The 243,793-nt window shown below is 49.8% G+C and overlaps 8 protein-coding genes across 24 annotated transcripts; 4 read left to right on the plus strand and 4 right to left on the minus strand.

Annotated features, from left to right (window-relative positions):
• Nucleotides 1–51,036: 51,036 nt before the first annotated feature.
• Nucleotides 51,037–67,682, minus strand: LOC122903299. Of its 9 annotated transcripts, none has more exons than XR_006383942.1 (7): nucleotides 67,468–67,682; nucleotides 62,781–62,958; nucleotides 61,689–61,785; nucleotides 61,487–61,587; nucleotides 59,933–61,327; nucleotides 59,552–59,715; nucleotides 51,037–59,161 (listed from the first exon to the last, which is right to left on the minus strand). XR_006383942.1 is itself a non-coding variant. In XM_044244018.1 (7 exons), exons 5-7 carry the CDS (start codon nucleotides 60,000–60,002, stop codon nucleotides 58,458–58,460), a joined length of 948 nt encoding a protein of 315 aa, XP_044099953.1. In that variant the 5' UTR covers nucleotides 60,003–61,327; nucleotides 61,487–61,554; nucleotides 61,689–61,785; nucleotides 62,781–62,958; nucleotides 67,468–67,682; the 3' UTR covers nucleotides 51,037–58,457. The 9 variants fall into 9 exon arrangements, 7 of the variants coding, with proteins under 7 accessions (XP_044099953.1, XP_044099959.1, XP_044099952.1 ...); XR_006383943.1 differs by having other exon boundaries at nucleotides 59,589–59,715; nucleotides 59,923–61,327; XM_044244018.1 differs by having other exon boundaries at nucleotides 59,923–61,327; nucleotides 61,487–61,554.
• A 17,993-nt stretch (nucleotides 67,683–85,675) lies between these two features.
• CRYBA4 (crystallin beta A4) lies at nucleotides 85,676–91,864 on the minus strand. The gene is made up of 5 exons (XM_044241087.1): nucleotides 91,826–91,864; nucleotides 91,067–91,185; nucleotides 89,604–89,745; nucleotides 87,787–87,929; nucleotides 85,676–86,047 (listed from the first exon to the last, which is right to left on the minus strand). Exons 1-5 carry the CDS (start codon nucleotides 91,862–91,864, stop codon nucleotides 85,900–85,902), a joined length of 591 nt encoding a protein of 196 aa, XP_044097022.1. The 3' UTR covers nucleotides 85,676–85,899.
• A 6,152-nt stretch (nucleotides 91,865–98,016) lies between these two features.
• CRYBB1 (crystallin beta B1) lies at nucleotides 98,017–109,552 on the plus strand. Its single transcript, XM_044241088.1, has 5 exons — nucleotides 98,017–98,184; nucleotides 99,875–99,993; nucleotides 103,817–103,949; nucleotides 106,913–107,055; nucleotides 109,369–109,552. The coding sequence occupies exons 1-5, from the start codon at nucleotides 98,017–98,019 to the stop codon at nucleotides 109,550–109,552; spliced, it is 747 nt and encodes a 248-aa protein (XP_044097023.1).
• A 6,649-nt stretch (nucleotides 109,553–116,201) lies between these two features.
• Nucleotides 116,202–163,756, plus strand: TPST2 (tyrosylprotein sulfotransferase 2). Of its 2 annotated transcripts, XM_044244026.1 has the most exons (7): nucleotides 116,202–116,268; nucleotides 147,130–147,201; nucleotides 151,544–152,449; nucleotides 155,156–155,372; nucleotides 158,642–158,692; nucleotides 161,510–161,558; nucleotides 163,256–163,756. In XM_044244026.1, the coding sequence occupies exons 3-6, from the start codon at nucleotides 151,608–151,610 to the stop codon at nucleotides 161,549–161,551; spliced, it is 1,152 nt and encodes a 383-aa protein (XP_044099961.1). In that variant the 5' UTR covers nucleotides 116,202–116,268; nucleotides 147,130–147,201; nucleotides 151,544–151,607; the 3' UTR covers nucleotides 161,552–161,558; nucleotides 163,256–163,756. The 2 variants fall into 2 exon arrangements, with proteins under 2 accessions (XP_044099961.1, XP_044099960.1); XM_044244025.1 differs by lacking the exon at nucleotides 116,202–116,268 and having other exon boundaries at nucleotides 155,174–155,372.
• Nucleotides 163,757–170,587: 6,831 nt separating this feature from the next.
• On the plus strand, nucleotides 170,588–185,084 carry TFIP11 (tuftelin interacting protein 11). Of its 4 annotated transcripts, none has more exons than XM_044244029.1 (13): nucleotides 170,588–170,620; nucleotides 172,390–172,607; nucleotides 174,464–174,617; nucleotides 174,945–175,101; nucleotides 176,546–176,673; nucleotides 178,329–178,481; nucleotides 180,050–180,577; nucleotides 180,705–180,811; nucleotides 181,441–181,609; nucleotides 181,930–182,173; nucleotides 182,645–182,787; nucleotides 183,297–183,462; nucleotides 184,664–185,084. In XM_044244029.1, the coding sequence occupies exons 2-13, from the start codon at nucleotides 172,399–172,401 to the stop codon at nucleotides 185,017–185,019; spliced, it is 2,514 nt and encodes an 837-aa protein (XP_044099964.1). In that variant the 5' UTR covers nucleotides 170,588–170,620; nucleotides 172,390–172,398; the 3' UTR covers nucleotides 185,020–185,084. The 4 variants fall into 4 exon arrangements, with proteins under 4 accessions (XP_044099964.1, XP_044099963.1, XP_044099962.1 ...); XM_044244028.1 differs by having other exon boundaries at nucleotides 170,608–170,675; XM_044244027.1 differs by lacking the exon at nucleotides 170,588–170,620 and adding an exon at nucleotides 170,704–171,234.
• Nucleotides 185,085–185,152: 68 nt separating this feature from the next.
• On the minus strand, nucleotides 185,153–200,060 carry SRRD (SRR1 domain containing). Its single transcript, XM_044244037.1, has 7 exons — nucleotides 199,890–200,060; nucleotides 190,246–190,286; nucleotides 188,611–188,870; nucleotides 188,412–188,510; nucleotides 186,614–186,768; nucleotides 185,928–185,973; nucleotides 185,153–185,537 (listed from the first exon to the last, which is right to left on the minus strand). The coding sequence occupies exons 1-7, from the start codon at nucleotides 200,048–200,050 to the stop codon at nucleotides 185,295–185,297; spliced, it is 1,005 nt and encodes a 334-aa protein (XP_044099972.1). The 5' UTR covers nucleotides 200,051–200,060; the 3' UTR covers nucleotides 185,153–185,294.
• Nucleotides 200,061–200,103: 43 nt separating this feature from the next.
• HPS4 (HPS4 biogenesis of lysosomal organelles complex 3 subunit 2) lies at nucleotides 200,104–223,985 on the plus strand. Of its 5 annotated transcripts, none has more exons than XM_044244035.1 (15): nucleotides 200,193–200,854; nucleotides 201,593–201,865; nucleotides 201,990–202,120; nucleotides 203,799–203,889; nucleotides 205,530–205,673; nucleotides 208,738–208,845; nucleotides 209,298–209,414; nucleotides 210,815–210,909; nucleotides 212,680–212,752; nucleotides 213,876–213,912; nucleotides 214,589–214,685; nucleotides 215,327–216,248; nucleotides 219,827–219,959; nucleotides 220,422–220,530; nucleotides 222,818–223,985. In XM_044244035.1, exons 3-15 carry the CDS (start codon nucleotides 202,080–202,082, stop codon nucleotides 222,987–222,989), a joined length of 2,139 nt encoding a protein of 712 aa, XP_044099970.1. In that variant the 5' UTR covers nucleotides 200,193–200,854; nucleotides 201,593–201,865; nucleotides 201,990–202,079; the 3' UTR covers nucleotides 222,990–223,985. The 5 variants fall into 5 exon arrangements, with proteins under 5 accessions (XP_044099967.1, XP_044099969.1, XP_044099970.1 ...); XM_044244036.1 differs by having other exon boundaries at nucleotides 201,593–201,809; XM_044244032.1 differs by lacking the exon at nucleotides 200,193–200,854 and adding an exon at nucleotides 200,104–200,172 and having other exon boundaries at nucleotides 201,593–202,120.
• A 6,971-nt stretch (nucleotides 223,986–230,956) lies between these two features.
• ASPHD2 (aspartate beta-hydroxylase domain containing 2) lies at nucleotides 230,957–243,481 on the minus strand. Its single transcript, XM_044244038.1, has 4 exons — nucleotides 243,452–243,481; nucleotides 238,436–239,540; nucleotides 233,368–233,481; nucleotides 230,957–232,822 (listed from the first exon to the last, which is right to left on the minus strand). Exons 2-4 carry the CDS (start codon nucleotides 239,241–239,243, stop codon nucleotides 232,713–232,715), a joined length of 1,032 nt encoding a protein of 343 aa, XP_044099973.1. The 5' UTR covers nucleotides 239,244–239,540; nucleotides 243,452–243,481; the 3' UTR covers nucleotides 230,957–232,712.
• Between the last annotated feature and the right edge of the window lie 312 nt (nucleotides 243,482–243,793).

The following is a 243,793-nucleotide window of genomic DNA, read 5'->3' on the forward strand; positions in this document are numbered from 1 at the left end:
TCTTTACACACAGATTCATTCATTCTTTCCTTTTGGCATACTGCACCATGGGCCAGGAGACATAACAGTAAACAAGAAAGTATTCATGCCTTCAAGAAGATCCTGGTTTGGGGTGCCTGGCTGGCTCAGTGGGTTAAGCCTCTGCCTTAAGGTCATGATCTCAGGATCCTGGGATCGAGCCCCACATTGGGCTCTCTGCTCTGCTTCCCCCCATCTCTCTGCCTGCTTCTCTGCCTACCTGTGATCTCTCTGTGTGTCAAAAAAATAAATAAAATCTTTAAAAAAAAAAAAGGAGAATAATAAGATGATGATGATGATCCTGGTTTGATGGGAGAAGATGGTGGAGTCACAGACAGAGCTGGCCCAGAGTGAGCATGGGGACGTGGTGGTTAAGGGAGCAGAGGACCCAATTTGGGAAAAGAGCAAACACTTCCTGCAGAGGAAGCCCAAGATCAGAAGTGATAGATAAATGGAAAATAGGTGAGTGAAGGAGGCAAACCTAGGGGGATGGTACTGGAATGGAGAGGTGGGGTAATTTCAGGCAGAGGGAACACTATGCAAAGATCTGCAGGCTAAGTGGATAGAGTGGTGTGTAGTCAGAGACAGACAGACAGATGGCATCAACCAGCATATTGGAGGAATGTGTGTGAGGATCCAGGAGGCCAACCTTGGAGAGGCAAACCCAGAATGGCTTTAAGCCATCATAAGGAGACCATACTTGAGCCAAATGGGGCCGTGAGACCCCGCAGGAGTATATTAAGCAGGAGCATGACATGACCACACTGTATATTAGAAAGAAATCTTCAGCTAGCCCATCACCTTGGGGAAGCAAGCTAAGAATTAATATCAGCTTAAATGTTTCAATTTAGACAGATTAATGACTTCATGGGAGGGGCAGCTGGGCAGGTCTGACAATTTCCCACCTTTTGAAGTCCATATTACATTCCCTGACTCTTAGACTCCTAATACCCTAGGTTCCCAGAAGCACAGACTCATAGAAATGGGGAAACCCTGACTCAGAGGCCGAGGGAAAGGAGGGCACAGCACCTCAGTCTTGCAGAGGCCAGAAGAATATAAGGTGGAGCTCTAGAATCACAACATTGCAGAGGCCTGGAAGCACAGAATGAGAAACCAAGAACATCTCTCTTCACCAGCACAGGAGGACTCTATGGGGTCAGGCAGCCCAGCTCCTATGAAGTCACACAAATCCTCTTGCGGAGGCAGCATTGGTCCCCCTAAACCTCCCTCATACAGGGCCTAGTAGGCCCAGTGTCCCCCTCTTGTGGCTGCTTCCTAGAAGTCCCCCACCATACACCCCATTCGGTGGTGCTCCAGCACCCTCTGGCCCAGACCCCACTTCTTTCTGCAGGGAGCATGAATATTGTCTTAGCTAGCATCCATCCTTAAGGATAAATGCTGGTGTGTGTGTGTGTGTGTGTGTGTGTGTGTGTGTGTGTTTTCTTTTCTTTTCTTTTTTTTTTTTATCCCCACCTCCAAGGGTGCCAGAGTTCAACTCAATTTTCTCAGATTAAATAAAATTTCAAAGTGTCAGTCCCTGGCAAACGACAAGTTGGAAGGTGGCTGATTTTCCTAACCCGATCGCCAGTCCAATTACAATTTTTAATCTATATGTAGATAATGGTGAACAAAACCCCATAGAAATGTCAAGAGTGAGGAGGTTATTAGCTTAGTTTTAATTACTGTCGATCATTCTTAGCAACTGGAGGGCCCTGGCAAATTAGGGGAAGGCATTCCTCCAGAAGAGTTCAGCCAGGCCCCTGGGCTGCTGTTGCACGAAGCCGGCCCTGCAAGGAAACTGCGGCAGCAGGCGGTCAATGCCACGAGTTCCTGCCAAGACGCCCCTGTGGAGCCGGACCCAGGCAGAATCAGGCCACACCCGCTGATGCGATGTGACCACAGACCTTCCTCCTGGAGCATTCCTCAAGGCTGCCGGCCTCGCCTGGGCGAAAGAGCCTGGGCTCCCCCTGCCTCCTTGTGTCCAAACCTTCCTAGGGATGATTCTTTTGTCTTGATGACAAAAGTAAAGCATGCTCCTTTAGGAGGATTTTTGGGAAATTGGAAAATATGAACCATGGAAGGTAGAAAAAGAACTTTTGCCAGTCTCACTACCTAAAAAAAAAAAAAAAACCCTGTGAATATGTTGGGTCATTGCCAGCCTTATAAATGTGTATATGTGTATGTGTGTGTGCGTGCGTGTGTGTGTTTGTGTGTATATGCATATATGCACACATACATAAAATATGTGATACACAGAAGTATATATCAAATATATAATGAAACACATATTTAACGTTTATTTATGTAATAATAAATCTAATATTTGCCATTTTACAGTATTTATAATATTATAAGTGTAATATAATTATAACTAATCACACATAATGTAGTGTTATAATTATATACGTAGGCACACAAATTAGAATTATAATGCATGTGGATTTTTACATCACTTTTTTTTTAATTTAACTAGCCATCATAGACAGTTTCTCATATGGCGAATGTTATGTGCAAACATCATTTTAGTGGCTGCAGAATATTCTATACCCAGAATGACCAACACATTTCACTAAACACCCCCTTTTTTTTGCACATACAAGGCCAATGGGTATTTTAATAGAGAAGTGACAATATTTTATGTTTAATATTGTACTCTGGTTTTTTTCTTACTTAATGGTAAGTGGGTTTCATGTTGTTATAAATTCTGTGGCTAGCATTTGAATAGATCATTCAACCTCCAGCAAATATTTTTGAGAATGAAACCCATGTCAACCCCTGTGCTAAGTGGTAGAATCATAAAGACTAGAATCCACTAATCATTAGAGCCATTTAGGATTCTTGATCTTATAAACTTTTATTGACCTGAATATACATACTAATATAATACTTACAAATCTTTCATTAAATCCAGTATACATCCTAATCAAATTAGCCATTCTGTTATTATAGATTTGGGTGGATTCACATTCCTCATATTTGCACAGAGCCTTGCCTCGGATATTTTTATATGTCAACTCTGATTTCTCTTCCCAAGTATTTCCTTCTTATAAATTCTCTGGAATGCAATGAATGGGTCAAAAGGTATTCATATTTTTAAAGTTCTTAATGAGAAATCTGGTTTATACTTAAATGAAGTTTTAGGCATGAAACTGACCCATGACCTAAAGCAGATACCAAAAAGAGAGACAGTTACAAAAAATTAGACCCCCAAGGGGCTCTATTCTAATTAATTAGAAACAGTGCTATTTTTAATATCTCAAAGGCTGTCAGGAGGATATAATGAAGACTAACAGGGCCTCATTCACGGATAGAAAGGCACAATTTTAAAAAACTGCTCACATTCATCATTTTATTTGTGAAAAAACTTAACCAACAATAAAATCGTATTTCCCAAAAAGCAGTATGAGCGTTGCGAGTCCTTGGCAAAGCAGCTTCAGGTAGTAGAGACCCAAACCTACTTTCAACTTTGCATCGTTGCATGTGTCTGTTTTTGTTTTTTAAGATTTTATTTATTTCTTTGGCAGACAGAAATCACAAGTAGGCAGAGAGGCAGGCAGAGAGAGAGAGAGGAGGAAGTAGGCTACCTGCTGAGCAGAGAGCCCAATGTGGGGAGATGTGGGGCTTGACTCCAGGACCCTGGAATCATGACCCAAGCCAAAGGCAGAGGCTTTAACTCACTGAGCCACCCAGGTGCCCCGCGTGTGGCTGTTTTTGTGTGTTAGGAAAAAAATGCAAGTAGACAGACTATCAAGCCCCTGCTCTCCTGAGATAAGTTCAGAACAGAGCAGGGAAGGAATAAGAGGTGTATTAAGATTCATTTGGAAAAAAGGTATTAAGCACAGAAGCATACAGGCAGCTTGAATTCGGCAATCACTGGGTGTTTGGTGGGGGGGCCCCACGGGAGATGCCACATGGATCGCTGTGACACAGGTCGGTAGTGACAAGAGACTCTTAACCGAGCCTAAGCTGATGAGTATGGAAAAGTCCATGATCTCAGGGAACTTGTATTTATTAAGTATCCACATGTGGCAAGGCTCTGACGGCCAAACTTTGGACTTTCCTTCACTTAAGAGATTTTAAAATGGCAGTTCAGACCACCTCAGTGCCACATTCAGCTCACCCTGGGAGCTTTTTAAAAGCACCAGTGGCTAAGCCCCTTCATTTGAGGTTTTGCATCCCTGCCTCTGAGTGGGACCTGGGCATCAGTGTTTTTAGGGCTTCCCCAGTGGCTCTAACAACACGCCGCCAGGGTTGGAGGCTCCTTGTCAAGATCGCCTTCCTTCTGGGTCTACGAATGGGGACCAGAGTCCACACCCCCAAGTGATCTCAACCCCCTTTGGCATTCTAAAACTTTCCTGGCCCTCTGCTCACAAGATAATGAGGCTAATGGCCAATCAAGTCCTAATGAGGATTGATTCGTTTATTAAGCTGCAATTATGTTACCAGGTGCTTCCTATTCACCAAGCCTGGGAGACTCAAGGGCAAGCAGGGTATGGCCTGGGGAAAACTGGGGATGTGGAGACAGCAAAGAAGAAGCAAAGCAGCTGCATCCTCAGGAGTTTGAAGGAATCCAGGGTCCAAGCACCAGGAGAATCTCTGGTACCAGATCAAATAATCATTTAATGAGTCCAGGCAAACTCAAGTCCAGAATATGTGCATGTATGCGGAACATGAACACCGAGGTTCTGGCAGGGGATGTGCTGGAAGTTGGGCTTGATGGAGGAAATGGGTCAGTCTGTTAGGAAAAGAAACAGAACCAGAAGCAGAGAGTACGAAGGGGCAGAGCCACACTCTCAACTCAGCAGCCTATCAGCATCCTTCCTGTGACTCCAAGCTTCCTTCTCCCACACTGGTATGCAAATCAGGGAAATTGGCATGAATGTTGCTCAGGGATGGCAGTTAGGGTTTGGGAAGGCATTTAATGACCCATCACCCATTTCTCTTATTTTCCAATATATACCTGAAACAATATCCAAATGGGTATCAAACTTCTGCTTTTCAATAACTGTATAATCACCTGGCCCCCCTGTGCCTGGCCTCAGTGAAAAGCTGAATCAAAGGATGCAGCCAGAAGGTGGGAGCAGGCACTCATTAACTGCTTTTTTTTTTTTTATTTGACAGAGAGAGATCACAAGTAGGCAGAGAGGCAGGCAGAGAGAGGAGAGGAGGAAGCAGGCTCCCCGCTGAGCAGAGAGCCCGATGCGGGACTCGATCCCAGGACCCTGAGATCATGACCTGAGCCCAAGGCAGCGGCTCAACCCACTGAGCCACCCAGGCGCCCTCATTAACTGCTTTGATCTCTCTCCCTAAAATCATGGCCCGTAACTCATTCATGCTGAGATATTCAGAACTTGGCATCCTGGAGGCACGTTGTAAATATTTCCAGGCCTGAGGAATGGGAATGGGATGGACAGGGATGTCATCAAGTAGGACAGAATGGAAAGGAATAGAATGGAAAGAATCATGAGAATGGACAAAATGGAATGCAGTTAAGTGGAGCAGAACAGCATATTACAAAATGGGATAGGGTGTAATGGGATGGGGTGGCATGGAAAGAATGAAATAAAATAGGAAGAACTAGAATGAAATGGACTAAAGGGGAATGAAATAGGTTGGGATGAGGTCGAATGCATGGGATGGGGTGGGGTGGATGGGATGGGGTAGGACAGGATGAAATAGGATAAGATAGGTTGGGATGGGATGAGATGGGATGACATGGGTTAGGGTGGATGGGATGGAATAGAGTGGATGGAATGGATTAGGATGGGATCGAGCTTTATGGGATGGAGTGGAGTGGTTGGAATAGGTTATGATAGGATAGAATGGGATAAGATGGACTGGGATGGATGGGATGTGTTAGGGGGATGGGATGGGATGGGATGGGATGGGATGGGATGAGTGGGTGGGTTAGGATAGGATGGAATGGGATAAGTTGGGATGGGATGGGATATGATGGAATGGATGGAATGGGTTGGGGTGGGATGGGATGGAATGAGATGGAATAGGATGGGATGGGGGTGGATAGAATGGGTTAGGGTAGATGGGATGGGTTAGAATGAAATGGGATGGAGTGGATGAAATGAAATGGGATGGGCTGAGATGGAATCAGGTGGAATAGGACAGGATAGCTTAGTATGGGATGGGATGGAATCAGATGGGATGGGGTGGGGTGGATGGGATAGGATAGGATAGGATAGGATGGGATAGGATAGGATGGAGTGGGATGGGATGGGATGGGATGGGGTGGAATAGGGTTGGGGGGGAGGGTAGGTTGGAATGGAATGGACTAAAGTAGAGTAGAATGGAATGGAATAAAATAAAAGAGGATGGGTATGGGGTGGGATGGGATGGGAGAGATGGGAGAGAATGGAATGGAGAGAATGGAAAAAGTTAAGTAGAATAAAATGGGATGGGCTGCAATGGAATGGCATGGAATGAAATCAGATAGTCCTGGATGAGACAAGATAAATGGGATGGAATGGAAAGAGTCTGACAGAACAGCATGGAAGGAGATGCCCAGGTAGTTATATGGAGCCAACAGAGGATAGGGCGTTGGTGTTCCAGATCTGTGGCCCCTCACATGGAACTTTAAGCAAGGCCTTTTCCCTCTCTGGCCTCAATTTACCTATGTGTAAATTATATTTTGGGACTAAGTTACATCTAAGGGTTCAACGGCTCTAAAACAAAGTCTTTACAGCAACCATGTAGCCATAATTCAGAAAATATTTGCTGAGTGGCCATTCTCTGGCAGGCCCTGTGCTAGGCACTCACAGTCTAATCAGGGAGACAGATCACCCCACCCCAGAAAAACACACAAGTATAATACAGGATGATGACTGCGAGGCTCCAAGTGTCCAGTCATCCCAAGCAGTGAATTTGAGGTTCCATGGAATAGACAGTGGGTTAACACCTCTGCTGGCCTGAGAGGCCCCATGGATGGACAGCTCAAGTTGAAATGCAGGCCATGCCCCCAACCACACCCTGTTAAGGCTGAAAGAAACACATGGTAGGCCTCAGGGCCAGGTACACAACAGGCATTTTGGCCAGTGAAGGACAATATCCAGTAAATGTCAAGGTAGGCAAGAGCCAGTCCCTCTTGGTTATTTAAGTTCTGAACTTAAGAATCTCAAAACAGCCTTTCTTTCATTTATTCATTCATTCATTCAACACTAGATATAGATGCTAAACACCATACTGGTTCCTAGGGAGTCAACTATGAGCAAAACAGATACAACTTCAACCCTTACAAGCCCTCATTGCAGTGGGAGAAACAAACAGGGCACTAGTGATGCCACAAATGATCTTATAATTATGTGACCTTATAATTACCTTATAATTTCCATCAGGGAAATTATAATTTCCATCCCAGATGGAAATTAGGATATCTCTGAGACTCATTCTGACTAGTCTCCACATCAAACTCAATGTTCCAGCCACACTGAACTTCCTTTGGTTCCCCCGAATGAGCTCACCATCTCTTACCTCAGGTCTTTGCATATACTGCTCCCTTACCCTGGAAGACTCTCTCCACTTTTTTTCCCCTCTTTTGACTACAGGTGACAACTTACAGGTCCCTGCCTTCATGAGGCCAGCCCTGATGCCCCCAGTGTGGGCCAGATACTCCCCACCTATTCTCGTATACACCCCATATTAAACCTCAAGACAGCATTTAATCACACTGCATAGTGATTGCCTTTTGCATTTCTAGCTACTGCCTAGTAGCTAGAAATTTCACTAGGTTTTTGTTGAATGAATGAGTCAAATCCTTCCCTTTTGTTCAGTTTATCCTGCTTGAAAGGAGCTGGGTCCTCTAGCCCTCCATAAAACAAGTGTTTCTACACTTTCTTCCTTATTGTGCTACCATTCCTTGTTGATGGGAGCAGTGAAAACTGGAGAAACTCAAATCAGCCTTTCCATCATATCTGCAGAGCTCCGAGGTCCCTCTGATCTAACTCCATCATGGGCACTGGAAGCCCAGACGCCACTGCTTGAGAGAAAGCCAAGAGGGGTACAGGAGTCCTGAGTTCCATCTTCTGTTCTCATCTCCACTGTAGGCTACCATCTTGGGACAACTCTTGTGGATTTGGCATGACAGGCAACCAGTTGGTAAGACTATGGCCAAAATAAGGTTGCCACAGTGCGGGCATTTCCAGATCCTTTGTGGTGGATAGAAAATTGCCCCTCTAAAGGTGCCCACATCTTAATCCCCCAGACCTGTGAATCCATTACATGGCCAAAGGGGCCTTGCAGGTATGATTCAATTAAAGGATGAGATTATCCCGGATTAGCAGAGTGGTCCCAATGCAACTGCAACAGGGAGGTGGGAAAGAAAAGTCAAAGTCAGAGAAATGGAAGGATAGAACCAAAGATCAGAGAGAAAAAGAGAGACTGGAAGATTAAGTCCATTAACTTTAAAACTGAAGAAAGAGGCCATGGGCCATGGACCACCTCTAGAAGCTTGGAAAAGACAAGAAATTCATTCACTCCTAAAGGCTCCAGAAGGAATGTAGCCCCTGTAACACACTGAGCCTTGTAAGACCCATTTTGGACTGTTGGCCCCCAGAATAAGATAATAAATTTGTGTTGCTCTAAGCCAATAGGTTTGTGGTAATCTGTTGCAGCAAAAATGGGAAGCTAATACACCACTTACCATTCAGCCTATGTCTCCTGAATGCCAGGATTCAGGTGAGGTAGGTTTCATGGTGGTTCCAGAACGCTCTAGAGGCAATGACTGCTCACACTTAGAACTGTTCTGGAATGATCTCAAGGGATCTTACCAGTTAAACTTCATTCCATGTTCTGATGGGCACCTTGTTGATTCTCCCCTTCCTAGATAATCTATCACGTGAAGAATAGAGAATTTACGGGATGACACCTTCTTTCCACTTCCACTCATCCTTCCCACATCCCACCTGCTGTCCTTCATCATTAGCAGAAAGGAAAAGAAGCTATGTGAGAGCTCTGGCTTGGGTGGGGACAAGTGTTGAATAATAGAATTCTGTAGCTGATTGCAGTGCTGTATTGCCTACTTTTTTCCAAAATGGCCATCTAGACCCAACCCTCCAATGACAGGAACTTTGAGTCATGCACGCCACTATGAGATGAGTTAGCCTCACTCTTTCTAGAGTGAGAACTCCAAATGTGCTGTCCTCACTGGACAAATGGATGGATTTGTGTGTGGATGGATCACCTAATTAATTGATTCGTAAGTCAGAGAGATTACCTTCCACTTCCATTCGTGAGCCGACCCAGACATTCCAGAACTCTGCAGCTCCAGCATCATGTCCCAGAGGAAAACAAAACCTCCCAGGCCCTGAACCATCAGCCACTTTTCAAAGAATGTCAAGACTCTGTCACATTTTTTTTCTTCCCTCCCAAAATTAAAATGTGCCTCCAGTATAACTTGTTATCAAAAATAGAAGCATTTTATCTATCTTTATTGCAGAACAGAGATTACATGGAGACATTCAATTTGGAGTCAATTTAAATTTCAATTGTCTGTGAAATCTAAATCAATAGGGTATAGTTCAATGACGCTTTAATAAAACAGGACATAACAGAGAAATCATTAGGAATTACATATGATAAGAGATTGGAGCAAAGCCTCCATAATGGCAGAAGGGACATTAGAAAATCACCCCCAAGCATTCGCAAGTAAACCAACTGCCTCCTTCCCCCATGAGGCGCCTGAGAAAGCTGAATTGTGCTGTGAGCCCTAGGAATCCATCTCTGTCAGCCCAGTGATTGGGGGACAATTTACAGTGAGTGACAAAGGCAGGGGGTTTGTCTCGCCTGGAATGTGCTGATCATGTTTCTCCATCCGGACGTCTTGAACATGTGTTACACCATCTCCAATTTCTGACCTTTCTCTCCTCTCTCTTCACCACTGGCCCACCTTCTCCTGAGGTTTTGCCCTCGGGGGGACTCCTAGGAGGGTCCCACCCCGGGACAGGATGTTCAGAGGCAGGGAGGAGGGGAGGCGGCTGGATGCAGTGGATTAAAGCCCAGGCTTTGGAGAAAGACAAATGAGGAAGGAGTCCCAGCCCCCACCTGTACTGTGGGCAAGTTGCTTCACTTCCCTGAGTCCCTGTTTATTTATTTTCAAAATAGAAATGCAAATGTCGACCTCACAGGTATATGCTTCATTCTTTCAGTAAATATTTTTTGGGGGCACGGCAGGGCCCGAATGGAGGTGAGGAAGGCATTTACCTTAAGTGTGAAATTTAAGTGGGCACTGAAAAACTCAGTACTCAAGTAACATTTTGATGTAGTATTTTTAAACATCAAAATTAATGCAAAAAAGCCATAATGAACAAAATATTAAAATTGTATGTAAAGACAGGGTCCATAAACACTGCTAAGTCATATTGGACCTGGAAGTGAAAAAAAGAAAAATCAGCCGACCTCACTGATCCTATCTTTGCTTAAAATTTTGATACTTTTTGGGTGCCTGGGTGGCTCAGTGGGTTAAGCTTCTGCCTTCGGCTTAGGTCATGATCTCAGGGTCCTGGGATCGAGCCTCTCATCGGGCTCTCTGCTTAGCAGGGAGCCTGCTTCTCCCTCTCCCTCTGCCTGCCTCTCTGCCTACTTGTGATCTCTCTCTCTCTGTCAAATAAATAAATAAAATCTTTAAAAAAAATTTTTGATACTTTTTCTTGAATTTTATGTATTAATTTTTAGTTCTCAAAATATTGCATTAAATATTATTTATTTTGATTACTTTGTTTGAGCCATCCTCCTAAATTTTGTACCCCAGAGTGCCTCATGTGCCCCTAGTTCTAGCCCTACAGAGCAGTGTGCAAAGTATGTTAAGTAGTGGGGAAAAGAGTGAAAACCAGACAGACCCACACATCCACCTCATGGAGCTCTTGGTCTAGCCAATGAGGCAGGCAGAGGTAAATAAACCATAAACTGAGGAATTATAAATTACCATAAGTCTGATGGGAGGAACATGGTGCTATAGGGCAATCACCTGCTCAGGGAATGGTGACTCAACACCACCTCCAAATCTCCAACTTGAAAGCCTGGAGAATCAAATCCTGTTGTACACTAAAGGGTTAATGCAGAGGGCTTAGGGTGATCAACCCAGAACCTTCCAAAGAAAAAATGTCAGCAGCTCTTAGGAAGTGACCTTTAAGCCCCTGGGATGTCCTCTTACTAAAGGAAGTGCCTATGTGTATGGGGACCTCCAATCACACTGGATCATTTGACCTCTGGAGGGGCTGGAGACAGAGTGAGTAAGGTCAGTCATGTGGGTGTCCCATGCCTATATGACTGACACACAATAAAAGTGGTAGATACCGAGGCTCAGGTGACCAGCCCTGGTTGCTAGGGGAATGAAGCACAGTCTATGCATCTCCACTGGGAGAGAAAAACTAGAAGCTTGCTCCCTGTTCCTCCTGGACTGTGCCCTATGGGCCTTTTCCCCTTGCTGATTTTAATCTGCACCCTTTTGCTGTAATAAACTGTAACCATGAGTCTAAGAACTCTTCTGAGTTCTGTGGGTCCTTCTCATAGAGGACTTGCAGGGACTCTACACGACCACCTCATTGAACTTGAGGGTGGTCTTGGGGACTTTGGACATAGCTCATCACAGTTCATGATTCTGTTTTTTGTTTGTGCAGTCATGTGACCACACGCCATACCTGCACCACCCAACACTCTAGCCACTGGCCACATGTGGAAACTTAGGGTTAAGGTAATTTAAATGAGATAAAATTAAAACTTCAGTTCACCAATGGCATAGGCTACACTTCAGATACAACAGTCGCATGCAGCTTGTGGCTACCACAGTGAACAATTCCATCATTCCAGAAAGTTCTTGTTGGGAACACTGGATGAGGAAGTAAGGCTTCAAGAAGCCAGGGGCCCCATGCAACTCATTCAAGTTTGTGTTTCCTGGACCTAACACACGTGGTAGGTGCTCAATAATTATTAGTGAAAAAAATTAAAATATATTAAAAAGAGCTGATAGTGGGGGCGCCTGGGTGGCTCAGTTAGTTAAGTGCCTGCCTTCAGCTCAGATCATGATTTCAGGATCCTGGGATGGAGCCCCACATAAAACTCTTTACTCAGCAGAGAGCCTACTTCTCCTTCTCCCTCTGTTTGCTGCTCCCCCTGTTTGTGCAGTCTCGGTCTCTCTCTCTCTTTCAAGTAAATAAATAAAATCTTTTAAAAAAAAAAAAAGGAAGGAAAAAGAACCAATAGTGGAAAGAACTCTGGTCCCTGCACTACCTTAGAGCTGTGTGCCCTTGAGCAAGTTCCTTGGCTGCTCTGAGTTTCAGTTTTTCCAGCTGTAAATACATGTGTGTACCCTACAAGCTCAAAAGTAGCTTCAGGCCCTAAGGTTCTAGGGCTGAAACTGGCCAGTGAAAGACCAGATACTTCAGGCACCCTCTCCTTCCATTGCGTGGCTGGTCAGGTGAAAGGCAAGGCAGTCCAGGCACCCTTTCCTTCCATTGACATAACATGGGATGAAATGGGCCAATGGTCAGGACAGATAAACAGACACAATCAAGGACTAGAAACAATCACTGGGTTTGCCTCAGTCAAGGAGCCCTTCAGACTCTACTATCCATGAGGGTATAGACTGTTGTATGTCTGCCCATGGCTGGATTTGAATCCTTCACTAATAAGCCAATGACTTCAGCTTGACCTTCAGTTGGTGATGCTCTGCTATGCTACTATCTCATTCCCCAGTTCCCACTCCCTGCCTCCAAATCCTCCATCCCATGTCCCCCAGGCCTGGGTGCTACATGCCCTGTCCTGGATGCTTCTCCTTTGATATACATCATATAATTTTCATTATATTATGTGTATGTTCTGAGAAGGGTTTTCTCTGCAAAGGGATGAGGCTCGAGTCTGCATACTCAGCTCCCACTTTGGGATTTGGGGGGAAATCAATCATCCTTCTGAACCTTCCTTTTCTCATCTGTAAAAAATCTGAAGTTATTTTCTGGACATCCTTTTTTGGGTATGTATTCAAGGCCCTTCAAAACTGTTGACATTTCCTTCACTTCTGCCCCCTCACTGCGTTCTGACAACTGTGTCCCAGTCTCATGGGACTGCATGTAATTCCCTGTGCTCACCATCATTGCAAACCTTCAGGCCTCAGTCCCACTGCTCCCAGCAGAGCTTCTCCTCCTTCTCCCAAATTTCAGGGCTCCACTCAAAGGTCAGCTCCTTCAAAGTTTCTTGAGGGCCACCCACTTCATCCCGAGTGGGACTGACCCTTCTCTCTTCTTTGACCCAGCCATTTGTCATGCACACCTTATACTTTGCGGCATTGGGGGCACTTAGTTGCACATGCTTGTTTATCTCTGATCGCTCTCTTCTAGACCATGAGCATTTTGAGATCAGTGACTTGGGTGTTCAATCTGACAGGCAGAGAGATAAAATCAGAAACCCTCAAGAACTGGAGCCACACAGCTTTGGGCTGAATTTTGACTCTATTACACACAAATTGTGATCTTCAGAGAGTCATTTAATATCTCTGTGTTAGATCGCATTGTTACCCTAACTCTATTCATGCCCTTTGCTATGTGACTTTGCAATTCATCTCCTTAAGGGGAAGAGTCTGTATCCTTTCCTCTTGATGCTGGGTTCAGCCAGATGAGTTGCTATAGCTGACTGAAAGGAAGAAGAGGAACTAGCAGTATGCTGGTTTCAAAAAATGCCTTGAGAAGAACATCCCCAGGCTGATCTGCTGGATCCAGGGGGTGCTAAGGCACCCCAGAAGAACCCAGTGTCAATAAGCCAATTTCAAGTCAATTTGCAAAAGTGTGAGCAATGGCAGATGATGGCTATTTTGAGCTACTAAATTTGGGGACAGTTTGTTACTCACTGATAGCTGATTAATACACTCTCTTACACTCACCTAAGGGATGATGATAGCTGTCTTGAGGGGCTCTTATAGGATTAGATGACATAATACGGATAAAGTACACAACTCAATTCCCGGCTCATGAATATCATTCAAATTAGCAGCAGTTGGGTCCAGATATTAAACATAGATGTACCACATGCCCCAGCAATTCCACTCCTGGTTATAGTCCCAAAAATACTGAACACAGGGACTCAGATGGATACTCTTAGACAAATGTTCTTAGCAGCCTTACACAAGAGCCAAAAGTGGAAACAACTCAAGTATCCAGCAGCAGATAAGTGGATAAACAAAATGTGATCTATCATTCAGTTCAGACATATACTGTAACATGGGTGAACCTTGAAAACATTGTGTTCAGTGAAATAAGCCAGACACAAAAGGACAGATGCTATACAATTGTACTTCTGTGAAATATCTCAAGCAGGCCAATTCACAGAGTCCATGTTCTGTCTTAGCAGGCACCAGGAGGGAGGGAGGGTTGGGAAATTACCATTTCATGGATATGGAGTTTCTGTCTGGGGTGATGAAAGATTCTGGAAACTAGATATTTGTGGGGGTTGCACAACATTGTGAAAGTAATTGAAGCCATTCATTTATGTGTTTAAAAATGAGGCACCTGGGTGGCTCAATTGATTAAGCCTCTGCCTTCAGCCCACACCATGATCTCAGAGTCCTGGGATCGAGTCCTACATCAGGCTCCTTCCTCAGCAGAGAGTCTGCTTCTCCCTCTCCCTCTGCTTACCTCTCTGCATACTTGTGACCACTCTCTCTATCAAATAGATATATAAAATCTTTTTTTAATGGTTAAAATTATAATGTTTGTTATACATATTTTACCATTGTAGAAAAAAATTGCCATTAATGTTTTTGTATTCTCAGCAAGGATACATAACATGTGATAAGTACAAGCCTTGAATGTTGCTAGAACAAGTGGGTTGATTACTGGGTGGAAAGACATGTAACTAACCAAAGGAATGAATAAATGAATCATTTAATGGTGCATGAGTAGAGATCCATATCAGCTCTTCACCATGGCCCCCTGTTTGGAAAACATGTCACGTTAGGGACATGGGACCCTGGGGTCTCCCAGAATGAACTATATTGAGAGCCATTAAGCATAAAAATCACACCAAGTGAAAGAGGCAACGTAGGTGAACCACACAGGCCTACAGTCCCAGGAGGGCGCAAAGGGAGTCTCTGGCGATAGGGCACAAGGAACAGTGACCCAGCAGGGGACAGCAAGAGGCTCCAGTAGTGGAAAGAGATATGGCTGCTGTGATGGGTCCAGGCCAGTTCATAGCAGATCAGAATGGGCTGCAGATATAGAGGGGTTCCTGGTAGGCTAAGCACATCTGCTTGGGGCACCTGAGGATCTCTGAGCAGGGGATTGAGAGTGGGAGGGGCCAGTGAAAACGCAGCTGCTAGAACTGGGAATGATGACAATGAGTAGTTGGCCACTTTCCAGGGGATTTGTTCACTTGATCCTCACAACTGCCCTAGGAAGGTGTGTATTATTATTTCCATCAGGTGAGTAACATAAGGCTCAGATAGGTGATGTGACAGACTGAAGGTCACACAGCACACAAGGACAAGGGGCAGAGAGCCAACTCCCAGGTATTGGCTCTTTTGGCTGGAATGGGAATGGAGACCTCTCCTAGGGGAAACAAAGAATTTCTCTCTCCTTCAGGATGTCAGTTTGGGGTTTGAATTGGGACTTTGGCCAGTTCTCTGATCTGGGAAAACTCATTTGAATCTGAGCCTCTCTTTCCTGATCTGTAGAATGGAATGGATGAGCCATCTTGAGCAGCAGACATTGTGTGTGTGAAAGTGTTTATTTAGCATGGTGTCTGTCACAGAATAGGAGGTCAGTACATGACCTGAGCATTGTGTCTGCCATCTGTCTCTTCTCTGTTCCTTTTTCTACCCACTCACCCTTCCATCCCTCCCTTCTTCTCTTTTTCCCTTCTCTTTCTGGCTTCTCTCTCCTTTCCCATTTTTCTCTCACCTGTTTGGAGCAGCACATTATCCCTGTCACCCTACACATCCTTCCCAGTAAACACCTTCTACCGTCTTGTCCCCTGACACCAGCTGGCTTCCCATTCAAGGGAGCCATGGGCAGGTGCCTTCCCACCTCTGACCTCTGGTTCGTCAGGCTCTGCACCCTTGTTCACACTGCCCTCTACACTACATTTCCTTCCTTTAGATTTGCTTTGGATAATGATTCTCCACTCCTTGTCAAGGCTTCAAATTATCACCATCAGACTTCAAGCCAGATGAATCATCCTCAACAGTTGTTTCCCATATAGATTAGAGGATCCTGGGAGATGGAGGGAACCCAGTGAGGCCCTTTAGGAGAGGTGAGTGTGGGCTCTGGGGTATGGCCACCCAGAATGGGTTCTGTCTGTGCCCCTCCACACCTGGGTGGTCGTGGGCAAAGAGCATCACTTCTCCGAGCCTCAACCTGCTGGTCTGTTCAATGGTGTACTACCAGCACCTCATTCAGAGTGTCATTGTGAGGATCAGGTGAGAGAATTAGCGTGGAACCTGCATAGAGAGAGACCTTTACACCTCTTAGTAAGTATTAGAATGAAGGTGGGGGTGGGGGTCCTCTCTCAGAATCCACCACCCAGGCCTGAGACCCCCTGCACTCTCCCCAAGTCCCATGTATCTCTTGGAAGTCCCACATTTGGAAGAGCACAGGGACAGTGCTAAGTAGTTCTCCAGCCATGCAAGGGTCTCCAGACCCAGGCATTCGGGCTCATCTGGGTCATCCACTCATTCCCATCCTTCCTCCCCTTACCACCCATCACCTGCTAGTCTCATGAGCCAGGTGCTACTGGAGTCCACCTTTGGGATGCGTTATGGAGCTCCAAGCACAGCAGAGCTGATCCACAGGGAAATGGAGTGAATGGCGGCCCTTTCAGCCATCCACTTCCCAACTTAACTGACATCCACCACTTCCTGCATCTGGGATTCTGATCCTCCTTCTCCTCCATACTCTGATGTCTCCCAGCACATGTAATGACCGCTGCTCCCCTAAAAGGAAAGGTCCCCCCATAAACCTACAGAGACTTCATCAGTCAGTGCCTCACTTGTCTATCTTCCTGAAATTTCCCAAGCAGAAGAGACCCTGCACTTCCTGAGCTCTTGACCCCTCCACAGCCCCAGTCAGGAAACGAGGAATGGCGGGGGTGGGGGGGACTCACAACCATGTGCCATGCACTGAGCTAGCCAACTTAGAAGCATCATCACACCCAAACCTCATACAACCTGGGAGGCAGGAGTGCTGCCAATTCCACAGTACTGGGGGAAACTGAGGCCCAGGGTGGTGGAACCACTCCCACCAGTGGAGAAAACCCAGAGTCACAAAGCTGTGTGTAAAAGAACTTTAACCCAAGCCTGCCTGGTTTCAAAAAAGATAGTGCGTTCCCCATCACTGGAGGTATCCAAGAGTGTGAGTTATCACACAGTGAGAATTCAGGAAGGGTGGGAGGTGTCACACTCCAAGACCAATGCCCCATAAATAGGTCCTTCTGCAACTGGGCTTCTCTACCTCAGTAGTACTGACATTTCAGACCAGACCAATCTTTGTGGCTGGGCTGTCCTATGCATGGCAGGATGTTGACAGCATCCCTGACTTCTACTCCCCAGATGCCAGTAGCAAACCCCCTAGTCATGGCAGCCAAATATATCTCCAGACATTGCCACATATCCCCTGGGAGATGGAGGCGGTGGCAGGCTAGGGGTGCGGGGAACAAAATCTCTCTCATTTGAGAGCCACTGCTCTACACGAATTTTTGGAAAACTCAACAGACATCCATGAAGACCAGCACTGAGAATGAAGGGCAAAATTTTATACTCCCATAGTGCCTTCTTGGAAAACAATCAGACCCTGTGGCAGCTCTTACATCAATGGCAAAGACACTGTATCTCCTCCCACTGTCAGCATCCCAGAGGGGCAGGAGGGATACCTCTGCATGTTTAGAAAATATAGGGATGGGGGAGGGAGGGAGGTGGGAAGAAGAGAGGAAACCCATGACCCAAAAATACAACAACCAAATCTAGGCATAATTTGACCTAAATGCAACAAAATTGAGCAATGCAGAGCTGCTACAATGGGACCTAAGCCTCAATATATCATAGCCATGGTTTAAAGTAGAAGATCTGTGCACCACAGACCTGGAAGTACCTCTAGGGAGTGGAGGTCTGCTCACTAATCCTGCATTGGGAGTATCTTGCAGGGTAAAGCGTGCTGCCCATGGGCTGGGCTCTTTTGCGTCACCCCCAGATCCCCTCTCTACCCTTCTCCTCTGCGCCCCTACTCTCTGCCCCAGAGGCTGACCCGCATGGACTGCACGAGACTGCCTTGCCCTCTGCCTTCTGGCTGGATTCTGCCAATGAGAGGTCCAGAAGGAAATGGTGGGAAGGGGGGAGATGGAAGTTAGGGTACTTATTTACCCCGGTTCCTGCCTGCTAGAGTCTCTGAGGACCGGCTGCCTCCCTTCACTGAAGGTCTGAACTCCTGCCCAGAACCTATGTCACCCTTAACATGCTCTCCTCACACCTTTTGGTCTGTGAGTGACGACCGTACCCTCGGTTTCTAGACCCCAGGTACTGCGTGATCCCGTGTGGTTTCCCTCCACCCTTCCCATACTTTTGCAAACAACTCCTTTATTAAATTTCCCTTGAATTATCCCAATTTACATGTGCCGTGTGTTTCCTGCTGGGGCCCTGACTAATGAGCCAAAATCATAGCAAAAGCCAGGTAGATAAAACAGATCAAAGCACAGCTCCTGCATTATTCAAAACGTTCTCGTCCAGTGTCCATTCTCTGTCAGATGTCAGGTGCTGGGGGCTGAAGGTCCACGGGGGAGGAAGAGAAACACGGCTCTTGCCTGATGGCCTGTACTGTCTTGCAAGTGGCAGAAGTGGGGTCAGGGGTCCTGAGCTCCCTGGCCCCTGATGCTGATTTCCTGGGATCCTAATGACCATGGCATGCAAAGTAAACATGTGCCATCCAATTCTAAATGCCCCACTTCCTTTATTCATATAGGAAATCTGAGTCCCAGGGAGGAAAAAGGACTGTCCAATATTGAAAACAGTCCACCTCTGGAAGTCGATTCTACAGTCGGAATCCTGCCTTCTTCCCCACTAGTAATAACTAGTATTTAATGAGTCATTACTGTGTGCTGAACACCTTGGCCACATACATCCCATCATTTACTCTGCTAACAGCTGTCTGAGATGGGACCAAGTGTAATCAAGGCTTGGAGAGATGAAGTGTCTTGCCCCAAGTGACCCAGCATGCAAAGGTCAGCTCTGGGACCCCAACCTGAGAAGTGTAGCACCACCCAGTGCCTCTCACTCTGCTTCGGGGAAGAGAGAGAGGCTGTGAAAAAAATGTCATTCTTTAGCATCTGAGCACATGGTTTTTCATCATCTTGTGACTGTAGGGAAATCCTTTGTGGTCAAATCAGAGCAGGGAGAGGGGTGGACAAGGGGCATGAGCCTCCTGGATCCTCCAGGTTTTGGCCCTTTTCAGAACATTCTTGGCTGGAAGGAAAACAGTGCAGGATCCAGGGTTAGTCCAGTTCTTACAGAGGGTTCAGGATTGACGTGAGAGTCTCTAAAAGTGACCCCAACTCGCCCCAGCTTGACCACTCGCCCCTGGTCTTTCAAGGTCTCAGTGTCGTACCATGGTGCCTGAAATTCACCATTTGATTGGCTTTTGTACCAAGCATTGGACGCACTCCTCAAAGGAACGCCAAGAACAGGTATAAATTACCTGGATGCAGTGACATGTTAAGGGAAAGGAAGAAAATTCACATTTCTGAAGTGTCCACCTTGTGCTTCCCATTAAGAGAGGACTCAGTAAATACTAGTTTCATATTACATAGATCATATCATTTATTCCTCACAACAGGGCACTGAGGTGGGCATCACTAGCCTCATTTTGACAAATGGAGGAACCAAGGCTCAGGGAGGGTAAGTGACTTGCTCAAGGTCACGCAGCTGATGTGTCCCACAGCCAGGTTGGATCTCCACCCTGATATTTAATCTGTCTATGCTCTACCACATCTACTAACACCTAAGCTTCAGGAACCTCCTTTAAGGCTAAGGGTTGGGGGGAGGAGAGAAGTCCAAAGATGTAGAGACAGAAAGTGGAAACATTTGAGGGACAGTCCCAGTCTTGGAGGGGAAGGGGGCACCATGATATCCCTGAGTCTGGGTCTCTCCATACTGTGTGATGTTGCCTGAGCTGGACCTCAGTTTCTTTCCAAGTACAGAAAGAAGTTGCTACACTAAACACACACACACACACACACACACACACACACACAGGTTCTGTCTAGCCCTGAAATTCTTCATGCTGCCCATTCGCTAGTGAAACTCATGAGTAGTTTCTTCAGCCCCAATCTCATTGAATGTTATTAACCACGACACTTGGAGGGGAAAAAGAAGGCACTTGTAATGGGTGCAGAAGGAAGATCCTCCCGCTGCCCATCTCACCTGTCCCCTCACGTGTCCCAGAGCAGCACACCAGGCGGGTGGGTCTTTCCCCTCAGGAGGAAGACGCAGGGAAAGAGGCAAGACATGAATGACCCCTCTCAAACTTTGATTTGGACCAGCTGTGGCTGACCTCCATTTCCGTGACTTGTTCCAGGAGACATGTCATCAGGGCTGAGTTGGATCCCAGAGAAGGGGGTTGCAGTCCTCCTGTGGTGCCCATGAGATCCCAGACCCCTCCCATCCTGGTCAGCTCGCCCTGAGGCTGTTAGAAACAGGCTTATCTCTCTGAATATATCAGCTCTTACTAAGACCCCTTTGATGGCCTAATTATTCTTGGCTTACCACTCTATGTTACGGAAGGAGACGGTTAGTATTTCGGAGGGATTAAAACATTCCTCCCCTGGGTCTCACTGGCAATTACAATGTTATCTCTAATGCTACACTTTTAACCAAAACATCCTCACTATCCAAATCGGAACACGGTCAATGTAACTTGGATGTCCCCTTTTTGGAGAGTGTCATCAAACAGTGGTTTGTGGAAAATTCTCCAGACACAGGCTGTTCGCAAAAGAATCACAGAAAAACTTTTCTTTTTTTTAATGTACCGCAATGAATCTATGTACTGTATGAATCTATGACATTTAAAAAAAAAAAAAAAAAGGATAAATCAGGGGCACCTGGGTGGCTCAGTTAAGTCTGCCTTTATCTTGGGTCTTGATCGCAGGGTCCTGGGATCGAGCCCCACATCAGACTCCCTGCTCAGCGAGAAGCCTGCTTTTCCCACTCCTGCCTCCCATGCTTGTGTTCCCTCTCTTGCTGTCTTTCTCTCTCTCTCTCTGTCAAATAAGTAAATACAATCTTTAGAAAAAGGAGGCAGGGGCTATATCAGTTGGAGAAACTGAACAAAGAAAAAAAAACCTTTAACCTGACCTTCAAACTATAGGTAAGATTGGGTAGCTGGGTGAAAAAGGGGAGGGTGTGCCCAGAGGGGGGGCAGCAAGAGGAAAGGTGTGAAGGTAGGACCAAGTTGGTTATGTGGTGGGATACTGTGGAAGAGGAGCCAGGCCCAGGGAGGAAGGAAATGCCCCGGGAAGTTAAAGGAAATACATTTTAATGGCATTAGTAGAGTGGGTTCCAGATTATTAAAGCCCTTGAAGGTAGGCAGGTGGGATTTATGTGTGATCTAGTAGATAGCAGGGAGCCTTGGAAGGTGTTTGAGCAGGAGAGTAATAAAAGATACGGTCAAATCCTCACTATTCATAGACTTTGTATTTGCGAATTCCCCTACTCACTAAAATTAATTTAGAACCCCAGAATGAATATTCACGGTCATTGGTGGACATGTGCAGAGCAATAAAAAAAGAATAAATAAATAAATAAAAATAATTTAAAAATTAAAAAAAAAAAAACTGAGTCACCTGCCGCAAATGTTCCCAGCTGATGCCAAGCAAAGTGATGCTCTCCCTTTCCTTGTTTCAGCCCTCCTGCTGCAAGCCAACATCTTTTTGTGGTCCATAGAGCACCCCCTCCTTTTTTTTTTTTTTTTTGCATTTTTGTGCCTTTTATCGGTGATTTTCCTGCCGTTGTGTTTTGTTTGCTTGATTGACTTTGCTGTTTTAAATGGTCCACAGGTATAGCCCTGAAATCTGTCTGGCATTCCTAAGCACACGAAGGCTGTGATGTACCTTATGGAGAAAATGTGTGCATTAAAATAAGCTTTGTTCAGGCGTGAGTTACAGTGCTGTTGGCCGTGAGTTCAGTGCTAATGAATCCACAATATATATTAACTCAGGTACCTTTAAACAGAAGCACACATAAAACAAGGTTGTGCATTGATCAGGTGACAAAAATATTGTGACCGGAGGATATCAGGAACCTTGCCTTGGATTCCCCCTAGGAGCAGTGGTTCAAATATTCACCAGTTTGGTGTTTGTGACTACTTTATACAACATGACTGTCAGGAATACTGAAGAATTGACTGTACCAGTATTTTAGAACTGGATGGAGGCTACAGCCCATCAAGAGAAATCCCCTCTTAAGAGCATGTGCACCGGAGCCAGTGTCTGGGTTTGAATCCTGGCTTGGCCACTTCCTAGCTGTGTGGAGTTGGGCAAGTTGCTTAGCGTCTCTGTGCCCCAGGCTCACATCTGTAAAACACAGACAACACTTGTGTCTTTGTCACGGAGTGGCTAGGAGAATTTAGCTATGTTCACATTTGTAAAGTATTTAGAAAGCTATCTGGCACACAATGAACACTCCTTAGATGTTTTATGCTTGTTACCTAAGTAAATGAAGAAGGGGACAAAAAGAAAGAGAGAAACCATCTCATTTCATGGGTGAGGTAACTGAGTCAGGGACAGGAGTGACTTACCCTCACCTGAGTTATAGGTGAGTTCTGCTCTTTCCAAGGACAGTATGGGATGAGGCCGGCACCAGGGAACCCATTTTGAGCCTATTGCCATGTCTCTGATGCAGCACGACACCAGGTGGCGGCAGCAGCACCAGGCCCAAGAGCAAACCCACAGTATGACCAAGGGCCCCTCTGGGTCTTCCCCCAACCCTGTGGGAATCAGCCCCAGCATCCCTCCACCCTCAAGTCCCAGCCGGATGGATTCCAGAGGGCTCTAAGTGTGTGCCTCCCTGTCCCGCCATTCAAGAATTACTAGGGGTACAGAGGAAGAACAAGAAATACTACCACACCCAGGCAGAAACCTAATGAGAAACTGAACATTGGCCAGACAGAAGCTTAACAAGAAATACTGGCCCGGGCTCCCAAGAAGAAGAGTGGGCTCGGGAGCAGGCGGCCCGCCATGTTCCCGCCATCCCACCCCCCCAGGTATTGATCGTGGGGAAGGCTGTCGACCAGGGGAAGTAGATAAACGGGAAGATATACGACAGGAGGGGCCCAGTGCTGATGAAAGGGGAAGGGAAGGCAGCTTAAATCAAGGGGCAAGCACTGCGAGAGAGGGGAGATAACAGGATTTGTGTTTCTGGCTGGGGCCAGGGAGATGGGGGAGCACTGGGGAGGAAGAGGGGAAGGAGCCAGAGGGAGAGGGTCTGTGCTCCTGGAGAATTAGTGATGCTTTGAGGAAGAGGACAGGGAATGTGAGAAGGGGCAGTGCCGAAGATGGCCTAATCCCTCCTGGTCCCTCGGGTAGTGGCCCAGGCATTGGGGCTTCCGCCTTCTGCCCTTTCCCCTCCGAGGCATCACCGAGTGCTCTGAGGCATATCCACCTCAGCCCTCCACCCTTGTCAAGACAGAATTCAAAGCCCATGTCCACAAGCAGCAGTGAACACTCATGGGGAGCTTCCTCTGTGCCTACGTCTGCGCCGGGAACTTCCTATGTCCTACTGCAATGAACATTCATGCTAGGACCAAGGCACCGGGGCTGCTCCCATCCTTCAGATGAAGAAACAGAGGTTCAGAGAGACGAAAGGACTATCCCCTAGCCATGGAATGATCCTGGGATTCTGAGCCAGAGCCCACTTTCTGGACCATGATTCTAGACTGACTCTGTTGCCTCTTAGCTTTTATACCTACAGGGAGACCATTGCCAGCCTCACATCCCCCATCCCCCCACAGAGTCCTGCATCCCCAAGGCAGACAGTTCCAGGCACGCTGGCTACATCCTGTCTCAAGAACAAGCCAGAGAATTACCCCACCATTCTGCCTAGGGGTCTTCTCTGAAGCTGCAGAAAGAGTTCAGCACTCCAGCAGGTGCATCTGGGAAGTGGGTGGAGTTCACACCCCCTGGCAATCCTCACTGGGGTACTGGGAGATGAATGTCACTCCCCCATCCCCCAGAGAGACAATTCTCACACACAGCTCCTCTGAGGGTGTCTTGCACCATGGAGCCCTGTTGCCTAAGGACAATAGCCAGCCAGCTCCTAACACCCCATATGTTGGTTCTGCCTCCTTCCCCGTCTCCCCCCCCCTTCCTCCTGCTTCCTGCACCACCTCCCCTCTCAGGCTCAGCACCTAAACCCTAGTCTCAGGGTCTGCTTTGGGGGAACATAGACTGAGGCTGGACTCCATCTACGTTCAGTACAAGAAGATACAAGATGCAGAAACAGCTAAATATAAACAAAATCTGGGGGATTTTATGAGGAAAGGAATATCTCTTATCCTCCCCAGTTTTACTCCTCAGCCTAAAAAGTCAAACTTTGCCCAATACCTTTTCCCCACTCAGAGAAGGGCTGCGGGAAATGCTTCCATCTTTTCTTTTGCCCTTGACTTTTTGTCAATCATGCTGGTGTCCTCATGGCTTCCGGCACCCACAAAATCCAGTGGGTGGCACTGCCAGCCCTCGAATGGGGGTCACTCTTGCTCACTTAGGCAATGTGGGCCATGGCTCAAGAAGCTCCCTGTCACCATGCAGTACGCCCCAAGGGCATTCTCATGGGCAGGGGCGTGGCATCTCTGGTCATGGTGGGACACAATGATAAATTTTGTTTGGGGGTGGGTGATGGGGGCAAGCCCTCTGAAGTCCAAAGGTAGTGCTTCAGAACAGAAAAGAGGGTTTTCATAGCTTTGAGAAGGCCCATCGTGTCTCCATCAATGCCCAAGACAGCTATGTGATAGGGCTTGTGACTCAAGGTGACCATAGTCTGCTTTCCTGGCTGGGACAATGGATGGGGTCTTTAAATACAGAATAGGTGACTCTGACATTCCCCCTCCAAACTGCCACCTTGCTCCCAACTGGGACTGCACACTGTGACTGTCAGGGCCCCCTATGGAAGGCAGGACTGCCGACTTAAATTTGAATTTCAGATAAGAATGAATAATTTTTAGGGGCACCTGCGTGATTCAGTCGGTTAAGCATCCAAGTCTGGATTTCAGCTCAGGTCACGATTTCAGCTCAGGTCCTGGTCTCAGCTCAGGTCTTGATCTTAGGGTTGTGGGAATGAGCCCCGCGTCAGGCTCTGCACTAGGCATGGAGTCAGCTTAAGATTTTCTCTCACTCTCCCTCTTCCCCTTCCTCCCGATCACATGTGCATGCTCTCTCTTTCTCTCTCTCTCTCTCACCCTGAAAAAAAAAGAACAAGAACAAGAAGAAAAAGAAGGAGAAGGAGGACAAGGAGAAGAAGGACTTGAATAATTTTTAGTATGAATGTATACCATACAATAGCAATATTTGGAATGCGCCCATGCTAAAAAATTCTAGGTGTTTATTTAAAATTCAAATTTAACTAGGCATCCTGTATTTTTATTTGCTAAGTCTGACCACCCTATTTAATTTTTTCTAAGATTTTATTTATTTATTTGACAGATAGAGATCACAAGTAGGCAAAGAGGCAGGCGGGTGCGGGGGGGGGGGGATGCAGTCTCCCTGCTGAGCAGAAAGCCCGATCTGACCACCTAACCTAGAAGGTACTGTTTGCAAACCAATTTGCCTACAACTATCTCTTAGCTGCGCCTGGACTATAGGACCCAGCAGCTGCCAAGACTTGTCTAAAGAGGAGGACAGGGCTATGGATAGTGTCTGCATCCCTGCAAGATCTGGCCACCCTGAAACAAAGTGAGAATGGAGCAAACAGGACCCCGGGTTGTGATAGCTTGCCTGTCCCTTGTTAGGTCATTTGGATTTTATCAAAAACACCCCCGCCTCTATGATGGCAATATCTCTGGGAGATAAGGAATGGAAAGATTGTTATCCCAGAAACAGGAGCACAAAAGGGTCAAGATCATCCTTGGTAGTGGGGAATCCTTCCCCCTGGTCTGTGCTGGCTTGGCCATGGGGCAGCTGAAGATGGGGGTCTGGGAAGTGTTATGTATGTGTGAAGTCACCTTCTTTGTCAAACACTGGGATTTGCTGAGAGCTGGAGGACCTTCCCCACCCCATGCAGGACACGACAAACATCCCAGTGGGGGTGAGCATTTTCATGGAATCTCCATCCAAGAAGAATACAATCCATCCACCCATCCAACAAGTGTTTCCTGAGCACCTATTATGTACCAGACCCTGGGCTGGCCCCTGTGGCTGCAGCCACGTGTAACCCTACCCCCTTGGAGCACCATTTAATGCAGAAAAGCAGAGAATCTAATAAGAAGCCAGGTAAAAGATAAAATAATTATAGACCATGACTAGTTCTTTCAAAAAAATTCATGTTGTAGGATTCTCATTTCACTACTACTAGATGAAATCCTTTTTTCATCCCCTTCTCAGTTTTTGCCAATAAAATTGAGCTCTAAGAAGCCAGCTTTTTTGTTAGAATTCCAAATAAAGAAATTCAGAACCCAGCATTGACAAGACCAGTCTTCACATTTAGCAGAGAAAGTCCCAGGAGATGAAGAGAAATGCTTTCCTCTGCAGTGACCAAGGCACAGATATCTGCCTGCCTTAGAAAACACAGTTCAAAGAGCCAGATTCGAGAAGACGTGAAATCGAGAACATTCTTAGGCTCACCCAGTCTGGTTTTTCAGTGCAATACAGTGGCTCACGCAAATATTTGTACCTGTTAACGGTTTGTCTTGAAAGTGCACTGTGAACAAAAGGGTCTTGGAAAAATTCCTAAGACTTTAGAAACACTCGCCACATCCTGGGAAAATAACATCTTAAAAGGGTGGCGATGTTCTGATTATCTTAACTCATAATGGGCAGCCCTGGGAATGATGTTGCACAGGTCAGCTCTGTGTTCCCAACAGAACAAGTGTAGGACTGTGCCATCAAGCCAGAGTTGGGTTGTTGGCACCTTTCTCCCCCAAGATCAATGAAGGGAAAGGCCTATGACTCTAACAGATACTTTATTTCTAACAAAAAGACTATGAGTCAAGTTTTATTTTTAAAAAAATTTGATTTGATGATTAGGGAAGAATTAGAGAAGATTAGAAGAACTGGCCAAGAAAATGCTGTGCTGAAAAACTCGAGACCCAAGGCTAAGAAGTCCAGCCATAAAGAGAAGGAAGAAGAGTGATCCAGGCAGAGGGTACAGCAGGTGCAAAGGTCCTGAGGCAGGAATGACTTTGGTGTATTTGAAAAACCCAGTAAAGTCAGTTGGAGTTGGAACATACAGAGGAAGTAGGTAGAGAGAACCTGCACCCAAGGTTTGGGGGAGTTTGTATTTTAGTCTTCTGGTGATGGAAACTAATGAATGGCTTCAAATTGGGGGGGGGGCTTTCAAAGAGTAGACATAGATAGCCCAGTGTGGCTGTAAGATTAGGATGCAAGATCAGTCACTTTGGGTGCTGACTTCTTCTCCTGCAGTTCATGGGATGCGTAATGGCAAAGCTTTGACCCTGTCAGCACATTGATGCTCAGCACAGGCTGACTTGCTTTGAAACTCCTCACCTGCGTTCTTTAAATCAACTGATTGCTCTGGTCCAACAGAAGCAGAAAGAAAAGAATTTTTAAACCCCCCACCCCGCAAAAAAAGAAAAAAAGAAAAAGAAAAGAAAAGAAAAAAAGAAGGCTTACCTGCTCACACCTGAGAGACCTAGAGTTCAGAACTAACGTTCTTGGCCCAGACCTGATAGTCACACCGTCTGCTGCTAGTGCAGAGTGGGGAGCAGGAGAAAGGTCTTTAGAGCTGGCTGTCCACATGAGGGGGCATCAGGGGTCACTGAGACTGTCAAAAATCACCCATATCTGGTGACTGTAATGCTACTCAGGTAATGTCTGCCACTCTGGAATCCTGGGAGCCTACACTCTCCCATCCTTCCAAGTTCAGCTTATCCAGATACTCCACGCTGAATGAGGTATTTGAAAAAGGCCAATGATACCAAATGTTGGTGAGGGATGTGGAGGAACTGGAATGCTCACATGATGTGAGTGGGAATATAGAGTGGTATAGCCACTTTGGAAGCTGTTTTAGCCATTTCTCTAAAAAAAGTTAAACACGTGCTTGCCAGATGACCAGTTCCTCCTCCTCCAAGGGCTTTACCTACAAGACAACATGAAAACACAGAGCCTCAAAAAGTGTTGTGCGAGAATACCCAAGGCATCATTATTCATGATGGCCAAAACCTGGCAATACCTCAGATTGTCCATCCACAGGAGAATGGAGAAACAAACTATGACATGGTCATCTGGTGCAGCAATAAAAAAGAAACGAGTTATAGACACACACTACAGCACTGAGAAATCTCAAAAACATTCTGCTGAGTGAGAGAAGTCAGATGCAGAAGGGTCCTTACTGTATGATCTCATTTCTAAGCTCTAGAATAGGAAAAAAACTAACCTACAGTGTAGAGATCAGAACAGTGGTTGCTTCTGGGGATGGGGACATGGCCTGGGAAAAGGGCATAAGGGAATTTTCTGGGATAATGGATAGTCTCTCTGTCTACAGAGACGTAGGTTACCTAACTAGATACCTTTAACAAATTGATCTAACTGTATACTTAAAACCTGAGCATTTCCTTTTTTTCTTAAAGATTTTATTTATTTATGTGAGAGAGAGAGAGTGAACAAGAAGGGGGGAGGAAGAGGGAGAAGCAGACTCCCTGCTGAGCAGGGATTCCCAACATGGGGCCAATCCAGAGCTTAGGGATCATGACCTGAGCTGAAGGCAGATTCTTAACTGATTGAGTCACCCACGTGCCCCAAAATTGAGCATTTCAATGAATATAAAATATACCATTTTAAGGTGCAAAAATAAATAAAAGTCATAAATAAATAAGTGAAATTACCCCAAGCAGCATTCTCTACCTCCTCCAGACTAGATTAGCAGCTTATGTTAGTGTGAAAGCAGACCCGGAAGCAGGCCCAGAAATGAATATTTATGAGAAAGTGCCTTATTTGGTAAGAAAGGAGGGAAGTGAGACAGGAGCAGAAGGCAGCCAATAAAAGATGTTCCATCAAGGTGGTTACCACTGTGGGCAACGGGACTCAGTCCTGCGGGTCAAAGGACAACTGGGTGTCACTGGCACTCTAGGGAAAGAAGCTGGGGTATTTATACACCAGTCCCTATTAGTCATTAGTTGGAGCATAATTCACCAGCCCTTCCTGCTGACCAGAGCATGGTCAGCAAGGGCCCAGGGGCCAGAGAGCACCCCACTAGGGAAAGAAACGCAGAAATATGAAGTCAGGCTGGTGCTCATTGAAACCTAAGGGAGTAGGAGCAGGGACCCCACAGCATTTGCTTCCCCAGCCTCCTGTGTATATGTTTATGACGTAATAGTAGAAAGAGTGGTTAAAAATGCAGCTTAGGGAATAAGGCAGCTCAAATTCCCCCTCTTGCACTTTCTACATGACAGCTTGGGCAAATGGTCCTTGTTCTATAAAACAAGATCATGCATTACAAAGGGGATTCAATGAGATAATCCTTGTTCTGTGCTTACTACAGTGCCTGGCACATAATATGTAACCCAGCAGACACTAATAACAACAAGTATTATTGCTAGTACTACCTTCTATTTGCAAAAAAAAAAAAAGTCAAAAATAAAATTTTTCAGGGAGCCTGGGTGACTCAGTGAGTTAAAGCCTCTGCTTTTGGCTCAGGCCATGACCCCAGGGTCCTGGGATTGAGCCCCGCATCGGACTCTGCTCAGCGGGGAGCCTGCTTCCCATCCCCGTCTCTCTGCCTGCCTCTCTGCCTAGTTGTGATCTCTGTCTGTCAAATAAATAAATAAAATCTTTTTAAAAAATAAAATAAAAATTTTCCATCAGAAAAAAAAAAATTTCCATCAGGATTTTTCTTCCTTCGATTATTTAGTTTCAATATTAATTCATTTTTATTATTTTTTTAAAGATTTTATTTATTTATTTGATAGACAGCGATCACAAGCAGGCAGAGAGGCAGGCAGAGAGAGAGGAGGAAGCAGGCTCCCCGCTGAGCAGAGAGCCCAATGCGGGGCTTCATCCCAGGACCCTGGGACCATGACCCGAGCCGAAAGCAGAGGCTTTAACCCACTGACCCACCCAGGCGCCCCCATTTTTATTATTTTTATTCATATTTATTTAATTATTTTTTATTTTTATCCAATTCTACTTACTTATAAAATAATTCTTGAAAGAAAACATTTACATTGTTCAAAGTCCAAAAACTATTGAAAGATATACTATGAAAACTTCCCTCCTTTGACTTCAACCACCTGGCAGCCCCCCTCACAACTGACCAAGATGTGATAATGCTGATACATGTTTGTGTATTTTCCCAAAGATATTTCATACAGTATTCTAACATACTTTGGGCTTATTCTGTTTTGCTATGGCTGAATCCAGCACACAATGCTGTTTGGTTTGGCATAAATAATATGTGCAGTTATTTTGTTAACTTTATTTTTTCATTTTTTTTTTAAGTAGACTCCACACTGGGTGTGGAGCCCAACGCGGGACCTGAGCTCACAACCTTGAGATCAAGACTTCAGCTGAGATCAAGAGTTAGACACCCAACCAACTGAGCCACCCAGACATGCCTTAACTTTTTATTTTGAAGTGATTTTAGACACACAGAAAAGTTGCAAAGATAACAAGGTCCTGGTATATCCTTCACCCAGCCCCCTCCAATGGTGATATCTTACACAACCACAGTACACTGATCAAAACTAAGAACTTGACCTTGATGCTGTTCTATGAACTATGCTACGGATTTTATTTGCATTTCCATGTTCTCACTAACATAGACACATATAATATGTGTGCACACATGTAATATGCAGCCCGTCTCAAGAAGGGTAGTATACCACTGAGAGCAGTGGTTGATTTTGGATGAAGGAAGTGAGTGTCCTAGACTCAGAAGTGGGAAAAATTGACTTTTCACTGGCTACCCCTCTCCACCTTCTGAGTTTGGCACCTATGCTCGCAATACTTCTTTAGCGAATTAAAGTAATTTCTGAAAGAATGGAGCACATTTACCATTTGGTGGAAATAACAATGTATACACATTAGTTACACAGTGGAACATTACACTATATGCAGTAGTTGAGAGAGAGAAGGAATTGAAAGAGAAAAAAGAGGAAGTTATTTGTGTGCTCTTACGGACATAGCTCCAAAATGTAGTGTTAAAAGTGAAAGAAAAAAAAAGAAAGAAAGATGTAGAAATGTATATATAGTGAATTTTTCTTACTAAAAGAGGGAGGTAGAAACTTTCAGGACCTCATTGAGATAAGCTTCTGCACAGTGAAAGAAACAATCCACAGAACTAAAAGGCAGCCCTGCACTGGGAGAAAATATTTACAAACAACGTATCTGATAAAGGGTTAGTATCCAAAATCTATAAAGAACTTATCAAACTCAACATCCAAAAAACAATCCAATCTTCATGCCAAAGGCATGAAGAGACACTTTTCCCAAGAAGACATCCAGATGGCTAACAGACACATGAAAAGATGCTCAACATCACTCAGCATCAGGAAAATACAAATCAAAACCAGGGTGAGATGTCACCTCACACCTAATGGCTAAAATTAATAAGTCAGAAAAGTGTGGGTGTGGGTGAGGATGTGGAGAAAGGGGAATTCTCTTACCGGGTTGATGGGCATGCAAACTGGTGCAGCCACTCTGGAGAACAGTTTGGAGGTTCCTCAAAAAGTTAAAAACAAAACTGCCCTCGGGGTACCTGGGTGGCTCCAACAGTTAACCGTCTGCCTTTAGCTCAGGTCATGATCCCAGAGTCTCAAGATTGAGCCCTGCATCGGGCTCCCTGCTCAGCAGGGAGTCTGCTTCACCCTCTTCCCCTCCCCCCACTCATGGGCTCTCTCTCTCTCTCTCTCTCTCTCACGCACTCTCTTTCTCAAATAAAATCTTTAGGGGAAAAAAAAAATAGAACTATCCTCTGACCCAGCTATCCCACTACTAAGGATTTACCCAAAGGATACAAAAATACAGATTTGAAGAGACACATGCATCCTGGGATTTATAGCAGCATTATCAACAATAATTAAACTATGGGAAGAGGCCAGATGTCCAATGACGCATAAATGGGTAAAGAACATGTGGTGTATATATACAATGGAATACCACACAGACTTCAAAAAGAATGAAATCTTCCCGTTTGCAACAATGTGGATGGAACTTCCGAGTATTATTCTGGGTGAAATAAGCCAGTCAGAGAAAGACAAATACCTATGATTTCATTCATATGCAGAATTTAAGAAAGGAAACAGATGGACATATGGGAAGGAGGAAAAGTTAAAAAGGGAGAGAGGGAGAGAGGTCATAAGAGACTCTTAATGACTGGGAACACACTGAGGGTTGATGGAGGGAGCTGGGTGAGAAATGGACTACACAGGGGGTGGGGATTAAAGAGGGCACTGTTTCCATAGTTTGGCTATTGTGGACATTGCTGCTATAAACATTCGGGTGCACGTGCCCCTTTGGATGAATGGATCAAGATGTGGTATATATACACAATGGAATACTATGCAGCCATCAAAAGAAACGAAATCTTGCCATTTGCGACAACATGGATGGAACTAGAGCGTATCATGCTTAGCGAAATAAGTCAAGCTGAGAAAGACAAATATCATATGATCTCCCTGATATGAGGGAGTGGTGATGCAACATGGGGCCTTAAGTGGGTAGGAGAAGAATCCATGAAACAAGATGGGATAGGGAGGGAGACAAACCATAAGTGACTCTTAATCTCACGAAACAAACTGTGGGTTGCTGGGGGGAGGGGGGTTGGGAGAAGGAGGGTAGGGTTATGGACATTGGGGAGGGTATGTGCTTTTGGGTAAATTGGAAGGGGAGATGAACCATGAGAGACTATAGACTCTGAAAAACAATCTGAGGGGTTTGCAGTGGCGGGGGGGTGGGAGGTTGGGGTACCAGGTGGTGGATATTATAGAGGGCACAGCTTGCATGGAGCACTGGGTGTGGTGAAAAAATAATGAATACTGTTTTTCTGAAAATAAATAAATTGGGAAAAAAAAAAAAAGAGGGCACTGTTGTGCTAACACTGGATGTTATATGTAAGTGATGAATCACTGAATTTTACTCCAGAAACCAATTTGCACTGTCTGATAACTAAGTAAAATTTAAATTTAAAAAAGGAGGAGGTAGAGTAAGAATACAGATATATTTGCATATATACGTGTGTGCGTGTGTGTGTGTGTGTGTATACACATACATACAAATTTTAAAGTTCTGGAAGGATGTAGAAAATTAAGAATCACTGTTACTTGTCTGGGAGAGAGGTAGCCTAGGAGTGTCACCATATTCCCGCAAATAGAGTCAGGTACATTACACATAAATATATTGAATCTATTTTATTTTATATATTTTAACAGTGAATGTATTATGTCTTCAAAATTAAATAAATAAATATGAACGGAGGAACTCTCTATGGATTGAGGAGTAACAATTTCCATATATATTGTTACACGAAAAAGAGGCAAGTTTGTAGAAGAGTGTGTATGTCTATATGTGAGTGTGGGTGTATCTATGTATGTGTGTATATATGTGTATGGGTGTATATGTGTGTGTATGTATATATGTATTATGTGTGTGTGAAAATATACACTATCACTCTGGAAAATTCCAGTAGAAACTATTGACACTAGCTTCCCCTGGAAGACACACAGGGATTACCCAGCGTGGGCAACCATTTGAAAGCTTAGCATGTGCATAAAACATTTTTTTTAAATGTTTTAGAGGCATCCGTGAAAGGGTGGTCACCATAGCAAGATTTTCTGAGCACAGAATTAGAAATAATGTAAGCATTTCTTCTTTGGTCTGTTTTGTATAAATTTCAGCCCATCCATACACTTCAGATGTTAAAATATTTGAAAACTTACATGTGCATTTATTTACACTGACCTGAAGAGAGGCCCACAGTGTATTATCAAGTGAAGAAAGGTTCTAGAACCTAAAATATGGTGTAATCCAATTTGGATGGGGAAAAAAAAATCTGTGTACCTAAGGTTGCACATGCATACATGTTGTATTATGCAAGCACGCATATGGAACATTCAATTCCTGACTCTCACTTAGCTGTGTGATGTTGGACCAGCTATGTAAAAAGTCATTGGGCCTCAGTCTTCTCAGCCATAAAATGGGTGCAACTCTGCTACCAGCCCAAAGTAAGTCATTTGATTCTTCCAGTAACCTGGAGCTTCATGCCTATCTCATAGTAAGCACTTTGTAATAATGATTATTGCTAACATATGTTTTAAGTGCATCATAAGGACAAGGGGCTCATGGTGCTCACACCACATTCTACAGTGGTTACTATAGAACATGGGGCTCAAGTAAGGCAGGAACAACCATCAGTTTCTATTGTATACAATTCCATATTGTTTGAAGATTTTTTTTATACCAAGACTGCATTATGCTATAATTAAGGGATAAGAAATAATTTAAAAAATAAATTGGTGGGGGTGGGGAAACTCCACTTGAGCTATGTGGGGAGAGAAAGGGGCTACACATGGCCTGAGTATGCCTCAGATGCTGCACCCATAAAGCAAGAAGACAGGACCCAAGCAGCCAGACTGCACGTCCCACAGCTAAATCTATCCACCTTCCTTCTGCCTGTGAGACACAGGTGCCCAGACTCAGAAATTACATCTGGGATGTTCAAATTTGTGACCACGCTCCCCACTCACTCAGAGCACTGGGAAATTTGGCTCAATGTCACTGTTTATCAAGAGCCTCAGACAAGGAGGATTGGGGAAGAAAGGAGACATGAGGTCCTGGCCTCTGGCACCGACCCAGAATTGGGTTCACCCACCACAGTCTGAAACACTGATCTCTGCGGGAGAATGCAGTATTTCTTCACATGCGTTTGCAAAGGGCTTTGGCCAACAGAGGGTTTCAAAACCATCAGATTCCTGTGGAGCCCCTAATGAGGACCCCACACACACAGTTGACAGATGAAGAAATGGGCTTCAAAAGGAAAAGACTCACCAAACCCACCGTTGAATTGAAGAGGAGGCCACATGTAAACACAAGTCCCTTCACCCGAAAGCCCATACTGCTGACACCACCAAAGCAAGAATGAGATCCAGCACATCACAGAGAACCCATTCATTTACTTGGCAAAAATGGAACCAGTTATTTTACACCTGCAACATGCCAAGCCCTGACTCCAAGAACACAGATTCATTTGCCATTTGACTTTGATTTACTTAACACCTACCCTACTCCAGGAACTGGGCTAGACCTTGGGGCTACAATGGAGCACAAACAATCATGGTCCCTGCTCTCAGAGGACTCTACAAGGGGAGATAGTTGTTTGTCCAACAATGAAAGTGAAGAAGGAGTCAGTGCTACCAAGGAGAGACACGCAGAGCTGATTACTGGAATTTGAACTAATCTGGGGGAATCTCAGTAGACTTCCCTGAGGAAGAGTCACTTGTGCTGAAATCTGAAAGATGAGTAGTAGTGATTAAGGTGAGAAGGGAAAGAAAACGGTATCCAGGCAGCCAGAATGGTGTGTGCAAAGGTCCTTTGGTAGGAAGCAGAAAGGACCCAAAAGTCTTAAGTCTAGAACAGAGAGAGCAAGGATTAATGCCATGTGAGATGACACTGAAGAGTGACAATGCCAGCCCATCCTTCCAGGAATTTGAGGCCAGAGTAAAGATTTGGTCTTTACCCTAAAGCAATGAGAAGTCTTCAAAGAGTTGTGAACAGGAATTGACATAATCTGTTTGTACCCTGAAAGGGCCACCAATCCAGTGACAATGAGAGACATATGAACAGGCAATCACGACCAAGCAGAGGCACCATTGGCAAAGTACACTCAGGGAGCTGGGCATTCACTGAATGTAATCTGAGTATTCGAGGTGCTTCCTGGAGGAGGTGATCTCCTGAATGGAACATTTTTAAACCTATCACAGAGTCCTAGATCTGAAAGATTCAAACCATCTCCTTCCAACAGGGATGCAGGCTTCAGAGATGAAATCCAGGGACTCCGAGTGACTTTAGCAAAGCCACACAGTCTCATGATGGCAGACCAAGCACCAAAAGCCATGGGGAGGAGTGGCTTTCTGACTCCTCAGACAGTGTTCTCAGTCTCATTTGTTTGGATTGACTTCCTAATTTTTCCCGGAGCCTCACCAAGAAGTGTGAAGGCAAAGACATCAAATGCAGCCAGAATTCCAGGCCAACCCCAGAGTCTCTGAGTCTCTTACTAACCTGGGGTAGGAGGAGAGACCAGAGCTGGACACCATCATTCCTCCCCAGAGAAGCTTCTTCTCCCATCTGGAAAGACTCCCACAAAGCCAACTGACCAGCCTGCAGCAAGGCATTTACGCAAATGTCCCTCAGGGAGCCTACAGAGTCATTTTCAAGGGGGCTGGGGCCAGTGGAAGAAAAGATTATTGGCTCTGCTCTCTGGAGCAAAGCTGATGGAGACAAGGCAGCCAGGAGGATACTCAAGAGAAGAGGTATTCCCATCCCCTTTCCTGCTAAGCAGAGGATGCTCCTGATGTGTGGGGTTGCAGGCAGAGCCCTCCTGGGAGTGGCACTAATAGCCCAAGAAAAATAAATTGATATGAAGAAGTCTTACAACTCAACAACAAAAAGACAAATAACCCAATTTTTTTAAATAGGCACAGAACCTGAGTAGATATTTCTCTCAAAAATGTTATGCAAATGTCCAAGAGCACTTGAGAAGATGTTCAGCATCATTAGCCATCAGGGAAATGCAACTCAAAACCCCAATGAGTGACCACCTCTCACCCATATGGCAGCTAGGATCAAAAACACATATACAATAAAAAGTCTTGGCAAAGATGTGAGATATTGGAGTCCTTGCATGTTGCTGCTGGGAATGTGAAATGGTGAAGACACTGTGGAAAGCATTCTGATACTCCTCAAGGTCAACCTAGAGTTATCATGGGACCGAGCAATTCATCTTCTGTGTGTACATATACACCCAAAAGAACAACAACAACAAAAATAGGTGTTCAAAGAGTTATTTGTAAACCAATGTTCATAACAGCATTATTTGCAATGGCCAAAGGTGGAAACAATCCAAATATCTATCCATGGCTGAATTGATATAGAAAATGCAGTATGTCTATATATTGGAATATTACTTGGCCATGAAAAGGAATGGAATATGGATGTATGCTCCATGATGGATGAACAACAAAACATTACTATGGAAGAAAGAAGCCAGACACATGCTGCATGATTCCATTTATATGAAATACCCAGATAGGCAAATTTATGAAGACAGAAACCTGATGAGTGAGCTGCCTGTGGGCTGGAGGAAGGAGGGAAAGGAGACCAAGTCCCAATGGGTACCAAGTTTCCTTTCAGAATGATGAAAATTTCCGAAACTAAACAGTGGTGGTGGTAACAAACACTGCAAATATGAGCTAAACACCCTTTAAACCAGTTACAATGAAAATTTAATGTAATGTGTATTTCTACCATAATTTTTTTAATCTGGGGAAATAAACCAATAAATAAATTGGACCTTGGCATAACACTACCCAAAACCCTCAAGTGGCTCCTTATCACTCCCAGAATAAAATCCAATGATAAGTTCTGACCCACAAAGTCCACGGGACTTTTCCCATCCCCACCACCTCTTCAGCCCCTGCTCTCACATCCTGCTCTTGGCTCCTTGCTATTCTGTAAAACACACCTAGCAGGCTCCTAACTCAGGGCCTTTGCACTTGCTGTGTCCCTCTACCTGGCAACGCAGATCTCCACTCTGATGGCTCCATCTACTTCACATAGGCAGTGGCAGACAGACACAAAGGCAGCCTCCCAATTATCCCCACCTCCCAGTACTCACTCCCTTGTGTAATGATCTCCCCTTGCCTGTGGACAGGACATGTGACTCACTCCTAGCCAATAGAACACATTGAGGGTGACAGTTACATTGTGTGACACTGGAATGCCCATCTTGCTAGGGGGTCCACCGTGTTGGCTTTGATGAAGTCAAAAGTCATGTTGGGGAGGCCTGTGTGACAAAAAACTGAAAGCAGTCCTCGCTCAACAACCAGCTAAGGTACTCAGGGCAGCTTCCAAATGACAGCCGGTATAAAACAACAATGACAACAACAAAAAAACCTGAGACCCTTAGTCCTACAGTCCACACTGAATTCTGCCAACAACATGTGAGCTTGGTAGTAGACCCTTCCACAGCTGAGCCTCAGATGAGACAGCAGCCCAGCCAACACTTTGAATCTCAACTCTGTTATCACTAGATATGTGATCACAAGATGTCACTTGTGGTGAATATTTTCTGTGTGTCCCTCCCAATGCCCTCTTCGACATCTATCAACTGCATGAAGAGTTGATTCCCTTGCCCTTCAGCTTCTGGGTGAGATTGGCCAATGGTGAGCAATAGCAGGATATAGGGTATCTGGTCCCTAGTTCCCTCCTTACTACATTTGCCATAAACTAGCTGTGCCCCTCAACCAAAAGTCCCAGCTTATGCTAGGTGTCCACTCCACTCCACGTGGCCCTCACTGTCTCCCAGATCCAGTTACCACCCCCTTTCCTCATGACCAGGAATGGTAATCAAGTCAATGGTGATTCTAGTCTCCAGGAGCTGCAATATGCTTGGAGGTTTCTGGCTTCCTGTCCTTCGGGGCAGAATACTAAGAAGTCCCCCAAGATCCTTGTTTCCTGGTAAACATACCCTGTGAAATCCCCTCTCTTTGAGTGTAGGCTGAGCTTGTGACCAGGATGAGATGCTGCTCTCTGATTCAGGTGACTTTGAGTTCATCATAAGGAACAATACCCTGGGTGGGCCTAACCTAATCAGGCGACCCTTGCGAGAAGGTAAAGAGATTAAAGTGTGAGGGAATGTCTCCCACTGGCCTCAAAAGAGCAAACATCCACGCAGTGAGCTGCCTATGGAGAAGGATATGTGTCAAGGACCTGAGGGTGTTCACTAGCTACTAAAGGTACACCCTGGAGAATAACCAACTTGAAAAACAGGGACTTTAGTCCCACGGCCACAAGGAACTGAGTTCTGCCAACAAACTGAATGAACTTGAAAGGAAGCCTAAGCCCAAGATGAGATCACAGCTTGGCAAGATGTTGATTTCAACCTTGTGAGATCCTTAGTGGAAAACCGGACTATACTGTGCCTGGACTACAGACCCACAGAACTGTGAGCTAATAGAGGGGAGCTATGTAAAGCCCCTGGGTCATGGCCATTTGTTACCCAGCAATAGAAAACAGATCCACTGACTCTCCTCTGTAAACAGTGCCTCGATTAAGCTTCTCTCAAACTAGACTAATTTGAATGTGCCACCCCTTTCTTGTGGGGCCCTAAAAGGTACAGTATTTAACTCTCTTGTGCCTCAGTTTCCTCTGCTGTTGTAGCAGACAATGGTAACAAAGCTCTTGCAAGGATGTAATGAGGTGGTGAATTTCAAGTGCTTTGTACATGCTAGATGTTCATTTCGTGGAAGGAGAGATGGATAGACTGAGCCAACTTGACCCACGCCATCTTTCCACCACACCCAGCATAATCTTCTGGGTCAAGGGGCTCCTGTTCTGTCACTGCACCACTCAAAGTCAAAGCTCTGAATGAATGTGGGTGGTCCAATCTTTTCCTAACTTCCAGATGCCCAAGCGCCTTTGAGATAAATATACCACCCTTCATGCTCTAATTGTTTTGACTGAAGATTAGTGGGATCTTAGTGCTCCTGGGGTGTAAAGAGTCATTGTGAATGGTTTATGCATGCTGAATTTAACCCAATTTCCAACACAAGGGCTCCCTCCTCTGCAGAGAAGTCCATTTAAATAACCTTAGCACTGCTCTCTTCAATCCCCTGGTGGCTGAAAGCAGAAGTGGAGAGATGAGAACCTCCTCTTAACCAAATTTCTCAGAAGGGCTTGTACCTGGAAACCAAGTTTGTTAAGAACAAATCCCAGGGCTGCAGAAAAACAGTTCAGTGAAGGAGGTGGACTGACAGCATCCAGTGTCCACAACTCTAAACCATAGGTGGTTCTATGAGCTTCCCAGCCATTACCAGGTATGGGATGATAATCAGGAGATTCAAATCTGGAAAGTCTAAGGGAAAATCAACATCTCTAAGTTTTAGATTTCTTCTCTCCCAGTATCAACTTTGCTGTCAGTGGATGGGTGGTCCTCTCCCTTGTTCAAAAACAATTTTGAAACACATTCAATTAATCAGGCTCTGTTTGGGTGACATTGCAATTAAGACTGACCCTAACCCTGCTCTCCCAGTGGATTCAGGAAAGTGGTAGGACAGGCATGAAAGAATCACTGGATTTATAATATGAGCATTGAATTATTAAGGGGAAAATGTTGGTAGACTGTCTCTAAGTATTGGACCTTATAAAAAACAGGTGTAAAAAAAAAAAGACAGAAAGGTATCTGTGTTCAGTTTACTTTGGTAAGCTGCGTTTAAAAAAAATTCGTGAGTGTCTTGTTTGCAGGACTTCTCAGTGCCTTTAATGTGGCAATGTGCATGTGACTCTCCAAATCCCGCTGAGTGTCCAAATGCTCTGGGAAACATCTCAAAAGCAAAATGCACCACAGACCAATGACCTATGGAATCTGAATCCCCAGAAAGGAAGCTCAGGAAACTACAGTGGTACAAAGCCTGGTTTTTGATACTCAACTAAAATGACTTGGACACTGAAATTTGGGACTGTCATGGTCTGAATGTTTGTCCCTCTGCCCAAAGTTCCTATATTGAAATCTAATCTCACTGTGACTATATTTGGAGATGGGGACTGTGGAGTATAATTAGATCATGAAGAAGGAGACCTTGTGAATGGAATTAGCACCTTTATAAAAAGAAGCTAGAGAGTTAGATAGCTTTTTCCACCATGTGGACCTATGAAGAGAAGCTGGCAGCCTGCATTCCAGAACTCACCAGAACACCACCCCATTAGCATCTTGATTTGGGCTCTGCAGGATTTCAAGGGGCTGACCTCCAATCTGTTGGTTGACTTTCTGCAGAGGTTCCCTTTGGCTAAATCACTATTATTACAAGTTATTCAACACTTCCGAACTCCAGATTTCTCGCCTGCAAACAAACATAACAGAATAAAATCTAGTTCCCAGGATGGGAAAGATTAAGCAGATGAGGTTCAAAAGCTCGTAGCACTTCGATCTTCAATAAATGTGAGTTGTTTCTTCCTCCATGCACGGAGGAAGTCTGGAGGAAAAGGATGGCTTTGGAATCAGCCTGCAGGATGCCACTGGGCACTCCTTGGGCTCTGAATTTGTTGGGACGCTTTCAGTCGAAGGTAAGACTCACTCAAGTTAACTCAAGCAAGGAAGGTAGGGTGAAAGAATAGTTATTACGCAAACGGGGATCTGAGAGAACCCGAGATGGAATGCAGCCGGGTCTCAGGAAGAGTTGGCAATAGGAACTGGGATGTCGTAGGAAACCTGGCATATCCTTTCTTCTGCCCTCATCCCTTCTCCCCTCTCTCAGCATGGCTTTTATTTGCAACTACTTCCCAGTAACCAGGACAGAAAATGGCAATCAACAGATACCCTGCTGGGTTGGGCTAGTAGGACCTCTTTCCTTCAAAGTAATTCCAAAATCCACCCCCCCCCAAAAATGGCTTTCATTGCCCAGTTTGGGAGGGGGGACCCGACCCTTGGTCCAATCAACAGCATCCAGGGGCGGAGCTATGAAGTTTCCATTGGCTGAGCTTCGTAGGTTAATCCCAACCCCTAATTCAATCAACAACGTCCAAAAGTGAGGCCATGCTGCAGAAATGTGGCGCGTCCTGCTCTAAAAATGTGGAGGGGCAAATTAAGACCCAGTCTCCAAAGAAGGGAAGCCGGATATGCCAGACAGTTAAGTGCCTTGCTCAGATGGATAACACACCTGAGCAGAAGTTCCCAGTTTAAGAGGGAGTCAGAGCCAGAGACAGATAAATTCCACTCCCACCTAGAAAAGGCCATTCCAGTGTCTTGACTCAGAGGGGTCCCCACAACCAGTGTTTGGTGGGAGAAGTTCCCAGAAGCTGCTCTGACCGCCACCCCAAAGCCACTCTAGGATGTGATGAGCTAATTAATCACAATTATTATTTATGGCAGTGCCAATCCACCTGCTCGTGTCACAAGACATTAGTTATTGCCAGGAATGATGAATCCCAGGATGTAGAACATGCTAAAAATATTAATCTACAAGTGAAAATGATTTTAATTGGATTTCGCCCTTGGGGTCGTGTCAGGGGCCCGCTTTCAATCAGACTTGTCCAGTCAGCAAAGCGGACCCCAGCCTTTCAAATTGAAACTGTGATTGGCTGGCAGAGGTTAATAGAAATGTTGGGGAATAAATAGGTTATTGATTGATCATAACAATCAGCTGGCTCCCGGTTTACCTTGCTGACCTCGCCCACCCAATTTTCCGGCAAACTCGGTTAGCATCTAATTATAGATCACTTTTACAATACTGTGTATTAATGAACAGATTATACAGGCCGGGGTAGGGGGAATTCTTAGTGGTGAAGTTTCCCCGTGGCAGAAAATGTGGTGAGATCTCGTGCCCATCTTGGGGACTATTGGTAAGGCAGGGGAGGAATAGTCACCCCACCCCACCCCACCACACACACACACACACACACACTCAAACACATACATCCTTGCTAACACCTCATTCCTTCACTCAAAACACAGTTCCTGGGCAGGAGTTGGCTGTGGGGAACCTGGGGCCCTGGGGGGTCTCTGAGATACAGCTCCCCCTGCCCAGCAGCTCAACCTGTGATGCAGTGAGTGGTTCAGAACATCTGTGAACAGAACAATCACTTGGCTGGCAGCTTGTGAAAAAGTCAGACTCTTGGGTCTGCCCTCTGAGATTCTGAGTCAGAGGGGTCTGCATTTGTAAAGACCACGCTGTCCTCAGGAATTCTGATGAAGTCTGGGGACCTCCTTTGGAGACACACTAGCCTGACTGGATAGAAAGATCCACACAAGGAAACAAAAGCCAGAGCCCTGAGTGGCTTGGCTGAGAGCTGCTCCCAGGACCAGTAAGACCCACGGAAAGCCAGGTCTGCTGGATGTCATCTCGGGGCAGGTGGTGCTGGCATGGAGTAGGGGTTTCCTAGGTGAGCCTGAAGAACACTTTGTCTCCATAAGGGGTCCCTTGTAATGGGCACCAGTGGTATATACAGCATGCCCTCCCCCCAAGGAGACACTGGGCATTGTCTTTGCCCTTCAAGAGACTAACAACCCAGTTGGGAAAACCAATGCATAAATCACATGAATTGCTTCCCCGACTCTAAATGGCATCTCACAAAGCACGGACCCTCTACCGACCACCCTCTTGTTGAACCAATCTGCCAACACTGTGATGCTGGCATGGAGGGGAAACTGAGGCTCAGTGGGGTGAAGTGACCTTCCAGAGGTCAGACAGCCTGTCATTCCAGACAAGAATACAAGTCCTGTGTACATGGGCTGTGTTTTTTTCAGCCACCTTGTCAGGGAAGTGGTCCCTCCAAAGAGGACAGACAGGATGGGGTAAGGGCAGGGACGTGGCCAGGATCAAAGGGTGTGACAGTGACAAATGGCTCAATCACAGCTTTTTAGACGGTGCTGGGAAGTCCTCGCCTGGGCAGCTAAGCTGGGTTTCCAGAAGAAAGGGAGTCTATTAAGAGAGATCCTTGCCTCAGAGATGGGGAGGGAGCACCTTTTCAAGGAATTTGGTCAGAGATCACTGAAAGTCATGGGCATAGGCAGCCAGAGCAGAGGAAAGAGGGGTCTCCATCCAGCTATGCCCATGCGGATTCTCGCCTGGACACCCCTGCCACAGCCTTCTGTTGGACTCTCCATCTTGCCCCTCCATCCTAACGTCTCCCCAGCCTCTCGGGCCCCCGCCTTGTCTCTGTCCCCCCAATATACCAGCACCTTCCCACCTCAGGGCTTTTTTTTTTTTTTAATTTATTTGACAGAGAGAAAGATCACAAGTAGGCAGTGAGGCAGGCAGAGAGAGGGGGGAAGCAGGCTCCCCGCCGAGCAGAGAGCCCAATGCGGGGCTCGATCCCAGGACCCTGAGATCATGACCTGAGCCGAAGGCAGAGGCTTTAACCCACTGAGCCACCCAGGCGCCCCCACCTCAGGGCTTTTGCCCTTGCTGGTCCCCCTGCCTGATACTCCCTTCCTCTTAATATCATGTAGCTGACTCTTTCCCAGAAGCTCAAATCCCACACCCTGACCTTGTCTACGCCCAGGCCGCTGGCCCACTGCCTTCCTTGACTTCTGTCATAGCAATGCACAGGAAACAGCTAACATGCTCATCTCTGTGTGTAATGTCTGTCTCCCGCCCTGCTAGTGGGGTGTTCAGCCCAGATGGGATGTGGTGGCCAGGGGTTCTCTTCCTCCCCTGGGCTTTGGGAAGCAAAGAGGACAGGCCAGGAAGAGACCGATGAAGGTGACCCACTGAGACCCAGCACACGACGTATAGACAATCTCACGCCTATGTTTTTCCAGCTCCGTGCATCATTTACATATGCAGATTCCCGTTCTGCAGGAAGAACTGGGAGGCCGGCAAGGAGACTGTCTTCGCCATCCCAGACAGAAGTAAAGGTGTCTTGGCAGACAGACGAAGGGAGACAAGTGGGCAAAATCAACAGATATTTAGGGGGTAAATGACAGAAGTCGGGCCAAGGTCACAGCAGAAGGTGAGGGAAGGGGGAAGGATGCCTCCCAGATTTTTCCAGTGGGCAATCACTCAGCACCACTGAGACAGGAGCTGCTGGCCAGGGACCAGGCTTGGGGGGCAGGGGATAAGGGGTGGAGGGACCCCTGAGTTCAGCTGAGCAAAGAAGAGAAGCAGAGAGGTTTCATAAAAGGAACTGTATTGGTTGCCTATTACTGCCTAAGGAAACTCTCCAAGACCTAGTGGCTTGAAACCAGGACCATTTTGCTCCTGAACCTGCAATTTGGGCCGGACTTGGCGGGGACAGTTTGTCTCTGCTCCGTGCAGCCTCATTTGGGACAGCCCAGCCAGAGCTAAAGGATCCACCTCCAAGTGGTGGCTTGATGGGCCCCGGGTGTCCGGGGCTGTGGATGGCCCCGGACTGTCCCCAGGCTCTGGCTAGCAGAGCGGCTGGCTCCCAACAGTGAGCGTGGGAGATCTGGTGGCAGCCGTTTCTGTAATACACACCTTAAGACAGCGACAGTAATCACTAATATCTCCTGTACACTTATTCTGCACCAGGAATGTCATGTGCACGGAGTTCCCTCGCCAATCTCCCAAGAAGGAGGTCCCGCTGTTTTACAAATGGGGACACAGAGGCTTGGACAGGGGAACGGACTTGTCCAAGGTGACACGGCATTTGAGTCAGGATTTGAAACTGGATCCTTCCCACCTCCAGGTGACCCAGAGCCGAGCTCAGCCGGGTTTTTCCCTCCATACCATGCCCTGCACAGGGCCCAGCCCAGACCCCAGGGTGCTGGTGCTGCTGATGGGCTGATTCAGAGGCCACGCCGACCCCAGGAGGGGCTCCAGCACTCCCAGCCTGAGAACCTGGGAAAGCTTTGAGGAGGCTGAGGCCTGACCCCAGTGCCAAAAGGTGATGTCTGGTATGAGCTCCCCAGTGGCCCTGAGATGGCTGGGAAAATGCCCCCACCGCCCTAGGCTTCCAAGGCCTCCTCCATCCTGGGCCCTGCTAGAGGTTCCAGCACATTCCTCACATTCCAAAGCTTTTCTCTGGGAGGAGGCCTCCTTCCCACAGGAGAAGCCCCTGGTGCTGGGACTGGGAAGCCAATTGTGTTTCAGCTGAACCACACCAGCTCCCCAGAGGGGGCTCTGGCACCCCCTCCCGCCATGTGACTTTGGCCTTGTTGGGGGCACTTTGCTTGGAGAATCTGTTGAGCTGCCATGGGCCTGGTGAGAAATGCCCACAGGGAGCTGGCTGCCCTGCCTGAGCTCCTAGGGTGCCCACATGCACCAGCTTTGGACCTGGGGACACAGGGAGGTCCGAGACCCTGCTGGGCTGCCTGCCAGCTTGCTCGGTAACTTGGTCCAGCGGTTCCCCCACTTGATCCTCAGGCAGCTCTGTCTTCCTGCCGGGGACAGGACAACCCGCAGGGGAGGGAGGGGGCCCATCCCATGCTGACATTTTTGTATCCACCCTCTTACTGAATCATGACAACCTCTCTAAGAGGGAGACGGAGTTATCTCCATTTTACAGATGAAGAAACTGAGGCCAGGGAAAGCCCTAAGTCACATGGCCAGTGAAGGGTGGATCTGGCTGCTCCTGAGTCAGCCTGGGTGCCGCCCACTCGCAGGGCTCAGCTGCCTCTGGGTTGAGCTTTGACCCCCCAACTCGGGGCCAAGCACGAAGCTAGGTGCCTGGGGTACGGCCACGAAGCAGGCAGGCATCCTCCCCACCCCTGCGGAGCTCACAGACCAGAAGAAGCCATACGTGAGCCCGTAGATATGAAATCACGAGCTGTCCTCAGCTGTCCAAGGACTGAACACCTCACAAGAAGGAGTAATGAGAGAGAGAAACCGGTGTAGAGGGATGGATGGGCCGACCTCATTGAGAGGATGGAGTCAGCAGCTTGGTTCCACTTGCCACAGGCTACCCCCTCCTCCAGCTCTGTGTCTCTGAGCATGTCTCTCTCTTCACCTCTCTGAGCTCCAGTGTCCTCCTACAAAAACGGGGAGAGTGAAACCAACCTCTCAAATGTCATGAGCATTCCGTGATCAACAAGGATGAACCATTTAGCATGAACTCTGCCTCCAGGAAGCACTCAGAAAATAGCCACCACCATCTCGTCAACCCAGGTGGGCTAAGGCAAGGGTTTTAGAAATAGAATGTGGAACCATCGTCTTCTTATAGGTAGAGCCCGCCACTGGCCCTTGGACTATTCTAGACCTCAGGGGGAGAGCGTTAGAAGACACTGAGCTACCAGCTCGATCACAATAAAGTGACCTTTGTCACAAGAAACATGGGGAAATGAAGCCAGAGTCAGAGTTTGCCTGTTTTTCAGAGAAGAAAACAGCTTTGAAGAGGGAGAGTCAATCTGGCTTGGCTTCTGTTAAGAACAGAAGCCCTCAACAGAACAGAAATTAGCAGAGTTTTTTCCAAACTGCTGGCCTCAGCTGTATTCTCTCCAGTCTTTTCTCTTCCCCTACCTGAAATTCTGGGATTCAAAGAGTAAACACCCGCTCCCCCCGCCCCCACCCCGCAACAAATCATCCCCAATGCACTGAGAGAATAACCAGGTTTGGTCTTGGTGCAACACCACCATCTGCTGGTCATACTGAAGAACTGCAGCTCTCGGTCGGCCGTTTGGAGCGCCTGCAAAGGGCTCCATCCGAGATCCGCCCTCCCTCCACACCCCCAGCAGCCTTCCAGAAACAGGCAGAAAAACAAGACCAGAGATAGACAGTAAACAAGGAATCAGACAAGTAAGCAAGGTCATTTCAGATGGGCATGCATTTTAAGAAAGAAAAGCAAGAATTAAACAGGTCTTGTGATTCTCAAGGTATGGTCAGGAGATCTGGGGACCTAGTGAGACATTAATTTCTTTTTCGTCTCTTTCTGTCATGAGTGTATGATGGAGTTTTCCAGAGGCTACATGACATGTCACATTACAACAGAGTGCATGCAGAAGCAAATAACAGAATCCAACAGAGATTTGCCCCCCCACCCCCAAAAAGTGAAATAGTTTCTCACTGAATTTTTTTTTGTTTTGAAAACAGTTATTTTTATAAGGAATGTGTTAGGGACACCTGGGTGGTTCAGACGTTAAGCATCTGCCTTCAGCTCAAGTCATGATCTCAGAGTCCTGGGATTGAGCCCTCATCGGGCTCCCTGCTCAGCAGGAAGCCTGCTTCTTCCTCTCCCACTCCCCCTGCTTGTGTTCCCTCTCTCACTCTCTCTTTCTGTATCAAATAAATAAACAAATTCTTTTTTTAAATTTTTAAAAAAATAATGTTTCTTACTGAATTTATTTTGTTTTGAAAATAAAGTTATTCTTATAAGAAATGTGTTAGGGGCACATAACACATGAGGGTGGCTCAGTCGGTTAAGCAACTGACTCTTGATCTCAGCTCAGGTCTTGATCTCAGGGTGGTAAGTTCAAGCCCTACCACGCTGGTTCCACATTGGGCGTGGAGCCTAGTTTAAAAAAAAGAATGCATAATTTACATTAGCAAGCCATGAGTTTACTGTTATTTTTTTCAGTGAATGGATAAACAAGACTTTTTTTTTTTTAAGATTTTATGTTTAAGTAATCTCTACATCCAACTTGGGGCTCAAACTCGTAACCCCAAGATCAAGAGTTGCACACTCAACTGATTAAGTCAGCCAGGTGCCCCTAAACAATTCTTTTTAAAACACCTTTCTTTTTGTTTCTAACATGGTAGACTTTCATTACACCAGTTCTTCTCTCCTGTTCCTCCTGTGAGGTGTTCCCTGTCCCCGGAGACCTGGGCACAGTTTGTGATTTCATATCTATGGGCTCACGTCCAGGACATCACCATGGGGATGATGCCTGCCTGCGTCGTGGTTATACCCTGGTACCCAGCATCATGCTTAGCACTGAGTCAGGTGTCAAGAACATTTTTCGGAATGAATGAAACAGGGAGCTAGTTGAGCTTTTCAAATGGTCAGTGCCCACCCCAGCTGGGGAGCAACCATTTCCTATATGGTAAGAGTATAAAAGGGTCCCAAAACCAGAATGTTTGAGAACTGACAGAGTTACTATAGATGGAGAAGTCAGGGGAGAGACATCTCTAAGGAGGTGACATTCTGCTGAGACCTGAGACCCAAGGGCCACGAGAAGTTAACAATGTGAAAAGCAGAGGGACGTACATCCCAGGCAAAGAGAACAGCCAGTGCAGAAATCCTTGGGAGAATGAGGAAGGTGGGATAGAGGGACAGAAACCTGGTGGCCTGGCTTCCCAGAGTCTAGGAAAGTGCCCAGTGGATAGGAAGGACTCAGTGAATGCTGGGTGAAGAGTGGGGGGAAGGAGAAAGGAAAAAGGCGTTGGAAAGACACCAGCGAGTGTCTGGAAGCCTCTAGGAGGTCTAGGAGGAAGTTTTCTTCCAGTTAATCCTTCAAGGACAGGAGAGCCTTTCAGGTCCCCTCGGTGTACTCGTTCCTTTTATAGAAGACACTGAAGCATAGGGAAAGGGAGCAACTCCTGAAGATCACCCAGACGGGACAGCCATGGAATTAAAACTGGGAGCCAGGACTGCAGGCACAGGGCCAGTGTCCTTCTGGATCATAGAAGGGGCAGGAGGTGTTGAGAATTATACGTGGGGCTGGGAGGTGGTATGTGTATGTGTGTGTGCAGGTTCAGTTCCAGAGTGCTGTCCTGGCCACTGTCCCCTATTTCTGCCTCCCCCCACATAGGCTCTTCTCATCCCCAGCCCCATGTCCAGAGCATCTGCAAGACCACTGAGCTCTACCCCTCCCCCATTCCTCACCAATCAGGAGGGACTTGCCTCTCCTAGGTGTCAAGTCCTGCCAACCCTGAGAGTCCCTGATTCTTCTTAGCACGTGGAGCATTGCTTTGCAAGCCAACCTCCACCTTGTGACTCAGGCCGTAACCTCTTTTGGAGTGCCCATCCTACCTTGCCCAACGTCCATACCCCCTTCTCTGCCAGAACTAGTCTGATGAATCTTGGAGGAGCCATTCTGGAATATTCTGCATTGCCAGGGCTATTTTATCCCAACTGATTGATTTTTCCCATCTTTCAAGGTTTCCCTTGTGTGTCACCTCTTCCAGGAAGCCTCCCCCTATTGCCCTCTTTCACCTCACATCCCCTGACCTCTTCTGTGATGGCTCTCTTGGGGTCTTTCCCACCATCAGGTGCTAACTTGGGATATTTATTTATTTATTTATTTGGCAAACAGAGATCACAAGTAGGCAGGGAGGCAGGCGGGGGGCAGGGAGCGGGGAGCAGGTTCCCCGCTGAGCAGAGAGCCTGATGAGGGCTCGATCCCAGGACCCTGAGATCATGACCTGAGCCAAAGGCAGAGGTTTAACCCACTGAGCCACCCAGGCGCCCCTGGGTGCTAACTTAGAATGAGAGTTCAGGGGAACAATTGTGAGGGATTAGGGTCTGTCTCAACTCCTCGAGAACACTCCCTTGGGACGTCCTCTAGGTGAGAGTGCTGTCCCCATTCTTCAAAAAAGGCGAGTCATGCCCAAGGTCTCACAACGGGAAAGGACAAAGCTGGGATTCAGAAGGAGGTTTGTCAGGAATCTCAATCCTAGGACTGACTCCAAGTTTTTAAAGCTACCCTGAGAGAATGGTCCCAGCTGCCTAAAGACTGTTTTGAGACAGATCCTGAAGATGCATCCAGGTTCCCAAAGAGAGATAGGTGATTGACTAGCAATGTCTGCCACAGTAGCTGCAATGGAGATCATTGACATTTGTGCCATGAATTTGCCAGTCCTTTACCCATACCCTGAACTCTTTCTCCTTTTTCTCTGTCTCCAAGGAATTATTTGCCTTCCCAATGAACCATAAGCCCCCAGGTAACAAGAACCCGGATTTTCTTTGAAGCATTGTCCAAGGCAAAAATTAAGGCTATTCTTTAAAATAACATTAGTCGTGATGGTTTGTACAACCTTGTGAAAGTACTTAATGTCACTGAATTATAACACTCAAAATGGTTATGATGATAAATTTTATCTTGTGTGTATTTTCCCACAATGGAAAATAAAGAGGAATGGCCCCATCATGTTGACTTCTAAGGTCAGAGTCTCAAGAAAAGGCTAAGAACCCACTTTGTCTCTTCAAAAATGTTCCTGGCTCCCCACCCTCCCCTGAACTACGTAGGCATCCCTCCTGCCTCTTAAGCAACAGCCATCCTTCAGGTGTGAAGTCAGATTTTAATATCAAAATGGTATTTACATGAAAGCTACATTCATCAGTAAAAACAGCCAAGTTCACACTCCACTGCTGGATCCATATAAGAATCTGGTCTTTAATTTGTAGCAGAGTATCTATCCCCACACAGAAAGTTTCTCCTCTGGTTAAAGTAAAACAGTGGGTCCCTGGACAGACTCTCAAGAAGGAACTTCAGGATGCTTTGTTGGGATGGGACCAGTCCCCACCCCAGACATCTCCCAAACACAGTATGCCACCAATTCCCCAGCTCATACAGTCCTCCTCCTAACGAACTTGATGTTCAGTGGACTTGACCCCAGAGTGAACATCAAAGGCTTGGGTCAGGGAGGGGTAAACAGACTGTGCCTACTTGGGATCAGCTTCCTTTGGTATTAAGTCAAGAACACACACGCGTGCACACATGGACACACACTCACATGCACACCCACACACAGAATCCTGGACTCTCCCCGTCACCACCATCTGTCTCAAAGTGGGCCTAGTCCCTCTCCTTCCACCTCCAGAAGAGTTGTTCCCCCTCATGACACATTTCTCCTTCCCTGGGACCAGGCTCTGCCTCTCAGAAGCTTACTCTACACATGCATGTCCCTCTGGCAGACACACAGGGTAGGTGAGGTTCTCCTGGAGACTTGCAGTCCATGAGGACATCTCCTCAGAACTTCTCCGGGAGCCGCATACCCCCAGGGCTGGGGTGACCCCCTTTCAGGGCTGCTCGTCCTCTCAGTTGTCCCTGTCACCCCAGCCAAGCCCCTTCCTGCTTTCTGGTCACTGCAGCACTAACTGCAGCTGGACCAAGGGGTTCAGGTTTCTATTTATCTCACGACAGATCTAAGGGTCCCTTAGCTTCAGGTTCTTATCACTTATCTAAAACTGACCAGAACACATTGTAAGCGCCTCAGAATTCCACCTGGGCTGAAATAGCCAAATTGTTAGCCTGAAAATCCAACTCTCCCCTCCTCAGGTCACATCCATAGCTCCCCATTGCCCTTAACACAAATCCAAAACTTCCTGGCAACAGGGCCTGGTGCTTGTCCATGTCCTATCTGTCTCCTGCTACATTCCCCATGAACCTTCCTGAACCTCTTCGACACTCTCCAATGCCCAGAACTTTGTGTCTGCCATTCCCGCTACCTGGAACTCAGCCCCACTGCACCTAACCAGGGCTCAACTTAGATGTCTCCCATTCAGAAAGCCTGCCCTGACTGCCTACACTCCATTCTACCCCGCGCCCACCCGATGCACCAGCATGAAATGTCCTGGAGAGCAGAGGGCTTAATCAGCACTTGTTCACAACACCAAGCACCATGCCTGACGTGAACTAGGTGCACAGCAACCCTGTCCGCCTTCTGGGTGCTTCCACAGCCCTGCCCAGCCCTACACAGCAACCATCTCACTGCATTACATGTTAAGTTCTCTAACTCCCTCACTGAGCTATACAAGCACCAGATGGAAGGGCCTGTAGGTGGATTCCAGCACCCAGAGCAGTGCTGGGCTCACCTTAGGTCCTCAGCAACATCAAGATCTTTGCAGGTGAATAAAGAGAATTTCCGGGAAAGCCAAGGGCCCAAGCTTCCTGCTTCCAGAGAAATGGGCAGGGAGGCCACTAGAGGGCAGCAGAGAGGTGCTTCCCCCACTTCGGCCCCATCCATCCTGTCTGTCCCTGTGATGACCCAGGCTGCCTCCCCAAGCTCTTCCTAATGCATTCTCCTCTCTTGTTCCCTTTGTGGTTCAGGCCTCCCTTAAGGCCCCACTGCCAGGTGCATTAGATTTGCTCCAAGCCCATGGCTGTCAGAGCGCTCAATGACCCAAGCAACCTGCCTCTAAGTCTCTAGGCCAGCCTCTGACCCTGGCCCTGAACAGATCCAGTCCTCCAAGCCCTGCCATGAACTACCCTTTCCCACAGAACCAAACTACCAGACTGGACCAGCAAAACGGTCCCTCTTCTCATCCCCATCTCAACCTGATGTTACCTTTCACCCCCCGCCCAAGATCCCCTGACCCCGTGGCTCTCCTCCTCTGCTGCCAAAGGATCCTCCCCCAACCCTGAAGCAAACCAAACTCCCTTGCAGCCAAACTCACATCTCAGTGCAGCTACACTGCAGAGAAGACTAAAGAGGAAGCTGAGCTAATTTATACTAAGGTGTGAATGGACGATGGAATCTAAACCCTTCTGAGTATTCAGATCCTAAGCTTCATTCTTGGAACTTCCAAAACCCTCAAGTCCCCAAATAAAGGAGTCTAGGTCTTGGCCTGGTGACCAGTGATTCCATGCATAATGGCACATCCTCTGTCCACACCAGACAGTCGAGTTGAAGCCCACAAGAGTTGCATCCACCCATTTGGCCTACGGCAGCTATAAGATTATTTTAAAAAAAACCCAAATGCAGACTGTTAGACGTTGATGGGATTCCAGCGGCTATAACCCTTCACGGCTGACCCCACCCTCTGATCCCACCCTCAATGGGTACCATTTTGCCCATGCCTGGGCCACACCCCAGCCCTACCACCTCTTTTGGAATCCCCCGATCTTTACTGACTACAGATAGCTCTGACCAGAGCAGAAGCCAAGTCCAACTCTATGAAACTACACCTCTGCCGGGGTTAGTCACGTTCCAAACCTGCGTTAGCCCCATCCCAGCCATGCCGACATCCAAGCTGTTAACAGTAATAGTAACAAGTAGTGTTAGACCTGTTGTTAGTCAGAAAGAAATCCACAAGCCGTTAGTTATCGCTGAAAGGAACAGACCAGGAGGGCAGGAGTTAGTCAAGGTGAAGGAGAAGTTAATTAAGAGCCGGTCAGAGCCCGGCCGGGAGCCTGGCGCCCCCCAGATGGGTAGGGTTGGCTGTTAGTGGGCAGCCCCCCCGAGGGGCAGCCAGGGTGAGGCAGGGATTAGCTGGGTGAGAGCAAGAGTTAGTGCAAAGGAGCCAGAGATTAGCCCACAGAGACAGACCGAGGTGCCTACTGGAGGTGAGGCATAAAATCACCCCCAGGTGTGGCCCTGGCGTAGCGGCTGGCGGGCTCTGGGGAAGGCAAGCTGGGGCCGGGCCATGGGTGGGAACAGGACTGGGAGCCGGGGATTAATTTCTGGCTGGCCTGAGGGACTGCAGGACACTGGGGGACCCTGGGGTTCACGTCTTGCTTCCTACTTTCTTCCCCTGCGAACCCCTGAACACAGGGTAGTTATTTTCTTTCTTGCCTTCCCAAGCTTCTTGATGTGGACAGCATTTCTCGACGACTTCCGGTGTGAAAATGGCCCATATCTACTTCCGGTGTGGGGAACTTCTCTCTACTGGCTTCAGGGAGGGGAAGGGCCCCTCTAGCCAACTACTGTTGCAAGAAGGGCCCTTCTCACTGATCTTTCGGCCTGTCCTTCTCATGCCTAGTGATAAGGTGAGAAACCCCTCTTACTGACTTCTGACTTCCTGTACTAAATGCTCCACTCAGTGATCCCCAGTGTGGTAAAGACCCCTTTCATTGACTTCCTATGCAGGGACCCCTCTTACTGACTTCTGGTGTGGGCCACGCCCTCTTTCGCTGACCTCCTGGTGCGGCACACGCTCCCATTGACTTCCTGTGTAGGACCATGCCTCTTCTTGTCACTTTACGATGGAGTCAATTCCACCCTTGTTTCCCTCCAAAGGAGGACACACAGGCCGCAGGCCCCTTCTCTCTGCCCCTTGGCTGGGAAGAGCCCAGTGTTCCATGCTGCAGACCCACAGGCCTCCCCATCCAGGGAAATCCCAAAGGTTTCCCTGGTCCCGCCCCCTCCCAGTGGCCACCAGACTTCCGCACAAAGGAGAGATGTTCACGCTCGGAGGCCGACCTCCTACATCCGCATGACCGCCACCTCCTGTGGGCCACTGGTGTGGTAAACACGGCCGTCCCTTGCCTTAGACCTGGCCCAGTGGACTCTGAACTCACAGCCAATTGAGGCAGCAAAGTGGGGCATCGGTGTGCAGGATCGGCCCCAGGAACTCTGCTTGCCAAAAGGAGGGGGTGCCCAGAGCTCGGCAGGGCTGGGGTTAGTAAGAAGAGAAAACGAGGTTAGTAGGGGCTGGGTTAGTAAGTCAGAGCACAGCACCAGCGCACGGGAGCACCTCAGCAGACACACACAGGAGTCACTAGGAGAAAAGGAAGAACACACACAGGTCCATTAGTTGGTTAAGGGATGGGCAGGGGACGGTTGAGGGCCCCCCCCCCAGTTAGACAGGTTAGTAATCGAACAAAAGAGCTGCCTACAGAAAAGAAAGCTTGGAACAAGGAAGAATGTGGGGAAGAGACAGGGTTCAAAGCGAGTGTCTGGCCCCAGGCAGAAGGTTCTGTGTGCAGAACACCCAGAGGGACCAGGGCCAAGGCAGGGGACGTGATTAATCAGGTTTTCTGGGCTTCCCACCCCCAACCCTCACTCATTTTTTTTTTAAGTATCTGCCACATGTCAAGAACTTTATATTCACAAGAATCCTCACCGCAGCCTGTGAGGTGAAGATCATAGCCCCCCCTCTGCTGCTGAGGAAACCAGGTTCAGAGAGGTTAGGTGACTTGCTCCAAATCACCCAGCAGGAAGTGGCAGAGTTGGTGAGTCCTGCTCGCGCGCCCTGTCCTGGAATGTGGGTCTGCACAGAGATCCCAGGCCACGGGCAGGGCCTTCTGGAGCGTCGTCTGCCCCCACGTCCCAGCCCCTTGGAAGGCCCATGAGCTGCAAGGTTAGTAGGGTCTGGCTGCAGGGGGTTAGTAGGGCATGCTGGGGCCTGGTTAGTGGGTTAGTCAGTTGGCAGAAGGCCAGGCACCTCGTCACACGCTGCAGCGGCCTGGCCGAGCCCTGGGTTAGTAGGTTAATCACACCATGCAACACGGCCCCGGCCCCTCAGCTGTGGCTCCGGAGGCCTCTCGTTCCCACCAGCCAGGGAGAGGGGACTGACCAGGGCAGGGGGTCCACCTCCATGCTCCTCAGCCCCCCAGAACGAAGCCTCTCCTGTGGCCCCCACCCCAGAGCGTTTTTGCTTCCCAATTTCTCGGCTGTGGGCTTCAAGGGCCCTCCCCCCGAAAAGAGACCCTGCTGGTCCTGGCCGGAAACCCCTGCCTGGTTCTGGTCAGCCCCTTCCCAGAAGGCTGGATCCTGTCACACTCAGGCACGCGGGCACACACACCAGCATCTTCGACAAAAGAGTTGATGCCCCAGTAGCATCAAGCCTAGAGGTACTGTGTCCAGTGGACACCTCCTCCACCAAGTGCCAGGCTTCCAGCTACTCTGACCACTGGCCGGCCCTCTTCCTCTTCAGCCCACACCAAAACTGCACAGAGCTCACTTGACTCCTGGAACTGAGTTCCAACTCCCCTGGCACCTCCTCGTCTACTGCCTTTCCAGCCACTGCTATAAAGCCCCTGAGTGTGTCGTCAAGCTGTGTCATCTCCTATCCCGGCTGTGGTTTTTCCACAGAAGCCCCACCAGATGGCCCCCTCAGTTCTAAATGATGCCCCATGAGAAAAAGGCTCTATTGCCATAAAACAGGAGAACACTGAATCCTGCCTGTCCTTGAGTACTCACAGTTCCCATCAGCACTTTAAAGGTTCTGATAAGTCCTGCATTTTTTAGAAACTGGATGAATTTGAACTTTTTTTTTTTTTTTTTTTTTTTTGGTAAGAGCAATGGTATCTCCTAGGACTTACTTTGCGAATCTCTTCCAGAGACCTGGAAGCTGTCAGCTAAGCCACATATTTCTCATTCTTCAAAACCTTGCTGGGAAGACTGTCCAGGTGATTCTGGGACCTTATTTCCGCCCCCAACCCCCAAGCACTCAGAACCTATGACTGAGTGGATTGTTCTCTGCCCCCTTCTCTAGTCCTCCAGTTCCAATTGCTTGGCCGGGCCACCCTGTAGGTTTCAATCATGCCTAGAGCTTCACTTATATCCCCCTGCAAGCGACCAGCACAGAAAAAAAGGGCCCATGGTAGGCTCTCACTCCAGATGAGAGGGTACCCCAGGAGGCATTTGGAGCTACTGGGGAGGCCATAAAGTACAGCTACCTCCCCAAGCTGATTCAAAGTAGATATTAAGAAACACAGGCAGTGGAAGTGCCTCTGGCTTAGAAGATGCCGAGCTGGCAGTTCTGGAGTACCGAAAATAGATAAGCCCTGAATCTAAACCCCCAAAGGGATGGGAGTGTTGACGGAGCAACCTGCTAGGAGCCCTGCACTGGGCAGGCATGAGCCTTTACTGACTCCTCCTGCACTGCCCTCCCCTCCAGCAGAGCAGATGGCTCCTGTTACAGAATGGACATCAGACTCACAGAGGTGAGGTGACTTGCTCAAGATTGTGTAGCAGGGGGCACACCCGGAGGCTCCAAAGCTCAGGCTCCTCCCAGGACAGCCTTCCCCTGGGACTCCTCCTCACTGCCCTGGTCCAGCCAGCTCCATGTATCCCTAAAGCACTGGGACCATCCTAGCACAGTGTCGCCTACTCTCGGTCCCTATGTCCCCTACCTCTGCTCTCCCTCCCTCTCCCCGTGGCTGTGGGGCTGCTGAGGGGAAAATGGCTCCTTCTTTCCACCTTTGCAGTGAGCATCCGTGTGACTGGATCCCACCCCCGCAAATCCATAGGTTGCAGCCGTCGCCCCCAAAGCCACGGTATTTGGCGATGGGACCTTTACAGAGGAAATTAAGGCTCAAAGAGGCCCTAAAAGTAGGACCCTCCTCCAACAGGACTGGCATTCCTTAGAAAAACGGGAAGACACACCAGATCGGTCCCTCTTCCTCCCTCTCCCACTAAGTGCACCCAGAGAAAAGGCCCAGTGAGGACACATCGAGAAGGTGGCTCTCTACAGGCTGACGAAAAAGGCCTCGGGAGAAACCATCACTCCCACCTGGATCTTGGGCTTCCACCTACCAGAACTATGAGAAAACACATTTCCACTGTTTAAGCCTCCCTCCCAGGGTGTGGTCTGCTTTTAGTATAGTTCGAGCTAATTCAGGCTCCGTCTCCACTTAGGAAAAGAACACCCGGCTTTTCATCCTGCCTATGGAAACCCACAGACTGCTTCTGGGCTAGCACTAGACCCCCGCTCCCCGCCCCCCAGACAGGCTGGAGAGTGGAGAGTGGAGAATGGAGACGTGCACAGGAAGGTGAACGTGCAGCCGTGTGACAGGGGAGGGCTTCATGTGCCTGGGGCCTGCCCTGCCTGGTACCCCAAGGACAGAATCAAGGATCTGTGCAATAAGGAACAGACATCAGAGATCTGGCTGGGGTCACCTGACCCCTCGAGCCTGGGGACAAGGCTGGATCCAGCCTGTTCCCTTTGGATGGTGCGAAAATGGCCCAGTTTCTGTCTCCCTCTGGCAAGCTCCCCCTACCCGGGCCTCCTCATCTCTTACAAACCCTCCCCTTTCAGGATAGCACAGCTTCTGCCACTCCATCTGTCCCCCAAAACTCAACCACACTGGGGGAAGACCCGGACTCCACCCAGACCCTGACTGCCCTCTTCCTGTGACCATCAGGCAGAGAGCAACAGAGAAAAACCTCATCCAAAAAGCACCCACAAAAATGAGAATCGCTCAAGGCAAACGGCACAAGACAGACTCCAGGCGTTGGAGCCCATGAAGCTGTGCCTGGCCTCCTTTCCACTAGGCAGCTCCACCCTGACTCCCATCCCTGTGGTCCTGCCCCCGCCTGGAGGGTCCTTCCAGACCCAGCCTTGGTAAGGGTCCGCGGGGCCTTGGCCCAGGAGCAGGGCTGCAGAGAGCCATCAGGTCGGCACAGGGCCAAAAAGTGGTGTCCAGGCACACACGGTAAGGTCTGATACGCAGGGTCCAGGTGGACACGGAGGGGCAGGGGGTGGCCAGCCTCCCTCATAGCCCTCCCTCCAGAGCCAGGGCCTGTCCTCAGCCAAGCGCCAACCAGAAGGGCCCTTGATCCTTTTGTCTGAGGCGCCGTCTGAGCAGCTGGGAAAGATGAGGTCTCTCGAGTATTGTCCAGAGTTCCAGAAAACCACCAAAGGCTGCTCCCTGTATCACTGTGGCCGGAGTCCAGAGTCACGCGGGCTCCAGAGAGACCACACCAGGAGTCCTGGAGACGCAGCCGGGAAGAGCCACCTGGGGGAAATGCAGCAGGTTAGGTTGAGGGCACATCCTCCGTCCCCCAGCACTCCACACCCCCCAACCTAACCCCTCATCTGAGGGGGGACACCTTCAGAGACACTCAGTCTCCCTAGAAAGGGTAGAAAGGGTGGGGGTCAGGGCTTTAGACACTAATGACTTTTAAAAGAAACTCAGGAATGGAGTTTCTAACCCTGGCAGGGCTAGCTCAGGGAACAGAAAACCAATCAGGGGAGCCAGGAGCAAGGCCAAGGGCATCATGGCCAGAAAAGGGGCAGGGTCCAGGTGGGCAAAAAGAGCCTTCAGAGTCCCCAGGGGGTTTGGATTCCCTTTACAACATTCCCATGAAGGGGATTTCTGCACCACTCACCCCCAGTACACACGCACATGCACACACACACTCTTCCCAGGATGGGGAGCTCACTCCTTCGCTGAGACTGTGATAAAGCACATTCTGGTGTGAAGATCTGAGAGCGTGGAACCGTGTCTCTGGAGTGAACCTCTGGATCCCCAGAATCTCGCTGGGAGAAGGTGCTTGGTCCGTGTTTGTGCTGAATGAAGGAATGTACTGAAATGTCTGTCATAACCCACCCACGGTGGTCTTGATTCTGTCCCGCACACCCCACAAGACCATGCGGAGCAAGCCTTCCAGCCACCTGGCTCCTCCTTTCCACCCCTCTCACCTCGGGCCTTTCTGGCAATAGAATGATCATCCCCCATAAAACTAAGCTCAATGCAACTTCTTCCCCCGTGCTTACCCAGGTTTACCTGGAAGCACCCAGCCAGCACGTGGGCAGCCCAGGCCCAGCTCCCAGCTCCTTTCCCGTGTAGATCCCATCCTGGAAGACAAAAGAGCCAACCACACCGCAGGAGAAAACTGCACCCAGGCCCCGTCCCCACGCCCGGACCTGGCCAGAAGTCTCTGCTAGCAAGAAGAAGGGCACTCTGGGCCAGAGAGGCTGGGCCCAGACACACACCCCTTTACCTCCCTTCCTCCCACCCCAGAATGTCCTCGGGATAAGGGGGGGCTCCCTCACCCACCTCCCTGTTCCCCAAAAACTGCAGAAGGGGGCCTCAGGACAAAGTAAGACAAATTGAGCTGAGCAGAAGCAGTGAATGGAGTCAGGAATCCAGACTCCTGATCCAGCTTTGCCATTCTGTGACGCCCCGGGAAGTCCGTCCCTCTTTTTCTCTCGCTCTCTCTCTCTGTGCCCTGGGATCCTTCCAGCCCTACATTCATCCAGAGTACACAGTACTAACCCACAGTGTGAGGCAGTGGAGAGGAAAGCGGGGGGCCCTACAGATCAGCCTCAGATACGTTTTTGCCCCCATCAAATGCCTCCTAGTCCTGACCCAGAATCATATCTCAATTTTGCTTCTGGTGACATCTAAGCTCTCTTCAGCGGCTGGCAGAGCTGGGCCAGGAGAGTCAGGGGCGCCTCTTAACGTGTGGCCGGAGCTTGCTTCGGGCACCTGGGACTCAGGGCAGGGGTCCAGATCTGGAGGAAAGAATGTGGCCCTAGAGTCACCATGCCCATGTCCCCACTCCACTGCTGGGTAAAGGAGCCCTGGGCCAAGTTTTACAAATATGATGATGACAAAGGGCCAGCACTGAGAAGAGCCACCAGGAGTCCCCAACCCCCATCTGACTCACTTCTTCTGACCCCAGATCTACGGGATCTCAATATGAGGTCATTAAACTCCAGTCTACAGAAGTTCCTGATGGTGGAGTTGACAAAATTCTAGGCTCTGTGCCAAAAGAGGGGTGTGGCGGTCACCCTCTCTGGGGCCCCATAAAATGGGGACAAGGTCTCTGTTTGTGACCTAGAGGGCTAGAAAAGCTGATCACCCATTTCCCCTCCTACACGGGGATTCTGAGGTTCTGTACTTTCCTGCACAGACTGAGAGAGGGCAGGCGGGCAGGCTGTGGGTGGGTAAACTGGAATACTTATCTGCAAGGCTGCTTCCCGGGTGTGGCCAGGAATGTTCGGGAAGAATTCAGAAATCCCTTCTCTCTCCTCTGTCCCAGGACCTCGCTGCACTCTGTTAATAGACTCTAGGCTGTTCACAATGGCCCTTCCCCTGGTTCCGCAGACCCCGATATCCATAAGGCAATGAAGGTTTTGAGGGAAACATCAACCCCTGAGTCAAGCAGGTAGCTGTCTAGGAGGGTAGAAAGGGAGACGTTTGTGTTAGGCGCAGACGAACAGGTAAGACTGGCTCCCCAGCCCCACGTACCCGATGTGCGACTCAATGTTCATTATGCTCCAAGGTGTAGCCACTGACTTGGCACACGGTAAGAGCTCCCAAAATTGTTTTCACCTGTCGAGGAAATCTCCGTGTAACGCCGATGTCCCAGAAACAGGATATGCCTCCTGGAATGCAGGTGCCTTTACCCCAGTAAGACAGATCAAGTCAAAATCCTGTCCTCGTAGATGGAAGAACATTCATATGTTTGTATAACGAAAGCTACGCCTCAGTAAAGAGGAATAAATGATTGTTACGTGCTACGACTTGGACGAACCTTGAAGATAGAATACGGAGAGAAAAGAATCCAGACACAAGAGGCCGCGTGCTGTTTGACTCCATGTACGTATGTGACATGTCCAGAAAAGGCAAACCTACAGAGACAGAAAGAAGATTAGGGGTCATCTGCAATCAAGAGCAGGGTGGTGGAGATCAGCCATGAGTGGGTCCAGGGGGACCTTACCAGGGCAGTAGAAATATCCTAAAATGGATTTATGGCAGTGGGTACACAACTTGGTACATTTGCAAAAAAATCATCGAACTGCGCACGTGAGACGAAGTTGTATATTTACACCAAGCTTCCATAAAGTAAGACTCAAGAAAGGATCGATGGGGCGCCTGGGTGGCTCAGTGGGTTAAGCCGCTGCCTTCGGCTCAGGTCATGATCTCGGGATCCTGGGATCGAGCCCCGCATTGGGCTCTCTGCTCAGCAGGGAGCCTGCTTCCTCCTCTCTCTCTCTCTGCCTGCCTCTCTGCCTACTTGTGATCTCTCTCTGTCAAATAAATAAATAAAATCTTTAAAAAAAAAATTAAAAAAAAGAAAGGATTGAACTACTGATCCGTGCCATAACAAGGAGGAACCTCAAAACATTATCCTCAGCAAAAGAAACCAAATGCAAAAGATTCCATGTTAATGGAACTTTAGAAAACACAAGTCGAGTTTCTAGGCTTAGAAAGCCGATCAGTGGTTCCCTGGGGCTGGAGCCGGGGCGGGGAGGGGATTGACAGCGAAGGGACACAAGGGAACATTTGGGGTGCTGAAGGTGTTCTAGATGTGGATTGTGACAATGGTTATGCAGGTGTCCACATCTGGCAAGCACAGTGATTGAAATGTATACTTGGAATGGGTGCATGTTATTATATCTAAATTGTTAATGCTATTTTTCAAAACTCCGTTGATGTAATGACAAAGGATAAGAATGGAGAAGAGCCAGATCAAAGGTCAGAGACCTCCATGGGGCCCCTGGGCCTTGGCATCTCAGCTCCCACTACCCTCCCACTCCTCCACTGCAAGCCAAGGTCAGGGGCCCCAGCAAGGAAGCCTTGCTTGAGGGGTTGGACTCCAGAAGATTCTAGAGGTCCCTCCTACCTCTAAGATTCAGGGGGTTTCTACCCAAATGGATTTCATAGCATGAAGCTGGAGTCTTTCACCCCAGGGGTGCACAGAAGGTTCATCCTAGCTGTCCTTCGATGCTGTTATGGTCGTAGTGGTCACGTCGACGTGTCTGCAACCCCATGGGTGGGCAGGGTGATGGGTCCAGCCGTCACTGAAGCGAAATAAAGAAGAGCAGGGGACTAAATATGTACCCACAGATACACTGGAGAGCATCAGAAGCGAAACAGGAGCGGCGCCTGGGACGCTCAGTCGGGGAAGCAGCAAACTCTGGCTTTAGGCTCAAGTCATGATCTCAGGGTCCTGGGATCGAGCCCTGAGTCAGGCTCCGTGCTCAGCGGGAAGTCTGCTTCTCTCCTTCTTCCTCTCCCTCTGCCCCTCCTTGCCCTCGCTCTCTCATTCTCTCTCTAATTAAGTAAAAAAATAAATAAATAAATAAAATGTATAAGAAAAAGAAAACAGGAAACTGGGAGATATCTGGGAGGAGCCATGGCCAGCCTAAGCATCTTATCGCACTGGACAGGGCACGGGCTGGACGGCACAGTCTCCGTCCTGCTGTGCCACACCGAGCAAGTGCACTCCGGCTCTGGGCCTGACTTCTTATCCGTGAAATGGGACAATAATGGCGCCCACATTGCAGAGCTGACGTGAGGATCCCATGGGATGATAAATACTACCTATGAGCTCCCATGCTATTATTTTCTTACACTGTTAGTACTACCACTGCACGCGCGGTTCTTTACACCACCGTGGAATATTCCTGTTCCCTCCAAACTCTGTGCCGTTCCTGGTAACAGAGGAACAGCTGCCAGGGAAATATGCATTTGGTTGCACTTTAGGGTCCCTCTGGGTTCTTGGGTTTTTGCTTTTTTTTTTTTTTTTTTTTTCCCTGACTCTGGAATAAAATTGCTGCTCGGAGAGCTGGCATACGGGAGATGTTGGCCTAAATTGCCTCGGATGAGTGAGTGCCGAGAAGTAACGGGCACCTCCTGGGAATAAGGAGTGGCACAGGAACGGTGCGCAGGAAACAGACCCATCTGCAGAGCAGTGGAAAGCCCCATTTCTGAACAAACTCAAACGCAGCATACACAAAAGAGGAGCTTGGAAATTCAAGTCGACCTCACACAAGGGAGCCCCTGAGCTGCGGGAAGGAGGGAAGAGAGCTAAAGGAAGACAATGAAGGGAAACCAACACATATTGAGGACAGAGGCTAACTGGGGGCACGTTAGCCTACCTGACAAAAGAATAAACTGGGTTTTCTTGTCCCTGGCTTACAGATGAAGAAACACATCCGAAGTATCTCGCTCCGACATCACCCAGCCAAAGTGTAAGGCAACTGGATTCTCAACAGGCTTGTGGAACCCCAAAGGGGTAGAAGACTTGTGCTCAAATATGGGGTGGTGGTGAGATGGGAGAAGACACCCGGGAAGGTATGTGCACGCCTCAAGCACTGTGATCGGCAGCATTAATACTACTGTGGGGGAAACGGTCCACAATTGCTAAACCACACCCGGTCCCTTGATTAGCTGTTTACATGGTCTCAAGGCAACTGATTAAGCTGGCATTTAGGAGATGAGATGGTGGACCATAGTAGTTACAAACACGTGTTTCAGAGTCAGGACTTGCCCCTCAGTGTCAAGTCCTGACTCTCCTTCCAATGGGCTGTGTGATCCTGAGCTAATCACACCACCTCTCTGAGCCTCGTTTCTCAGCTGGAATACCCAGAAAGGTCTCTGTGAGGCAGAGCCCAGCAAGAAGCCTGGTAAAAGGTCATGAAATTGTAGAGATATTGGTTTCCATTCATTATCTGCTCTGTCCCCCTGAGGACACAGTGGTTCAGTCTGTCCCTCCCTTCCATGACTCATCCAGCTTTCATAGGGGCCCACCTGGACCACAAGGCAGGGGCAGGGGTTGGGGAATGACACCTGCCTCATCTGATCTGATCAGCCTGGAGAGGGACGCAGACGCATATGTCACTCTCAGCTGGCCCTTGCCTCTGCCCCTGTGTATCCCTGAGTATTGTTCTACCGAGTTCCCTCTGACAGATGAGCCAGGCCTCAGGAGACTAGAAGAAGGATCCCCTCCAAACAAAGGACTAGCCTATAAGTTATTCACCAGCCCATTGAGCTTGCACAATGGACCCAGGGCCCCAGAAACACCCCCTGCCACCCCCACCCGGCTCAAACAGCCCAAGGGTTGCCCAGGAGAGGAACTGACAGTCTCAATACAAATAAAAGCAAATAACTGGGGATCAATACAAGACTCAGGAGCCACGCAAGTGAACTCAGCCAGTACACAGTGGGCATACTAAGCAATAATATCTCTATTAGGCACCTACTGGCTACAGGCACTCTATATATACTGCTTCATAGCTTCGAGACAGCCTTTTAAGGCAGGCACTACGATTAAGGCAGGGATTATGATTCCGGCTCTACAGATGAGGGGACTGAGGCTCAGAGGAGGGAAGTTACTTCCTTACTGAAGCGGACCTAAAAAGCAGGTGACACGGTGGAAGCATGTTATCAGATCCAGAGAAGTAACCTTAAAAATGAAGATTAAATGAAAGAAAAGAAAGAAAGAAAACAACTGGCAGGTCCAACAAAAGCGAATGCGTAGAATACATTGGTCTTTCCCAACCTTTTATAGTCATCATCCATTTTATTAAACGTATGAAATTTGTTTCTAAAATCACCCAAAATGACAAAATTCTCATTTTTAACCCAGGCATACAGAGTGGGTCTCCTAAAGCTCCAGTAAAGCATTATGGTTCCTTTTGGGAGCTCTGAGGACCAGCTCTCTTCTCCAGGAGAAGTGGGGAGAAGGACCTCAAAAAATGCAGCAAGAAGGATGCAGGGTAGATTTCAGAACCTTTCGCAATGGCAAGGGTCATCAAATAATCAAGTGCCTGGTGTTGGGGGGGGCATAGGAGATGTTACCCCGAAAATTCTCTCAACGTGAAATTAATGAGCCAGTGCGGGATGAGTTCAATGCCCCCCAAAGCGAGGCACTGGCAAAGTGTCCAGTGGAAACCATTCCGCTCGGACTGCGACACGGTAAGGCGCCGCGGTTGGGGGGAGAGGTTGGGTACTTTTCACTCCACAAAGGGTCTCACCACCTGCTTGATGAGGGGGAGGAGGGGTCTGAGTAAACATCCAGATGCCCAGCCCCACCCAAGTCCTGCTGACTCATCCCCCGGCCACGTGGCACGGACATCTGCATATTTGAAACAACGCCCCTAAAGTCTGAGAACCTCTGTCCTCAGGTTTCCCTGTTTGTCAAGTGGAATTACTCATCCCCGCCTCCCGCCTCCCGACCAACCCCCACCAAACCCAGGCATCGCTGAGCTCCTAGGTGCTCCCAGAGGGGAATGCGCTTTGGAAAGTGAAGCACTGTGCCCAGAACCAGCGTTCTGCTCGGGGTTGGCGCTCAGTCTAGGGTTGGCATCGAGAAAAACAAAGCCTCTTGCCGCACGTTTTGTCGCCTTTCTCTCCCCACCCGTCTCCCCGCACTACTGCCTCCCGCCCTACCCCCTTCCCCCAGCAGCAGGTGGGGGCGTTTTCCCCGCGGCGGCACTGCAGTGGGGTGTGCGCGCCAGCAATCCCCGCGCGCGCGGCAGCCGCTGGTCTTGGGCCTGGGATGAGGGTAGGAAATCCAAGCCCCCCAGGCCTCCCCCTGCAGAGTCCAAGAAGCAATTTCTCTAGCCCAGGACCCTCCGCTGAGGGGGACAGGAGATCTGGCATCTCCCTCTTCAATTTCCAGCCTCTCTCTCGAGTGTCCTCCTCCTAGAGGAGGGAGAAGGAGGTGACAAGGGAACTGGTGGGTTCTGAGGGCTCCCCAGACGTGTTCGGGGGTATAAACTGGGCTTTAGACTCCTACCTATCTGGATACAAAATCATGGGCTGTGTGACCTTGGACGTGTACCTAATCCTCTCTGGATCTCAATGTCCTCATCTTTAAAATGGGGTTCTTACCTCCTCCTGGGACTGTTGTGGTAATGCGTGCAAAGCACTAGTCATGTTGCTGGCATAAAGTAAGCACTCTATAAACTGATGTATTATTCTTATCATTATCATTGCCATTATTCTTCTCAAGAAAGGTGGTTTTCCTGTCTTCCCCATCCCCTTGGACCCACCCAGCACGCCGCACAACTAGAATCTGAGTCCCACTGATGGGGCCTGGGCAGGCACTGGGCGGTGGGCTCCGTGTGAGGGAAGAGGGGCTCAAGCACCCCGCTCCCACCCCCAGTTCCGAGGCCATGCGGGCTCTATCCCAGGCTTGGCCACTGAGCTGCCAACCCGGTGGGCCGAGAAGGTCCGGGGTCCCCTCCTGTCTGGTTGGCAGGGTGGGGTGGGGAGGGTCTTTGTTCGCCCTCGGATCATGACTGAAGACCCCCACTAGCACTGGACTCCAGCGCAGTCTCCCCTCCCGCCCCCAAGCCCCACCCAGGCCCGGGTCTTGGCCTCACCGGACAAGCACAGGCGGCAGAAGCTCTCCATCCAGCAAATGGGGAGGGGGCACTCCGGTCAGCCTTTTCCATCCCCTGAACACTGCCTGGGACCCCGGGACCCACCCTGGACCCCGACATCGGGGAACGAGGCTGTTCGCGGCGCGGGGACCAGGACGCTTAGAGAGGAAAGGCTGTGAGCACGGGGCGGCGGCTTACCTCGGGTCCGCGGTCCTGCGGCGCGAGTGCAGAGGGCTCTTTGTGCCCGGGCTCACGGATCAGAACTGGGGGAGCCCCTGCAAGCGCCTCCCATCGCAAACTCCTCCCCGCACTCGTCCGCAGCCTCCCTCCCTCCGGTCCCCAGAGCGCAGCCGGCGTCGTCTTTGTAAGCTGCTGCAGCGCCCATGAAATTTTAATGCGGGAGCGACTGGCGGGCGAAGGAGCCCCACCCCCGGCCCGAACCTCGGCCCCCCCTCGCGCCGCCCCCAGCCTCTGCAACTCCGCGGCCTCCCCTCTCACGCTCCCCCCCGCCTCCGCCGGGGTCCTGGCCCGCGAGCTGGGGGAGCCCGCCTCCGCCCCCGCGGCACAAAGGGGCTAGCGGGGCCTCCACCATCCCCGCCCGCGGCGCTGCCATGGCAACGCTTGCCCGGCCGGACTCGGCCCAGGGCGCGCTGATGGAGAGGTGCGCGCGACCGCGGGCCCAGGAGCCCAAGCCCAGAGCCCCGCGTAATGGGAGGACCCAGGACACTGGTCCTGGAGCACCAAGTGCTTCACCCGCCTGGCCTCCGAGTATGCTACTCAATGATTCCTGCTAGATGGGCACAAGCTTATGGTGGAGTGGAAGATTTGAACCCCTGCCTGTGGCTTCATACCCCTGGAAGTGCCGCAACACCACTTGGCCCAACCACTTTTTATAAGTTTGGTCTTTAATTTTTTGAAGGGCCCTCTGCTTAGTACCTACTGTTCCATAGACCAGGGATGCTAGAAAGCCGTCCTAGACCAGGGGCGTCAACATCACTTGGGAACTTAGGAGAAATGCGAATTCTCAGGGCTCACCCCAGCGCTACTGGGTGGAAAACTCTGGGGTGGGGCCCAGAGCTCTGTGTTTTAAGAAGTCCTCCAGGGGATTCTGATGCACATTCAAGCTTGGGCACCACTGCGCTAGACGGTCCCAGTGGCCTCTATAACCAGCCTGTCCTGGGTTTCCATTTCAGCTTCCTGCACGTCCTCTGGCAGATGACCTTGGACACAGCGTTCCTGAAACTTGGTTTCCTAGCCCATCAAGTAGAGGTAATGATGGAATCCACCTCATCGGGTTATGTGGATTAAATGTGGAAATGCATGGGGGAGGGGTGCTTAGCACAGGGCGTGGCACTCAACAAAGGCTCAAAACACAAACTTGACTATTACAATGCTAGGACATCCGTTTAATGCTTACAGTTCTGCGTATAGCATTTGTCATCTTCATTGCTCAGATAAAGACACTGAGACTCCGAGAAGCTGTGAGAGCTGCTCACAGTAGGGGGACCCAGGCAGGATTTGAACTGACCATTTCGGGTTCTAGGTTTACTGGCTGTCTTCCATATTGTCCATCTCCCCCTGGGACGCCACCCTTCCCCAGGCCCCCGATTTGGTCTTCAAGAAATCCAAATCCCATTCAACAAACCCACAGCACTCCTCCAATGTGCCCAGCCCAAGGACATTGCAGGAGCTCTAAAGATCCCAGGGGAGGTCCGAGATACTGCCCCCGCCCTAGCAAAGCTAGCAATCCTCCCCAGGAAGGAGGACTCACATGAAACTGAGAGAAAAGGCAAGATGGGATGTGGTCACAGCATGGCCCAGAGGACATAGCCAAAATATTCCCATTACCCACTCTACCACCTTCCCCTGGGTCACTCACACCACAAACAAAAAGGAAGACGTTTTCTAAAGCATTCCCAAGCCGCCTGTTTTATAATCTGTCTTCAAATTCTCCTGAGTATCAGCCTATCATTTCCAATATCCTTATGGATTAAAAAAAAAAAAAATCAAGGCCCTGTCTGCTCCCAAATTTTGAAACACTTCTCCTTTTCCTTGGGGCTTCTTAAAGATGAACTATAAAGAGCCCACGGTCCTATTTCCAAGTATCTTTTGCTCTAGGGATATCCTTTCAAGGACAGCATTGACAAAAATGGTGGGGGTGAGGGGGGCAGGCGAAAGAAGTGATCGTGAGAAGCTAGCGGGGGTCTCACTATGAAGGGATCATGTCTGACTCAGGTGAACTCAGGATGAGCCATAAACTGAGGAACACACAGAGGGGCCAGACCCCATATCCAGCAGAAACCAAAACCAGTCTGAACCCAGCTGGCTGTCCTCTGCCCCACTCCTGTAACAGCACACGTGTTGATCATGGAGAACCCAAGCTAGCTCTCCTGGGGGTTCAGTTGGTTCCATGCCCTCTTTTTGTCCACCTGTTGAGCGCTTTTGTGGTGAGCAAATTCCCTCCATTTTCCTGGGGAGCAAATTCCCTCCATTTTCCATTTTAGAAACCCACTGTGCCTTCTTCATCCCACAGCCTCGAGGCATTTAGTGCCGCCTCCTTTGGGATTCGTGTCTAGTTTGATAGCTAGATGGAGCACCCTTCTTGTCTCCTCATCAGTGTAGCTCCGACTCTCCCCTTATCCTGTGGGGAGGCCCCGGACACTGCAGAGCACACCTCAGGATGGTAAATGTCATCCTCACCCCATCTTGCAGGGAACTCGTCTTCCAGGTGACATTTACAGAGCTAACTCGGGCCCTGAGAGCCCACAGGCAGATAGGAACACCAGATGGAACCCCAAAGAGAAGTGTTAACGTTCTCTCTTCTGCCTCTCTTGAAAATGGCCTGAGCCTCTTAGGATGGAGCGCCGGCTGCCACGGCAACGGGAGGAGGTGCCATCATCTCAGAAGATTCACGTGAGAATAAACTTTGCTCCTTTAAACTGGACCAGGCAGCTCACCTCTTCCCACTAGGATGTGCAGATAGTTTTTGGCTCCTGACACTGCCTGCCACTCAGCTCAAGAGTTCCAGGGGAATTCTGACATGGGTCACATGTCCAGAAGGTGGGGCGGGGGGCGGCGGGCACAGGCTTCTCTTTGTCCCTAAAGCAGCCCCTGGAGAAGCCAGGGGTTTCTGTGGAACCCCAGATGCAGGGCTCCACAGCTGCAACTCTGTCATCGGTAAGCTGCATCCTGCTGAGCACTCATGAACCCCACCATGCCTGTTGGATTTTTTAGTAGAACTTCACATAGTATCAAACTAACAACTTCATTTTCTTGTAAATATTTTTTCAATTTATCTTTTTTCAACATGATAAGTGCATGCTTTAATTCCCATCCCGCTTCCCCCATCCCTGCACCCCCCCCCATAACCAGCAGTTTGTCTCCCATAGCCAAGAGTCTGTTTCTCGGTTTCTCTCTCTCTCTCTCTCTCATTCCCCCTTGCTTGTTTTCTTAAATATCGTGTATGAGTGAGAGCATATGGTATTTGTCTTTTTCTGACTTATTTCACTTAGCGTTATACACTCTAGCTTTATCCCTGTTGTTGCAAATGGCAAGCCCTCATTCTTTTAGGTGGCTGAATAATATTCCATTGTATATAGATATACCACTTCTTTTTTATCCATTCATCAGCTGATGGACATGGGCTTTTTCCATATTTGGGCTATTGTAAATAATGCTGGTAGTAACAGAGCAGTGCATGTATCCTTTTGAATTGGAGTTTTGTATTTGGGGGGTAAATACCCAGTAGTGTGATTCCTGGATTGTAAGGTAGTTCTAGTTTAAATTTTTTGAGGAATGTCCGTATTGTTCTCCGCAGTGGCTGTGCCAGTTTGCATTCCCACCAACAGTGCACCAGGGTTCCTTTTCTTCCACACCCTCACCAACATCTGTTTTAGCCATTCTGACTGGTGTGGGATGGTATCTCATTGTGGTTTTGATTTGCACTTCCCTGATCATGAGGGATGGTAGGCACATTTTCGTGTGTCTGTTGGCCATCTGGATGTCTTCTTTGGAGAAATGTCTGTTCATGCCTTCTGCCCATTTTAATCAGATTATTTGTTTTTGGGATGTCGAACTGTATCGGTTCTTTATGTAGTTTGGAGACTAACCCTTTACTGGATACATCATTTGTAAGTATCTTCTCCCATTCAGTAAGTTGCTTTTTAGTTGTACTGATTGTTTCCCTCACAGAAGCTTACAACATTCACAGTGGGCATCCACTACATTTGGCTAGTTCGAAAACATATCCATCACCCTAAAATACCCCCCTCCATTAAGCAATTACTCCCCGTCTTCCCCTCCCGCAGCTACTGGCAGCCACGAATCTGCTTTCTATCTTTATGGATTTACCTATTCTGGTTATTTTCTATAAGTGGAGTTGTACAATATCTGCCTTTGGGTTCCAGCTTATCCCATTCAGCATGATGTTTTTGTGGTTTATCCACACTGTGGTGCATGCCAGTATTCCATTCCTCTTCATGGCTGAATACTATTCCATCATAGGAATATAGCGGTTTGCTTACCCGTTCATCTGGATTTGCATGGTTTCCATCTTTTGGTGGCTGTGAATCATGTTGCTGTGAACTTGAGTGTACAGGGCTTTGTTGGAGTCTCTCTTTCCAATTTGGGGGGAACCAGAACTCTCTGGACCTCATTCTTTCTTATACTTCCCAATGCCTGTGGTCAGGGGGTTATAGAGTTAGTGACAGGTGGGCTTCTTTACCGTGTTACCTAAACTAGTCATACAGACCCCACAACCACCAGTAACAGCACTGGCGTCACCTCACTGCCTGACCACATATGCCACACCTCCAGAGGAAGGGCTGGGGGAAAAGATTCAGTCTGCCCTCAAGCCATGTTATTGACCAACACTGTGTGCCTGCATCATGGCATCCAGGGAGCTCCTTTCCAACAGCTGTCCCCTGAGGAAGCAGCTCCCTGTCCCATCCCAACAGAAAATTCCATTTAGACTCATCAAAGCAGCCATCCTCACCAGGAGTGGGGGGTGCTCCCTGAATTCAGTAGGAGGCATGGTATAGCAGTGGAGAGCTCCGTTTGGTATGTCCCAGAAAGAATGTGCCTTTCAACAATTCCCCACAGCCACCACATTCTCCTGCCCCCTGGAATCACCTGCAGAGGAATGAGGTGGACCCCTTACCCACTTTCTTGCCACTGTTCCAAGTGCTTCATCCACATTCCCGCCTAACACCCTCTGGGGGGAGATGTTGATTCATCTGATAAGGGAAGTGAGGCTCAGAGAGGGGAAGTGACTTACCCAAGCTCAACCAGCTAGAAAGTGGCAAAGCTGAGATGCGCACTCAGCGCTGTCTGATTCAAAAACCCGCAAGTGGAATCTAAAAATCCACCTGCATTCACATTCACCCCAACTTGCCCTTGGGAAGGTTGTGCCTTCCCCACATCCAGCTGAATCCCATCACCTTGCTGGGGTCGCTGTGGGGTCCTTTCACCCTCCCTGGCATGGCCAGCAGTGGTTAATGTCTGGCTCAGTCCTCAAGGGACATTGCTGGCTCAGGATCATTACCATGGAAGACTATAGTTCAGTGTTTACAGGGTCTTACCTCTGTGTTGCCCCCCAGGGGCTGCCTTAATGTGTCCCCACTGGATAAGGTGTGGACAGGTGTATTAGCCTGGGTCTGGACTATCTGGACTATCCCAGACCCTTAGATAGGGATTCAAGTGCAAGTAGCTTATTTGGGAGATGGTCCAAGGAAGCATTATTTAGGGACAGTGAATAGAGGAAAGCGAAATAGGGACATTAAGGAATGTCTAGTCTGTTGTGGCTGCTCTAACGAAATACCATAGATTAGGATGCTTACAAACATCCTCTCACTGTTCTGAAGGCTGGAAGTCCAAGGTCAAGGTTCAGTCAACGCTGCTTTCTCCTGAGGCCTCTTTCTTTGGCCTCTCTCCATGGCTGTCTTCCTGCTGCATTCTCACATGGCTTTACTCTGTGCACATGAACCCTGTCTCTTGCTCATCTTATAAGGACTTCAGTCCTATGGATTAAGACCACACTCTTATGACCACATTTAATCTTAGCAACCCCCATAAAAGCCCCATCTACAAATATGGTCACCTTGGGGATTAGGGCTTCAATATATGAATTTGGTTGGGGGAAGAGGGCACAAGTCAGGCCATAACAATAAACTAGCTGTTGTGGGCAACTAGGAGTCCGTCCTGCTGAGGTCCTCTGAGAGACTGAGCGGGACACACCTGAGCCATCCCACTTGAGGTCAAGGATGCCGGGGTAGCTAACCACCAACTCTTACCTGTCATGGATAAAGGATTCTCCTTGTGCATCAACCCCTTGCCACCTCCCAGCTGCCCTTGAAGCAGACCAACCATGTGCCCTTGGCCAGAGAAATCACCAGAGAGCCACAGGGGCCTGCAGTATAAAGCTACCAGTATGCCTGGGCATGGCAGGTGTCAAGGGGACATCCACCATAGGGGATCATTCGTTCCCCCATCACCCACCCACTGCACAATCCCACCCAGCAGAGCCCACGTTGGGCCCAACAGACCTCCCCAGTCTGAGAAGCTTCCACCCGCTATGGGCCAACCTGGCCTAGTCCAGGGTAGAGACAAGCCACTTTGCAAGTAGCAGTCAGATCAAGGAGCTAATGGAAGTAAATATGAGTGACCCAAGTAGTCTTTGAGATCAAGAAAAAGCAGAGCAAGTGCCAGACACTGTACCAGGTACTGAGAACTGAAAATCACAAGAATAAGAACATCACAGGAATAACTCTATCAATCGCTATTGTGTTTTTAGGATCTTTTCAGTTTCAGGTAGCAGAATCGATTCCACAGCTATACTGGGTTCAGGCACAGCTGGATCCAGGTGTCCAAACAACACCACCAGGCGTCTGTCTTTCCCTAGCAAGTCTGCAGAAGCAGCGAAGAGCCCACCAGGGACTGCCAGACCCCCTGCCAACTGACTCTTTGTCTTGTTTGCCTTCTCTGCCTTCCTGTCAGCCAAGATGTGGACACCGATCCATGGCCAGGCCTGCGTTGGAATCTCACTTCCGGCTCTCATTCACCAGGTGACTTTGGGTAAGGAACTCCACCTTTCTGGACCTCAGTAAATACTGTATAACCATCACATCTTTTGGAGGGTTTTCGGGAGAAAACTGTGAACTCAGTGACCTGAGTGTGGAAAACACACGGCCCCCTCACGGGCTCAGGAATTTCTGGCTCTTTCTCTCTCTGTTGGAAGGGCCACCAGAGACTCTCCAAAGAGCTTCTGACTCCTGGGAGGTCATTAGAAGGGGGTCTTCAGGACTCCACAGACCCCGGCACTGTCTGCCAAGAAGATAACTAACAAGTCCTGTCCACAGATGTCTTTGGCTTTTTTCCTGTGTGTGAACACGCTGTTGAACGGACCAAACACAGGCCAGCTTCGAGCCCACTGTACATTCGTGCTTGCTTCCTTTATCATCCCCAGGACCTGAGTGTATCCTAGACTTTGTGGAGTCCACCAGCTGTTTCCTTTCAGGAAGAGTCTGATGGGACTGGCAAGGTTTGGGATCCCACTGCTCTCCCCCAACGTCTTCATACACGGTGCCCAGAGCAATGCTCGGAAACAAGGAGGCCCTGCCCAAGGTCTCCCTTAGACTTCCCTTGTTCTGTGTGTGCCTGCCTCTGCCTCTGCCTGGGCCTCTGCCTGGGGGGCCTCTCCTTTGTCTCCAGCATGTGTGTGCCCTGTGGGCACGCCTGTGTGCGCTGAGTCCTGGTCCTGCATATCACCCCACCCCTTGCTTCTTTGTCTTGGCTTTTGTGTCCAGACAACAGAGAAGGGGGGCAGAGTGTGTGCTGCTGTCATCCCTCCCATCTCGTCATCCGTCTGTAAACAGACCCTTTCCAGACGCCCCGCACCTGCTCCCCAGCCCTCCCAGCCGCCCCAGCAGGTGCTGTAGCCCGCCAGCCACTCACGGCTCCTGCCAGAGAAAGGCACAGACCTCATCCAGCCACCTCCCCCATCCTCCCTGCCCTCCCCGCCATCCCACCTCAGCTTTTTCCCTTCATGGGCAGAGCCAGACAAGCCCCACGGAAGACTTTACAAGGACCCTGACACGTGAGGGAAGCCGGAGCCCTCACCCCCAAATCGGAGGCACCCCCACCCTCATCGGTGTATCCTCTTGAACATTCCACCAAGTCATTCTCCTCTACCTAATGCCACAGCCATCTCTGCCTCCATCACCCCCTCCTGGGATGTGCAGCCTCCACAGCAGACATCTCCGACCTTGAACTGCAAACCGGGCCTCATCATTCCCCCATCCACAGCCGTTGGCACCCCACAGGACTCAGGAGGCAAAGCAAGATCTCTGCCTTTACCCGCAATGTCCTGCCTGGGCTGGCCCCTGCTGACATTCCGAGTTCATCCTGCACCAAGCTCCTGCTCCAGCCTCACACGTCCCAGCCGAGCCCAGCCCTGCCTGGCCTCATCGTCTCCAGGAAACCGTCTCTGACCTCCCGGTGAAAGTCAGGCCCATTAGTTACACACACTCTCTGACTGACACCTACCACTCTCCTTCGACACTAATTTCAATTTGGGATTACATAGATTCCTTTGTCTGTTGTACACATACACGTTCCACAACCAATCTGGGAGAATCCTCATGGGAGAAAATGGCTCTGTGTGCTCACCATGGCATCACCAAGGGCCTGGCATAGGGTCTGACCCAGGGGGGACCTCAGTGTATGTGTGCTCAAATAACTAAACCTTAAACCTTCAAACCCTGCAGTTCTGACTAGCCATTTCACAGACAGGAGAGACCCAGGCAAGAACAGTGACTTACCCAAGGGCTCTATTCCAGTGGGGGCAAGCTAATGGTGTAATCGCTGTGTCCCCATGCTCCCCAGCTCCTTCTGCCTTCCAGAGGTCACCCTCTCCTTCTCAAGCGAGCTTGCATCCTGAAATGCTTGCAGAAATGCACCCCCCCCTTTCAGAGACTCATCCACCTTTTGCGAGCAATGATGGTGTCTTTACTTCTTGCTCCAAACACCTGCACCTGTCACCTTGAGCACTTCTACCTGTTTCCTCACCGTTTCTGTAGCTTTTGGTCCTCTCCCCAGACACCAGTGCACTCCTGACCCCACCCTGCTTCCCATAGCAGAAGCCACACAAGAGTCTTGGGGAAGACACTAAGGAAGGTCAGAGCAAATAATAACACTTACTGCGCCTTTCCTGTGTTGCCCATTCTGGCCTTAATGCTATAAAAACAAAGGTTAGGGGGCACCTGGGTGGCTGAGTCCAACTCTTGGTTTTGAGTCCAGCGTGAACTGAGGGTCCTGGGATGGAGCCTCACATCAGGCTCCTCACTCAGTGGGGAGTCTGCTTGAGGATTCTCTCTCTCCTTCTACCTCTGCACCTCGCCCCATTCCCTCTCTCATATAAATAAATAGAATCTTTTTTAAAAATTAACAATAAAATAAAAACAATAGTCCTACTAGCCCGATGGCGCCACCTATGGATATCATTGCCATTTTACAGACAAGGAAAACTGAGGCTGAAGAAATACAGCTAGAGGGTCTCTGAAACAAAAGGCAATCCCAACAATCTAGATCCAGATCCTGGCCTCATAAAGCCTCCCTCCCAACCCTGGTCCCATTACAGCCTCCCAGGTTCTCATGGTCCTCCACCCTGGCCAGCAGTCCCCATATGATCCTCCCTACCTCCCGTGGCTCCCGTCTATTCTAGACTTTCCCACCCCCGCATGGCCATGCCAGCCAGTCTGCAGAACAGCACATTCTTTATTTATGAGATGCATCTGGGCTTTCTGCAGATCAGCTGGGAATGCCGAGGTGCCTGCAGACAGGAGCTGAGAGATTCTGGAGGCCGAAAGTCCTCCAGAAGGCAGACAGGGGCTGGACCCTTGGGCACCAGGCTCTAGCCAGGGGGCCCAGGTGGCCTGCAGAGCACAGAGAGAGACTGGGGACAAAGTGATCTGTCCTTGGGATCCCTTATGCATCCTGGACTGCCGTAGGCAAGAAGCAAAGAGCCCTGGGGGATGGAGAGGTGGGAATAAGGCACTTATATTGGCTGAGTGTCTCCTCAAATCCACAAAAAAAACCACCAAGGTAGGGACACCTGTGTCTACTTTACAGGGAAGAAAACTGAGGTTTACAAAAAGTAAGCAAGCTCTTTCTGAATGTATAACTTTGCTTTGTGCCCCCTTTCCCCCCCGCCCCCCGCAAAAAAGAGGAAGTTAAGGTAGTTTGTACAGCTCAGCATAGCCAGGAACCTAAACGTAAAATAAGATAGAAAAATGAGTCCCAGAGAAAGGAATATGGAATCTGGGATTAAGTTTCTCTTCCAAATGCCTGTCACACGGTTCTATCTAGTTGCTAATAATCCAGCAGACTGTCCCTCGGTTCCGAGCTCCCCGGTAGCCTAGGTAGAAAGAGAATACAATTAATTTTGTGAATGTCCCAGGTCTACAAGGTGAAAACAAACTAGAAGAATAGAGACATGAGCGTGGCTGATACTGAGAACAGAAAAGGAATATCAGGAAGGCTAATCTAATATCAGATCCTTAATTTCCCAGAAAATTGCCCCTTGCGTCCTGGTCTCTATTCCACTGCGCTGACGCAGAGCAAGGGTCTTCAGACAGACAGGGGCGGTGGGGGAGGGGTGCTTCTCACATTCTACCACCAGGTGGCAGTGCGGCGCAGGTCTCAGGAAGAGAGTTCTCTGGATGGGAGACTGGGATGTGCTCCCCAGTAACCTGGCGGGTGGGAGGGGCCTGAGACCCCAGCCGGTGGGCCTGAGCTTTTGGTTGAATCTCAACGAAGAAATCAGTGTCTTGCAAGGCAGAACCAGGCTGCTACTTCTTCTCCGCAGGGGGACAGAGGAAGGGCCCTTGACATGGGGCCCCGGGTTGGAATCCCAGCTCTGCGATTCTCCACACCAGTTTGGTGTCATCAACTTGCGTTTCCTGCATCTGTCTTCTCATCTGCGCAAGGGGGTGAATCATGCTAGAGGGAGAGGAGCCTGAGCCCGGGATCAAGAAAGATGGTGGCCACTAAAACCTACCAGAGGCCAGAGGGTTGAGGGGCCCTGAACTTCTGAACCAAAACAGGGGAGGAAAAAAAGGAACCACCGTCCCAGAGAGAAAACCCATCAAAGCTCCCAGCTGGGATGTGGTGAGGTCCTCTTTGTTTCCTCAGAGGGGTTTGGAGAAGTAAAAGAGCTTAGGACCTTTCCAAGTGTAAATGACAGAAACCCATCCTAGAATGACTTAAGCAAAAAAGAAAAAGAAGAGGCAAGGGGAGAGTGGTATTTAGTCCCTGTGATAAAAGGCAGAGGGGACGTCTGTGTAATAGAACAGTTAGACTCATCCCCACCATTTCTCAGACCTGCTTTCCCCCTACACTGCTTTTGTCCTTAGTCTGGCTTTGGTGGCAAGTTCTAAGTCTCCACCCCAGAAATTAACAAGACCAGCACCAAGGGAGCTTCTCTTTCCAGACAGTTTCCACCAACGTTTCAGAGCTGGTTCTCATTGGCTCTCATTGGGTCACGTGCCTGTCCCTGGCCAAGTCACGGTGCATGGTGACCATTACTGGCCAGGCCAGGGCTGTGTTCTGGCCTGTGGGATCCCTGTGGGCCAAACCCATACAGTTCCAAAAGAAGGATTCTTTTTTTCTTTTTCTTTTTCTTTTTTTTTTTAAGATTTTATTTACTTATTTGACAGAGATCGCAAGTAGGCAGAGGCTGGCAGAGAGAGAGGAGGAAGCAGGCTCCCTGTGGAGCAGAGAGCCCCATGTGGGGCTCGATCCCAGGATCCCAGGATCATGACCTGAGCTGAAGGCAGAGGCTTAACCCACTGAGCCACCCAGGCGCCCCTAAAGAAGGATTCTTTACACTCAGCGCTCCTCCCAGAAGCTGCTGAAGGTCCTCAGAGGGTACAAAGGGCAGACTGCCATCTCTGGGAGGAAGCTGTCACAACCCGTGGGCCTGCCTCCTCTAGCTCTGTTGTCAAAGATTCAGGAGCTCGCAACAGGGAAAGGAAGGGCCTCCCAAGGAAAGGAAGGGCCCCCCCACCTCGTGATATTTCCCCTCCATTAATCCTGTAATTAAGGTCCCTGTAAACAGAGGCCTCAGGAAGTAGGGACAGGCTGGTGCACAGCCCCCACCCAGCAGCACGTCCCTCCCCCCCCTTCTTCCCTCCTCTGTGCCCTCCTCTGGCAAACACACCCAATATGAGTGAGGTCTTCACCTTGTCACCCTCTTCCGTTCTAGGTTGTCCCTTTCCTCTCTGGTCGACAGTTTCTACCAATGTGTGGTCACAGCGTCTTCACTCCTGGGGGAGAGACTCAGTGTGACGGTAGAGAAAGGATCATGCGGATGAGAGAAGGAACTGGACAGACGGGGCCGTGGGGATAGAGAGGGCATGAGTGGAGGATGAAAAGAGCCTCCTGGGGCGCCTGGGTGGCTCAGTCAGGTGAGCAGCTGCCTTTGGCCAGGGTCATGGCCTCAGAGACCTGGGATTGAGCCTCAGGTTGGGCTCTCCGCTTGGTGGAAGCCTGCTTCTCCCTCTGCTTGATGCTCCCCCTGCTTGTGCTCCCTATCTCTCTCTCTCTCTCTCTCACCCTCGCTCTATCTCAAATGAATAAATGAAATATTTAAAAATAAATAAATAAATAGAGCCTCCCCTGCCAAGAGCACCCACACACACACCAAAGTTCACCTTGGCTGATCCACTTGGGATCCAGGACTCAGCCCCAAGTGTTTACAACTCCAAATGCATTGTCACCCTCTGTGCCATGCCCACTGCCAGGAGCAGTATCGTGGATCGTGTTTGCTGTGTGGTCCTGGACCAGTCCCCTCCCCTCTCTGGGCCTAGAGGATGTGGGTTTGGGGTCCGCAGTTCCAGACGCTGGGGTCAGTTCTGCTGGCTGGGTGCAGTGTTCTGGATGATGGGTGCTCCTGCCTACCAGTGCTTCTGGCCAAATCGCATCAATAATTCAAGTTCCCTTGCCTTTAAAACCTAGGAGAATTGGTCTCCTGGCAAGATAGGAAAAATAATTTCATGTCCTCTTTCCTCCCCTTCTACGAGTATCCTTGACAAATTGTTTCATTATTGCCTGTCACTCCAGCTGCCATCGCACATCTGGGGTACCATTTTTTATGGTTACCAGCCTCACTCTTGGCTTTGACTCTGGTTCTGAACAGGGCTGCCATCAAATTCTAATGAGCCTCCCCCATTCGTTCATTCATTCATTCAGCAACTATTGCCTGCTCTGTCCCCCAGGAATGCAAGACTTTTCTATGAGAGGTTAGAAGCTCTCCCAGTTATTCATACTAAAGTGTGAGGGGTGACTTTCTCAACTCTATTAAGAGAGGACAGGAGCTTAGCAACTTACTGTTTAGATAACTTACTGTGCCCATTAACTCTTTCAGCTTCCCTCAAACTTTACACAGTCCACAGTGAGCTCAACCCTCTTACAGGCTGGATGATTTGGGGCAAGTTGCTTGACCTCTCTGAGCCTAGGACTCTCAAGATTCTGATGAGTTTTAAAGGAATAATAATGATGTCAAGGAGTTAACTGTCACATTTAAATTACATGACATGAGAAAGGAACCAACATCAGATGTGCCATCAATATTATATTATTCTTATTATTCTTTTTATTGGGCCAATATTGGGCATGCCCAAGATGAAGGGACTGGAGGTTGCGACTGGGGATATCAAAGCCAAAGGACAGAGAGATAGAATAATGCCAATGATTTCCACCGTTACTGATAGCTTACGTGGTATGTGTTCTGGGGATAGGCAAGTGTGATATAACATTTCACTTCTCAAAAGGGAAGAGGTAGGTCTTGTGTGTCCCCAGTTAGCAGAGGAGGAAACTGAGATCACAACCTGGTAAGCCCAGATTGCAAACCCGGGGCTGTGATGACTGCTTCCCCAGAGTCCAGTGCCTGCCCAGAGAGGTCAGGGTCAGATAGCTGCCTCTCCGTGGCAGCTGTAGGGTTACAACCCCCCTCAACAACCACCACATCCAGTGCCTTCCAGGTTCTCAGCGTTCAGGGTGAGGACACATCTGGATGGAAGATGGTTGCAGGCCCAGCCCCCATCCAAGGCCTTAGCAAAATGTCAGAATCCACAGAGACCAACTTCACCATCTTCTCTGTAAAATTTTCACTCCTTTATCTTCCTAATGCCCATTCCCTAAGACTGAGACCACTTCCCAGACAGCACTCCTACACCATACACCCACAGCAGCACTCACTTCTTCCACAGTCCATTTCTTAAAGCCCTGGTGAACAGCAGGACCCAGACATAGGTGAACTAATTCATACTAGGCTATCATGGCTAACTTTAGCATGTTGACTATCATGGCTAACTTTAGCATGTCTCACCTGTGCTCCTCAGCTCACTCATCATGCAAGATGAGTTCACCAAGAAAAAAAAAAGAATAAAGAATAATAAGAATAATAGTAATAGTTGTGTGGTCAAATTAGTTTGGGAAACTCTGAACACTGCATCCACCCATCTAGGGAGTCACAGGAAACACAATAAACTATGGCTGGTTTCAAGAAGGCCTGCAAACTAGACACCAACAATGCCCAAGATTTTTGGACATAGTTTTTTTTTTCCAAGGAACAATGTAACAATACCTGCAAAACAGTCTTTGATAAATCTTAACTGAAGAACCATGGAGTTATGGGGGTAAAATTTGTGTCCCCCAACTGAATGAAAATTCCTCGAAGGAAGGGATTTTTTTTTTCTTTTTCCAATTTATTTATTTTCAGAAAAACAGTATTCATTATTTTTTCACCACACCCAGTGCTCCATGCAAGCCGTGCCCTCTATAATACCCACCACCTGGTACCCCAACCTCCCACCCCTCCGCCACTTCAAACCCCTCAGATTGTTTTTCAGAGTCCATAGTCTCTCATGGTTCACCACCCCTTCCAATTTACCCAAAAGCACATACCCTCCCCAATGTCCATAACCCTACCCCCCTTCTCCCAACCCCCCTCCCCCCAGCAACCCACAGTTTGTTTCGTGAGATTAAGAGTCACTTATGGCTTGTCTCCCTCCCTATCCCATCTTGTTTCATGGAAAGGAAGGGATTTTTGTCTGTTTCATTCCCTGTTAGATCCTCAGAACCTATAACTGAGCAGTATATTGGAGACATTTGGTACATGTTTGTTGAGTGAATGAATGAATGAATGGAGTTTAGTCAAAGAATATCAGCAAGTCTGTGTTCATAATCCAGGCTTTGCCTTATATACTGTATGTCCTTAGGCAAGTCCTTATCCATCGTGGGGTTTCCTTTTCCCAGCAAACCCTGGAGAAAGGATGAGACTCCATTATACACTCTTACTGGGGGCAACAGCGCCCCCAGGAGTGAAAATTGGCTCTCAGGGAGGACAAAAATAAACCTTAATTCTTTTTATGTCTAAAGCACAGATACACAGAGAGGCCATACACAGATACACATTATATTAAAATTGTAATATAATTTTGTATTAAATCGTAATATTGTTTATAATATAATTTTGTATTAAATCATAATATAGAATTGTATTAAAATTTTATGGCAGGTGGTGACCATGAGGAAAAGAGTGTGTAAAAAGACTTCTAGAGTGGGAAGGACAATAATTAAGAAAAGGTTGTGAAACACTAGATTTGATCTAGAAGTTTCCTTCCAAGTCTGAACATTTGACTCCAGGTGAGGGGCTGTTGGTGGAAACTATCTGAGGGAACAGGGAACAACAAGAACCAAAAAAACCTCAGCATGGGTGGAATAAACCTGGTATTGTGGACAGACATACTCCCCCCCAAAATTCATGTGTTGAAGTCCCAACTCCCAGTACCTCAGAAGTAACCCAACTGGGGGAAAATCTCTTGACAGAGGTGATTAAGTTAGGCTGTTGTGGTGTGGCACTAACCCAGCTGGACTGGTCCTTACCGGAAAAGGAAGGACCACCAGGGGTGCACACATGCGCAGAGGGGCGGTCACATGATGACAGAGTGCAGGCTGCCATCCTCAAGCCAATTAGGGAGGCCTCACCAGAAACCAGTTCTGATGGCCCCTTGATCTTGGACTTGAGCCTCCAGGACTGTAAGACATCCCTATCTGTTTCTTAAGTGCCCCAGTCCGTGGTGTTTTGTTTGGGCAAAGAGCAGGCAAATGCCCTTGGAACGTTCAGAGAAGACTCACCAGGGGAACCTGAGGTCGGAGAGGGCACAGGAGAGGCAAGTCATGGTCAGCCTTGGAGAAAACTACAAAAGTATTGCTGTGGTTTGAATTGGTTTTGGGGTTTTTTTGTTTTTTGTTTTTTGTCCCCTTGGGAGTGGGATGGGGAAAGCATCCTAGGGTTTCAAGCGGGGTGTGTGTGTGTGTGTGTGTGTGTGTGTGACAAGATCCGCCTTCTGTTTTCAATAGGACCAGCCACTCCGGCTGGCAAAGAACAGGATGCTTGTGGGCAAAGGTAGGAGCAAAGGGGATGGATAATAGTAAGTGATTAGATTCCATGAAAGCCGGGGGCTTTGCTGATGGATTACTACCGAGTGAGAGATAAAGAGAAATGTTACGGATTCTTCCTCGTTTTCGGCCTGAAGAGCTGGAGAGTTGAAGTTTCCGTGTTCGTGGGTTTGGTTTAGATGTGCATTAGACATCCATGTGTCTGGACATCCCTGGACATTCAGGAGTCAAGTTCAGAGAAAACGTGGTTGTAGAGGTAAGCACCAAGGAGAGGCTGCCTCTCCCCCACCCCTCTCCTGTCATCTGACCCTCTCCCAGCCCGAGAGCAAGCATGCCTCCCCTGGTATCACGGGATACTGTGACCCACTGGAGACTCAGCCTACTTCCCCATCCAGCCTGGTGAGAAAAGGGACTTTGAGTCCCTTGTGTACCACTTCCCAGGGCCTGGTGCACAGAGGGTCCCTGGCAAACGATAGTCTGAATGGATGGGACGATAACCAAAGAGGGGTTAAGAATAACTCCAGAGCAAATGCTCCCAAACACATCCCTCCCCCTTCCTGAGCCTGATACTGTTATCTTTTCCAGCAGCCCTGCTCGACCCCACCCTGTCCGGTCTCTGTCCCATTTACTGACGGCAGAGGAAGACTGCGTGGAAAAAGAGCCAGAAGGCTTTTGAAGTTAAGGCAATCTACATAATAAAGAACCAGGGGTGGGGAGAGAGCCCGAGGTAAAACCGATCTCCAGCTCAAGCTGGGAGTTTATGTCTCAGTTTTAAAGACTTCCTCTGGGGCTCCTTTAGATGGTAGATGACGTCAATTGAGAGACTCCAGGGTAGTGTGTGAGAGCGAACTGTGGGTAAAAACAAAAGGAACAGGAGAAATTTTGCCAGGGGAGAGAACTGGTTCCCTTTGCATATGCTTTAAAAAAAAAAAAAAGACTAGGGCACTTGGGAGGCTTGCTTTAAAAAAAAAAAAAAAAAGACTAGGGCACTTGGGAGGCTCAGTCAGTTAAGCGTCTGCCATGGGCTCAGGTCAAGATCTCAGGGTCAAGAGATCAAGTCTCCACATCTGGCTCCTTGCTCATCGGGGAGTCTGCTTCTCCCTCTGCCCCCTCCCCCGTGCTCGCTCGCTCACTCTCTCACATGCTTTCTCTCACACATAAATAATAAATAAAATCTTTTAAAAATATAGGTATATGTATGCATATGTAAGTGTACCTAATAACGGTATCAAAATTCTGGAACAAAGAAAAAAAATCAGGAAGCAAAAATGCATAAAACTAAAGGGGGAAAACACCAGATAAATCCAGATTATAGTAGGAGATACTAACAACCCTCTCTCAGTGACAGATAAAAATCTGAGTTTAAAAATCAACAAAAATGTAGAAAAATCTAACGCACACTTGCCAAAAACACTAACCAACCTCAACTCGACCTAATTGACATGGACAGACCCTCCATGGGACAACTGCCAAATTTAAGCAGTTTTCAAGTGCGCAACAAACATAGACCATGTGGTGGGCTGTAAAATTTAAGTCTGGGCTCATTTTAGAGTGTTGAAATCTTATATTGTTCCAATTTTCATCCATGTGCTGCCGAAGTAAGCACGAGTGTTGAAATCGGACTTGAGAACCAATCCATAACAATACAATATCGTGAAAATCCCCCAAAATAACATATCATGAAAGAACCCACGAAGAACTCGCAAGGGAAACCAGGAACTATCGGACTGAATGATTCAAATTTGGGGAGCGGCTGAAGTTGTGCTCATAGGGAAATTAAGAGCTCTAGAGGACTCTACCGAGAGAGAAAAGCAGCACCCACAATCAATGACCGAAGGGTGTACCCTTACAAGCAAGAAAAACTAAGAATAAAATAAACCAAAGTAAACAGAAGCAAGGAAATGGTCACAAGTAAGACAGAGCAAAGTAGGACCCAGAGAAACGATGGAGCAAATCGACAAAGTGGAAAAATCAGTTCCTTGAGAGACTTGATGAAATCAAAATGCACAAGCTAGCACTAGACCTCTTTTATTACTTTCGTGCTGACTGTGTATGAACTGGCTCACGGGAGCCACCGGGCGGAGGCAGAGGAGTGGGCAGGGAAGACCCTCTGCAGCTCCTCCTTCCAGACAGGCTCCCCCTTGCTCCTAGGCACCACGCCGGTCCCCCTGCTCACTGCTGGATCCTGCGGACACTCTGCACCTGGAAAGTCTGCGCGTGAGAGCCCCACTCTCGGAAGTGCTTGTAGTCGCCTGAGTGGTGATCGCACTCCAGCACATACTGAAAGCCTCGGTAGCCGGGAAACTGGGAGCAAACCCAGCTGGGGAAGGGAAGAGCAGACCATTACCCTCGAGAAGCACCCACAAGGTGAGCACACAGGGACGAAGGGATCAGTGCTGCAGACACATTCCAGCCATCCCAGCCTTCCTTCGCTGCCCAGAATGTGCCCTGCTCTCCCCCTACACCCCCCCACGACCTGGCCTGTGATCATGATGTTCCCTCTGCCAAGAGCACTGTTCCAGCCATGTTTTGCCCAGCCCCCCACCAAGCTGTATATATCTTCTAGTTCTGAGGACTGGTTCTCCAAATCAGGCCACACTCCTACTGGTCCTCTGTAGCTCTCATATGGACAATTATCAGATCGTTTAATGTCAGCCTCCTGTGACAGCTGGGTGAGCTCCTGGGTGTAGGGATGCATATGTGTCTGGTTCTTTGGGCTCTCTGGTGCACAGTGCAATGCCCATGGCCACGGGGGCTAATACATACTAAAAGAATGACAGAAGGGAGGGAGGAAGTGAGGAATCATTCGTTCCCCTCCTCCCTTAGCCAGAAGCCCTTCCAAGGAAAAAGCTGTTGTTCTTTCCCTTCATTGACCCGTACATTGTTCAAGACTGGACAAGAATTGGTGTCTCACTTTCTGAGCTTCCATTTCCCCTCCTGTAAGAGGGAAGTGGACTCAAGAATCACAAGAGGTTAAAAAATAATAATAATAATAATAAAATAAATCACAAGAGGTCCTACTGTGGAACAAGATTCTCTGATGGTTAAAAAACAAAGGGGAGCACATGAGTGGCTCAGTGGGTTAAGCGTCTGCCTTCAGCTCAGGTCATGATCCCAGTGTCCCAGGATGGAGACCCGTGTTGGGCTCCCTGCTCTGCGGGGAGTCTGCGTCTCCCTCTCCTCTCCACTCTTGCTTTCTCACTATCTCTGTCATTCTCTCGGTCTCTCCCTCTCAAATAAGGAAATAAAATCTTTAAAAACAAGCCAAAAAACAACCACCACCCATAAAACAAAAAGCCACCTCTCACCTTCACTCCTGCCAGGAGCCAAAGGGCACCTAGAGGCCGGTTGCAGTGGCCTCCCTAAGGAAAGCCCTCACATCTCCACTCACCCGCCAGCCACTGGGGGACAGGGTGGGAGGAGTCAGTCCCGTCTGGGCTTGAAGCTGGATTTAATCACCTCCCTCCTGGTGGTCTTGGAGCAGACTGCCTGAGCCACACCTATTTCTCCAACCCTCCACCTCTCAGGTAATGTGGGAGTATGCTCACTCTGCAATGAGCACATGACCAGTCCTAGCCAATCAGACCACTCCCTTCTTGCACATGACAATTGGTTCAGGGTTGAGCACATGACCCAAGTTGGGGCAATGAGAACCTTTCCTAGAACCTTTGCGGGAATCAGTGAGACAGAGGCATTCTCTTGCCCTGGGGTTGGCTGGAGTAAAGAAGCTGCGCCGTTGTCTTTGCTTGGGAAGAGAGTGCCTGCGAATATAATGATGATGAGGCAGACAGAGCAAGAAGGGGAGAAAGAAAGAACCCTACCTGTAGCACCTGGATCCAGCTGTTCCTGAAGCAGGTGACAAGGATCAATAAATATTCTCTGGGCATAGTGTCAGTTTAATATGGGAGTCTGCTATTTGTGGTCCCACAAATTCTGCCTGAGACCTCTCTGTGCCTCAGTGTCCTCCTCTGGAATGTGGGTATCAGAGCCCCCAAATCCCCAGCACACAGTTTTCACAGCCTCTCCTTCCCTGTCAGGCAGAGCCTTGGATTCACTTACGCCCCTGAGTGCACGTGGAAAGAGCCCACTTCATTGCCATCCCAGCCCATGGCCTGGAGGGAGGGGTAGTCATCACTCAGCTCGCCTTTCCTGCCCAGAAAGTTCTCTTGCTCGAAGATGGTCAGCCTTGAGTCACGGTGGTTCTGTAAGCAGAGGAAACGGTCAGACCTCCAGGCACCCAGCTGAGAACCCACGTGCCTCTCCAGACACCCCTGCCCTTGTCCCCCCAAATCAGCCTTCCTTACATTTTGGAAGGGTAATAAGGCAACAAAACCTTACAAAAGGTGTGCACCATTTGCCCTTCCAGAAATGTACACGAAGAAAATAACTATGGAACAAATAAGCCGCGGAGATGTTCAGCCCAGCCTTGAAGATAACAACTGAAAAGATAAGGGAGGAAGAGAGGAAGGGGAAAAGAGGAAGCCCGAAAGTCCCCAACTGGGGGATCAGGTGGTTAACTGAGCTAAGAAGAGGATTATTGTGATCTGGGTTCAAATTCTGACTCCACACATACCAGCTGGGACATGTCACATAGTGTTTCTCAGCTGTTTCCATACCCATAGAATGAAACTAACCGTCTCCACTTGTCAAGATCGTTTGGAGGACAGAGTGAAATCAGAAGCTATAAACTGCATGAAATCAGGGATAGCATGGTCACAGTCATGGTCCACCATGGGTCCCTGTATCAGCACAATGCCCGGGCCATTGTGGAATACAGGAGCAAATGAACTTGCTCACAATTTGAAATACTGGGGAGCTATGAACAATGATGCTGTCAATGAGATTTAATCACCCGGGAGGATGATTGTGATCAATTTGCCCTGTGAGAAAAGCTGATTTCCAAGCCTGTGTTTCTTTCAATTCCATTTTTGTAACAAAGTTGCAAATGTGCCCAAATACATAGGAATAGGCATATAGGTGGATAGATACAGACACAGATGTGAATACCAGTTGGTGTAGGCAGAATCTGTGAATAAAAACAAGACTGAAGGAAGTCTCCAGCATTTTTAAGACTGCGCTTCTGGGGGCACCTGGGTGGCTCAGTGGGTTAAAGCCTCTGCCTTCAGCTCGGGTTCTGATCCCAGGGTCCTGGCCTCAAGCCCCGCATCGCATCTCGCTCTCTCCTCAGCAGGGAGCCTGCTTCCCTCCTCTCTCTCTCTGCCTGCCTCTCTGCCTATGTGTGATCTCTGTCAAATAAATAAATAAAATCTTTAAAAAAAAATACTGCGCTTCTGTTCAGTCATGTAGGTATAAGTGACTTTTCTTACTCTGTCATATTAGGTTTCTTTCTGAACTTTGGGTGTAAAATCTATGTGCCTTGTATGATTTTTAAATTGATGAAAGTTACTTTTGAAGAAAAATAAATACATCTTTTTAGCCTCAGCTCTTTCATCTGTAAGACAGAGCTAGTAATGTCCACCTCCATGCATACTCCATAAACAGTAGCTAGAGTATAAAATCAGGAACATTGATAAGGAATCACTGATAAGGAATAGAACCTTCCTCCCCATCTTGTCCTGCCAACCCTGGCACTCAGCTTCTCCTGGTGTCCTCGAGTCATGAAGAGAGGGATGTGAAACATGCAGGGGCTCATATCATAACCAAAGTCGTGAAGGTCACAATGTGTGTGGTGATCTGGTCCAGATGCCACCCATTCTTCTTCCCCATGACGTGGCCCCATTTCAAGAAGAGACCAAGGCTCAGAGAGGGGAGGGAGGGATGCCAAGTCACAGAGATTGAAGAAGTAACATGAGAATTTGAACTCTGGTTTAGTCAGTTCCCAAACCCCACTGGGACGAGGTGGTGGCAGGACTCACGGCACAGGCCACTGGTCGGAAGGAGGTGAGCCTATCTGCGGGGTAAGCGGTGTTGCCACTCCAGGCATCCCAGCATGGGTACTCGCCCCGCTCCAGCACGTACTGCTGCCCTTGGAAGCCAGCATGCTCAAAGCCTACCCACCTGTGGATAGAGGGTAGAGAGTGCAAGAGGTAAGAGACCCCCTCATCCTGAGTTCCAGATCAATGGTTATCATTTGGGAGTTACCATTTGGGAGGCATTTAACCAATGTCTAGAGACATTTTTAGTTGTCACACTGAGAGGAGGGAGGAGCCTGAACCCCTGTACCCCTACCCTGGAGGGTAGAGCTTCGAGCCACAGCTGAAGCATGGAGCAGGTCCTCAACAGCAGGGTGCCCACCGCTCTTGCTGTCATCTGGCCCCTTTTGGTGTCATCCTGTGGGACAAGGGACACAGGAGGCTGCCACTATGATGACCTTGCATTTGCTGGCTACTTAAGTAACAAACTGTCTTATGTAAGTAATAAACCTGAGCTTGTTTTCTCCTTCCAGGCAGAATCTGTCAGTTTGCTGGACATATCCCTGGACAAGTCACTGCTCCCATCTAATCCCTAATTCCCCACCTGCAAAAGCGGAAGTGAAGGGTTTTTTCTCCCAGATGTGAGGTGCATAAATACCACCCAAGAGGACCTTAGTGGCACTCACAAACATAATATAAAGTGACTCCAAATCACATAGAGAGAACATTGTTCTCCTTCCAATCTACTTCCCAAACTTCTATAAACTTCTAACTAGTATGGTAGCCACTGGCCACATATAGCTAATTAAATTTAAAACTTCTATTAAATTAAATTAAATTAAAAATTCAGTTCTTTAGATGCACCGGCTACATTTCAAGTCATCAATGGTCATATGTGGCCAGTGTTCAAAATCAGATAATGCAGACATGGAACATTTTAACCTTTACAGAAAGTTCTACAAAAAAAGGTGCTGATATGGATAGAAGCCTCAGTGTGATATTAGTGTGTCATTAATACTTCCACATTTCATTAATCTCTCTCTTTTGCTTTTAACACAATGTATCCTATGCTCAGAGCCTCCAGCAACAATGTTCAACTAAGAATAATAGCATTATTTTTTACTATATGTATTTTTATAGTTACCTCCTATTTTTGGCAAATGATTTTTTTCTTTCTTTTTATGCTTAAAAGGAACATTTCAGACCCAACACTTGATTCTAAAAGTGTGATCCTACAAGACTTCCTCATCCAATGCGCAGGATCTCTGTGAATGATGATACCTACATTTGTGCAGTGCACAACCTGCTTAACTTTACACTACCATCCTGCACACTGCCCAACACTTTGGACCCAAGGAAGGCACACTAGTATAGTTAGAGCCTGGGAAGGTAGGGCCAAGTACACCCCTTTCTAGACCTCTTCTTGTCCCCCTCCACCCCAACTCAGATCCCCCCCCCACACTCACGCGCCACTCAGCACTTTCAAAGATCGCACAGTCTCAAAGCCAAGCTCCAGCACACTGGGGCACTCCGCCGTAAACTCATGCCTCCGGCCCTGGAAGCCCTCCTCATCCCACACCACAATCTGTGACAGAGAGAAAAGCAGGAGACTAGCATCAGAGTCCTGTGGGTGATGAGGGGTTAGGAACTCACTGCAGGACTAACGGTGGGGCAGGGCAAGAAAGGACAGCAAACTCAGATACCTCCAGGGGCCAGGTAGGTAAGGATGGAGAAGGGCCCCAGATTGGAAGGCCCAGATTCCATAAATGGGTGATCTCTGTTCAGCGCCACCTGTTTTTGCCCCCTGGGAATGCCAGCCAGATTTTCCAATTTCTCAAGACAATCGCTCTATCTGGACTTTTCTGTGGACCCTCCAGTTTTTTGAAGGCTAATGATGAATTCCAAAAAAAATTTTTTTGACGCAGAGGGGACCAAAGAAACCCTGCCCAAAGACTGTGTGTAGTCACCAATTTGCCCTCTCTGCCGGAGTGTTGCTGGTTCAGTCTGGGGACCAGAAGACCCTAGTTCAACTCGAGACCCTGTGTGTAACTTTGGGCAAGTCCCTTCCCCTCTTTGAGCCTCGATGGCATCCTCTGCAAAAATGGAGCCTCATAACATGTTCCCCAGAGTAAGGTGGGGATTCAACAGAGGAGATCGAGAGGGTCCCCTGGACCTGGATTTGACCTCTGCACCCCCTTCATTCCTCAGACACCACCCACTCCTACCTTCCAGTGTCCTGCTGACTTGGTGCACTGGAGGGTCATGTCGCCAGCTTCCTACATGAGAGAAGAACATGATAACCAGCCGCCCTGACGGTCTGCTGTCCTTCTGGATGATAAAGTCTAGTTTGGGCAAGATCGGGATCCAGATGAGATCCAGGTAGGACTGCACTAGGTTTGCCCCATTCCTCTCCTTCCCAATGTGTGACTTTCCATCTGTGATGAATGTCATCTACCTTCTTGCTTCCTATACACCATATCAAAACTTACCCACTTGGGGTCCCCTTGCCTCTGATCCCCACTGTGTATTAATTTATCCACTCACTGTGGGAAAACGTCTGTGGCTAGCCAGTGTCAGGGTGCTAAGTTTAAGAGAACCTCCCCAAGACAGTACCTGATGCAAGGAAGTGACTCTAATGGTGAAAATCGAGGCAAAAGGACTATAGGAATAATTTTGTTTTTAAATGAGGGTGACAGGTATTGGTCCTGACGGTGGGGACCTGACCTTTGTTAGGGTGAGGATGACATTTAGGATGGCAGTGTTATCCCTAGGACTGGAGACCTGGTCTCCCCACCTCCCACGGTGCTCACTCGGAGTGCGAATCCCACCCCTTCTCCAAGCCTGGGACTTACCAAGACGGACCCAGAGAATATGCCAGAACATGGTGGGACCAGCCGAGGTCAGGCTCTTATAGGCAGGGAGGGAAGAGGGCCCCTGGGAGACAAAGCTCCGACTCAGCATGCGAGCAGTCGAAACAAAAGCCAGTCCTGGCTGAAGTCCCAAAGGAGAGGTGTCAGCAGCGTTGGCTTCAGCTGGAAGGGAAAGGGTCAGGTGGCCTCCCTCAGGGATCAGCTATGAAGAAGAGAAGGGGAAGTTCTACCTTAATTAGCTCCATGGGACTCCTGATCGGAGCAGGAGAATGAGGCCTGGATAAGGAATCCAAAAACTTCGCCCTTCCTAGCTGCATGACATGGGGCAGGTCATTGCTCCTCGATTTCTGCCTACAAAATAGGACAAGAATAAACCACGTCATGGGGTTGTTGTGAGGTTATGTAAGATGCCTGGCACAGAGAATGCATTCACAAATGCCACACGCCATCCTCTTCCACTAGGGGCAATCAGGGTTGGCTTCGTGTTGGAGGTGGCATTTATTTTTTTTAAAGATTTTATCTATTTATTTGACAGAGAGAGAGAGGGCAAGTGAACATGAGTTGGGGTGGGGGAAGGAGCAGTAGGACAGGGACAAGCAGACTCTGCACTGAGCACAGAGCCTGACGCGGGGCTCCATCCCACGGCCCTGTGATCATGATCCGAGCTGAAATTAAGAGTCAGATGCCTAACTGACCGAACCACCAGGTGCCTCTGCGAGTGGCATTTAACCTAGACTGTCTCCAAAGGGTAAGGAGGATGTGTACAAAGCGAGATGTAAGGAGTGTTTTTTCTAAGCAAAAGTGTGGAGGTGGGAACATGGGATGTATGTATGAGAAAGAGCTGGTAGCCCAGTTGGCTGGAGTTCAGGGACCCTGCAGGAGGGGGCCTGGCAAGAAAGGTAGGCTTAGCCAGGGTCTCCAGGACCCATAAAATTCAAAAAGGACTCCAGATGGTTCTGTAGGCAGAATAAGGAGTGGGTGGGTGTGAACGTGTTGTGTAAACAGTAGTACACCTGTCAGGTATCCCGGGTTTGTAAAACGCACTTTGAATACACTCTCTCTACACTCCTACCCTTGGGGTTGACCCAAGAGGAAAGAGTGTGGCTGGAAACAAGACCACTCTTGTGGGTAGAGTCCAGCCCTGCCTCCTAATATCTGGGCGACCTGGAGGATGTCTGATCTCAGCTCCTGGCCTGTAAGATGGCAATATTAGCTCCCTCCTGGGCTGGTGTCACGCAGCCTTGTCAAATCATGACTCTGATGAAAGGCTACCCTGAAGGTAAAAGGCTAGGGGCCAGGCAGCCTGGGTCTGCATCCCACTTTGCTGACTGGGAACTTCGAGCGTGTGACTTAATCTCTCTGAACTTCAGTCTCCTCGTGTACAAAATGGCTATAAAGAAAATAAATAAATTGGGCTTAGCCTAAGAGATTGGGGGTATTGTGAGGGTAAATGTGAATTATATTTGAAAAGCACTTTCTGTTCGGAACCGCTCTTGAAACACAGAAAGCATTATGTGCCCTCTCATTGTCATCATGGTTGCTAATAATAAAAATGATTACTATTAAGATATCTGTGCCTTCATGTTAATTGCAGTGTTATTCACAATAGCCAAGATACGGGAAGGACCTAAGTGTGCAGCTATGGACGAAGGGATAAAGAAGATGTGATACAGACATGTATACATACATACATATGTAGAATACTTAGCCATGAGAAAGAAGAAAATTCTTCCAGTTACATTAACAGAGATGGACCTCAGGGGCGTTATGCTAAGTTAACTATGTCAGACAGAGAAAGACAAATACTGTCTCATATCACTTCTATATGAAATCTACAAAAGACAAACTCAGAAACTGGGCGTAAAATGATGTTTCAGGGGGTGGGGGAAATGGGGAGATGTTGCTCAGAGGGGACAAGCTCCCAGTTAGAAAATTAGGAAGTTTGGGGATGTAGTAGTGTACAACATGGTGATTATCCCTAATAATACAGCATCATGTACTTGAATGTTGTTAGAAGATCTTCAGTGTTCTCAACCACAAAGGAGATACAGTGACTGTGGTCGGAGGGAGGATGTAGCTAATACAATGGTGGTAATCATTTTACAATTCATGCATGTATCAAATCAATGCACTGTATATCTTATACAGTGTTGTGTGTCAATGGTAACTTCAGCTACAATTGTAGCTGAAAAAAATACCAGTAAACAATTCTTCCCATAAAAGCAGGAGTGCATCATTTTCAAGAGCTAAGTTTCAGAACTTAGAATGTGACTCCCAATTCTGTTTCATGGAGGAGCTAACAAAGCTGAGAGCAGAGGAAAGGATTTGCCTTGGTTTCCTCATCTGCAAATGAGATTCATCCCGGAGACACCCCCTTGTAGTGAGGATGACAGGACCCAAGTCAGTAAAATGCTCAGGGTGTAGTCACCCAGCCTGGGGGTGGCCAGCCTCTACCTCTGCCCCCACATTTTGGCAGGCAGCCCATGGCCACGGGGGACATGGAACTGCTCCAGACAGCCTGGCCTTAAAGCCCAGACCTGTGGGTGCCCGCCCCCCAGCCACAGGCATGTTGGCCCCTGTTCCAGTGGCTGCCCCATCCTGTGGTTCCTTCCCCCCTCCCAGGCCTTGGCCTGGGATGAAAGGCTAAGGGGGAGGCTGGGAAGTGAGGGGGTGCTGGGTGGGGGTGCAGGAGCACACGGCAGAGCTGGGCTCAGGCCCTGGTGATCTCAAGGCAGAGTTGGGCTCTGTAGGGGGCTAGGTCCTGGGACCCACACGGAAGAGGCAGGAACCTGTGCTGCCACCACCACTTGGGGGTAGGGACACCAGACTGCAGGCAGATCTGGCCCAAGAGTTCCCCCAGCTCTACTGTGGGACCTTGGAGAAGTCGCCTGTTCCACCAGGGCCTCAGTTTCTCCATTTGTGAAAGGCAAAAATTGGATGAGAAGACTCCTGGTGTCCGTTACATTGTTCTGAGCTTTTATTGCTCCCTTTGACTTCTGTCTCTGTCTCCTCTGTCTCCTCCCCTACACTGCACGTCTCTCCTCCTGCTCGAGTTCCATCATCCTCTCTATTTCTCTGGGGCTCTCCACTTCTCCCAGCCAGTCACCCTATTTCTCTCCCCCCATCCTGGTTCCCCTTGCTCCCCCTGGACCCCAGGTTCCACTGGCAGAACCACTTAGTCTGCCCAAATTGGTTGAGGGTGACTTCTGTGCCAGGCCCCATACTCGGTGCTAGGGTCTAGCAGAGCACAAGAAATGGTGGGGTTCGGAGCTTCCCCAAGGAAGTTCTGAGATGGCCAGGCATGTTCCCAACCACCAGCTCTGTCCCTGGGGTCAGGGCATGGAGGGGAGTTTCTACAGGCAGGTCAGGGAAGAGCAGGGGAAGGATCTGGGCCTAATGTGGGTAGAGGAACAGGACTCGGGCTTTGAACATTCAACTCACCTGAACACAGCTCCCCCCACCCCACCCTATGCCTCTATCCTGACTTCTATACCTGGGGCAGAAAGTCAGGCCAGAGCCAAGGTCAGATAGCACGAGAATGAAGCAGACAGGCTCCCCAGGCCAGCCTGTGGGGGCAGTTCCTGGCTCTGATCTCTCTGTCAGAAAGCTCACTTGGCCCATCTGTGAAATGGGTACTAAAAGTACCGAATAAAGTGGGTCACCCTGGGGCTTGACCAAGACTATGTGGTGGGTAGAGCCTGTCTGCAGCTGCAAACACTCAGCAGGTGGGGCTGTTAACATCGCACTCACGTCTGCCCTTACAAAGCATCTTCCGATCTGCTGTGCTCCTTGTCTCCCAAATATACCACCCCCTGGGGCTCCCTAGTATTGGCAGCCAGCAGGGACCCCGTGGGCCCAGCACAGCTGGGGTATTAGAGACAGACCTCTGGCTAGGGGCCAGGCCCAGGGCAAGGTGGAGTGGCAGCTGGCCAGGGTTTCTGCTGCGCGAGCTGGGCTCACAATGGAAAGTGCTGCCCTCTACAGTAACCCAGGCAAGGTCAGGGCCCCAGGGGCCTCTCCCTGCCCTGAACGTGCTGAGCCAGCTCCTGCTTTGTGCCACAGACCATGGGCCCTGGTGTCTGCCAGACTATAAAATGGGGGGTCGGCCCCCAGTCACCCACTGCACCAGCCCGCCCGCCTGACCGCCTGCCTGTCCTTCAGCAGGAAGCAGCAGGTCTCCAGGTAAGAAGGGGACCCAGCAGCTGCTGAGAGCCCCAGGGGAGGGGACAAGAGAGGAGAGGGGAGGCAGAGAGAGGGGGAGCAGGAGAGAACCATAACAGAAGAGAGAGAAAGGCAGAGAGAGGAAGAGAAAAGATAAAAGTAAGCAGAGAAAGGCAGAGAGAGGAAGAGAGGGAGTGAGGAGAGAGAGAGAGAGAGAGAGAGAGAACATCAACATCCCCATCAACATCCCCAGGAAGGAAGGAAGCCAACTGCCAATTCAAGGGAATGTTGATTCACAGAAGAACATAGGGGTTATTGGGGGGGTAAGCAAGAGCTTGCAAGTCACAGATGTGGTGCAGATGTCTGACTTGCCCGGAGTGGGCAGAGCACAGCGAAGAAACGACAGTCCTCAGGGGAGGTGGGGGAGGACGAGATTCTTCTTACAGAAAGTGTTCAGGAGTCAGCTGGACCATCTGTGCTGCCCGGGAATCCTCAAAATGAAAGGGGGGCCCAGGACAAGATGTTCCTCGCTTAGTAGCGTCCACGCCCCCAAAACAATGAGGGACTAGACGCATTGACCAGAGCCCTCTCCAGCCCACGCCCATGCAGTCGTGGTCCCCATTTCAGAAAACCCCCAACACACAATGAATCCTTTTGGCTCCCCCTTCATGCCCCAGTCCCAGGCCTGTGTCTGCATCCACACACCCATTCCTGGACTACGCCAGAGGGAACAGAGTCAGGATCCAGCATGCATTCATCCCCTGAACAGGTGTCATTGGAGAATCTCCTACAGGAGATGCTGCTGGGCCAAGTGCTGGGGACCGAGGGGTGGATTCGTCCGAATAAGGAAACATCAGAGTGATTCATAACCAGGTTGCTGGGTCCATCTGCTTGGGTCGAAACCCAAATCTTAACTTTGAACAGCGGTGTGCACTTGGGTGGGTCGCTTCCCCTCTCTGAGCTCAGAGGGGACGCCACAGCACTCCCTGAGTGACATCAGCGTTCACTCATAGGCGTTAACAAGCCTGGTGTACCCTAAAAACTCCCAGAGCGATCATGTTGTTGTTAATCTGGTGGGGCTGATTGGTATCACACCAACAGAGAAACGACGGAAAGCAGTGTGCACAGCTAAGGGACACAAAGGAAGGACATAGCGGGGAACAGGGGTGGAAGGGAAGGTGTGGCTGGTGGAAGGACCGGCAGGAAGGCATTTCAAGGATGCGTGGTCCCTAGATCACAATTTTAGAAAGAGAAGAGAGAAAATGAGTTCAAAGAAGGCTGCAAACATCTAGTGGTGGGATGCGGGAGTGGGGGACAGCTTGAGGGTGCCATCCCTGAGTGACCTAGGCCAAAGTTCTCTTTATAGGGGTTTGCAGGTGGGGACCATGTCTCAGGCTGTGAAGGCCTCCGCTACGGCTGCCGTGAACCCAGGGCCTGATGGGAAGGGGAAGGGCACCCCAGCCACAGGACCTGCCCCTGGCCCTGGCCCCGCCCTGGCCCCAGCCTCCGCGCCAACGACCAAAGCTGGGGACCTGCCTCTTGGCAGCTACAAGGTACACACCCTGAGGTATAGGGGATGGGCTCCACCCCTGCACGTCCTCCCCTCTGCTCCCCTCTCCCCTTCCCTGCTCCTCCCCTCCCCTTTCCCTCCTCCCTCTCCACTTGGCCACCCAGCCAGCCTGCACCAGCCTGTGCTCAGAGTTTCTCAAAAGTGAGAAACCACCAGCCCTCCCCAGAGGTACTCTAGGAGCAGCAGGTGGCCTCAGACCTTCCTGAAAATTCTTCAAAGCAGAGAGGACTGAAAGAACTTCCCCAGTCCCTGGGGTTGGGGTTGGTCTGGTTTCAGAGCTGGGGTCATATCACAACGCTGGGTTAGGGACAAGTTCCCACGGGGTCCACACCTGACTGGCTTTTGTCGTTTCGTTACTTCATTAATCACTCATTTGTATTTAACCTTGACTAATACAACAGTTGCCTGCAAACTCACTCCCACCCCCATTTAAAAGCCAGAACCCGGTAAACACCCTCTAACCCTGAAGTCTCCCCCATGAGCCCACCACTCCTCTCCCCTACTCAAGGCAACTGCCACTGTCACCTCTCCCCGCCATCCACCTGCGTGCATTTTTACACAGTATTCCTTTGAAAGAAATTCCTTTATTGGCGTTTTACACATTTTTAAACCTCTTGAAATACACCATATGCAATCATTCTGGGTTTTAATCTTTCCTTTTCACCTACTATGAGACTGCTAATTCCGTCGTGTTGGCAGCTGTCTGATACTTCAGAATGGGACCATCGGGTGGGTTCTAGCTCTGCTGTGGAGCACGCTGTGGCCAGGATGTCCTTATCTACATCTCCTGAGGCCCACCCACCAGAAGTCCTCTTGGAAGGACAAGTGTAGGAGCATAGTGCTAGGTCAAGAGTATGTGGAATTCCTCCTGGTAGAGCTGGGGAAACTGAGGTCTGGAGAAGAAAGGCACTTGCCTCAGTTGACGTGAGTGGCAAGGTTTTCCCAACTTGGGACAACAAGCAGATGAAAACCCAATACAGCGGAGGCTCAGTGAAGCAGGGATTAGCCCAAGTTCAATGCAGAGGCCCCTAGGTTGAGCCAGGTAGACTGGCGAGTGTTTTCTGAGCCTCAGCTCTATGGCAGATACCGAGGCCAAGGCTGGAAGTGCAGAATTAGATCAATCCCACATCCTGCCCTGGAGGAGCCCTTGGTCTTTGGAGATTGAATAAAGGGGGAGAGGGGGTACATAGAGAGAGACCCGGAAGCAAAGCACCAGTGACTATTACTTGTGCTAATAATAGCAGGCTAAGCACCATGCAAGAGCACTCAACCAAGTCCACATGGGGCAAGAGCATCAGGGAAGACTTCCCGGAGGAGGTGACATCTGAGCCTGGAGCAGGACAGGGAACATGAACTCCAGGGTGGGGATGAATGGTGGAGAGGGCACTCCAGGAAGAAGGAACAGCAGAGGAAGGAAGGAAGGAAGGAAGGAAGGAAGGACGAACCATCAGTCCTTAATGATGGTGCAGACCCTCAGCTCAGAAGCGGAAGGAAGGGAGGACAGGACTGTTTCCCAGAATTTCGCTCATGGCCCACTCTTGTATGATCTGCTTTTATTTATGTAGGTACTTAACAAAGTCTTGGCCTGGAGCCTCTCCAGATGGGAAGTGTACCTCCCCCCTCTCACTCTACACTCCTTTCCCCTCGGGATGGGGATATTCTCTCTCCTGCAGCTGGTGGTCTTCGAGCAGGAGAACTTCCAGGGCCGTCGTGTGGAATTCTCTGGGGAGTGCTTGAACCTGGGAGACCGTGGCTTTGACCGAGTGCGCAGCCTCATTGTCACGTCGGGACCGTGAGTGTGGGCGGGGGGAGGACGTTCCCAGTGCCAGGGTAAAATAATAATAAGGAAACACAGCAGTGGCCATTCACTGGGCACCTACTTCTTGCCCCGCCACTGTGCTAGCCGAGGCACATCTATCATTTCCAGTCCTCACTTCAAACCCAGGAAGAGGTATTATTCCCCTTCCCATTTTACAGATAGAGAAACTGAGGTTCAGAGAGGGGATTTGGTCAGCATCAGGTTACACTCAGGGAGTCATGATTCTGGGGGAGAAATGCTATCTCTCTATAGGAAACCTGAGGCGCTGAGGGCGGGAGGAGACCAGAGGGCCAAGGACCCATAAGCTGACCCCTCTCCTGGGCATCAGGCAGCCCTACAAGAAATAATAAGCATCTGTTGAACACCCACGAGGTGCCAGACACTGACTGAGGGCCTTACCTAGATGATCGCTGTGTAAGGCAGGGACTATTCTTATGCCCATTTGACAGTTGGGGAAACAGAGGCTCAGATGCAGTGGTAAGTGGCAGAGCCTGGAATCAACTCAGGTCAATCCTGTCATCCACAGTCTACTCCACTGTCTGCCCCTGCCTCTCTGGGCTTCTCTGGGCCTTAGGGACCCCCATGTAAAGCAGGAGCACTTGTCCCTTGCACAAAGTGGCTATACCAGCTCCAACCCCTGTGGGCTGATGTCAGCGCACAGAACAAGACCCACATGGCCCTTTAGCCTCTTGTCTCACCAGCCTCAAACCCCCAAAGGCTATGCCCATCCTATATGCCCAGCAATGTGGGCCTGCAGTACAAAGCGCAGAGATGGGCTTTGAAGTCAGTCAGGCCTGAGTTCGAGTCTTACCTCCCCCAGTCACCATGCACAGTCTCTGAGCCTCAGTTTCCTCATCTCTGAAATGGGGAGACTAATGGTCCCCACTAACCTCCCCTGGATTGTGCCAAGGCCTGGAGGAGATAAGGCAGCATGGGCCTGGCCCTTTGTGAGTGTCCCAACATAGCGGGTGACAGGGACGACTGTTTACCCTCTCCACTGTCCTGTGAGTTCAGCCAAGTCACCCTGGTCCACGGGTAGGTGGTGGGGAGGGGCACCCTTTTGCCTCCTGCGCCCACCCCCAACCCAGTTTGGTCAACACAGTCTGAGCCCCACCCCCAGCCCCAAAGCCCAGCTGGGAACAGAAGCTGCGGATGTGGCCAATTTGGGTTTTCGGGCTTTTTTTGGTGACAGTGACTCAAACCCAGAGTATTTCTCCTCCAGCAAAGAAGCAGCTGGTTTTCAGTGTGTGTTCTGGGGCTGCGCCATAGGAAAGAGAACAGGGGCTGTGGTCAGTGTCACACAGCCTTGGGTCTGTGTCAGGCCCCTCAGGGCTGTGGGAGAGACTGTAGTAGAACAAGGATGGAGAGGGTGAGGTGGGCAGGGGAAGGGAGGCGGAGGGGTGCCCTCAACCCAGAATTGGGGAGAGGGGCAGGGCGTGAAACTTAGGAGCCTTCACCCTGACCCCTGACAGCATCCCAGGACCTTTGCTGGTGACTTTACTCCTCTGAGCCTCGGTTTCCATATCCATAACTTAATAACCCTGCCCTACTTCTCTCCTTGCTCAGAAGGCTCCAGGGAGCTACAGGAGAGGAGAAAAGATGTTGAAAGAAATATTTACAGTTCCTCATTCTTATAACAGGTTCTCACTGGGTGTTATGACTCCCAGAGTTATGACAGGGCTGAATTTGGGGAGAGGTGGGCAGGGTGGCAAGATCAGAATCTGTCCTTCCAGAAATTCGGACCTCCAGCAGCTGTCCTCCCTTTTTAACCATCAAAGATAGTATTCATTGGGCTTTCTCTGCACTGGACTTGCTCTGCGCATTCCTTTTTAGACCTTCATAACCTCCTGACAAGGTACATGTCATCTTTCCTCCCGTCTCCTGAGACTTGCTGAGTTTGAGTGGCTTGCCCAAAGTCATGCAGCAAATAAATGATAAGCTGGAATTAGAACTTAGGTCTGTCTGTTTCCAGAGTCCATGCTCTTATCTCCTGACTGGCACCATTTTCCAAGACTTCCTTCCCATCCATCCATCCATCCATCCATCATCCATCTACTTACCATTCATTTACCCATCTGTTTATGCACCCATACATCCATTCATTTTCCATTTATTCATCCATCTGCTTACTGCTCTCCCTCCTGCCTTCTAGCCATCCATCCATCCATCCACCCAGCCATCTGTCCTATTACGCATCTATATATCTACCTACCCACACACCTCTCCATCCATTCACCTACCCATCCACTCAACCATTACTCCATCCATCCATCCATCCATCCATCCATCCATCCTTCATCTACTTACCATTCATTTTTCCATCCGTCTGTCCATCCATCCTTCCAACCATTCATTTTTCATTTATTCATCCATTGGCTTCCTACTTTCCCTCCTTCCCTCTATCCATCCATCCACCCAGCCATCTGTCCTTTGACGCATCTATCTACATACCCACCCAACCCCCTACCTATCCATTCATCTACCCATCCACTCAACCATTACCCCTTCCTTCCTTCCCTCCTTCCTTCCTTCTTTCCTTCCTTCCTTCCCTCCTTTTGTCTACTCCAGATCAAGCGGGCCTGAGGCAGATTCCCCTCTATCCTAGGAGCACAACTCCATCTTCAAGTCTGTCACTCCAGGGCGGGTTGGCTCATTCCTCAGACAAAGGCCTGATGCTCCTGGGACTCACTATGTTTCAGACCATGGTGGTAGCTCATCCCCCACCTACTTCTGGGTTGAGGAAGCTCTCAAGGAGACAATACTAATGTCAGTGTTTCTCTTGGTCCCTGAGAACTCCTGAATGCATGTAAAGCAAAGCTTACCTCAAACTTCTCATCAACTTCCCCAGGACCAGGGGGTCCCTTTAACAGAAGTTCACTTCTCATCCTTAATGAGGCTGCACTGGGAAAGCCAGGAAAGCCCCATTTGACTTCAAACTTGTAATCAGTTCTCTTAGAGGACTGAACAGCTTCAAACACAGTCACATTTAATTCACAGAGGTATCTGAAGGCTGGCTGTTACTACCAGTTCCCTCTAACTGCCCCCATAGCAATTACCACGTGGGTTCCGTATTCCAAGCCAGTCCTTATCAAACACAGGATTCAGGCACCTGTATCGACTTTCCCCATACCCTTGCATTTCCAGGACTGTTATTTATTTAATGTATTTCATTTTAAGTGACCCTTTGAACACAAATAAATACATTTTTTAAAGAACCTTTACATCACTTGCACAAATAGAAAGCCAGCATCCCTTGCAATAAGTAATAGGTATCCATAAAAAATGAATGCAACAAACATAAAAACGGGCTATTATACCGTTGTCTGCTTAAGGCTCTGGGCAGGCAGCTGTTTTTGCCTTGTTACAGAAAGAGAGGCTAGCGAGTGTCAAAGGTCCATCAGCATCCAACAGAGACTTTCTCCTAGCTGTAATCAGGTTTAAAATAAAGTTGTCTTCTGATGTCTATTTTATTACTCCAGGTTTTTGGAGTACTTAAATAATGAGAATCCCACAACTGGGGAAACGTTTTGCTTACATAATGACACACACTATCTCATTTAATCCTCGACCAATTCCAAGAAAATAGGCATGTTAGTTGAAGAAACCAAGCCTCAGAGAGGCAGAACCCTTTGCCCATAGTCACACAGCCAGTAAGTAACCTAGCCTACGGTCAAACCCACTGGTCTTGGGGCTGCCTTGCAAGGGTGTGGGGAAGGCTTCCGCTGATGGTTTCTCTCCTTCTTGCCTTTGCTCCTCCCGGCCCCCCTATCATTCTATCCATCCCTCTTACATCCAGCTGGGTCGCCTTTGAGCAGTCCAACTTCCGGGGAGAGATGTTTGTCCTGGAGAAGGGCGAGTATCCGCGCTGGGACACGTGGTCAAGCAGCTACCGCAGTGACAGGCTCATGTCCTTCCGGCCTATCAAGATGGTGAGTGGCTCTGAGCCGGTCCTGGGGATCAATGGGGAGGGCAGGAGCAGGTGTCGGGTGTGATGGCAGGTGAGAGAATGCGGGACAAGCAGGAGAAAGGAGGAGGAATGGCAGGCAGGGTGGCGTGACGGCCAAGGGCACTGGGCTCTGGTGCTCATCGATTCTTTTTTTTTTTTTTTTTTTTGAAGATTTTATTTATTTACTTGACAGAGAGAGAGATCACAAGTAGGCAGAGAGAGAGGGGGAAGCAGGCTACTTGCCGAGCAGAGAGCCTGATGCGGGGCTCGATCCCAGAACCCTGGGATCACGACCTGAGCTGAAGGCAGAGGCTTAACCCACTGAGCCACCCAGGTGCCCTCCTCATTGATTCCTAAGACGGCCCTGGAATCCAGCCCCTCTAGGAGCCCTGGACAAATGAGAAAAATGAACCCTGCTTTTTTTCCCCATTCCCTGCTGTTTTTGAGAGTCCATACCCCAGCAGTCAGAGCTAGAAACTTCAGTGTCTCCCTTGCTTCTGTTTGTGGAATGTTTCTAATTCCTGACGGCACATTAGACCCTCCTAAGAGGTTTTGAAAATCCCAGCGCTTATCCAACACATCAAACATGCAGGTTCAAGCTTGTGTGGGCTCTGAGAAGACGGATATTGTAGCAAGGCGCCTTAAACTTCATGATGTTAAGACAATATACTGAGTGAGCTCCTTTATAATATTTAACTGAGTTAAATGGTATAATTTAAAGAAGACTCAAAGCCAAGATCAGTGGCTCAGTGGTGTTATCCCTAAGAAATTCAGTTTTTTTTCCAGAATTGTGCTGATTACGACTCATGAGCCAGCTATGTCTTCATTCACTAGGGTTGATTTCCAGTGATAACCAACTTTTGCCTCCATGACGGGAATTTCCTTTTTTAAAAAAAATATTTTATTTATTCATTTTGAGAGACAGAGAGAGAGAGAGAGAAACAAGCCAGGAGGAGCAACTGAGGGAGAGGGAGACTCCCCACCAAGGAGGAAGCCAGATTCGGGGCACAATCCCAGGACTCTGGGACCACGACCCAAGCTGAAGGCAGACGCTGAACTGACTGAGCCACCCAAGTGCCCCCATGATAGGAATTTCCATAAAGAACATTCATGAATGTCCATGATGCCAACTCTTTTGGCTTTACCAAACTTGTCTTAATGGATTGTTCAACCACAGCATTCCCGATGTATTTCTCAGAATTTGGGACTCAGTTATCAGGCTATAACGAACCCTTTGTAAGAATTTATGGATTCATCTTGGGGTGACTGGGTAGCTCAGTCAGTTAAGATCCGACTGTTGGTTTCAGCTCAGGTCGTAATCTCAGAGTCGTGAAATCTGGCCCCACAATTGGCTCCCATGCTGGGTATGGAGTTTGCTTAAGACTCTATCTCTCAAAAAAAAAAAAAAAGACTCTATCTCTCCCTCTGATCACCCCCCACCTCCCCATGCTCGATGCTTGTGCATGCTCTCTCTCTCTCAAAAAAAAAAAAAAAAAGGAAAAGAAAAGAATTCATAGATTTATCTCTTAGTCAATGGTTTAAAGGCAATATCTGTCAACAAAGCTTGTTTGGAGGACGGGCCAGTCAGGGCATTTTCAGAAGCCTCCAGAGCTTTACTGTCCAATACTGTAGGCAGTAGTCATATGGGACTGTTGAGAGCTTAAACCATAACTAGTCTGAATAGAGATGTGCACTTAGACGTGACATAGAAAGCCAGGGTTTGAATACACAGTGAAAAATAAGTTATAAGAATATAAATAGCTGGTTAATGTTTCTATATTGGTTGCATATTGAAATTATAATCGGTTGGACATATTCGCTTACCTAAAATATGTTACTAGGAAAAAACAAATCCAGGGCCTGGGCCTCACCCCAGACCAATTAAGTCAGAATGTCTGGGGCTGGGTCCCAGGCCCTGGGAGTTTTTCATGTCCAGCAGGTAGGCCCTGCGTAGCCAGGGCTGAGAGCACCAGCTCACTCTCTCCTCTCCATCCCAGCCACTGCCCTGCTGTAGGCCACCGCTATCTATCTCTTCCCTGGGCAGCTCCAGCTCCCTCCCTGCTGGATTTCCTGACTCCTTCCTTCCCAGCACTGGCTCCTGGGAAATTAGACGGATGTCTCCTCTGACCATCTTCCATTTATAGTCTTGCATTCAAAGCACTGTGGGTTGAGCTCTTCCTGCGAGGCTCCACTGCACGCTCTGGGTGCATGACTCTCCATAGGACAGGCAAGGTACCCGCCCTCCCGGGAGGCAGCTGCCGAAAACCTAATCACAGAAATCAATCTATAAGCACAAAGTTCGTGGCCCATGCTGCACAGGGGCCATGTCAAGTGCTGGGAAAGCAGGAAAGGAGAGTAGGGCTCTGATGGGGGTGGGAGGTGGGGGTGGAAGCAGTCCAGGGGTGCTCAGGGAAGCCAGCTCCTGGAGAATGAGAATGGAGTCAGCCACAGGAAGCCTAGAAGGTGTCTCCACTGCAAAGTGAGTTCCGTTGTCCCTGAAGCATGGATGAAGAAGGTATAGAGGAACCGGAAAAGGATGCAAGAGGGGAGGGGAGGAATGAAATGCTTCTCTGAAAGGTTCTGCCTCTCACTGGCTATGTGACGTCCATCAAAAATCTCTGAGTCTCTGCCTCTCTGGCCATAGTGATACCAATAATGCATAAATGGTTTGGTAGCACCTGGCGTATGCCAGGCATTCTGCTAAGGGTGATGTATGGATTACTTTGATTTTAATCCTCATGACAATGCCATAGAATCAAGGCTGCTATCTCCTTTCCCCAGATGAGAAGGGCCCTTCCAGGCTGGACAGTGGCAATCCTGGGCAAGTCCCACGGTGGCCCAAGCAGACTCAGCTCTCTCTCTCTCCACATCCACGAGGCCCTTCAAAGTTACTTCTCTTTGCCCCATTCATACTTCAGATGCCTGACCCAGTCTCTTCTTCTCTAGGACTCCCAGGAGCACAAGATCTGCCTGTTTGAAGGTGCCAACTTCAAGGGCAACACCATGGAGATCCAGGAGGACGACGTGCCCAGTCTCTGGGTCTACGGCTTCTGTGACCGGGTGGGCAGCGTGAAGGTCTCCAGTGGAACGTAAGCGCCCCTCCAGCCAGGCCAGCCCCTTGGCTTCTGCGGCAAGCCCAGACAGACTCAAAGGCTGTTCTCCTTATAGGATATAACATCGGGTGCATAGGAAAAGGCCACATGGCTGCTCCCAAATTCTCCCAGGGCTGGTGCCTGGGATTCCACCCACAGAACTTTCTTCCTCTGGAGAGTGGATTTGTACTTTGACGAATTACATGCCAATGGAAAAAAAAACCCGGCAACTGGTTCTAAAAAGACGGAAGGTGGAGAGAATAAACACTTCTAGACCCAGTTTGGGGTTGGAGAAAAAAGTGATACAGGCAGACTGGATACAGGTCAATGAGTCTATATGTGTTCAGGAAAGACCATACTCAGGGAAATCCAGAGCCTCTGGGGAAATGAGCAGAGTGATTTCTTTCTTTCTTCCTTCCTTTCTTTTCTTTTCTTTTTTTTTTAAATTTTTTTAAAAGATTTTATTTATTTACTTGACAGAGAGAGAGATCACAAGTAGGCAGAGAGGCAGGCAGAGAGAGAGAGAGGAGGAAGCAGGCTCCCTGCTGAGCAGAGAGCCCGATGCGGGACTCGATCCCAGGACCCTGAGATCATGACCTGAGCTGAAGGCAGCGGCTTAACCCACTGAGCCACCCAGGCGCCCTCTTTTTTTTTTTTTTAAAGATTTTATTTATTTATTTATTTGACAGAGATCACAAGCAGGCAGAGAGGCAGGCAGAGAGAGAGAGAGAGGAGGAAGCAGATTCTCTGTGGAACAGAGAGCCTGATGTGGGGCTTGATCCCAGGACCCTGGATCATGACCTGAGCCGAAGGCTTTAACTCACTGAGCCACCCAGGCACCCCGAGCAGAGTGATTTCTGAGAGATGAGATTGTGAATGCAGGGGCACTGACCAATCACCGAGGTGCTGTGAGACCTGGGTGAGCCCTGTGACCGTCTCTGTGCCCCATATTTCCCATCTGCTCAATGGGCACATCAGACTCCCTGATCTAAAAGTGTATTTTGTTCAAACTCTTCAGATTTGAAGCTTTCAAAACAGAGCCCCGAGACCTCATTTCTTTGAGAACACAGAGGAGGACTAGATGCCCCGAGGAGGTCCTGTACCTCTGATAAACCGTGCCAGACACTCCTGGTCTCCTGCAGTCAAATATAGGGCTTCTGTCTCTCACCCAGACTGAGTTCCTGTAACAGCATCAGGCGCTGGCTTTTTGCTTGGCCTTTCTTCTTCCCTGAAGCCCGCATGAAATTTGCTAAGCATGGCCTGTAAGCCCAGCAACGTACCAGGACACTGGGGGAGGAAGGAATGAACAAAGCTCAATTCCTGCCTTCAGGCAGCTCACTCAGCTCAGCAGGGAGGCCCACATATCCCCATGAGATTATGTCCGGCAACACTGGGTCAGAGATGGTCCACACAGCAGGTCAGAGGAGGACAGGAGGTTTCTGGGATCTGGATATGCAGGCTGGAGTGGAGGGCAGGTCAGAGGTTTATCCGAGGGGTCTAGAACTTAAAGCCCACTTTGAAAGATGGGTAGGCGGTGTGTGGGAAAGGCCTGGACAGGCAGGCCTTTCCCAGCACAGACAATGGCAGAAGTCAGAAATGAATCATTCATGATAACTACCTCCCAAGCACTGTGCGAATTCATTCTCAGTGAATAGCCAGGGAAAGTTTGTAACAAACCGATGCTACAGGTGTATTAGCATCATTTCACAGACAGCAAGCTGGAGTTCTGATAAGCCCTCCACTTTGATTCTCACAGCTAGCAAGAGGCAGAGCTAGGATCTGAACCAAGGTATGGCTGATACCAGAATGTGCGTTCCTGACCACTACTTATAAATTCACTTACATACAAAGGAAACCATTATTTGAAAGGAGGCTCCTGGTCCTCCTCTGCCTTATGGCTAAGTGATCCCCAAAGCCCATCCTCATCCCTCCCATCCTGTTCTGTAAACCCCGGGTCCCCACCAGTGAGATGCACCTTGATCTCCCTACCATGTGCGCACACACGCACAGACTCCGTATAATTTGTAAGCGCTTCTGGTACATTTTCTCGTTTCTGCCCCGTAATAAACTAGCCCTAGTGACCACTCCCACTTTCTAGAAGGGGAAACCAACGTCTTTTAGAGAGGTCTGTAGGAAGCCCCAGGAAGGGACAAAGCCAGGACAGAGGAGCTGCGCCCTCTTCCCGTGACCCGAGCCCAGACAAGATGGAAAGAGGATTGCTGGTGGAAAACTGACCCGTCCGCGCTGGGGTCCGGGTCCCTGGCAGGGAGTCTGGCCGTCTCCACCCTGTCCTTCTTGCTTCTCTCTCAGCTGGGTCGGCTATCAATATCCCGGCTACCGTGGGTACCAGTACCTCCTGGAGCCCGGCGACTTCCGGCACTGGAACGAGTGGGGGGCCTTCCAGCCGCAGATGCAGGCTGTGAGGCGCCTGCGCGACAGGCAGTGGCACCGTGAGGGCTGCTTCCCGGTCCTGGCCGCCGAGCCCCCCAAGTAAATCCATACCTTCTTCTTCTCCCTTGCCCTGCCCCTCCCTCAGACTCAGTTTCCCCATCTTTCCCGTGCAAATAAAAGTTCCTAAAGCCAAAATGTCTCTTGGATCTGTGCATAGATGTGAGTTTTGGGGCCCCCCATCATTGCCGACTTGTGACTTCCTCGGTCTTTTTTTTTTTTTCCCCTTTTAAGATTGATCCATTTAATTTAGAGAGAGAGCGTGTAAGAACATGTATGCAGCGGAAGGGGCAGAAGGAGAGGGAGAGAATTCCAAGCTGGCTTCCCACTGAATGGGGAGCCCAACACAGAGCACGATCCCAGGACACTGAGATCATGACCAGAGCCGAGGGCAGCTGCTTAAATGACTGAGCTACCCAGGCGCCCCATCATCAGTGTTAATAATTACGTATGCTAGTAATAAAAACAGCAAGTACTACAAAGTTCTTTACACACATTCTCTTAGTGTACCTTTTGGACTACTCTAGGCGGTCGGTATTATAATCATTCCCATATAACAGGTGAAGAAATTGAGGCTCAGAGAGGGAAAGTGACTTGGTCAAGGTCACACAGCCAGTTGAAATTTGAACCTAGGCAGGCTGGCTGCTGAGCCCACGCTCTTAAACAAATTTGTGGTTTCAAACTCTACTCTTTCATGCACACTCATGAATTTTTGCCTTCTCAGCTTAACACCTGGTGTATTATTTACTCTCTCTCTCTCTCTCTTTCTCTATATGTATATATATATATGTGTGTGTGTATATATATATATATATATTTTAATAGACCTCCTGTTTTGTGCTTAGAGGCATTGATTTGTAAATAAAGCTTTGTAACACTACAGGAAGTGGGAAATCAGCATCCTACGCCATAGATAGAAAGCAACTGTGTAAATACAATTTTAAGAAGGCCAAGTATCGAACAGACACCACCGCCTGCGGAAGGCTCTAAGCCCGTTCCCCACATGCTCTTTGATAAAATGGTGATTAGCAAGTGTTGGAGAGAGATATGAAAGACATGCTTGCTCCAAACAGAGTTTTTCCCCTGATATAATCAAAAAAGATTAAAAAGAGCATGATTTTCTTGTATCTGATGCTGTGTTATTTAATCCTGGGTCCAAGTTCCACTGAGAATCATCTGTCTCACTGTAAATGGAACATGGCCTGCTCTCTGGAAATCTGCACCGGGCTATATTGACTCCTGTATCAACACTTATTATTGATTGATGTTATTAAACTTTAATCCACACAGGAAGGCTGGGGAAGGTGTTGTCATGGAGGAGGGTATATTTGAGGGGGCCTTGAGGGATGGGACAGGAACTCACTTGGTAGAGAAGAGGAAAGATAACATTCCAGGCAGAACAAACAGCAGGGAACTTACTACCCCACATGGCACCTTTGTACAAAAGATAAAAAGATGCCTCTTCCTCAAGACACTTGACTGCCATCTGCCAGAATTTATATGTCTGCCGTGTGAATGCGATACCCTTGTGCTGTGCCCAACTTACACATCTGTACCTGGCCGGCCTGGAGTGCCATGGGAAAGGCACAGAGGTTGAGAGAGTGTGTGGTGAGGCCAGGGCAAGCTTACTGAAATGGAGAGCACTAGCTTGGTGGTTGTGTGGGCAGAAGCAGAGGAGATGAAGCTGGAAAGAAAGGTGGGGCCTCATGACACCCCACTCTGTGGTTTTGCTGAGCTTCAAAGTTGAGGCACCACCTGACTCAGGTCTTGAACTCTGGGGCATGCAGGCTTCCTCTCCCTCCCACCCTCCTTCTCTCCGCCTCCACCCTCCAATAAGATCAGTGTCTTGCACTAGAAGACAGGTTCTCCTGTCTTGGACTAGAAGACGGGATCCCCAGGCAGGAAACTGAAGCTACGGGGGTTTGCCCTGACTTACTGTTAAAAGCTACAAAGTGTTGGGCAAATGACTACTGTTCCCTGAGACTTGTTCCATTCTTTACAAAGGCAGCTCCAATGTCCAACCAGCCCCAAGATTCTGTCTAACCATGGGATTCCATGGTTCCCAAATTCCATGATGCTGTAAGATTCTGCAATCCATCTCTAAGCTTCCCTGATTCTCTGACTCCCAAGTCAAGCTACATAGATTCCCATCCTCAATTCCCAAGGTCTATTGGTACAGCTTTAAAATTCTACTAAGGTGGAGTCAAGCCTTCCAGTCACATGGTGCAGATGAAACCAATTCCAAGGCCTCATGGACCACAAGACACCTGATTTGATGAGAAAGAGAAAGGGAAAGAGAAACACTCTCTATTCAAATATAACACCACTGCTTTCTGATCACTTGGAATTTGTATTTCATACTTCTTGGAAGAACTATTTTGGACATAGCAGGTGTTTTGTTTTCTTCTGGGTATCCATCTTGTGATTCCCATAAAAGGCAAACAGAACAGAAATCCACTGGATCGGTGAGTGGTAAAACTTACGTGTATTATGAATACAGATTATGAACCTAGATTTTCCAGATTGCTCTAACTCAAAGAAAGGTGTCAAAGCCCTCATTTTCTTACGGGTGTTTCTTACGAACAAGGTGAGTGTCAGCAGTGCTAAAGCAGGAGACAAGCACTTGGCAAGACCAACCAGCAAGAGCTAGGACAGAAATAACAAAGTAATTATTTTATATTTGATTTGTTGTCATATCTATACATTTATTTAGCTTTTTAAAAAAGATTTTATTTATTTATTTGAGAGAGAGAGTGAGAGAGAGAGAGAGAGCATGAGAAGGGAGAAGGTCAGAGGGAGAAGCAGACTCCATGATGAGCTGGGAGCCTGATGCAGGACTAGATCCCGGGACTCCAGGATCATGACCTGAGCTGAAGCCAGTCACTTAACCAACTGAGCCACCCAGGCACCCCATTTATTTAGCTTTTTAAAAAAGATTTTATTTATTTATTTGAGAGACAGAGAGTGTGTGGGGGTGGGTGGGGAGAAGGGGTGAGAAGGAGGGGAGCAGAGAGAGAGAGAAGCAGACTCCCCGCTGAACAGGGAGTGCAAGACTCGATCCCAGGACTCCAGGATTGTGACCTGAGCCAAAGGCAGACGCTGAGCCACCAGGTGCCCCTGTTTAACTTTTATTAACAAATTTATGAATAAACACATCATGTATCAAAAACAAGAGAAAATATAAAGTACAAGCAAGTCCAAGACCGGAACATGGAAAAAGGCCAGGAGGGAGAAGGACATAAGAGTTTTGGACCTGTTTCTTCTGCCATGGGTCCTACTTCCAACAAGATGTGAGCGTCTCACCACCAGGAACAGAGTTTCAGAGCTTAAAGATAAGTCACACGTTTCATCTCGAGACTGAAACTCTGAGTTTTTTACTTTCTCAGTCATGCTGATGGGCACCCTGCTGGAGGTAACCCCTGGAGCCAGACTTGGACCCATGGCTACAGTGCCCACAGCTTTCTGGGGGGCTTCTCTTTGCTAGTTTTGACCCCACAGGAGCTTTGCCCTAAAGGCTGGCTTCCAAATGCCATGCCAGCTGGGATGGCATCACATTCCAACATCAGATCGCAGCTCAAGAATCTCAGAGTCATGAGCCTTTGGGGAGACAAAGCACCTTGGTTATGGCATGTTCTCCCCCGTCCACCGCAACAGAAGGCAAACCACCATGTTCCGGGGAACAGGGTACGGATTCCAAGTCAGCAGTGTGTGTGTGTTGGGGTGAGGGGTGTGTGCGGGTCGAAGGACCACCCAGAAGAGGTGGCCAGAGCCGGATGCTGAGGGACGCATACATAGCAATCGAGTTTTGGCAAAGGGGTGTTGTGCCAGGGTATCCCGAGGAACTTCTAGAGAGGTGAGCATCTCTTTAGAGCCTCATTGTCATGACAGCCAGGCATCTGGATCAGCTATGTAATATCAGAGTGCTTTCTGAAACTTGGGTACCCACCCAGGAGGGGTGCAGGTCCTCTCCAGCTGGAGAAAACAACCTGCCCCTCTATCTTAGCTTCTTCCTGTCCCCTGCAGGGCCATTTCCTCCCACCACTGTCCTGAGTCGGCAACTCAGCTCTGACATTTACAAGCTATTGCCTGTGATCAAGACAAATAACCTATGAAGCCTCTGTTTCCTCATCTGTAGAATGGGAGTAAGCAAGTTGTTGGGAGGAATAAAGGATCAACTTGAATATAACACATATTAAGGACCTTAAAGCACAGCAAGTCCCTGAATCATCATTAGCATCATCTTCCTCAACATCAGAGCTGGAGTTTTGGAATCACATTTATGCCACATTTATTCTTCCTGCTTCTGACAAATACTGGCTGATGGCCTCCTGAGTGCTGGGGGAAAATGTTGGGGGAGAAGACAGAGAAGGCCCCCACCTGGCTGTTCACAGACTGGAGGAGCAGACAGGATGAGATCCTTCATTTCCTTACAAAGTCACATCAGATTCCTCGGTGGCATGGGCCAGTGGCCACCTCAGGACCTCCTGGGGGGCACGTAGGCTTCCTCAAAGAGGGGACAGCTAGCTTGAGACTTGCTGAGTCAGAGGGCTGATAGGAGAAGGTCCAACCTGGAAACCTGATCATCCGGTCCCTTTCCTTAGCCCCCAAACCAAGATCTGCTAACTCTGTCTTCCAGATGTTTCTGGAACCTGAACACTCCCTCCATGCCTCTGGCCCCACCCTGGGTTGGCCACCTCCCCTGGAGTACTTCAAGAGCCTCCAGAGCAGCTTCCCTGCTGTCCTGCTCTGTGGATCTGTATGGAAAGCAAAACTAACCATAACGGAATACCTTCCTTGTTTCTCCATTGCTACAAGACAAAGTCCTAACTCCTTCCCACAGTCACCTGCAGCATCCAGCCCCTGCAGACCCCTCTGACCTCCGATGTCCCCCTCTCCCCACATCCTGCCCACTGTACTTCTCACAAGTCTGCATCTGAAAGGTGCTTCCTGCTGGGCCTTTGTACCTGCTGGTCTCTGTGACTGGCACACTCTTTGAGGCTTCAGGACTTAGTGTGAACACTCCTGGCCCTTCCTCCCTGGCTCACGTTAAATCCACCCATTTCCTCTTCTCCAATTAGAGGTGCCCACTTTATCGTGAATGCTTGTAGAAGGGTCTGGTTCCCCCCTTGGACGCAGGGGCCTTTGTGTTCCTGTCACCTGCAGAATCCCAGTGCCTGACACAAGGCGCTCAGGAGATGCTAGCTAGAATGTTATTCTAACCCAGCAGAGTTACTATGCAGTTAGTCATACAAAGCCTCTAATATATGCACAACAAACACTATATGATGTGTGTTTTTGTTTTTGTTTTTGTTTTTCAGTAACAGCCAGTTTCATGGGGACAGGGGATTTCGTATTGTCAGTCCCAACACTTTCTACATGGGAGGCACTATTCACTGGACCCATGAATGAATTAATGAAGAGCTATGAGTGAATGCATGGCTAGCCAGGGGCAAATTACTTAATATCCGTATGCCTTGGTTTTCTTATCTGTGAGATGGGGATGATAATATACCTATCACACAGGCTCTTTATAGTTTAAATATGTAAATATAGATGAAATGTTTAGATAAATGCTTCTCACTTTGTGTCTGTGTTTGCTGTTATGGCTGTAACTGTTAAAGATTTATTTAAAAAAAACCACACACAAAACTTTTCACAATGAAAGGTAAACCTGCATCCCTTCCTTCAACGCATATGCATGTAACACACATATAGATCTATTATATACTCATTTTACGATGAAGAAAGAGAGGTACAGAGAGGTTAAATATCTTGAGACTTACAAGCCTGTAGTTGTTTTTTTTTAAATAGATTTTATTTATTTATTTGACAGAGAGAGAGACCACAAGTAGGCAGAGAGGCAGACAGAGAGAGAGAGGAGGAAGCAGGCTCACCGCCGAGCAGAGAACCCGATGTGGGGCTAGATCCCATGACCCCGGGATCGTGACCCGAGCGGAAGCAGAGGCTTAACCCACTGAGCCACCCAGGTGCCCCCAAGCCTGATTTTTTGTTTTTGTTTTTATTTTACTCATGTATGTATGTTTTTAGTTTTATTTTACCCATGTATGACTGGGTTTCTCACCCTCAGTACAACTGACATTTCAGCCCCGGGGGCTGGGTCGGTGGGGAAGGGACTGCTCTGTGTTACTGCACGATGTTTAAGCAGTATCTCAGGTCTCTAGCCACTAGACACCAGTAGTACGCTCCTGCACCCCAGCTGTGACAACCAAAAATGTCTTCAGATATTGTCAAATGTCCTTGGGGTGGGGCTAGGGGAGCAGGGCAAAATCAGCCCCTTCTTTAGAACCCACGATGTCTATGAATCTGTATGATAGCCCCTCCCTCTTTTTTCCTGTGTTACACACACAGTAGCACTGTTCTGTCCAGGGTCTAGTCTCTCACACCACTTCTTGACGAACTTCCACTTCGCTGCTTACACACAGAAGAGAACTTCTCTGAAACAGACCCGTCCCTACAGGAAGAGGAGTGAGCCGCCAGTCCTAGGGGTAAATGAACCCGCAAAACAGGACTTCCGGGGCGGGGTCACCTCCTGGGCCGTCCCGCCCCTCCGCGCCGTCCGGAGGCTGCCCGCGGGGGCGGGGCGGGGCCGTGGGCGGGGCCGCGCTACAGACACGCCCCCTCTAGACGTCACGGCGCCGCGGCCCCGCCCCCGCGCGCGGGCGACTCCCCCTCCCCTACCGGGGCGGCTGGCCACCCCGGAGTAGCCCCGCGCGCTGGGTCGCCTGTTAGCGCCTCTGCACGGTAGGTGGCTGTGGGATGGCGCGTGGGGCCCAGGCCGCGGCCGTAGGCAGGGGGGCGTCTGCAGGTCGGGCTCGGGGGCCGGGGAACCCTCAGCCCGAGCGGCTTCTTCCCGGGCCCGAAGCGGCTGCTGGGGCTCCGGAGCTGGGAGCTGGGCGGGAGGTGGCGCGCGCGCGGCCGGTTCGAGGATCCGCAGGCGCCGGGCGCCCCGAGCGCTGTCCACGGGGTGCGGCAGAGCCCCGGCTCCCTGACCGGTCTTCTCGCCTCGGGCCCCGCGCCCGGGCGGCGTTCAGCGCCTGTGTGTGTGTCGGGAGTGGGGGGGCGGCGGCGTGTCGCCGCCGTCGGGGTCCCCGGCCCCTCCGCGGCGTGCTGGGACCCCCGGGAGGGCTCCGGGACGCGCGGGGGGCGCGTGGAAGTTAACTTGCAACGCCGTGCAGTTGCGAGGCGTGTCCAGAGTGGAGGCATTGGGGGGCGGAATCTCTGGCTAGGGAGGGGGCCGCCGAGAGCGTGGGGTAGGGGGAGCCCTGGTGAACTTAGGGTCGCTGGGGAGGAGGAGGCGAAATTCCTCCAGAAAACCCAGGTCCGGCAAACTCCCCCTCTTAGTGTGGGCTGCACGGGAGGTGCTTGATAAAGCTGAGACTGGGAGTGGCAGCGAGGGAAGGGGGGCTTGATCACCCAGGCTTGCTTTGCTGGACTTGGCAGACTCGTTATTATGTGGGGCAGAGGTCAGGTCTGACTTTCCCACTCAAATGCCCGTCCCCTCGGGAGGAAGGGTGGGAACCATCCAATGGAGTGCAGTGGTTATAAGGCACTGTGCCTATCATTTGTCCTCTTCCCCTTTTATAGAGAGGGAAACTGAGGCTCAGAAAGGTCATGTGCCCACAGCCCTAGTAGGTTCCACAGGTAGGATGTGGCAGAGATGAAACCCACCTTCAGACCTCCTGACCTCATGTGTCATGTATGGTTGTTGGGGAGGGGAACTGGCAAACTCCTACTCATCCTTCAGAAGCCTCAGGCAGCGCCCCATCCTGGAAGCCTTCTCTGGCACTCTATAGGGCATTGTCGGATACTTCCTGTTTTGGAACCCACAGAGGTGATTGGCCCTTTCCCTCACTCATCAACCTGCCATCCTGGGCTGCAGATGTCTCTCTCTGTACCCCATGTCTTTTCCTTTCATTCAGCTGGGTGGCCTGATGGTTAGGCCAGGCTTCTGGAGTTTGGCAAATCTCAGGGTGACTCACTCTGGTTTAGTAGTGATGTAGTCTGTGGGAGTCATTCCTCCTCATCCAGCCTCAGTTTCCATGACTGTGGAATTGGGTTTGAGTCATTCATGAACCCATTTACTGTACTCAATCCCTATTGTTCTATTATGTACTCAGTGAATGTGTCTGTATCGCCTTATTTTTTAAAACCTCATGAAATCTCTTCATAGCAGCTTTACAGACAGAATTCATATATCCTACAATTCACCCTTCTAAAGCATTCAATTCAGTAGTTTTTTTTTTGTTTTGTTTTGTTTTTTTAGGATATTCAGAGTTGTGTAACCACCACGGCTACCTAATTCTAGAACATTTTCATCACCCAAAAAGAAACCCTGGACCCATCCACAATCACTCCTCAATCCCTCTTTTCCCAGCCCCTGGCAACCACTAATGTATTTTCTGCCTCTATGAATTTGCCTGTGCTGGACGTTTCTTGTAAATGGAGTCGTGCACAATGTGGCCTTTGGTGACTGGTGGCTTTCACTTAGGAGGATTCTGAGGTCCATCCATGTGGCTGTGTGTAGCAGTTCTTACTTTTTTTTTTAACTTAAAAAAAAATTTATTTATTTATTTATTTATTTGAGATAGAGAGAGAGAACATGAGTGGGGGCAGGGCCAGGGGGAGGGGAAGCAGACTCCCTGCTGAACGTGGAGCCAGATGAGGGCTTGATCTCATGACCCAGAGATCTTGACCTGAGCTGAAACCAAGAGTCAGACACCGAACTGACTGAGCTACCCAGGCCCCCTTGGTATTTCATTACCTTTTATTTTTTAAGTTTTTTTTTCTTAATTTTAATTTTTTTTTAATTTGTTTTGACAGACAGAGATCACAACTAGGTGGAGAGGCAGGCAGAGAAAGAGGAGGAAGCAGGCTCCCTGCCAAGCAGAGAGCCTGATGTGGGGCTCAATCCCAGGACACTGGGGTCATGACTGGAGCCGAAGGCAGAGGCTTTAACCCACTGAGCCACCCAGGTGCCCCTTTTTTCTTAATTTTAATTCCAGTTTAGTTAACATACAGTGTTCTATTTGTTTCATTAGTTGTGCTTCCTTACCTTTTAATGGTTAATTAATGCTCCATTGCATGGGTATGCAATTCTCAGCTGGTGGACATTTGGGTTATTTCTACCTTTCGGCTGTTGTGAACATTGCCGCTGTGAACATCCGTGTACCAGTCTGTGTGTGCCCCTGTGTTTTCAGTTCTCCCTAGTATATCCCTGAGAGTGGAATTGCTGGATTGGATGGTAATTCTGTGTTTAACCTTTTGAAGAAGTGCCAGGTTCCCAGAGCAGCTGCCCCATTTTATAATCTCACCAGCGGTGGAGGAGGGTACCGATCATCTTAAATAAATGTAGTCTGCAAAGCAGTTATAGTCTTTGAAATTACTGGCTTTGATGTGCTCGTTATAAATTATTTTCCAATACGCATCGAGTTAAATGCCTCATTAGCAGAATAAGGAGTGTCCTGCGGGTCAGCGGGAGCATCTCTGGGACCACCAGGGACAAACTTGCTGAGGGCATTCTCCTGGGCTCTGTGCAGATGGGTGGGGGGGCACTGAGGGGCCGAGGGACTTGCAGTGCCTGCCCCAGGACCTGGTGGAGCCTGTTAGGAACCTGTGCATGGGAGGAGGGAAGAGAGTGGGAACTGCCCAGACCTTCCCACCTGAGGCCAGCTGCAGAGGCCAGTCCCTCAGCAGCGAAAAGGGAGTCTGGTCCTGCCCGGGGCCTGCCACCTTTGCTCATTCTGAAGGTGGCCTCCCCTGGTGGCCATGTAGGGTGGGCCATCTGAGCAGCCTCAGGGACCCATTGCTTGTTTCAACAGATGCCACCTCCCTGCTGCGTCTGCCCTCAGACCTGACACCTGCAGTCCTGAGTTACACAGGTCCATTGGTGCCCCTTGGGATGACATGCAGACATCCCCTTCCTTCTCTTGGCCCCCATGCCTAGGACCACACCTCTTCTGTCATGCTCTTTGCCTTCTGTGAGAGTGAAGCTGCCTGGGGGAGAGCCCAGGTCAGAGCACGGCATTTTCACTGAAGAACCAAGTTTCTTGAAGGTCACCCATTCCTCTTAAGCCTGTCGTGTGTTGGTTCTGGAACTGAACCCTGCATCCCTCTGTGCATTCTGGGTTCCTGTCGAGCAGCCTCATCCTACCTGGACAGCTGCTGTTTGGGATGGTCATTGAGATGGGCCTCTGACACCTGTTGCCAGCCCCTCCTGCCTTTATTCATTTGTGCATACTTTCCCTTCCTTGTCCTTGTAAAACCAAGCATTCCTGGGTAGCCTGGCGAAATGGAATAAGGGTTCAGGAGACTAGGCAAGAGTCTCTGGGCCTCAGTGTATCCTGCTGGGGAAATGGGTGTGGACTGAGTCAGAACTTGGATCTAGTGCCACCTTGGGATTGGTAAGGCTGTCAAACTGTGTTATCGACGTGGCTTTGTGAAAGGATTCATAGTAAGAGAGGTGGGTCAGCAGTGGCTGATGGTAGCAATTTGAGAGCCCGGGCATGGCCCTGTGGCCCTGCAGAAACTTGTCTGGGTAACAGCAGCTGCCCCCCCCCCGCCCACTGCCCCTTACCCCCAGCCACCTGTTCCTGCCATCTGCAAGGCCCCTTCTCTGTGCTCCGCAGCTATGCATTCATCTTGTCTGGGGCCACTCTGGAGAAGGTTCTGAGATGCCTGCGCCCTCCCACAGCCCTTCTCTGGTCTCCCACCCTGAGTTGTGGCATGAGGAGGATTCATGGGAGTAATTCATTGAGAACAGCCTGTGAGGTGAGCCGAGCCCCAGAAATGGCAGGGAAGGGCGGCCGAGGGCAGTGCCCACCTGCCCTGGGGAGGAGCTTCATGTCATCCCGTGTGCGCAGATGGTGGGAGGCAAGCACAGGGCAGCCAGTCTGTCTGCCAAGTGCATTCGTGCATCCACCAGACTTTTGACCGGGCTGCTGTGGCCAGAAAGCAGGGCTGGTGGCAGCGTGCACGCTCAAGGGCTTGCGTCTCCATCAGAATCCGGTTGTTCCGCTCAGTGTGCATTTGTGTTCCCTGGCTGCCTTCCTGCTGCATCAGTTTTCCCATCTATAGAACAGAGGTGCAGATACGACCAGCCTCCTGGATTGGACGAGAGCGGACGGGGCTCAAGTGCTTACCTTGTTGCAAGGCAGAATGTGACGACAGCTCAGGGTCAGGTAGGCTGCTGGAGCCTTGAGTGACGCATGTCCCTTGGGGAGCCTCAGCTTCCCCATCTGTTAGAAGGCCATAATTACAGCTGATACTCCTGGAGCTCACCAGACTGAGTCAGTGTTCTTGGCGCTCTGTGTACATGAACTCATTTGATCCTCCCAGTGCCCATAGGAATAGGACAAGCTGAGACACCAAGAGACGAAGTCACTTGCACAGGGCATCTTGCTAGGAAGTGGGAGAGACAGGATTTGAATCCAGAGCCTGCACTCCTAATTACCATCTTACTCCCCCTGGATACCCTGTCTTAATGCCCAACACATAGAAAATACTTAGAAGGTGTCGGTTATTATTAACTGTATTGTCATATACTGTTGCAAATTGTTATGTATTATTAATGCATGTTTATCCCTTTCCCTGCCCATTCGTCTACACTCCATCCTGGATGACAGAACAAGCAGGGTTCTGGCTTGTGAAGTCCAGATTCCTACCCCCCAACCCTGATCCCTCCACTCCCTCCTATTCCCCCCAACTCTTCTGAGCAGTTGGGGCCTGCTATGGGCTGGTTGGTGGCTGAGTCCCCGCTGGGCTTCCTGTGTGACATTGGTGAGGTGCTTTCTCTCTCTGAGACTCAGTTTCCCCACCTATGAAATGGGTAGGTTGGACTGTAACAAGCTGCCAGCTGATGCCTTTTACCCACAAGGCGGTTCTTTTTAGCTCCCATGGTATTTTATTTTAAATTGAGCCAACATTCGATTATTTTTAGAGAATCATCCAATTTCCCACTTCTTTTGGGAACTCAGGAGCCTGGGCCAAACTGGAGTGGCCTGAAGCTCCCCCTTAAATGTCCTGGGCTCTCCTGATCATTGTGATCCCCACCACACCATTCCCCACCATTGCATGCATGACCAGTCTGGCCCCAAGGGCCCTCTGGTCCAGTACAGGTTTTTAGGTCTCTGAGAACACCATGGGCCTGCCTGGGTGGGTGTCACGTGAACACATAGTTCATTGCTTTAAAAACAAAGATTTTTAACCCCTGGTTTCCACTCTTGTCAAGAGTCCTTCCAGCTCTGCTTTTCTAGGACATTGGAGGTTGTCTGAGGCCTCCTGATATCTAGTCTGCCCCTAGAAGCCTTGAGGCTTTTGACAAATTGGGAGCTTGTCCCCATTCCATGTTCCCTGGGTGGGAAGCCCCTGTCTCTGGGCCCCAGGGCCCCACTTTACCTGGTTCATGTCTCCACATAACCCACAGTGAGATACTCGGGGCCTGCAGAAGTCCCTGTGCCGTGGTGAGTGTGTGTCTGTGTCCCAGTGTATCTACACTAGCTGCATGGCTCTAGGAACACCATCCCATACTTTCTCTGTCCTTGCAAGGGGTCAGGGGGCCATTTGTGACTGACCACTCCATTTTCTGGAAACTGAGGCTCAGAGACCATTGAGTCACTTGCCCTGAGGTCACACAGGCTTGATGTGACAGCAGTAGAAATTTTAACTCAGATCTGCCCCAGCTCTAGAGGCCACCCGCAGGAGTCACCCATCCATCCTGTCACTGCACAGGCATCTGCGGCCCTAACACCTGGTAATGGGCCTGGGTCTCTGAACTACTTGTAGAACAGGAATGTGTAGAAGTTTCTTGACTAGATGCTGGGGTGCAGGTCCCATTTGTCCTGGAGTTTACTCTCCAGTGGAGGCATCAGACAAGAAAAAAGTCAACCACACCTCTCACCTAGGTGCCTGCTTGGAAAGTTGACAAACTACAGCGCCTGGGGCTGAGTCTGACCCACGGCTTGTTTTTGTGAATAAAGTTTTGTTGGAATACAACCACACTCATTTATTTCCATTCTGTCTGGGGCTGCTTCTGTACTACAGGGCAGAGTTTCATGGTTCTGCCAGAGACTGTGAGGTCCAACAAAATTGATCATATTTATTGCTGGGCCCTTTACAGAAAGTCTACCAGCCCCTGATCTGATTATCTCTTGGGTCCCTTTAAGTTATAATATTTTGTAAGGTGGTAGTAAAATAGTAATATTTGAACGCGTGCTGGATACTTGGCTCTTGGGGCTTCTGCCTGAAACTTTCCCACACAGCTCAGAGAAGGTTTTGTTTTGATTTCGACTGTTCCATGGGCATCAGGGGGCCTTCCCTTCTTTTTTCAGTCTGTTCTTGCATTTAGTCAACAAAGGGGGCTATGCCGGGTCCTGCGAGGATGTGAGGAATGTCTGACCCTGTGCATTTCTGTGGAGAAGACAGCAGGCCAGAGAGGTCGTACAGGTGCTAAGTGCTTTGGGGGATACTGGTACAGGGATGTGAGACAGTCAGGGAAGGCTTCCTGGAGGTGGGCGGAGGGGAGTACACATTGTGCCAGTAGGAGTTATCTGGGTAGAGAGGGCAGGAAAGGTGTTCCAGGGGGAGGGAACCGCTGGTGCAAAAGTTGGGAACTGTGTGACCCTGTGGCCTGGCAGTTCTGCTAGAATTCATGGCTTAGACTTCCGGAAGCTTGATGTGCCCATGGGGGTGGAGTGGGATATTAATATTGGAGGTCAGCAGGAGTTGAGTCGCAACACAGTGCCACCCTGGAGGACCTGGGTTTCCCCTAGAGAATGAGAGTTTTCCTCTTCAGGTCTCCCTTTAGCCTTTGTTGACTCCCAGGAGAGTCACCGCTGGGTGCTAACCTAGCACTTCTCTTGAGCTCCTGCTGTTTAAGGCGGAGCACACCCGTGCTAGGTTCCTCCTCCCCCCATCCCCACCTCCTCCTGGGCTCCCTGGGTGGCTGCCCCCAGCTAGGAGGCTGAAAGATCACTTCCTTTGCGTTTATTTTTGCAGTTTCTTTTTAATTAGGGCATGTTTTTCATTTAAGCTGGTGGGTTCTAGTTTCCTTTGAAAATGTTCTAGTAATATTGAAGCCATTGAGCAAAAGTACAAAACAGGTGAGAGTAATGGGGAAGGTGGCCCTCAGGAGGTGGGAATCTGGGCAGCCCTGTGACTGGGGGTGGGGCTCACAGGGGCCAGGCTGGCAAGTGACCTTCCTCTTAAGGTTCTGTTCCTCCCTCAAGCCCCAGGAGCCTTGGCTTCGGGGTGGGGAAGGACATGGGCTGCGGTTCCGGTTCCAGGCTGTTGCTGCTCCCCGTCTCGTTCCTGCTCCCTGCGTCTGGTTGGGTCTCTATTTTTGTCTTTCCCCGTCTCCTTCCCATCCCTATCTCCCTCTGCTCAGGTCTCTCCGACTCTTGTCTCCTCCATCACTGTCTCTCTCTATCTCTGCCTGGCTCTCTCCATCTGTTTGTCTTCTCCCTCCCCCACTGGCACTACTTCCCCTCCACCCTCCCACCTCCCCACTCCCCCACCCCCGCTCTTCCTTTATCTCATTAGAAACTCTCTGTCCCACTTCCTTTGGCTGTGAGTGACATCCTGCCCCCAGAACCTTCGGAACCGAACCTACACAGATGGCGAGGACTCCGTGATCACCTGGCCTTGGGGAGCGTGGGAGTAGGTGGTGTGCAGATGCTGGGCAGGGAGGCGGAGGCCCAGAGAAGTCTGGAGGCCGCCCCCCCTACAACAGTCCCGCCCCTAGGGCCCTTAGTACAGGGATGGGGGCCCCCAGAGGGCAAGACCCCGGGCTGTGGGGGAGGCAGTGGAACAGGAAAGCCTGGGTTGACAGTGAGGGGGCTGAGTGCAGCTTTGGGTTTAACTTGGTTTGGGGGCTCAGCAGGGGTCTGTCACCTGAGGTGGAGAGGTTGATCACCCTACCTCTGGGGACTGACCCCCCCTGAGTCCACACACAGCAGGTGGATGGCCAGGGTGGGTCATTGCCTTCACCTTTCCTTCTTTCTCAGTGGCCCTGGGCCCTGGCCCTGGCCCTGCTCCAGGGGGCAGTCCCCATGCTATGTTCCCGGCTCTACTGGGGCACACAGTAGGTCAGCAGTGCACATTTGTTGGCAAATTTGGGGGATCCTAGCAATAGTAGAAAATGAGTCCAGCCTCTTCCTTTCACAGAGGCCTCAGAGACAGAGGCTCAGCGAGGGGAGGTGATTTGCTTGGGTCATGAAAATGGATTTGGAGTTACAGAGCAGGTCTGGGTTCCCCAAGGTGGATGCCGTGTGGGAGAGCCTTTAGCTGGTAGGTACTCCGGTGGCCCTCTGTGGGTGTCCTGTGAACACCCACTCCTAGGTGGGTCACTAGGCTTTGAGGCTGGCTCCTTATAACCCGCCTGCTGCGGGAGTCTGGGCAGGTTCCTCCCCTGAGATCCTTGGTGGGGGTCTCTACTTATCCTCCAGGGAATGAAGCACAAGGATCCTGAGACTAGCATAGGGGATCAGGTCGGTGGGGTCAGAGATCACTTGCTCTCAGGCAAGGGCATTGGCTGCCTTGGCCTTAGGAGCCTCAGTGTTGTGGTTAGATGTTGCCTGTTCTATCTTGGGTCACGAGGATACCATTATATCACAAGGTCTTCTGTGCCTTAGCTGGGAAAACCCAAAAGGAGAAGAGGTGGCTCCCGCCCTCAAAAGCCTTCACTAGCATCCTATTGCCTACAAAGGAGTTGGGGGAGCCCCTTCTCATGGCACTCGAGGCCCCAAGATCTGGCTGCCACCCTCCTCTCCTGCCTCCCTCCCCTCTTGAACAGGTAAAAAGCAGTGCTGTACCCCATACCCAGAATCTACACCCCCCGCCCCACCACCGCTTATTCAGCAGATCTGGAAGGGGAGCTGCCAGTGCTGCTCTGGGAACCCACTTTGGGAACCACTGTGGTAGAGGTTAAGCATACTCTAAAAACCAGACAGTGTAGGAGCAAAACCCTGCTCGCCCACATGCCACCTTTGAGCTCTCAGACCAGGACTTGAACGGCTCTGTGCCTCAGTTTCCTTGTCTATGAAATGGGGTAATGGCTGCACCGTTCTGACAGATCAGTCGTGAGGATCGATTGGACTAGTACACTAGTACACGTGCAAATTGTGCTCCTAACCGCCCCCCCCACCCCCGTCCCACCTGGAGCGGTGTCTGGGCAGGAAGTTAGCAGTACCTGCGCCTTTGCTGTTATTACTGTTCTTGCTATGGTTATTTTTATAACCCCACCGCAGCCTTGACACTGTTGTGCTCATAGTGAATCCTTTGCCACTCTTGATTCCCAGTGCGCTTGGATGCCTCTGGGCCTCTGTGCTCAAGCTCCTCCCTCACCCTTGCCCATCCTCTGCTCATGTTCCGGGCTGGGTGTCCTTCTCAGATTCCTGCCGGGCCACCCCCCCCCCCACCCCTCTGCTTCCCATCCTGCCTCAGCCAGAATCCACAGCCCCTTCCTCCGACCTCCTTGGTCACATGACTTACTTATTCCCCTGATCTGGCTCTCTCCTTTCATTCTGCCTGTTATCCAGTTACTAGAGTGTCCCTTTCCTGGGCTGATCCACAGCCTTCTCCAGATCTGACTTCTTGGGGCTGCCAGTGTGTGGCAGATTCCTAATGGGGCTGGAAGTGATGAGCACAGCCAGACATGTGGGTGGAAGCCCAGGTTCTGGAGGGCACAGATGCCCAGGTGTGTGCTCCTTCACTCACTTACAGTCACTTTGACAAGCTGTGATCTTTAGGGACCTTCTCCACCTCGCACGGGGGACAGAGAGCCCAGATGAAAGTGAGGACTCCAGCTGCACCTTCCTCCAGGCACTCAGTTCCCAGATCCCTGAATCCCTAAGACTTCCTGGGTCCTGGGCAAACAGGCGCATGTTTACCTTTTTGCGTGTGGTATCCCTGAAAACTCACAGGGACGCAAGGCAGGCATCGGGAGAAGCCCTGATACAGTGGGAAAATGGGGCCTTCTGAGTCAGACACATGGGAGTCAGAATGCCAGCTGGCTGGTGCCCAAGCTGTGAGACCTTGGGCCAGTCACTTCCCCTCTCTGGGCCCCATCTTCCTCACCTGTAAAATGGAGATCACAGTCGTGACCATCTGTTGGGTTACCGGGAAGATGATTGATAATAAGGTTTTCTGGGGCCGGAGGCATAGAGATGCTCGGTAATTCACAGCGATAGGGATTATGTTGTTCTCCTATTTCACAGATGAGGAAACAGGCTCAGAGAAGTTCAGGCACTGTCTCCCGAGCTGACCCTCTTCCTACTGATGTCCAGGCAAGTCTGCAGATAGAAAGTACTCTCCAGCAAGGTCCCTGGCGTCCTTGGGACCCAAACCATTTTCCTGTAGGGAAAGACTGTTCACTCCTTCACTCTGAATCTGGAGTCCCCCCTCCAGCTCTCCCCGAGAAGATAGTGAACACTGACGAGCTGCTCCTTCTTCCTCATGGGTTGTGATATGTTAAGTGTTCTTGAACAGCTCTTGAGTTTGAAACTGTGTCTCCTCTCCCTGCTTGGTGAGTAGGTGAGGGAGGAACCTCTTCCGGTCCGGGGCTGGGTTTGTCTGAGACGGAGACAGGGGCAGGTTGAAGTGTCAGTAAACTAGATGCCCAGGTAGGTACAGCCCCAGAACCAAGCGTACTAATTGTGTGCCTGAGCCCCTCCCCCTCCTTGGATGAACCATAAAAAAAGGTGTAGGCCTTCTTATCTGGGGACATTACCTCCCGCAAATGGTTATTGCTCGCTTTGTTCCTGGTCAGGCCTTTCCACTGTTTGGCCATTGGCCATTGCAAAACCACCACAACAAAGAAGTGGAAGGTAATGCAATCAAAAAAGCCCTGCCCTAAGCTGCAACCGGGAGTAGGGGAAGGGGGAAATTAGCCAAAGACCTTGTGAGCAGAATATATGGAACAACCTGGCTCTTTTGTAAGCCAAAAAAAATACATGGGAACAGCCTGACCTTTTTGTAAGAGTTGGCTTCCCATGTAGAAAACTCATTTCCATGCCTTTGAGGCAGGAGTACGAGTGCTTAGCTGGGTTCAGCCATCATCGTGTAAAGCTTTGGAGATCAGTTTTATTTAGTCTTACTGAAACATTTGGAAAGGAAAAAGCAATCTGGGGCCCGGGAGAAGACTATGGAGTGGTAAGTAGGCAGAGGTCAAAGAGCCTACTGTGTATCTGTATTTTGGGGGTCAGATAAATGGAAAGTCTGGAATCATACCGCCTTCAGGTATAGCTGGATCCAGGTACTCCAGCGTATCAGGATATGTCTCAGATGGGCTTTCTTCGTTGGTGGCTTCATTCTCAGGCATGCTCTCCCCAGTAATACCTCTGGGCATACATCCTCCTAACAGTAGCAGTCTTGGCTGCAAGAGAGCCATTTCTCTAGTAATTCTTGCAAATCCTCGGATTGACTCCTCTTCACCCACCTGGGGTCTTGTGCCTATGCATGAATGTCTGTACCCTCGTATTAACCAGCCCTCCGTCACTGGTTCTGGGCATGGGATCAGCCCCATCCTGGTCACAAGGACTGATCCCAGAAGATGAGAGAATGTATGCTTGGCAGGCAGTTTGATAGATATTCATACTAGTGGGGGGGGGGCAGAAATAAAAGGGAGAGGGAGGATTTCTACCCTGGAGGGAAAAGTGGAGGCAGGCACCGTCATTCATTGAGCATTTACTCTGCTCCATTATGGTATTGAGGCCTTTAAGTGTACTTAGTTGCTGTTTGCCTTTTACAGATAAGAAAATGAGGTTTAGAGAAGCTAACCTACTTACCTAAGCTATTACCAAAGCTAATAGGGAAAAATTCAGACTCAGGTCCATCTTCCTGAAAAACCCATTCTTTCACCACTCCCTGATACCTGAGGACACTTAACAATCAGCAAAGTGAGCTGGAAAAATAAAATTTGAATGCCTGGGGGTGTGCCAGGCTCTGTGTTAAGGGTGGGAATACAAAACAGAAAAATTGCGAAAGCAAGGCAGATTCCCTCAGCCCATAAGCTCTCCACAGTCAAGTGAGTCAGGTGTGGGAGACGAAGGGGCAAATAGCAGTTCCTACAGAGAATGATTAAGGGTAGGTAGAGGGGAATGTGAGACATAAGAGGTGTTTAATCTAATCTGGGTGTTCATGGAAGGTTTCCTGGACAAGGTGGTGCTTGAGCTGAGGTGATAACAAGCCAAGATAGAGGAGAGGGTATATAGGTCCATGTTAAATAGGACTCTTGATTGACAAAGAAACCCAGCTCCCATGGAATTAAGCTAAGTAGTACGTTTATTGGCTCATAGCTAAAAAGTTGAGGGGTAGGGATGGCTTCAGGCATGGCTGGATCCAGGAGCTCAACTAATATCAGGGAGCCACAGCTCCATCTTTTGGTTTCATCTTCTTAGATTGGCTTCTTAGGCTCCACATGTGCCTATACCTTCAACCCCACACCCTACCTGCTTAGCCTCCCCAGAAGTTCCTGCAGAAGTCTCTAGCTGACTTCATTGACCTAGAATGAATTATGTATCCCCCTAAGCTAACACTGTGGCCTGGGAACAGAACATGGCAATTTTCCAGGCCTAGGGCACATGTCCACACCTAGAGTCTGAGGTAGACAGAGAAAATGGTTAGGAAAATCAGGGGTGTGTGGCATCCATTGGGTTGATAGATGTTCCATTTGTCTGGAGCACAGGAGGGTGATCACAAGACCCACAAGCCCATGTGGAGAAACGCATTCTGAAGTGCCTGGGTGGCTCAAATGTTAAGAGTCCCACTCATAATTTTGGTTCTGGTCATGATCTCTGGGTCGTGAGATCTAGTCTTGCCTCTGGCTCTGTGCTGGGCATGGTGCCTGCTTAAGATTCTCTCTCTCCCCCTCTCCCTTTGCCCCTCCCTACCTTCTTTCTCTCCCTCTCCTAAAAAAAAAAAAAAAAAAAAAAATTGTATCTTAAGGATAGTGGGGAGCCTGTGTACTGTTGGAGAGTTGCAGGGTGGAGGCTGGGAGACTAGGTGGGAGGGGGAGATATTCACACCGTTCCTGTAAGATGCCTTCTCTTTGCACTTTTCTTTTTTTTAAAGATTTTATTTATTTATCAGAGGGGGGTGGGAGAGGGAGCACAGGCAGACAGAATGGCTGGCAGAGGCAGAGGGAGAAGCAGGCTCCCTGCCGAGCAAGGAGCCCCATGTGGGACTCGATCCCAGGACGCTGGGATCATGACCTGAGCCGAGGGCAGCTGCTTAACCAACTGAGCCACCCAGGCGTCCCCTCTTTGCACTTTTGATTTGCATTTCCCTGATGGTCAGTGATACTGAGCCATCTTTCCATGTGCTTGTCAGCCATTTGTAGATCCTCTTTGGAGGAATGTCCGTTAAAGTCCTTTGCCCATTTTTAATCAGGTGGTTTGGGGTTTGTTGTTAAGTTTTAGAAGTTCCTTATATATTCTGGTTATTAATTAATCCCTCGTGAGATACGGGCTTCGCAAATATTTTCTCCTGTTTTTGTGGATGGTCTTTTTACTGTGTGGATAGTGCCTTTTGAGGCACAAAATGTTTTCATTTTCATGACATTCGTTTGTCTGTTTCTTTTTTCTTTTGTTACCTGTGCCTTTGGTGACAGAGCCAAAAAATGGTTGCATAGCTGCACCTTGAAGGTGGAGTTGGCGGGATTTGCTGCTGGTTGGGTTTGGGGAGGGAAAGAGAAGGGAGAGTCTGGCTGCCTTCAAGCCTTTTGGCCTGAGCAGAGTATACTGCCACCAAGTAGGGGTAGAATGTGTTTGGTGGCGGGGGGGTGGCCAGGAGATCAGCTTTGGATACGCTGAGTTTGAGCTGCCAGCTCAGCGCCCAGTTGGAGGTGACGAGATGGTTGTTGCCTGCCGAAGTCTGATGTTGTAGAGGGAGTTTTGGGCTGGAGGTGTTAATCCAGTAGGAAGCTCCTGCTACCTGTGCCAGCATCATCAGTTTTGGTCCCGTGTCAGGAAGGAAAAAGCCCGAAACCATTCTCCTGGGGTGGGTCGCAGAGAGAGAGGAAGACAAGCAGACATCACCTCCTTGGCCTCTCATGAAAACCAGCCCAGCCTGGCTACTCCTTTATTGCGAGTCCTTTGGGGGCAGAGGTGTGTGCCAGGAACTGAGCTCTGGGTGGCGCAACTGGAGGCCTGCGCTTTGTTGACCTTTCTGTTCCCAGCGCCCGGCACCAAGCCTGGGCCTGGGAGAGCGCCTGCTGGCCGGTGTTGATGAAGGGAATGAATGGAGGCTTGTGTGTTTCTCTGTAGCTGATGGGAAGGTACATGCGTGGGAGGGCCCCCAGCCGGCACCACTATTCCTCAGCGTTGGACCAAGTGTGGCTCTGGAAGACTATTTTTGTTGAAGTCTGTCATATGTGCAGAAAGGTGCATACCTCCTAAGAGGACAGCTCGATGAATTTTCAAAAGGCGTGAAGGTACCAGATCAAGAAAAAAGGCACATGCCTTGTACCGGCTCCAACAAGATGCCTGGTACCCGCTCCAGTAAGGCCTCCCCAGAGGGTAGCCATGATCTTTACATCTCTATTAGAAGTTTATTTTGCCTGTCTTTGTACTTTAGAGACATATAAAGTACCTTAGGTACATAAAAACGCAGATGCTCTCTTTTGTATTTTTTTTGGCTCAGCATAAATTTGTGAGATTCATCCAGATCGTTCTGTGAAGTTCTGGCTTGTTCTTTTGCCTGGCTGTTCCGTATATATAACTTATTAGTGTTTACATATTTATTCTCTTGTTAATGGGCATTTGGCTAGTTTCTAGTTGGGGGCTGGGCCTCTTCGGTAGGTATTCTTTGGTGAACAGTTAGATGCATTTCTTTTTCTTCTTTTTTTTTTTTTTAAGATTTATTTGTTTATTTGAGAGAGAGAAAGAGCACACAACAGGAGGGGCAACGGCAGAGAGAGGGAGAATTGTAAGCAGTGATGAGCTCTGAGCCTGACGGAGCGCTGGATCTCACAGCTGTGAGATCATGATCTGAGCTGAGATCAAGAGTCGGATGCTTAACCAACGGAGCCACCCAGGTGCCCTAGTTCTGATGGATGTGAACTTAACAGTAGAATTGCTCAGTCATAGAAAAGGTGCATGTTCTGCTTTTGGCTCTGTTACGCCATTTTCCCAAAGGAAATTGCCAGATTCCCCTGTCCCCTGAGCATGAAGGTTGTGGTTGCATCTTGTCCTTGGTAACACCTGGTGTTATCTTTTCTATTTTTCCAAGCTATTCGCATGTATGGTGGTCTTATAGTAGACTTTTAATTTGCATTTATTTCCCTGGTGATCGTGATCTGAGCTGAGATCAAGAGTCGAATGCTTAACCAACAGAGCCACCCAGGTGCCCCAGTTCGGTGCATTTCTGATGGATGTGTACTTAGCAGTAGAATTGCTCAGTCATAGCACATGCCTGAGTGCTTTCTATGTGCCAAGCCCTGGTTCTCAACCAGACGTGATTGCGCCCCCTGGGATCACTGGCCATGCCTGGAGATATTTTTGGTAGTTGCTACTTGGTTGGGGGTGGGTGCTGCTGTTATCTAATGAGTAGCACTCACTCATAACAGTAAGTGCTCTTTCATATGCTTATTGACATTCAGATGATCTTTTGTATGAAGTGTCTCTCTTCAGATTTGCCCATTTTTCTCTTGGGTCGCCTATTCTTATAGATTTCAAAGAGCTCTTTATACATTCTGGTTACAAATACCTCATGTTATTTGTATATTGCAGATATCATCTTCCATTTGTATATGTGCTGCCATCTTCCATTTGTAAATTCTTGCAGTCAGTAAGAGGAAGAACTGGGCTTTTCAAGCCTCCAAATCATTGATTTGAAGGCAACGCAAGCCCTTCACCTGTGTAAGCCTCAGTTTCCCTCTCTAAACCCTGCAGTGTTTATATTTAGCTCAGAGCTTGCTGCATAAATGGAGCTCTGGCTGTTATTGGCACCTTTGCTGGGATGAAAGAACCCTGAACTAAAGCAGGTAAAACTCACCCTGTGGGGGCTTTTTCAACCCAAGTCATTTGTGTTTCTCAGGTCAGTTCTATAAATATCTATTAAGCACCTACTTTATGCCATTCTACAGGTTATTCATTGAAAGTTCAGCCTACCCTTGGAGGATGTTGCTCCAGGGGCAAGTGCCCGGGGGCTGCAGGAGTCCCGGGGGAAGCACTGACTAGGCTAGAGCATCATGGAAGGCTTCCTGGAGGAGGCAGGCATCAGGGGGTTGAGCATTGTTAAGTACATCTCTTGTGATCAGGCACATGCTTGAGTGCCTTCTGTGTGCCAGGCCCTAGTTCTCAACCAGGCATGATTGTGCCCCCTGGGATCACTGGCGATGCCTGGAGATATTTTTGGTTGTTGCTTCTTGGCAGGGGAGGGGGCACTACTGTTATCTAATGAGTAGAGGCGAATGTCTGTGGCCCTGAGGTTGGGAAGCCTTAAGCCAGACGGTTGTAATACCCTGCAACGTTACAGTAAGGGCAGTGGTGGCGATGAGCAGAAGGACTGGGAATGTCACCCCGGCCAGAGGATGTCAGAGATGCCATCGCAGGAGGGGGAACCTGAAGCTGAATTTTGAAGGGTTGGGTGGGAACTAGCAGGAAGCTGGAGGTGCTGAGGAAGGGCACTGGTGAATCATGGAAATGTATGGATGGGAGCTCGGTGTGCTTGAGGGTTTCACTCCCGAGGGCAGGCTTAGAAATGGGGCGGGAGCAGACTGTGGGGACTGTGGATGACAGTCAAGGACTTAATCGGTCTGTGTGTCCTGTCTGTCCTCCCCTCTCCCCGCCCTCCCCCTGGAGCTGTAAGCCACATGCGGTTGCTGAACCCTTAGAGTGTGGCCAACATAGCCAAGGAACTGAATTTTTTATTTCAATTGAACTTAAATTTAGATCTCAAAACAGACACTTCATTCCGTTCTTGGGAAACTTTTAAGCATGTGTGGAACTATTTCGGGATGCAAATGTACTTTTTCAACTGTAAATTTTATGAACTCTAAATACAGAGCGGATATGCCTACTGAAAAGTGGAATGTACACCCCGGATTTCAGAGACCTAGTACGAAGGGGGGCATGTCTCAATAATCTTAACTTTTATATTGATTTTAAACGATATTTATAGTTGATGTTGACTTTATTTAAATTTTCACATTGGTTAATGGTAATATTTTAGATAGGTTGGGTGAAACGAAATCTAGAATCAGATTTCATTTCACCATTTTCTTTTTCATGTGGCTTTTTTTTTTTTTTCCTTGAATGTGGCTTCTGGAAAATTGTATTCCACATGTGGCTTACCCTGGACGTCATCTGGACATCACTGTTACGGGCCCTGGGAAAGGGCTGGAATATCAGGCCAAGTCTGAGGGCTCATGGAAGGGTTTAGGAAGAGAAGCGACGTGGTCAGCTTTCTGTGGTAGTTATACCCTCTGGCCACCATGGTGAGAGAAGATTCCAGAAGATGGGATGTGTCCATCTATGGGGAGACTGCATAGCCTGAAAGCCTTGACCTGTGGCCACAGAAAGGAGCCCTGATGCCCCAGACAGATAATGCACAGGCAGGTGACTAGGCTGGGCCCAGAGTGGAGGAGCCTTTGGGGAGGGGCAGGCACATCCAGGACAGACTGGTTCTTCAAAGAGGCCTCATAGCTGAGAGACTGCAGGACTAATGTTGGCCACCGCAAGTCAGGTGTCCACTCCAGACACCTGCCAGCCCCAACCTGGTCCTCCTCTGCCACCCTGACTGAAGCCCACAACCCTCTCAGGTTTGATACCCCACTTCCTGCTTCCCTGCCCTGCACTCCTCTGTTTAGCCTGCTGTGTGACCTTGAGCAAGTGGCTCTCCCTCTCTGGGGGCTGCCCGCTCTGCATGGCCTCACCCTTGTCGCACCTAGGGCATAGGAGAGATCTATGATGCCCATGGATGATTGGTCTTTCTGGGTTGGGTCTTTTGAGGGGTGACCATGTGGAGCTCTGAGGGGGGGCATGACACCCTCCTGTTCACTGGGTATCTCCCATCTCTGGATTATGTCCCAGCTGCACTGCTTCGGAAACTGAGGCTCAGAGAGGTGAAGGGGCTTGCCTAAGTACACAGCTCAGCAGGGGCAGGATTCAGATGGGGAATGCAGACCTTCTCAGTGCCAGGCCAGCACTCCCAGGACCATGTCTCAGTGTTGGATCAAGGGACGGGAGCTGGGCTCCAGGTCTTCATCTGTCTGGTGGGGCGAATGGCAGTGTTGACTGTAGCTGGCAGCTGTGAGGAGGGAGTAGTTGAGGGAAACAGCACAGTGCCTGCTCGAGATGGGAGACAGGCCTTCAGATAGTACTACTATTTGTTGGCCGGTCCCTACCTTCCATTCTTCCCAGTAGCTCTGCAGTGAGTGGTATGAGCCCACTTTCAGGGGAGGAACATGGGGCCGAGATGTGTGCCTAGTCAGTCAAAGCTGGGGCCCCAACCATCCCTTCCCCACCTGGGCCCTGTTCTCACCCCAGTACCCCAACATGACCTCCTGTGCTCCATGAGGGCAGGCTTGCCCTGTCTCCCAGCCTGGTCCTCTGTTCCAGGTGACTGGACATGAACGGGCACAGGGCGGCCTCCCCAGGGGCGCTCACGGATGCCCAGCCCACGGAGCCTGTTCCTCCCTCAGGAACTTTCCCTCCCTTGCTAGGTGAGCTGTAACCTTTCCGCCTTCCCACTTTGAGCCATGTGCCGACAGCCAGAGTGGGCGGGCAGGAAGCTGGCAGGGAACATGCCCGGGACGTGGCCAAATTCTAAAAAGCCAGAGCTGGGAGAGGCCTTACAGGTCACCGGACCTGGGTTCTGGTTGTCTGGACATGTTGATCAGCCTCATAGCTGAGAAAGGGGAAGATCCATCTGCCTCATCAAAACAGCAGCGTCTGGCAAATGAAGTTGGTACAGACAGTGGGCGGGGGTGGTGGACCTTAAAGACCACTGGTCAGAGGGTCTTTTGGGGCCATTCTGGCAGTTTCTGCTGTGATCTGAGGATGCCTGGCCAGGCAGCTGACCCCCTTTATACATAGCTCCCTAGATCTGTGCTGCTCAAGTTTTAAGGTGCATGGGAATCCCTGCGGCCTGTTAAAATGCAATTCGATGTGGAACCTCCAGGAGGGACTAGCAGGTTTCCAGGAAGCCCTAGGGGGCCTCTCAACGTGGGCACAAGGAGGCCTTTTCCTATGTGGTAGGGCGGGTTGCAGTAAAGGAGAAAACAGTCTAAATGTCCCGCAGGGAGGGTTTGGCCCTGCATGATGGGCCATCCCTGCTGGGGGAGGAAGGGGATGCTCTGGAGCAATTAAAAGGAGGGAGGATGATCCAGTCCGATCCATATGGGTCCTGTGTGAGGATGAGCCCACTCTGAGTGCAGGGGCTTTCCCTGTGTCATTAGCCAAAGTGACCCGTGCTAGACTGTCTGGCTGGGCTATGAGGCACACAGCAGGTGCTCAAGCAGTGTTTCCCGGATGGTCGAACCTGTGTGCTGGCTTGGAAATACCTCTGTAACCCAGCAAGTTTCAGAAGCTTGTGTTGGCCACACTGACATTTGGGGGTCCGATGATTGTTTATGGGATGGGGGGGGGCTGGCCTGGACATTGTAGGATGCTTGGCGGCATCCCTCACCTCTGCTCGTGAGATGAGCCCTTCTTGGCCATGCTGACATTTGGGGGTCCGATGATTGTCTGGGGGGGGGGGGCTGACCTGGACATCGTAGGATGCTTGGTAGCATCCCTCACCTCTGCTCGTGAGACGAGCCTTATTACTTGTGACAATGAAAACTATCTCCAGACATTGCCAATTGGGACAATTTTCCCTCAAGGAAAATCGGTCTGTGGTGGGATATGACTGCGTGTGGATGGAAGGAGGGGAGGATGGGTGTTTGGGAGGGTGGGAGAGAGGCCCTGTGTGGCGTCCATTCAGATGCGGGTTCCACTGGGACCCCCTAGAAAGAAGGGGGTCAGCCTCCCCAAACCCGTCAGTAGTGGTTGGAGACTTGGCTCCAAAGAGACTTAAGCTTTCTCTGCTTTTGTTTTTGTTTTTTAATATGGAGATGATACCTGTGACTTGGCTACTTAAGTAAATTTTAGAACTAGGAAGGGTACAAGGACTTCTAGATTGTGAGGGTTTGGTTAAAGTATGTGCCTGCGGCACCCAGCACAGTGCCTGGCAGGCCGTGGGAGTGCAGCTGAAGGAAAGCACTGTTGCTTTATTGCTGTATTTTGTTGCACACGTTCCCCATCACCGGCAGCTCTTAAGCACAGGGAAACATTAAGACCCCATTTGCATGTGGGCAAATTATCTCTGAGAGAGGGGGGACTGTCCCAAGGTCACACGGGAAAGTAGAAGGGAACCAGTCTTCGTGGCCCTGAAGTAGGTGCCTGCCAGGTGTTTGGACCTCCTGGTCATCCCACCTGTGGACTGAGGCCATCTGGGTTGCTTCAGGTCCCCCAGCTTGGGGCTCGATTGATGTTCACCAGCCCAGCTGGCGCCCAGGAAGCTGGCAGAACTGGAAGTGGTGGGGGCGTGGCTTGTGCTGTTTTTGCCCCGCAGCACCAGCGGGACAGCCTAGGATGTGGAGCCTGTGACAGAGGACCCTGGCCAGGAAGGCTCCTGGAGATGGCCATTGGCTGCCAGCCTTGTGCAGCTTCAGAGTCACATTGCACCTCTCTCGCTCAAATACCTGCCATGGCTCCCAAGTACCCAAGTCTGAATTTCTTTCCTGTGCCTGCTGGGTTATAATTCCATGCCCTTCAAAGGATTTTCCATGACATCACTAAATTGCAAATACTAATTATAGTGATAACTATAATAATAGGACCCAGAGCACCAACTGTTTTCAGGAAAGGTACAAAGTGCTTTCCATGCATTATTTTATTTAATCCAGACAGAAACTATCTGGCGCTGCTGCAAGTCTGATTCTCATCTTACATATGAGGAGACTGATGTCCACAGTAGTTGAGTGTCTTGCCCAAGGTCACGTAGCTTCTGGCTCTGCTGGGATCCTCAGCCTGACTCTAGAGCCAGACTTTTAATCAGGAGGCCAACCTACCCTAGTCTTGTTAGGAGAATGAGCCAGAACGATGCCCACAGAGAGGAGCCTGGGTGCCTAGAGAGCTGGGCCCGGGCCTGGCCTGCTCCATGACCTTGACCAGACTATGCTCTCTGGGCTTCCCCTGGGCTTTCTTAAAAACTGGTTCTGTATTCCAGGGCTGAAGATGTCCAAGTTATGCAACAAGCAAGCCTGGAAATCACCCCGATTTCATTTTTCCCCTCTTTTCTCCTGTATCACACCGTTGAAACATATCCCTTGTAGGAGAGCTAGAAAATTAGGGGGAAGAAAAGGAGAAATACATGAAGTTCCAGTTAACATTTTAGGGTGTATCTTTCTAGAGTATTTTTCTAACATAAATATTTACCAGCATGGGATCAGTCAGCCTTTCTGTCACCTAACTTACCTTGGATGTCTTACAGGGTAGTGAATTTTCTTTGAAGATTTTATTTATTTGAGAGAGAGAGATTGAGGAGGGGGGGAGGGGCAAAGGGCGAGAGAGAAGCAGACTCTGTGCTGAGCTTGGAGCCCAGTGCGGGACTTGATCCCACAACCCTGAAACCACAACCTGAGCAGAAATCAGGTCAAACCCTCAGCCAGCTGAGCCACTCGGGCACCCCCAGCATAGTGAATTTTTATAGGGTTGCATCCAGGTCTGTTGGGTATACCGTGAAAGGTTAATGAGAATATCTAATTACAGGTGATGATAATTTAATAGCTGGCGTTTACTGGAATCCTCCTCCTGCCGGGTCCTGTCCTGAGCACTTGCCTCAACAGTCATCCCAGCAACCCTCCGAGATAGGCCACTCAGCTCATTCTACAGATGACACAGGCCATTGCTGGGAACAGGCCCCAGGTCTCATGGCCTATTCCTTGGCAGAGTCAAACTTGGACTGGGTCCCCCTGGGCCGTCCACCTCTGCCCTTAACCACTGTTGGGCCACCCTGCCCCTCGCCTCATCTCCCGTGTTCTCTTTGAGGCGGACACATGAGCTGGGTGCTGGCCAAGGACAGAAGGAAGGAAGACCAATCAGGAGAAGCCACGGTAGTGTACAGTGGCCCCGTCTGCAGCCCTGGGGAGTATTCTGCTTGGAACAGTGCCTCTGCCTGGTCTGGAGAGCCACTTGGCTGCCATGGGAATTTGCCAGAGCTGCGTGGGGTGTAATCCAGACAGGCTGGACCGGACAGATTTCCCAAGATTTGAGTGTGTAGGTGGCTGGAGCATCCATGGCTTCTAGTCCTTAAAGAGTTATCAGGATACCCGGTACCTGGCCGTCTGCTTTGGTTACCCTGAGCAGGGGAGACCTCGCATGAGCCTGGAATGCCATTTCCATCTTAAGTTTCAGAGAGGTGAAAAGCCTCGTCCCAGTTTGCCTTCAGGGCTCATGTCATCGACAGCCGGGAGCATGGGGGGTATCCTGAGCCACGTGTAGTGGGGGCCCAGCATGAGTCAGGGCGTGGATAACACTTTGGAGGTATTATCTTATTCCCTCTACGCTGCCGCAGGAAGTGAGCACTGCCTGTTCTCATTCTACAGTTAAGGAAACCACCTCTCTTGTCCTCTTTAACCCTGGGCACCTGGGTGGCTCAGTCAGTTAAGCATCTGCCTTCAGCTCAGCTCATGATCCCAGGGTCCTGGGAACAAGCCCCACATCGGGCTCCCTGCTCGGTAGGGAGTCTGCTTCTCTCTGCCTGCTGCTTATGCTACCCGTGCTTATGCTCTCTCACTCTCGTTCTATCTCAAATAAAGTGTTAAAAAAAATAAAATGCTAACCCTGAGTTCCTTTTCAAGTGAAATCTTCCATGGGGCACCCTGTGAGGAGTTGCATCAAAGAAGGTTCTAGCCATTGAAGCTGGGTGTGGGGCAGGGAAAGGAACCTCAGAGTTCGGCCACCCACTGGAAGTCAGTGGCAGGGAAACTGAGTCCCGGAGAGGGAAGAAGCATGTCCTGGTGGCACGGCGCCTGAGCAGAGCATGTAAGATTAAAAGCCCCTTCCCCTAGTCCTGGGTCACGGAATGTTACTCTCTGCTCTGCCTTCTGGGTTGGTGGACCACAAAGGCCACAGCCTGGGTGTCTCAACTTTACATGTGGGATGTGAGGTTTGGAGAAAGACGGGCCTGCCCTCTGCTCGCTCTTCGGTGAAGTTGACATCTCTGTGAATCCTCACAGCAGCCTTGCTCCTAAGGATGGTTGGACCCATTTTACAGATGAGGAAGCTGAGGCACAGAGGCTGGCTGAGTGGCCGCCTGGGGCTCTGTGCCCCACTGGTGACTGAGACACACAACTCGTTCTCCTTCATTGCAGGGTTGTGTTCAGTGTCTGGGGCCAAGGTTGCCCCAACTCCAGTCCCTGGTGTCCTCCACTTGCTTTGAACTTGAGTTCATATCCAAGGTCACGTGCTGGCATGTGTTGCCAGCATGGGTGGAGGTCATGTTTCTTCCTACTAGTCATATTGTCTCCTCCTTTTATTTTTTATGTGAAGCCAAAAGACCCAAGCCACGCTCTAGGTTCTGCCCTCAGGCTTTTCCCTCTTGCTCTTATGTTGGTCAGTGTCGTGAGGCAATGTGCGGGAACTGGAGACCCTGCCCCTCCCCAGGCAGGAGTACAGGTTCTCTGGCTCCTGGAGGCTTAGTCTTTGGATGGCCTCTGAAGAGCCTGGGAGTTTGGAGGAAGATTTCCCTTACTCCGATTTAACTATTCTTCCTGATCTGTGTAGGTCACAGATCCAAACAGCAGGGCCTTGGAGACCAACAGAAACCATGTATATCTTTTTTTTTTTTTTTTTTAAGATTTTATTTATTTATTTGACAGAGAGAAACACAGCGAGAGAGGGAGCACAAGCAGGGGGAGTGGGAGAGGGAGAGGCAGGCTTCCTGCGGAGCAGGAAGCCCATTGTGGGGCTCAATCCCAGGATCTTGACCTGAGCCGAAGGCAGACGCTTAGTGACTGAGCTATCCAGGTGCCCCAGAAACCACATATATCTTTATATTGCTTGCCAGTAGCTACAGATTTCTCTTCTTATCATAGCATGCACCTTACATTTGCTGTGGGGCCTGACCCTAGATCGTGTTTATTGTTTTATTAAATGTGTATGTAGGTTACTTTATCAGAGCATTTTTTTGGTAATGCTGTCCTTAGCCAGATTCCACTATAATTGGTGTTCTTTTGATCCTCTGTATTTTATTCTATTTCAGAACACTCTAGGGGTGCCTGGATGGCTCCATCCATTAAGTGGCCAACTCCCGATTTTGGCTCAGGTCATGATCTCAGGATCATGGGATCGAACCCCGTGTCAGACTCCACGCTGGGCATGGAGTCTGCTTGAGATTCTCTCCCCTGCTCCCCCCTCCCCCAGCTGCTTATGCATACTCGCTCACTCTCAAAAAAAAAGAAAAGAAAAAAAATACAGCACTCTTTGCAGAAGGGGCCTGTCAGTGTCACCAGACAGTTAAAGGGCTTGGTGGCACAAAGGGGTCAAAGGACCAGCTAGACATGGGTCTGTGCCCTGATGCTGCCCTGCACCATTATGTGGGGGCCTGGCTGGGCAGTGGGCAACTCGACCACCAGCTCCAGTGCCCTAAGCAGCATTTCCTCTAGCGATGGGGTGGGAGGTGAAAGGCAGATCCCTGGGCTTTATCACCTGATTTCCAAATCAAATGTTTGGGTGTGGGACCCAGGGGTCTGCAGCATGGGGGTTTGAGAACCAAAGGAAAGGGGAGGACTCACAGTGGTACAATCACAGAGCCTTTGGTGAGCACTGGCAGGTTATTTGTTTAACCCTCACAGCTCCGTTAGTATCCCCATTTCACAGATGAGGAAGCAGGCACGAAGAAGTTAGGGAATACATCCCCCCACCCTTTACCCTGACAGGGACTGCGTTGCTGGTCATCTGCAGAACCAGGACTCCTACTCCAGTGCTCATTTCCCACCCCTGGCAGCTTCTTGGCAGAGGAATGGAGACAGGGTCCCCTGTGGGTGTGCATGGGTGCGTGTACATGCGTGTTTGTGTACGTGTGTGTGTGTCCCATTGCATTGTTTACCAAGCAGGGACCCCCATGTTCCCAAGCAGGAAGCCTTGAATGGGCCATGCTGGGAGTGGGGAGAATGCGGTGCACAGGGTGGGGGCTGAGCTGGTGGCTACCTTGAGTGGCCACGTGACAAATGGCTTCCCTATCTGTGCACTGGGTGGGGTAGGGTTTCAGGGAAGTGATTAAGAAGAGCTTGGGTTCTGGACTCTGTCGGACCTGGGTCCCAGCTCAGGCTGTTACCTTCTGTGTGACCTGGAGCTCGACACCTTGCCTCTCTGAGCCTTACCTTCTCTGTCAGAGGCTAATCATAGTATCTGCCCCCAGGGCAGTGGTGAGAAGCAGAATGCCCAGAGAAGCACTGGGCACACAGGAATTTCTCTCCCCGAGTCTTTACTTGGCGACAGAACCAGATGCCAGATGATTCTGTGTGCCTGCTTGTGCTGCTGCTGCTTTTTTCTTTTTTTTTTTTTAAATGAACTATTTGTTTTCCCGAGTTGTACATTTTTCTCTCATGCACTGGAGGCTGGCCACCTGAGGTCTCCCACTGGCCCTTCTGGGATGGAGCCCAGAACTGAAATACACAGCAACTCCCACTGGGGTGAATTGCATCTGCATTTCCTGGGGTTGCCTGAGCCTGCGCCCCCCACCCCAGGTGGGGGCGTGTGCTGCCCGGATTGCAGCACACCAGACCAGGGGGTCGGCCAACAGAGGCCTGCAGGACAAACCGAGCTCGCTGCTCGATTTTGTAAATTGGAACTTGGCCACCCTCCTTCCTTTCATGTACAGCGGCTTTCATGAATGCAGAGGTGGCCTCACAGACCGTGTGACCCACGTGGCCAAGATCCTTGGCTCCCTGTCCCTTTACAGAGCAGACTTGCTGATCCAGCCTCCCCAGGCCACTCCTGTCTTCGGCTGCAGTTCCTCCCGTTGTTATTCCCATTTGTTCGGTGGGAACACTGGGGCTCAGAGAGCCAGTCCAGAGTCACATGAGTGACACCACAGTGACCTCAGCCTCCTCTGAGTGGGGGAGCTGGGATGTGAGCCCTGGGCCTCATCACTCCCATTCCCAACTTGTGCCTAATAGCGGGCTGAACTGGGCCTCTTAGAGGGATACTGGACTGCATGTGGGGGACCCTGCTTAGGTCATTTTCGGTAAAAAGTGTAAAGATTTGGGTCTTCCTCTTCGTTCCCCTGCTTATCAGCTGTGTGTCCTTGGGTAGGTGAGCCCCACCTCTCTGAGTCCCAGTAAATATGTGGTAATAAGGAAGGGTCAAAGGAGGTCGTGAGAGTGGCGGGTAGTGAGGACAAAATTCAGTGATCTGGTAAAATCCTTAGCTTAGGACCTAGCATACAGTAAGTGCTCAATAGGGGCACCTGGGTGGCTCAGTCTATAAAGTGTCTCATTTCGGCTCAGGTCATTATTCTAGAGTCCTGGGCTCAAGCCCCACTTTGGGCTCCCTGCCATCTCCCTCTCCCTCTGCCTGCCCCTATGCCCTGCTTGTGCGCCTGCATTCTCTCTCTCTCTCTCTCAAATACCTAAAATCTTTAAAAAAATAAATAAGTGCTCAGTAAGTAAGAGCTCATACTTGAACGTAGAGAGCCAGCCCACCTTCTCTTCTTCCCTTTTTAAGCACTGAGAATGCTTTTATGGTCCAGAATTAACCTTTGACCTCTTCTTCTGGCTGGTGTCCCTCCAGAGTGGGGCACAGGTCTCTGATCCCCAGGGGCCTGGCCCCAGAGAGCACTGGTCTCCTGTCTCCCCAGGGGGTCGGGGTGTTGACATCTGTGGGGGTGGGGGCGGTAGCCACAGCAACGGAATGTTTGGGAGCTGATGCCCACAGAGAGAGTTTGCAGGGCTGATGGCTGAGCCTGCCCACAGGGGCCCTGGGCCACACTCCAAGGCCACTCTGTAAGTGCAGCCACCTGCCTGCTTCCCTGGCATCCTGTGGTCCAGCACCCCTCCCCAGTGCGGGGGTGGGGGGAAGGCGGCGGGGTGGGGGGGGGTTGGTAACCTCTCAGCCTGGAGGAACCATGCTGAGTTTGAAAATTCACAGGAACCTGAACCTGGGATTGGATTGGCGTGGTCTCAGTGTTAATGTCACCTCCTTCTGTGACACGTTATGGCCCATCTCCCTGCCCCACTGTGGGCATTTCCTTCTGAGCATTCGTCATAGGCCTCATTATCCCTCATGCTAGTTTTTTTGCTACCCCAGCAGGGTGTTAGCTCCACGAGGGCTGGGCCCTCTGTCTGCTACCCTCGATGTGTCCTAGCGTCCCGGTCAGTGCCTCGCACACAGTAGGTATAAACGTTCGTGGAATGAATGAATGTGGGCCTAAGGGGATCGTGAACACTGAACAGCCCTCTCCCGGTTCCTCCCTTCCAGTGGTCATTCAGGGAAACCCATGGGCCAGTGCAGAGAGAGAGAGAGAGCAGAGTCCCTGCTGGCCTCCCCTGCTTGTCCCCATTTTATGAGTCACGGGACGTGACGCCCAGGACAGCGTCTTGGGGACAGAGCCAGCTTTGGAAACTGACTCTTCTCTCTGCTGGATGTGTGGCTTCTGCAAACCACTTCAGCGCTCCACCTTTCAGTCTCCTCACCCATCACATGGCGATAAAGGGCCTCCCCTTAAGAGGTTCTGGCCAGCATGAAACAAGAAAGGGAAAGGGCAAAGGGAAAACAGCACTTGCTGTTTGTGGAGCGCTGGTCTAACATGTTCTAACTTAGTTCCACCTCCCAGCACCCGTAGGAGGCGAGTTCCTCTTTGGCACTGACCACACTGCAAATGCCCTATCAGGTATTGCTCTTCTCCCCATGTTACAGATGCAGAAACTGAGGTTCATAGAGGCTTCGTGACTTGCCCAAGGTCACACAGTCAGTAGCTGGTGGAGCCTGGATCAGAGCCAGCCCAAGCAGCCTGCCCGCCCCCTCCCCCCAACCTTGTGTGGCATAGATTTCTAAATGTACTAGTTCTATTACTTTATTCTAGAGAAAGGCAGGATGCCGACACTCTGAAAGTATGTCTTGAGGAGAAACATGTTATCACCAAACACCACTCCTGGTGGTGTTTCGAATTGTCGGTATTTCCTTCTTGTCTTTCTTTCTTTTTGTGGTTTGTGTTTGCTCTTTGGTTCGGCTGATGTGGCAGTTTTGCTCTTGGGCATAATTATATGTATCCTGTCCCCACAAGGGCCTGCGTCACTTGTAAACTGGAGAACCGGGGAGGGTTCCATGCATCTCGTTTGTCTTCCAAGTCAGTGCCCTCCGGTAGAACTTCCTGCCCTTGATGGAATGTTCTAGAGCGGGGGCCCCAGACCCTTTCTAAAAATGTCCAGATACTAAGTAGTTCAGGTTTTGCAGCGTGGGTATGGTTTTTGTTGCTGTTTCTCTTCTTTTCCTGGGTCCCCTCCTCTTTCCGTCCTCCCCCTCCTCCTCCCCCTAAAAAAAAGTAAGACTTTTTTTTTTTTAAGATTTTATTTATTTATTTATTTGAGAGAAAGAGAAAAAACAAGCAGGGAGCAGGGTGGGGAGGAGCAGAGGAAGAGGGAGAAGAAGACACACGCCCCTACCCCCCTAACTGAACAGGGAGCCTGATGCAGGGCTTGATCCCAGGACTCTGTGATCATGACCCGAGCTAAAAGCCATTCTTAGGGTGAAGGTTGGATTTGGCACTAGGGCCACTGTTTGCTCACCTCGCCCCAGACCTGCCCTATCCAGCAGGGTGCCCGCCGGGCCCCCACAGGGCTACCAGGCTCTTGAAATGTGGGGGCGCTCAAGGAGCTGAATTTAAATGTAAATGCCTGACCAGTGGTTGGGAGGCTGTGGCAGCACCCCACCCTCCCCACCACCCGGCCTGTGGCTGGCAGGCTTCCCAGAGCACAAGCACCGCACAGAGTACTGTGGCATTTCAAGGACCAGCCGGGGGCATCTGGGCCCCAGCCATCTCGCTCTTGGCCGGAAGAGCTTCAAGTGCCCTGGCCCTAATTGTTTTTATTTGTTCCAAGAGGCAGGCTTCGGCTGTGGGCCACCTGGGCCCCAGGAGCTCAGGGGGTGCTGGTCGTTGTGGTTACACCTGGACATCTCCATTTGTGAGAACTCAGCAGCCCGCTTTTTCGAGGACAGGCCCAAAGTACCGATGCGAGGAGTGAGTGAAGAGGGAGCGAGGACAGAAACGCAGCAAGGGCCTTACACCTGGCAGATAAGCAGCACCACACAAATACTTTGGAGATTCTGGGTACTCACTATGAAAAGGTCGTTAAGAGCTTTCAACAAACAACCCATTTTATGAGACGGGAAAACTGAGGCCCAGAGGACCGATGATTTGTGTATTCAGGGAGTCGTCCAGCTGCAGAGCTGTGTTCTGAAACCCCCACGTCCTGCGAAGGGACCAAGAGCCCCAGACTCCACGTGTGAGGCTGTGATGTGATTTCCCTTGTGGGCCTCAGTCATCCCATCTGTAACGTGGGGGAAGGGGAGAACCAGGCTAGAACTCCTCCCCACTGTGAAGGGTAAGGACACAGCAGTGGGATGTACACCAGGAGCCCACTTGGTTCCACCTTCACCCTAGCTTCCTGCCAGAACCCATTGTACTCGTGGCCTGGTTCCTTTAGTGCAATGGTTAAGAGCTGAATGCCTGGAGGCACCTCGGTGGCTTAGTCAATTAAGCGCCTGCCTTCAGCTCAGTTAATGATCCCGGGGTCCTAGATCGAGCCCCGTGTCTGGCTCCCTGCTCAGTAGGGAAGCATGCTTCTCCCTCTTCTTTGCCCCTCTCCTTGCTCATGCTCTCTCTCTCGCTCGCTCTCAAATAAATAATTAAACTCTTTTAAAAAATGAAAAAAGAGCTGGGCATCTGAGTCTCACAGATCTAGCTGGGCATCCTGGTTCCAGCAGTCCCTGGGTCAGTTGCACTTCCTCTTTTTCTCTTCTTTAAAACTGGGATCCTCATTCTCTCCTCGTAGGGGGACTAAATGATACAAGGCACTCACATAGTAGGCATTTGGTCACTACTGGGTGACCGCAGGAGAATGTCCCACTGCCAGGGCGCCGTATTTATCCTAGGCTAGGTTTGTGGTACCCTTTTGGAATTGGGCAGTGTACAACCTGCTCAACCATACCCAGCAGCTCCAGATGGTGGTTAGTGGTATAGTGGTGGTAGTGGTTGCTTATCCTTACATTCACTTTTCCTGAAGTCCAAGGTCCTTGGGCTGAGAGGAAGGAAGAACCCTGGCTGGCAGAGGCCCAGGGGCTCCCTAAGGCGGCAGTGCCTTAGCTCACATTCTCAGCTTATACCTCTCTGCCTAAGCAACATGCCATTTCATTCCCTGTAGGACCAGGCAAGTTCAGACCCCAGCTGTTCTTGGGCTCAGATGGCCTCCCCTGGCACTCCAGCTCGTCCCCCAGAAAACTTCCCTCCAGAATCATCGCCAGATACCCGCTGGGGATCCTGACCCCCTCCTCTGCCCCTCTGATGAGACCCAGCCCCTCCCCAACACCCACCCGTAATGCAGCCTCTCTTTCACCTCCACAGGGGTCACCCAGTGGACAGTCTTGCCGAGCGGCCACAAGGGCTGGGACCCAGCGATGAAAGTGCCCAGGGAAGGTAAGTGCATCCAGAAGGCTCCCGCAGATTCTGGGTACCTCCAGACACTGCCCTAGAAAGAGCTGTTCCAATCCCCCGGGCTCTGTTCCTGGGCAGCCACATTCCCCCAGCTGGCATCGTCCTCTCTGATAGAAATACAGTGCTGGAACAAGCTGGGTCCCGACAGCATGCAGGGGGCAGGCCTCGGCAGCTCTTGGTCTCTTAGAGAGATGATGGTCCTGGTGGTAGAAGAAGACTGAGCCCCCAGGGGACTGTGGAGCAGATTCCAGGCATGGCCAGAATCCAAACCCTCTGTGTCCCATCTGCCCAGGGCCTTGGTATGCTGGCTGAGCCCCAAATTTCCCTAAATCTCATAATAGCTCTCTGAGAGAGGGTTATTATGCTCCCCCTGCTTTTTTGAGGGGGGAACAGAGGCTCAGAGGGGTGAAGCCCCTTGTGTAAGTTACCAGCTGGCAAGTGGCAGAGGGAGGATTTGAACCCAGGGCCGTCAGATGCCACGGCTGTGGCTCTCACCCATCATGCTCACTGCCAGGACGCTGGGACACCTCGCTGGACAGCGTCCAGTGGGGACCGGTCTGGCCTCTCCAGAGTTGGGGTCCCTGGCTGTGGATGGCCAGGAAGCTGTCTTTGGCTCTGTGGGTCACTGGCTATATCTCTCTACAAGGTCACCCTACTTTTTCTTCTCAAGGGATCCCCCAGTTCTTTGCTGTTTTCTGCTCAGGGCTGACCTGTCTGCTTTGAGCTGTTTTCTTCTGGTGGCAAAGACGGGCCTGTGGGTGTGTCCTGTCTGAGGACAGGTGAACAGCTTGGCCTCAGCCTGGCGGCTCCAGGCCTGCCACTCCGGCCATGTGACCCTGAGCCAGTGGCTTCTTTCTGAGCTGCTGAGGGTGGGGCTTCCCTACCCCCAGGGGTGGTAGAGATGGTCCCTTTACGTGAGGCATGATAATAAAAGTTTTAGTTGAGCAAGTGCTTCATAAATGTAAAAACACAAAAATCGGGCGCCTCGTTTTAAAGTGTTAATAACCTTGGGTGCCTGGATGGCTCAGTGGGTTTAGCCACTGAGTCTTGATCTCAACTCAGATCTTGATCTCAGGGTCTGGAGTTCAAGCCCCACCTTGGGCTCCACACACTGGGCGTGGAGCCTAACCCCCCCCCCAAAAAAAAGGAATAAAGTGCTGTAACCAAATGAATGATCAGCATTAAGCAAATTTGGTGTGTCAGTAACATTTTCCTTTTCTTGCCTGTCCTTTCTTCCAGGCCTTTCTCCCAGATGTTTGGGATCCAGACCACTTCCAACCCCAAACATAAGCTAGAGAGTACACACACACACACACACACACACACACACACACACACGACCATGCACACTACCTATCCTTTCTGGAAACAGCCTTCCCAAATTACCCCTTTTCTTCCTGTCTCTGCACCGCCCCTCCCATCGCTTCTATTCCCCCAAAGCTCCATTCTCTCGCTCCCCACCAAGTGCCAGGCGGAAAGGGTGGTGGCTCTAATTCAAACTAAAATGTGATTGTCCCCCAGAAGCACTGACGTGAAATAATAAACAGAATTCTAGTCTCGAGTCTCATGAGCACTTGAACAAGTTGATAGGTCCTTGGAGGGGTTTCCAAGAAGCTTTATGTCTTGTCCAGCCTGCCTTTGCCCTGAAAATAGCTCTGGAGTCAGATTTCCTCTTCCCAGACCCTGACTTCAGGGCACCAGGGAACCCCTACCATTGTTGGCAGCTTAGGACAGATACAGTTTTCTGGGGAGAGGGTCCCCAGCCATTTCTCAATGCTCCCAGAAGCCAGGGAGCCCAGACTGAGATGAATCTGTGCTGTGTCAGTTGCTTCTAGAACCCTCCAGCAGGATTTGAGGTCAGTGCACCCCACCCCTCTTTGCAGCCAGGAAGCTGTGGTTTACGTGGGGGAAGTGACTCTCCCAAAGCCACATGGCCAGGAAATGCTGAGGCCTCTCAGCAGTTCGGACCCCAGGCCTGAGATTGTGCGTCAGATGTTGATTTCCCACTTGCTGCGGCCCCGGGGGGCCCCTGGGCAGCCCAGACCCTTGGGTGTGGATCAGTCCAGCTGCATACCGGGTCCTTCAGTGGTTTCGGCTGAACCTCGTGTCCTTTGAGAAACACCAACTTGGGCTCCCTTCCCACAGACCCAGCCCCACTCACCAGGCTGTGTGCAGCTTCCCAGCCCTTCCCACCCCTTCCCACCCCACCAGCCCCCGCCTTCGCATTGGCTGTTCCCTTTGCCAGGAACAAATCTCTCTCTCTTCCCCACCTGGCTCTTTGAAAACCAGCCCTCCCCCTGCAGGAAGCCTTCCCTCACCTACTCAGGTAGAATCCGTCACCCCCTCCCAGGTGGGGCTCCACAGTGAGGGCAGACCTGGGGGCAAAGTCTGTGTCTCTTGGCTCCCTAGCCCATCTCCTGACACGCAGTAGGTACTCGCTGAATGTGGGAATAAAAACCAATGATCATGGCAGAGACAGTGATAATATCCTTTCAGATGCTCCCTACGTACCAGGCGCATTCCTCGGTTCTTAAGGGAGTCATGTAATGGCCATGCCAGCCCTTTGAGGTTGATACTCTTAGACCCATTTTACAGATGAGGCTCAGAGAGGTCAAGTGTGGTGCCCCCTCAGGAAGGGGAAGAGCTGGGATTTGAACCCAGGCCTGCCTGCCTTCTCAAATGCCCACAGACCTCAAGACATCACTTCAATTCTGGAAAGATGTGGGAAAGGCAAAGGAGGGGCCTTGAGCATAAACTAGGGAGGAGGGCAGTCCTGTCATTTGAGCGGACTGGAGAAGGGGTGACTGAGCCGGGTGGACCCTGCTTCCCGAAACAAGCCCCCACTTAAAAAATTGCCCCTGAAGTCTGATCATCATCCCTGGGGCGGGGGGGGGGCGTGAGGAGTGAAGGCTCAGGTTCAGAATTCATTTCCTCAGTCGTCCCCTGCCCCTATCCCCATGTCACTCTCACAGTCCCGGCATCCCTGAGTCTCCCCAAGACCAGGATCCCAGCAGGAGCCCCGTCCCTGACCTCCCTCCCTCCATTCTCACCCCTGCAGACCCTCTCCCCAGGGGCTTCCCTGAGAGTTAAGTGCAGCTCCTTCCCCTGTCCCCTGAGAACCTGTGTGGCTTCTGTGCCCCTCCCCCAGTTTTTCCCTCTCCCTCCCATCTGCTTCCTGAGGTTCTTGAATACCCCACACCCTCTTCCATCTGAGGCTCTTTGTATTCTCTGTTGCGGGAGCACTCCTCCCATGCATCTTCACATGGCCCACTCCTTCTCACCCAGGACTCAGCTTGAATGCCACCTCCTCTGGGAGGCCTCCCTTGACCTCCCTTCTCCTTGCCCTACTTGATCCCTCTCACCGTATAAGGCGGTTTTTACCCTGTGGCTCTAGCTTGTGTCCTGCTGCTTCCCCCGCTAGGAGGTGAGCTGCTGGAGTTCAGACGGCCTGCTGTCTTACCCACTTTCCTGTCCCCAGCACTGAAGCGGTGCCTGGCACCTTTTCATACTCAGTACCCATTTATCGAAGGAATTACCCATTTACTATTTTACTCTGAGTGAATGGGTAGTGATTCCAGAAGAGGCCCAGAACAGGACAGGATATTCCAAGCCGTCTCCTGGATAGCACTATGGCCCCTTGGAGCAGGCCGGCCTGGGCTAGCATCTTGGACCCCAGCTCAAGTGCTCCCCAGTTAGGCACCCCTTTCCTCCTCTTTCTTTTCTTTCCTCTTTCCCTTTCTTTCTTTCCTTTCTTTTTTTCTTTCCTTTCCCTTTCTTTCTTTCCTTCCTTCCTCCCTCCCTCCTTCCTCCTTTCATCCTTCCTTCTTTTCTTGATTTTATTTATTTGACAGAGAGAACAAGCAGAGGGAGCAAGAGTGAGTGGGAGAAGCAGGCTCCCCAATGAGCAAGGAGCCTGATGCAGTACTTGATTGCAGGACCCTGGGATCATGACCTGAGCCAGAGACAGATGCCTAACTGACTGAGCCTCCCAGGAGCCCCTTTCCTCCTCTTTCTAGGGTCCTCATGTCCTAGCACTTCTGGCTTCACCCTGCTCCTTCAAGGCACATCCCCCAAATCCTTCCTGAGCCCCTGCGAGGTGCCAGACTCTGGAGAGACAGCCAGGAACAGAATACGCAAAAACCGTGCCCTTGCCGAGTGGATATGCGGCTGAATTGGGACGTCCCAGACCACTGTTAACTATGCAAACATTCTGAGAGTCGATCTGAGAGTACTTACTCCCCTCCACCTGTCCGGCGAAGCCTGCCATCGAGATAGGTTGGTTAGGGCTAGGGGCTCACAGGTGTCCCTCTCTCTCTCCCCCCAGATGCGAGCCCCGCCGGCCCCCCGCTGACCGGTCGCTGAAGCAGGCCTGCCACCCCAGGCCCAGCATGCGCCTGTCGGTGCGGAGGGCGCTGCTGGCGGCTGGCTGCGCCCTGGCCCTGGTGCTGGCAGTCCAGGTGGGGCAGCAGGTGCTGGAGTGCCGCGCGGTGCTGGGGGGTCCACGCGGCCCTCGGCGCGCCATGCGGCCGGAGCAGGAGGACCTGGTGATGGTGGGCGCGGACCACGTGGAGTACCGCTACGGCAAGGCCATGCCGCTCATCTTCGTGGGGGGCGTGCCCCGCAGCGGTACGACGCTGATGCGCGCCATGCTAGACGCCCACCCCGAGGTACGCTGCGGCGAGGAGACGCGTATCATCCCGCGTGTGCTCGCCATGCGCCAGGCCTGGTCCAAGTCCGGCCGTGAGAAGCTGCGGCTAGACGAGGCAGGCGTGACGGACGAGGTGCTAGACGCCGCCATGCAGGCCTTCATCCTGGAGGTGATTGCCAAGCACGGTGAGCCAGCGCGCGTGCTGTGCAACAAGGACCCCTTCACGCTCAAGTCCTCTGTGTACCTGTCTCGTCTGTTCCCCAACTCCAAGTTCCTGCTGATGGTGCGGGACGGCCGGGCGTCCGTGCACTCCATGATTACCCGCAAGGTCACCATCGCGGGCTTCGACCTCAGTAGCTACCGTGACTGCCTCACTAAGTGGAACAAGGCCATTGAGGTGATGTACGCCCAGTGCATGGAGGTGGGCAAGGACAAGTGCCTGCCCGTGTACTACGAGCAGCTGGTGTTGCACCCCAGGCGCTCCCTCAAGATCATCCTGGACTTCCTGGGCATCGCCTGGAGCGACGCTGTCCTGCACCACGAGGACCTCATTGGCAAGCCCGGGGGTGTGTCCCTGTCCAAGTGAGTGGAGCCCTCGCCCTCCACCTAGCCCCCTGGCCCCAAGTCAGAGACAGCAGGTGGGAAGAGTAACGCTGTCTCTCTGAGCTGTGTGGCCTTGGGCAAGTCGCTGTGCCTCTCTGAGCCTCAGCCTCCTCTCTGGGCATGGAAGAGGTCTGAGAAGGGAGTGGTTAAGAGCAGAGCCTTGAATTGTACCTCCCTCCTCATAGTTCTGTGGCCCTGACCAAGCCACTGTGCCTCTCTGAGCCTCAGCTAAATACCCACAAAAGTGGGACCATCTACTCTTCCCTTTTCTGAGAATCAGCAGGCTTTGAATGTGCTTTGTAGTGAGCCATCATGGGCAAAGGTTAACTTAAAAACACTAATCCGGAACCGGGTTGTCTGGGTTCCCTGCCCTGTGACCTTGAGCAAGTGTCTCAGCCTCTCTGTTGTGCCCCATTTTCTTATCTGTAACATGTATATATACGTGTATATATATATATATATATATATGGCATAGTATATATATATATATAGTATGTATATAGTATAGTCTATCAACCTTCTAGCTACCTGTGAGCATCAAATAGGTTAATACATGTTAGGTGCTATTATTGCTATCATAGTTGTTGTTATCACGTTAGCACTGACATGGCTTTTATAGGCACACACATCGTTCTCATCCTTGTTACCGTGGAGGGAATGCCAAGGTGTGGTAAGCATTCATTTAAGCCCCCAACACATATTTTCTTTAACCGCCACAGCAGCCTGAGGACATAAGAACTCCTATCCCCATTTTACAGGTGAAGAAACTGAGTCTCAGAGAGAAGTTACCTAAGGCCACATGGCTGGCAAAGTGTGGTGCCAGGATTTGAACCGAGGTCTGTTGGGGATTCCAGAGCCTGTGCTCTCAAGCTGTCTGCATCTGGGACCTCTCCTCTTTCCCTCCTCTGTCTCTTGCTCTCTGCCTTCTTCCTTTGGTGAGCCGTCCTTCTCCTGAGACCCAGCGCGTGTGGGAAATGCAGGATCAGAGTGCGCCGTCTTTCTGTCTCCATCACGATCAGGCCCAGGCATCTCCGAGATGCTAGAGCTGGGATTTTGTAAATTATCATGACAAAAAGAATCAGAGGACCGAAGGAGGATATCTTTTGTAGGAAATAGGGATGATTTCCCTGGGCAAGGAAAAAGTCTACAGTCCCACCATGCACACGTTGATGTGGTGTGTGCTGGTCCTTTGTCGGGGGCTATTGAGAACACTAGAGTCCTAGTGAACCCCAGCATGTCTCCCTATAACCTTTTTTCACTTTGTGTTTGGGACCACTTGCCCATGGCCCCCCACCTGCTATCGTGACATCATTTTGGACAGCTGTGTAATATTCCACTTGGCAGAGCACGGTGTTTTAGTCAACATCTCCTGTTCATGGACACCTGGGTTCTTTCCAGCTTTCTTTACTCCTCTCAAGTATTGCTCCCGTTTGTGTTCTGGGATGCATGTGTCTGTGTTATTTCTGCCTCACACAGTCCTGGAGATCTGGGGCCCTGGAAAGGCCATGCGTATATCTGAGGTCTTTGACACAGTGAACCGAGTTGAGATTTCCATCCGAGTCTGCAGACTGCAAACCTATTACTCTTCCCACCCATCCCCACCCTTCATCCTCCTTGCTCTCCTCCCTCCTGGTCCTGGCCTCTTTTCCCCCCATTCTTCCCAAGTTATCTCTTAGGTGGGAAGGAAGCATCTAGAAACAGACCCTGGATCCTGGGAGTTCCCCTCCCTCCAACGTACAAGGCCCTTGACCTGTAGTCGGTAGGATCCTCATGATTCAGATGGCCAGTTGAGCCCGTCCTAGGGGAGAGTGGAGAAGCACATTCAACAGGTTGGCGGTTCCTCAGTTGCAGCTGAGGGTGAAAGGAACCAAAGTAGCCATCTTTAGGGGCATGGGGAAAATAAGCTGTTCAGGGACACTACACAGCTGGAGAAAAGAACAAAGCATTGGTGAGAGTCATAAACCAAAAAGCACAGCATATGATTTCTGCTTTAAAACCTGTAAACCGAACTATAGGATTTCCTTGTGTGTGTGTGTGTGTGAGAGAGAAAGCTAACACCTCCTGAGACCTCACAATATGCCATGTACTCCTCTGAAAAGAACTCCTTTACTCCCCAGAACAGCTTGGTGAGGTGGGTTCTGTCATTATTCCCATTTATAAGCAAGGCCTAATAGAGGAGGTTCAGAGAGGTAAAGTAGCTTTCCAAGACTACACAGCCAGTGTCGGTCCAGCTGGCATTTGAACCCAGCAGTCTGGCCCTGGAGTCTGCCCTTAGCCACTCTCCTGTATAAAGCACAGAAAACGGATTGAGAGGGTGGGCCGCCCAGATGGTAAGATGAGGTCCCTATAGGGAGCTGATGCTGGGAGTCGTGGCCACTCTTAGCCTTACCATTCATGTTTTATAATTCTTTCTCAAGAACAAAATATCCTTCTTAGCCACAAAAATAAAATGGTATTTTTAAAAAGTCATGAAGTCCAGGAAACAATTTTAAGTGCACATCGCCTGATACTGTCTTCCGGCTTCTTGCTGCGTGCTTTTATCCCCAATGTACAGAGGAGGTATGAGGAGGCCAAGTGACTTGCCCACAGCCTCGCATCGGGGGGGCACAGCTGCCCTGGGGCCCAGTACCCCCAGCCTGTCTGGCTGCCGAAGGTGCCATCAGGGTCTCCCTGTGCCCCGCCCAGCCTGTTCTTTCTCCCCAGGATTGAACGATCCACAGACCAGGTCATCAAGCCTGTGAACCTGGAAGCCCTCTCCAAGTGGACTGGCCACATCCCTGGGGACGTGTTGAGGGACATGGCCCAGATCGCCCCCATGCTGGCTCGGCTTGGCTATGATCCCTATGCAAACCCACCCAACTACGGCAACCCTGACCCCATCGTTGTCAACAACACACACCGGGTGAGTGCGTGCACACTGCACTCTCGGCCTGCAGTGGGAGTGGGACATGGGGAACTGTATTGTATTTCCATTTTTGCTTGGGCCACAAGGAAGCTCAAAACCAGTTGGTAGCCAGTCTCTCTCACACTAGAGCATCTAACAGTGGGTCCATTTGTGTACTGATTTCATCTGATTTCTCTGTTATTTTTCACCCTTTTCCCACTATGTCCCTAGCTGTGTGTCTGTAAAGCTCATCAGGTCTTTGTTGAGACAGAGTATGAATTAACTATTGGTCCCTTTATTGCCCCCATAAATTTTAATGTTGATTTCTCAGACAAATGTGAGCTCAGGGCAGTTTCAAGTACTTTTTAAGCTCTCCTTAGTTGAGGTGGTCAAGGAAACGATTGAGATGAGATGTTTTTAAAGCATTAAAAGTCACCTAATCCTGCATAAATGAACATTTAGCAAGTTCATGGTCTTATTTACATGTTGCTGTCATGCAGCTTCGAGTCTCCTTTGGGTGTGGTGTTGTGACTTCCTTAGAGGCACTGAGTTAGTGAAAGTATTTGAGCATGGGGCCCAGGCCTGAGGCCCTGCTAACCCTCACACCATTAAGATCCAGAGTCTTAATTCTGGTTACACTCAGCATTTCCAAACACACTGCTGATTTTAGAAATTAAACAGTTATTTCTTTCTTTCTTTTTTAAAAGATTTTATTTATTTATTTGAGAGAAAGAGAGCAAGAAAAAGAGAGAGACAGCACTAAGAAGGGGCCTGACACAGGGATTGGTCCCAAGACACAAAGATGCTGACCTGAGCTGAAGGCAAATGCTTAACTGACTGAGCCACCCAGGTGTCCAAAAAAGTAAACAATTCTTATGTTGACAAGCCAAGGAACAAAATCATAGCTGTTGTCACTTCCCCTTTGATTCTTCAGTGACTCAAGGAGAAAGACTCCAATTGGTGCTAACAAGGCTTTAACGCCTCTCCCACACAGGTGGGCTCTCTTAACTTGGAGCTTTGGGGGCTCTGCCCTTGTGATTGAAGTGGGTCTGGGCGCTTCTCTCCCCCTTGACGTCTGTAGATTTTGCAAACATCTGTTTGTGGAAATACTCAGAGATGCAGTGTAGATGTGCAGGCCGTGTTGACAGTGTGAATATTCACAACCTGGATGTGTCAATTTTTTATTATTCAGTTGTTTTAAATCTTTATTATTTGTTATGTTTATTTTTTAAGAGTATTCTTTAAGCCTTACTTAAATGTGTTTCATACACTTTTTTGTACACATGATGTATTTCATACAATATTTTTGTGTTTATTGCATATATCTTTATATAATTTAAAAAAATCATTTAACTGGGTTAAAAAGAAGAAACAGCAGCCGGGCGTGATCTTGAACTCCATCCCCCAGGCTCTTCACACCTGCAGTGGCTGGGCCAGGGTGAGAACCGCAGTGACGGAATCTCTGTACCCTGTGTTCTTAGTTAGGGGCCCAGCAGCAACTGCTCTGAAGTCTCTTAAAAGGCAGAGAGTTCCAGGGTGCCTGAGTGCTTCAGTGGGTTTAGCCACTGACTCTTGATTTTGGCCCAGGTCATGATCTCAGGGTTGTAAGATCGAGCCCCATGTTGGGCTCTCTGCTCAGCAGGATGTCCCCTTAAAGGTTCTGTCTCTGCTTTTCCCCCTCCCCTGCTCGCTCTCACACACTCTCTCTAAAAAAAATAAACATTAAAAAAAAAGTAAATAAATAAAAAGATGGGAAGCCCCTGGCTTGTCCCAGGATGTGGGTCAGAAGCTCCCACGGTAGGGCCTGACTTTGTGTATTGTATAGAAATTTAAACATTTTGATGAGCAAGATCTACTCTCTGAGTCTGTTAATTTGTTTCAAAGGGGAAATGCCCCTGGTTTCTTCACAGGCGGCTGCCCGACACTTGTTTAGTTTTTATGGTAGTTTTGCTATTACTGCAAAAATAAGTTCCTGCATTGAAAACAGCACACGCATATGCGTGTGTATTTCTGTGCATGCATGTGTGTTTCTGCGCATGCGTGCGTATGTTCCCGCGTGTGTGTTTCTGCGCATGTGTACCCACGTGCGTGTTTTTGCGCATGCGTGCATACGTGCTTCGCTGTAGACGCCGGGTGATCCTGTAACAGATCTGGCCATCTGGGACACACGGGCGCTGGCAGGACTCCGGTACTAATGAACTTGTCTGCGCTTAACACTGCACATTGCAGCTACCAGTCACTAACCTCCTGTGGCCACAGGATGTGACGGGTGATATCTGGTCCACATTGAGAGGCGTTGTTAAGTGTAAACTATACATTGGATTTTGAGCTCCTGGTAGCGAAGACAGTATGTCAAGTTTCTCCTGAATAATTTTTACATTAATTATACATTGAAGTATGAATATTTTAGATATCTCAGGTCAGATACAAGATAGAACTGGAATTATTTCACTTGATTCACTTTTGGGGGGGGTCTGTTTTTTTTTTTTGTTTTGTTTTGTTTTGTTTTTTTAAATGTGACTACTAGACAATTTAAAATGACATAGTTGGTTCACATTACATTCTATTGGACAGTGCTGGTCTGTGTGGTGCTTATATATGGAGAGATGGTGGAAAAGCCTGGGATTTTCTTTGCCCTAGCTGTGACCTCTTCCTGGCATGCTTTTCCTTCAGAGCTCGGCTTGTCTGGTTATCCAGTGTTGACACTGGCGGGCTCGGCTCAAAGATCACTTGTTCTGAGAGGTCCTTTGGGACCACCTGCTCAAAATAAGCCCCTTGGTCACTCCTGAACACATCCCTTTATTTTTTTCCTGGTACTTCCCGTGGTTTGATATAGTTTTGTTTGTGCTTATTACTCGTGGATCCCCTGGCTTCCTCTCTAGATTGGAGGCTCTAGGAGAAAAGGAATTTTAATTGTTTGCTTAATATTGTACCTCCAGAGTTTAGAATAATGCCTGAAATAAGAGGAGGTCAGTAAATGTTTGTTGGTTGGGTGGATGGGTGGGTGGGTGTGTGTAGGCACGGATGGATGGGTGAATAGGTGATGGATGGGTAGATGGGTGGGTGGATAGGTGTATGGACAGGAGGGTGGCTGGATGGGTGGGTGGATAGGTGGGTGGGATGGGAGGAAGGATGAATGTATAGGTGGGATGGGTGAGTGGGTAGATGGATAGATTTGTGGGTGGTAAATGGGTGGATGAGAAGGTGGAGGTGACAGGGTGAATTTTATTTTAAAAAATTTTTTAAAATCATTTCCATGATAGAAATACTTCGTTTTTCTTTCCTAGGTCTTGAAAGGAGACTATAAAACACCAGCCAATTTGAAAGGATATTTTCAGGTTAGAAACCCCACGGGGATTTCTGAAATCTCTTCATTGGACTGTTGCACTAGCTTGGACACTTTGCTTTCTAATCTGGCTGATCATTTTCTTGTTAGAAAGTTGGATTGAGGGGAGGGTAGGTCGGGCCACAGGCCCTCCCAACTGTCTGATCCAGCTGAAGCCAAATCGCAGCCCTTCTGCTTGTGGCCCTTCCATCACCTTGTCTCCTGACTTGAGAGCACTTGGAGGGACTGGTGGGGGCTTTCTGTCAAGCTCTCTGTCTCTGGCCTGAAATTCAGTTTTATATAAAGTGGCAGTCCCCAAACATGACCCACCCGGAATTTTCATCAGTCAACCAAAAATCGAGAACCATAAGGGTCACGTGGTGTAGGTATTACTACGAGTGTAGACATAGAAATACCCCTGCATCCCTGCACCCACCTCCCTGCCTGTGCCTCCCACACATCCTGGGTTATGTCCATGGCGTGCAGTCTGGGGATCATGTCAAGAAGGACTGCTCCCTTCACTGACATGATAGCCCCCCCTTTAAATGAGTTGTCTTAGTTTGTGTGTATTGTTTTCTTTTTTAAATTGGGAGAGAAAGGGTGCCAGTCTCCAGTTTAATAATCAGAGTGCTTGTTATCCGGGGTCCTTGGCTTTTTGGGCCCATCCTAGTTCTTTGGGGATGGCTCCATGCTCCCCTTTTGGGAGTCTGAGACCCAACATATCCTCTTGCTGCTGTGAAAAAAAATGTTGCCAGGATTAGTCAGCACTAATTTATTGCCTGCTTTAACCAAAAAGATGATGTAACAGGAACCACACACAGAAGTGGGGGTGGGGAGAAGTAGTTGCCACCTGAAATGCCTTTTCATTTTTGCAGAGTATCCTTTTTTGCCTACCTGAATAGACACTTGACATTCCTTGCAGTTCTATCAAATGAGCTGCTTGGGTTTGTGTTCCTCATGTTTCCCCATCTTTCAGGTTTCGCAGTTGCCATTTGGGATGGTGACATAGTGTTCTGTAGAACGCATTACGAGCTACTGTTGCCCTAAGATCGTGTCCAGTTTCTGCAGTGTCCTGAATGATGGCACGTGTACTGCATCTTGATTTTGCCTCTCTTCTATGGGATGGGGTAGGAGGGCTTTGCCGAACCGTTCCACTAGAAGACATCATTATGGACCGGCATTGGTGGGTGGAAGGGCATTTTAAGTCTTTTTAAGACTCTTGACCCAGAAGGGTAAATTGTCATAAAGAAGAGTCAGAGCGGTTTACGTTCTCTCGCGGTATGTGGCGTACTCAAGATCTCTGGCTGGCCTGGGACTGTTTCTTGCTCTGTTGGGGTCAAATGAATGTGGAGGAATGGCAGGCATATGCGCTGTCATCTCGAACACTGCCACGCTCCAGAGAGCTGCCCTGCCAGCTGCATCGGGCCCCTGCTTTCTACCTTCATCTCCCTCTCTGTCCTCCACGGGGCACCTGGCTTCCTTCATGGTAGTGCAAAAAACTGGAAAACAGTCTTAAGGCAACAGTTCCATGCATGACGGCACGTGCATTCCACGGGCCCCTCTTTAGCCATCTGGAATAATCATCCTGAAACCCAAGAGATGGAAGAATAGTAAGCAAGCCAAACAGAGCAGCTCACACGTTAGAATTGCAGTGAATGCCGAAACAGAATCCTCATTCGAGGCACCAAACACACCTTCCTCCCTCCGCGCCCCATTCCAGATCTTTGCTGTTCCCTTTGCTGGGAATATTTTTCTGGCCAGACCTTTGTGTGCTTCTCCTTTGCATCTTTTAGATCTAGGCTTATGGGGTGTTTCCTGACCCCAGTAACTGAGTTCTGATTCTCCGGACACCAACTGGATTTGTTTGCACAGTGACCCCCAGAGGTCATGTCAGACCCCACAGGTTAAGGGCTCGGTTCCAGAAGACTGCCGGCACCTCGGATGCCAGCCACTGTGGGGACCCCAGGTTGCCCACATTTCTGCCCAGCCAACTAACATTTGGGGGTTCCTATCATTTCCTCCCACAGTTGAGAATTTGCTAGAACAACTCACAGGACTTAGGAAAACACTACTTGCTAGATCAGTGGTTTATTATAAAGGGTGTGACCCTGGAACAGCTGTGAAGAGGTATACAGGGCAAGGTACAGGGTATAAGGGGTGTGGAGCTGCCAGGCCCTCTTCGGGCATACCACCCTCCTGAACTTCCTGTGTGCTCACCAGTCTGGAAGTCTTCTAAAGCTATCATGTAGGGGTTTCTATGGAGCATTCGTGAAGTAGGTATGGTTGATTAAATCATTGTTATTAACCTGCTTTCTAGCTCCTCTCCCCTCCCAGAGTCATGCCTTGGTCTTTCTAAGCCACCAGCGCCCATCCTGAAGCCAGACATCTGTCATCTCATTAACATACAAAAGCTGCTTGTTATTGCTCCGGAGTTTCTAGGGTTTTAGGAGCTGTGTGCCAGGAACCGTGGGACAAAGAGCGTATGTTTTATTTTTCATTATGCTACAGCTTAAGTGTCATCCCCTAATAGTGGCCTTTCCTGGACCCCGAAGTCACTCATCAGCCCATTATGTTGCCTGGAGGTGGAGGGGACATCATCTGCGTATGTGTTTGTAAAGGCTCTGCCCGCTGGCATAGAAGCTGCAGAGTAGGACCAGGTCGGTCATGTTCATAGCACCCCCAGCACCTGGCTGATAGTAGGTGTGCAGTAAATACCCCATGAGCAAGTACATGCCTGCCCCCGTGATGTTGAGGCTCAGCCTCAGGGCAGTGAGATCCTGGCCTCCCAACCTGGCTGTGACCCCTTCCTCTGTGTGTTGTCTTCCTCCAGGTGAACCAGAACACCACCTCCTCCCACTTAGGAAGCTCATGATTTCCAGGTAGGCCTGCAGACTTCCCTTCTCTCCCCCCACCTCCCTGCCAATGCCTTCTAAGCCCAGGAGGGACTCTGCTGAAAAGCTTGCTCTTCCAGAGCCTCCCTGGGGAGGAGTGTCCACCAAGGTGGGCTGACCGAGCCCCAAGGGGGGTTTCCATGGCAACAAGCTGGTGAGCTATTTATAGAATCACAGCTTAGTCTCCTAGCTCTGGATCAGGTGGGGGCAGGGATCATTGCAGAACCAACCAGAAAAAGGTTTGTACTTTGGGGAGGGGGCACCAGGGACCCATGTGATGGGGAGGGGGAGATCTAGAACATTTTGGCACAGAATGTTGTCTGTTTATCCTGCTTCTATAAACAGACTTGAGTTGGCTCAAAGCAATTAATGTCCTAAGAAAAGCTCCAGGCAGGTCTGGTCTAAGAATAACCCCCAGGGCTTTGGACCAAGTGCTGCTCCTGGGTTACTCCTTTAACCCTGAGGATCCCTGGGGATGGCTGCTGACACAGAAGGAAGCTAGAACCCAGAGCGGGGCTGGTCTTGCCCAAGACCACACAGACAACACATGGCAGCCTTTCCTCCTTCCCCGGGCAACTTTTTCCAGAGTTGGCTTTTGAGGAACAATTTGAAGGCATGTCTATCCACTCGTTAACTTGTGCAGTGGTAGGAGGACACGTTCTGACCTTGGGAAGTCAAAGATTTAGGAACCTACTTCAAATTGACCTTCTCCCAGCCTCCATTTGTGACACCAGAGAAGGGGAATGGGGTGGGGGCGCTGCACAGGCAGCCAAGAGAGGAAGTGAGCTGGACCAGGTGGGCGCCTGGGAATCCAGGAGGCCTTGCGCCTGCACTGTGCATGTGGGCGTGGAGTTAAGGCCCCAGGAAGTGAACTTCCTCTGTGACCAGTGACCCCACAGAGAGGTTACGAGCAACTCGCATGGGTATTCTCCCTTTTGCTCTAGACTATGAAGAAGCTTCCAGCCTGGGCTCTATTTTTAGTCTCCCAGTCTCATTTTTAAGTAATTGGCATATTTTCTAGTTTCCTTCCTCCCTCCCTCCTCCTTCCTCTCCCCCCTTTCCTTCCTTCCTTCCTTCCCTTTTTTTTTTAATCCACTTTGCACCAGCCTCAGGCCCTTGCTTCTTCAGGGATCCCGTCTTGGGTGGTGCTGAGATCCCAGGGTTCTGCCCCATCCCCGAGGCAAGAAGCCTCCTATGGAAAGCCTCCTATCTCCATGAGTCTCCCTGACATCTTCCCCTCGTTCTCATTCTGCAGATTCTTTAGCAGAATTTTGAACCTGCGTGCTGACAAAAGCCTGATACATTTCCCACTGTACTCCTTAAATGAGATACCATACACAGGGCACTTCAGCTTGTCCCTGGTAGTCAGCTGGCCTGAAACAAATGCCCATCCTTCCCTCCCCTCCAAAAACCCACTGGTGTTTATGACGTAATCATCGCCACTTTCCCTTCATAAGTAGAAAGAGTCTGTGTTTGAGGTCAGGCGGATACAGGCTGGGATGGATACAGGTTGGGATGCGGGTGAGAACCCCAAGAATGCTTTTACATTTAAACTCTCTCTGGCCATCTGGGGTGCCCCGAAAATCCCATTCTGTGAATATGCACAAAGGCCGTACGTTCCTAGTCACACGTAATAGGAAAGGTCTGTCTGACTCTGGGCCTAACACAGTTGTCTCCCTGTTCAGATCTCTGCAGATTGTTGCTGAGAGGAGCAGACACTTGGCATTCGAGTGGAAATCGGACCTCTAATCCAAGCATATTGCTTGCTATTAATCGCCCAAACAGGACCGCTACTGAGGAATGTATTTGCGTATGTTTGCAAAAGCTGCCTCACTGAAAACTTTCCTGGAGACGCCCTAGCTTTGGAAGCCACCCCCCACCCCGGGCCGAGAGCAGAAGGTTGGGCGGTAGTCTGGCTTTTGAAACCTAGGTATTTTTTAATCTTTCCCCTCAAGAACTTTTTTTTAAAGAAATGGATTTGCCATTTTTCTTCATTTGCAGGACCGCCTTGGTGGCTTTGTTTGCGGGGACAAGGCCCACACCTGTGCCTCTCCTATTTGACCCTCACTTTTCAATTCAAAGAATCTATTTAAGAATTTAATATATGAGGTTTTCTTTGATTCTTCCTCAGTTTTACTCCGATTCAGAGAAAAAAAAATTATTTGAATAAAGTGAACAGAGACTCATTTGTCTATGCCTGACTTTACGGAATGAACGGATTTTTTTTTTCTCCATATTGGATTTTTGTTGGGTGGATTGAGGACAGACGAACAAGGTTCCCATCTCGGGTGCGCATCAGGGCACCCTGAGTTCCTGTGTCAGGTCCCCTGAGGCTGCCCTTGGGATTGGCTGCTTGCTAGAGGAACTCCCAGACAAACTACTGGACTCACAGTCAAGTTCTTTACCATGAAAAGATGCAGATTGAGGTCTGCAAAAGAAAAAGGTGCACAGGGCTGGTACAGGGAGATTAGGCATGAACTTCAGGGATCCTCACCCAGTGGAGGCTTACAGGCACTCTTAATTCTACTGGTCACGACAGGCAACAAGCATTGCCATCAGCAAAGCTTGCCTGAGCCTTGCTGTGTGGCGATTTATTGGACATCAGTTGTAGGCATGGGGCACCTGTATGACTGATCTCAATTACTCTGTCTCCGGCCCCTGCAGAGGTCAAGTGATCTGGCCTGATCTCAGGCCCCACTATAAATCACATTGTTAGCATGGACCGTCAGGCCTGGTGTGGCCCAGGGTCCCTGGTATGCAAACTTTTTAGACAGGATATCCCAAGGGCTTAGAGATCCTCTCCCAAGAACTGGTAGAGGGTCATTGTTTGCTTTGGCACATGCAGGATGTGAATGGTACCAGCCTGCTAAGTTTGCTGTGTGGTCTGCAAATGCTGAGGGACCAGCAGGGCCCAGAGCAGTTTTATGTCTTTAAGGGTTAAAGTGTTTTATCCACAGTCCCTTGCTTCGAGGCTTTGAGAAGGCAAAGGCAAAAAAAGCCAGGCTTTTCGGTTTCCTAGTGGTTTGGAGCATAGATTTTGGAGTCAGGCCAACTTCCTGGCTGTGTGGTTACTGCCTGGGTCTGGGTGGTTGGAGCATCATGAGACTTTCCTGCATTTCTCTGTTGCATGGCCTTGTCCACGTGGCGAGCTGGGGCTTCCTGACAGCATGGTGGTTGCAGGCCAGCCAGACTTCTTCCGTGGTGGCTGGCTTCTCCCAGAGCAGGTGTTGCCGGAGGCTGGAAGCAACAGAACAGCCAGTCCATTGAGGGATGTGCCTGGCCCAGAGTCACTGACACTGATTTTGTCCTAGTCCTAGGGCACCCGCCCACCACGTTCAAGAGAATAGAGAAGTTCCCCTCTTGGAGGCGGAGCGGCAAAGTCACAACACAGAAGTCCAAGTGGGTGAGGGAGGTCGTTGTGGCCGTCTTGGGACAGCACAGCTGGCCACGGCCATCATCCAAGCCAGTTTCTCGCGTCCTGTGAGGTTGTCGAATAATGTAGGAATTCCTCAGATTATGAGATTTCTCTCTGGGGAATGCGACATTAGCCGAATGTCCCCTTTCTTCAATAGGTACAGACTAAAGACATCTCTTTCCTTTACTGTTGAAAGCACAGTGATTCTAGACCCCCAAAAGGCTCGGTTGTCCAGAAACCCAAGTGTTTTTGGTTGCAAACACTTTGCCTTGAGGAGGGACAGTTCTTCCCATGGAGGGAGCTATTCCAGGCCTCCCGAAGCCCCAGATCTGGGCCGAGAACCAAGAACACATCTCTTAACCCCTGTCCTCATTCTCTCTTCTCAGGGAACACTTTTGAGGACAATGAACAAAGAATCCCATTCCTTTGGGTGAAAGCCCTCACTTCACCTACTAGGGCTGGCTCCTGACCAAGTGCCCTCCACCGGCTTAAACCCATTCACAAGTGTGGATTATTCTGATCTGACCTTGCTTCCATGGTAACAGTTGGTATTTTTAATGGGCTGTTGCATTGCCTTCTTGTTTCAAAATAATGATAGACTCCTATGAGGTTGCAAAGGTATGACGAGGATCCCGCGGATCCTTCACAGGGCTTCCCCCAGCTCTGACATCTTGGACCAACTGTTGTGTCCTATAAGAACCAGGAAACTGACCATAACGCAGCGCTCTTAACTAGCCCACAGACCACAGGCCTGGTTGCATTTTCACCATTTTGTGCATAGGCGTGACTGTATGTGTGTTCTCAGAGTTCTGTCCCCTTTCAGTGGCAGACCCTCCCAAATGCTCCCCACCCCTGCATGTGCACACAAAGTCACATGCAAAAGCTTAATCTAAGAAACATAAATGATGTGTCTGAGGGGAATAACATCCCCATCCCAAGCTCTAGTAACTTCCCTTTGAAGCTCTTACTCATGGTCAAGGTCTTGCACTGATGTACCTGGTGATTTGATTCAGGTTGGTCTTACTGGATTCAAGTCGGTTTTACTGGACCATACACTATGTGAATGCAAGAACCATTATTCCCCATGGACCCCCATTTACCACCGCGCACCCCGCCCCGGCCAGGCCTAGCCCGTCATGGGCTGGGAGAGCCAGTGGCCAAGCGCCCAGCCAATAATCCTCACCTCTGGGGACTCAAGCCCCTTTTGTATGCTGTCCTTTTCCACTGAACAGGGATAGGGTTCTGGGTTAATACAGGTTTCATGGTTAAATCTGAGTTTCAGATAAAACAGTAATTTTTCAGTCCTTTACAATATTTCATGGAACATACTTACACTAAAAACTTATTTGGTGTTATGTGAAACTCCAGTTTAACTGGGAATCCTGTATTTTTTGCTTGCTAAGTCTGACAGGCCTCAATAGGGCTGGCCATGTAACTGAGAGGATATTAAGGACACAGCAGTGTGTGACTTCCTTTGTTGTGGCTTCAACCTTGTTCCTCTTTTTTTTTGAGAGAGAGAAATGTGTGTGTGTGCGTGAGCAGGCTAGGGGCAGAGGCAGAGGGAGAGGGAGAGAAAGAATCTTAAGCTGACAGCCACCCCCCCAACAGCGAGGAGCCTGAAACAGAGCTCGATCCCACGACCCTGGGATCATGACCTGAGCTGAAACCAAGAGTCGGACGCTTAACTGGCTGAGACACCCAGGTGCCCCTGCCTTGCTTCTCCCTTAGTCACTCGTTCTCAGGGAACTCTAGTCATATGTCATGAGGACACTCGGCAGCCAGAAGTAGAGGTTCACATGGCACGTTCCGGAGGCCTCCTGCCAACAGCCAGCACCAGCCTGCCCCACTGTGTGAGTGAATCGCCTTGGAGGTGGATCAGCCAGCTTTGGTGGAGCCTGCAGGGAACCGCAGTCCCAGCTGACCTCTCGACCACAACCCCCAGAGAGATCCCAAGTTTTATAGCAGCACCTGAGTCAGGCAGCTAAGCCACTCTTGAATTCCAGCCCACAGAGACCATGTGAGATCACACTCACTGTTGCCCTAAACCGCAAAGTCTGGAGGTACTATAGTACATTGCGATAGGTCATGCAGAGGAGCAAAGGAAATATTTGTGAATGAGCGAAGGAACCAGTGAATGAATGAGTGATGAAGGCTGAGGTTCCTCCCCTCCCCCGTGCGCTCGTGAATGTGCTCGCCCTGCAGATGACTCCCTGGCCTGTGGATCCTTGGGTGCTGGAATAGTCTTCACAAATCTTGAGAGATAAGTAAGGTATCAACCATCTGTACGAAACATTTCAAGGGAAACCAGATTTGCTAATCTCAGCTCATCTGGATTGCCAGTCCTCCCCAGTTCAGGACACACTCTGTATTTTTGTGACAAAATTTGAACTAAGAATAACCCATGTGCAACTGTATAATGTCACTGTCCTAGAAAAGGTACTTGTGCGAGACTTTAAATATATCAGCCTTGAAATGCTACTGGTGGATTGTTTCTATGGTACCAACCTATTTAAAGTTGTAACTAAGGAAGGATTCCACCCCCCCTCCCCGCCCAATCAATCTTTGGAAGGCAGTATGGAAACAGGACGTTAGGGCATATAGGCTGTGGAAGGGGGTGATGAGGGCCATGGACTTGGGAAACATAAACTCCTGGAGAAGTTTGCAGAATCCAAGAGCTGAAGTGTGCAGGGGGTTGGTGCCTGCAACCTCGAACAGACCGGCCTCACCCTCTATGTAGTAGCTTGGGTAAGTTGGCAGAAATGGTGTGGGTGCCCCAGGCATGGGGCAGCAAAGGGAGCACCCATCTGGATATCTGAGCTCCTGGGTTTCAGGCCTGGCTCTGACCTTCAACCCGCTGGGTAGCCTGTGCATGCCCCTTGTGGCACGGCCCCCTCCACTGTTTCGTGTGACAAGTGTCCAGGGCCCTATCAGGCTCCTGCTGAGGAGCCTTGTTGCCTGGCAACCCTTCTGGGAGTGTTACACGGCTGAGCACCTCATTGGGAATCTAGACACGGGCCTGGGTGTCCCCCAGTCCCAAAGCAAGGTTTTTTTGGGAGGCAGTGACTGAAGACCATGATGTACAGATATAAAATCAGGCATCTACATCTCCAGTTGCCTCTCCCCTTGCTCCAGAAGGAGACCGGGCCTTTGAACCCAGAGACCTGAGAAACCACTGATGTTTGAGGCAAAGAGCCCTCCCATGCAGAGGTGTTAGGTTGGGTCTTTCAAATGTAAACAGCCATAATCATTTACTAAGCTCTTACTAGTCGTACTATGGCCGGCATGTTTAGATCCATTCCTCAGCCACCCCCCTACCCTTTTAGAGAACTACTGTCATAATCCCCATTTTGCAGGTGGAGAAACTGAGGTGCAGTGAGGTGAAGCTACCTACATCAAGGAAGGAGCAAAATGACTTGGATCCCTGAGGTTTTACTCCAATAACTTCATTAAAAAAAAATAATTCTAGGGGCGGCTGGGTGTTTCAGTTGTTAACCCTCTGCTTTGGCTCAAGTCATGATCACAGGGTCCTGAGATTGAGTCCTACATCAGGCTCTGCACTCAGCAGGGAGTCTGCTTCTTGCTTCTCCTCCTTCCTCTGCCCCTCCCCTGGCTTGTGCTCCCTCCCCTCTCAAATAAATAAAATCTTTTAAAAAATTCTAAGTACAAAGAGAATCTTTTTTTTCCCCTTAATAATTTGAGACTAAGTTGCCTACTTGATGCCCTATCACCCACCCCACCCCACCCCACCCCCGGCAAATATTTGTAACCACAGGACACCCAGCAGAATCAGAAGATTAACATCGACACATCACTACCATGGAAACCTCAGACCACATTTAAATTTTGCCAGTCATCCCCATAACTTCCTTTATAGCAAAAAGGCCTAGTTCAGAATCATGTGTTGCATTTAGCTGTCATGTGTCCTTAGACTCCTTCCGTCTGGAGCACTTCCAGGGTCTGTCTTTGATTTTCATGACTTGGGCACCTTTGAAGATCACAGGCCAGTTTGTTAGAGTATCTCTTTATTTGGATTTGTCTTAGATATCTTCATGATGCCTGCGTCTTTGACAGGAACATCACAGGAGTGCTAGGATCTCAGGATATCCTATGACGTCATGTTACGTGATGACCACTGTCCTGTTGTTGGGCATGTGCACTCTGATCATGTGATCAGAGCCTGTACTGTTAGTGACCTCACCGCAGTCCACAAGGCCCCCCTCTCCAGAAGCCACACTGCGGGGCCATTTGGTGAAACAAGTCCACGAACCTCAGTCCCTGGTGATGAGAATAACCGCAGCTCCGCCACATCGGCTGTAAAGCTAGGGAGAGAACAACAGAAAAACCAAGCCTCCTCCTATCTTTGGCTTTGACCTATATACAGAAACATATACATTTCCAGGCCCAGACTCAAACGGGTTTATCTTGTCTCCTTGTTTGTCCTCACTCTGCTCCCTGGTGGAGCTCTTAGTCCCCTCAGTCATGTCTTGCATGAAACCTCACCTTCTAATTTCTTTCCCGAGTACATACTATGTGTCAGGCACGGTGACAAGGCATGTCAGTGGGGATACAGAGTGCCTGTCTCATGAAGATGGCCATTAATTGGCTTCCTGTAGGTAGGTTCTTGATTCGTTAATAACGATAAGAAGTTAGATCCATATCTTTGACTAGAAGTCCAGGGCAATTCTAACAATCGCCTCTTGAATCTTTCCATCACATGGAGGAGAATGAGAAAGAACATAAGCGAACATTGACAGCTAACACTTCCTAAGCACCTGCGGTGTGGCAGGTACAGTTGGAACAGCTTACATATTTTATCTCACTGGATCCTCAACCATTTTGCAAAAGAGGAAACCGAGGCTTCCAGAGATGCAGTGGCTTGCCTGAGGCCCACAGCTATAAGTGGCAGAGCTGACATGGGAACGGCATAGCCCCTGTGCTTACAGAGTCCCAAGGCAGCCAGGGATTTCCTGGAGGGCAGGTACCTGCTTCCTTCATTGTGTCCCTTGAGCCGAGCACACAGCAGGCACTCCCTACACATCTATTAGATCAGAAGATGAATGAATGTATTAGCCAACTGGTTGGAAAAGAAGAGAAGGGAAAGATTTTCTGGAGGGAATACCTGGGACCTCTAGAGCTTGCCCATTCGTTCCTGCACTCACTCTATCAAGCTCCAGAGAAGGCAACTGCTCTGTGCCCACGACGGTGCTTATGCTAAAGGACCCCAAAGATACAGGGGCCGTCTTGACTTTCATTATTCCCGCTGGCAGGCCAGGTCCCGGCCCCACTACAGCCTCACGCTATTCCTCAGGACGACCCAGTGAGCTAGTCCTATATCCCCATTTTACAGCTTTTGAATCTCAGGCTGGCAAAATAGACCACGCCTGCTAACGTGGCTCGGCGTCGTCCACACCTAGAGGGCGCAGTAGGGAGGTCGGTCAGGCCAGGAAATATACTTCCACTCGTTGGATGCCCTGAAAATCCCATCTCCTTTCTCGCATCTCCGCCCCGCCCCTCTAGAGCCGAAGGCGCTCGAGCTTTCCGTTGCTGCTGTGGCAACCAGCGCGCCGTTTCCGCTACCTATACGTCATTTCCGGCGCGCCATCCTAGACATATCCGGGTTCCGGCGCCTGGAGCGGTAAGTTACTCTCTATGAGCCAGTAGCTGTGTTGGGTCTGCGCGACCCGGGGGAGGTGAGTGCGGCCGGGCTGCAGGAAGAGACGGGGTGTGTGCGTGGGTTCGCGGCAGTGGGAGTGAGTGCGAGGGACCCACCGAGCCCCTCCGCGAAGCCTGGCTTCCAGCCTCCCATGCTTTCGCGCTCTGCTGGCGTAGCGTAGGTTCTACGCTAGGGTAAATTGTCCGACTTCCCTGAGCCTCGTTTTTCTTATCTGAACCGTGGGAACGCTAACACTACCCCCGTTCTAGAGGTGACTTGATGCTTCTCAGCCCGAATGGTCTGTAAGATACTTCGTACTGCTCTGGCCCACGACGTGCGTACTGCTGTGTGCCAAAGACTCTGTAACTCCTAGCAGCCCTTCGGTTATTACGGTGTTCAAGGAGGCAGCGGGATTATTGACTCCGGAGCTCCTCTGAGAACATTTCCGTCCTTTCCACTGTTGGGTGAGGTTGGGACCAGCTGCACCCAACCACTGTGCCAGTGAGTGGAATAAGCAGGGAGAACTTTGTGACAGAACCGATTGGAGGTAGTGAACTCCTTGTCCCTGAAGGCTGCTTGCAGCAAGCAACTGGTAGGTAAGAATCACAGTCGCCCTCACATATTTAAAGTCTTGTCGCGTAGTGCACCATGCTTGGCACTTCGTGTGTAATACTTAAACACTCACTGAGTAACGTAGAGCTGGGATTTGAACCCAGGTTGTGATTTTAGCAGTACTTTGTTCCTTCCCTAATCCAGTAATAGTAATGATGATGAATTTAATTCTGGGGCTACAGTCACAGCTACTGTTCCTTGAGCACTTTTGTTCTAAGTGTTTTTTACTTAATTAAAAAAGATTTTATTTGTGAAAGAGAGAACACAAGTTGGGGGAGGAAGGAGCAGAGGGAGAAGAAGAAGCAGACTCCCGCTGAGCAGCCTGTTGCGGGGCTCCATCCCAGTGCCCTGCGATCATGACCCAAGCCAAAGGCAGACGCTTAACCCACTGAGCCACCCAGGTGCCCCTGAACTACGTGTTTTTTAAACAGCATCTCAATTAGGTTGGCTCATAGGCATTCTCAGAGGGTAATGATCTAGTTAATCTGTTTAAGAAGAGACAGCTGAATCTCATTACCCAGCTACCAGGAACTGAATACTCCATGGCAATACATGGATGTCTGTTAAAGTAGTGTTTATAATTACTGCTGCCTTCAGGAGGGGTTCATGTTTTTCAAGGAAAACTTTAAATCTTAGGGTCTCATCAAGTAATATATTTCAGAAGGCATATTCTAAAAACAGTCACTCCTGGGACTGCTGAGGGTCCAGATAAAATAGAAACAACAAAATCTGGGATCCAGCAAGTTGCCCACCCTCTTTCTGAGGCAATAATAAATAGAATAACGTGCTTAGTTATTTTTAGTTATTTTTATGTGATTTACATACATGTAAATGTGTGTGAAGTTTTAAGACATTGACCAGGACAGAGAAATAGATGCTTAGGAGTTGCCTATTGTTGGGACTGGTCGTTTGTCCCACCTGTTTAAATAGTGTTTGTTTTCTAGTATATGGCTGCCGAAGCGAGCACAATAGTGTTTGTTTTCTAAAATATGTTTTTAGTATCTGCTTTATTGAACTGTAACTGATTTTAACGGACTTTAGTTAGGAGGAATTTCGAAGGGAGCAAGGAGCGGGGACCTACTGCTGCTCCTCCCAGACTTACCACCGACTGTGCATGCCTTTTTTATTCCTTTCTTTAGTGACTGGCCATGTCACTGTCCCACCTGTACCGGGATGGGGAAGGCCATGTGGATGATGATGATGATGAGCGGGAGAATTTTGAGATCACCGACTGGGATCTCCAGAATGAATTTAACCCCAACCGGCAGCGCCACTGGCAGACCAAGGAAGAGGCTACCTATGGAGTGTGGGCAGAGAGAGACTCAGATGAAGAGAGGCCGAGCTTTGGAGGCAAACGGTACTGGCCAGCATGAAGCTGCTTCCCTCTTGCTTTAGGGAAGGTGGGGAAGATGGAGAGGGGTTTGGGCAGATACCCCACTAAATACACTGCTCTCCTAGCCTAACTGAGTCCCACTGCTACAACATTAGCTAGAGGGCCCAGCTTCCTGTTTGGCTGGAGTGCTGCTCTTCTGCTGATTTAACCATCTTTTGGTGTTTAATGAACAGTTATATGTATTAGGTCTTATACTCCCATTCCTTGGCTTCTGGGAGCCCAGACGCTAGAGCATGGAGACAGGCATTCATCGACAGTTCCCACAGTGGACGTCTGTAATTGACTTAGGACCCAAGGAAGAGAGTTGGACCTGTTCTGGGAAGCAAGGGAAGATTTCTTTAGAGAAGTTGCCCTTGAGCTTATATGGCAGCAGAAGGTAACAAGGGGGTTGGAGAGGCACGAGTCTGCAGAGGCTCTTAAGGGGAGGTAGCAGGTGTCCATAAGGAGACAGAAGGTTCGGCAGGCTAGAGTGGAAAGGGAGAGGGAGCATGGTTTAAGAAGAGGCCCCTGGGGCTGTGGTAGAGGGTGGATGATGTGGGTAGCAGTTACGTCTGGAGAAGACTTTTTGATGTGCAGAGTTGGCTTGGAGCTCCAGTGGAAGAGGGAGCTCTGTGAGACAGAGACAGGGTCCCTGCGGGGGTGGTGGCAGGAAGATGAGGATTCGGGCTGGTAGTCTTCCTCCTCAGTGTGAGTCGTGTGTGCACTGGCCACAGCTCGCTTGACTGGAGCATGTAGGGAGTTTGGGTTTGTCTCCCAGTCCCATCTGTGGCCTGTAGGCTCCAGCCCATGGAGACTATGCCTTTTTCACAAAGGAGGTTGGGGAGAAAGAGTATGGAGGTCGGCTTAACCCCTTCTCATCTGGCAAAGAAACCTACAAATGGATGATAAAAGGATCAGAGGTCAAGAATTATGGAACCCTAAGCTAATAAACAGCCAATGTTTGCTGGCCCCTTACTTGTTCTGTGCGCTTTACATGCTTGGTGTCCTTTACCTTGTGAGAAAAGTACCATTCTTATAATCACATTTTACAGATTAAGAAACTGAGGCAAAAGGCACACAGCCAGGCTAGGAGAATCTGGGCCTGACTCCTGAGTTTGGGCTCTTAGTCCCTAAGTAACATTGCATCATTTAGGAAAGAGTCCTCAGCTCTGTTACTGCTGTGGGGTGTTTAAAGACAAGTTGGTCATTGTATAAAGGGCACCAAGGTTTATGACATTTTAAGTACTGTTCTTGGGATGGTTGTGGTCAGCATCACTACTCTCCACGGAGTTAATTTTTTAGGTATTTTACTTTAGTTTTCATATACCAATAAAGGTAATGGACTTGAAATTTTTCTAAGAATTTGGCCATTATAATTGTTAATATACTTTCAACTCACAACAGTTTCTTTTATTGTGTTTGATGATTTTTATTTATCAGAATTTCTTTCTTGCCTGGTTTTTATACATGAAATAGGGTCCAAAACACATGCTTTTTAAAGTAAATTAATTTTGAAACACGTAAAAGGAAAGTTGCTTTACCATATCATATTTTGCATTTTTCCCTTTCACTTTCATTGAGACATAATCAGTACACTGTTCAAGATGATATTTTGCTTTTTTAATCAACGCTGCACTGATAGGGTAACTCTTCAGCTGTATGGTTGACTTGAACACATCAGGCAACAATGTTCCATGATTACAGGAAGCTAGATCTGGGGCCTTTTTGGTATAAGTGAATGTGTTGCTCTTTTAAAATGGATCCCTGGAGGTCCCCTCTAAGGGGTTCTCAGGCCAGCAGAGTTTGCATGAGGGCCCTGGGGGCCGTGTGTTTACCCACAGAGCCCGTGACTACTCCGCGCCAGTCAACTTCATCAGTGCAGGCCTCAAGAAAGGGGCAGCAGAGGAGGCTGAGCTGGAAGATTCGGAAGATGAAGAGAAGCCTGTTAAGCAGGATGATTTTCCCAAGGATTTTGGACCCAAGAAGTTAAAGACGGTAGCATCTTCATCTTAGGCTTGTGACTTTCATAATTGCCTTGGGAGGTTATGCAGCCCAAGCCCCTCCTACGGGTGGTGGGGGGTTGCTCAGCAGAGGGCGGTTGGGTGGGTTTCTCCTCGTGGTGGTGGGTTCCTCTGAGGTGGGAAGTGGGTAGTGCAGTCTCTGCTTTCCTAACACATGGTACAGATCTGTTTTTGGTTCATATGACACTTTTCACGATGCTCTGACTGCCAGACCCTTTCCCCGTTATCCAAGCTTGCTTTTTTAGGTTTTTTCTTCTTTTTCTTGTTCCATCAACTAAACTTTGGTTGTTTTTCTGCCCAGGGTGGCAATTTTAAACCCAGCCAGAAAGGCTTTGCAGGAGGAACCAAGTCTTTCATGGATTTTGGCAGCTGGGAAAGACACACAAAAGGCATTGGACAGAAGCTTCTTCAGAAAATGGGCTATGTCCCTGGCAGGGGCCTCGGGAAGAATGCACAAGGTAGGGCACCAGCGCCTGGCAGTTGGGCAGGAGAGCGGCGAGGCAGAAGAAAGAGGAGTGATCTGGGGTTGCCTTGCTTTTTCTTTCTTCAGAGTACTTGAACTCTGCAGCTTGTTCTGCCCGCACCAGACAGCTGTGCTCCTCAGCTGTCTGCGTTACCACACTCCAATGAAACACTTGTTCTGCAGGAGAAAGAGGCTTAGGCTTTATAGAAAAAGGCTCAGACAGGCCTCAAACTGATAGGCTTCTTTTGGACCTGTCCAGTGTTTGTAACAAACGAGTTTGTTGCCAGTATTTATAAATAAGATAATTTTACTTAAGATTTCCGATTTTGCCTGGTAGGAGTGGGTCTTAGCTGCCAAGGACAGTGCTCCACCGCTCCCTGTTGTCTTCTGTCCCGGCACACTTGCCAGCACAAGTTGTCCTGGGCCCTGGAGACACAGGAGCTGGCCATCCCTGCTCAAGTTATTTGTTTTTCAGGAATAGCAGTGAAACACCGTGTGTGGCTTTTTCAGCTCTAGAGATCGGAAACCTGGCTGAGCAAATCCGCATTGGAGCCTCCCATCCATGCTCAGCAGCCCGGTCTCCTGTCACCAGGCCTCGTCCACACATTTTTGCTCACACGTCCCTGGCTCCTTGATACCGAAGCCACACAGACTGAGCACTTGGCTTCTTCCCATGGAACCTTGCTCTCTCCTTGACTTGCTTCCCATGAGTCGTCACCAAGTGGCTGCAAACAGTAGTAGTGCCCATAATGCAAATTCCACCCAGGGTATGCGTTGAACACATTAGGTGTAGGGAAAGTCCGAGAACCTCTGTGGAGCTGGAGATGGTGACCTGGAAAGAGAATGAGGGACTTTCCTAAATCGAGGTTGCTCCAGAACTAGGTGGAGGGGCAGGTGGGCAGTCCTCACTGAAACGCCGTAGTCCTGTCTCTAAATGCTTAGAAGAAGACACTTATTTCCAAGGCTTCCAGGTGCTGCAGAGCAGCTGAAGTCTGGGAGACCTGAGCTACCGAGTGAAAAGGAGGGGGTCTCACATCACCTCCCTTCATGCAGTCAATAAACTCTGACTGATTCACTCATCTTACCAGAGCCCTCCTCCAAACTATAGAATTTGACATTCCAGAGTTCCCAGTTACATATGAACAGTTCTCTTTTCTCCCAGTATACCAAAACAAACAAAAGAATCTAAGTGGAAATGAAAAGTCTGTATTTAGGACATAAATAACCTAATGTCAGCAGCCTGTTGTGAGCCCCATACATGCTTAGCAATTCCAAATCCCACGGAACCTGAACTTCTTCCAGGGGCAGAGACAGGCCTTCCTTCCTCGGCTGTGTTATTCTGTGCCAGGACTAAGGAAGGGCAGGTCCACCGAGTGGCTTGTCTAAATATAGGAATTGCTGTGACCTGAAGTTGTTTATCTTTTCCTGAAATTTGTCAGGTATCATTAACCCCATCGAAGCCAAGCAGAGAAAGGGAAAAGGTGCCGTGGGAGCTTATGGCTCAGAGCGGACCACTCAGTCCCTGCAAGACTTCCCTGTGGTTGACTCCGAAGAAGAAGCAGAAGAGGTAACCAGAAGTTGGGAGTCATGGGCGGGTGGTGCCTGCCATTTCTGACCGTGGTTGGTTCGTGCGTTCGTTCATTCGTCCCGTCGGCCTTCAGGTGTCTTTGGCACACCTCGCATCTCTGTGTCGGGCTCTGTGCTGGCAGCGGGCTATATCGCGAGGAGTGGTTTAGAGCCCAGAGCCAGGAAGCAGCTGCAGTGTGGTTAATGAGAGCAGGGTGTGCTGAGACGTGCCAGTGTAGGAAGTAATTGGGGGTGGGGGTGACCTACTTAAATAGGGTGGTCAGGGAAGCTCTCCTGGGCAAGGACACCATCTGCAGACGCATAGCAGAGGGCAATAGGTATGGGGCCAGTCAGAGGAGGCTGAGCACAAAACTCCAAGCCTAATGGCAGAGAGGCCGCGGAGACAGCTATGGCGGGACGGCTTTCATCTCACGTGGCACGGAGCCTGCTGGAAGCTGGGTATCCCTCTGCTCCCACAACAGCAGGGCCGGCTCTCCTGACCGAGAGGACGTCCCCTTTTGCATTTACGGGGAATAGCAGGAGGCTGCAGATGCATGTGGTCACTGTTCTTGTCACCAAGCCTCTCCTTCTGCTAATGTGTGATTGAATGGGGGTGACTGCTCCGAGTTGGGGCTTCTGGGCGGCAGGTGCCCTAGGCCCATAGCAGACACGAGTAGGTGAGCCAGGTGTGAGGCAGAGAGGAGTGGTGGGGCCTGAGGTGGACAGGCGAAGGCCTGGCTGTCTAAAGGGGTGGCTTCTGTTCAGCTCTAGGCATCTGTTGCTGTAAATGTGGGCTCAGTAGTGCTTGATCTTTGGATTTTTCCTGAAGTGGAAGTCTAGATTGTTTTTAGGGAAAAAAGTAAGAGTCTTAAACCAGTGTGAGGAAAACAAAATGACAAGCATAAAACCCACTTCTGTGGGCTGGACTCCACTGCCCTCAGACCAAGTTGTCCTCTCTACTGCAGATCTTCCTACAGAAAAATAATTGTCTTTTCAAAAGGTATCTTTGCCTTAAGACTCAGGATCCTGCTTATCTACCTTCATTTTAAATCAGAACCAAGGTTTTGGGGGTGCCCGGGTGGCTCAGTTGTTAAGCATCTGCCTTCAGCTTCCTGGGTCGTTGTCCCAGGGTCCTGGGATTGAGTCCCGCATTAGGCTCCCTGTTCATTGGGAAGCCTGCTTCTCCCTCTGCTACTCCTACTGCTTGTTCTTTCTCTTGCTGTCTCTCTTTGTCAAATAAATAAATAAAATCTTTAAAAAAAAAAAACCTATTAAAAAAAATCTTTTATATTGTTCTCTAAGTTTTACACAAGGTGAATTTAAAACTAATGTAGTGCCAGCCCACAGTAGATGCGCTGTAAGTGGGGCCTTTGTCTGGGTGTTCCTCTTTCCAGTCTGGGATACCTGCTTTCTGAACCCTCTCATTTGTAAGAGAAGCTGGGTGTTGGGGAGTCTCAGGAGATGGTTTAGTATCATGCACACACACTGCCTAGCACAGAACCTTGTGTAAATCTAAGCAAATCTCTAACCACCCTTCCTTAGTACTGGCACAGAATAACACAGCCGAGGAAGGAAGGCCCGTCTGTGAGTGGTCTCTGCAGCCTCACCTGCTGTAAAAAGTGGCCTTTATTGTTTGACCACCTCCCTCTGCTTTAGGAGTTTCAGAAGGAGCTGAGCCAATGGAGGAAAGACCCCAGCGGAAGCAAGAAGAAGCCCAAATACTCCTACAAGACAGTGGAAGAGTTGAAGGCCAAGGGCAGGATTAGTAAGAAGCTCGCTGCCCCCCAGAAGGAGCTTTCTCAGGTTAAGGTAAGGGAGCCCTTGGTTCTGGTCCAGGATGGGCCCTGGGAAACACAAGTATCCCACACACAAGTCAGGTTAGTCACTGAACATTCTCTCAGGTCATGTTGGATCTTCTGTCCACACTTTCCTTTTTTTTCCTCACTGGGCAGTGGTGTGCTCCCATTCCCTGCACTCCCATGCCCAGGGAGAGCTTCTGCATTCCAAGGGCTGAGCACTTCTGATGGTGCACTCATGATACAGGAGACAGACAGTGACCCCTTCTTCCTGAAGCAACAGGCCATGAGCTTAATAACATTTCCATGATTATAAATGCAGTGTGAAGATGGTTTTTTAGTGAGCGTGTAGTTCCAGAGAATGAAGTACTAGATTATTTGGTCCTACCTGTGTGACTAGACCTTTAGCTGTTTTCTGGTTTGGTTTGGAGCTATCCTGTATATAAAGCTTTGGCTGTATTTCAGACATTTTCTAAGGATAGATTCTTAGAAGTTGAATCACCAGGTTAAAAATAGGAAGCTTTTTAAGGCTCTCGAATACCTGAAAGGGTGCACTAACTCAGGCTATGACTAAAAGTGCCAGAGAGCGTCCTTGGGGCATACCAGTATTTTCAGTTTTAAAAATTGACTCAATTTTCAGCTGCTGTTACATGCACGTAGTCCTGGGTTTTCTGTCACTCCCCTAGGTAGCCAGAGAATAAGGGTGACAGTTGTGTGTCGTAGTCTGGTGTAGGACAGTGTGTGCGTATGCATGAGTGTGAGAGAGAGAAAGAGAGAGGTGTTCTCAGCTGTCGGGGTGTTGTGCATCAGATTCCCGGCAGGGAGGACTGGGAAGCCATGCAGCTACGCAGCTCCTAGCCAGAGATTTGCAGTCAGTACATACAGACAGAGCCTGGGAAGTTCTGTGTTTATTTTTTTCCACCTGATTCTAATGCACATGGTTCTTGGCTGACACTTTTACTTCCAGAGCTGATGGATGGCTGTGTCTCACTATGCTTCATAGTCCACTTTTCCTGTTTTCTTGAAATGCTCCTTTTCTAAGTTGCCTTGTCCAGTCATTGTTTTCTCGTGTTTCATTTTGTTTCTAAATCAAAAAACAACGTCATACCACAGAGCAGCATGTGGTACCATTTAAGCAATTAGAAAACACAGTGGCAAAAATATTATTTTCCTTCCTTCCAATGGATGACCAGTTTTAACACCTCGATGCACGTCCTTCTAGGTCTCTTTGCCTAAATAACGCATTTTTCTTACACCGTAGCGTGACCGTTTGACCACATGAGCTGTTTCATTACCAGCTTCAGTCAGTGCAGCCTTTCCCTTGCCATAGACCTAGATTTTCTTCTCAGCTGAGTAGTGTGCTCCTGAGGGACATGTCTGGAAGTGCTCATCTCTTGACCCTTGGTCCCATCTCTTGACCCTTCTCTTGACCCTTCTGCAGGGATCCCCCACCCCCCGGCTCTGCCATAGCAGGGCTCTTGCACACCTGCATCCTGCCCTCCCGAGGTGTGCTCTCACAGGGCAAGGATGGCATGTGCTGACCCCCCCTCCCTCATCTCCTACCCCGCCGCTGCCTCCCAGGTCATCGACATGACCGGCCGGGAGCAGAAGGTTTACTACAGCTACAGCCAGATCAGCCACAAGCACAACGTCCCTGATGACGGGCTGCCGCTGCAGTCCCAGCAGCCTCCACAGCCTGGCAAAGAGGCCAAGACCCCGGGCTTCGCACTGCCTGAGCTGGAGCACAACCTGCAGCTGCTCATCGACCTCACAGAGCAGGAGATCATCCAGAGCGACCGGCAGCTGCAGTACGAGCGGGACATGGTGGTCAACCTGTCACATGAGCTGGAGAAGATGTCGGAGGTCCTAGAGCACGAGGAGCGGGTCATTGCCAACCTCAGCAAGGTCCTCGAGATGGTGGAGGAGTGCGAGCGGCGTCTGCAGCCTGGCTGCAGTGACCCCCTCACCCTAGATGAGTGCGCCCGTGTCTTTGAGACCCTGCAAGACAAGTACTACGAGGAGTACAGGATGTCTGATCGCGTGGACCTGGCCGTGGCCATTGTCTACCCACTCATGAAGGAGTACTTCAAGGAGTGGGACCCGCTGAAGGTGAGTGGCTGGTGAGATTTGCCTCTCTGCTCCTGCCCCCGGTGGGGGGTGGAGGGCTTGCAGGGGCCTGGGCCTAGAGAGGCCACACAGGGCAGGGTGGCTGCATCACAGCTGCGTCTCTCTCCAGGACTGCACTTACGGCACCGAAGTCATCTCCAAGTGGAAGAGTCTCCTGGAGAATGACCAGCTCTTATCCCATGGTGGGCAGGACCTGTCAGCAGACGCCTTTCACAGGTATTCACATGGGAACTGGGAGGAAGAGGCCACTGGGAAGGGCGGGGAGTGGCCCTGCTCCAGGGGTTTCTGTGCACTCATCCACCCTGCGCCCGTGCGCGTCATGCACAGGCTGGGCGCCGGGCTTGCCATGGGGTTGAGGCAGACAGCCTCAGCCTTCAGGGAGTGTGAAAAGCAAATGGAGGATAAAGCAGCAGACAGACAAGGCCAGGGATGATGAACAGAAAGGACACGCCCATTTGGGGTGGTGGGAATAGTTGGAAGCAGAGGTATCCGAGAGGAGGTGACATTTGAGCTGTGACCCATGAGGTGAGTCATCCAGCTGCACACACAGCTCCAGCGGGAAGGCAGGCCATCCCTGGAGAGGGGACCCTTGTGACCCCACAGCAGCCCTGCCAGGCAGGCAGGTACTGGCAGGGCGGCCCAGACCCTGTGGATGAGCAGGTGGTGGCTGGGTGAGGGGCGATGAGGCTGGTGCAGGTCTGGCCAGGATGGGGACTGGCCCGGTGGTTTACTGTGCTCATTTCTGTGCCTTTTTCTTTCTTATTCTGGAGAGTTGGTGGTGGTGTACTTAGTCTGCTTTGAAACCTGCCTGTGCAGTTAGTCTGCCCGCTGCCTTTCTCCCACAGGCTGATATGGGAAGTCTGGATGCCTTTTGTTCGAAGTATTGTCACCCAGTGGCAACCAAGGAACTGTGACCCGATGGTGGACTTTTTGGACAGCTGGGTGCACATTATTCCCGTGTGGATCTTAGATAACATCCTGGACCAGCTCATCTTCCCCAAGCTGCAGAAAGAGGTAGAGCCCCAAGTCATGGGGGACCGCTGGCATAACCAGGGGCCCTTCACTCCCTCAGTGCCGTCAGAAGGCCTGGAATGAACAGAATCTGCTGACACGGTGATTGTCCTGTGGGTAACTCCAGCCCTTTTGTTGGCACTTTACCCCCTACAGATTCCCCTTTTTAAATAGGGAATTCATTTTCTGTCTGTCTAATGCAAGCAGAAATTGTGCCATTTCAGAGCTTCCATGCAATTGCCCTAGTGATAGTGGTTTGGTTGTGCAGAGGCGTGTGGGCTGCATGGTGCAGCTGGAACTGTTTTGTCCCACACCTTCTGTAGGTGGAAAACTGGAACCCACTGACAGACACTGTGCCTATCCACTCCTGGGTCCACCCGTGGCTGCCCCTCATGCAAGCGCGCCTGGAGCCCCTTTACTCCCCCATCCGCAGCAAGCTGTCCAGCGCCTTGCAGAAGTGGCACCCCAGCGACTCCTCTGCCAAGCTCATCCTCCAGCCCTGGAAAGACGTCTTCACCCCAGGCTCCTGGGAAGCGTTCATGGTCAAGAACATAGTGCCCAAGCTGGGTGAGGAAATGGGGAAGGGGCATTAGGTCCAGCAGCTTTGGTGCCCTGGTTTCTGTGGTCAGCGGTAAGGGATCCATGCTTCTTAAAACGGGCTTGGAGCTCAAGGAGAAAGCCAAGGACGCGGTACCGCTCACCACAGGAAGTGCCATTTTATGCACAGAGGTGACATATAAACGTACCTGGGATCCTGAAGACAGCAGCAGCCTGAGGCTCTGCAGGCCTCCTGCTTCCAGATTGTTCTAGTTTGGGCTTCTCATAACATGCTAGGCATCGGTGTTCTGAGATTTCTGTGATATTTGATTTTAAATATGTATTTATTGTTTCTGGGTTAGAGACGAAAAAGGTTTTCAAGAACTGGCATGTCAGGGACTTAAAACTGTTGGTAAAAGCAAATTTAGGCCAGTGTTTTCTGCTAAGGATTTTGCTCTGTGCTTCTGGGACTCTGCCTTAAAGCCTGGGTTGTTTTTGCAGGGATGTGTCTTGGGGAATTGGTCATTAACCCCCACCAGCAGCACATGGATGCATTTTACTGGGTCATCGACTGGGAAGGCATGATCTCTGTGTCTAGCCTGGTAGGGCTGCTCGAGAAGCACTTCTTCCCCAAGTGGCTTCAGGTATAGCCTGCTCTGCTATGGTTTTGGGGCAGCTTCCGGGGGGGCAGGGGAGTGGAATGGAGGCAGGGAGGATTACACTTAATTTCCTGCCCAGGTCTGACTGCAGGGGCTTGATCCCTGGGTAACTGTCAAATGCTATCACACAGGGCAAAAATAAGCAGTAATCCCAGCAGCCACCACTTACTGAACATATGCCATGAGCCAGATGCGAAGCATTTCATGTGGTTCTCTCCACTCCTCACACCACACCTTTGTGGGGGACCATCACAGCCCTGTCATTTAGGGGCTGAGGTTTGGTGAGTTCACATTCAAGGGAGTTTAGCTGGCAAACAGACTCCAAATTCTTGGAGTCACTTGGAGTCATACTCTGAAAGATTCTGTTTAGCCCCTGTAAACCCCACACATCTCCTTGTAGGACCACGATCAAAACAAACAGGAAGCTTTGCTCCCATGTGCTCCCATGTGCCACCATCGTGGATGCAGATGTCCGATTTGTTTCTTTTTGGCAGGTGCTGTGCTCTTGGCTCAGTAACAGCCCAAATTATGAGGAGATCACCAAGTGGTACCTGGGTTGGAAGTCCATGTTCTCAGACCAAGTGCTGGCACACCCATCTGTCAAGGACAAATTTAATGAAGCATTGGACATCATGAATAGGGCAGTGTCCTCCAATGTTGGTGAGTGAGGATTCTGCTTTAGGGCTCCTGGTTCCAAGCACCGTGTTTCTGAACACATAAATGACACAGAAGCAAGAGTTTTCGGGTGCCTGTGGGCTGTCGGCTCCAACATGGACTCTTCCCCACCAGACCCCTGCCCATCTCTGCCAGCCCTGGGAGGGGCACAGGGCCCTGACCTGAGTCTCACTGCAGCCAGATTCGTACTGGGGGGGAGCCTGCCTCTAGGGCCACCTTCCGGGTTCGCTGGTATGCCTGTGAAGAGCTCAGTGTGCTCTTTGAGTGGAACAGCCTGACATCTAGAAGTTGCCTTTTCTCACCTGGCCTATTTTATTTACTTGTGGAACAGTCATAACGCCTACTTCTAGAGGTTCTTAAAAACCTAGAGGGGTGAAGTGAGCCCTGGTCTATACAGCACTTTGCAGGTGGTATCTTTGTTGTCTCAGAAGTAGGCAGGTGACTGTCCCCTTCATACCTATCCCAGCTTCTGACCAGGTGAGTCACTGTGCTCGCATCCCAACACAAAGGCCACTGTGGTACCCAGGCCAACCCTGCTTCACAGACAAGCTCCACAAGGCCGAGAGCTTGTTCAAGGTCACACAGCTACAATGGCAGCTGGGACTATAATTTCTGTTTTCTGAATCTTTAGTCCTTTGAACCTGTTACATGAAGAGAAGGTTTATAGAACATATACTCTGCCGAACGAGGCAGATAGACTTCTCAGATCTCTCTCATCTGGGCCCCTCAGTGGGTCATCCTGATCCTTTTCATACTCTCCAGAAACTCTACCTCGGCCACCCCGGCTTCGGGCCACCTCTTAGAGCTGGTCCCATCCATTTCCCTTAGCACTGGACATTGTGGCCCTGTACTGTCCTTCAACATCGGAGTTCCCCAAATGCATTCTAAATTCTTCCAGGGCTGGAGCCTCTATGGAGAAGCTAAAAACAGAACTAGGCTAGGCCATGTATTGTCAAGGTTTCCAGCCCTAGAAGGATCAGTCTTCTGCAGGAATACATGTTAATCATCTCTCTGGTTGCTACACATTAGCCAGAAACCGTCAGACCAATTTTTGTATGCTTGCAGGTTGTTGTCTAAACTTGCTGAAGGTGCTTGCCATCTGCCTTAGTGCTTTGTGTCTCTGAGGCCCAGCTGCCTGTGAGGTTGGAACCCCTCTCCTCACCCCTCTCCCCTCTGACTCTCCCAGGTGCCTACATGCAGCCCGGAGCACGGGAGAACATAGCCTACCTCACGCACACGGAGCGGAGGAAGGACTTCCAGTACGAGGCCATGCAGGAGCGACGGGAGGCTGAGAACATGGCCCAGCGGGGCATCGGTGTGGCTGCCAGCTCTGTGCCCATGAACTTTAAGGACCTCATTGAGACCAAGGCCGAGGAGCACAACATTGTTTTCATGCCAGTCATCGGGAAGCGGCATGAAGGGAAGCAGCTCTACACCTTTGGCCGCATCGTCATCTACATCGACCGGGGAGTGGTGTTTGTCCAGGGTGAGAAGACCTGGGTGCCTACCTCCCTGCAGAGCCTGATCGACATGGCCAAGTAGAGGGGGAAGGCTGGACCTTGCCAGAGAGGAGACATGGTCATGAATAAACGGTATTTTAAACCGCCTCTGAAATAGTTACTCTCCATCCACGGATATTCCTGGTCAGGTCAGCAAGAAATGACAAAACCTAATGCTAATGCCAAGGCATGTCAGTCTTTACACTGAGCCCTTCTGTGGCATGTCCTCCGCTGAGGAGAACCACACTGCGTATTTTCTGGGCTCTCGAGTCTGGCCCGCCACAAAGAAGGGTGCTCCCCACATGGCCACCCTCCCTGTCATCTCTGCGGACAGCTGCCCTGCCAGGGCAAGTTCTGGTCAGCAGCTGAGGGAGCTCTCTTGTTCCTGATGATTTCAAGGTCCTCACAGTCCTGGTAGTCTGGTTCTTCCCGGAAAGCCCAAGTGTCCATGGGGAGTCGTCGTAGCTTCTGTACAGGGAACCAGTGGATGGAGGTATCGTTAAATACGTCCATGTACTGTGAAGTCTCAGGCAGCTCAAGCTCCTCCAGTCCTTTTAAAACCTGAGCAGGAAAATTCAAATGTAAAATACACGAACCTGATGGTCACAGTAAACCCCACACTTCCGGGTGCCATTTATCAGTCACCCCCAGGTTATCCTTTAAAAAAAAAAAATGAGGACTAGAATATATTGACTTAAGCCTGTCTGTGACGAACTGGAAGCTCCAAGGGTGGTGAGTGTGTGGGACTGACACTGAGAATGAAGGACAGGTCCTTGCTTTCTGGAACACAGAGCTGCTGAGAAAGCTCGTGGAGTACAGTAACTTCACTGTGCCCTAAGTGAGTCCCTCATGAGCTCTGCCCACATGCACAAAGGCAGAATTCACAATTAACAGGGAAATGGTCTGGTTTCACACCCTTTTTCATCCTAGCTCCTTCATTTACATAGATACCTTTGCAATGTAGGCATAATTTTTCTGTAGAATCCTTGCCAGCAATCTGGAAATTTAAAAAAAAAAAAAAAAAAGCCCAGCATGATTAGAAGGTATGGGAGTGGTTTTATCTAACTTATAACATTATAGAAATGCAAAGTAGCTTAAAGATAGCAAACATTTTAAAAAGGAGGGGAACGTGGAATAGGTTCAATAATCCGTAGAAAAGGTGAATGTCCCATAACCAACCACCCCTTTTGTGAGGGGAGGAAGGACAGTGGACACCTAAGGCATGTACAGCTGAGAGAGCAAATGGTTTCCACCACTTTAGTTTTTTTTAAGATTTGATTTATTTGTTGGAGAGAAAGCAAGAAGCACAAGAGCACAAGCACGGGGAGCAGCAGGCAGAAGGAGAAGCAGGCTTCCTGCCGAGGAAGGAGCCCAATGTGGGACTCGATCCCAGAACACCGGGATCATGACCTGAGCCGAAAGCAGATGCCCAACCGACTAAGCCACCCAGGCATCCCTCCCACTTTTAAAAACACTTGTGCACCTTAAGGGAAGGGAGGAATTCTTGGCAAGCAGACCTCCTTAACTCTGCAGCTTTACTCGGGGTTGGTGTCCGTAACATGCTGGTTTCCCACACACAGGTCTGTCAGGAAAGCCCCCGCCACAGCCTGACAGGACTTCTGTGTGCTTGCACTCACCTCTCCTCGAGTCCTCTGAAGCTGTTCCCAATGATGAGCATCTTGGCAAGGGCGTCCACTGACCAGTTACTGCACAGAAGGTTGTTGTACAGGGCTGTGCCGCAGTGGGGCATGTAGAAGATGGTGGGCTCGCCGTGGACGCTCCGTCTTCCTTCCTGCGGGGACAGGACGTGCAGTGTGAGCCCCTCCGCTCTTTCCGGGAGGTTGTGGCAAGGGCACAGGGCACGTCTGTGAAGAGCTGAGCTATCTCACCACAACATAATCACAGTGCATGGGGTGAGGGACACAGGTCAGCCACCCTTCTGTATGTGTTTCACAACAGACCTGTGTACCAAGCCAGGCCACACGCCTTAGACTGACTTCTACGTCCGTGACAGCAGCATCTCTGGAGAAAACCAGGAGCTGCGAGACAAGTCGAAACCACAAGGAAACAAACCCCTTCCTTTGCGAACAGTCAGGTTATCGTGTGGCCTAATAGAAATCGACAGATGAAGTGGGCCTCAAAGTCGGGAAATCATGAGGTCCAGAAAGAACTTGCGTTTACTGAAGAGATGTGTGTCCCACAAACAAAGCTCTGGATCAGCAGAGGGGCTTCTTGGGTCTGTGACAGCAAGGGCAGGAGGGGAGGCAACAGTTACTGTCCCCATGGACTGTGCATGGTCAGCCTCTGGGCCTCTTGGGTCCCTTTATGCAGATGCCTATCACAGTCCCTTCCAAATGTCCGCTGGGGGACACAACAACCGCTCCTGGGGACTGTGGCTCCACAGTCGTACCCATGGCAGGGACATAGGCCCTGCCTGCCCTGGCCTCTCTGTTCTGTACTCTCCTCCCTTCTGTTCAACACAAACAGGCAGGAGCCTGCCTGGGGCCATCCAGCCAACTCCTGGTGGGCCTGCAATCCCAGCGCCAACCCAGGAAGCCTTCCTCTAGCCCCTCAAGTGGCGGAGAGCGCTTTTCCCTCTCTGTTCTGCTCACCCATATTTGTTTACAGGCCATACACCTTGACGGGACCCTGGGCTCCCTGGAGGCTGGGACTACATCTGTCCTGGCATCCCCCCAAAGTCCATGCCTGGCACAGAGCAGGCACCCAGAAAAGAAGATGGCATGAATGGAGTGGCAGGGTTTCAGGGCCCCACCAACATCAGTGAAGGATTCTCTTGTCTCAGCAGGGCTTGATTTTCGGGCTTTGTAATAAATGAGACGGCCATTTTGGAAGACGGAGAAGGATCAAATGCCTACTCTGTAATCCCCCCAGCAACGCAAAGTGGCTTGCAGGGGTGTGTGCCTCACTGGCTTCAGGCCCCGCTGCTGAGGTGATCTTGCTCTGCATCTCACAGTTAAACCTCCGGGCAGAAGACCTACCCACAGCTCCCAGCCAGATGCTATTGGGTGTGACTGGGCTACCATGCAAAGAGAGATATACTCTCCCCTTCTATGATCTCCCCTAAGACAGGGTAAATCCCAACCAGAAAGCCCTCCTTTGAGGCACTGATACTAGGTACCCCTTTATTTTTTAACACCAACAGTAAGTACCAACTTAGGAAATTACCAGAGGTTCCTGGACATGGGATTCTCACCAGAATTTGGCAAATATAACAGGTTTCAGTCCATGCCATTTGTGCCATTTGGTGTTTTTGTGATGGGTACCACCTAGGCCACAATGTGGGTCACTGCCAGGTCCCCTGTGACAGGCACAATGATGGCTAATGCAGAGCAGGTGCCTCCATGGGGCACAGCCTGGGGGCCCCCTTTGTTCAGCAGTCACACAGCCCTCCTGCTCCCCTTCCCCAAGACTCACCTCGTTCTCACTGAGAACAGTCACACCAAGGCTCTTCAGAACTGCAATTTCTAGCTGGCTAAACAGAGGGTCGTACACCCAGCAGTGCCTCCTGGGAATCTGCAGAAGGGGATAATGGGTTCTGTCAACCCAAAGATCTGTGTGCAGACCGTGTGCAAGACCAAGGGATGGAGTGATCAACGAGAACCTAAAAATGTACCTGGCACTTTTCCAGGAAGAGAAGCAGAAATGTGAGCTGGTGTCTAGCTATGACGCAGGTGGCAAAGTTTCCAATGCCATAACATACACACTTCCAACAGCAGGTTCCCGGGACTGGGTTCTCCCCTGGGATGAAGCCAGGTGTCACAGCAGACTCATTTGTCGAGGAGTCAAGATGCAGGTTTCTAAGGGCTTCCGAAAGAGTCCCCTCAGGGACTTTCAGTTGTTCCAGATGTTTTGTAAGACAGCTGTTGATGGTTTCTGAAAGAGCAAGCCCCGGAACACAGTCAGAGGGCATGCTCTGACCCTGTGAACTAAGTCCGTCACATAAGTCCACAGACCCAGGGAGAAAAGGAGCGGGTTGGGAAAGGCTTCATTGTTTCTCAGGGAGAAGGCCGTGGGACTCACTCCCCAACATGCCTGGGAGGTAGGGCCAGGCCCACCTGCACCACAGGCTGTCCCAAGTCCCTGTGCACCCCTCAGCCTGCAACCCCAGAGAACTTTCCAGTAAAAAATAGGCTTCATTTATGAGCACGGTTTCCACCCAAAATTCTAATGTGAACTGTGTCTAATTTATTAAGAGGTACCTGGTAAATGTGGGTTATGTTCTGAAATACCTACTTTTTTTATTATAACAACCTAGAAAAAGAGCTCTCAAAATCACACTACAAAAGGCTGGGAATAGGAATATTTAATGTGTAAAAACTTCAAAGAAAAAACAGGCTGGGGCTTTTGGAGTCTAACAAAAAATATTCTGTTTAAATCTTCTCATATGGCAGTGAGTTATCTTGTCTCTCATTTTATTATACTGATACTGAATTTATTTGAACAAATCTGTACACAAAACAACTGTGTTGCCATAGTCAGGTGCCGATTTTCACTTACTAGCAAAACTACCTTAAAAATAGTCCCCCGGCTTGGAAAGGCTGCGGGCAGAACTGGCTCTTTCAGTCCTTGCTGCTGAAAGTTCTGGTGGAAGTTTTTAGGAAAACACTGGACAGCAGATATCAAGCTGGTCACTGCCTGTCACTGAGTAAGTCCACTTCTGGGAGTATTTCTGAGAGGATCATCCTAAATTTGGTAAGAGTTTTACACAAAAAGGTGCTCATCGAACAGTTATGCATAAGAACTAAAAATAAACAAAGGAAACAAACTAACTGTCCCTCAATAAAAATACTAATGGCTATACATTCCCTCCCCATATTAACATTTACGTGCACAGACTGTTTAGGGACAGGTCACAACTGCATGGGAAGGAACAGGTCTATGTGGCCATGTTGAGGCAAAGAGTGCATGAAGAGTAAATTTCAGCAATGACAGTGGCAGCAGACCCTGATGGCCCCCCCGCAGGCCCAGGCAAGCACTGTCCTAACTAACCACTTAACCAAACAGCCTCATTTAATCCCCAAAATTACACCACAGGATATGCACGCTATCACTTCCCTTTCACAGACACAGAAATGGAGGGTCAGGGCTAGTAAGTGCCAAGACACACGGCTGTGAGCAGGAAGTCAGAATTAGAACCCATCTCTGTGAAGAAAGACAGCACCAAATATGGACTGGACTCCTTTCTTTGCCCACATTCAGGCCCTCCTCCCACACCTTCCACCCCCAGCCTCGGCCATCTGGTACCCACCTAGTGCCAGACTCCAGAAATCAGACAGAAGCAGGTCCTTCCTATTAAAAGAAAAAGGCATGGTCATTCCCCAACCTTCCTCAGGCCGCCCCCTCAGGGACCCTTCTGACCACAAGCTGGATGCAGGGATGGAGTGCTCTCCCACACAGTGCTCCCAAAGCACCCAGCGCGGCCCTGGAGTGGCCGGAGGAGGATCCACAGTGAGCATGTCCAGAGCAGACCAGTAGGCCAGTGTTCAGAGAAGACAGAAGGCTTGCCAGAGGACATCCCGATTCCCAACGACCCCTCTGTGTCTCTTCTGTATCCTCCTTGGTCCACGCCATGGCTGAGCACAGACACTGAGCTCTATACAGTTGCTAGATGCACAGAGGGCACCTCTCTGGGCTTTAGTTTCCTGGCCTCTAGAATGTGGGAAAGAATCGTCCTATTGAGCAGGCTTGCAGAAGGGAGCAAATGGGCCAACACAGAGCATTGGGCTTTGCACACAGTGGGGACTCAAGTAAGTCTTTGTTATTATAAATAATAATTATAAATAATTCCAAGGTGAAAGTGAAAGGAGACACGAATCCAGTGTCTGGGCTTTCTTTATTCAAGTCAACTGGCTTATGCAAACCTTAAGCAGAACACAGTCAACAGTGATATGATCTGAAACAAACTCCATGAACTGATCAAAAGACATACAGTGGCTGAAAACACAATACCCATCCATGTGCCGTCCACAAAAGACTCGCTTTGGACATAAGGACAACATAGACCAAAAGTGAAGGGACAGAAAAGATGTTCTGTGCAAGTGGGAATCAAGACAGAGCTGAAAGAGCTATAATCAGACAAAACAGAATTCAGCGCTGTTTAAAAACATACCAACATTTGTGAGACGCAGCAAAAGTGGTTCTAAGAGGGAAGTTTACAGTGATACAGGCCTGCCTCAAGAAGCAAGAGAAGTCACAAATGCATGCCCCATTGTGACACCTTGTGATCTAGAAAAAGAACAAACTAAGCCCAAAGTAAAAGGAGGGAAATAACAAAGATCAGAACACAAATAAATGAAAGAGGGACAAAAAAAGAGAAACGATCAGGGTGCCTGTGTGGCTGGCTCAGTTGGTTAAGTGCCTAAGTGCTGTTCTTGGCTCAGGTCATGATCTCAGGGTCTTGAGACAGCGCCCAGTGTCAGACTCTGCACTCAGTGTGGAGTTAGCTAGGGATTCTCTCACCCACTCTGCTTCTCCCGCTGTGTGCATGTGCTTCCTCTCTCTCAAATAAATAAATGTAAACACGACCAAAACACACACACACACACACACACACAAATTGAAAAAGCTTTAGCTACACACACCAAGAAAAAAAAAAAGAGGGGACTTAAAATCAGAAATGATGGAGGAGATGTTATGATACCACAAAAATACAAAGGCACAAAGAACTGCTGTGAATAGCACACAGCAATAATTTGGACAAACTCAATCAGAAATATATTTATTTTTATGTTTCAAGTTTTTATTTAAATTCTAGTTAGTTGGGGTGCCTGGGTGGCTCAGGTGGTTGAGCGTGTAACACTTGGTTTTGGCTCAGGGTCATGAGACTGAGCCCTGAGTCAGGGTCCAAGCTCAGCATGGAGTCTCCTTGAGATTCTCCTCCTCTCCCTCTGCCCCTCCTGCTCGTGCTGTCTCTCTCTCTCTCTCTCTCACATGAATGAATGAATGAATGAATGGATCCTAGCCAGTTTACATATGCAGTATAGTATTAGTTTCAGGAATAGAATTTAGTGATGCAACACTTACATAAAGCACCCAGGACTCATCATATCAGCAATTTAAAACCTCCCAAAAAACCAAGTTCCAAGACCAGATGCTTTTTTTTTTTTTTAAGATTTCATTTATTTGACAGATCACAAGTAGGCAGAGAGGCAGGAAGAAGGGGGTGGGGTAAAGCAGACTCCCTGCTGAGCAAAAAGCCTAATGCGGGGCTTGATCCCAGGACCCTAAGATCATGACCTGAGCTGAAGGCAGAGGCTTAACCCACTGAGTCACCCAGGCACCCAAGACCAGATGCCTTTAATGGTGAATTCTACCATTCAGGGAACAAATCATACCAATCCTTCTAAAACTTTTCCAAAAAACAGAAGTGAAATCTCCCAAACTCATTTGCTGAAGCCAACATTACCCTGATACCAAAACCAAACAATGACACCCCAAGAAAACAAAATTACAGGCCAATATCCCTGACAAACATAGATGCAAAAATGTTCAACAAAATACTAACAAACCAAATTCACAAATATGCTGAAAGGATCATACACCATGATCAAGTGGGATTTATTCCAGGAATGCAAAGATGGTTCACACGGGCACATCAATCAAGGTGATACACCATGTTAACAAAATGAAGAACAGCAGCGCCTGGATGCCTCAGTTGGTTGGGCACCTGCCTTTGACTCGGGTCATGTCATGATCCTGGGGTCCTGGAACTGGGCCCTGCGCCGGGCTCCCTGCTCAGTAGGGGGCCGGTTTCTCCCTCTCCCGCTGTCCCTCCCCCTGGCTCGTGCTGGCTCTCTCTCTCGAATAAATAAAATCTTTTTTAAAAAGTTAAAAAAAAAAGAAGAATAAAAATCATGTGACCATCTTGAGAGATGCAGAGAAAGATTTTGACAAAATTTAATATCCATTTATGATATAAATTCTCAACAGAGTTGGTATAGCGGGAACATACCTCAACATAATAAAGGCCACATATGACAAGCCCACAGGTAACATCACATCCAATAGTGAAAAGTTTCAAGTATTACTATTTCCTCTAAGAGCCTCTAAGATTAGAAATTTTCCTGATCCTTCCTCGCCACTTTTATTGAACACAGGATTAGAAATCCTAGGCAGAGCAATTATGCAAGAAAATTAAATAAAAGAAAGAAGTAAAATGGTCACTATTTACAGATGACAAGTATATAAGGAAAACCTTAAATACTCCACTGAAAAACTGTTGAAACCAATAAATGGATTCAGTAAAGGTACAGGATACAATATCAATATACAAAAATGTGTTGAGTTTCCAGATGCTAATAATGAACAACAGAAAAAGAAATTAGGAAGATGATCCCACTTGAAGTTGCACCAAAAATAATAAAATACCCAGGAATAAACTTCAAGTAGGTGAAAGCCTATATACTATAAGACGTTAAGGAAAGAAACTGAAGACAACATATGTAAATGGAAAAACACTCCTTGTTCATGGATTAGGAGAATAGTGTTAAAGTGTCTAAACTTCCCCAAGCCATCTACAGATTCAATGCAATTTCTATCAAAATTCTAACTGCATTTTCAGAGAAACAGAACAAAGGATCCAAAAATTTACAGGACGCCACATAAGACTCCGAATAGCCAGAGCAATCTAGAGAAAGAAGAAGCAAACTAAAGGCACCATACTTGCTGATTTCAGTCTATTACAAAGCTAGAGTAATCAAAACAATCTAATATTGGCATAGAAACAGACGTGCAGCTTACCAGAACAGGAGAGAGAATCCAGAAGCAAACAAACACATCTATGGTTCATTACCTTATGACAAGGAGCCAAGAATATACAAGGGGGAAAGAAGAGTCTCTTTCACCAGCGGTGCTGGGAAAAACCAAACAGCCACATGCAAAAGAATGAAACTGCACCACTATCTTACGCCATGCACAAAAATTAACTCAAAATGGATTCAAGACCTGAGTATAAGACCTGAAACCATAAAACTCTGAGCAGAAAACACAGGGAAAAGCTACTTGACATCGGTCTTGGCAGTGATTTTTTTTAACCTGATACCAAAGGTAAAAACAGCAGCAACAACAAAAAACATGTGGGACTACACCAAACTAAAAAGCTTCTGACCAGCAAAGAAACCATCCACAAAATAAAAAAGCAACCTATTGTATGGGAAAACATTTGCAAATCATGTATCTGATAAGGGGTTAAAATAAGCCAAAATAAAAAGAACTCATGCAACTCAATAGCAAAAAACAAATAAACAAAAAACCCCCACAAGCAATCTAATTTAAAAATGGGCAGATCCAAATAGACTTTTTTCTAAAGAAGACATACAGATGGTCAACACGAACATGAAAAGATGCTCAACACCATTAATCATCAGGGAAATGCAAATAAAAGCCACAATGAGACACCACTTCACACCTGTTAGAATGGCCATTAACAAAAAGACAAGAAATACAAGCTCCAAAGCTTGAACTTGAATTTGAAGATGTGGAGAAGAGAAAAACCCTTGTGAACTGTTAGTGGGAGTATAAGTTGGTGCAGGCACTGTGAAAAACAGTATAGAAGATCCTCAAAAAAATAAAAAATAGAACTACCACAGGATCCAGCAATTACCCTTCTGAGTACCTGAAGGAAATGAAAACACGAACTCAAGAAGATATATTCACCCCTGTGTACACTGCAGGATTATTTACAACAGTGCAAATAAAGAAACAACCTAAATGCCACCAGCAGATGAATGGATAACGAAACTGTGGTTGATACACACAGTGGAATCCTACTCAGCCATAATAAAGGATGAAATCTTTCCATTTGCAATGGTGGATCTTGAAGGCATTATGCTGAGTAAAACAGGCCAGACAGAAAGACAAATACTAGAAATAACTTACATGTGGAACCTTAAACCAAACAAAACAAAAAACTGAGCTCACAGAACAGATGGGTGACTGCCAGAGGTAGGCGGTTGGAAGTGGGAGAAATGGCTGAAGGGGTCAAAAAGAAAAAGAAAATAAGCCCAATTACAGCATCTTTTTTTTTTAATTAAGTAAGTTGTACCCCCAATGTGGGTCAAACTCAGAACCCTGAGATCAAGAGTCACATGCTCCACTAATGGAGCCAGCCAGGAGCCCAGAATTACAGCATCTTCTGAAGCTCAGTGTTTTGAGAAAGGCTAAAGTAACATAATCTACAATATTCTGAGGGTTATGTAAATATTTGGTAAACATAAAAAAGAGAGAATGCAGACTTCAGAGTCACACACTCAGGTCTGTATCTGGTTCTAATATTTACTATGATGTTAAGCAAGTGAGTTCTTAAAAATTTTATTTACTTATTTGAGAGAGAGGAAGCAAGAGAGAGTGATCACAAGCCGGGGGAGGGATAATGGGAGAGGGAGAAGCAGACTCTCCGCTGAGCAGGGAGCCCGACAATGGGCTTGATCCCAGGACTCTGGGATTGAGCCAAAGGGAGATGCTTAACTGACTGGGCTGCGCAGGCATCCCTACTTAACCTCTTTTGTGCCTGTGTTTCCCAAACTCTGAGGATAATATGAATATTTACTCTTAGAATAGCTTTTATTTTTAAACTTTTTTTTAAAGTTTTTTTTAAATAGTTTTTAAAATTAAATGAGATAGAGGTCACTTAATGAGACTCTTAATGATAAAAGAACAAACGGTAGATGGAGGGAAGCTGAGCAGGGAATGGACTAGATGGGTGATGGGGATAAGGAAGGCACATGTTATGATGAGCACTAGGTGTTTGTATGTGATGAATCACTCAATTCTCCTGAAACCAATATTGCCCTGTATGTTAACTAACTAGAATTTAAACAAAAATTTGAAAAGAAAAGAAAATCCAAAAGGACAATACAGTTAAAGCAAAGTCTGTATTTACTCAAAACAACAACAACAACAAGAACCCCCATGTATTAAGTGGACCACACAGTTCAAATCCATGTTGGCCAAGGGTCAACTGGAATACTGGAAATCCTAGCCAGACCAATCACACAAGAAAAATAAATAAATAAAAGACATCCAAATTGAAAGGAAGAAGTAAAGGTCACTATTTTCAGATGACATGATATTACATGTAGAAAACCCTAAAGACAACACCAAAAAACTATTAAAACAAATGAATTCAGTAAAGTTGCAGGATAAAAAGTACATAAAAATCTGTTGCATTTTTATACACTGATAAGAAACTATCAGAAAAATAAATTTTAAAAAAATCACATTCACAACTACATCAAAAAACCCAAGATACTTAGAGATAAATTTAACCAAGGAGATGAAAGCCTATATACTGAAAACTATAAGACATTAAGGAAAGAAACTGAAGATAACAAAAGTAAATGGAAAGACATTCCATGCTCATGGATTAGAATAATTCATAATGTTAAACTGTCTATACGACCCAAAGCCATCTAGAGATTCAATGCAATTTCTATCAAAATTCCAATGACGAAAAAAAAAATTTCCAATGACATTTTTCACTAACTTAAGACAGAGAATCTTTAAAGTTTGTATGGAACCACAAAAGACTGAATAGCCAAAGCAATCTTAAGAAAGAACAAAGCTGGAGGCATCATGCTCCCAGATTTTAAACTCTATTACAAACCAGAACAGAAGAGAGAGCTCAGAAGTAAACCCACACATCTATGGTCCAGCATCTTATGACAAAGGAGCCAAGAATATACAAAGGGAAAAGAACAATCTCTTTAATAAACATTGCTGAGATAATCGGGCAGCCACATGCGAAAGAACGAAACCGCACCACGTGTCTTACATTATACACAAAAATTATCTCAAAATGGATTAAAGACTTGAATATAAGACCTGAAACTATAAAGCTCTTAGCATAAAACATAAGGGAAAAGCTGCTTGACATGGGTCCTGGTAATGATTTTTTTGGATCACACTCCAAAAGTCAAAGCTAACAAAAAGCAAAAATAAATAAGTGAAACTACATCAAACCCAAAATCTCCTGCCCAGCAAGGAAAATCACCAAAAAAAGAAACAGGCAACCTACCACCTCTGAGAAAAGATTTGTAAAGCATGTATCTTATAAAAGATTAATATCCAATATATATAAAGAACTCATACAACTCAATTAACAACAAAAAACAATATGATTAAAAAGTGGAAAGATTACCCAAATGGACATTATCCAGGGAAGACATACAGAGAACCAACAGGTACATGAAACTATGTTCAACATCATTAATCATCAGGGAAATGCAAATCATTTACCCAAATGGACATTATCCAGGGAAGACATACAGAGAACCAACAGGTACGTGAAACGATGTTCAACATCATTAATCATCAGGGAAATGCAAATCAAAACAACAATGAGATATCGCCTCACACTGGTTAGAAGGGTTAGTATCAAAAAGAGGAGAAATCACAGATGTTAGCAAGGATGCGGAGGAAAGGGAACCCTGGTGCAGGGTTGGTGGGAATGCGAGTAGGCGCAACCACTGTGGAAAACAATATGCAGCCTCCTTAAAAAATTAAAAATAGAGGGGCGCCTGGGTGGCTCAGTGGTTTAAGCCTCTGCCTTTGGCTCAGGTCATGATCTCAGGGTCCTGGGATCAAGCCCCGCATCGGGCTCTCTGCTCAGCAGGGAGTCTGCTTCCCCCTCTCTCTCTGCCTGCCTCTCTGCCTACTTGTGATCTCTCTGTGTCTATCAAGTAAATAAATAAAATTAAAAAAAAATTAAAAATAGAACTACCCTACAAACTAGCAATTTCTCTTCTGGCCATTTATTCAAAGAAAACAAAAACACCTATTTGAAAAGATATACGAACCCCCATGTTCATTGCAGCATTATTTATAATAGCTAAGATATGAGGACAACCTACATGTCTATGGAGGGATGAATCGATAAGGAAGATGTGAGGGGCACTTGGGTGGCTCAGTGGGTTCAAGCCTCTGCCTTTGGCTCGGGTCATGGTCTCAGGGTCCTGGGATGGAGCCCCGCATCGGGCTCTCTGCTCAGCAGGGAGCCTGCTTCCCTTCCTCTCTCTCTGCCTGCCTCTCTGCCTACTTGTGATCTCTCTGCCAAATAAATAAAATTTTTTTAAAAAGAGAGAAATGCAAATCTTTCCATTTGCAACAACATGGATGGACCCTGAGGTCATGATGCTAAGTGAAATAAGTCAAAGACAAATAGTGTGTGACATCACTTTTATATGGCATCTAAAAAAAACTGAGCTTAAAGATACAGGGGGACGGGTGTGAAATAGGTGACAGGGATCCAAAGGTACAAACATACAGGGATTAAATAAGTAAGTCACAGGATGTAATGTATAACATGGCGATTATAGTTAATAACACTGTATTGCAAACTCAGAAGTTGCTAAGAGAGTAATCTTAAAAGTTATAAGAAAAAAGTTTTGCAAAGCAAAACTATATTTAAACTGATAAGCCATACGCCATTGTTCAGGGGACTCAAAGTACACAGTACTGCAAAAATCTGTGCGGGAGGTTGCCCTCACGTTCCTCACAGAGGCTAAGGGAGAGCTTTGAAAACTGGTGAGCGCATGCACAGAACAGCATGTAAGGTGCTGGGCTCCTCTCTACTTACAGCACTGGACACTGCATCACACTTAGGGGTACAGGAAGAAGCAGGGAGTTACTGGGGATACTGAAGAAGCTGAGGAAGAATAACAATGCAGTGTGTGTGGAAAATGCCTTACAGGTTTTCCAAATCTGTGGGCATGTTCCATTACACAGATATCTTTTAAGTTCCTACAAAGTCACTGCTGCTTTCTACTCAGGCTCAGTCGGTTGGGCAGCCAACTTCTTTAATTCATTGTTAATCTCTGAGTCAACCCTGTCTCTTGACCCTAATTCTGGGGGAGAGGAGAACATAAAATTGGTCTAATTTCTCTCTGTTGGGATGGTCCTTCAGCTGTTGATCTGAATAACTAACAAATACTGTTACTTACTGCGTCCTTAAAGGACTGCAAATGAATAAAGACAACAATAATAACAAAAATAGATAACATTCATTCCTCTATGTTAGGCACTGTTCTAAGCCATAAGGGGCACAGCAAAGCATGGAGGAATGAGGGACTGGGATAAGCCCTAATAATGAAGAGCTTTGTAGCACCGGTTCTGGAGTCCCAGAGACAAGGACTTGAAATCTGGTTCCAAACATTATCTGTGTCTCTAAGACTCAGCCCTCTCAGGATCCTAGCTGACCGACATACTCAAACTAGTAAAGTGTGTAAAATGCTTACGCCAGTGGCAGGCACAGAAGCTCCTCGATTAACTAATGATGATAATGAAGAGGATGGTGGTTGGTGTTCCTTTCCCAGCGCTAGCAATAATAATAACCAACCAGTATAATATTAATCCCAAACGCTGGTACTACGCTTACCCCGCACCAGGCACCGTGGTTTATGCATTTGCTTTCCAAATGGGTTACATTAACTAATTCACTAAATCGTCAAAACAAGCCTGGGTGGCTCAGTGGGTTAAGCCGCTGCCTTCGGCTCGGGTCGTGATCTCGGGGTCCCGGGATCGAGTCCCGCATCGGGCTCTCTGCTCAGCGGGGAGCCTGCTCCCTCCTCTCTCTCTGCCTGCCTCTCTGCCTACTTGTGATCTCTCTCTGTCAAATAAATAAATAAAATCTTTAAAAAAAAAAAAAACAAGCCTATATATGTACTGTTTCCAGGTTCGTCTCTCAGATGAAAAAACCGAGGCAGAGCGATTACATATCTTGCCCAAGGTCTCGGAGATGGAAGTGCAATAAAAGGAACAACAACCTTTACTACAATTCAGTCTGTAATAAGCTGCTCCCTCCGTTAAATCCGCACAATGACCCTAAGGGTTTGAGGTTCTGCCCACTTTACAGATGCCGATACTGAGGCTCGGTCCCAGGGCCCAGCCCGCACTCACCCGGCCTCCCGGATGCGACGAAGCACGACTCCGCAGTCCGCCTCAGGCTGGGCCTCCAGGTCCCGCAGGGCTACCTCCCTGCCCCGCGGTCGCCGCTCCGCAGAGCGTCTTTTCCTTCGCGGAGCCGCAGCCTGCCAGGGTTCCAACGCCGCGGACGCCATGACCCTCTGACGTCACGGGCGCGCCTCTGGACGTCATCCACACGCGCCAGCGCTAGGAAATCTAGGGGGCGGTAGACGCTGGAGGCGCATGATCCTGAGGCCTCCCCACCGCGAGCCCGTAGGTAGGGTGGGGAGAGCCGCTGGCGCGGGGCTGCCGCCCACACTGCGGGTCCGATCGCGGAGCCCGGGGCTGCCGGGCTACAGGGCTGGGTTGGGCGGATGGCCGGTGAGGGGATAACAAGGGGCGGGACCCTGGCCGAGAGCGCCTCTTGGCGGCCCCTCCGCGCTGCGATTGGGCCCCGATTGACCCTTGCGCCTTTGTCCACAAATGCCCAGGCCACCCCCGGAGCTGAGGCCAGACACTTCAGGTGCCTCTAGCCCGTGCCCCATCGCAGTGGTTACCGCCCGTTTTCCTGGCCGGCTGACTCACTGAGACCACTTCATACACCGCCACCTTCCTGCCTCCAAGCCATTTCTGGACACTTTTTGGCTCCCTCGGGTACTTAACTGCAACCCCTGGCTGCCGGAGCCTTCTCTGGTCATATCCCAGCACTTGCCCTACCCTAGGGACATTACTGGCCTTTTCTGGATCTTTCAGAGATAAGAGCATGGACCTTGGCAGTATAGGGCCCAGTCCTCTGGGAAGGAGGGATAGGGGGTTTCAGGCTGCTGTCCCCAAGATACCTAAAGTTGAGAAAAGAGAGATTTCACAATCCTCAAAGAGTCAGTGGGGTCCTCTCTAGGTATTTCTCTCTAGGAAAGGAGCTTTAAAAAGGTGCTGTATTCCCAGCAGGATGACAGAAGGTGAGCATGCATTTGAAACCCTGTCTCTGGGACGTCAAGCTTGGACAAAATCACATTAGAAATACAGTTCTGGAGGGACCAAGGAGTTCTCCTGTGGAAAAATTAAACCCTATTTTGTTTTCCTGGAATATGAGCCAGATCAGCATGAGGAGGTTACTGGGAAGCCAGTTTTTGATTGGTGGAGGGATAAAGTTAACACTATGAGCTGCCTCTGGCTCTGATGGGAATAAACCAGAGACCAGGCAATTTTTCAAGAGTGCAAGAAATAAGTATTCAAGTAAATGATGCCAGGATCCCTTCTGACGGTGAAATCCCATGTTACTTAATCGTCTGTTCTCTTGGAATTTGAAAGTCACTTGTTAAACTCCTGTTTTGTTTTGAAAACTTGCCCAGCTGTGGAATTCATGTTCAGATCACTTTTGAGCTGTCAAGGTGACAGTTCCTTAATTTGGGTTCCATTATTACTGCAACAACTGCCTTATTTGTATAGCTGTCCTTGGCACACAGAGCTTTTTCACACTAGCTCTTTAATTTTATCTTCTCTGAGGCAGAATCTTCTGTTCAAAGAGACTGAGCAACTTGTTTTGAAGTCCTGCAGCACTCTCTTCTTTGTTCTGAAAGACAATTTTTCAACTTTCTAGAAGACTTCTTGTGAAGTATACCATTTGCCTAACCCTGCTGGGTCACATGCTCTCTCATGGGTTTCTGAAATAATCTATTCCTTGTGGTTTATTTTAGGACCAAGGCACTGTTTGATCGGGAAGCTTTACAACATTGAAAAGAATCTTCAGAATGGCTTTGAACTAGACAAGCTAGAAATCCCTTCAGAACACCACCTTCAGTATGCATCTCCCCCAGCGGGCTTTCCTGGCCAGGAACTTCTTGTAGAGGTTGTGCTGCAAAGCGCCAGAATGCTGATGCCCATGGAACCAGCTTAGTGGATTTGACTTTTCTGGTAGAATTCTCTTGCTGTATTATATACTCTCTCCCAGAGTTCTAAGAAGTGTGGAGGTATTCATGGCGCCGAAGAGCCTGTGGGGAAGGAAGTAGCACTTTCATGCTGAATGAAAACCAAGCAGGTGATATTTGTGGCAGAAAACATTTAAACCTTTCACGTCTGCTTTTCCTGGATCAGGGACACGGAGGAACAGTCGCTGCTGGGGCGCAAGAAGTGATCCCAGACAAGAAAACCCAAATAAATAGAATGAGGGCAACAGGCAAGTAAATGGCCACCACTACCTCGACAGAGCTGACATCAGCCTCCTGGTGAGTAGAAAGGCCTGTGTGACTGACTTCCTGCCAGGCTGCTGGACCCATGTTTTGGATTAACTGAAAATCCCCAGCCAGGCTGTCTTGATTTTGTTAAGGGGGGTGGAGGGTGGGGAAAGGCATTTTTTTCTCCGAGCAGGCGGATCCAGCATGTGAGCATTTCTCTTCAGAGCTGCCGGGTTGTGACCTTGCAGTGCTGGAGCGAGTCGAACATGGCTGGTAGACCGGAAAAGATGGCCATGGCTGGTTAATGCAGCGGCTTTGGTGGCGGTGTGGGCGCTGTAGGCTTCATCAGTAAGAGATAAGAAATGTCTAGAGTGTGGAGCCTCACCACTAGAAGAGGTTTGGCCAGTCCGCCTCTTACATAATGTCTTCCTGAAACTTAGTTCCCTTCTCAACCCCAGCTGGGTTAAGTGTCTCTTGTCAGTTGCTTCAGCAAGCATTCGTTGAGGAATGAAAGCCAAAGGCATGGTTTAAAATAGAATGAGCAGGACTCGGTGAGGGTTGGTTATGTGTGTGGAAGGCACAAAGAGGGAGTCATTCAAAATGACACCCCGGTTTTCTTTTGTGTGCCTGAGCGAGGATGCTTTCACCCAGAGAATGTAAGAAGCAGGTAAACGGGGCCCAGCGTTCGTCCTCAGTGGAGTTTCTGAATGGAGTTTGACTCATTTTTGAGGCTTTTTGATCTGGACTTGTCCTGCCCTAGAAACAGAGTTCTTACTGGTCATCTGGAAGAGAAGGTGGGAGCCGGGCAGGGTGGTAGGGGGAGGGTGTAGATCCAGGGAGAAGAAGGAGGGTGACAGAGTGGACACAGCTCCTCCTTCTTAACGTTCTAGCCTGATGGGTGTGCTTTTGGAGAGGTAAAACACAGGCCTGGCCTTTAGGGAGTCTGCTTTGTGGTCTTAAACAAGTTAATTGTGGCTTCTCTGTAGAGTAGACTGTAACAGTCCTTTGCGAAGAATGGAGGGTTATAGAATTGAGAAGAGAGATGCCTTTGCATGGAGGAAATCAGAAGTTTGATGAAGGGTCGTGTCAGTTCCTCTTAACATAGGGTTTTGCCAGGCAGAGAGGGGTTCAGGGCTCTGCTGTGAACTCTCGTGCGCCCCATTTTCCATCATAGACTCCCTATCCTACATTGAAATGTATGTTTACTGTCTTCCTTTGACCACCACAGCCCCAGGTCTGGCAGAGGGAGAGCACACTGTGGGGCCTCATTTACTGTTTTTTAAATGAATGCATGAATTTCTGGCCCAAGGGATATTTCCGGAGGTCATTGTGCCCACCAGCTGTGTAGGCAGGCCGCAAAGACACCCCTGTTTTATTATCAGAGCCTTTAGAGACAGCATACCAAACCTGGTTGTATGGTTAAGGGTCTGTGTCCCAAACAAGAGAGGGCCCTGGGTTATCTGTCTCCTCCATCTACTCTTCAGTCTTTTTGGCCAAACGGCCTGACAGCTGGATAGAGGCACATTTTTAGTTTGACTGGATGGCCCTTGTGAAATGTTTTTTCTTATCTGTTTGTAGCTGCTGGGTTCTTTCTCCTCTGGGGCCACCAGAAGGGTTCTCAAATACTGAGTAATGAGCCCATCTTGCGCTGGGAAAGAGGAAACTGTGTTTTAAAATGCCTTGATCCCTGGATGAAAGGAAACATGGCTCTGTTCTGTTCTCTTGCCAGGTGGAATTATTTCTTCCTATATGATGGTTCAAAGGTAAAGGAAGAAGGAGATCCGACAAGAGCTGGCATTTGTTATTTCTACCCCCCTCAGGTAAGCACCCCAGCGGGTTACTCCCTGGGGAGGTGGTGGGGGGTCCTACTGTCTCAGAGTGGAGGCTTTGCAAAAGTATAGCGTTGACAGTGGAACAGTGTTCTTCACATCACCCAGGCTTTGACATTTCTACTCTCTTATCCTTAGTTGTACTATTTCTTGCTGTTCTGGTCTTGAAAGTCCCAGACAGCCACCCCTTCCATCCTCTCTAGCTCTCTACTACTGTCCTGATTTTCTCTCTGCCTCCCCTTGCTCCCAGGTTTTGATCAGCTCCTTGGAAATGCTTTTTAAAATTTTAAAATTTTTTAAATTAATGTTTTTTTGAAGCACTTTTTTAAAGAAGAGATTTATTTATTGGAGAGAGAGAGAGAGAGAGAGAGAGAGTGTGTGTGTGTGTGTGTGTGTGTGTGCTGGGGGAAGGGCAGAGAGCAAGAGAGAGAATCTCAAGCAGACTCTGGTGAGCTTAGAGCCCAGGTCAGGACTCTGTCCCACAACCCTGAGATCCTGACCTGAACTGAAACCAAGAGTCAGATGCTCAACTGACTTCAGCCACCCAATAATAAATAAAACTGTTTTATAATAAACCCCTAAAACAATTTTATTCAAATGTCTGCAAAAGGAGAGAGGAGAGTATCATGAATCCTCATGAACCCATTAATTAGTAACAATAATTCCTTAATATCATGTGATACTATCTGTATTCAAATTTTGCCTTCCTGTCTTAGAGATTACTTAATCAGATCTTGCTCCTTCCATTCCTCCCACCCTCCCTCCTTACCTCCCCCTCTCCACTTGCTAGTCAGGATCCAAACAAGTTCTACACATTCCATTTGCTTCTTTTCTTCAGTTTCTTTTGTCACATACCACTTCTCACCCTCCCCTCAGCCCCTTTCCCCACCACCCCTCTGAATTACCAAAGTCTGTGCCTTTGTGCTGCAGAATGTCAGAAGGCCCCACACTCTGGATGGGCCTGATCACTTCCTCAAGGCAGTGTAATTTCAGATCTTCCCCTGTAGTTCCTTTACACAAGTAGTATGATCTAGAGCCTTGATTAAGTTCAAGTCCGGTTCTTTTAAGCAAGACTTCTTCCTCGGGGCGTGTACATTTTCTGTTGCACTATGATATGCGGCTGTCCCGCAGGGTGGTAAGGCTCAGGGTGATCAGGAGGTCTAGGTATTTGCTCATGTGACTTCCCTCCCAGTTGGGTAGTTGGGGTAAATCTAGGCCGCTTTACCGGGGATCTGAATAGGGACCAATGGCTCCTGCTTGTACAGAACCACACAGGGGCCTCTAGTCCTAGGAACAAAAACCTAGATCTGCACAGACCTCGTGTGCACGCGGCTGTGGATGTTCCGTGGCAGTTCGTCCTTCCGAGCAGGGCGCCGCACATTCTGTCCTGTATGACAAGGGCCCAAAAGTGAATATTGAGGCCTTGCCGGACATGGAAGGTCTTCTTTGTTGTTGCTACTGCCCTTAAATACAAAATCAACACTTAGCCCCCTGGCCATCTGCAACCAGGCAGTAGACCAGATCTGGCCTGCCGGGTGCAGTCTGCTGTGGCCTCAGCCCCTGCTCAAAGGGATGCCTTGTGAGTTCGACAGTTTCGGCTCACCTCCCTGGACTTTGCCTCTTCCCCACAGACCCTGCTTGACCAGCAGGAGTTGCTCTGTGGACAGATTGCGGGTGTCGTGCGCTGTGTCTCGGACATCTCCTCCTCTGCCCCGACCCTCGTCCGTCTGCGGAAGCTGAAATTTGCCATAAAGGTGGACGGAGAGTACCTTTGGGTAAGTTGATCGGACAGAACCTGTGCTGCCAGGGTTGCCTCTACTGTGAGTCATCTACCTTAGTCATGAGTGCTGTGTTGCCAAGGTGTTCTGGAGCCTGGGACAACCCCCCTCAACCCTGCCGCACCCCTAGGGGCCACATGTTGTACTCTCCACGCTTCCTTGGTCCCTCTCTGCAGGTGCCACCATAACCGATTGCTCTCCAGAACATTCCTAACCTGCCCTGCGTTGCACATGGCTGCTTTCTCATTGCTTTTGAGAGATTTCAGCCAGCCTGAGGAAATTCTCTGCTCTGTGATGCAGGTCAAGTTTTCAACCTCTGTCTTTTCTCTGTATTCTCCAGGCTTACAGGGCATTGACCCAGAAACTTGCAGACATTGATATATAGGTGTTAGGTTTCAAAGAACCATTAAAAAAAAAAATTAAAAAACCATTTCTTGACATCTGATGGTACCATATACACTAGGCTCTTCTTGTCCCATGCCTACGCTTATTTAAAACTGATTTGGGAGGGGAAAGAATGCTTAAGTGTGAGGTGGCATATTCAGCTTTGTGGGTATGCCTGCTAACATTTTATGATGACCATTTTTTCTCGAATCACACCATTAAAGGAATTTTACAGTCAACACTCACATAGACTTCCTAGGTTCTGCAGTTATCATTTTATTACATATACTACTTATTATAGTCACTTTATCACATTTCCCCATCCAGCCCTTCATCTTCGGCTCTCGCCAAAATTACGCACACTAGTATACACCCCCTCCCCACCCCCAGTACCGCATGGCGCATAACATTAATTAGAGTTCAGTAGTGGTTTGTGCTTTTTTCTTTCTCTTTGGGTAAGAGTTACATACACTGAAACACAAATCTTGAGCATACCATTTAATGCATATGGACAAATGACACTCCGTGTGACACAGAGCCCTATCAAGATGCCGAATGTTAGTATCACTCTGGGCAGCTCCCTGATGTCCCATTAATTCTCACCCTTGAGACCCAGGCAGCCATCGTTCTGATTTTTTCCCACGCGCAGATGAGTTTTGCCTGTTCTAGAAGTCACAGTATGTGTAGTGTTCCTCTCCGCAGGCTTCTGTCGTGCGTGTGACCTCATGGGGCATGTATCAGCAGGTCGTTCCTTTTCATTGTTCAGCAGCACTGTCTGAATGTCCGTTGTCTGGATCTAGCAGTATACTGACTTACCTATTTCTGGGTCCATGAACCGTGTCTAGTTAGTAGCAGTTAAGATTAAGGCCCCTAGGAACATTCCTAGATGAGTCTTGTTGTGGATATGACTTTACATTTCTTGTGGGTAAATAGCTAGGTATAGATTTGCGAGGTTACAGGGTGGGTGTATGTTCATTTTATAAGAAACTGCCAGACCTTTTCCCAAAGTGGTTGTACCATTTTGTACTCCTACCAACCATGTGTGAGAATTTTAGTTCTTCCACGTCCTTGTCAACACATGCTGTCCGTCTGTTCAGTTGGAGCCATTCTGCTGGGTGTGTAGTGATACCGCATTGTGGTTTGCATTTACATTTCCCTAATGACTAAGGATATTAATGGCCACTGGTCCCTCTTCTAGAAGTGTCTGTCCAAAGGTTTTCTGCCCATTTTTAAAATTAGGTTTTCTTTCTTTACTTAGTCTTGTGAGTTCTTTCTATATCCTGGATGTCAACTATTTCTCAGATATATATTTTAATTTTTTTTATATATTTTGATTTTTTTAAACGATTTTGTTTATTCATTTGAGAGAGACAGAGACAGAGAGAGCACAAGCAGGGGGAGAGGCAGAGGGAGAGGGAGAAGCAGACTCCCTGCTGAGCTGGGAGCCCAACATGGGGCTTGATCCCAGGACCTGGACAGCATGACCTGAGCCAAAGGCAAATGCTAAACCATCTAAGCCACCCAGGTGCCCTTGTCAGATATATATTTTAAAGGTATTTTCTCCCAGTTTGTGGCATGCCTATCTGTTTTCTTAATGATGTCTTTTGATGAACAGAATGTCTTAATTTTTTTCTAAGTTTGCTTATTTATTTACTTAAGTAATCTCTACACGCTACATGGGGCTCAAACTCATGACGTGGAGATCAAGAGTCACGTTCACCCCCAGAATTTTTTATTTTTAATGAAGTCTAACTTGCCAGTTTTATCCCTCACGGTTACTGCCCTCTGTATCCTGTCTGAAACCATTCCCTACCCTGTTGGAGAAGACGTTCTCCCATTTTTTGGGCAAGCTTTATAGTTTTAGCTTTTAAACTTAGGTCTGTAACCCATCTTGGATTAAAATTTATGCTTGATTTGAAATAAAGGTCAAAGGTCCTCTTTTTCCCTATGGATATCCAATGGTTCCAGTGTCATGGTTGAGAAAACTCTCCCGCTTGGATTCCTTTGGCTCCTTTGCTGATGATCAGGTGACCATTGCAGTAGGGGGTCTGTTTCTGGACTCCCTACTTTTCTGTCGATCTCTTGGAAGATCCTGTATAAGTCCTCACTGTCGAAACCAGATCGTCTAAGTCCCCCATCTTTGTGCTCTTCCAAGACAACTTTGGATATTTTAGGTCCTTTGTAAGTCTCTCTTGTAGAATCAGTGTGTCAGTTTCTGAGGAAATGCTGGCAGATTATGATCAGAGTTACATTTAGTCTACAGATTGATCAGGGGAGAGGTGAGCCCTGACCACCTGCCAGTCGTAAACCCTTGGATTACATCAGTGAACAAAACAGAGATCTTGGTCCTGGTGGAGCTTCCATTCCGAGGGAATTTATTTATTTGTTTTCTGCCAGGGTTTCTTTGTTGCTTTAAGTTTCTGGCGATTCCCTCAGGAAAGATTCCTAGAGATGGAATCACGGTGTCAAAGAAAACAGACTTTATTCAGGCTCTTAAAACATACAGCCAGATTCCTTGCAGACCGAGCACATGTTTCTCTTCTGTGGAACTCAGCCCCACAGAAGCATTCCAAGGCTCTAGAATGGTGTGATAATTCAGCCAGTTCCCTTCTCGAAGCTTCCAGGCTTGGACTCAAAGCAAAGGAAAATGCCCATCTTCTGGTTTCCCTTTTTCCAGGTCCTGGGCTGTGCTGTGGAGCTCCCTGACATTAGCTGCAAACAGTTTCTGGATCAGGTCATTGGAGTCTTCAACTTTTACAATGGACCTGTATCTCTGGCTTACAAGGTATGGAGATAGTGGTGAGGAGTCTTCAGCAAACCCCATGTTGCCAGAACACAGCACGATTCTATGAGCTGTTGGAATGCTTGGTGTAAATACAGCATGTCTGGCAACAAGATCAAGGGGCCTTAAGGCCCCTCTCAGATGCCTTTGTTCCCCAGTGGTGTAGGTCACGTCCATTGCAAATGTCTATTCCCATGTCCTCCTCCCTGGGACTGTTGGAAAAGCAGGTTACCACTGGCCCCAGCACGTGCACTTGGTCTGTGGTGGCTGAGTTCTTGGTGGGGGGAGTGCGGCGGCCGGGGGGGGGGGTCTCGTGTACATAGGAGGTTTAAAGTAGGCCCTGTCGTCTGGCCAGTGTTCTGGGTGAGGACCAAGTTTTGTAGGCATAGGGAGCCTGGCCGAGGGGTGTATCTCACGGGATCTCAGAGACTGACATCAGGCGGTTCCCATTTTAGAACCACTCTCAGGAAGACCTACGCACCGAATGGGACACCTTTATTGAACAGATTCTGAGGAACACCAGCGATCTGCACAAGATATTCTGTTCCCTCTGGAACCTGGACCGGACTCAGGTAACACCCTCATCCTCCGTACGTATTCCATGTAGAGGAGGAGAGCCCGCTTGCCTGACCCACAGACTGCTATCACAGAGCCCACAACTGTTTACATGGTGCTTAACATGGCATGAAGTCAGTAGACCATAGAGGGTAGTGTTATTTCGCTAGTGTCCCAGGAGTGAGGAACTTGGGCATCTGAAGGTCCCTGTCTCTCTTGATAAGGATATTCCATGATTGCCTTGTGTTCTCAACATCAAAAATGCCCGGTGGTAACATTTTAAAAACAAGGTCTCTCTGTGTCTAGGAGAGAGTACTTGGGAGCATTTTGTTGCAGAGCCATTCCATAGGCCACTGGCATTCAGTGATGCGTAGGCTGCTGTGTGTCTGCTCTGACCCCCCACACTGCCTGTTGCTCAGTGGCCTTGATCTCGGTGAACAGCACATCGTCGTTGTCAAGGGCCAAAGAGAGATGCCAGGCTGTGCCCCTTAAGAACCGACTGCCTGTGCCCCCAGCGCCCCAGGAGGTGCGTGGGCCACGTCTCACTGCAGTAGCTAAGAGGGTCTTTTCAACAGGGATGTGGCGTCGTGACTCTGCCTTCACAGAGCCCGACTCCGGCTAGAAATGGGGGCGGGTTTTCCTGGCTCCTGTTGGAGAAGTGTTCGAAGTGGGCCCCAGAGTCACAGAATGGCTGGCTGGTACTGGGCACTGTCTCGAGGATGTGAGAGAGGAGCGTCAGCTCCAAAGCTGGCTCCACTGGCACGGAGCTCTGACGGTGATGGTGCAAGTTCTGGCTGCTGCAGCAAATAGGAAGGAGGCTGCTGGCAACTCTTGACCAGGTCCAGATCCTTCTCTGGTATTTTTAGGAACTTGTAGGTAACAGACTCCTTACAAGGATCTTGGTACAGAGGAGTCTCTCTGAGTGAGAGACTGTGATGTTTTCATTTGCTGCTAAGGGACAGAGTCATGAGATCACACGAAGTCTGCTCTATGGCAGTGGGGTTTGGGCTTCAGACGGAGGGGAGCGACGGACAGGGGGAGGGTTGTGTTTGAGGGATAGGCTCTCCTGTCCTCTGCCTCCTGGTCTCAAGCATCGAGTCAGGGTCTCCTGAGCAGAGACCTACCTTTCTCCCTATGAGTGGCCATGTGCCCTGTTTGCTGCACCTTCATGCATCGGCAGAAGCTGCCCCGTTCCAAGAACTTGGCATTTTGCATCTTCCTCTGCTCTGGGCAGAAAGAAGTGGAATGCAGACCCAAGACATGACACAGATCTTACCACATGTCACCTTCTGCTTTTCCCCCGTTTTGGCTTAGGACCTGCACCTCTGTTCCATAGAGGCCCCCTCACCCCCACACCTTTCTACCTTGGCTCATGGCAAGTATGCTCACTCGGAGCTGTGCTTCTCCCCTCGCACAGGTGGAGCCCCTGTTGTTGCTGAAGGCAGCGCTCATCCTGCAGACCTGCCAGCGCTCACCTCACATTCTCGCCGGCTGCGTCCTCTATAAGGGACTGTGAGTGATGCCAGAGCCCTCTCCTGCACCCCATGCCCCTGCTGCAGGACTCTCCCAGTCACCTCCAGGTCACAGCGCTGGGTGGGAAGGGGAAGCTCTGTCTCTGGCCAGTTCCAAGAGGGCTGTTTTGGCAAACAGCAGGTTGTTTCGATTTGACCTAGGGGACATACATGTGTTTTAGCAGAGCCGGGAAATGGACAGTTGTGTCCAGAAGAGGGTTAGGAATATAAAAGGCAGCTGTAGAGAGACCCACGGAAGTCTCAGCACAGGGTACCCCTGGGTGGCCAGTGGCCAGCACTGTAGGCAAAGGGGTGTGGACGCCTGCCATGCGTGCCCCCCTCCCGCTGCACTTGCTGCAGCCAGCCTTGCCTAGCAGCAGAACAGCCGTACCTGCTTCTGCTCAGGCTCCTGCCGGCTGGGTCTGTCTCTTGCTTGCCTCTGAGCTCTCAGCCCACCTCTTTGTGTAGTTGGAGGGCATTGGAAAAGCCCCTCCATGCATTGTTCAAGGCGGCGCTCCTCATGCGGTCTGCTCACTGCTTGTGTCCAGAGCTTTCTGACAACTAGATGAAAGTGCGATTGGCTTTCCCGGCCATGTGACCCTGGGCAGGTTGCTTGCTGAGTTTTCTCTACCAGAAAAGAATGAAACGAGAGGGCAGACCTAGAAGGACCTCGCCCAGGTCCTGCTTCCCAGTGGCCCTCGGCACAGTGCACTGTCATTCCTTTCCCCTTTGCTCACGATGATGGTTCTGAACCTGCTGGTGGCGCCTCCAGGCTCACTGGTGGCATGGCTTCAAGCATATTTTCCTCATGTCACATTCCTTACATAGTTTGTTTTTTTTTTTAAGATTTTATTTATTTATTTGACAGAGATCACAAGTAGGCAAGAAGGAAGCAGGCTTCTTGCTGAGCAGAGACCCCGAAGCGGGGCTCCATCCCAGGACCCTGGGATCATAACCTGAGCCAAAGGCAGAGGCTTTAACCCACTAAGCCACCCAGGCGCCCCTCCTTACATACACCTAACATATGAACAGAGCCTCCTTGTGGGAAAAAAAAAAAAAAATCAAGACAGAAACACACGGAGCACAGTTTCCAAGTTTCTCTGAGCGCAGAGCCCCTGTCAGTAGGTGGATGAGCATCCTTTGCTTTTCCCGGTGTTTCCAGCACATCAGTGGACATTGCTTCTGTTTATTTTTGCCGCATCCATAAATGGGATCCTAGGGCTCCTCAGTGTGTCGCATAGAGATTTCTCCATCAGCCCATGCTGGTCTGCTTCATTCTTAGAATCACCACACACCTTTGGTGTTACAGCTGTGCCATGATTTCCTCAACTACTCTCTAGTCAATGGACATTTAGCAATTTCCCCATTTTTGTAGGAATTTTGCCATTTTTTCTATAGTCAGTATTCTTCATCATGCATCTTAGTACAAGGTAGGTCAGAGGATTTGGACATTTTGAAGTTCAGTAGGAATGGCCAGAGTACCCTTCATCAAGGGCTTTGCCAGTTGAAACTCCTCAAGATCTTTTTTTTTTTTTTTTAATATTATATTTATTTATTTGAGAGGGAGAACTGAGCAGGGAGCGTGACATGGGGTTCAGTCCCAGGACCCTGCAGTCATGACCTGAACTGGAGGCAGATGCTCAACAGCCCGAGCCACCCAGGTGCCTTCCCCTACCCCACAAGATCCTCACCAGTTAGGGTGTTAGAATCTTTCCAATCCAGAGTCCTGTGATGTATTTTGTCTCACGGCGTGTTTGTTCCTATGACCTAGGATTGTTAGCACCCAGCTCCCACCATCCCTCATGGCCAAGGTCCTGATTCAGCCAGCTGCATCTCGGCACCAGGTATTGGAAAGACCCCTTCCCCTGCTGGGATGCTTTGTCCACAGTGTCTGTTTTTAAGCCAAAAAAATAGAATTTTATATAATGTGATCTCAGAGTATTTTAAAAAATGCATAAGCGTAAAGGAAAATAGGCCTCAGGTTAACAGTATTAGCTGTGGTTGAAGGGATTATATGTGATTTGGGGGGGAGAGGAGGGAATTATATAGAGTAAAATTATATAACTTAAAATACGAGTTTTTTAAAAAGCCACTAAAAAAAGAAAGGAAGCTGCATCATTTCATAGGAGTGAAAGCCATGATGGCTAGAGCAGTCTGTGGTTTTTGTTTTGTTCTTCTGGGTTATTTTGGAAACTCTGGTTGAATTGTCTGGGAAGCTCTTTTGAGAAAATTCGTAATTTGGGAGAAAATTAGGATGGTCACCTCGACAGTGAAGCCGAATAAGCCCGAGAGCTCTCGCATAGCCTTTGGTTTAGGTAAGATTCTTTATCGCAGGGGTCATGGGGCATTTATGCATCTTGGTACAAGGCAGGTCAGAGGATTTGGACATTTTGAAGTTCAGTAGAAATGACCCGAGTACCCTTCATCAAGGGCTTTGCCAGTTGAAACTCCCCAAGATCTTTTTTTTTTTTTTTTTCATATTCTATTTGTTTATTTGAGAGGGAGAACTGAGCAAGGAACATGACATGGGGTTCACATAAATCTGTCGCAGTGGAATATGCGTGCGTTCCACGCCAGAGCTGGGGCAGGTGCGGGGATATGGTGACAGATGCATTCTCTGGAGGCGTAAAAGGGTAACAGGAATCCTCACTTTCCTTCCCAGAGGAGGGAAACAGCAATCAGAGCATGAAGCCTGATGCGCATTGGGCGGGGCGGGTGTGTGTGTGTGTGTGTGTGTGTGGCTGCTGCCTGTGCAGGACGCAGGTTCTCACCTGACCCCGGCCGTGGTGGTGAGCAAGCAGCTTGAGGCAGCTTCTGTTCCATCTGCTTGGCTGCTGGCATGCGGTGGGGGCCAGCACGCTGGGCCTGGCTGCGTTTCACGAACAGATGGCACAGCGCAGTCCTGATGATCGGGTCGGTAGGAGAAAGCGGTCCCCGGCGCCAACTTCTGTGTGTGTTTATTTGCAGAGAAGACCTGCAGGAGGGGGTGGCCCACAGGAACAGGGTGAGTGGCAAGGTGTCTCACTGCATCTTGAGAACGGGGTCTTCTGTGCTGCCTGTCCCCTACACAAGTCACAGGAGAGGCCACGCAGTCCCATGGGTTAGCTCATCTGTTCATAGATTAGGAGAACAGACGAGAACTTTAAGAACGAAGTTAGCCGTCCGAGAATCCTGATCGTAAGGCTTATGATTTTAGGCGTACCTTTTAAATCCCTGTTTTCAGATGCTCTATCATTCATGGTTACGATCCTGGTTAGGAGAGACTAAGATAAATGGCAGCGGCCACAAAGACCTTCTGCGGGATATGGAGGTGTCCCCGAGAGGGTTATTTTGTTTTATTTTGAAGCCCAAGTTAGGGCCGATCCCTGTTGTCAGTTGGAAGTGCTTTCTTACAGCTTTGATCTGTTTGTTTTTGTTTTTTTTAAGTGCTGCTAGATTTTCTTCCCTCCAAAGTCACCTTTCTCCACAGCAAGAAGTAAAGCTGCCCATGAGGGGTCCTTCCTCGCTGGGCAAAAAAACTGTAGCTGCAGTTTTGTGTATTTTGTTCTGGGCTGAGGAGTGTGTCAGAGCGCTGCTCTCAGTTGGCGTTGGGCTGGCTACATCCCCCCAAGAGCGGTGACTCCCCTTCCATCTTCCCTGGCCCAGAGCTGAGCCCTGTCGGTGTTGCTTTGTGATTCTAGGAGCAGCGCTCCCCCCGAATGTCCAGATCGTGCCTGTGTTCCTGACCAAAGAGGAGGCCACCAGTCTCCATGAATTCCCGAGGGAGCAGTCAGCCAGGTACCAGAGCGGCCGGGGTTCCTCGTGAACGGTAATGGAGGGACTCCCTCCCATGGGTGTGTCCACACAAGCCCCCAGACAGCCCAGCCTCCCATATGCCATCTTCTCCGCGCTCTGCCATGAAAGGGGCATCTGGGACTTGAGCACGTAGATAACAGGCGGCTGGCATCATGACATGGGTGTGGGTTTCAGGTTCCAGATCAGTCGCACATCAGTTCTGTGACCTTGGGCAAGTCCGTTCCCTGCCAGAGCCGTAGGGTTTTCATCTGTAAAAGAGACCCCGTGATAAACCTACTTCATGGGCTCAGTGTCACAATTGGAAATAGTATACATACAGCCTCCAGTCCAGGGCCTAACTCAGAGCGGACTTGCACATGGGGGAGGCCGTCTCTCACACTGTGGGCCCTGCTGTCTCCAGCAGGTGATCTGGTAGCACCTTGTGAAGCTCTGAGGGCCAGACGGTGCCTTCCTTTTACTCCTGTGGTTAACCACCAAGGCATCTTCGGCTTTGTGGCCTCGGGCACCCACTTGTCACCAGTGGCCCTGCTTTTTATGGAAGCAGTGCTTTAGTATTCTCCGGGGAAGGGCACCTGCCTTTTGTTTGGCTGGGCGCCCCTCCTTCATGTCTGCCTTGTTGCCAGCCCTGCTGCAGCACCAGCCGGACTCCAGGAGCGCCCAGCCCGGCAGCCTCCACGCCCTCAGAGCACCGTTGCCCCGACAGACAAGACCACTGGCCACATGGAAGCCATGGCCTGGATGTTGGCAGCCACTCCTGAGTCTGCGTGTCCTGCTGGAGCCTGGCCAGATGGCAGTGGGGAGAACGGGCACTTGCCTGGCCATGATCTGGAGGAGGTCAGGCCTGCAAACCTGCACAGCCCTGCCAGGGACGAGGGTCCCGGTCTTGGCTGCTCCCTGGCAAAGGAATTTCATCTTACCTGGGGGGAGGAGGAACCAGACTTGTCTGCCATCCACATTCCAGAAGCTCAGGAAACAGGAGCATCCTCCAGTTATTTTGCCTTCCCAAGTATGGGTGCCCCAGATGGTGGTGGTCCTTGCTTTGAGGAATTTGTTAGCGTCTCTGGTGACCGGGAACCCGAGCCACCTGACGCCCTGCCTGTGGTCATGGCCTTCAGCAGCCTCCTCTCTCCGTCCACTCCTGAGATGCTCAGCCAGAATGGAGCCCTGAAACAGCACGATGACCTCCCAGAGGACAGCAGCCAAGCCCCCTTTCCCAGGGAAGACCACCTGTCCAGAAGGACGAGCAGGCCTCGGTCTTGGCCTTGCTCAGACTTGAGGCAGAGAGGAACCATGCTGCCCATGAGGGAACAGGGCCTGGAATGTGTTGGGGTTCACGACAGCTGCTCAGCACCCAGCAGCTCAGACTTGGCAGAGTCTCAGGATGACAGAGGTTCCCCTGCAGACAGAAGGGACCCCAGGTCAACCCCAGCATCCTGTATGGGCCTTGTACCAATGATGCTCTACACCCACAGTGTTAACGGACTGGTGCTGTCCCTGCTGGCTGAGGAGCCACTGCTGGGCGACGATGTCGCCATCGAGGAGGTGGTAAGTGTGTGCAGACCTGCCTCCCGGGAGTGGGGACAGGCGTGCAGGGGCCCCCCTTGTAGCACTGCGTAGGGCTATGAGACCTCGTGGGTCATCCCCACCTGCTGTACAGGTGTGGATGACAGTGGTGCCTACACCCCGGGTTTGGCAGGGGTGAGTGAGTCCAACACAGAGCACAGTGCTGGGGGCAGAGGCGTCCCACAAGCTCAGTCCCCTAACCCTTCCCCACTTCCGTTTTCCCGGAGTGCAGGGCGGGATGCTGGGTTGGGGTGCTGGCCAGCTCTGCCCTTCAGGTGCAGTGTGTGCACGATCGTACAGGTAAAGATGGGGAGCACAGCCAGGGTCATGCCGCCACCCCTGCCACCACTGCTGGTGGCCTCCCCTCCCAGCCTGGGCAGCTGTAGGTCCTGTGTCAGCTGGAGTCTGGGTGGGGACTATTCCAGAAGGCTATGCTTTCCCTCCACTGAACCACGGTGATCTAAAGCTCCTTCCTAGAGGTCCTGAGACATCTAAAATGCTAACGGGCTCCAGAAGGCTCCTCTTTTCTTTTTTTTTTTTTAAAGATTTATTTATTTATTTGACAGAGAAAGAGATCACAAGCAGGCAGAGAGGCAGGCAGAGAGAGAGGGGGAAGCAGGCTCTCTGCTGGCAGAGAGCCCAATGCGGGGCTCAATCCCAGGACCCTGAGATCATGACCCGGGCCCAAGGCAGAGGCTTAACCCACTGAGCCACCCAGGCGCCATCCAGAAGGCTCCTCTTAAATCATTCCAGCCTCTTCCACCCAGAGCAGTGAACTGACCTTCTTGGAGCCCACACTGGCACTAAGCTCCAGTTGCTATAGTAACAGCCTCGCCTGGTTAGCCTGGAAGTGGGAGCAGGAAGAACAGCAAGTTGAAACAGCTGCAGGGCAGATAGTGTCCTGGGGCTTGCCTTGTTTCTGTTCGTAAATCTGTATTATTCTAAGGCGGTCTTATTAGCATGCAGGGCTTGGTAAAGCGAGCCAGTCCCTTTGGAGCATGGAGGAGGGAAGGCAGCTTCCTCTGTGCTGAGCCTGCTCCTCTCCAGGCCTGCTGGCTTATCTTCCCTTTCCATAGCCCGCACGGTACCCAGTGGTGGTTGGGTTGTTTCCTGCACCCTCTTCCACCGCAGCTGGGAGGGACTGACCCTCCCCCTTCCACCAGCACCCCAGGGCCCCTGAGTGCTGTGCTGGGTCTGTCGTCTCCCTGACGATACCTTGGTACCCGTGGCCTCTTCTGCTTGGTGCCAAGCTGCGGACAGGTTATTCTGAAGGCCCAGCATTTGGATGCCATGAAGTTGGATATGCTATCTTTATGTTCCCCCCCCGCCCTCTCTCCCCCCAAAAAGAAAAAATAGCATAGGCTCCTCCTGAGGAAGGAAGAAAATTAAAATGTACTCTGAATTCAGTGGCTTCTAAGGCCTTGACACCTGCTATTTCAGCCAAGACTGCGAGCAGCACAGGGGGAGGCACTATAGCTCCTGTTTTACCAGGAAGAAGATAAAGCGGAGGGTCTAGAATCCTGGCTTGTTCCCCGTCTTCCTGCCCCTGCCCATCTGCTCCCCCACTGATCCAGACCCCTGGAGTGACCAGCCTTGGTTTGTCCCATAGGGCCCCTCTGTGTCAGGACAGTGGCCTCCATGGGCTTTCATACAAAGGAGGGTCTGGTGTGAGGTGGGCCCCAGAAAAGGAATGCGGTGTAATGAAGAAGAAAAGCTCTTTTCTAAAAAGAGTGGGGAGTAACTAGCTTTGATCAGCTTGCTGGTTTGAGAGCTGCCTTTATTGATCAGGCCCGAAGGCTGTCTGTTTTATAATTGGGAGAGCTCTTTTATTGCCTTTTTGTCCTGGAACTGCATACAAATGCTTGACCTGATTTCCCTCCAGACCTTTGGCTGCTGTCGAGAAAAGCAGGTCCGCTGCAGAATGGTAAACCACAGTTCTGATAGGACAGTAAGGCCCCCCCGCACCCCACTTTGAAAGGGTTCCTTGATCATTTTACACACCATCAACCCATCTTTTTTAGTGAATGAACTGCCGCCCCTTTTATGTTTGCTGAGGGTTGGGGCAGGGAGCTGGGTGGAAGGGGATTGGGGGAGAGAGGGGAGCAGCAGGGAGAGGTTACCCATGGTTCCAAGAAAACCCGAGTATGCTCACACCAGGGGGCAGCATAGAGCCACTGATTCTTCCCTGCTCAAAACCCAAGATAATCTCACTGACCTTCAAATCCAGGGATCAGATCGATTATTCACTGCTACACTAGGACTTTTGAGCTCTTGGTATACAGCAGATGAAGCCTGAGGTTAGTTCCAGGGTATCAGTGTAAAATTCTTCATGAAAATGTACCCCTCCCCCATGAAACTAGCACTTTGGGTGAAGGTATGTCACTGTATCACTTCTGCACGCTATGGCACACACTGACATTCAAGCCACTTGCTTTACCGCTGACTAGAAGCTGAAGGAGCCAGGAATTAGCCCCAGCTTCGTGTCTCCTGGGGCTGTTGTGAGGATCACATGTGTGCTAGTCTGTCTCAGGGCTTGGCAGACTTGTAATGTAAAGGAACACTTGGCGCATGTTTTTCAGCTCTGTACGATTACCCGGCTCCACTGCTGTAGATAATATGTAGACAGACATCGTGGCTGTGTTCCAGTCACACGGTACCTATGGATACAGAAATCGGAACTTCGCTTTCTTCTTTCTCAGCTTTTCTGTTCACCTCTGTTTTATGATTTTTTTACAGTTTATTTATTTTTAAAAGATTTTATTTGTTTCTTTGACAGAAAGAGACACAGTGAGAGAGAGAGCACAGGCAGAAGGAGTGAGAGAGGGAGAAGCAGGCTTCTCGCCGAGCTGGGAGCCTGACACAGGGCTGGATCCCAAGACCCCGCAATCACGACCTGAGCCAAAAGCAGACACTTAACCAACTGAGCCACCCAGGCACCCCTGACTTTTCTACAATTTAAGAAAGCATTAGAACATAAAGGTGGGAGGGGCACCTGGGTGGCTCAGTCAGTAATGTGTCCAACTCTTGGTTTCGGCCCAGGGGGTGATCTCAGAGTTGTAAGATCACGACTTGTGTGGGGCTCTGCACTGGATGTGGAGCCTGCTTAAGATTCTCTCTCCTGGGGGCGCCTGGGTGGCTCAGTGGGTTAACCGCTGCCTTCGGCTCAGGTCATGATCTCAGGGTCCTGGGATCGAGTCCCACATCGGGCACTCTGCTCAGCAGGGAGCCTGCTTCCTCCCCTCTCTCTCTGCTTGCCTCTCTGCCTACTTGTATCTCTCTCTGTCAAATAAATAAATAAAATCTTAAAAAAAAAAAAAAAAAGATTCTCTCTCCTGCCCTTCCACTCGCCATGTTCACATGCTCTCTTCTCTCTCAGGTAAATCTTTAAAAAAAAAAAGAAGAAGAAGAAGAAGAATATAGGGCAGAAATTAGTACTTCTCCAAAAACAGGTAGAAACAGTCAGGGTCCTTTCTGCTGATCACATGGCCATGCAGGTTTTCTCTGGGTTGTTATTTCTGAGGCCCCGGCCCACTGAGGTTAACCCGGCCGTTCCTTTGCAGTACCACAGTAGCCTGGCGTCCCTGAACGGGCTGGAGGTCCACCTGAAGGAGACGCTTCCCAAAGACGTGGCTGCCTCCCCCAGCAGGATGTACAACTTCACGCATTATGACCGCGTCCAGAATGTGCTGACCAGTAAGGAGAGGCGCACGGGGCCTGGGGTGGGGGTGAGGACTCGGGGCCAGCGCCCCCGGGGTTGCTGCTATGGCCAGAGTCGTGGCCTGCCCATAGGATGCTGCTCTCTCGCTTGGGAGCCAGCTCCCACTGAGTTTAGAATTCGCCTGGCAAACATTTCCTTACCCATTTTGTCTTTTTGGTGGTTTCTCCAACATTTTGAGAGAAGCACACACATGTTCAAATATCTGTGAGAAGGTCTGCCTCGAAGTGTTGGTGATCATGGGCAGAAACCGGTGTTGCTCATTCTCCGGGACATCGTGCAGTCTGTCACATAGTGGCAGCTGAAGGGCCCCAGCACGTTGGGTGCTGGCTCTCATGGCCCCGAGTCCCCCCGCACTGCTCTTCCAATGTATAGTGCTGGCGGTGGGGAGGGCAGGGGAGGAGTCTGCCACCCACAACTTCTGTGTCCTCTTCCGGAAGCAAACCTGCCACAAGCGGCCACCTCCCAGGACCGCCGCTTCCTCCGGGCCGTCAGCCTCATGCACTCAGACTTTGCCCAGCTGCCCGCACTGTACGAGATGACTGTTAGGTGAGTTTCCCCCCAACCCGGTCACTCCTGAAGTCCGCACCCAGAGCAGCCTTTCCAGGAGTCTGGGCCACAGTCTTATTCATAACGAAATGAAGAACATTCATCCAGTCCCCTGCCCACCATCACCTCCTTTCATGGGACCTCTGTCTCTTGCTGAAAGCGATGCCCGAGTGCCATTGCTGCCCACTAATATGGTCACGTGCTCACAGAAGCAGTCAGACTGGCCCGAATCTGGGAAGTAAAAGGCTTGCTTCCCCTCACCTGTCACACCCAATAGACTGGTTAGTCTGGTGTTTCTTACTCCGGGTTTTGTTGTTGTTGTGGGGTTTTCTTTTTTGCTTAGAAAAAAGAGATTGTATTTTCATTATTTTAATCATTTTTTTCTAAAAAGTAGGATCACACTAATGTACTGTTTTATAAGTTCCTTTTTTCACTTTATTATATATCCTAAGCATCTCTCTATCAGTAGGTACAGAGCTATAAATTAGTATCATTTGGTATTTAACCAATTGAATTCTACTTTTTCTTCCTACATGCTTCTCTTATGAAACCATAGGAGAAAATCAGGCAAGTGAGAGGGTCAAGAGGGAAGGGTGTGCTCTGTGTTATTCCACTCAGTCCTTGGGATAATTTGGACAGGTGCATGTTTTTGTTCTCATGATACAGAGGAGGATATTGAGGCACAAACAGGATAAGTGGCTTGTCCCAGTGTCACAGTCTGATTAAGGGACAGAGCCAGGATTTGAACCTGAGTCTCTCTGACTCTAATGTACACATTCTGTTCACACATTTCCAGCTCAAGGGGGTGGGGGAGGGCAGTCGAAATGGAGGGGTGTAGGCTCTGGACTCCCACAGACATGCCCTGGGGCCTCAGCCATCACAGTGATGCTGTGCCAATGCCCTGCACATGGGGTTTCGGGCATCTCTGTGGCCCAGCACCGTCTCTGGCCAATACTTCAGTGTATCTTTCCATAAAAATGTGCTGTCTCCAGCTTTAAGTCTGAGCTGCCCCAGGCTGGCAACCTAGATGAACGTGCCCTGTCACAGGTATGGGAACCAGTTGTGCTGGGGTGGGGGGGGTTCTGTTTTGAGAGGATGGAAATAAGTGAAATGTCAGCCTGAGATCTGTCAACCTCCTCGCAGCCCTGTGGTACTCCACCTTCCTTGGGGAAGAGAGGGTTTTAGTGTTGGGATCGTGGCTTATTTTAATAGTAATAGAAGCAGCGGCCACAGTTTCTTAATCCCTCACCACGTGCTAAGCAATTTATATCTATTTGACTCATCTTGTCTCTTAAAAAATCTCAGGGATGGGATTCGCTATTGTTCTATCCATTTTACAGATGTGGGACTTAGCGCTGGGACTGAGAAAGGATGAGTCACTTACCAGGGGCACACAGCCCGGGAGCCACATGGCTGGGATCAGCTCCTTGGTGTGTGGGACTCTAGCTCATGCTTGTAACCACGAGGCCATGGAGCCCCCTCTCCGTGGCTGTTGTGACATGCCTCTGACTTTTTCTGCTGGTCCAGGGAGTGGCACAAAACACCTGGGCCAGGGAGGCCCTTCTGGTCCCTTGGGCTCCCAGGGAGAAGCTAGAGGAGGATGGGACTCTCCTTCCTCCCCAACTGGAAGCAGAGATCCCAGTGAGGGGGGCCCTTGTGGTTCCTGACTCTACCCTCTCTTAGTAGATTTGGGGAAACAGGCCCAGTGGAGCAGTAGTCCGAGGCCAGCAGGATCAAGGAACCAGCTGGTTGCCTGGCCCTGGAGTAGCTTCTTCCCTTATGGGTCCTCCTTTGCATAGGACCTTTATCCCTCCCTCTGTTTCTGTGATAGGTTTCCTGTCACTTTATGTCATATCCCACTCCTCTGCCCATACTCCCTTCACTCGTCCAGCCGCCCTCCGTGGACCATCTGTGCTTGGCAGCCTGGTGGCATCCCAGCCCCATGCCATCAGGGCCCTGTCTGTCCCATGGGGTCACCCCTCTGCTGCGTGACGCTGAATGAGGCTGTCTTGTCAGCACAACGTGCACCCATCCGTGCACCCATGCAGCTGCCATGCCCCCTTCGGGCTCTGTGGCCAGGGCCACCACACATAGTCGCAGCATCCCGGGAGTGGAAAGGAAAGAGAGATGGTGATGGGCACGGACGCTGGACCTCAAGTGCAGATATCAAAGCCCGAATGGTGGCATTTGGAGTTGCGGGGCCCCCGCAGCGCCTCTCGAGGTCCCTGTGGGCAAAGGCCTGCACAGGTGGCACAGGGACGGTCATCTGTGTCCTCTCTCCCTGCAGGAATGCCTCCACTGCGGTGTACGCATGTTGTAGCCCGGCCCAGGAAACCTACTTCCAGCAGCTCGCTGCGGCGGCACGGAGCTCCGGCTTCCCCAGCCCGCAGGACGGCGCCTTCAGCCTCCCGGGCAAAGCCAAGCAGAAGCTGCTAAAGCACGGGGTGAACCTGCTGTGAGCCAGGCTGGAGGGCACGAGCGGCTTCCCCGCCCGCAGGGGGAGCGCTGCCTTCTTCAGCAGAAGACGTCCCTCGGTTTTCTGTCTCGGTAGGGTCCCTTTTGCAGACACCGTAATGACACTTGAGTGTCTGTGAACTCGTTTGGGAGCCCAGGGTTTCAGTGAGTAGTACTCTGAGTCAGCAGGTCCAGAGCTCACAGTAAAGGGCCTTATAACACTGGCCACAGCCTACCAAAGAGGGCTGGGGCCTGATGCTCACTCTGCGTCTGAGGCTCCCGGCATTTCTCACTACTGCTCCCATCAAGGCCTTAACTAGTACCACGAACGTTCAGGTGGCTGTTTCCTCCAGAACCCCATTGTCCTGAGTCCCGTGGACATTGTGAGGTGGGCTACATGGGGGATAGAAGTGGTTTGCAAGTGGACAGAGACTCCCAAACCTCGGGTGGGGGTTCCTCAGAGCACCCCTCCCGGGAGTTCTGGACACTCGATGCAGGGAGGCGGGCAGCAATGACGAAACCACCTTGTTTGGCTTCTTCTGGAACTCTGTGCAAAACCAGGAGCCCGGTCTTCGGAACACCCATGGTGGGAGCCAGTCTTGATACCATGCAAAGGAGCTTGGCGTTTTTAGGTAACTAAGCCCTGGGGTGCTGAGACGGGGTGCTGGGTGCTCCTTTGGTGCGAGGAGGGCCATGCAAGTGAGTGTCCTCAGCAAGGAGTTTCCACAATGTCTGGGGCAAAAGCAAAGCTTTGTGAAAGGGAGCGGCACGCACGGGTGTTCTTGCCCATGTCCGAGGCAGACGGTGTGTGCTAACGTGTTTGACGTAACAGTAGGAAGTACTTACTGGAGGCTTAACTGTTCCCTGGGAGTACCTGAGATCCCACTGGAAAACTGTAATGTTAATAATTTCCTAACGGTGAACCAGTGTCTCTTGTTGATGACAGTGTCTTTTTCTTGAAACAAGTTGCCAATGGTTAAAAATAAAACAGCCAAAACTGCTGTTGGGTTGAGTAATGCTAACATCTCCAGTGACAAAGTTAAGATAAAGGTTAACATATTTTATGAGTGTGTGTGTGTGTGTGTGTGTGTGTGTATTTGGTACAGACATCTTTCTCGGTGCCGTGCCAATGTGGGCAGGTGAGGGGGGATACACTTCAGACTGGTACATGGGTGTGTCCGCGAGGAAGACAGGTTGTGGCCACTGACCTGGCTTCAGCATGGCTGGCCCAGCACACCACGCCTAGTTAATTTTCCTCCCTGGGGTCCCTCCCGCACTGGCTGGCCTCAGTTAAGGGTCATCTTCCCAGATGGAGGAGAGCACACCCTAAGCTAGGGTAAATGTTTACTCTCCTACTGCTCTGCTAGATTCTCCCAAGAAAAAATTCGGCACAGGCCTCTGTGTTACCCCTTCAGGGAACCTTCCCATGACTGACTGACACAGCCCTTTTCTGTTGTGGGGTTATTTTTAAGCAGCCAAACCCTTCCTTTTGCTCACTGGGGCTCCAGAATTCTGAAGTCCCCAGATTTGAGCTCAGGGACATTACAATCTGTCCTGTGTTGAAATGGGGACAGAATTTGGAGCCCAGAACCCATTTTCATCTGCCTGCTCCCAGCTTAGCTAATGGCCTGAGTTCAAGGACTTTTCCCAACCTGATCCATTTCAGGAGAAAATCACTGGGCTGTCACTGGGGCCTTTCCTAGATGTCATGCCATCTGCAGACCTTAATCTTACTGGGTGTGCTTTTGGAACCCTCTTTCCCCATCTACTTTCTCAGAGCTGCCATTGAGCCTAAAAACACTCTTAACACAAAATGCTTTAATTTCTGAGAATCCATGTTCTAGGCAGACACATGCTTCCTCTTTAGATCTGACCCCAAAGTTAAGTCTTAAAAAATCACTGTAGAGCCAGAGATCAGACAGCATTCACAGCAGAATATGAAGACCCACACGCAATGGTTAGTTCAAAATAATGAGCACAAATTCTTTACAACAAATTAGGGACCTACCTTCTCCCTTGAGCAGGGCCTATACTTAATGATTTGCTTCTAACAAACAGAACGTGGTAAAAACGGCAGTATGACTACTGGGAGCAAGTTACACAACACATGGCAGCTTCCATCTCTCTCTTGGTTCGTCTCCTTTGGGGGAAGCTGACATTTAGGTAGCCTGTGGAGAGGCCCTCCTGGTGAGGGTCTCCCATCCACAGGCATGCAAGGGAGCCTTCTTCCTCCAGCCCTGGACAAGCCTTCAGATGAGTGCAGCCTTATGACAACCTGAACCAGGACTGTCAAACCAAGTTGCTTTCGAATTCCCATTATGTGACATAATCAATGCGTGTGGTTCTGAGCCACCGTTTGGGGGTCATTTGTTACACAGTAAGAGCTCATTAAGACACTTGCGTGTGAATATCCCATCCACCAAACTAGGTTCCTTACAACTTTGGCACAGGGGGCCCTTGAGCCAAATGCTAGATGAAGCTGCAGGCTCGGATCCCAGCTACTCCTTTCCCACTGGAGAGAGCAGGGCTGGACAACAGCAAGATACTCTGAGTGCTCCCTCCGCTTTCTTCCTACAGCTTCCCGAGCCTGAAATTAATGGCCAGCTTGGTTCCCCCCTTCCTCTCCTCTGGGCACTGCCCTGGCCTCTCTTCTTATTCCAGCCTCGCAGGTGCCTCCATGCAGGTCGCCCTTCTCTGAAAGTAAACAGCCAAATGGCCCCAAGCCCCCAGTCTTCCCGGCCCCACCCCAGCTTGCTTCTTGGGGAGGCCCCCAGTGAGGTGCATGAAAACCCACAAAGCTTTCCGCTGGAGTTTGAGGAAACGCAGGTGGAGCTGGGGGATGAGCAGCAGTGTGGGGGAAGCTGAGACAGTCCCTCTGGATGCTGATTTCCTCAGTCCTAGGATACATGTCCAAGAGCTGGGGGGTCACCTGGAGAGTAGCCTCCCCTGGTGTGCATTTCCACTGTTCCTGAAGCCTTGAACACCTCCCTGTCATCAGCCCAGCACTGGGCTCTCCCTGGGCAGCTTTGGCACATTGCCCTCTGGCTCCAACTTGCCCTCAGCCAGTGTCCCCCAGCACCAGAGCAGAGAAGACAGCTGCATACAGTCATTTACGCTGTGAACCTTCTGCTCTCTACCAAGATGGGACTTTACAAGTCCTATTCCTTGTGTATGGAAAAGCACCCCCCAACCCGAGTCTCATCAACCCGGATTAATTCAGAAAAGCTGGAGTCCATAAACAGGCACAGGCACACCCCTTCCCTCTGCTTCTCTGGTCCCGTTTACTTTCTGCTGTGGAGCTCAGCTCCATGACCTCAGTGGCAGCCTTGACCCTGACCAGGGCCCAGAGGCCGCTGGAAGCACACCGCTCAACCCCCTGTCTTCCTGTTCAGTACTGCAGAGGTTCTGGTGGCTGTGAGGACATCATTTCCTGACAGTCCCAGGCCCATACTCTGAAAATTAGCATCTGGACTCTGGGCTCCCCAGAGCAGGGACCCTCCTGCTGGAGTGGGCCCCATACCCCGGACTGGTGTGTCCCCAGGGAGGTGGCATTTGCAGGACAGACCCTTCCCTGCCTTGGTTTACAGGTGACACCAGAGTGCCCCCTTTCCCCCGGACAACAGCCTCATGCCAGCAGGGAACACGGGATGGGGAGGAGGGGAAAGTTCTGTTTTGGGTCAGTCCATGCTGGCTTCAGGATCAAGTTCCCCTGGTGTGATTAATAGTGGCATTCAGACTGCTTCTGGGAAAGGGCCTCTGGTCCCTGGGCAGGGCAGTGGGGTGGTGCTTTGAGCCTAATCAAGCTGCCTAGGGAGGCTGGTGGGGAGCATCCAGGCTCTCTGGGTCTTGTCACATTGACAGCAGTAGCACATGGAGCCTGGCGGCCGCTCCACACTCTCTCAAGTGTTAATCCCATGGTGGTCCTCTCCGAAGTGGCTGACATGCCCTTCACACCCCCAAAAATACCACTTTCCTAATACCCCACCCTGCAGTGAGAGGGGGGCCCCCAGAAGTACCACCTCCTCATTCCTGGCTGCTGTGTTACCTCAGAAGCTAAAGATCCTGCTGGTGTGATTAAGAGTCTGGAGGTGCATGGGGTGCCTAGGTAGTTCAGTTGGTTGAGTGGCTGCCTTTGGCTCCCATCATGATCCTGGAGTCCTGGGATCAAGACCCACATCAGGCTCTCTGCTCAGCGGGGAGTCTACTTCTGCCTCTGACCTCTACCCTCTGTGCTCTCTCTCTCACTCTCTCTCTGATAAATGAATAAAATCTTAAAAAAAAAAAATCTGGAGATGCAGAGAATATTCTGGAATACCCCAGTGCCATCACAAGCCTGCTTAACGGAGAGGCCGAGGAAAACGGCTCCTGTTGAGAGGAGGTGACGTGGAGGCAGAGATGAGTGACACAGCCACAAGCCAGGGCCACCAGATGCCTAAGGAAGTGAGGGACGGATTCTGGCCTGGAAACTCGGGACAGCACCCACAGGAGACCAACACGCCCGCCTTGCAAGTGATTTGTGTGTCCTGGCAATTCCAAGCCCCTGGTGTCTGGACAGTGCGGTGCCACAGAGCACAGATGGGGCCCCACCACCTCCGCCACCCCCACCGAGAAGCTCTGCATGCTTACAGGGGTGCTGGGAATTTATCCTGGGCAGAGGAGAGCTTTGAAGCGGGGGAGTGACTAGATCGGACTCTCATGAGAAAGGTCACTGGCTCTTGAACAGATAAGAAGCAGGGTGATGGGAGGGGGAGTCCCTGTCCCCCCCAACCCCTGGGCCATCGTGAGGAGACTGGGGAGGACAGGGTGTACAATCAACACTTGTCGTCTGGGCGGAGGAGAAAAAAGATATTCTGGATCTTTTCTCAAGGTGTTTGTTGAATCTGGAAAGCTTAAGGTAAAGGTTCTCAGGGCTTTGTGAGACTGAAAAAGGACATTTCCTCTCTGTTTACCTTTAACAGGTAAATTGGCTATCCTTCTGGGAATAAAATCCACAGTGCTCATGAATCGTGTTAGAGCCCAGAGGCCACTCCCTGAGTGCCTGTGTGTGTGTGTGTGTGTGTACGCGCTGGCTCGCACCAGCGTGTTCCAAGCAGAGTGCCCCGGGGCAGGGCTGGAGGCCTGGATGTCGAAACCCCATGAGGCCCCCTAGGCAGGGGGAGGGGGAGACAAGCAGCCCCACCTCCCATGCGCAGGCGAAAAGGCACTGTGTATATGTCTTCCCTCCAACCAGCCCGCAGGGGCTTCTGTGGGCCCTGGGCTCAGACACATCTCTCTGACTTGCTGGGGCTCAGGGACTTGACTTCTTAGAACTTGAGTGTCTTCTCTGACATGGAGAGGAAAAGGTAATTATGTAAAGGCATGGCGTATTGTGGGGGCTCCCAGAACGTGGGGTTCGATAAATGTCCCAAGAGGACAAATGGCCTCTCCAAGAGGTCCCTGTGCCAGCCATGGAGGTCTGAATGTGTGACTGGAGGTCAAGAGGCTGCCAGACAGCGTGCTGGGGGCCTGGCCTCTTATTCCAGCCTGGCCTCCAGCTGGCCACGTGGCTTTGGCCACAGAGACTGTTGCCATGAGCTAACTTTCTCTGCGTTACATGCACACAACTGTCTCTGCTTCCCCCAGTGTGGGCCCCAAGGACTCATGGGATACTAATATAGGCAGAAGAATTTTCTAGAGTGCACAGAGTTCTCTGTACCCAGGGGAGAAAAGCGCTCTCACCTTGGGTTTGGGGTGTCTAATGCATCAGACATGGGGAAATGTGGGGAAGGGTAGGTGATCAGAAGTTAGGACTGACGTGTGTGCCTGGGAAGGAGGCAGAAAGTAAATCCATCTCTGTGTGTGTTGCCGCCTGCCACCTAATGTTACAATCTGCTTGAGTATTTCCACTGCCATCTGTCAGCAGCCTGAAAATATATGGCCTTATTCTGTCCTGTCCCCTGTGTTTACATCTGGTTAGCAAGATTTAGCAGGGAGGTGTATCTTAGGAGGAAGTTGTTGGCAGCAGGGCCCGATGGTCCTCACAAATAGCATTTTGTACTGAGCCTTTGCTTTGATTACTTAACATTTAAAAAATATGTATGGAGCACTTCCTATCCACCCAGATTGTGACATACTGTTATCTTACTCAAAGCCCACTTTAAGCCTGTGAAGGTGGGCATTTGGCCCATTTTATAGATGAACCTCACCGAGTGGGTCAGGACTTTTTGGTGGGAAGGACAGCAACTGCAGCTCAAATTTGGCTTCAGAATAAAAAGGGAGTTGATTGGCTTGTGGAAGTGGTAAGTCCGGTGGTACCGCTGGTTCCAGGCAAAGCTAGATTAGGGACTCTGGTGACCTCCACACGGTGGCACCTGCTTTCCTCTGTGGATTTCACTGTCAGATTTTCTTTACACTAGATCCCCACCTCTACTGCATGAAAAGTAACTTTTTTTTCTCAATGATCTTAGCCAAAGGACAGGATCCTGTCAGCAGCCCTGACCTAATTCTGAGTGCCGAAGAGTTTGGAAGGCTCTGATTGGTCAGGTCTGGATGGTGAACCCAGCCCTGCAGTTGGGGCACACCAGACCCTAGAAACCCAAGAACTAAGAATGGGGATGCTACATCTTGCAAGGGGCTCAGCAGGGTACTGTTGGAGAATGTTACAAATAGTGGTTGTTCACTAGAGACCCAGGTTAGAAGTGGCCTGGGTGTCACACAGGAACACTGTCCAGACTTTAACCTGGAGCTGGCTGGTTTCAAAGGCCTTGTCATTCTTAATGGGCATTGACTCTTGTTCCCCTTAGAATCAGGGCAGGAAACGAGTTAAAACAAATACGGAGATCCGGGTCCCACCCCTAGAACAAAGAAATAAGATGCTTTGGGGCGGGGGTGGGGGGGATCTGGGCATCACTATTTCTCAGAACACCCCAGGTGACTGTATTGTGCAAAGTCAAGAACCAGTGGATTAGATCACTTTTCCCCTCCCTGGCTATACGTAGCTATACACCTTAGGCCGTTCAACATTATAAGTGTAACCTGGAAGCCAGACAATCTGGGTGAGTGCAGTGGTAGGGGGTAGGGATAAGGAGCAGGTGCCTGGGAGCCCTGGGATGTGACCTTGTGTGGTCTGGGCTTGAAGGTGGTTTGGGCTGTGTCAGGATGGGAGCAGGGCTTCTCATCTGAAGCTGGGCGGGCACGCTGGCTCCCCTTTTTCACCTTGAGCACCCTTAGCTGTAACGCGTAAATTATTTTAGCAATTGCCTAGTTGGCAATGCACACTTCAGGAGAGCGAGAAACATCTCAGCCCCAGGCAAGTGGTGCTCCTCCCTTCTGCTTGTTGAGAGAGCCCAGCCAGGACTGTAGTTGGAAGCAAGCTTGCTGGGAAAACACCAGGCAGCCTGGCTGCTCCCCGAGCCCCAGGCCACCCGCATCACCTACCTCTTTTTAAAAGGAAAAATTTCAACTAAGGGATTTGCTTCTTCCCCTGTACTGAGGCGGCAGGAAGGGGCCACTGGCTCCCCAGGCCACCTCCACCACTGATCAGAGGTGTTGATCTGCCTCTTTCTTACCTGTCCTGTCACCTGTCCCCCTGCACCTGCTCAGAACCGCTATGGCAGAAAGGGGACCTCACTGCTGCTGTAGGAATGAGGCCACATCTGCAGAGGAGCACAGCGACGCTCCCAGAGGCTCCGTGACTTGCCCAAGGTTGGGCGGAAGCCAGCTCCTGGCACGGAGTCCTGAGTATCCCCCAACCCCTACCTTTCCTGAAGCCACGGTCCTTGTTCTCTGCCTCGCGTGCCACTTAGAGCTCCTTAACGTTCCATGGATCTGCTCCTGTTAGCCCACACCCATCACTGGAGAGCTGCGTTTTTGTCTCACTCACCATAGACAGCGGTGCCTGCGGGGCCCCACCCATCTCTACGATGTGATCCAAACTCCTAGTGACTCCTGCCAAGTGCCCTCTTTTCCCCAACAGACCACTTTCACAGTTCACTCTGGTTTTCAGCAAGGTCCTTTATTTATCTCCTGTTCCCCAAGCACGGCACATGAGCTCCGGTGGCCGGTTACCCGTGTGGGCTGTGGACTTTGTAAACGGAGAGCAGTCAGTATGTATAGAAATCATGCACCTCGGTGATTCTTTGACAAGATACTTAATGAGTAAAAAGATTTCACGTATGTTGGAAACTGCTGCCCTGTCCAGCATTCCGCTCACTGAAAAAGATCCATTGACTCCAATGGAAACAGGTTTTCTTTGCTCACTTGCCAGTCACTGCCTAGGGCATCTCGGCCCAGGGTCACTTCTGACGGCCATTCCTCCCGGAAGCTGCTGGTTCTGTTCCGAGAGAACCTTGGACCTGTACGGGTGACCAGCTGTACACCGCCCACTGTATACATTAGACACTGCCCGTGATACATGATTCAAAAAAGGCATCTCTAGGACAGCTGGAGGCTACTCTTGCACACCTCAGGTCACAGGAGAATGTTTCTAGAATTTGTGCCCCCAGCTGGCCATATCCTTCACAGGAAACCGAAAAGCCAGCTCCACTGCTGTGGGTCTTTTGGGTTCGTAGGTCTCCGCAAAGGCCCCGCTCACACCCCCTGGCTTAGGTCATCGTCACCCAGCATGCGCCCCTGCACAGAGACGAAGACATGGGGCTGACCCCTCCACTGTCTCAGAGTCCAGCACTTGGAACACTTATGTACAGACAAATAAATGGAAAATCATAGGCAACAGAACTCCAAAGCAAAACAGACACTTTTTTGGTCAGATCGACAATTCCAGTTTTGCCAGAGGAAGGTGCTGCTGGAATGTCACCGGAGGAGCACGCAGTCTCACGCTGCCATAGCCCCTATCAGCCAAACGGCTGGTCTGAACGTTCATCGCCGCGGACTCGAAGCGGCTGCGCGGGGAGTGTTCCCGGCCCCATTTGGCAGGAGGGCTCCTGTGGGCAGTGAGGTAAGCGGATCACACATTCGGCAGCTGATCCGTGGGAGCCCCGACTTGGCTCTTGAGGACACCAGCCTCAGCTTGGAAGGAAAGCCGTGTTTACACAGGAGCCTCCAGTCCCACCAGCCAGATGCTCCCCTCTGTTGGGGACCTGAAGGGTTTGGGAGTGAGGGGAGCGACGGTGACAAGTCTGTTCAGGCCCAGCCGTGCGTGCCGCCCCGACTGGGCCCGCCCTGCCCGTGAAGCCGGCCAGGTGTGGGCACTGCAGACTCTCCCCCTGCCCCAGGGTGGCTGAAGGGTCCCCTGTGTGACCGTGATGGCAACAGAGGCCAAGGTCTCTAACACGGGTTTGCAGTTTTTGTTTTGTTTCGTTCGTTTTTCTTTTCAGATGACCACACGGAGTTTTTACATGATTACATTCAGACAGATAACCACTTGGTTACTCTATTCCAGAGCACTGAAAAACCAGGTACGTGACACGGCACAGACAACAGTCACACCGAAGGCACAGAGTCCCCAGTCACAGAGCAAAGTAACGCGCTATTAGGCAGAAAGGAATCTCAGAAGCAAATGACTGGAAGGAAAAAAAGAAAAATCTAAGGCGATACAAGCTGAAAATTTCCCATTTACAATAACCAAAGGAAAGAGGGAGCCCACATGATCTCAAAACCCCAAATAAGAACTTTCTGGTGAGGCAGGACTCAGAGCGTGGATTCACAGCACGGGTTGGGGCTGGACCGTACCCCAGTCTGCCCGGGCTGACCCGCGGCCACTGTCGCCGACTCCAGCACGGAAAACGTTCTCATCGACCCGGAGCAAAGATGAAATCCAGGGCCTGACGTTCGGCTGCTGCCACATTGGGGTGCCACAAATCCACCATGAAAACCACCCGTGGGCCATCCTCCGCTGAACCTGGGAGGGGGTGCGAGAGAAGAGAGGTTCAAACCGTTCCAGAGCCAGGACCCATGCAGTGCTGGACCCCCACAGTGAGCTTCCGGACAGGGCCCATCCTGTCCCTTGGCTTGCATAGGAAGATCACCTCCTCTCCGAACAGGAATGTTAGCACGGTCTCATAAGGTTCTGGGTGGAGCGTGTGAAAGGAGAGGGGCAGAGGACAGAAGGAGTGAGTAAGGGCTAGGTGGAGCACAGAGGACTTTTTGGCCGGTGGAACTGTTCCCGTATGATCCTGTCAGGGTGGATCCGTGTCACTGCACATTTGTCAAAACCCACAGAACACACAGCAACAAGAGTGAACCCGAAGGAGACTGGAGTTCAATTAATAATAACCTGTCACTCTATGTGTCGCTTGCAACAAATGTACCACACTAAAGTAAGATGGTAATGGAAGGGGAAATGGGGGGGGGGTGCTTATATACTCTGCTCAGTTTTTCTGGAAACCTAACTGGGCTAAGAAATAAAGCCTATAACGTAAAGAAAAGAGAAAGGCAGCCGCTCACCTTCATGGAATGCAGTGTGCAGGAAAGAGTCATCGAAGAGCAGGCAGCGTCCTTCTGCCCAACACTGGGGCTCCCCCCCGACCACCAGTTCACAGCCACTTGGGGTTTTGAGACCTTTGAGGGAAAAGCAGAGAAAAGAGAATGAAGGCAGGTGGGATGGGGGGATGCGCTGTTTTGGTACAAATTGTTAACTTCTGAAGTGTCCTGGCCTTCTGCCTCACCCCTCAGAGCCCTGTCTGGGGTGGGAGGTGCTTTGGCAGAGGAAATACAGGCTGTGGACCCCGGCCATCACCGAGCTCCCTGGAAAACCACATTCCTCCATTGGCTTCATCTGTTCTGGGTCATGGGTCACTCTGTCAAGTCTTGTGCTGCACTTTTGAGACCGCTGAAGCCCATCTGTGGGACATCCTATTCCCCCAACCCCCATTTATTGAGGAAGACCAGGTTTATAACCCGCCTGGCCTGGTAAACTGTGTTTATTAGACCCCAATCTCTAGGACTCTTTTGGTTAAGATGAAACCAGGCCCTCCTCTTTGGGTTCCAAGCTTTAAATCCATGTCGGGGCCTGAGGATGGCATGTCCTTAGTCTAAGCTCCTCTGGTCGCCCTCCGTGACACTGAAGGTCACCCCTAAGGCCATGCCTGAGCTCCATGGGGAAAGAGGCCCACACATTTGTAAGCCTCTATGCATTCACAATGGCGAGCACATGAGGTGCCAAGCAGGGGTGTATAACCGCAGGGAGCGGGCCTAGCTGAAATGCTGTGTGCCCACTTTCACGTCCCTGCCTCCGACCCTAGGATCCGAGGAAACTCCCAGGCCCTGTCACTGCCTGGACGTCTGTAAATGAAGGCACCACCACAGCCGTGGAACAGAGTCCCGAGGGGCTGGATGGGCCCCACAGCTCTCAGGAAGGATGCATCGGGAGGAAGCAGGGTCCTGCCAGAGGGGATGTGATCGTCTTTGGTCTTGCTCGTCTTTGGGGACTACGGGCACAACCGTGAGGCAGGACCAGTCGGCCCTGCCCACCACACACCCCAGCTGACTCCTTAGGATGAACATAAAAGAGAGTTCTCGCTAACAAAGCATTTTAATATGCCCCTTGAACCGGAAGCACGTGCGCAGGAGGAGGTCACAGAGGCCACACAGAGGAGCGGCAAGAACAGAAGACTTGGGGTTAGAGGGCCAGCTCTGACCCTTCACTGCCGTGGGACTCTGCGCAAGTGACTTCACCTCTCTGAGCCTATAAAGGGGGAACAGCAGCGTGCTTACCTGAGGGGCTATATGGCCACTCCCCTTGCCACGGGGAACATACAAACTGCCTGAGTGCAAGTCTGGGCTAAATCAGCATTTTTCAGACATCCCTTCAGCCCCTCTCTGGATGGAGCTGCTGAGATTCAGAGAAGTGACGTGACCTGCCAGAAGTCTGCTATTCAGTCCTGGTGGGGACATGAGGTTTAAATCCAAACCACAGAATGGGCTCTAATGACACTGGACAGTATTTCAGCAGTGGTGGCACTAAAGTGCTTGTCCATTCTTGGAGCAAAGGCTTCCACGGTCAATCTCACTGAATCAGGCGAGAAGGGCCATTCCAACTCTGGAATCATCAACTCCCATCTCCCGCTACTGGTAACAACTGCTGGGGAGGGCGGTGGGGTTTAGGGCTGTGACGGGCCCAGAAGAGAGAGCCCTCACTGACTGGACAAGGCCATTAGGACTTGGTGGTTCTCTGCAGGGACCCTCCACCCCAGGGCTTCAGAAAGCAGCTCTCCTTTCTCTGGGCCACTAAATGATTCATCACCATGCACCACAGCACAGCAGAAAAATGGTCTGGCCTGCTGGCTTGACAGCCCCCTGCTTACTTTCTTCTGCCTTCCCCTTCATCATGCCCTGGCCTTCCAGTTCCCCCCACCCCATTCCTGCCTACTGCCCCCAAACCAGCTTGGTTGGCAGAGATGATCAATACTGTCCCAGAGAGAGTGATCAGGGGGCTCTTGGGGATGGAGCCAGACCCCACGTGCTCTGGCTGAGGGCTTGCTCTTTGTCCCTACCAACCATCCAACGAGGCAGGTCAAGGCTGCAAAAAGAGCTCAGCACCCCCCTCCCCCGACTTAAGGACTCTGGAGGCTGGCACTCCAGGGAGCAAGGCAAACACAAGCTGATCTGCCAATTCCACCCAGCTAGTCAGCCCAGAAATCCAACACCACGCACGTGAAAAGGCAATGAGAGTCTAACTGTGCTTCTTGAGCAAGAATTTGCTGAATATGCTCATGCATTTTCATCTACCCTTTCCTGAGGGTTGGCTGTGTGGAAGGACATCTGCCTCCCCAGTCAACGTGCCTCGTGAACGTCAGAGGTCACTTGCTGGAGGTCTGTGGCCATGTGGTCAGGACGTCCCAGCCCCACAGGCGGAGCTGTCCCACGGCGCTACATGGGGTCCAGACCGAGGGACGCCACCCCTAGAGCTAGCTCAGAGAGGTCTTTGGCGAATGAATGGACTGGGGGCAATGCACAGCCGTGGCCAGGCTTTCAGGTGTCTGTGGGGTCAGCTCCACGAGTCACAGCTCAGAGGGCAGGCAGCCAAAGGGGACAAAGGCTGGCAGTTCCAGAGCAGGACTCAGAAATAGCGGGTGTCTCCTGCACTCCAGCCAGGTATTCTGGCCAAGGCGTGGTCACCAGGGACGTACCAGGTTCGCTCCCTCTCTGGCAACACCCAAGGTCGCAAGGGTCGAACCCACCTTTGTTTCATTCCGTGGTGGATTCAAATGTGTGCATGACCGTGGAAAGAAGGAAACACTGAGCAAATCTAACCAGGGAGCTTGCCCAGGCCTCAGGGAAGCGGCCACAGTCCAGCGGGACTCCTTCCAGGAGAACATGACACGGCCCAGTTTTTCTGGTGGCAAGAACTAGCAGGGTTGTGAAGGGAACGACAGGTCGTACGGAGGGCCTGTGGGGGTGTGGTTTACACTCACACACGTACCACGCAGGTGCACGACAGGCATTTGTGCACAGAAGGCAAAGCCTAGCTCTTCTGCCCCCCACCCTGCTGCCCTTGCCACTGAACACACCTGCCTGGAATTCTACCTCAGTCCACAGACGCACTTCCTACCGGGTCACTCTGAAGCTTTTGAAGAACAGCCAAAGAAAACCTTTGAAGAAAGCACAGTACTGTTCCCCATGGCCCCAGTCTCCATCCCAAAGCTGGGCATGGGGGGTGCTCCTGCATGGCTCGCTCCCACCCAACCTGTCTGACCTCGGCCCCCCTTCCCCCTGAGCCCTCAGCCACATCTGGGGCTCAGGGGTAAGACTCCTCTGCTCCATCCTAGCGGGATGGAGTGTGAGATCTGAGTGTGCCCTGGGGTCCTGCATGGCGACCTTACTGAGACCACTCAGATGGCCACCTTGCCCCCTCAATTAATCAGAGTGCCCTTTGCCTGACTGCCCTTTACCTGCCCATAGTCTCCACATGCATCTTCTCATCCTCCAGAGAGCCCCCAGGCATAAACTGTCACCCTTGTGCGAGGCTCAGAGTTTCAGGGTCCCAGCCAAGATCACTCGGCAGCTGGGGCCGACAGAGCTGAGTCCGGGGGTGCTTGCTTCCGAAGCCTGATGGTTTTCCACTGTTTCCTGAGGGCCCAGGTTTTAGGGATCCTTTCTTAGACTGTCCAGCACAGGTTTCATCCCAGGGGACTAGCTACCACCTCTCTCCCTGCCAAGCAGCCACAGAAAATACCACTTTATTTAACCCTGTCAGTGGTCCTGAAGTAAGCGCTACCTCCCATTTTACAGATGAGGAAACTGAGGCATGGAGAGACTCCGTTCCTTTCCCAGAGTCCCAGAGCTGACCACGGAGCCAGGCCCCCTCTTCTGGCACCTGTCCTGCCTCTGCTCTGTAAACACTCACAGTATCAACTGCTCGAATCTAGCTGTCTTTCAAAGTGGCAAAGCCCTCTGTCCACGTCCCATTCTGCTCAGGCTCCCTGCATGGGGCAGGGGAAGCAGAGGGCTCTGGGGAAAGCGGGGCTGGAGAGCCCAGGAGGCTGCCCTGTGGTTTGTCTACAGAACAGCATGAGGCCCCCCGCTCCAGCCCTGACTGGGGCTCCTCCACGCGGGCTTTTTCATCCTTTGTTCCGAAGCCAAGGCAGCTAGTGCTGAGAATTTCCTGAAGCTGACCTTACCTGGGCTCTGGGCGTGCCCCCCAGTCTGGGATGCTAACTGGGGGTACCCACCCATTATCATGAGTCACTAGGCACAAGGCATTTGGGGGAGCGAAATCCCCGTGTGCTGAGCTGTGGCGAAGCCCCCCTCACGGGTGAGTAAGCACTCCATGTCCGGCTCCGTGCGCATAAACGCTTCATGACATGTGTTCTCAGCAGACCCTCCAAGTAACTCCATGGGAAGGAGCTCTTTACCTCTTCTCTCTACGTGAGGACATGGAGGTGCAGGGAGGCAAAGTGACTTGCCCCAGCTGACACAGCCAGCAGCCTCTGGGGCCAGGACGCAAACACGGCCAAGCTGACTCCAACCCCATTCTTAGGGCCACTGTCGCGCATGGTACCAACTGCCCTCAAACCTGAATGAACTCGGCACTAAGACCACACACGCGTGCCCCCTCGACTTGGGAGGCACGAGAGCATCTTGTGTAGCAGCCCAGGCATCAGGGTGAACCTGTGACGGTTACAACAGACTCTGGGCTCTTGAGCTGTGCTGCCTGATATGGTAGCCACCAGCCATGGGTGCCTCGCTAAGTGTAGACGGAACTCTGTCCCCTCCTGGCACCAGCTGCGTTTCAAGCGCTCAGCGGTCACACGGTGCTAGTGGCTACTGTACTGGGGCGGTGCAGATAGAGGCTGTTCCCATCACTGCAGAAAGCTCCCCTGGACAGACCTTCTGTCAGATCCTACTGCTCCCAAGTTCCTTTTCTGACTCAATCTCTGCGGTCAAAACTCTGCACATAATGCATCGACCTTTGACAGATGTGCCCTGTGGAGTGCAGACAGGCAGGATTCTGGTGGCCCAGGGTGGCTGTGTCGGGCAGGCTGTGCCCTGAGCCCCCGCCCCCACGACCTACCTAAGTGGCACCGGATGCGGATGTTGGTGGGGCCATAGTGCTCCGTGATCACAGTCCCCGGGCTCAGCACGGAGATGCACGCGTTCCCAAAAACATTGTTCCCAATACAGGTCCGAAGGCTTCCAAGCAAGCGGTACGTCCGTGGGCACTTCCTGCAGTTCCTGGGAACACAAACCCCCTGATTGACCAAGTAAAAGGTGACCCACTCCCCGCTGGGAGTGCTGTTCATTTTCCATCCTTGCGGGAGGCTGCAGTTTGAGAAGGCTTTGTACAGGGTCTCAAACTCGCACAGGATGGTCTGGAAGTTGCGTTCCAGCAGCTCCACGTCGTGCTTCTGGGCGTCCCGTGGGAAGTAGGGTGTGGTGGGGAGATCGGGCAGGAAGAAGACCTCGGGCTTCTGGATGGAGGGCCGGCTGCTGAGGTAGCGGCCCTGCTCGCGGATGCCCTTGTGGATGCGGCCCATGCCGGACCAGGAGTAGCGCTTGGCGTACTCCTGCAGGTTGTAGTAGAGCTTCTGGTTGAGGCCCTCGTTGTGGGCGCAGCGCACGCACTCAGGGGACTGGCAGTATGCGTAGCCGTTCTGCAGCCCGGCGGCATCTGTGCCCTGCATCAGGGAGTTGACGGTTGCGTAGGGCCGGGGCGGCTCGCGACCCACGTGGTAACAGTACCACACGAACAGGACCAGCAGGCAGGCCACGCTGACCACAGCCGTGGTGTCGCAGTCCCGTACCGACTGGATGCCCGTGGCGATGCAGTCCCGCAGGCCGTCCAGCGACCAGTTCCAGGCCACCAGCCACTCGAGCGACATCTTGGGGGAGCTGACGTTGGGGGCAGGGACTGGGGTGAAGCAAGGTCAGACAGTCAGTCCTCAGAGGTCCCAAGGGCACCCGCACCCTGCACCTTAACATTAGGGGGAAGGGGTGGCTGGGGCCAGGGGAGGCATGGCTACCACCGCAGTTCCTCGGATCCCGCCAAGCGTGGCATTGACCCACGTCTGGGCTCACCACTCCGCTCCCCGCAAAAAAGTCACTGCAAGCTGGGTGGAAGGAGCTGCTTTTGGTCACGCCAGCAAGTGGGATCAGTCACCGTGAAACGATTTTCGAACCTGACATGAGAAAAAAAAAAGTAAACCAGCATTTTTATACCTGGATATATCCTCAACTGAAATATAAAATCTCAGATCCTTCTGGAAGTTCCTTGTGGGTAGGGGACACACTTCTCAATCTTGTGTGTTCTCTCCCCATTTTGCCACACCCCCCGCCCCCCATTTCCCAAGAGGCCAACGGTGCATAATTTGCAACCAGTACTAACAATCACACAAGGCCCATCTACTCTGTGTCATTTGTAGGGGGTGTGATCAGCCCCATTTTACAGGTGGGGAAACTGAGGTCCTGAGAGGTTATATACCTCACCCAAGTTCATGTGGCCAGGGCAGAGACACACTCCCCAGCGGGCTGCATGATGATGTCTAGTCATGGTAGGCATTTCATAAATATTTGTTCTCCTTAAGTCTCTGTACCTTTACAGAGAGATCTGGATTCAAAAGCATCTTAAAAATGGCAAAGGAAGGGGGCGCCTGGGTGGCTCAGTCATTTAAGCAGCTGCCTTCAGCTCAGGTCATGATCCTTGGGTCCTGGGATCCAGGCCACATCAGGCTCACTGCTCAGTGGGAGGCCTGTTTCTCCCTCTCTCGCTCCCTCTGCTTGTGTTCCCTCTCTTGCTGCCTCTGTCAAACAAATAAATAAAATCTTTTATTAAAAAAAAATTGGCAAAGGAGGGGCACATGGCTGGCTTAGTCAGTGGGGTGCGCAACCCTCGATCTCGGAGTCAAGAGCTCAAGCCCCATGCTGAACACAGAGATGACTTAAAATAAATAAAAGATTCCTAAAAATGGCAAAGGAACCACAAAACTGCACGGTCCCCATTTTACTTTCTCTCTTATGGTGCTTCATCATTCTTGCTTAATCTCTCTTGCCCTGCTGACAAAGGCTGGGTTGCACTCAAGCTGGAAGGGGAGGTGGGCTCTTGGGTCATGGGTCATCCCCACAGCTGACACTGGGCCTTTCTGTCAGCCAGTCCAGAGACTACTCCCTGGTCTCACCTGTAGGTTAGGAGAGGAAGTGATGGGGGAGAATGGAAACAGAAGCCCTCTCAGGTCTCTTGTCTCCAAAACAGACAGGAGCACTCTGCCAAGTAGCCCGCCAGTGGTTGGGGCCAGCGTCTGGCACGCCGTTTACCCTAATAACCTAAAAGTAAGATCAGAGCCCGGCAGTCACGGTGCCCGTGTCTACAAAAGCCTGGCCGTGTTTCCCAGCTGAGAGACGCTGTGTCCAGCCTGCTTTTCCCAGAACAGCCAGATCTACAATCTCCCACAAGCCTAATACACTCCCTCGGTGCAAGGGGCCGAGTAATTCACAAAAGTCTTTTTGTGTACTACCTTCTCTCTTGGGAACTGAAGGCAACTGAAAAACTGGGGAAGCTGTCCCCTCTCCTTTCTGTGGGGACTACATTTGGCTGGAAAATTCTTGCGAGATGGCAGAGAGGCCAAGAACCCAAACTGGAGGTGGGCTGGACTGTGGGCGGGACACTTCCCTCTCGGTTCCTTCATCTCTAAGACTGGGCCATGCTCATCTCCTGGGATGGAGGAAAGTGACAACAGTTCCTCGGATATAAAACACTTAGGATGTCACAACGAACATTTAACATGTGCTTAGACATGTGGCAGCCCGTGTTGGTCAGCCAGCAAAACCAAGCCAGGGCATTGGGGACAGGTATCTCGGGATGAGGGACCCTAAAAGCAAATTCTGGACACTCTCGTTGCCACGTATCTGAGCTGACTTTTATTTGTTCCCAGACTGGCAAGACTAAAAATGAAAGAGAAACATTAGGTGCTCATTCACTGCCTGCCTGCATCTTCCCAGCTTAGGTTGAATTAAGAATCATTTGACTATCATGTTTAGCAAGTCAAAAACGCACATGCTAAATATTCATGGCCGTTTTTATGTTTCTAGGAAAAATACAAGAGTGGGGAGGCTAGCAGCTCAATTTTTTTTTCTCACACGTTCTCAATTTCTTCACAGATCTGGGCCCCACTGGATGGAAACAGACCATTTGGTGCCCCTGGTTCTCTCTAGCCATACCGTAACTGGCACATGTTCCCTTGAAAGGGGAAGGGAAAGAAAATCTGGGATGATTCTCCCATGTTTTGTTTGCAAGCCTGTCTCCCAACCAGAACCCCACGATTCCTGAAATTCAGTGTGAAACTGTCATCTGCGTGAAAAACAAGCACTTTTACTAAAAGGATTTCCCCCCTCCCTGAGCTCAACTTCTAATTGGAACTTTTAAACTCAGTCTCTCAGGAGAAGAGGTTTCTCTTCGTTGAGAAGTGAGATGGTGATAATTTAGCAAACACCTGTTAAGTGTCAGTCCCCATCAGCTCTGCTAATTGCTTAACTCCAGCACAATGAAAACCTGGAACACAGGGCGGATGAAGAACAGATCTCTTCACTGGACACCCCTGGGGCTCACCAGCCTTCTGGGGGAAGCCTCATTCTAGACAACACCAACCATGAGCGCTCCCTAGCCTGAACTATAAACAAAAGGCAGCAAAAGATCCTGATGCCCTGAGCCCAGCTTCAGATCCTGTTCTCATAATCAGCCCGGAGAGCCGAAGTTAGGACTTTTCTTACCTGCCACTTCCTTTTAGTCAAAAGACACTGGCAGGCCCCTGAGCCCAGAGGTGGGTTTAAAAGCTCACGGCTGAAATGTGACACTAAAAAATCCTTTACATTTGCAGGGTGACTGGCAGCTTATTAAGTACTGGTTCCAACATATGACCCTCAGGGCACCCAGTGACAACCACGAAAGCGCCAGTGGAAAGGGCATGGATTCTCTCCCCCTCTCCGGTTCTTGGCTCAGGGACCACAGTAATGTCCGGCTTCCTTCACACATCTCATCATTTGCATCTGTTTCATGTCTGTCCTCCTTAGGGACAGGGACCTGTCACTGCAGTTCTGCCCTTTAATAACTCCAATCGTAAAGGTCAGTCAGCCCTGGAGAATGCATGGCCAATTGGTCAGCAAGTCCAATGAAATATACCTTTTGATACGATGAACATCTGGGGGACAGACTCAGCTCTAACTTGGCTAATGGGGTTCACCTTACCCCATCTGAGCAGCACTGAGAAGCTGCTCAGTGCTAAAGAGCTTTTGGTCATTCTCAGGGTGCGGCCAGGCTGCCCTAGAAGTACCCCCAAAGAGCAGGGCAAAGCAGGGCAAGGGGTGTGATGCAGGTCACCCTCCCCACCCAGGACCCTGGGAACTGTCTTGGGACCAGCCTTCCCCCTTGGGCAACTGGAGACCTCTCCTCCTCACTTTCTGGGCCAGCTTTTTCAGCATCCGCCCACTCTGGAGAGGGGGGGAAAGGTGGGGGCAACGGATGGGTTAACACAGATGGTGACCACCAGGAGGTCAGGGGAGGAGGGGGATGGGACCACGGAAAAGTGCATATTGACAGGAAAAGTGGGCAATCGGCTGAAGACTGGGGAAGGTGGCTTATGGTGATAGCTCATGGGACAGGGGAGGAGGGTCACCATGAGAAATATGGTAAGTAGGTAACGCTCAGGGTTGGGGGGAGGGGGAGAGAAGGGAAGGAAAGGGAGCGGGGAGGAGGGTCCTGGGGCGCCGCGGTGGGCACCGCGATGGGGCAGGGGCTAAGAAGAGGGTGCTGCCCTGCACGCCGCCAATACAGCCCCGGCGGCGGCGCTCTGCACGTAGCGAGTGCCGGGCGGCGGGGCCCCTTGGCCGGGCCGGGATGCGGGGCGCGGGGGTGGGGGGACGCCGGCGTTCCCAAGCATCCCCAGCGGCCGCGCCGCCTCCAGGCTTGGGGACCGCGGGCCTGCAGCCGTCCGGCCCCCGCCTCCTCCCCCTCTCCCGGGGGGTGGGGTGGTGGCGGCCCGGCCGCTCCGTCTTCCCCCCCACCCCCCGCGCCCGGCAGCCCCCTGGAGACGCCGCTTACCTGCGCGCCGGCGCGCGGGCGGCGGGGGCGGATGCTGGGGCCGGGGGGGACGCCGCCGCCCGAGGGCGCGGACGCGCAGACGCCCCCTGCCCGCGCCGCGGGGCCACCGCCCGGCCCACGCCGCGGGAGCCCGAGCCGGAGCCGAGCCGGTGCCCCCACCGGTGCCGACGCCGCTCTGCGCTCCGCGGGGCCGCGCGGACCACAACTCCCACAATGCCGCGCGCGGCTGGCCGGCTGGAGGAGGGGGCGCGGGCGGCGGGCGGGGCGGGGCTGGCGTGGGGGCGGGGCGGGGCGGGGCTCGGACCCCCGGCGCGCAGAGCGCGGGGCAGCTGGGGAGGCTTT

This window comes from Neovison vison, chromosome 3 (genome assembly GCF_020171115.1).
Source record: "Neovison vison isolate M4711 chromosome 3, ASM_NN_V1, whole genome shotgun sequence".
NCBI classification, from domain to species: Eukaryota; Metazoa; Chordata; class Mammalia; order Carnivora; family Mustelidae; genus Neogale; species Neogale vison.

Bases quoted from the DNA above. Each gene is read 5' to 3' on its own strand.
- CRYBB1 (XM_044241088.1), top strand. From the start codon at position 98,017: ATGTCTCAGGCTGTGAAGGCCTCCGCTACGGCTGCCGTGAACCCAGGG. The intron at 99,994-103,816 runs GTGAGTGTGGGC...TCTTACATCCAG, and splicing joins CTCATTGTCACGTCGGGACC to CTGGGTCGCCTTTGAGCAGT. The intron at 103,950-106,912 runs GTGAGTGGCTCT...CTTCTTCTCTAG, and splicing joins CCTTCCGGCCTATCAAGATG to GACTCCCAGGAGCACAAGAT.
- ASPHD2 (XM_044244038.1), bottom strand. From the start codon at position 239,243: ATGTCGCTCGAGTGGCTGGTGGCCTGGAACTGGTCGCTGGACGGCCTG. The intron at 233,482-238,435 runs GTAGGTCGTGGG...TTTCCCTCAAAG, and splicing joins CCGCATCCGGTGCCACTTAG to GTCTCAAAACCCCAAGTGGC. The intron at 232,823-233,367 runs GTGAGCGGCTGC...ACCCCCTCCCAG, and splicing joins GCACACTGCATTCCATGAAG to GTTCAGCGGAGGATGGCCCA.
- SRRD (XM_044244037.1), bottom strand. From the start codon at position 200,050: ATGGCGTCCGCGGCGTTGGAACCCTGGCAGGCTGCGGCTCCGCGAAGG. The intron at 190,287-199,889 runs GTGAGTGCGGGC...TTCTTTTAATAG, and splicing joins CGTCGCATCCGGGAGGCCGG to GAAGGACCTGCTTCTGTCTG. The intron at 185,538-185,927 runs GTATCTATGTAA...TTTCCTGCTCAG, and splicing joins ATTATGCCTACATTGCAAAG to GTTTTAAAAGGACTGGAGGA.
- CRYBA4 (XM_044241087.1), bottom strand. From the start codon at position 91,864: ATGACCCTCCAGTGCACCAAGTCAGCAGGACACTGGAAG. The intron at 91,186-91,825 runs GTAGGAGTGGGT...TCTCTGTCACAG, and splicing joins AGTCAGCAGGACACTGGAAG to ATTGTGGTGTGGGATGAGGA. The intron at 89,746-91,066 runs GTGAGTGTGGGG...CTCTATCCACAG, and splicing joins TTGAAAGTGCTGAGTGGCGC to GTGGGTAGGCTTTGAGCATG.
- LOC122903299 (XM_044244021.1), bottom strand. From the start codon at position 60,002: ATGGGATCTACACGGGAAAGGAGCTGGGAGCTGGGCCTGGGCTGCCCA. The intron at 59,716-59,922 runs GTAAGCACGGGG...TCCTTCATTCAG, and splicing joins GTGCTTCCAGGTAAACCTGG to CACAAACACGGACCAAGCAC. The intron at 59,162-59,551 runs GTGCGTGTGTAC...CATTTCCCCCAG, and splicing joins GGAAGAGTGTGTGTGTGCAT to GTGGCTCTTCCCGGCTGCGT.
- HPS4 (XM_044244032.1), top strand. From the start codon at position 202,080: ATGGCCACCACTACCTCGACAGAGCTGACATCAGCCTCCTG. The intron at 219,960-220,421 runs GTAAGGAGAGGC...CTCTTCCGGAAG, and splicing joins CGTCCAGAATGTGCTGACCA to CAAACCTGCCACAAGCGGCC. The intron at 220,531-222,817 runs GTGAGTTTCCCC...CTCTCCCTGCAG, and splicing joins CTGTACGAGATGACTGTTAG to GAATGCCTCCACTGCGGTGT.
- TPST2 (XM_044244026.1), top strand. From the start codon at position 151,608: ATGCGCCTGTCGGTGCGGAGGGCGCTGCTGGCGGCTGGCTGCGCCCTG. The intron at 152,450-155,155 runs GTGAGTGGAGCC...TGCCCCGCCCAG, and splicing joins GGGGGTGTGTCCCTGTCCAA to CCTGTTCTTTCTCCCCAGGA. The intron at 158,693-161,509 runs GTTAGAAACCCC...GTCTTCCTCCAG, and splicing joins ATTTGAAAGGATATTTTCAG to GTGAACCAGAACACCACCTC.
- TFIP11 (XM_044244029.1), top strand. From the start codon at position 172,399: ATGTCACTGTCCCACCTGTACCGGGATGGGGAAGGCCATGTGGATGAT. The intron at 178,482-180,049 runs GTAAGGGAGCCC...GCTGCCTCCCAG, and splicing joins AGGAGCTTTCTCAGGTTAAG to GTCATCGACATGACCGGCCG. The intron at 182,788-183,296 runs GTATAGCCTGCT...TCTTTTTGGCAG, and splicing joins TCTTCCCCAAGTGGCTTCAG to GTGCTGTGCTCTTGGCTCAG.